This window comes from Macrotis lagotis, chromosome X (assembly GCF_037893015.1).
Source record: "Macrotis lagotis isolate mMagLag1 chromosome X, bilby.v1.9.chrom.fasta, whole genome shotgun sequence".
In the NCBI taxonomy this organism is placed as follows: Eukaryota; Metazoa; Chordata; class Mammalia; order Peramelemorphia; family Peramelidae; genus Macrotis; species Macrotis lagotis.
The window spans coordinates 448,891,839-449,146,475 of NC_133666.1; the positions used below are offsets into that span (position 1 = coordinate 448,891,839).

At 36.5% G+C, this 254,637-nt stretch overlaps 1 protein-coding gene across 2 annotated transcripts; it reads left to right on the forward strand.

Moving 5' to 3' along the window:
- The first annotated feature begins 116,447 nt into the window (after positions 1-116,447).
- Positions 116,448-243,088, forward strand: KCTD1 (potassium channel tetramerization domain containing 1). Of its 2 annotated transcripts, none has more exons than XM_074201709.1 (5): positions 116,448-116,611; positions 180,379-180,557; positions 223,441-223,585; positions 235,907-236,212; positions 242,801-243,088. In XM_074201709.1, exons 2-5 carry the CDS (start codon positions 180,394-180,396, stop codon positions 242,957-242,959), a joined length of 774 nt encoding a protein of 257 aa, XP_074057810.1. In that variant the 5' UTR covers positions 116,448-116,611; positions 180,379-180,393; the 3' UTR covers positions 242,960-243,088. The 2 variants fall into 2 exon arrangements, with proteins under 2 accessions (XP_074057810.1, XP_074057809.1); XM_074201708.1 differs by lacking the exon at positions 116,448-116,611 and adding an exon at positions 116,862-118,861.
- Positions 243,089-254,637: the final 11,549 nt, after the last annotated feature.

The following is a 254,637-nucleotide window of genomic DNA, read 5'->3' on the forward strand; positions in this document are numbered from 1 at the left end:
ATCTTTGAAGTATCTCAATTTCAGTACTGCCTACTCCAGGCTAGTTTGTATTGTCCATGTGATGAGAATTCTCATTGCACTTCTTTAAAAATATTAGTCTTTTTTTTTAAAAAAAAAAAGTCCTGATTAATTAGATATAATTGAATTTACTAGTCCTTTTTACTTCTTTCTCTTATCTTTCTGTAAATATACATTGTTAGTTTGATATAATTTTTCTCTTTACACCTCTTTTATTCTACAATTTTAATCATTCTAACATTATTCCAGTCTAATATGACCTTAAGCACTTGTTTTATGACAATAATAAAACTGTATTTTGGGAAATTATATATGCCATGGTTCAAAAATGATATACAAAAGCTTTAGCTAATTTGGATAATGAGTAATCCTTTAATTGGAAAAAAAAATCCTTCAGATAGGTGTAACACCTCTTATATTCCCCAACTTATATTTCCAACTCCTGGGTTGGTTCCTCAGAGTACACCTACCACTCACAGGTTCTAGTCTATTTTGTGGGTCTACATTCCAAACTCTATGACTCACAAGTCCCTCATTAATAGGTTCCCTATTAACAATCAGACAGCAGACACATTTTAGCTGAAAGCAAACACACTAATGTGGCACAGAAAAAAAAACATAGAAACCAAAAAAAATCACACCCTATCCCACACCACCATCATATACACAAACTTGGGATGCACCTTTCCACTAATTTGAATAACATCCAAAGGAAGAATGGGCACTTACTTAGGCTATAATGGTTGTTGGACACATCTGTAGAAAACACCTGTAACCGGGTTAACCCCCAAGAACTGAAGGATGTTAGTTTCCTTTCTTCATAGAACACTTAAGCTTCATCCATCTGCTAAACAAGCTGCTCAGCTGCCTTAGGTCTCTAGGTGGATAAAGTGACTAAAGTATTAGACTTAATCAAGGAGGACTGAGTTCAAATTCTGTCTTAGACCCTTATGAGCTGTATGGGAAGTCAATTAACTTCTTTCAAGCTTGGTTTTCTGAAAGGTAAAATGAAGATAATGCATCCAGTTTACAGGAGTTGTTGTGAGAATCAAATGAATTAATATAAGCAAAACACTTGTGCAAATCTTAAAGCTGTATAAATATTTAGCTGTTATCATTACCAGGGCTAGGTTTTTTTTTTCCTTCTAAGAGTCCTTCTTCTTCCAACCTAAAATAAGTATCCCCCCCCCCCCCCCATCTGTCTGGAGAGTGTATAACTGCTTCCTGATGAATATGTATCTCTGAGTGATCAAATAACTTGACTTCAAAGCCCGAGGGTCAAATATAGGGAAGAAAAGAGAAAATTCCCTCCTTTTTAACCCTTTAAGAGAGAGAAACAAAGACTGCTGCCTTTTTCCTACCTGACTCTAAAATTCAGTCTTTTTTTTTTTAAGGACTATTCGAGACATGGTCAGTCTTCTCTAGTCTTCTGGCCAATCTCCTTTTTCCAATTCAAAGAAATTTTCTTCATACTTTGTAAAATAATAGTAGGTCATAGATGCCTATTTATATTTAGTTTACCACCTCATTATCTGCTCTTTATTTTCTGTTAATGTATTCTGGGTTTGTTTATTTTTTGGTTTGGACAGGTTGTTCAGAGATGAATTCCCTTAATACACTGAATTCCCATAAAGGTCTGATTAGTATAAGATGTCTTATGTCGGACAGCTTCATTTTATTTATGAGGAAACTGGGGCTAGAGTCCTTAACCCACCAAAACATAATGCTCCTATCTGTATCTAACCCTCCAAATTTCTAGGAAAAACATAATCTACTGTCATTACCCACCATTTCACATTTTACCATTCAGCTCCTTGCAATCTGGCTTCTAATCCTATTACTTACCTTAAATTGCTCTCCTCAAGGTTACCAATAATCTCTAAATGGCCTTTCCTCAGTTTTCATCCTATTTTTCCTCTCATCAACTTTTTGCACCTCTTCCTGGAAATCCTTTTCTGTTGTACTTGTCCTGGCATTCATAGCCTTCTGCAATCTACTTCCAAAGTAACTTTCCAGTGGATAAAGCACCGGCCCTAGAGTCAGGAATACCTGGGTTCAAATCCAAGCTCAGACACTTAGTAATTACCTAGTTGTGTGGCCTTGGGCAAGCCACTTTAACCCCATTTGCCTTGCAAAAACCTAAAAAAAAAAAAAAAAAAAAAAAGTAACTTTCCAGAATTATTTCAAACTAGTCCCCTTTATATATCTTTCATTCCAATTGAAATGAACTATTTACTGTTCATGTTTTGGTCCTGCTCTACCCAAGTCCTGTTACTCACTCACAATATACCTCCTTAACTAGAATGAAGTTCCCATGGACCTAATTTCACCCTTTTGAATGGTGTTGTTTAGCCTTGAGAAGACTTCCAAGTATTTTAAGGTCTATCTTGTGAAAGAGGCATTAATTTGTTCTGCCTTACCTTACCAGAGGGCTAGGAGTAAAAGTGGCCAAGAGACAAGTTTAGATTTGAAATAAAGGGAAACTTTCTAAGAAATAGTTATTCAAAGTATAATGGGCTGCCTCATTGAAGGGTAGTAATGGGTTCCCAACAATGGATAATCACGTTAGTATGTTGTAATGGTGATGCTTTTTGAAATACAAATTGAACTAAATAGCCTCTGAGGGCCCAAAACAACTTGGAAAATATTATGATTCTGTTGTCCTGTTCCTTCTTGTCCGATCATTTCTAAGTGCCATCCTCAAAGGTATTTGCCAAAGCTGGGTCTTAAATTTTTTTTTCTTTTCTCTCTCAGCACTCTATTCAGCTTCAATCCCATATCACCATCTGCCTGCTGAACATCTCCAACTGGATATCTCTTCACTAGGTGAAACTCAATCTAGCTGACTGAACTCATTATCTCACAAAACTCTCCTCTCCTCCAAACTTTCTTGTTTCTTTTGACAACCACTAAGGCTCCCAGCCTAAGTTAAGTCATCCTTAACTTCTCCTTCCTCTATCCCCCCCCCCCAAGGCCTCCCATCATATCCAATCAGCTTCCAAGACTTGTTGATCTTACTTCCACATTTCTCACATAGAACCACTAACCTAAGGAACCTAGTCAGGTCTTTCCTCCCAGCATTTTTCCAATTATTTCCCTCTACAATTCTCCTGCAGAGCTACCAAATTAATATTCCTATAATACAAATCTGATTAAATTATTCTCTATTAAAAAAAATCTTCAGTGGCTCCCTGTTGCCTCTGAGATTAAATGTAAATCCCTTGGCTTGACATTTAAATTCTTTCACAACCTGACTCCTATTTATCTTTTCAGACTTATTTCATATAATTTCCCATTATATCCACCATCCTGGGCTATCAGCTATTTCCCAGACTTGACATCACTTTGTACCCACTGCTTGTGCCCTAACCTTCATCCCTTGAAATCCCTAGTTTACTTAAAGGATCAGATCTTACCTGTTTTTCTGTGTTCATTCAGCTTTTCCCCCCTTGCATTTTCTTATCTGTCTGCATTTTATTACTTCTTCCCAATGAAATGTAAGCTTCCTGAGGATAGGTACTTTTTTTTTCTTTTTGTATATCCAATACCTAGTTCAACACCTTGAACATAGTTTATGCTTAATCAACAAAATATTTATTTATTTACTTGAATTGATTTGAACTAAGATCCCTTTTATTAGTCTGTGCTTAAAAAGAAAATGATTTATATCAGAATTTTTATTCTGTATTTACTAAACAAAAGTTTTTTTTTATTATCAGTATGTAAATGTATATGAACATTTTATGTATACATATCAACTCCCCATTAATTCTCTGAAGAATAATAGCTCATATATACAACCCTGCATAAGATTGCCCTAACCAACATTATTTTGCCATGTCATTGTTAATGCATTATAATAAATTTCATTGTAGAATCACAAAAGATCCTAATAATATCAGGCCAATACTCTATGACATTATTTCAATCACTGGCCCCTCAGTTTGCCAAAGACATTTTTTCCCAAGAACCACTGAATGACAGAAGAGAGGGTACATATTTATATACAACATGAACTGTCAACAAATCTCCGTATTACAGAAATACATCCCCCCAAAATCTGGAGAATTCCTTCAACAAACCATACTCTAACCAGACCTCTATCGCAGACAGAACTGTTGTCCTCTATCACCCAAGATAGCATTGATCTATAAAGAACTTGAGAGCAACCTTTTTAATAGATGTCGCCATCTCAAATGTTCAAGATCTCCAATTTATATGAAATAAAACACTTTGAAAATACAGAGACCTAGTAGAGGAATGCAAAATCATATGAGATCTGAAGCAGGTACATTTCCTTCCTGGTATCTTACCTGCTAAGTTTTAGGAGTTGAGATTTAGGAGCAAATCATCTAAATTCATTGGACCTCAATTTCCTAATCTCTAACACAAGTAGATCAAAACCCACAGTGCTTCCCTGAAAAGATCATAGAATAAGAGCTAGAAGGACTTAGAGATCATCTAAAACAACCTGTTCTTTTTACAGATGAGGAAACTAAGATCCAGGTAGTTAAGTTACTTGTTGAAAGTCACATAGGTAGTTAAGCAATTGAGTTAGGATTTAAACCAAGTACCACCCTTAAAATTTTAATGTATGGCACAGTGGATAGAGTGCCAGGCCTAGAGTCAGGAAGATTTCTCTTTTTGAGTTCAAATCTAGCCTCAGATACTAGATTTGTGATCCTGGATGAGTCACTTAATCCTGTTTGCCTCAGTTTCCTTATCTGTAAAATGAACTGGAGAATGAAATGGCTTGCCAAGAAAACCCCAAATGAGGTCACAAAAACTTAAATCTGTCTGAAACAGGACTGAACAACAAGTCTTCCAAAAATGCTAAATTCTTCCCCTAGAAAAAAAATCAATTCTCAAAATTCTCTGTGTTGTGTAAAATTTAGATTTGTTTTTCATTCATCAAAAACTGACTTCAGAAGTTGCTATTATAGGAGCAGCTAGGTGGCGCAGTGGATAGAGCACTGGCCTTGGAGTTAGGAGTACCTGAGTTCAAATCCAGCCTCAGACACTTAATAATTACCTAGCTGTGTGGCCTTGAGCAAGCCACTTAACCCCATTGCAAAAAACTAAAAAAAAAAAAAAAAAAAAAAAAAAAGTTGATATATATATATCACTAATGAGAAGAAAAATTATAAACTGAAGAAAATATTAAATATATTATAAACATATGGAATAACCTACCTGAAAATCTTTCCTGCATGCCTGTTTGCCATTATCTGGCAAGAGATAGCTTTCTGTGGTATAGTGGATAGCTTATAGGAGTTTACAGTCATAAAATCTGGGTTCAAATCCTGCCTCAGACACATTAGTTATATGACTCCAATCATGATTTCACTTCTCTCAGCTTTTAGTTCAGTCTTCGAGGTTTTATACTCACTTTTCAGGGTTGTTGTGTGCATCACAAGGCATAATGTGCATACAGTATATTTCCAAGCTTGAAGTATAATAGAAATGTTACTAATATCATTTTTGTAGCATTTTCTGGACATTTATGGATTGTGATAAGGGAAAAAAATTTGTCAAAGAAAAAGACTCATTTTCTATTCTTTAAAATTTCAGTATTTCAGTGCACATCAGAGCAGTAAAAGCATTTTCATTTTCAAGTCAACAATTATTTCCTTTGTCAAAAGGTTCCAGGTCCAAGTAGAAGAATTCTTTATCCAGATTGTTTATAGGTTTTTTTTTAATCAGATTGACTGTTTGGGAACTTGCCACATTAGGTCTGTGGTAGATCTGGAAGTATCCCAGGACTTTAATCCTTGGCTTCTAAGTGGCCGCCAGATTTAACCTTTCCTTCCTTTCCTTTGTGGAAATCCATCTCATCCCTCGACAAGAATGCAAAGTGAGGTCGTTAGTCTTAGATTTGCAAAAGCTTTTGCATAGAGAACAGCCCGCGTGATTCCAAACAGATAGTTCTCTGTATTTCTCTCCACAAAGGAAAATATTCAGTTATTTCTAGAGATGACACTGAAGCTTATCCGACCAAGTCTGATATCCATTCTGTCCGGCAGATGGCAGTGGTACCCACTCCCGAGCCAGGGCTTGGAATAGCCTCAGGTATTACTCATAGTCTGAAACAAGTCTCAAGTCACTGCCTCGTCCCACCCGCTGTGGAAGATGCTGGCAGAACTTTCTGATCCTCTATTCCTTAGCCCCAGCCTGGCCCAAGGAAAAAACCCACAGCCCAGAGATCACGCATCCCGCACAGCCTCTCAGGTACCCAGAGTAAGTTGCAATAAGAACAAGCAACTATTTTGACAGATTAGATTAATAATAATAGTTTCCCTAATTGTGCAGAAGATCCCATCCCAGGACCAGAGATTTTCAGGTAAAAGTGAACTTAGACATCATTTAGTGAAACTTCAGAAGAGGATATTAAGACCCAGAGAAATTGTTCAGTTACACAGATAGCAAAGTGGGTGAGTTCTTTACCAAGTCCTTCTTTTTCCATTCTACTACAATACCTCAAAGGAGAGGACTGATGCTATTTAGCTAGATTATTATATTAGTAACAATGATGACTCCTGTTATTTTTTTTGCAGTTAGGTATTAATATGGATTAAGACTTTTTTTTTCTTTTTATCTTTAAAAAAGTTATTGATATTTTTATTTTACTTTCCTTTCAGAATTTATCTCTCCTCTCCCCTCCCCATCCCTTGCAATAAATATTTTTTAAAAAGGGAATAAAGCTGTTTGGTAAACTCGACCAATGTCTCAGCTGTGTCTGACTATATACGTATGTATGTATGCAATATTCCAAGCCTAGACTTCATTGTAGAGTCACAACCTCTTCAAAGAGAGGGAGATACACCTTCTTAACTCTTTTCCAGGACCAACCTTTTCCTCATAATTACATAGCATTTAGTTTCATTTTTTGGTTCTTTCTATTTACATCTTTGTGGTCCTTGTGTGTATAATTTTCTATTTCTTCTTTTTATACTAGGAGTACTTTTATATGTCTTCCTACCCTTCTCTGGCTTCTGCATATTCATTTCTATAGTGTAATGATATTCCAGGATATTCTTGTGCCACAACTTGATTTGGCATTCCTCAATCAATGAGCACCTTCTTTGTTTTCACATCTTTACTACCACAGGAAAGTATTGCCATGAATATTTTAGTATCTGTGTGTTTGTTCTTTGTGCCTTTGACCACCATGGGGTATATGATTAGCAATGAGCTCTAGATGATTTAGGTCCCTTTTGAAAGCATAATTCTAAATTGCTTTCCAGAATCATTGCACTAATCAAAAACTCTCCCAAAATTGTTTATCTTTCAACAGCCCCCTGAATTAGATCCTTTTCAGATGCATTTAAAGTCCCAAGCCATCCAATTCAATAAACAATTATTAAGGACCCAGTGTCTACCACTATTAATAAAAAAAAAAAAAGGATAGTCCTTGACCTCAAGGAGCTTACATTTTAAGGGGTGGAGGAGGGGAGACAACAAACAAAAGAAGGTAGCAAAGGGGAGAGTCAGCAGGGGCTACCTAGCTTGGGAGCATCTTATTCCTTGGAGTGGAAAACCGGCAGAGCAGCAGATGCATAGTGAAGTAAGTTTCTTGTGAAGCCTTTTATTCCTCTCTTATGAAAGAAATTGTACTTATAAAGCACACACACACACACACACACACACACACACACACACACACACTTAATTAAACTATGGATTCTGTGGTCACAATGCAACCTCAAATACTTCCTTTTATCTGAAGGCAAACATTTGAATATCTATTGAGCATTGACTATGAACCTAGAGTTTTTTGAGGAAATCATTTGGGAAAATGCAAAAGTTGTATATCTCTACCTTCTAGAAATTCACACCTATCCCCTACATGAATAGTTCAATGATCCCTAATATCCTCTGTAAAACATGGGCTAGGATCCTCAATCCAACCATAAAAATCATAAATCCTCTATGGCTTAGTATGTCATCTTTGGTTGTCATGATTTTCATAAAGGTGACCAATCTTCTGAAGATGAACCTTCCCAAAGGGGGCTGACTAAACCCTCAGAAAATAGACATAGAGAGTTGTCTCTGGGTCCCATACTTATAAACTTTCCATTTTCATATGACCACCCAGAGCTTATGCTCTAATAGCATAGCCTATGAGAATTCAGGATTATTTGTATATTCTAGTATAATGCTTCACCAGACTAATACGACTGTGCAGACAGATGGGCGTGAGGGTTAGAGAATATAAGATTAAAACATAATGAAGTGCTAAAGTGTAAGGTTCAGATTTACAAGTGCTATAGGAGTATAGAGACAAGAGTGATCAATGTGGACTGAGTATAAAGAGGCTCTACTGTAATTGTATGTCATAGAGGAATCAATTTAAAATTCATTACCATTCTAAATTTCCATCAGGTGCCCTTTTATATTTACAGCCTCACAAATCATTTTCAAAAAGCATTAGGTCAGTCTACAAAGATTTGCATTGCTACCAGTCATGTTTACCAATGATATTCTCCCCACATACTAATCTTTCCCTTTCCTTTTACCTCAAGAGTAGGATGAGCCAGTTGGTATTAACCCTTACTGAGCAAATGATCCTTACCATCACACATTACATCACAGGTAGAATAATTTTGTGCACATTTACTTTACTCATCTATGCCTGTGGTATGTCTAGCTCTAGTTACATAGCATCATAGGACTGAAAGGGACCTCAGAGATCAGCGAATTCCAGGGTTCTTTACCTTTTTTTTGTTGTGACAAGCCCCTTTGACAGCCGGGTGAAGCCTGGAGACCCCTTATCAAGATAAAGTTTTGAGGCAGCTAGGTGGCGCAGTGGATAAAGCACCAACCCTGGAGTTAGGAGTACCTGGGTTCAAATCCGATCTCAGACACTTGATAATTACCTAACTGTGTGGCCCTGCACAAGCCACTTAACCCCATTTGCCTTGCAAAAACCTAAAAAAAAAAAAAAAAAGATAAAGTTTTAAAATGCACAAAATAAAATATATAGGGTTACAAAGTAAGTCAATTTTATTGAAATAACACTTGCAAAAGAATATTTTTTAAAAACAATTTCTCAAATCCCAAATTAACAATCCCGAAATATAGGCCATTATCTTCATTTTACAGATGAGGAAATTGTCATCCACATGATGTGACCTGCTCAAGGTCCCACAGACAGTAAATGGCGAAGACAGGATTTATATTTGAATCCTGTGATTTTTTTAAAACTATATTTAAAATTATGAAGAAAAGGAAATTTATAATTGGTTTTGCATTTGTTTCAACACTAATCTCCCCTTTTTGGGAGCTTTTAATTAGGAATATTAGGTCAATAGAGGGTGGCTAGGTGGCGCAGTGAATAGAGCACTGGCCCTGAAGTCAGGAGTACCTGAGTTCAAATCCAGCCTCAGACACTTCATAATTACCTAGCTGTGTGGCCTTGGGCAAGCCACTTAATCCCATTTACCTTGCAAAAAACCTAAAAAAAAAAAAAAGAATTAAAATTCCTGTGCATCTGTGCATCCAAGGCTCATATAAATCTAAAAGAAAAACCTGATAAATGTTAATGGAATTTCAATTATAAAACTAAATCTACAAGATCTGAAGTATAGATATTTCATTTTACTACAAAAACCAAGGAAACAAACAGAACTTAAGTACTACCTCCATATCTGGTTCATATTTGGTGGGAAAAACTGAAAGCTTTGCAGAAAGCAGCACTATTCCTGGCAAAGAACAAAATTATTAATAATAATAATAATATAGCATGCAATTTGCAAAAGCAAACTTGAAGAAGCAGTTTTATTTAATGTATCATTAATCTATATTCAAGCATTTCTAACTTGGAGGGAGTTACTCAAAGATGCAAAGTTCATTCCTTTGATATGACTATGCTCCAAGACAACTTAAGGTTACATTTCTAGGAATCTTAAAGAAAGAAAAGATCATAATATATTAAAATACAGGATGGAATTAACATTCCAGGACTGTTCCGTACCTTCCTGTTCTACTTTCCTCCCAGGATTGAAAAGAGTTACTTTTTGTGATCAATATTTTAACCTTGAATTTCAATAGAGTTGGTACTATCTTTAGATGGGTCAGTATATTATTCACTTCTGGATATGGGGAGACAATACTTTTATCTGAAGAAGAGTTCAATTTTCCATTCCCTTCCATTTCAAAAGGAGGATTTAGATTTGGTTCTTCCCTTTTTCCTAAAGAAGTAGGGGGGAGTCTAGAAAGGATTTTAGACCTGAAAAATATTATTTCTTAATATTTCTAGAGGAAATAATGAGTTTTTTCTTTTTCACATACATCCACAATTCCCTCCTTTGTCTTTCTGCACAATTTGAAGCTTATTCAATATTTTTTTCAATCCATGGCCCATATGTATTCATTCTAGACTCAATTTTGTAGCAAAAGGACACATTACTGTAATTCAAAGAATTACTTGTTCCAAAGAATGTAATTCTCTGTGTTTTGCTTTTCTGAAGGCAGAAAAATAGTAAGTTAATCAAGACTATCTTGATGCTATAACAGTATACCAAGTGGCATAATAGGGTCAGGAAATTGCCTTGCATTGAGACACAAAAAGCAGTGCTGTAGATGGATAAGACCTCAGTTTTAAAAATACTTGAGTATCCAGCTAGACTTTTAATTTTCTGAACTGTGATCAGATAGCTCTGCACATTAACGGTGCTGGTGGAAATCTTAAAGGCAATTTGAGTTCTAATCTGTTGTTAAGCTGTAGATATCAATAGAGATAGTAAATAAATATTTAAGTCCCTATATGCCAGGCTACCAAGTGCTGGGGATACAAAAAGAGGCAAAAAAAAATAACTCCTGCCTTCAAAGAGTTTACAATATAATGGATTATGATAGGGACCCATAGTTTGATCCCTGATTCAGAATGTATACAATATAGATACATTCTCTTCTACAAGATGTACTTGCTATTAGGGAGTTTTGAGATCCCATATATCAGGATGAACTACTTACGCAAAGTTCCCACATACTAAGTCAGAACCTAGACTACCTTCCGAAGGTCATAGTTGTGAAATACATTCCCAGCCTAAGCCATGGTCATCAATAAGAAGTAATTCTTGATTCCTTTAAGTCTAGTCAACATTGATGAGTGATGACGGCTGCCAAAAGTGGCCCATAGCTAGTCATTCTAGAAATTCTAGACCTCAGAGCACTGCCTCATTGGAGTATCTCAACACTAGCTCTCTGAATAGTTTCCTAATGCAGAAATAATTCTCATATCATCTACAGTTAATTTGATATGTTCCTGTAGTAAGTGACTTTTCCAATTGTACTAACTGGTGTTCTCTTTCTAGGTCTTTATGGATGTTACAGACAGAAACTGCATTGTTGGCTTTATCCCAAAGCATCCATTTAAAACTGGCTTATTTTTCCTAGGCAGAAAGGACACTCAAGTGCTAATCAGACTTAGTCAAGTTGTGTTTTTAGGACAGCACTGACATTATACAGAACAGCATGGTCACTGAGGGTAACAGTTTGAATATAAAACATTGCAAAAATTCCATATCCTGCTCTGCATATTTAAGATACCTTCTTTTTCCCCCTCTTTATATATATAATATTTTATTTTTTCCAATTACATGTTAAAAAATTTTTAACATTTAGTTTTCTTTTTTTTAAGTTTTGAGTTCTAAATTCTATCCCTCCATTTTTCCCTCCCTTCTCTCTCCCCTGTCTGAGATGGTAAGCAGATATAGGTTGTACATGTGCAAATATTAGTCATTTTGTACAATAAGATGAATAAGAGAAAAAGAATGAAAGAAAGAAAGGAAAACTAGCATGCTTCAGTTTGTATTCAAATAATATCAGTTCTTTCTCTGGAGGCATTTAGTCTTTTGGGATTGTCTTAGATCATTATATTGCTGAGAGTCACAATTCTTCATCATACACTATTGCTGTTACCATGAACAACCCTTCTCCTGGTTCTGCTCACTTTTCTGTGCATCAGTTAATGTAAGTCTTTCCAGGTTTTTCTGATATCATCCTGCTTATTATTTCTTATAGCACAATAGTATTCAATCACAACCATATAAACACAGTTTGCTTAACCATTCCCCATTTGATGGGCATTCCTTCAATTTCCAATTCTTAGCCACCATAAAAATAGATGCTATAAATATTTTTGTACAAAGAGGTCCTTTCCCAACCCCACTCCCTGCCCCAACTTTTTTAATGTCTTTGGGATATAGACCTAGCATAATATTGAGGGATCAAAGGATACGCACTATTTGATAGCCCTTTGGACAACAGATACCTTCTTAAAGAATACATTTCTTATCTCTGGGGTAGGAAGTATTGGGTGAAGATAACAGTAATTGCAGCTGATTGTTGCTCATGATATATTTAATATTCCTAATTAAACCTTTCACAATTTTTTCCAGAAAGGCATTCATCAGGAATTAATATACAGTCTTTTTGCTCTGGAGAAGTACATCTTCTCTGGACAGAGGAGAGATTACTAGTACAGTCACCCTGGCTTTTTTCCTCCAGCTCTACAGAAGCAAAGGTTCCTTTGGAACAAAATGCATAAACTCAATGTTGAAGACTGACTTTCTGAAGTTTAGGGTTACTAATAATCTCGTTATAAGTCTTTTGGAGTTTATTCTAACAGGTGTATAAATTTCAAGTCATCTTAAAAACCTATATAACACAATAACATTAACACATTGATCATTATAGCATTTAACCATTTGGGTAGAATTAACTTTATGGGAACAAAGAAAAGACTTATCATGAACCCTAGTCTCTTATCTCAATTTGTTCAATCATTTCAGTCTTGTCTGACTCTTTGTGCCCAGTTTGAGATTTTCTTGGCAAAGATACTGGAGTGCTTTATCATGAGGAACCTGAGGCAAGCAGAGTTAAATGACTTACCCAAGGTCACATAGCTAGGAAGTATCTGAGGTCACATTTAAACTAAGAAAAATGATTCTTCCTGACTCTAGGCCAGCCATTCTATCCACTATCGAATATACCACATAGCTGCATTAAATGGCAGAATACCTTATTCTCACATCTACCCTGTGAAGTATATGCCATTATCATCCACATTTCACAGAGAAGGAAACTAAAGCTGAGAGCAATTAAGTAACCTAATTGCAGTCACTCAGTGACTATGATAGAATTGGAATTCAGATCTCATCAACTTCATGTTCAGTGCTCTACACTACAACTACTAGCTGCCTCTTTGTTTCCCAATGTTTTGCACTTAGTGGATGAGGTCCATATTCTTGGACTATTAAAGGCAAATTTTCAACAACAAAACTTTTTTTTTCACTCCAGCAACAGCATCAATGAATACCAACTCCCCTTTACTCAGGTGCAAATTCCTTAAGCAAAAATGACCGTTGGTCTGAAGCTGGTGAAGAAGATAAAAATCATAATTGTTCTGCCTGAGGAGTTAAAAAAAAAAGCTACACATTTTAACACTGGAGTCGGGTTAGAGTTGCTTTTTCTAAATGACTTAGCTATTCCCAAGTGACCTTGAATTGTATTTCTGAAAAATACCTCTACATAGACTTCATTCATTCTACACAACAAAGATACCAAAGTTTGATCATAGCCTAAACTATCCACTTGATATTTTTTAACCCTCCAGAATCCACTGTTGCAAACTGATTGACATTCATTCAGGGAAGGGTCATCTCAATCTTTTCAGTTTTAGAATATTATCTCATGTCTCTGAGACACACAACTGCTTGGCCCTTATGTCTATATCCATTCACTTGCTAATATAAGTTTTTCCAACTTTGCAGTACTGTTGATCAAAAGCAAAATGGCAAAACAGAGTGTATATTATTTAAATACTTTAAAAGAATCACCTAGGTGACTCAGTGGATAGAGCATTGGCCCTGGAGTCAGGAGTACCTGAGTTCAAATGCGGCCTCAGAAACTTAATAATTACCTAGCTGTGTGACCTTGGTCAAGTCACTTAACCCCATTGCCTTAAAAAAAATAAAAAAATTTTAAAACACTCATTAACTGGAGGAAGACTCTTTGCAGTAAATCTTTCTAATTAGCAATGGTCCTAATTTATAAAATATCACAGCATTTGATTAAAGAGGATCTAGTCCTTCCTTGTGTTTTGTCTTCCCCATTTGAATGTGAGTTCTTTGAGAAAAGGGATGCTCATTAAGCTAGAACTTATTTTCTTCTTGTTTCCCTGGTAATTAGCACAGAGCTAGGCATTGTAAGGGCTTAATAAATGTTTTATTCATTCTTTCATTCCCAATTATATCATTCCCAAATCGGCAGAATTTCTACACAATAAATCTCTAAAATAAAAAACCACACCAATATAAAACAAACTCCAAGAAGCTGTAGCCACATCCAGTAAATTGTCTGGCAGATGGGCTAAACTAGGTTGAAGGTAACTGAGGGATTTTGACCCCTTCAGTGAGGAAGGGCATGTCTACACTAAACATGTGAAGACTTCCCCTAAAGGAATGGACAATTTGAGAACAATTTGTTCTAACAGCCATGAAAAGCAGCTGAAACAGGTGTGTGGAGAACTGAGGACTTGGTTAGACATCGAAGACACAAGGTCATCCAATGCATTCCAGGTCAGGTATTACTGACTTTTGTTTTGTCACTGGACTCAAATAACTCTGGAAGAGAGATTGAGGCTGATGATTTTATGCAACTCTGTCTCACTTAAATCCAGTTCACACAGGAAGTCAAGCTATCACTACAAGATGTCATTGATCCTCTTTGAAAATGGACAAACAGGTTGCATTAGATGCTAGGACAGAATCATTTTCAGTTTTACTCTCACAATTATAAAGGTATGGCAGTAGCTGGTTACCATGTGTTACTATGGAGAGCACAGACCAACCACACTATGAAATAATAATGGACTCCAATTAATTTATCAAACAACATAAATTCAGATCTTAAATTGTTTGTTTTTAACCCTTGTTACATAACTCCAGCAACTTTCCCCAGATCCACAAGGATACCAGAATCTGTGAAATTAAGCTTGGAAATCATTAGCAAAGACTAAGTACAATCCCAAACGAGGAGTTTCATAGCTTTACAGGCATGGAAATTTCACTATTCTCATATCTAAAATCTAAAATAAAAAAACAACATTTATTGACATTTTGCAAAATTCTAGGCCTTTTCCCTCTCCTAAATTATTCCTTGATTGAGAGTCTAATAGTTGGGAAAATGAGGATCTTGGATAATTATAATGATAGGGGTGGTGATTATGATTAAAATAGTAATCTTATATATATAAATATAATTAATAAATATAAATATAAACATAATAAAATATAATAGAAATAGCACCTAATAGGTGTCAGGTAGAGTAGTTTATAAATATGATAATTATTTGATTCTTATAACAACCAAGATGCTATTACTATCTCCATCTTAGAGTTGAGGAAACTGAGGCAAAGAGATTAAAAGATCACACAACTTATAAGTATCTGTCTTCAGATTTGAACTCAGGTCTTCCTGACTCCAGATTCAAGTTCTCTATTCATTGTATCAATCAATTGCTTTATATGGTCCTGTGTAAGTGAAAAATCACTTGGTCTATTTTTGCTTCTGTTGAGAACTTAGAAATTAAGACACTCATCTGGGAGAGGGGGGGGAGAAGGCAGGTATCTAGATAAGTTAATACCATTATTTGCAGAATTGCATTCTTAGAATCTTTTAAATTTGGGGTATGGAAGAAGCCAGGAAGAAGGCAATCAGGGTTAAGGGACTTGCCCACAGTCACACAGCCAGTAAACTGAGAAGACATTTGAATTCAAGTTCTTCTGACTCTAAGGATTGGTACTCTATACACTGTCACCTTGCTGCCTCAATCTTTTTTACTTTTAAGAGAGCTTGTAAAGTTCTCCTTGCCTTTTAATTGAATTTCAGGTCTACATTGTGTCAGTGTAAATAGCATCTGCTTCCTTTTTTAATTCTCACCTTTTAAAAAAAACAATAATTAAGCTAGACTGCATCTTGAAAATCTTAGAGTTGCATTTCTCTTTTTTAAAATGTTCAATTGTTGACTCATTTAGTATTTCATTTCCTTTCTGATACCATTAATTTGTTTTTAAGCCATTTTTCTCAAGTTGCTTTAAGATAAATGTGTGTGCATTTGTGTGTATATATATGTATGTACTATTTTAGTCCATTAAACCTTTTGCAAATTAGCATAATTTTTATACATCTCAAATTCATTGCTAATTTAGTCTTTAGGTTATGAGAGCTAAAATTTCCAGATTTACACTTACTTATTTTGACATGTAAAACATCTCCAATTTACAAAAGCAAAAAAAAAGCAAAAAACTTGCAAATGCATGGTATATTCTATTTCTTTTGGGGTATTTTGCTTCTATTTTACCTAGACAAATAAATTCTGCCAAGGCATTTAAAACTTCTCTATGGGGGTGGCTAGGTGGCGTAGTGGATAAAGCACAGGCCTTGGAGTCAGGAGTACCTGGGTTCAAATCTGGTCTCAGACACCTAGCTGTGTGACCTTGGGCAAGCCACTTAACCCCATTTGCCTTGCAAAACAAAAAACCAAAAAACTTCTCTATGGTCAGGCAGAACAAACTCCAAAAATGAAATTTTGCCTTTTTGCAAATTTGATACATGATTTAAGACAAGCTTTTCTCCCTACAAGCTAAATCTTAGTTTCACACTTCAAAATTGATTTTTTTTTTCCTGCATTGTAGGAAAAACTTTTAAACTGGCTTTAATTCTGTTTATGGAATGAGCGACTTTTTTTCCTGAACAGATATCAACACAAACTCATAGAAAACACAAGAACAAACATTACTATTTCTGGTAACATTCATTCAAAATTTACTTAACTTAGAATTACAAAAAGGATCATTTCGTTTAAAAAAAAAATTAGGGGCCAGGTAGGTGGCACAGTGGATAGAGCACTGGCCCTGGAGTCAGGAGGACCTGAGTTCAAATATGACCTTAGACACTTAACAATTACCTAGTAGTGTGACCTTGAGCAAATCACTGAAACCCTTACAAAAAAATTAGCCAAATCCTTTTGACCAAAAATGTAAATGCTTTATTTTTCTATCAGGTGAGACAGAAATTCTGATTTTTCCCAAGTCAAAGACATTTGTAAAATATTCTTTTCTATAATTTCAAATTCCTCCAAATTTCCCATTAGATGCTCATTATTGACTTTATCTGAATAATGAAAGATCTGTTCTCAAAGTTCACTGACCAGCAGAAACCTGTATCCAGGCATCTCTATCCTTGTTTTCCATGCTGATCTTTTAGTCAGCCATTCTCAGATTGGGGGGGGGGGGGGGCAGTCATCTGTTGACCAATTTTGGTCAAGTACATCAAAATGACCAGAAGAGATTAAATACCTGGGCTGGGGGCAGAGGAGGGATCTTTGTGGTCTCACAGTCATACACTCCTTTTACTATCCACTGATTTTAAGAATCAGATATTCCTTTAGGCTTTTATATTTCTATTGCTATTGTTGGTGGTGGTAATCTATGACATCACAATATCGGAGTCAAGGTACAATGTGTTCTACTGTAGTTGATTAGTCCAAAATGAGTTTGGAAGACTTTATTTCAGGCACAAGAATCTCTAAAGACTGAACAGAGTGACAGACATTAAAACAAACTACAAAACAGTGAAAACGTCAAACATTCTTTTTAGACTGCAGGAAACTGGACAAAGCCTTGGAATTTCTGAACTTCCTAGAACTGTCTAGGAACTAGCCCTTTGAATGAATGAGTGTGGATAATAGGAATTAGGCTCCTGGTCACCCACAAAGAAGGGCCACTAGTCTCAGACAATCTGCTTCCCAATTGAAGATGGCTCACTAGGCTCTTGGTCTCCCTCACTATCAGATCCGAGCGGAATCACCAGTGTTCTAGTACAATCTGAAACTTGACTTAGTCCCAGTGCTGTATGTGATTTAAAGTTTCTCAAAGAAGGGCTTATGCTGTCACAATAAAAGAGGGAATTAGTGTTTATTAAGTGCTTATTCTATGCTGGATACATATTATCTCTGGGAGGTAGACACTTTTAATATTCCAATTTACAGTTAAAGAGACTGAGGCAGGCAGAAGTTAAATAAGTTACCTAAGGTCACTCAGTCAGTACCTTGAGGCTGGGTTGTCAATAGTCTTTCTGACTGCAGCCAAATTGATGATGATGATGATGATGATGATGATGATGATGATGATGATGATGATGATGATGATGATAGCAGGTAATATTTGTAAAGTATTTACTGTGTGCTGGATACTGTCCTAAGAGCTCTATAACTATCATTTTATTTGATCCTCACAGAAATCCTGGGAGGTTAAATATTACTATAATCCCCATTCTACAGATGAGAAAACAGAGGCAAACAGGTTGAATGACTTACTGATTTGACATCTAAATTTGAAATCTGCTATCTAGGACATATGATAAGGTTTGTCATATACCATGGAAATACCAGATATGGGCAGCAACACTCAAGTATAGCAAGAACCAGATTAAAACATAATTAGGAAATGTATAACAAAATTCCAATAGAACATAGAAAATGTTAATAGGTAGTTTTCTAGGTCATTATGTGACCAGTAGAAATCCTTATGTCTGGTTTATGGTTTCCATTTCTACTTGAGTTTGATATCACTGATAAATGACATATAACACAAAATAGGAATGACCACCAACAGGAACAGACAAGCATAAATATTTCTTACTGCCTCTGACAGACTTAAACCTTGAAACAGTCAGAGGCCATGAGACAAATCATAAGAAAGCAATATCTGGACAGCTCTCTCCCCAGAAAAATATCCTATACATATTTAAAAGCTTCTTCCCTTCTATTTAGTTTGTCCATGGACAAAAGTGGTGGTCCTGGGGAAGCTTGCTGGCTTTATTAAGCATTAGTATCCTAGTAAACACAAATGTTAAACTGTCAAAAAAATTAATATGAATCCTATAACCTGTGATTTAGGCATAATTCTGCCAGGAACTATTTTATTTAATTTACCACTAATCTATATCCAAATCATTTTCTAGCTTGAAAAGAGGGGGTTGGGAGAGAGAAGAAAGAGAAATATATATATGTATGTATATATATATATATATGTATGTATATATATATATATTCATTTATTTATAGTGGAGGAAGGGAGAGAAAGAGTCAGGAGGAAGTCAGGAGGGCATGAATTCAAATTCAGCCTCATACACTGTTGTGTGACCCTGGACAAGCCACTTAACCCTGATTGCCCCGTGAAGATTCAAAATAATATTTATAGGAATCTTGAACAATGATAAAGGTCATAATATGCTAAAATACAATTTGGAGATAGCATTCCACAACTACTCATTTCCTCCTTATATTACTCAAGAATTCCTTCCTATCAGTAATATCTAGCCTCAGGTGAATCAGTGTGTCAATCAGTTTGACTGGGGAGGCAATGATTTTTATCTTGATAAGAATTGGTTATATCAGCCTTATTCCATTTTAGAAGGTCTTAGCTTTAGCTTTTCCCACTTCCCTAAAGGGAAAAGTCTGGAAAGGATATTAGTTTAGAGAAATATTTCCAGAGCAACTAAAAAGTATACTTTTAAAAATAGATTTTCACACCAAAGAACAAAAGCTAGAAGCTCCCCCAGACAATTTACAAAGGAAAGAAAAGTGCCTTCACTCCCTCTCAGAAGGTGGTTGATCTTTCTAAGTATCAATTCTTAACAATGCAGATTTATCCAGAAGATAGAATTTGGGGCTCTCCCCCATCATAATTTCACATATTCAGTTCAGGAACCCTTAACTTGCTAAGACTTTGATGAAGACATTGGAGATTCGTAGAATTTAAAAAACCATTTCAACAAATAACATCCAGAGCTTCTCCCGATAGAACTTACTGAGCTTCACTCCCTGTAGTTTCAGGCTCTGGATCTTTCTTAAGCCCTTCTCTCATAAAAACTGACCTGACTTTCACTCTTATCACTTAAAATTTAAACTAGATAATATCTAATCTAAACTAATACATAATAATATTATAATTCACTATTTTAACTGGTGCTCTCTGGAAAACCCTCATCTCTTGATTCAAAGTAGTGACTTTAAAGAATATTGGAGCAATATTGGAGAATATTGAAATATATTGGGAGGAAAAAGAAAACCTTTCATATCACTCAAATTATATCATAAAGGGGGTTAACTATGCCTATCAGGAAGGCTAATTCTTTTTGGTATGAAGCCCTAGAAGAAATATGGTCTAAAGAATGAGTTAAGGCAAATAGAGAGTATATATTGTCCAAACAAGCATTTTCTCAACAAGCATTTATTAAGTGCTTTCCATGTTCCAGGAATTGTGCTAATTACTAAAAAATACAAAATAGGGCAAAAATAGTACCTGGCCTCAGGGAGCTCACCTTCTAATGGGGAAGACAGAATGAAAATAACTAAGGACTCACTTTAAAAAATATGGGGGTGGCTGGGTTGCACAGTTCTTAGAACACTGGCCCTGGAGTCAGGAAGACCTGAGTTCAAATCCAGCCTCAGACACTTAATAATTACCTAGCTGTGTGGCCTTGGGCAAGTCACTTAACTCCATTGCCTTGCACAAAAAAAAACATATATATATTTTAATGAAATTTTATTTTTATATCAGTTCCTTCCTTATCACCTTCCTACTCTCCTCTCAATTGAGAAAATAAGAAGAACAAAATCTCTTATTACAAACCTGTTTAGTCAAGCAAAATAAATTCCCAGATTGTCCATGTTCCCCTTTACTCTCCCCCCCTACCCCCAAAAAGCTTTAAATTGCACCCTGAATCTATCACTTCTCTATCTGGAGATGGGTAGCATCTTCCATCTTAAATCCTCTAGGATTCTCAGTGTTGACCAGAATTCCTAAATCTTTCAAATTTGTTTGTTTAGCATATTGGTGTTGTTATATGTTGTTATATATGTTGTTATATTCATTATTCTCCTGCTTACTTCACTCTGGATCATTTTATGCAATGAAATGTTTCTCAGAAATTCTTCACTAAGGATTCACTTTTTTTGTGGGTCAAATAACAAGTTTTGCTGGTGGTCACTGAATCAATAGTTTATTAAGACTTAGATACATAGATTTAGGTACAACCTTAAAGGCAATCTAGTCCGTAAGTAAAAGCCATCAGAACATCTCCTGTAAACAACTAACCTTGACTCCAAGCAGCTAATGATAAAGCATATCTTCACCATCTGTACAGGAAGGTGTAAACTACAGTTGAGGAATGAGGAATTCTCTGTCATACATGACAAAGGTATCCTTTCTTAACTATACTAAATTGTTACAAGACAATATTCTATATTCCATGGTGAGAATGATGTTTTTAATGACATTTATTTTATTTTTTAAAGTCAATAAAATAGAACTCAAAACCTTCAAAAAGATGAATGTTAAAAACTATCTTTGCATGCAATTAGAAAAAATAAAATAAAATACCATTTAGAAGTCAATATAATATTAAAAATATATTAAATATATATTTGAGGCTTGTGAATCTACTTGAGTTTAATCTGCTTTAAAAGGGCTAAATTGAAAATTGGAGAGAATGGAGAATAATATCTACTTCAACTAAATCAAATGCCAAAGAAAATAATAGGTATTAAATAGGAAAAAATAAGTATAGAGAAAACCAGTAGTTCACAGGAGAAGGTATGCAGAAATAGGAACATAAATGTTATCCATGATCTTAGATGCCTATACACAGATGCACAGAGTGTAAATAATAAGCAGTGTGAATTGGAAATATTACCATTTTTTTGGTCCAGAACTATGGCAGCTAAGTGATATATTAGAGCACCATTGCTGGAGTTCGGAAGACTTTGTCTTCCAGAGTTCAAAAACGAAATGGGGAAGAAAAATGGCAAGCCACTCCAATATTCAAAGAGTCAGACAGGAGACTCTCTCTCTCTCTCTCTCTCTCTCTCTCTCTCTCTCTCTCTCACACACACACACGCACGCACGCACGCACGCACACACACACACACACACACACACACACACACACACCCTGGAAGGTGATACTTTCAAGTATAGCCTAGTGATACTGGCCAAAGTCCTTCTCCAGGCCCTTATTGTGGTGTGGAAGGCCTCTTTGGTTCCTGATGTCTATGCCAGCTTAGCACAAGCTCCAACAGACCCTACCATGCAGGAAACTCTTGCATGCATGAATCATAGAGAGTACCTACTATATACTGGACACTGTGCTAAACATTTAGTTTATTTTTTTAAACTATTATCTCTCTTGATCCTTGCAACAACTCTGGAAGGTAGTCACTATTATTATCCCCATTTTTCAGGGGAGGAAACTAAAGAAAAGAGGGATTAAGTAAGTTGCCCATTGAGTGGTGTCTAAGATCAGATTTGAACTCAGATTTTCCTTACTCTAGGTCCCATGCTTTATCCAGTGCCACCAATAACCTTTAGACTTTAAATATGGCCCCATTAGACTGCATCTGTTTGCCAAGGAGTAACTTAATTATAAAGGCTGATCTCATGATAATGATTTCCTTTTTTTTTAATCATGGCAATTCATAGAACAAAGAAAAACTTTAAATAACCTTTAGTCCTATGGAGTTCATTTCAGCAGTATAGTGGTAGAGTGATGGAAAAGGAGACAGTGAGTAGCAAACATTACACAAGTTTTAGGCCATCAACAATCTTAAATTTGATGGGAAATCCCTTTCTAATGATCAATAAGTGGATATATTGCTAGAGCTAAATCATATCAATCCTGACTTTTTTTATATCAATTTACCTAGAAGAAAGAAGTTGAAACTAAATGGAAGAATATTCTTTGGAGAGGGAAAGAAATAAGCTGGAAGCAGATTTTATTGTACAAGCATGAGACATTTGATCATTACATAGTTTAATACTAATGAAAATATTAGCAAAAGACCACCACAAAAATAATTGCATCTTATGTACCAACATCAGTTGCTGAGAATAGCAACTGATAAGAGAAATTTGAATAATTTCTAAAACCACCAAATTAAATCACTATGCACTCTGATATTTGATGATTTAAATAGAAAAACAAGAAAAGACATGAAGAAATATATGTGAAGAAAGCCTGGGTCATGAGAAAGAAAATAGAGAAACCAGACATGGGTTGTATAAGAGTCTCATGCCTCTATACATTTTCTTCAAGGAAAAAATTGACAGATCTTGAATATGTCAAACACCAAAACACCTCAATGAATGAAACTAGCTATATTTTAACAGATAAGTAGTTGATGGTGATGTGGAATTTATCCCTGCATCAACTATCTTTTTATAGTCAGACCACTGGATCTTTAGAGCTAAGATAAAGCTATGAAAAAAGCAAGAAAAAAGAATAACAATGAGAAAAAAAGATATGGTGTAGAATTTTAGATTTTGAACCTGAATTACTTAATTTATTGACAGCTAAATATGGGAAATGAACAACAGAAATGATATCAATACTGACTAAAATAATTTTATCTAGAAGTGAAATCAATACAAATTAATTACTACAACAAAAGATCCCAGAAAGTACTTGCTTAGCAAACATTCTGCACTTGCCAAATGAACAGCTACCAAAGGCAATATCAGTTTAGAATAAACTCATCTTTAAAATCTTACAAAGAAAGATGATGGACTATTATGAGCAATATGATCTCAAAAAAACAAAGAGAAAGAGTAGAAGATATGACTAGCTAAAATAAAGCTTAGTAAAATTTCCAATTAAGCAAAATCATCTCAAGGGCATTTAAGAATAATAATGAAAGACTTCAAACAGAAGACTTGTCTCCATCAAGAACAGTTGAACTACTACATTTGGACCTTAACATCACACTCTCTAAGGGACTTATTGAAGCTATAGAAAGAGGTACTAAAGAGATTGAAGAGATTGAAAGGGTACTAAAGAGAACAAAGCAGCAGAATTATATCAAGTTTATATAAAGTAACTCTGTCTTGGAGGCAAAATAAAACTGTGAGTGCATTGAAGTACTAATATATAAGATATCTGAAAAGGGGGGGAAATACCAAAAGTGTGGGGAAAATCTTGAACTTTATTAATTTGTGTGGGGAAAAAAAGGAAACCAAGAAAACATCAATAACTATCAACATATGCATCTCACATCTATGCAAAACCTTTATAAGAGCTTTGTAGGATCAGGAGTTTGCAAACTTTTTGCAAACAATGTACAACAATGGACTATAGCTTTATCATCTCATAATCAACTGAAAAATGTAAAAAATATAGGATACCATTGTGCTTATAGTTAATTCCAAAAAGTATTTAACTTAGTAGATGATGTCATAGAGGCTCTTTTACAAAACAAGTTGTTTCACTTCCCTACATCAAGATCATTCTGAATTTCCTGAAATATCTAGCAAAAGAAGTAATCTTGTACATTGATCTTCTAATAATAAAAAAATCAGGAAACAAATAAAATAGGGAGATAGATATTTGCCAAAAGCATCCATCATTATGATAGAGGCAATTTGGTGCAGTATGGTGAAGTTCTCTATAATGATGTTCCTGTTTGTGGATGAAATTGTGTCGATTATATTAATTTCCAAGATATTGTAGTGTCCCCTAGAAATGCTCTGAAATCACTCAAAAGAATTGGCTTGCCCAGTACAAAAAAAAAGGTCAAATGGATGAAGAATGCCTATTACACAAATTTAGACATGCATTTGGATAGATACTCTGTAGATCTGAACCCAAAAGGATAAACAGTGAACCATGTCATGAGCTGTCCATAATTTCCCAAAAGCTCACCCTAAGAGATCCATCCTGTGTGCTGGAGGATTTCCTCATCTTCTTCTGATATATCAAAGATAGCTTTGGAATATGTGGGCTGTCCATCTATCATCTCTTGCTCTTGCCAGTCATCAGACTATCTTCTCTTCCTACCATTCAATTCTCTGATGATATTGTCCTTCACTCTCATTCTTCATCAGAGTTCCTCTTTGTTTCTATGTTGCAATCTTCTCACATCTCCCATACACTTTTCTATTGCCCTCTGTGTGTTACCTATGTTAAGTTCTTTAGAGGCAGCTGGGCTCCATATCATAGTACTATTTAACACACTAGTAAAATGTTAGTCTTGAAAAGATTTGCTTTCATGGGAAGCTTGGGGTCAGTAAAAGTGATTTGCAATTTCCTGAAAGTAATCCAGTCAACTCCCATTTGCTTTTTCTACTCTTGGCTTGCTCACTTATAGAGACAAATTACACTTAGCATAGAGAAGAGAAGGCATAGTAGGACACATGATAGCCTTGTGCAAAAAATTTGAAGATCTGTCATTTGAAAAAGGGAAATGCTTGCCTTATTTGCCCAAAGGAGAGAATAAGGACCAACAGATAAGTTGCAGCTGCAGAGATAAATTTAAAGCAGTTCCAAAATCTAAATGGCAGCCTCCAGAGATCATGACTTCCCTAGTGACTGCAAATCTTTAAGTGAAGCTTGTTTGACTCCTTTCTTTTTTTTTCTTCCCTTTCCTTTTTTTTTTTGGTAGAGGTGATTCTTGTTCAAGAATAGGTTGGATTAACATATTTCCCTATGTATAAGATGCACCTTTTTTCAAAATATTTGGGGTCTAAAAACTGGGAGCATCTTATACAGTGGTTGTGGATTTTTTTACTCACATTTTCCATTTTTTTGAGCTTGCTGTCTTTGAGCTCATTGTTTCCCATTTGTTACCAGCATAATAGGTTACATTTTGCCACATTCTGCCCAGAAATGGCTCAGAAAAGATTTTCATACAGTGCTGAATTCAAGTTCAAAGTGATCCAGTTTGCAAAAGTGAATGTAAATCATGCTGCTAAACCTCAGTTTGGTCCTCCAACTGAAAAAACAATCTGAGACTGGTTATGGGAAGGAGAAACCCAACTGAAAATGCCCAGGGAAAAGAAGGCCATGAGTTAGAGAAGGAATTGAAGAGATGGATTGAAGTGCAAAGGGCCATTGGAATTCTTGTGTCCACAAAGATGGTTCAGCAGGAAGCAAAAATTGTTGATGAAAAAGAAGTTGACTGATTTCAAAGTAGTTGACTGGTGTTTCAGGTTCACAAAACAAAATGGACTAAGCATGCATCCACACACTAGACTTGCCCAAAAGATGCCTGAAAACTATGAACAGAAGGTCCTTGAATTTCATGATGAATAAAACTTGAGTTCAATAATTTTACACAATACATTTTTTTTCAAAGTTTGGACTCCCCAAATTAAGGTGCATCTTATACATGGTAGCATCTTATACATGGGGAAATATGGTACATGAACTCTGTAGTCCCTTCCAATTCTGAAATTCTGGGATTCTATGAATTAGAACCATCCAAAAATAGGTAAGAAGTTCCCCTTAAAATGCAGGCTGGATTATCTCTGATTTGGGAAGTTGTAGCAAGAATCAAATAATAGCTCTGACATTCTGTGATTCCATAATTCTTTTATTACAGAAGTGGTTAAGTGTTTGTGAGCTGTTGTTCAGTTCAAACAGCTCTAAGTTCTTTTCAACAGATGCTAATAAATCAGTTTTACATATATTTACATAATAATGTGTGACAATAATTGTTCTATGTTTCTTCAAAGTCCCCTCACTTTTTCTCAAAAATATGAGGTCAATTCTTAGTTATGCAAGAAGTGATTTAGTTAGAACATAGACTTTTACAGATGGCAGGCACATTAGAGACCATCTAGTTACTCTCACTTTTTTTTTAATCACTGAGAAAACTAGGACTCAGAGGGATAAAGTCAGCAGCTCCAGGTCACCTAGTTTGATAGTGATTGGCAGAGCCATTACAGGATTCAGGTCTTCTAAGTTCTATATTCTTTCTTTTACCATGTTGATGATTTTTAGACAATTAGATAATTTTTCCGTAACTTTTTTCTTGATCTTATTGCTGCCTGTCTTTTGACTTTTTCCTCTGTTTCTTGGTTCTTCTTCCAGAAAGTGGAAAAGTGAAGGGGGGAAGAAATAAATTTTAGATCAATTTATTCTTTTTTTAAAAAATTAGCAGGGCGGCTAGGTGGTGTAGTGGATAAAGCACCAGCCTTGGAGTCAGGAGTACCTGGGTTCAAATCTGGTCTCACTTAATAATTACCTAGCTGTGTGGCCTTGGGCAAGCCACTTAACCCCATTTGCCTTGCAAAAACCTAAAAAATAAAATGAAATAAAAATAAAAATTAGCAAAAAAACCCCAACAAAACAGTTATTTAGAGAGGAATTAGCTCTTGAACACACACCTTGATGGAAGAAATAATGGTAGATAATTCCAAATCATTTATATTGAATTTGTAATTTATTCTTGACCTTTTTTGCAGAAGATTTGTTCTTCCAACATATTATGTTAATATTAAAATAAGTTTACATTCACAAAATACATTAGTTACTACCAGGGAGAGATAACCCTAACTAGGTTCATGGCAAGAGTGATTCCAGCCTGGAATTCAAGATTTTTAGCAAATAATCTTCAGAGTAGATAATCAATTGAGATAGAGTCATTGACTAAAATAAGTTTTGGGTATGTACTTTTATTTCAACTACCTATATTATTTCTATTACCTATCATGGTGAATAAAATTATCCCACCTACAATAAAAGAAACTGAGGCATTGCTCTGAACCAATGAAACTTCATCAAAGTGTCCATGGTCCCTTCTAATGAAGTGGACCCAGATCTTTCTCACAATCTGAGATGCCCTCTCCTTCCAAGACTCCTTTTATAGGCTCCAAAATCTCAAAAAATTCATTGGTTGGCATATGATGCATAGACTAGAATAAACTAAAAGAAGCAAAACAATTTGTCAGCAAGGTTACAAGTTGGACAAGGCAAAAATATCTTTGCTGACTAGGTGGTCATAGACAAGATAAGCATAATCTAATCACAAGATCATTTGCTTGGTCCAGAGATACAAAAATAAAGTTGTGTCATCTCTGCTACAATGGATTTTGTCACCCAAACAAGGAAAAACAAGATTAGAAGAGCTCTAGCTAGCTTCCTTTGATTATACAAGTGATGTTCTATCTGTGGTTCATAGCTCTGTAGCTTAATATACAGAGCTTATAATCACTTCCCCTATGAAATCATATCCAGTTGATAGATACTAATTGGAACAGAGTAGTGGTCCTCCCTCATTAAATCAACTTTCTTGCCATTGCCAAGATAAATTTGAATTATAGTTTATCTCAGTCATTTATCTACCATAGTTATCTATCTGGGGCAAATTTAGTTTTCCATTACATGGCTAGTTAGTATCTACAGGCATTTATTAAGTTACTACGGTGTACAGAGCATTAAAAACATGATTCAAACTTTTAGGAAGATTACCACCTAATAGATACTTAATAGATCATTACTGACTAATTTACTTAACTTCACCTTTGTTAACAACTTGATTCTTGCAACTTATATCTCATCATCTTTTCTATATCAGTTATCAAATGATTTCTAAGGTAGCAAAGAATAGGTCATGGGATGAAAGGTATGAAAGTAAAACAAGAAAAGTGGACAGTTGCCACCTCTTTTTAATAGTTGGATTTTTTACAGTATTTTGTCTGAAGGAAATTCCTATATCAGATTATACCTATGTTCAAATATAAATACAAAAAAATAGTCTAAACTCCAATATAAATAATTTTAGATTGCCCATAATTTTCTGTCTTCTTCTATTTGTGCATATAATCCAGAATTGGCTCTAACTTTATTTTATTTAATTAATTTCTTTATCGATTACTGTGTTCAAGGTACTGTGGGTCTTTACTCAGAGATAAATAACATGATCCCTACTCACTGTAAACTTACAATTCACATTTTTTCAAATTTCCATTCTTATTATTGTAATGTTATTTGTGTAATTGCTACTTATCTATGAAAAAATATTTTTAAGAGAGGCATTTCCTCAAAAATCTAATGATGTAGATGTTAAAGTTTTTTTAATATCTTCTTTAAACTCTTCTATTTTACAAGTTAATTGACTCAATTTGGATTCCAATTCTCCAAATCATAAAATCTCAGAGTTGGGAAGGATTACAAAGTCATCTTCTCTAATCCAAACCAGAAAAGGAATTTCCTATTCAATACTGCTGACACCTAGTTGTCCAATCCAGTAAAGACCTTAGGTGAAGGAGAACAGCTACCTCCCCAGACAAGCTATTCCTCTCTGGATAGTTCTAAATGTTAGGAGTTTTTCCTATGTACATCTACTCTTTTGCTCCTGGTTTATGCCTTTGATAATTGAATCTGTTTGTTCATCTTAATGTTTAGAGTTTTCTTTATGACTTAAAAAAAAACAGGGGGCAGATAGGTGTCACAGTGGATAGAACACTGGCCCTGGAGTCAAAAGTACCTGAGTTCAAATCTGATCTTAGACATTTAATAATTACCAAGCTGTGTGGCCTTGGGCAAGCCACTTAACCCCATTGCCTTGCAAAAACCTAAAAAAAAAAGACAGATCTACTTTATCTAAGTCATGGAAAAAGGTTATTATCAACTTGCTATGTATTTCTCTGCCACCACTGTGGTTTTTTTTTTTCATTAGTTTCCAATTGAAAATGTATTTGTTCTGAGTCGAAATGAAAAGAAAGCTGTTTAAGTGGTTAATTATTAATGCAGAATGTATTAAGATCCTCTGAAATTTTCTTGCCATCCTTTGTTTGGGACAGCTGGGTGGTGCAATCGATAGATGCTAGACCTGGAACTGGGAAGAACTGAGTTCAATAGTGACCTTACAAGCTGTGAGACCCTGGGCAAGTCATTCAATCCTGTTTCCTTCCGTTTCCTCATCTTCAAATTGAGCTGGAGAAGGAAATAGCAAACCACTCTAGAAATCCCCAATAAGGTCATAAACAGTTGAACAGAACTGAAAAATGATTGAACAACAAAAGCAAAATGAAGATTATAATAGACCTACTTCACTGTTGTGAGGATTAAATTAGATGATAATTGTAAAACAGTGCAATGTCTAGCATATATTAGGCACTATAAATGTTAGCTTATTATTAATAAGGTTAACATAGATGAAAACTTTGTATCTAGTATTGATACAATGGGGCAGCTAGGTGGGGCAGTGGATAGAGCATCAGCCCTAGAGTCAGGAGGACCTGAGTTCAAATGTGATCTCAGATGCTTAATAATTGCCTAGCTGTGTGACTTTGGACAAGTCACTTAACCCCATTGCCATAAATAAAATTTTTTTAAAAGATTCTTTACCTATGAGGTAATCTAGTCCAACCCTTTCATTCTACATATGAGTAAACTGAGGTTAAATTACTAAAATGACATAGTTAATAAGTGTCTGAGGATGGATTTGAGCTCAAGTTATCCTGCCTCCAAAAATCTAGCACTCTTTCCAATGAACCACCTAGCTGCCTCAACCAGACATGGACAGCCCCAGAACTAAAACAGCCAACAGAAAAGCCAATGACATACATGCAAACTCTAATTGTGTTTAGGAAACTTGCATGAATTTAATCCTATAGCTTTTTTCAGGAAGCAAGTTCACTTTCCAAGAAGGAACTACATGATTTCAAAGATAGCAAAGAAAGGAAGAAATGGTGGAAAAAGATCGATTTGGTGACCAAACTGGGAACTGTGACATCTGTGGGGCAAAGTGTGGAATGAAGGAGTTCCTTAAAGAAGTGAAGCAATTCCCATTCTAAGTAGAGGTATACTTAGACCTCTTCTCTTGATTGTCCTTCATTCTTGAAGAAGACCATGGCATCAGGGAGGTGATGCCGGGACATGTGTGTGAATTGTATTTATGCTAAGTCATTAATCTCCCTTTTGTTTCTGGAATCATTTGGGTTCAGTGACCAGATGTGGATCAGGATGACTGGAGATAACCCTGGATGTGAGGCAATTAGGGTTGCCTAAGGTCACACAACTAATGAGGACCAAGTGTATGAGGCCAGATTAGTTCCTCTTGGCTCCAGAGCAGTGCTCTGTCTACTATGCCAATAGCTAGAGCCCTGACATCAAAAACCACAACTAAACCTTGCCCTTCACCAGAACCATAAGCTATACTGACTCCACAAGTTCAAGTGCAAGTGGTTTATTCTTTATAGATTCTGAACTGCTATCCTTTTGTTGAGGGCTGAGGACACTTAAGTTTAGTGTAGTGCTCTATAGAGAAGACTGCAACATTCCCTGGGGAAGGTAGGAATCACTGTGGGGATGAGATGCTTGACCTCTAGCAATTCTGAAAACTTTTCCTTCAAACCTAGTACTTTAAATCCAGAGAATATATACATCCCCTGAGAAAAGTGGTGCTCACTACCTCACTAGAGAGGAAAAGAGTTTTTTAGTCTGTTTATGGGCTCTGTTATGAATCCTTTGCTTTTTCTGTATTATTTTAAAGCAACATAAAATAAGACCCATTCTGTATTTATGATATTTTATTCTGAGTGCATTGCATGAGAACAAAGGGCCCTTTTTTTTTCATTGTAGTGACCTAGACATGAAACAAATTTTAGTGTTCCCAGAAGACACTCTGGATAGGAAAGATAATGACCAAGATGAGAATATTATCAGAATCAATGAAAATGATAGATAGGGTGAAAACAGATTGGTCACCAAATATTTGTACACAAGAGCTAAAAGGGAATCCATAGTTTGAAAATGGTCATAGTAGGATAAATGAAACAAGGTTCTGTTTTTCAGAATAGGTAGCAAACCTGTACTCTCATAATGGTACTGACTCAAAACGAAAAAAGGAGTCAAAGAGAGTTTGATGAATTTGCCAACTTTTAAAATCAAACCCAGTCTGTAAAAATTCAGAATTTAAGTTTTAGGTCACAGGTTATATTTATATGACAACTGTCTAACACTACTATACCTTTTCATTTCTTTGTTGAAACAAATAATGATATATTGTTTTGCAAGTTAAGAAAAGCAGGTACCTAAAATACCAAGTGTATTTTAGGCCTCATTTCTTTCTATCACTGCTCAGGATTCCTCCCTACCTTCTACTGAGTAATGGAAAGGCTCTGATCTTTCCTCTACTCTTCCCATGCCAACTTCAGAACTTTGATCATTACATCATGCTTATACAGGAGGAAACTGAAGTTCAAAATTAAACGAACTCTCCCTTTGGCCACAGAGATAAGTGTCCAAAATGGGATTTGAACCTAGGTCTTCCTGACTCCAAGTCCATATCAGGGATGTCAAATTCAGATATAAACAGGGGTAACTAAACCTTTTCTAAGGAAAAAGCCAGATATTGAATTAGTTTTTTTATATTATTATATAGATAGATAATGTTATCTATCTATATATAGCATTATTTAAGTTGTTCATTTTGTGAAATATTTTCCAATTATATTTTAATATGGTTGTGTTATGATTTACAGATTGATTGATTGATACATCTACCACAGACCATATAAAACTACTCAGCACACTGGTATAGCTACATTTAAAAAGTCAACAAAATGCTAGTTATATTTTTTTAAAACCCTGGGGCAAGAATTATAATTTTCTTTTCTTCTTTTTTCTTTTAAATTTTTTTCTTAATTACATACAAAGATAGTTTTCAACTTTTATTTTTTGTAAGATTTTGAGTTCTACATTTTCCTCCCTCCTTCTTTCCCTCCCCTCTCCCATGATAGTAATACATGTACAACTATGTTAAACATTTCCACATTAGTCATGTTGTGAAAGAAGAATCAGAATAAAAGGGAAAAAACCCATGAGAGGGAAGAAACATAAAACAAATTTTTAAAAATGAAAATGAGAGATATATTATTTTTTATAGAAATAATAATTCCAAATTCATGACTCTCTGACCCTATGTACACTAAATGCTAGTGTTTCCTAAATTTTCAGAGTATGAATACTTCTTGTCATCCATTAAGTAGGAAAATTCATGATAGCAAAAAACTACTACATATTCAGTAATACTTTTTTTTTTTTAGTTTTTGCAAGGCAGTGAGGTTAAGTGGCTTGCCCAAGGCCACACAGTTAGGTAATTATTAAGTGTCCTGATTCCAGGGCCAGTGCTCTATCCACTGCGCCACCTAGCTGCCCCATATTCAGTAATACTTTTAAGGAATTTCTATCTTGTTCATCATAACAGCATCCGTGCACCATTTTAAAAAGAGTAATATATACTGAAAGGCCCTATTTATTCAAATCATACCCTGTTACATGTATGACTTTGTAGACCTCATATATAACTTTTGCAGCAAGATTAGGAAGCTTTGGTATGAGGAGTTACAGTTAGCACCTCTCAGTAAATATCTAAAATTGATGGAAAACATGCTTAGAAAGACAATTGATACAATCTAGGGAATGGAGGGGATTTTATATTAACATATTTTTTAAAGGACACCAGTCTGGAAAGGTGATGAGTGGGATGGAGATATAATCAGAATCTATGAAATTGATGGATATGCTAGAACTAAAAAGTGGCTCATAATTTGAAAATGGTCACATTAGAACAAATGAAAATGAAGTTGTACTTTTCAGAGCAGGTGACAAATCTAGAGAAATTGTAACTTCATCTGTACTCCTGGAGTGGTACAGACCAAAAAATGTAAAAAAGGATCAAGAAGAGGTTTTTTTTTCTTTTTGCAAGACAAACGGGGTTAAGTGGCTTGCCCAAGGCCACACAGATAGGTAATTATTAAGTGTCTGAGACCCGATTTGAAGCCAGATACTCCTGACTCCAGGGCCAGTGCTTTATCCACTACGCCACCTAGCTGCCCCTCAAGAAGAGTTTTGATGAATTTATGTATGATGGATCTAAAATTAATTATTCAGGGAAACTGAAATGCTTAAGGGGCACAGAATTTTGAAGGGATGTCAAAGAAAGCATAAAATCATATATAATTATACAGAATATATACAAATATATGTATATATATTTATAAACTATAAATTATAACAGTGGATAGACTCAGAACTCAGAAGACTTGGATTCAAATTCCATCTCTAATGCTTACTACCCATGTGATTTTGAATGTCTTTTCACCTAAAGCAGCCAGATGTTATGAGAAATTGAGATTAGGGTCTGGAGTCAGGAAAACCTGAGTTTAAATCCTGTCTCAGGCATCTGTTAGTTGTGTAATCCTGGGCAAGTCATTTAATTTCTCTATGCTTCTGTTTCATCATTTGTAAAACAGAGATTAAAAATAGCAGCTAGATGACCCAGTAGATAGAACTCATCTTCCTGAGTTCAAATCTACCCTCAGACACTTGTCAGCTATATGACCCTGGACAAGTCACTTAACCTTTTTTGCCTCAGTTTCCTCATCTGTAAAATGAGCTGGAGAGGAAATGACAAACCACTCCAGTGATCTTAGCCAAGAAAATACTATGAAAAAATAACTGAACAGCAACAATAGTACTTATCTTACAGTATCATTATGAGGGTCAAATAAATTTAAAAACCTTAAAGTATTACATAAACCTATTACTGTTAGTAATTATCTCCCATGGATCTTAGTGTTCTTATCTATGAAATGAGGAGTTTGTAATAGATGAGATCCTTCTACTCTAGCACAAGGATCCTATGGTCCCTCAATGTCATTGTCAGACATAAGATGTTAAGATAAACAAGTATGGCATTTGTAAATGCTCTTCTGTTCCAATACCCATTCCTGCAAAAAAGGAACTTAGATCTGTATTCCCCTGGCCATCCTAAAGCAACCTGTCTAATGCTCCCCATGGGATGCACCCTGAATCTCTTCAGCATGGGTTCCTCACAGTCTCAGACCCATCTCCTCCCTGCATAGGCCTTCTTCCAGTTCTTAAAAGTTAGCAGAGAAGAGTGTTGCCACACTAGGTGGGTTGACCCCATAATAGAAGCTTTAACACATTTATCTTCTTGAGCACATGCACATGCACACATACACCTCCTCCTCACCACTAACCTCCGCAACCACCCCCAGCAATCTGGAAGGTCCTTTGCTGATGGGAGAACATTAGATATTCTTGATACTCAGTGTGAGAAACATAATTTTCACACGTAGTCAAAGTTAAAACTGTATAGTTTTCTGTACTTTCCCATGGAAAATCTGGGCCGGTGTTCAAAATGAGAGAGTCAGGCCCCTAATTAGTGATAAACCAAAAGGGAGAAGGTGGGAAGAAGCAAAGAAAAAAGGACAAAGGAATTTTTAAAAACTTGTGGGCTTCCGATCAGTAAAAAATTAAATTAAATAAGTATTCGGAGAAAGTGATTTCAGTAATGCTGGAGATGCTAAGTTCAAAACTTTTGTAGTGAATCCTTGCTGATCCAGGCTGCATATATCAGGATCTTGTGAATGCATTGGATAGCAGCCCTTCACCAGTCTTCCTGAGCAGCTGTCTATCTTTCTTCTAGCAGAGGAAGAAATATATTTCTTCTTTTCCACAGGCTAGAACACAGACAGAGAAGACTATAATTGTTAGTGCCAGTGAAGAGGGCAAACAAGTAGAGCTATAACTTAGAATTCTCCTTTTGTTTGGAACAAACAGGTGGGGGTGGGAGGCAGGCCAGTGCCAGACCAGTACTGGGGACAGAGTTTGCAAAAATAATATAGTTCAGTTTGCATATGGATGCAATCCTACTGGGAAAGAGGATGACATATGGTCCAGAAAATCTGACATTTCCCCCCCATGGGGGATGGGAGAGAAGGCAGGACCCAAAAGATGTACACTTCAGGGAGGGCACCCATGGAATAAGCCATATCAAGGTGTAACAACATCAGTCAGTCTGTCAATAAACAGCTATTAGGAGCTAAACAATGAGATAAAGAAAAAGAAAAAAATCCAACCCACAGTCTCTGATCCCCTTGAGTATATATTCAAATGGTGAAGGAAAGGAACAGCATGTCCTAGAGAGTCCTAGCTAGATTTAAACAAGATATATACAAAACATAGTAAGGAAATTTGAAAAGGAAAGAACTCAGCAGCTGAGGGGAAATCAGAAAAGACCTCCTACAGCATGTGGTAATTAAGTTGAATCTTGAAGAAAACTACAAGGCAGAGGTGAGGAGGCAGAACTTTCCAGACATTGGGAATAGCTATCAAAAGTCCAAAAACAAGATGGAGCATCTTATTTGAGAAACAATGAGAAGGTTAGAGTCTTAGGTTCACAGAGGACATGGAAAGGAGTGGGAAATAAATAGACTTGAGAGGAGAAAGGGGCTGGATTTGAAAGGCTTAAAAAGCCAAATAGAAGATTTTATATTTGATCTTGGAGGTCATGGGGAGCCACTGGAACTCACTGATTTGGACAATAATCTGGTCAGACGGTGCTTTAGAAAAAATTATGATGGCAGCTGATTGTAGGATGGACTAGCACAGGGAGGGACTCAAGGTAGGGAGACCACCCAGAAGACCATTGCAGTAGTTCAGAAGTAAGGTTATGAGGTCCAGAAAGCATGGGGAAACAGCCAATACAAAGTCAAAGAAGGAAGATGGAGTGACATGGTGGAAGAACTGTTAGCAGTTCAATGACTGAATTGGAGAGTAAGTGGAGGGGAAATAATGTACAAGAAGGCTGGAAAGGTAGAAAGGGGACAATTTATAAAGAGCTTTAAATGCCAAACAGAGGAGCTCATATTTGATCCTGAGGCAAGGAGACCAGTTAAAAGGGTATATGGAGTTAGTGAGAATGAAGAATTGATGATGACACAAAGGTTTGAGGACTTGGGTGTCTGAGAGGATGGTGAAGTCCTTTAATGGTAACAGAAGAGTTAAAAGAATGAAGGGCTTGGTGGAAAAGATAATTAAGTTCTGTTCTAGACTTGTTACGGTTTCAGATGTACAAAAGGCTATTGAAGATTTGTGATTGTAGCTCAACAGAAAGAGTCTAGTTACATATATTGATCTGGAAATATCTGTATAGACATTATAATTGAACCCATGGAAGCTAAGGAAATCACAAGACAAGATTTAAACAGAAGGAGAAGAGAAAAAAGTCAAGGGCAGAACTTTGGGGAATATTCACAGTTAAAGGGCATGACATGGATGAAGAACCAGCAAAAGATGAGGAACAATCAAACAGATAGAAAAATATAGGAGAGAGTAGATTCAGGTAAACCAAGAGAAAAGAGGGTGATTAATAGTGTCAAAGACTGAAGAAAAATCAAGGTAAATCAAGTCTAAGGAAATGGCTTTAAATTAACATTCAAAAGATTACAGTTGAATGATAAGATTAAAACCTGATTACAGAAAATTTAGAAGAGAATTAAGAGGGGGGAAAAGTCACCATTTGAAAATGGTTTTCTCATGGAGTTGTTCTGCATTTTTTTTTCTTTTGGTAAAGATAGATTTTAGCATTCATTTAAAAAAAAAATTGAGTTCCAAATTTTCTCTCTTCCTCCCTCACCTGCTCCTTCCCTGAAAAAGTAAGCAATGAGATAGATGTTCAATCATGAGTGTTTGATATGTTCAATTATGCAAAACATATTACCATGTCATGGGAAAGAAAACACAGATGCAAAGGAAAAACAAACAAAAAAATACAAAAAGTAAAAATAGTTTGCTTCAATTTGCATTCAGACTCCATCAGCTCTTTCTCTGGAAGTGGATAGCAGTTTTCATCATGAGTCCTTTCTTATGGAGATAACCATGAAAGGGAAAAGAGAGAGTGTGTGATAATTAATAGGCAAGCATTCAATGAGGAGGTTTTAAGGAAAAGGGAAAAAGATTTATTTGTAAGCTAAGTTAGTAGGTGAGAAGAGATTGAAAACAGATGACAGAAATTAAATAAGGTCTTACTGTTGTTGTTCTTTGTCCTCCATTCTCTTTTTAGGTTGTTTTTTTCTTGCAAGGCAATGGGGTTAAGTGGCTTGCCCAAGGCCGCACAGCTAAGTAATTAAGTGTCTGAGGCCGGATTTGAACTCAGGTACTCCTGACTCCAGGGCCGGTGCTCTGTCCACTGTGCCACTTAGCAGTCCTCTTGTCCTCCATTCTTAAAGAAAATCATGACATGCAAGAGAATTGGATTTAAGGGAGAGGTGGGGGTAGAAGGGGACTGTGCAAAGTCACCAGTATCACTTTCTCCTAGTGGATCATCTGGGTCCAGTAACCAGATAGGGATCAGGATGACTAGAGAATGGCCCTGTATGCAGAGAGAAACACTGGTGTTTTTGAACTAAGGTCTTTAAAAATATCAGGTTGACTAAGTCAATGCCCATTCAGTGATTAAGTCTAGGTAAGAAAGAAATGGGGCAAAGAGGCAAAGAATGGGGGCAGTTAGATGGTGCAGTGGATAGAGCACAGGACCTGGAGTCAGGAGTACCTGAGTTCAAATCCGGCCTCAGACATTTAATAATTATTGAGCTGTGTGGCCTTGGGCAAGCCATTTTAACACCATTGCCTTGCAAAAACCTAAAAAACAAACAAACAAACCAAAAAAAAAACCAAAGAGGCAAAGAATGGCCAATTTAAAAAAAAAAATCAAACTGTGGAGGGCAAAATAGAAACAACTGCTAGTTATATTCACTCTGAATCAATCAGCACTGAAAGAATGAGCAAGTGAGGCTTGGTCTGGGACCTATTGCTGGCCAATCAATCACTCTGGTTTACTGTGGGGCAATCTGTTGAAAAAAATAAGGTAGGATAGGATTAAGAGTATTTGTGGAAGGGTTGGCTTTGGTGAGAAGAGTCATCTCTTCATCAGATACTGGAATAAAAGGGATTAAATGGAAGATCATGTCAAAGGAAATTGAGATGAAGAGAGTTAAGAAGAAAAAAGGAAACACAGCAATTGGTCTTGATTTGATTTTATTAGTAAAGAATGAGATGAGGCAGGTAAAAGTATGGGGGAGTGTGTATGCATGCATACATAGCTTAAGGAGAGAAGAGAAGAGATTTATCTTGCTTCAGTGAGAGTCCAGTTGAAGTTAGAAAACATAAATTTATCATGGACCTAAACAGCACTATCAAATGATTTCCTGAGGGGCATTCAGCAGTGTATGAATTTGAGACAAGGTATATCAGGTTATAGTAAGTGGAGTGGGATGATTGATTGGTTAACTCTTTCTTATAGAAAAATAAGTTTAGAAGTAGAAAGACATATGAAGAGATTGAATGATAAAAGATTATTATGAGATAAAGAAATTTGAAGTTCTTGAATGTGTAAGCGTTGTGGTAGCAATGATAAAATGAAGGATAACACCATTCCAGTGTACAGAAGAAGGGAAACAGAGGAGCAGATCATTGAAGTTGAATAGATTGAGAAAATGGAAGATTAGGATATTGGAGAAAATTTCCTGACAATTACAACTATCTAAGCGATATAGATTTACAGCTTTCTAAACATAGAAATTGTAGCAGGCAATAATGAGTTTCCTATTATTGGAAACCTTCAAGCAGAAATTGGATCATCAACCAAACCAACAAGATTTTTTTTTTAAGTGCCTTCTTTGGACCAGGCACTATGCTGAACTCTAATGATACAAAGTCAAAAATAGAACAGTCCCTGTCCTTAAGGAATCCACATTCTTTATTAGATGACAATAGAACCTATATGTGTATGTGTAAATATGTATAAGCATGTACTTATATGTGTAGGAAGGAGGGGAATGTGAAAAAACAAACAAACCTAGAAAGTTAGGTTGAAACTAAGTTATAGGGGGCAGCAAGGTGGTGCAATGGATAGAGCACCTGCCTGGAGGCAGGAGTACCTGAATTCAAATCCAGCCTCAGACACTTAATAATAGTTGTGTGGCCTTGGGCAAGCCACTTAACCCCATTTGCCTTTCAAAAAAAAAAAAAAGAAACTAAGTTATAAAGACCTCTTAATTTCAATGGGGGGGGGGGGGCAGCTAGTTGATGCAGCACTTAGAACAGTAGCCCTTAAGCCATGAGAACCTGAAGTCAAATTCAGTCTTAGATACTTGACATTTACTATCTATGTGACCTTGGACAAGTCACTTAATCCACTTGCCCCCCAAAAACAAACAAACAAACAAACAAACAAATCAAATGGGAGTTCATAATTGAGCCAAATGTAGAAGGGAGGGGCAGCTAGGTGGCATAGTGGATAAAGCACCACCAGCCTTGGAGTCAGGAGTACCTGGGTTCAAATCCAGTCTCAGACACTTAATAATTACCTAGCTGTATGACCTTGGGCAAGCCACTTAACCCCATTTTGCCTTGCAAAAAAAAAAAAACCAAATGTAGAAGGGAAACTTTAAAGTTTCTTGATCAGAAGAATGACATAGTCAGAACTATCCTTTAGGAATATCATTTCACAACCTGTGAAAGTTACCATCTGCCTAAGACATTTACATTTATCCCTTCCACATCATGACTTTCCTCATTGCAATTTTGATATATCATGGGTTGGCATAAGAAATTAAATGGCAATTGGGGGGGGGAGTTTTACAGAAGTCATATAACATATGAAGGCCAGCGGATATCACAGAACCTATGATGAAATACCTAACCCAAATTTTACAATAAGGTACACTAGACACCCCATAAAAGAAAAAGAAAAAGAAAAGAAAAGAAAAAAATTCAGACTTCTTTGGAATGAAGGGAGGGCCAAAAAATTTTAACATATTTTCCAGTTCATAAGGACACCATACCCCTAACCCTACTATGTAAAAGCGATAACTCTGACTGTTTCTGTCTCATCTTTGAGTGGCAGATGATATGTCTCTTTCAACTCAGATTCTATGCCATGAGAGAGATGTTTTATGGTAGTTGAATTCCTTCATCCCTTAATCAACTAAGTTATGATTGTATCAATCAGTTCTTCACTAATTTGATGGCTAAGGTTATGGATTTATGCATTGTAATACATGCTTAATAGTCATGGTAAGGGGTGGCTAGGTGGCGAAGTGGATAAAACACCGGCCCTGGAGTCAGGAGTACCTGGGTTCAAATCCGTCTCAGACACTTACTAATTACCTAGCTGTGTGGCCTTGGGCAAGCCGCTTAAACCCATTTGCCTTGCAAAAAAAATTTTTAAAAAAGGGTTTGAACTCAGTTCTTCTTGACAACTCTAGTTACTGTGCCACCTAGCTTTATTAGGTCAAGGAAACTTTACTTATTTGTTCATTATATCCTTTTATCAAATGAATCTTCTCTCTGACTATAGGAAAATCCACATTTTATACAGTTTTGAAAAGTCATAGAATGAAAATAGGCTCTAGAAGTCATCTAGTCCAAGTCCTTCATTTTACAGATAAGGAAACAGAGATTGAGAAAAGAAAAACAACTTGCTCAAGGTCTCACAGATAAGTTCATATTCAGATCCTTTAACTTCAAATCCAGTAATCTTTCTATTTTTATTAGTCATCAAAAGTTCTAAGAACTATGATCCACAGTTGAAAAAACCCAAATTATAATTCAATCCCAGTTTTAAGCTGAATTGTGATGATTAGAGCATACACTCGAGTTATGGTTGAGAGGGCAGTTTAATTAGAAGCCCCTATCTTCAGGCACTTATAACTCCACCTCCCTCTTGTCCCTCCTCTCCAAAATTCTTTGGGATGAAATTTCTAATGCTTTCCTTCAGCCTAAAGGTAAATTTCATTTTAGAAAGTTGGGTGAGATTCCATTTAGACTATTTTTAAAACTCTAGAAAAAGGACAGAAAGAGGAATTTCACCACTTAAGAAATTACTTTTTTTTGCTAAATGCAAACTCCTTTCTTTGAAAACTTTCAACTTGCCCTTCTTATATGCCTTTGGCATAATTGAAGCTGATTATATATTACAGATATGTTGGTACATTTCTTTTCCTTGTATGCATGGAGAAGAGCTGTATGGACAATTATGGAAAAAGGTAGTAAAAATGAATTGACTCCAGAATAGCTATAATTGTTAGCCTCGGATGCATTAGTATTAGATTCAAACCTTGATTAGTCAGAAAATCATAGAATATTAGAGCTGGAAGGAACCTTATGAATAATCTAATTTAACACCTTCATTTTAAAAATGAGAAACTTTAATATCAAAAAGATGAAGTGACAATCAAAGTCTTACAGTTAGTTAGAAGCACAGCCAGGACCATATATCAGATTTCCTGATCCCTGATCAAGTCCTCCGTACCCATCTAATACATTCACTTCTTCAGTAAACATCTGCAAATGCCTACTATGTGTAGGTCTCAGAATGAAAAGATGAAAAATTACTTTTTAAAATATGACTTTGAGTGAATGTCATTTTGATTGTTAACTATAACAATATGGTTCACTAATTAACTATAAAGGACGTATGAAGAAGGACTCTAACACAACCAGAAAATTGATAAATAGAAGCATGAATAGAATAATTTTACATATACATACATCTATTTGTATCTAATGGTAGCCATCCCTAGGGCAAGAGGGAGGAAAGAAATAAAAAGGGGGGGAAGAAATTTTCATGAACTTTATTATATATTTAAAAAGAATAGCAAGTTGTAGATAATAGATTTGTAACTTCATGTGCAATCACCTTTTTAAATATACCATGTTATAGAAATGCTTATTTTACTCCCTAAATTCACAAATACCTAATTTTTAAAAAAAAGGAAAGAAAAATGACAGTTTTTGTCTTCAAATAGTTACAATCTACTAAAGAGGATATAATATACCTAAGTGACATATAAGATGGGAAGTTATTAAGGACAAAAGTGAAATCTAAAGTACTCAAAGACAATTAGAGGAGATAGAGATAAAGAAAGACTTTACAAAGTAAGTGATCTCTGAGCTCAGCCTTGAAGAAAGACAGGGATTTCAAAAGTGATAAAGAAGAGTTTAAAAAATAATGGTGGGAGCAGCTAGGTGGCACAGTGGATAGAGCACCAGTCCTGGAGTCAGGAGTACCTGAGTTCAAATGTGACCTCAGACACTTAATAATTACCTAGCTGTGTGGCCTTGGGCAAGCCACTTAACCTCATTTACCTTGCAAAAAGAAAAAACCTAAAAAAAAAAATAATGGTGGCAGATATGGGGCAGGTGAGGCAGAGGAAAAGGAGGAGGAAGAGTTGGCCTGCAGGAACACAAGAATATGGGAGACAATAGGATAAGAGAGGGAAATAGTTAATAGTCAGGGGCAGGATCTGAACCAAGGTCTCTCTTACTCTGAGGATGCCTCTCTTACTTTTAAGAGGGCATCATTTGATCTTGGTTAAGTTATTTAACCCCTAGCTGCCTCAGTCAACTTCTTAGTCCTTTAACTAAGAAATAGTAAAGATACACATCTTTGTCACCTCCCTATGTTTCTCTACTCAAATGGTAGGGGGGATTTTAAAAGAGATAGAGCTGGGAGAGACTTTTGAGATAATATTATCCAAACCTCTTATTTTATCAGTTAGGAAATTAAGACTTTGATAGTTGATTTGACCAAGATTAAACATGTAGAGAGCATCAGAAACACAATTCCTATGCCACCACAGCATTCTTATGATGGGAATTCCTCATGGTAACACATACATGCTTGACTTAAGGAAGTAAACATTTTAGATTGTTTTGTGGCAAAATATCTAAATAGTTTTCTGGCTCTTTCCATTAAGTTGAATAAAATACAGCTCTTTCCTTCTTGTCATTCTACCAAAGCATATGTAGGTTTTTGGGGGGTCCTCTAAATGCCATATGTTTTATTTTGGTAGAATATTTCAGAAACAAAAATGTGAAAAACTTGCCCCAAAATTTTAATAATAAGATGCTATGTGGGTATGAGATATAAATTAAGACTTGATAAAGCAAGTAGTATAATAGAAAAAACTCTGGCCTTCATGCCTGGGTTCAAATCCTACATTTTTTGCTTATTACTTGGAAGATCTTGGGTAAATGTCTTAACTTCCCTGGTCCACTTTATCTTAAACTATAAATTAAGGAGGTTGCATTGGATGACCTCTTAGGCTTCTTCTATCTGTCTATGATCCAGTGGCCTGCAAAATGAGGGGATTTGGTCTATATAATTTCTAAGATTCCCTCCTAGCTCTAAATCTTGATCTGTCAGGGATATAGTGGTCAAGGAAGGTCTCATAGTGGAGGTGAAAGAGGCTAAGCCTTGAAGGAAAGGCAGGATTTGTATAGTCTGAGAAGAAAATGAAAGAAGTTCCAGGCTCTGGGAATCAAGTGATCAAATTTGCAAAAACAGGAATGAATGTGGCATATTCATGAGATATTGAAGAGAGTGGCATTATTGGAATGGAGGCAGTTATGTTGTGGGAAATAAAGATTAAATAAATAAGATAGAGCCAGATGAACCAGCAAAGAGTTTTAGACTTTCTGCAATGGGAAAAGAAAATTAACTTAGCTTTTTTGATTTTAGTAGTCACTTAATGAAAGTAGGGTTTAAGAAAATTCATCTAGCAGTCACTCTGGGTGAACTGAAGCTGTACCATATGCAATCAGGGAGATTGTGTCAGTATTCTAGGTTTGAAATGATAAAGAAAAGAACTAAGGTGCAAATATTAGAAAAAAGAAGAGGAGGAGTAACTTCAAGTGAAAAAAATCAAATGACTGGATGTGGTTGAAGACTATTAGAGGACAAATCAAAAATTACTGTACAATTTTGAATATGGTGAAAAAAGAATGATTTTGCCATGGCTAGAGAACTTAGGAGGGTGAGATTCTATGGTACCTTCGATGAGGTGCTTCTGTGAAGATTAGTGAGTATTTGGCAGATGAGTGAAAGAGTAAATGGACTGCTTTATGGTGGGGGGGGGGGTAGGTTCCATTTAAATGAGATGATGCTCAGTTTAAGACTAGACTTCCAAATGAAAAATGCCTGTTTGACAGCTTCAGTCAAAAGGAAAGAACTAGACATAAAGACCCTTATAGAGGATTTTAGACCTAGAAAGGACTATGGAGATCTCTAATCCAATCCCTTTTTTTCAGAAATGATGAAACTGGGAAGTGAAATGATTTGTAAAACTATTGAAAAACAAAAATCAGAACAAGGAACCAGGCCTCTCAATTTCCAGTCCAGTATTCTTTGTTCAGTTCCTGACTCCCTCTTAACCAATCCATATTGCTGGTTCATCTGGCTCCATCTTATTTATTTAATCTTTATTTCCCACAACATAACTGCCTCCATTCCAATAATGCCACTCTCCTCAATATCTCATGAATATGCCACATTCATTCCTGTTTTTGTAAATTTGATCACTTGATTCCCAGAGCCTGGAACCTCTTTCATTTTCTTCTCAGACTATTCAAAAGAGAGAAAAGAGAGTTGGCATGAGGAGGAATGAAAAGTTCAACTAAAAACCTACCCAGCAGAAGTCTCTCTCTCTGTCTCTCTCTCTGTGTCTCTCTGTCTCTCTCTCTTTCTGACTGTTTCTGTCTCTACATCTGTTTCTCTCTGTCTCTGTCGTCTCTGTGTCTGTCTGTCTGTCTGTCTGTCTCTCTCTCTCTCTCTTTCCTTAACCAGATGAATTTCAAAAATTCAAGATAGTCAATACTTTGGTTTCCAGGGAAGCTCCAGGCTGCCCCCTTGTGCTTTTACATATTAGTGCATGTACCGTGGGCAGAAAGGGTAAAAACAAAATGCCTCTTCGCCCTGCCCCCACCTGCCCTCCCCTTTTCTCCTTAGTGTTAAGATCATGCACCCAAGTTATGACAACTTAAGAGTTTTCCTTTGTGAATAGGACTTTTTAAAAATCTAGCTCAAAGAAATGAATGGTACCTTTCCATATATGAGGAAGTGATGCAATAAATACACATATACAAAATATACCACATGTACCTATGTGTGTATGTACACGAAAATGCACATATGCATATAAATACATGAATTTAGATGCTACAGTGGATAAATCATAAGACCTGGAATCAGGAAGACCTAAGTTTAAATCCAGCCTCAGAAGCTTACTTAGCTGTGTCAGCCTGGGCAAGACATTTAATTTCTATTTATTTCAATTTCCTTGTCTCTAAAATGGGAGAAAAAGATAACACCTACTTCCAAAGGTTATGAATATCAAAGGAAATAATTATTTGTAAAGTGCTTAGTATAGTGCCAGGCATAGCTGCTATGTAAATGCTTATTCCCTTTTCCATTATAAACCTCCACACCCCACCCCCACTCCCCCACTCCCTCAAACCCCCAGAGTACCCCTTCCAAAGTGGTCATCCAGTCTTTGCTTGAAGACACCCAATGAAAGGACATATATTCTCTGCCTGAGGCAGCTGATTCCTCTTTTGAAGGAAGCTAATTTTTAGAAGTTACCTCTTAATCAAACCCTTAATTTATCTTTTTGCTATTTTCACTCACTGCTTCCAGTTATCCCAAATGGAACCAAAGCACATTTAATTGGAAAAAATGAAAACAATTAAGCACTCCCAAGTTCTTCATCCCATTCTCATGTGGCATGAGTTAGAAGAAAGACCTTCACCATTCTACCTGTTTTCTCTGGACACACTCAAGCTAATCAATGCCCTTTCTAAATTGTGGTCCCCAGAACTAAGCACAATATTAGAGATGGTCTGACCAAGGCAGAATATAATACTACCATCATCACCTCCTTATTTTTAGATACAAAATATTTCAAGTTCAAATGAGTAGAGTGTGAAATTATCATTTTGATTTCTCCCCCATCTCCAAGCACATGTTCATTCATCCCTTAATTTACTTAAAAGAGAATCTAGCTGGCTAGTACTGAGGGAGTATCTCCATAATCCATACCCTCCTTTCCCTTCATTACTATCGCATATTTTAAGAATTAAATTTAAAATTTACTGATCTTGGGAGTGGGGGAGGGAAGTAAGATGAGGGAAAATTGTAAAACTCAAATAATATCTTTAATAAAAATTAATTTTAAAAAATGTACTGATCTTTTTGTCTTTATATTACCTTCATTTCCAAATGTATCACTCCCCCATTTTAACCCAGCATAAAAAAAAAAATAAAAGCAAACAAAAAGAAGATAAGAGAGTGGAGAAAACAGTTTAGCAAAACCAATCAATAGTATAGGACAGTATATGCCATATTTGTACCCACAGCTGTCCATCTATGTCAAGAAGAGAAAAAGTATATTTTCTCAATTCTTCTCTAGGTTCAAATTTGGTAATTATAAATGCATAGATGTAGTATTTGATTGAGTTTTCCTTTCTACTTACAATGTTGCAGTCTAGATAGATAGGTAGATAGATAGAAAATGACTACAACATATACTATTATTTACAACTGTATTTATGACTACCACTATATTTATAATATACTATACTATGTATGTATACATATATAGAGATTATTTTTCTAGGTTCTACTGAGTTCACTATAAATCAGTTCATAAAAGTCTTCCTATGCTTCTCTAAATTTTTCATATGCATCAATTCTTATAACACAGTAATATTCCATTGCATCTATATACCCCAATTTGTTTAGCCTTTCCCCAATTGGCAGTCACCTACTTTGTTTCCAAAAACTGCAACTTATATATTTATTATTAATATTTTAGTATTTTGCTATCTTTGGCCTCATGGTATATGAAGATGAGTATTTTAATTGCTTTTTTGGATGTAAGTCCAAATAACTTTCCAGAATGATTAGACTAATTAGTGATTTGACTAACAGTTTGCTGATACTCTCCCACAATCCTTGCAACATTTTTTGTCACCTTTGCCAATTTTCTGAGTGTGAGATGAAATCTCAAGTTGTTTTCATTTTTATTTCTCTTAGTAGTGATTTGGATCATTCTTTCATATGGTTGTTCATAATTTGCCCTCCTCTTTGAGAATTGTTTGTTCATATCTTTGACTACTTATTCATTGGAGAATGGTTCTTAGTCTTAAAAACCATGCCTGTCTTAATGTAGCCTAAGATTTTATTAGCTTTAGAATGTAGATGGCATTCTGTAAACTTCTTGAGCTTGCAGTCCACTAAGAACCCAAGGTCTTCTTCAAAGAACTATTGTAATGGACTTGCTCATTCCAACAGGGCAAAAATTAGGCACAATTTTGGGGTATCTGTGACAGAGAATGCCATCTGTATCCTGAGAAAGAATTGTGGAGTTTGAACAAAGAACAAAGACTATTACCTTTAATTTAAAAAAATGTTATCTTATGTAATTTTGCTATATCTCATGCTTTATGTTTCTTCCTTAAGGATATGATTTCTCTCTCATCACATTCAACTTAGATCAATGCATACCATGGCAACAATGTAAAGGGGGGAGGGAAGCAAGATTAGAGGAAAAATAAAATTCAAAATAAATAAAATCTTTCAAAAAAAAGTACTATTGCTCCCTGTGTACTATTATACACAAAGTACTATTGTGTAACCATGCTTTCTCCATCTTATACTTATGGATCTGATTTCTTGAACCCTAGTATAACATTTTACATTTAGCCCTATTATATTTCTTCTTATTCAATTCAGTTTTCTGCATTTCTCTTATAGCTTACTAGCTAACCATTCTAGCTTTGAATCATCTGTCAATTTACTAATGATCCCATCTATTTCTTTAATCAAATAATTCATAAAATTATTAAATAGCACAGGATCAACCAGAGATCCCTATGGGACTCCACTGAAGACTTTTTTTTAAGGTTTTTGCAAGGCAAATGGGGTTAAGTGACTTGCCCAAAGCCACACAGCTAGGTAATTATTGTCTGAGGTCTGATTTGAACTCAGGTCCTCCTGGCTCCAGGGTCGGTGCTCTATCCACTGAGCTACCTAGTCGCCCCCTGAAGACTTCTTTTTAAGTTGACATTAAACAATTAGTGACTGACTACTTTTCAAGTTTGACCATTCAACTAATGTAGAAGCTATTTGATTACAGTAGAGATAAATAGTATTATAATTTTTCAAACTTTTCTATAAGAATAACATGAGATAATTTGTTATAATCTAGTTAAATTTGCAACAGTCCCTAACCTATTAGTTTGCTAACCATGTCAAAATAGATTTGAAATTATTGTGGCATGACCTATTCTTGCTAAAGTTATTCTGACTCCTTGTTATCTTTTCTGGATGTTCACCAGCCATCTCTTTAATAATACATTCTAGAATTTTGCCAGGAGGAATGTATGTTTAATTATCTGTTCTCTGGGGTCACTGTTCTTCATTACATGTAACATGGGTTCAGCTGTCCTTCAGTCTCTGTTTCATTTGCATGATTGTGGTCATTGTGTATTTTGTTTTGCTGTTTCTATTTACTTCATTCTGCATCAGTTCATGTAATAATTCCTTATTGCCCAATAATATTCCATTTAGAGGAAATGTAGTGCAATGGAAAGAATGCTTAACTTGGAATCATAAGATCTGAGTTCACATCCCAGTCCTGTCATAAGCTACCTGTATGACTTTGGGTATGTTGTCATTTAATTTCTTTCAGACTTAGTTTTCTCATTTATGAAATGACAGAGTTGGATTAGATAACATCTGAGCTCTCTTCCAAACTTAGATCTTTAATTCTATGATCATATATGCTACAATTTATTCAGTCACTCCCCAATCAATGTGGCACTCGCTTAGACACCAGTTCTTTTGCTACCACAAAAAAAAGAAGACATGGTCAATTTATCCCATAATAGCTCCTATTAGCAGAAACTTTCTTAACTTCCTAATGAGGACTCCTTTTAGGGTTATATCCTTTACTCCCTCCTAAGTTACAGGTGTTTTCACATTCATGTTTTTTAATTGGCAAATGCATACTAAAGCTCATACTTCAGGTACTAAACAAGACACATTTTTTCTGTCATTCAGTCATTTCAGGAATGTCCAACTCTTCATTATCTCATTTGGGGTTTTCTTGGCAAAGATAGTGGAGTGGGGGTGGCTAGGTGGTGTAGTGGATAGAGCACTGGCCTTGGAGTCAGGAGTATCTGAGTTCAAATCCGGCCTCAGACACTTAATAATTACCTAGCTGTATGTCCTTGGGCAAGCCACTTAACCCCATTGCCTTGCAAAAAAAAAAAAAAGATAGTGGAGTGGTTTGACATTTCCTTCTCCAGCTAATTTTACAGATGAGGAAACTGAGGTCAAAAGGATTAAATAACTTGTCCAGGGTCACATAGCTAATCAATGGCAGAGCACTGATTTGAACTCGGCTTCCAGACTCTCGACTTGGCACTCTTACCAATGAATCACCTAATTGCCTAACAACAAGAATAATTCTTAATAGATTCACCTTAGTTGCTAAACTAAGTAGTTTATTAACTTAGTAACTAAACTAAAAAATGATTATTTATAGCTCTACTTATAGTGATTAATTATAAATTATTGATGATTTTTTCTAGTTTTAAATATTGGATTCCATCCTAAAAAGAAAACTGAAAGCAAACATCTATTTAAGTTTTGTTTCACAACACAAAGTTATTCTACATATCATTTTCCTAAATGTGAAATAATTTCACAAGGTAGCAATAGAAAGATGTCACTTTAACTATAAGTATTTGAAGTGTTTGATTTTAAAAGCAATAATTGGATCTGTAATCTACCATAGTTTTCTTCAAAACAGTTAATCAAATAGGCTTACAAGAATTTTTCAAGCAAAAACTTTGTTCCCCTTATGACCATTCCCCAATTGCACTATTTTGATTCAAAGTCAAAAGAACTAAAAGAGGTTTCCTAGCACATTAGGTTGTTCCCCTTTTGAAGACTGAGGACATAGACAAGGTTTCACAGAATAAAGGAGCATGAACAGACTGTGACCAGATTTATTGAAAGACATTACCCCATGAATAACATTGTAGAGCTGTCAAAAAACTTCAAAATAATTATGAAGTAAAGGAAAGGTCTCTTGTTTGGTTCATTCTGGCTCTCTGGACATGGTTCAAAAGGCAAATTGCTACCTAGAACATTGATAGATCTCTTCCTAGAGCTCAATTGGAGAAGAGCATGCTGAAAAAATTCAGATATTGCAAATTTTCTTCAGCATTGATTGACAGTTGACATTCCTCAGAGCTAGTCTGTACATTACTGTAATGCATGTTCTTTGACCCCATTCACAATAATACTTGAGACCAAATGTATTTTTGAACAATATTTCCAGATTTACTAAGCCTAGAGAGAAGATCTCAAAGATTATCTTGGAAGCTACAACTCATGCCAAATACATTGGCCCCATCACTAGAAAGGCTTAAGTAAATATGTTTTTTTTTCTCCATGATCAGGCTAGACAGCCTGCAAACAGCAAGGCAAGGAAATTACCATACTCCTGGATCTTTGGCCATAAGAATATCAAGTCTCTATTGCTCTCTCCTCTCATCCCCACCCTTCTCCTCTAGGTTAATTGGACAACTAGATGGGGCAATAGATAGAGGACTGGAGTGAAGATAGACCTGGATTTAAATTTGACCCCAGACAATTACCAGCTGTGTGACCCTAGGGAAGTGACTCAACCTGTTTACCTCAGCTACCTCATCTGTAAAATGGAGATAATAGTAGCTCCAGTTCCCCAGGGTAGTAAGGATCAAACATAATACCTGCACAGTGTAAATACCATGTAAAATGTTTGTTATTATTATCAAATTCCAAAGAATAGATTTTATTGTCTAAAATCTTGTTTGATCTAGATTCCTATTTCTTTTAAACTTCCCTCATATTTTACTGCTCTGCTTTTTCCTCTTCCTTTTTTCTTGTTTATTATAAGGGATATATCAATGGAAAGGGAAGCCAAAAAACTAATCAAATAAAATAAATAAAAAAAATACAAGATATTTTTTAAAAGGAAACAGAAAAAGAAATTGCTTCCTTAGTTGGCAATGATGAGAGTTATCCTTATCAATCCCAAAACATTCATTGTAGGGGAAAAGGAATAAGTATTTATATAGTACCAGCTATGAGCCAGACTTCATGCTAAGCACTTTTTATCTCATTTGATCCTGACATTAACCTTATAAGGCAGGTACTGTTCTTATCCCCATTTTACAGTTGAGGAAACTTAGGCAAACAAAGGATCAGTAACTTTCTCAGGGTAATACAGCTGGCAGGTGTCTGAGTCAAACTCAGATCTTCCTGACTCCAGCAGCATTCTATCTACTGTACCACCTAGCTGTTTTATGAAATAGGAACTAGAAGAAAGTTTTCTAGATAATCTAGAAGAAAGAAATCTAGATATGTAGTCAGAGGGCTTGGATTTCAGTATCTACTCTGTGCTGACCACTCATCCATATGATCATCATTTCCATCAAGCCATCAATAGACAAGCATTTATTGTCTCCATTGTATCAGACATTGTTCTATCCCCTAGCTATATATGCAAAAGCAAAAATGAAACAGTGTCTAACCTCAAAGATCCTATTTCCTGTTGAAGGAAACAATATATACACATAAAAATACATAATTTGTATATATTTTTTCATCCCCCTTACCCTGTTCTTACAGTTTCTAATCATCCCTGTACTTGAACTAAGGTAACCACAAGGACACTTCTGCAATACTGCCTTCCTGCAGTTCAGCTGTTCTATGTACACCTACTATTCATTCTCCTTCTGTTACCCATGGCCATCTCCTTTTCTCCTTTCTCCCCTAATATCCTTGTCTGAAAAAGGCAGTGCACTGTCCCAGATTGCAGTTCTTCTACCCTGAATTAAATGCTTCATTTTATTTACTGATCACCTAATTGGTTGTTGGAGTTTTTCCCAAGTCTGACAATTTGAACATATTCACATACACACACACACACACACACACACACACACACACACACACACACGAAAAACAGAAGGTGATTTGAGGAGGAGGGAGGCACTAGCAGCTAGGGGCATCAGGAGAGCCCTCATTGAATTTAACTTAGAAGGAAAAAGGAAAGTCTAAAAATAGTAGAACCTGAAGAAAGCTCATTCCAGGCTCAGGAGACAGTCTGGGCAAATTCACAGAGAGGAAAGATGTAATGTTGGATTAAGAAATAGAAAGAAGGCTAGTTTTGCTGAATCAATGAATATATGATGGAGAATAATATGTAATATATAAATTATCATTCCAGTCTAAATCCTTTGAGTGACATTTCAGTCTATTGTGATCCAACAAAATCCTCATCTGTCTTTGATTTGTTAATTTGTTTTTTCAGATAGATCAGAGTGAAAAATATTTCCCTCACAATTTCCATACTCAAGGTGAGCAGAATGGCCAGGCTTCTGGTATACCAGATACTAATTGTAAAGTAATAGTAATAATTGTAAGGTGCTTAGTACATTATCTGGCACTTAATAGGTTCTAAATAAATGCAAATTGTTATTTACTAGTTATATACAAACACAGTTTTATTTAGAATGCTGGTTCTTTCCTAAATAGTTTTCACATAAATTAATATGACAACCCAGCTAGAAAAATAAAAACAAAAACTATCATTCATAATGTTTTGTGGTTATAACAAGTATTTTCACATTCTCATTTAAATCCCATAATAATTCTGTGAAAGAGCTAGTGAGGGGGTGGCTGGGTGGGGCAGTGGATAAAGCACAGGCCCTGGAGTCAGGAGTACCTGGGTTCAAATCTGGTCTCGGACACTTAATAATTACCTAGCAGTGTGGCCTTGGGCAAGCCACTTAACCCCATTTGCCTTACAAAAACCAAAAAAAAAAAAGAGCTAGTGAAAGAATTTGTACCTTCCAGGGTGGCTAGGTGGCCCAGTGGATAGAGCGCTGGCCCTGGAGTCAGGAGTACCTGAGTTCAAATTTGACCTCAGACACTTACTAATTACCTAGCTGTGTGGCCTTGGGCAAGTCACTTAACCCCACTGCCTGGCAAAAAAAAAAAAAAAAAAGAATTTGTATTTCCATTTTAACAGATGAAAAACCTGAGTCTCAGAGTTGACTTATTTCTAATTCACCCTGCTAGTAAATGTGGGAGTCAGGACTTGAACTCGGGTCTTCCTAGTTCCAAGTCTGGAGCTTATTTCACTATATATTCTTGCTAGGGTACCAGGATCCTTTCCTGCATTGAAAACTGCAATATATTTTACAACAGAGTTATGTGAGTTGTGATGCATCCATTTATAGTATCCCAAGTATGCACAAATTTTATTTATTTATTTATCTCTCCTATCTGGTTCCACCTTTGATTATAAACACCTGATGGGCTTGGATTGTGTCTGTTCATTCTTACTTATCTTTATCTTCCATCTCCCATCTCTTTCCAAATGTTCCTTACACACAACTGAAATTCAGTAAATGTTGTCTGGTAATGATGTCACTGAATGTCAGTGAAGGGAGAGAAGAAAGAAGTTTTTAAAAAAAAACATTTAGTATAATATCTATCACAAATCAAAGATGACTTTTTAAAGAGAAGACATAGCTTTTTTTTTTAACTTTTTCTTTAGTCAAACTGAACCTGTTTTTCGGTGTATAAAGTACCTCTACTTATTCTTGCCTTCTTTTTATCTAGTAGGGATATCATCCAGATAAATGAAATAATCTACATAAGACATCTAGAATTTGTTTTCAAACATCATAAATACAGACCGTATATGCAAGAGAAAAGAGACAACAAATTTGAACTAAACAAAGAAATGTAGGACAGACTCACATTCAGACTTAAAATTATAGCAGTATGGGTAAATACTCTGATGAAATTTAAATTTTTTCCCCTCCAATCCAGGCAGAAGTAGATTAAGAATAATTTGAGGGGCAGCTAGGTGGCACAGTGGATAGAGCGCCGGCCCTGGAGTCAGGAGGACCTGAGTTCAAATCTGACCTCAGACACTTAATAATTACCTAGCCGTGTGGCCTTGGGCAAGCCACTTAACCCCATTGCCTTGTAAAAACTTAAAAAAAAAGAAAAAGAATAATTTGAATGACCAAAGAGTAGTGATTATTTTAAAACATGAAACCCTAGACTTATCATTAAAGTAAGTTCCATTTACCTAAGACACTTAATGTCTCTCAGCCTCTCAGTTTCTTCTTCTGTAAAATGGGAATAGTAAAAGCACCAACCTCCCAGGATTGTTGTGGGGATCAAATGAGAAAATATTTTTAAGAGTAAACCATTAAAGCTCTATGGAAATGTTAAGTAACTTGTAAAGTTAATATAACTGTAGTTTTCATAGAGGGGTTTCTGGTTAAGTTCCTTTCCAAAGTTCCCTTCTCAGGTTCTCTGATTCAGTAATATTAATTAAGCATATATTTATTAAGTATGTATATTGTACATAGTAATCATAACAGGCCCTGAGAAAATTCAAAGACCAGTCATGATTCCTATCCTCATTGTAACCTTTCCCCCCCACCCCCCACCCCATTGGTAATGTATTCTTCGACCAGAAAAAAATTGATGATATTCACTTAGAACTTTAAAGTTTGCGCAGCACTTTATATATAGTTCTGCAATAAATACATCAGAGAATTGCAAAGTAAGGATTTTTGTGAGGTCCAAGGGTCACATCTCTTCTTTATTGGTAACCAACTAAACCACTAAGAGGTTAAATCACTTCTCCAAATATGTTCTTTGAGACACTAGAAGCACTAGCATATTTTCTGTATTAAAAAAAAAAACTAAATTCAAGACATCTTGAAAGTACACCACATTACCATTTTAGAAGCAGTCACTTCAGATGCACATCAGTTCTTTGTTTAATGTTTTATTGCTATTGTTTTGGAGTCTTTGAAATTTAAATGCAATATCCAAACAGGAAGGCAATTGATTTTATCCTTATAAAGTCATGTTAATCCTGATGGTAGATGCTATGGAAAATATTCCAGTGTATTAAAAATCCAGAAGGATTAGAGCCCAGGCCCTGTTCTCCATTTTAGAGCTCAAAGGCAAGTTTCCAATCCCATTCTAATGTAAGTAATTAAAACCATCTTAAAGAGAAAGGGGGGGATAAAAAGTCCAACCGGGTTAATGTTTCAAATGGCAAATTCTAACCAGAATTTAAAAGGACAAGGAAATTTACACATTGACCTTTTGTCCCACATTACCTCTAGACCTGGTGGTACATCACCTGGTAATATAGCCCCATTAACCTCCTGAGGGCTGAACTCTGTGCATAATCAGAGGCCAAACCGCCTGAACATCATTCATTTAATTTGCACAGCATGGAGATATACCATCCTCGAGATGCAGGAGCTGATTTTATTTTTAAATCACTGCACATTGGAGAATTAGGCCATGATGCAGCGGTGCCAGAAACTTCAGATGTTTAATTTTGTTTTAATACTGTCTTACATTTTTAATGCTTGGAGACTTTTATGAGAGAGCATCATCCCCAATGCAGTGGCTGTTACAGTGGGGTATTTAACTCTATTGTAGAGGCCCTGGTAGTACAATTAGCTGTCATTTTAAAAAATTAATCTTAAACAATCCAGAGAGGGCTAGTGAATTGAGCAAAGGAGTGGCAGCCAAGAGCTCCCCAGTGAGAATCCTAGCTCTGATATCCTCTCCTGGGGCTCAGGGCAAGCCTCTAATCCCTTTCCTTCCCCTTCACTATCTATAAAAGAAACTCCCTAACTCACTCTCCCCTATCTGGCTACTGTTAGGAATAACTAACAGGGGTTTACAACCTATCTTGACAAAAGAAGAAATTAAGGTTATTGCTGCTATTGTCCTCCTATTGTTGATTTTCCTAAGGACACAGATTTCTGATGAAATCAAATCTTGTTCACATATAGTAGATGTCTTGGGAATTTCCTCCTTTTAAAAACAAACACAATGTTTTGGTTTCAATACAAAATAATGAATCGGGTAAGGGACATTCATTCATTGTATGTTCAAAATGGTTGGTCATTCCTATAAATAATGGGAAAAAGAAGTACATGAGGAGGGGATGCCAAAGCACACAAGTCCTATAATTCTGCCAGACTTCTCACCAAAGAGCTTCCTATGGTTTAGGTTTCTATTGAACTACTATTAAGAATTTTTGTGGCCTGGGTAAGAACCACAAACCATACCTAGGACAAGTTTATGAAGTGTGCCCTCACTTGAGAGAGGTCTGGGAATCATCCCTGGGGTAGGGAAGTAGAGACCTCAGCAAGGGATCAGGCTAGACTTATGCAGGATAGAACAGGGATGCAACTTACTCCAGCTCTCATTCCTATTTTAACCAATTATTCTTGCTAATTAGGCACTAAACTGCTGAAGGATCACAAATGTTTTCATTTGCCCCTAAATTTACTATATAATAGGGGCAAAACCCTTATTTTCCTCTTACTTATAGCTGTGAATATGAATGAATGAATGAAAAATGAAAAATTACTTACTATGCACAAAGCACTGTATTGAGTACATTGACATGAATAAAAAATATTTCTCTTATGGAGTTTCTCTTCTAATGAGAGAGACAATATGTGTGTGTATGTGTGTGTGTGTGTGTGTGTGTGTGTGTGTGTGTGTGTGTGTATCATACAAACATGGGAGATTTTAGCTGCAAAGTCAAATGGAAAGATCCCATAGTCCTAGAGATGCAACAGCAAGGAGGAGATGATATATCTTCTATAATATTATTTTTCAGTGCTAAGCCTTCATTTTTGATTTGACAATGCCAAGGACTTTGGTGTCCAGAACTTTTTCATTCTAGGTCTTCAGTAGCTGTGGTTACAGTTAATCAGTATTTGTAGGCAATGGTCAAGATGATGTTGCCAATTTGACTCACTCATACTGCCTCCTCCCTCGGGATAATTTGGAAAGGGAAGATTTGAGGCAAGGATAAACAATAAAGATGCTGCTGCAGATAATCCAGGTAAGAGACAATGAGTTCCTCAACTAGAGAGAGATGTTGTGGAGGTAGAATGGACAAAATTTGAAAACAACTTTGATACATAGGAAAAGGAAGAATGAAGAGTCAAAGAGAATGCTGAAGTGAATCTGACATTTGAGGGATAAGGGATAGTGCACAAGGAGATGGAGGGTTGTATATGAGGAACAGAAAAAAGACCATTTTGGCTGACTCACAAAGGAAGGAAAGTGACATACAAAAAAAGACTGGAAATTTAGTTTGGGGTCAGGTTGTGGAGTGCTTTAAGGCTAAACAGAAGCATTCACATTTTATCCTGCTTGCAATTTAGGAGGCACTGGATTTTACTTGAAAGGCAAATGAAATGGTCAGATATGCACTTAAGGAAAATCACTTTGGCAGAGATATATAGGATGGATTGGAATACGGAGTGTCTTGAGTTCAGGAGACTAATTAGAAAGCCACTGTAATAGCCTAGGCGAGGTGAACAAAAAGAGGCACCAGTGTGTCAGTATGATGGTCAATGATCAGAGTTTTGAGGAAGGAAACTATGAATTATATAAGAATTCCAAATGAGGAGGAATTGGAATATAAGAAATGGATATGTTAATTGTATGATAATTAACATGCTTATAATAAGATTTAAATAAGCAGCACAAGTTTTATTATCCATATTTTCCAGAGAGGTTAATTGACTTATGGATGATTGTACATTTAATAATTAAGAGAGCTTACAATCTAACAGAAGAAGCCAAATGCAAACAAATATATATATATACAAACAAAATGATGTATGGGATAAATAGGAGATATCATTTAAAGGGAGCCATGGAAGTCAGCTAGAGGAAGGGAAAATGTTCCAGGCATGGGGAACAACCAGAGAACATTCCTGGAGCTTAGAGTTGGGGTATTGGATTTGTGGAATAACCAGGAGACCTGGATCACCAGATTGAAAAGTATGTTTCAAGAGTAAGGTGTAGGGGCAGTTAAGTGGTGCAATGGATATAGCACCAGCCCTGGAATCAGGAGGATCTGAGTTCAAATCTGTCCTCAGGCACTTAATAATTGCCCAGCTGTGTGACCTTGGGCAAATCACTTAACCCCTTTGCCTTAAATAAATTTTAAAAAAAGATTAAAAAATATTGAGTAAGGTGTAAGAAGATTGAATGCCAAACAGAGGTTCTATAAGATTAATGTACTAAGAAATGTTCCACAGTTCAGTTGCCAGAACATTAACTGGAATAATTAAACCAGCAAATGTTTCAGCCTGGTTTGGTTAGTCTGTAGGACATGTGTGTGTGTGGTGGGGGGGGGGGGTGCAAAGAAGAGAATGAGAAAACAAACATTTATTAAATTTATTAAGTAACTACTGCTAAGGTATTTATGCATATATATACATAAACATGCACATATACATACACATGTATATTTATATACATGTATGTATATATGCATGTACCCTTAACAACTTCTCAAAAAATCTCATTTTACAGGAAATAATACTGGACAGATGGAGATTAAATGATTCGACCAGGCTCATTCAATTGTGTATAAGTATGGATAGGAACTCAGGTTACTCTGACCTCAGGCCCACTGCTTGACCTTTCCCTGCATTATCTCTATTCCCAAATTAAAAGAATAAAAATGTGATAAATATGGAAAGGAAGTCTGGGAGGACTTTGAATGCTAAATTGAACTTTGCTTTTGTTCCTGGAGGAGTGACAGGACCAGACCTGTGTTTTAGGAATATCACATTGACAGCAATATGGAAATAGAATTAGAGAAGAAACAAGCTTGAGGAAAGGGAGACCAAAGAGGAGCACCAGTCCAAGGGAGAGGTGAGGAAAGCCTGAAAGACAGTGGTGGTCACATGTGAATTGGAGAGCAGGGGACCAAATTATGACTGTTCAATTAAGGAAAATGAGAAAATATCCATTAACTAGAACATGTGAGAGAAAAGACTGGGTAAGATAATGTGGAATTAAGGAAAAACAAGATTAAGAAATGTAGGATCAAAAACTTATTAATAATTAAGAAGGATACTGGGGCTGATCTGATCCAGCTCCCTTGTTTTGTAGATGAGGAAACAAAGACTTGGAGAAGCAGAGATTTGTTCAAAGTTACATAGTTTGTGTCAAGAAGAGATTAGAGCAGATAGGTGGAGCAATGGATAGAATGGTGTTAGGGGGTCTTGAGTTCCAATCAGATACTTACTAACTGTGTGATCTTGGGCAAGTCACTTAACCCCAGTTGCCTCAAAAAAAAAGGAAGAAAGGAAAGAAGGAAGGAAGGAAGGAAGGAAGGAAGGAAGGAAGGAAGGAAGGAAGGAAGGAAGGAAGGAAGGAAGGAAGGAAGGAAGGAAAGGAGGTGGGAGGGAGGAAAGAAAAAAAGAGAGAGATTAGAATTTCTATCTCCCAAAGCTCAGTCAGGTGCATAATTCTGTTGCTGCCTTTTAACTCCAATTACTCTTTTATGAAGTTCTAAAAATAACACACACAAGACCAAATAGGAGATGATTGATCAAAAGTAAGCCTGTTCATGCAGAAGGACTAGAAAAGAACTCAGAACATTTATTTTAAAAGTTTAAGTTAACTTTTTGGTGTATTTGTATGCTGCCACACATATAAAAATACTAACAAAAAAACCTGAGAATAAAGGAGATTATATATGCAGAGCTATCTTCACCTCTCTACAGGAAAGAGGCTGTGTTAAGTATAAACTATTCTATCACCATTATCAACTGGTATTTGTTAAGTATGGAGTTTGGCTTGAAATGGTACTGATGACAAAACTGAACACAGTTCCCAGCTTCTGAGAGCTGACAGCATTGAAGCACAGACATATGTAGGGGGATATGTGGATACACATATAGCTAGAATGATGGAAAACATAACCATAGGAAGGCAAGGGAAAAAAAAGACTGTAAATGAGGACTTCTGAAATAGCAACAGAAAACAGACTTTTGCGAGTAATATTCTACCTCCTTGCCAATAAACCTATCCCTGGCTGAAAAAGCTTAATCATGCTTCCTTGTTTATAAATTTAAATATAAATATGTGTGTGTATATATTTGGCTATACATTTGGATCATGCATATGTGTATATAAAGATGCATGTGTATTTATACATAGATAGTGCATTGTGTAGTATGTTATGTGGTATAAATGTGTACAAATCATTAATATATGTGTAATTTTATATATCATAGATATGTGAATACACATAGTAGCATAGATATATGTATGCATGTGTAAATTTTATAAAACATATCATAGCTAGATCATCAGTATGTATACAAGTATGCATGTTATATACATATCATAGATATGCGTTTTATATACATATATATATATCATAGATGTATGGATATATATTGTATTTGTTGTTGTTGTTCAGGTATTTAGTTATGTCCAACTCTTCATCATCCCATGTACTATAGCAAACCAGGTCCTTCTCTCCTCCACTATTTCCAAAGTCTGTCCAAGCTCATATTTATTACTTCCATCACATTATGTATCCATATCATCCTCTGCTAGCCTCTTCTCCTTTTGTCTTCAATCTTTTCCAACATAATTATGTGATACTTTGATATTCAAGCATCAGCTTAATATTTGTTCATCAAAGAATTTGTTTCTTTAAGTATTGACTGGTTTGATCTCCTTGTGCAAGGGACTTTCAAAAGTCTTCTCAAGCACTACAATTCAAAAGAGTCAATTATACATTGTATAATTATCAGTTTTCCTAATAGTCCAACTCTCACAGCCATATATTACTATTAGAAAATCCATAGATTTGACTCTACAGACCTTTGTCTGCTTTAACTTTCCTTCCAAGGAACAAACATCTTTTCATCCCATGGCTACAATGATCTTTGAACTCAAGAATATAAAATCTGATCCAGCTTCCATTTTTCCCCCCTCTGTTTCCTGGAAGTGATTGAACCAATTGCCATGATCTTAATTTTTTTAATGTTAAGCTTCAAGCCAGCTTTTACATTTTCCCTTTTCACTCTCATCAAGAGCCTTCTTTATTCTTCTTTACTTTCTGCCATAAGAGTGGTTTCATCTGTATATCTGAGATTATTGATATTTCTCCCAGCAATCTTAATTCCACATTTCAATTCATCCACCCTGGCATTTAGCATGATGTACACTTCACATTAGTTGAATAAATGTGGTGATATTATACAGTCTTGTTTAACTCCTTTTTCAAACTTAAACCAATCAGATATTCCATGTTCAGTTCTGTTGCTTCTTGACCCATTTACAGATTCCTGATGAGTCAATTAAGATGATGTGGTACTCCTAGATCTCTTTGAGGACTTGCCACATTTTGTTGTGATACACAACATAGTATACTCAGTGAAGCAGAAGTAGATGTTTTTCTGGAGCTCCTTTGCTTTCTTCATAATCCAGTGAATGTTGACAATTTGATTTCTATTTTTCTGCCTCTTCAAAGACCAGTCTGCTCTTCTGATAATTGTCTGTTCATATGTTGCTGAAGCATAGCTTATAGAATCTTAAACATAATCAAACCGATCACTGCAGCCATGGAAATAAAAAATGAGTGTTAATTATTCAGCATTTTGAACACATTTTGGAATTGCTCTTGTTTAAGGTTAGGACATAAACTTGTGTTTTCCAATCCAATGGCCACTGTTAAGCTTTCAAAATTTGCTGGTATACTGAGTGTAGCACTTTAATAGAATCACTTTTTAAGATTTTGAATAGCTCAGCTAGAATTCTATCACTTCCACTAGCCTTATTGTCAACAACACTTAAGGCCCTCTTGACTTCATTTTCCAGGATATGTGACTAAGATCAGTAACCACACCATGATGGTTATCAGTGTTAAAATCTTCCTTTTATAGTCCTTCTGTATATTCTCGCCACATCTTCTTAACCTAAGTCCCTAACGTTTTTGTCTTTTAACATGTACATTTTTGCAAGAAACATTCCCTTGATATCTTAATTTCCTTGGAGAGATTTCTTGTATTTCCCAATCTATTATTTTCTTCTATTTCTTTGTATTAATTATTTAAGAAAATCTTATCCTTCCTTCCTTGTTGGATTCTTTATTCATTTATAACTTTCCCTTTCTCCTTACTGTTTCACTTTTCTTCTTTCCTCAGCTATTTATAAAGTCTCATGAACCAGTCATTTACTTTTTTGCTCTTCTTTTGGTAGGGGGGAATGTTTTTTGCTACTGCCTCTTGTACACTATTGTGACCCTCTGTCTATAATTCTTTAGCTACTCTACCAGATCTAATTCCTTCAATCTATTCTTCACTTCCACTTCATGTTCATAAGGGATGTTTTGTAGGTCTGCTGATATTCCCTGCTTTCTTCATTTTAAGTCTAAATTTTGCAATAAGAAGCTCATGATCTGAGCCACAGTTAGCTCCAAGTCTTATTTAACTGTATAGAGCTTGTCTACTTTGGCTCCAATTATATAATCAATCTGAATTCAGTATTGATTATCTGATGATGTCCATGTATAAAGTTAACTTTTGGGTTTTTGAAAAATGTTTGCTATGACCAATGAGTTATCTTGTTAAAACTCTTAATTCCACTAGAAGAGGAAATGGCAAACTACTCCAATATTTTTTCCAAGAGAACAACATGGACAATATTAAAATGATAAAAAATTTGACACCAGAAGATGAGCACTTCAGATAAGAAGGTATCCACTATGCTACCAGGTAAGAACGGAGAACAACTATGAATAACTCCAAAAAAGAATTCAGCAACTAGGCAAAAGCTAAAGACACAAGTTGATCAGTTCTATAAAGACCTACATCTTCTAGATAAAACAACAACAACAAAAAATATATATATATATATCATAGTTATCATAGGGATTGTAATGCTAAAATAGGAAATGAAAAAATAATAAATAAATAATAATGAAAATAATAAATAGTAATAAATAAAGCTTGACACCAATGTGGTTGCACAGGGAGCTCATAAGCAAGGGGGGATTTTTCAGACCAAAGAGGAGACTACAGTCTTGGCATTCAGAACCAATAAAGTTTCCAACTGAGTGATAGGGGATGAATTCGGCAGCATTCTGCTCTTGCCCAGACCCTAACTCTAGCCAGGAACTTGCAGGGCTCACACCAGGGGAACAACAGACTTTTCCCTGAATCAGATTTTTTGGGAAAGCATTGAAAGCTTATAGGTTCCTGATCTCTACCAAAGATCTCAGAATATGATGCTCAACACTATAAGAAAGTAACAGCAAGATAGCCCAGACCTGCCTTCCTTGAAGTGACTAAATCTGGCCCCCGTATCAAGTCTAAAGTCAGGAAGCCAGCTGGAAGAATAAGCAAATAAAGAAGAACCCCCACCATGATGAATTATTGTATAGTGGTCTGAAATTCCTGTCATGATCACTTAATTCTGGAAGTGAGTCCCTGTTTTGCTCCTAGAGTCAGAGCTGAACCACTGTCATCACCAACTTACTCTTTTCTCCATATACAATCCAGGACCTCTTTACTGGGGAAGGTCAATTCCCTGGGCAGGTCTCTTTCTCAATCCACCTTAGATCTGTGATCCAGAACTGAATAGAGGGGTGACAAAGCTACCAGTTCACACCTGTCCCCACCCCTATGACCAGTTATGATGGTACTTGGTATGGGACCTAGTACACAGACTTTTGATGGCACAGGTTGTTGTTTGTTGTTTTTTGTGCTTGGTTCTCAGAGGGAGATGATGCCATGACATGCAAGTGAGTTGAATTTAAGTGGGGGGGGGTGTTGTGCAAAGTCATCAGCCTCACTTTCTCCTCCAGGACTATCTGGGTTCAGTAGCCAGACATGTATCAGGACTACTGGAAATGGCCCTGGTTGCTGAAGGAGACTTTGGATTTTTAAAACTACAGGCACTAGAATAGTCTACACACAGCATACTTCTGGACTAACTCTATTTCCAAGACCAAAAGACTGCCTATTTGTTCCCTTAAATTTCTCCATCAGTATCCTATCTTGTGTATTTTCTAGACCCGTTTGGAAGTGTTGATGGAAGGGAACTCACTGCACTGCTTCCCCTCTACCATCTTGGCCCTGCCCTTCCTCCCTCCCAAACTTTCATTGTCAGAATTCATCTGTAATATTATGTTCCATTTGGGGCACCATAATTTAAGAAGGAAATTGATTAGTTGGAGAATGTCTGGAGGAGGGCAACTGGGTTAGGTTTGAAGAATATAGAGAATAAAATTTGCTGTAAAGTTAATGTTTTATTTATCAGTATATATGTTATATTTCACCAACAGATTATAAGTACCTTGAGGGCACAGTAGTTTGGTTTTTGTCTTTATACCCTAAATACCTAGTCAATGTGCAAGCAACTTAACAGTTTCTCAACAGGCATTTATTAAGTACTTGTTCTTCTTCCACAATAATAAAAACTTATTGAACTAAATCGAACATTCCTTGATAGATGTAACAACAGATATAACTTTGTTCGATGACCCTCTAGTTAATATCTTATTAATATTTAAAAAGCTTCACAGTTGAGGCGGCTAGGTGGTGCAGTGGATAGAACACCAGCTCTGGAGTCAGGAGTACCTGGGTTCAAATCCAGCCTCAGATACTTAATAATTACCTAGCTATATGGCCTTGGGTAAGCCACTTAACCTCATTTGCCTTGCAAACAAAACAAAAAACAAAATTCACAATTAGCTGTATATTCCACAAAGGCATTCACCTCTGTCATAGAAAGCATCCTTCACAGAATTCAGATGGAACCAGAATTTCCTGGAGATAATGAGAACTTCTACATAAGAAGTGCCATGGGCATGTTTTTTTAAAAAACAATAACTAGTCCCAAGATAATTCCAAGAATAGACCACTACTCCTGTCATCCCTGCTACAGCAAAGGCTGAGGCTAGGAGATCACTCAAAGCTGGGGCATTTTAAGATGCAGATGATCAGGTATCCTCACCAATATGTTGGACCCCCTGGAAGTGGTGGGGGCATCAAAACAAACCCTATCAGGCTCTGGTACCAATAAGTATTAGAATACATTACTTGAGTGACTGCTGCTTCCAGCCTGAGAGAGACAGGAAACCTGTCTTGGAAAAAATAAATTGGAGGGGTTGGGGAGTAGAAAGCCTATTTTAATATCCTCCTCTTGACTAGTAGGGACTATGTCCAACTTCACCAAAACAAGTAGAGTAATCTCTCATTCCAAATTTGACTTCAGCATCTGCATTGTAGAGACACTGGGCTCCTTTTAGCATGGAAACAGCATAAATTTACATACTTTTGTTTTTGCTTTTATTCAGCAGTCCCTGCAAAGATATACACACCACAGTCAAATAATCTCAGTAAGGATGAAATGTGGCTGCCTTTGTCCCCTCTCCCCAGTTCATTGTTCTTTGAGTTTCCCAGAAGGTGTGCCTCCTATGCCAGTCTCCTCTCAGGTCAATGGAAAATACAAAGGATCCATAGACAGGGTAGTGCCAAGGCTGATTTGGTTTCTCTTCTTTTGTCTTCTTTTTCTAGAGGAGATTGAACTGGTATCTTTTCTTCTCCAAGCCTGATTTACTTATTAAAAAAAAAAAGTTTTATTGATGTCTTTTTCTTTTCCTTTTTTTTAAAGCACTATCATTTCCCACTAACTCTCTCTACCTATATTCTACCCCACCAATGCATAGCATCCTCGCTTGTAATAAGCAAGTGTACTTAATTATAACAAATTAAGATATTAGCTACATATGCCTCATTCTGCTACCATCTCTCTCCTGAGAAACAGTACACATGCTTCCCATCAGTCTTTCGAAGTCATGATTAGTCAATTCGTTGGTCAGAGTTGTTAAGAATTTCAGTGTTAGTTTCTTTTACCTGGCTGGGCTCATCATGCAAATTGTTCTTTGGGTTTTGTTTATTTGACTCTGCATCAGTTCATAGAAGTCTTTCCAAGGATTGGGGTGGAATTTTTATATCCTTCTTAATCATCACTTAAAAAAATGTTTTACTCATTTTATTTTTAATTTATGGAATAAAACTAGCATTTCCATAATATAGAAAAATAAAAAGATGATTGCATATGAAACTACAAATCTATTATGTGTAATTTGCTATTCCTTCTAAATATATTTTAAAATTATCTTGTAAATTTCTTTTTCCCCTTCTCTTCCCCCCCCATCTTAGAAATGACTCCCATTAGATTTAAATGTGTGTGTATGTGTATATAAAATCATTTTTTAGTTCTTTCTCTGGATGCAGATAGTGTCTTCCTTACTATATTCTTTGTAATTAGTCAAGGCTAGGGGATTCTAAGATTCAATGGGCTAAGATGATCAGATATCTTCACCAATGTGAAGTGGTGGGGGCTACCAGGCTGCCTAAGGAGGTGCATCAAAATGAACCCTGTCAGGCTTCACTACCAGTAAGGATTAGAATAAGGTTTTTGAGTGGCTGCTGCTTCCAACCTGGGAGATACAAGAGACCCAGTCTTGGAAAAAAGAAATTGGAGGGGTTGGAGAGTGGAGAGTTATTGATTATTGACTAAGTAGGGACTATGTCCAACTTCACCAAAACAAGTAGAGTAATCTCATTCTAAATTGGATTCCAGCATCTGCATTGTAGAGACATTGGACTCCTCTTAGCATAGAAATAGCTAATAGCCAAAATTGTTGTTTTCCTTCATAATCAAAGAAGAACATGACATCAAATAAATGATGATATGACATGTATATTATGTGGATTATAGTGAGGGGAACGTTGTGCAAAGACATACTTCTCACTGCCTTTTCCAGGGCAGTCATCAATCACACCATGGCCTGACCTGATAGGAAACAGGACATCTGACCCAAGTCTGGGTGCTGTGGGAGTCCTTGGCCTTATGGATTTGGTTTCCCTCTCATAACAGCAAGGCACCATGGTGCTCCAGCAATGTAGGCAAAGCACAAGCTTGTGACTTTTCTGATGACAAATTGGTGACTATAATCTATCCAATCCAACTTTTGTTTTTGACTAATGAAAACATTCTTGATAAATACTTTCACTCTGGTCTGTCTAGTTTTGGTCCAAGAATTTCACCTTTAACAACAAAATACAAACACCCCCAGCCATACCTCTTAATCATGGCCCTAGTTCCTAAAACCAAAAAAATAGAACTGGGGTAAAATTACTTATTTTCTCAAGGTTGTTGTTAAAACAGTATTGCTGTTACTGTATGCAACATTCTCTAAGTTCTGTTCATTTCACTCTTCATTATTTTGTACAAGACTTTTCATGCTTTTCTTTAAGATCATTAAGCCCATCATTTCATATAGCAAGTAGTATTCCATCACAATCATATTCCACAGCTTGTTCAGTTATTCCCTAATTGGCAGACATCGCCATAATTTCTAGTTCTTCGTTACAATAAATATTTCTTAATAATTCAATAAGATTGTTATATCTATATGTCATAATTTGTTGAGATATTACCCAATCAGTGGACACACAATTTGACTATAACTTTTTAATACTATAAAAAATACTATAAATATTCCTTTTGCCTTTCGGTTTTGGTTCTGTGCCAACCCCCAATTTCTGTAGTGTCCCCGGGGATCAGACCTACCCCCCCAGGCTTGTTTGCACCCTGAAATGGCCCTTGCTTCACAGTGAGCCCTTCTTCACTGGTTTTCTAGTCCTCCCTGAGGGTATTTTTTGGGTTGACTGTTCCCCAGGGGCTTGTAAAACTCTACAGGTTTGGTCCCCAAAGTCTGTGATTTTCCAAATCCAGCTAGCAATAACCAAACTGAATAGCAGCCCAGATGAAGGTGGGAACGCATGGTGTGGCTTTGGATCTTTTGCCTTGAACTCTCTCTTGTTGCTGTGATGATTTGGGGGCAGGGTTGGTCATCATCATCCTGGCAGGATGGATTGAGCTCAAATGAGTTGTTTTTGCCTTTCTAGGACCAAAGGGCTGAGTATAAAGGAGCCTATCAATAAAACTAAGACATGAATTTTATTGAAAAAAGAAATGCCTAGTTGAGAAGCTTAGTATTGTCATGAGCAGTGCACTGAACTTGGAGCCAGGAAACCTGGGTTCAAATCCTGCCTCGGATACTTATTAGCTCTATGACTCTAGGCATATCACAACCTCTCTGGGCTGCAATTTCTTTGTCTATAAAAATAAGGTAGTAAAATTCAATGACCTCCAAGGTTCTTTCTAACTCTAAATCTACAATTCTAAAGTCCTATGAAATTGAAAAATACTCAAAATCTTATAACTCTCACTCCCTTGGGCAGTTTATTCATTTCTGATGTTTCATCTATGACCTGTGTAAAGATAATGCCTAAATTTTTGTGTATTCTCTAATTCTATTTCTTCTTCTCACCACTGGGCAGCTCCTACTGTCTTCAGGGCACTCCACTTGTTTTCCTAATGCAAGGGTCAGAAACAACAGGTCTGCAGTCCTATAAAGCCCAAGAATTCATTTGAGCTGGAGTTGCCAAGACAATCACAGACAGGACTCAAAATTCAAAAAATCTAGGTGCTTTTTGGGGGAAATTAATTAAATGTTTGACCAGATATAGGAGGTTAATTTTTAAAGTGATAATTTTATATGGTTCACAAATGATGTTATAAATATCCAGATGGTTCTTGTCAGAAAAAAATTTCAGGGGCGGCTAGGTGGTGCAGTAGTAGAGCACCAGCCCTGGAGTCAGGAGGACCTGAATTCAAATTTGACTTCAGACACTTAATAATTACCTAGCTGTGTGGCCTTGGGCAAACCACTTAACCCCATTGCCTTGCAAAAATCTAAAAAAAAAAAAAATTTCCCTACCCTTATAAATGCCTAAAAATTGAATGTGAAATCTGAGTTTATCATTAATCCTTTACTCTTGCCAAATTAGTAACACCTGTAATCTTCAAAGATCAAAATTCTGAGATCATTTTTGGTTCTCCCCCATCCTTCAATACATTCCCTTGTCCTGCCAATCCTTTATCTTCTTCCTCTCCTTTTACATGGCTATAATTTTTGTTAGGTCCTGAAACATGGCTGCTTCATGTTAAGCTTTCTTTCAACTGGTCTTCAGCTTTTCTTAATTGTGGATTAGAGCATGTTTTATTGAAAAGAGCAGTAGTCTCATTCAGACTATGCAAATTATGGAGGTGGGAGATGTAGTCTCTTGAGGAATGGACAGCAAAAAGACCAGTTTGTACAGATCATCCATACAATAAGTAGGAGAGAGAAAAGATCCAAGTAGGGTATCATGTGAATGATTTCTGAGATGCTTTCAGGCTCTAAAATCTCTGAATTACAAATATTCTAAATAAAGAACATTTTCCTTAAGTGTTATTAAGATCTGAATATGCTAGAATGTTTTCTGTTGCCTTTTTTATTGACCTTAAATAACTGAAAGATCCTACAGTTTGAGTAAGAGGTATGGTGGAGGAAGAAGCAATTATTACAATTGTGTAGGCCCTTGGAAGCAATACAGATGTGCCTGTGTTGTTGTACATTACTATATGGATGGTCCAACCAAACTGACCTTTTTCTGCTCCTCACACATGAGATTATATCTCTTACCTCCTGGACTTTGCACAGACTGCCTGTCCCCCAGACCTGGAGGGCACTCTCTCCTCATCTCTTCCTCTTAGAATCCCTACTTTTTCCTTGAGCCTCATCTGCTACCTAAGGCATTTCCTGATTCCTCCAGCAGCTAGTGCCTCCTCTCTCCTCAATTACCTCGTATTTATTTTGTGTCTGTTTTGCAAATGTTTGTATGTGTACTTGTCTTCCTCAATAGAATGTTCCCTTGAGGGCAAGGACTGACTCTCTCTCTCTCTCTCTGTATTCCCAGCTTGGTGCTTGCCTCACAATCGGCCTTTATTGATTGATAATCCCAATAATTATAATAATGATATTTCTTTTACTTTAAGGACTGCAAAGAACTCAAAGGATCCCTACAATAATCCCGTGAGGTTTATTTCACTAACTTCACTATGAAACATTATTTCACTTATTTTACAACTGAGATTCAGAAAGATTGAGTGCTTAGGATCATATCATTAGCAACTCTCAAAGGTAGGATTCAAGCCCTAGACTTGTGGTTTAGTGGTTAAGGCAAGGAGTAAAGGATTCACCCAATGTCTGAAGTGGTATTTGAATTTAGATCCTCCTGTCCACTTAACCATCTAGCTGCCCCCTACTCTCTTCTGACTCCAAGTCTAACGCTCTTCCCATTAAATCATACTGTTCTCAAGTCCTTCTACTAATGGACTCCTTTCATTCTATGATTTCACCTCTCATTATATCCTTGCCCATACACTCCAGTTGAGTCTAGAAAACCAAACCTATTTCTTCTGTCCCTTGAACTCTCACACATGCCAGACCCTTTGCCTCATATGACCCTTTCTGTATACCCCCTTTACCCTCTTGGGTGAAAAGCTCTGGATCTGGAGTCACAGAGACTTGAATTCAAAATCAGCCTCAGATACTAGCTATATAACCCTGGCCAAGTTTCTTAACCTCTACTTCAGTTTCCTCAGCTTTAAAATGGAAACAAGAAAAGCACCAACTCCCAGGGCTTTTGTTAGAATCAAATGAGATAATAAATGAAAAGCATTCAGCTCAGGGCTTGACCTATTGTTGTTGTAGTTCAGTCCCATCTGACTCTTCTTGATCCTATGTGGCATTTTCTTGGCAGATACTGGAGTAGATTTTGCCATTCCCTACTCCAGCTCATTTTACAGATGAGGAAAATGAGACAGAGTCATGTGACTTGCCCAGGTTCACACAGCTAGTGTTTAAGTCCAGATTTGAACTCAAGATGGCAAATCTTTCTGACTTGAAGACCCAAGTAAACCTAGCTATCCACATGACCCATAATAGGTGCTGAATAAATGATTGTTCCCTTCCTTGCCTTCTAAACATTTTATTCCCCCTTACACAATTATGCTCCTTTGGCTCCAGTAATTCTATTACTTCAGCTGCTCCTTACAGCTTTCTCATTAGTCGTATTATTTGTGCCATCCTCTTCATAAAAATAACTCAGGTGTACCATTACAAAATACTTCCACATGCATTAGCTCATTGTAAGGGCATTTGAATTATCCGACGCCATTAGATTTTAGGTGGAAGATCCATTAGACTGTTAGATTAGAGATCAGAGTCAATATCATGTGGCAGAAAGATCATTGCCATGGAGTCAGCCAATCTGGGTTTAAATCCTGCTTTAGCCATTACTGTCAGGAAATTAAGATGCTGCAGAGTTGGGGGACAGGGAGAGAAATATACAAATGAAGCCATTTTTATGGAAAGAAAGCAATTGATTATAATTTGCTGGAAGAATTTAAGCCAATAGTGGGCTATGCTGCTACATGATGAAACTGGTGGCTAAGAGAATTGTTGGGGGAGGGGGTTGGCAATCAGGTCTTTGTTCCAGAGTCAGGTCAGGGTTTGACCTAAGAGTAGAAAAGTCCAGGGCAGGAAATGTGAGGGACCTGAGTTTCTCTAAGGAAAGCAGTTCCAAGGAACCTGGTTGTGGGACAAAGGAAAAGCTGTTATCTGGTGGAGCCCATGGAGATTAAAGGCACATTGATGGTATAGTAGATTGCCACACTTGGAGTAAGGAAGGCCAGAATTCAAATACTCCCTCAGACACCAAACTCCCTCAGCCTCCTTTTCCTCACTGCCAAATGAAGGTAATAGTATTTCTCTCCCAGAATTGTGACTTTCAAAGGAGATAATAGATGCCAAGCCCTTGAAAACCTAAAGACACTGAATACATGTTATCTATTTAGTTAAGCCTATACCTTTCACCACTGGTAGTAGTAGTCCCTCTGGTGCAGTGTGGAGACAAGAGCATAGGCTACTGGCATCCCCAGGTACCCCCATGCTCAACATATTTGCTCTCTTCCCTCACCTCAACTTTTCAGGGTATTAGGTAGAAGGATCATAATTAGCATATGGTGGGCTATATAGTATGAGCCCAGAATGGGGTAATTCAGGGACTCTCAGGTCTCCCCAGTTTGGGAGATAGGAATAGGACACCCTTAGCTTCAAACTGCTTCAGTTCCCTTTCTAAAAGCATAGATTTGTTGTAGGGGTTAGGAGGAAGTTCCCTCCAGGTTCACCTTTACATTCTTGGATACCAAGTATGAAGAAACAATTGACTATATAGCACATGGTTACTCCATTGCAACAAGAATGCTTTGATTTCATTAATGTACATATATATATATAGTATATAATGTATATATTTAATTTCATTAATGTATCTTTAATCCATCAGTTCCTACTTATCAAGCATGATTCTCTTTTATCCTTCCCTACAACACTAAGGCTCAACGCTGAAGGCCATGAATTGCCAATGAACCATATGGGCTGTGGGTCACTTTGTAAGAGACTCATCTCTTTGCTTCCAGTCCTGCTTTTCTCTGGTGAAAGATAAAAGAAGAGATTTTAAATATCAGTTATTTAAGGAATTTAAGTGAAAGAGAAAGCTATCTAATGTCCTAGAGGGCTTGCTTCCACCTTTCCCTCCTGCTGCTTCAACTATATTCAGATGGCTCCAAAATATTTATTTTGTTATCTGATTCTATCTCTTCTTCTATTTGGGCATCTACTGTCTTTGGGGCACCTTCCCTTAGATGTCCTGACACCCTCCTCCTCCTCCCAAAAAGTCATCTCTTAAAATATTATTTTTAAAGAAAAGGAAAAGAATGAGAATAAACTCAGCAAAATCAATCAATATGTCAAAAAAAAAAAATCTAACATTGTAAGCAATGTTCTACGTCCCCATCCCCCAAAGAATGGGAGGTGGGAAAACTTGTCCTCTCATGTCTTTGGAGCTAAATTTGTCCTCTATATTTACACAATATTCAATTTTGTTTGTTTTGTAGTTTGTTTTATTTGCAGTGCTCTAGCAATTATATATTCTATATATTGTTTTCCTGGCTTTGCTTTCTTCATCAGTTCATGTAAGTCTTCCCATGCTTTTCTGTTGTAATCACACTCATCATTTCAACAAAGTAATATTCCATTACATTAATTTATCTGTTAAAGCCCCCCCTCCTTTTTTTTAGGTTTTTGCACAGCAATGGGGTTAAGCGGCTTGCCCAAGGCCACACAGCTACATAATTATTAAGTGTCTGAGGTCAAATTTGAACTCAGATCCCCCTGACTCCAGGGCCAGTGCTCCATCCACTGCACCACCTAGATGCCCCAATTTATCTGTATTCATTGTATTTATTGTTTCTTTTCCCCCCTAAGTCCAGTGCCTTATTCTTGTTATAATAGCTAACATTAAAATAGATTTACAAGGCACTTAACATATATCTCATTTTATTCTCACAGCAACCTTGGTTGGTTGCTGCTATTATAGATTAGACAAGCAAATTAAGTGACTTTCCCAGAATTTCAGAGCTAATAAAATAAGGGAAGATTTCAGTTTTTCTAATTTCAAGACCAGCACTCTATCCACTAAGCCACTTTGAGGCTTCATCTACTTGAAGGGTTGGCATGTCTTACTTTATATGAACCAACATGACAGAACTGGGATCAAGAAGTCAATAGTGTTTTATTAAACCCCTAATTTATACCAAAAATGCTCATTGGTTCTCATACCCTGTAATATTACATTAATTCATATATGAAATTTATTTAGCCATTTTCTAACTGATAGGCATAAAATTTCTAGTTCTTTACTAAGATAAGTAGTACTATTTCTTTGTGGTTTATATGTAGCCTTTATTCTTTGTTAAATATCTCTTTGGAGTACATGACAAGTAGGAGAATGACTCTCAGAAACAAAGCAAATGGATATTTTATCCATTTTATTTGTAGTATCTAAAAATGCAATGAGTTTGCCTGTCTTTCCACAAAGTCTCCAAAACTGACCTACTTTTTGTTATTTTACCAATTAGCTCAATGTGAGATGAAAACTCAGGGTTGTTTTGATTTGTATTTCTCTTATTATTAGTAATGATACATTCTTTCACAGGGTTGTTAATAGTTTGCAATTCTTTTAAGAACTGTTTGTTCACAAGCCTTGACCACTAGTCTATTGAGAAGTGACTTTTGATCTTTTATATTTCTGTTAGCTATTAACACAATGCCTATCCTGTAGTAGATGCTTAATAATTGATTTTGATCCACTGATTTGATTAAATATATCTTAAATACTACACCCTTTTCAGAGATATTTAATACAAAGACTTTTTTCCGAGTCATCTACTTCCCTTCTTATTCTAGATACATCTATTTTGTTCGTGCAAAATCTTTTCAGTTTCTTATAATCAACAATATCTATGTTATCTTTGTAATTGGGATGAGGTTTTGGCAAAAAGGTCAGATTAAACCAGCCCACAAGGAAGGGTAGGAATCCTCTAAGATAAAGCAATAGGGTGTCAGAAAGCAAAGAGAGATCCTATTTGTGGGAGATAATACTGAAGAGATAGGAGAAATTATAGAGTAATCTCAGTATTATCCTAAATCAATTTTAGAACTGAAAAAGATCTTGGGGTTCAATTAGTCCAACTGCTTCATTTTACCCAGGATCAAGGTCACAGAGCTCTTTTCTTTCTACCAATACTGTCTCTTATAAGAGAGAAGATAGCAAAGGAATTTCCCAAGCCTCAAACGAGAACTGTAGGAAAGACATCTCAAGATCTTCAGACATGTAGAGACATTCTGGAAGCCCTGAATTAAAGAGAAAACTGAAACTGGAAAGACATCTATTAGACCAGTAGTGTGGACATTATGATCTCCCAGTGGCACTCAATGAAAGATCATGTGGTCAGAGCAAACCACTTGTGGGTTTCTCTTTGTTCCCCTTTCTGGATTGTTTGAATAATAAAACTGCTTCTGATATAATGTGGTCAGCATGTTTGCATCAGCAAAATTGGACTGTCCCCTAGAGAGATTTCTCCAGCATTCTGGGTAAGGGCTCTGAACCAAAAGCAGATAAATATCCCTAAATGGTGACCCTTGGCCCTCTGTGCCTTTGGCAGGAGTCTATGACACTATTATTTATTAACCCAAAGACTAAGAGAATCTTAGTCATTCAATCAAATATTTTTTGAGTTGAAACTATGTACAAGTCCCAGAATTTTAAAGCTGTAGGAGTCAGTCTGTAGAGATCAATTAGTTCATCACCTTTGCTTGGCCTAAATCACAGAATTAAGGAAGCAGGACGAGGATTCTGGGGTTCAGAGTGATGAATTAACTTACCCAAAGTTACACAGCTAATGAATGACTGCACTAAGATTACAGTTAAGGTCTCTTGGCTTTTAGTGTGCTTTACACTACCCCATGAAATGCTACTTTTTCCTAACCAAATGTATGATTTGGTTAAGAATTTAACCTAGTTAGAATACTTTATGTTGAGGTATGTATTCCTATTTAGCTATTATGAATATGATTGTTGGGAAAAGTCCTCCTTTAATATCTTATGCCTCATATATTACTAAAATAACCTAGATAATCTTCTTGGCCTATATTTTGAACTAATCATAGAATGTTAGGACAGAAAAGAATTTTATGAATAAATCAGTCCAATAAATAAATCCAATAAATCCATCTGGATGAAGAAATTGAGGTCAGGGATAGGAGGGAAATGACTTGCCTAAGGTATGCCAATATGTGATGGAGATCAGATGTAGGGCTCAAATCCATGTTGTGTAATTTGTAATCTATCATAGAAAAGGTTCTAAACATTTTTGTATGTCATCATCCCCTTTAACAATCTGAACCCCTTCTCTAAATAATGTTGGGGTTTTATGGTTTTTGTAAGGCAATGGGGTTAAGTGACTTGTCCAAGTTCACACAGCTAAGTAATTATTAAGGGTCTGAGGTCACATTTGAACTCAGGTCCTCCTGATTTCAGGACCAGTGCTCTATCTACTACACCTACCTGCCTCTTTTTAAATGCATAAAATAAAATACATAGGATCACCAGGGAAATTGATTATATTGATATTGAAATACTATTTGTCAAAATATTTAAAAAAGCACAGATTAAGAACCCTGGTTATATCATGCAATACATATAGGAAATAAAAAATAACATCTATTAAAAGCATCTACTACTAGTAATATGCTAAATACTATAGTAAACCCCAAATTAATAGCCAATCCATGCCAGAAGTCATACAGTGAAACAACCACACACACACACACACACACACACGCAGAGTTTTTCCCTCCTTTTCCAAAGAAGGTCATACAAGCTAATGCCACATGTACAAGATCAGATAGGAACAAGTTCGGAAAAAACCCCAAGGTACCCTTTGTAACCCTGAATCATGCCAAGAATAGAAGACTTCCATCCACTAAGAAAAGACCCCTCTGGGTTACATTTCAGACCAGAATACCAGCGTACCTCTTTTGGCCCAAAATTCTCCTTGAACTGCAAGAACCTCTTCAGATATTCCAGACCAGAAATAACCCACAGCCAAACCATCTGGATTCTCCCTCCTGGAGCAGAGGTACAGGTGAAGGTACAGGCTGGCTTCTGGGAAAGAAAGCATTTATACTTATAGTCTTGGGCATTTTTCCAGATATTAGTTTGTGGCCTCAACAAAGAAACCAAACCCAAATTCAGAGAAAGGATTGTGTTCATTTAGAGATAAAATGGGTAATAGCCTATTCAGGCAGTGGTCAATTAAGTTTAGGTATCTCCATATTATAGCTAACATTTATATAGACCTACTATGTGTTAGGTGCTTTATAGTTATCATCTTGTTTGATACTCACAACAACTAAGAAATAGGTCCTATTATTATCTTCCCCATTTTACATATGAGGTAACTGAGACAAATGGAGATTAAGTGACTTGCCCAGGGTCACATAGCTAGTAAGTGTCTGAGGTCACATTTGAACTCAGGTTTTCCTGACTCCAGGCTCTGTGCTTTATCCAATCTGCCACTAGCAATTAATTCATATCTTTAATAGAGAAAATTATATAATTTCAAGTTGCATAGATGAAAAAATTGATGACTCAAAAGGTCAAACAGGTAGTAATGTGTATTTGAATCTGCATCTGATTTCAAATCCACTGTTCTTTCCACTAGAGTATACTTTTTGTCTGTCTATAACACTTCAGGGGTTCCCTACTGCTACCTGAGACTTCCACAGCTCCCCTGTCCCTGCACTTAGTTGAGAAACTTGCCCTTTATTTTACTGGGGGGGGGAGTGAGAATGAAGACCTATTCCTCATTCCTATAACTCAGTGGCTTTCTCCTTCTTTACCCCTGTTTCATATGAAGAAGTGATCATTCTCTTTGCCAAGATTAGCCCCTCTACATGTACAAGCTCTCCCATTCCATTTCATCTTCTGAGGCAGGGGGCAGCTAGGTGGTGCAGTGGATAGAGCACCGGCCCTGGAGTCAGGAGTACCTGAGTTCAAATCCGGCCTCAGATACTTAATAATTACCTAGCTGTGTGGCCTTGGGCAAGCCACTTAACCCCATTTGCCTTGCAAAATCCTAAAAAAAAAGAAATCCATCTTCTGAGGCAGGCAGCCCCATCTGTCATACCTATTCTCTCCCTAACCTTCAATCCTTCCATGTCTAATGACTACTTCCCAGTAGCCTACAAACATGCCCACATCTCCACCCATCTCAAAAAATCCCTACTTGATCCATCCAACCCTCATAGCTTTTGTGCTCTAGCTCTCCTCCTAAATTTCTTAACAAGACCATCTACAAAAGACATCTCCACTTTCTTTTCTTTCACTCTCTTCTTGACTTGTTGCAATCTGGCTTCCCACTTTATAATTCAAATGAAACTTCTCTCTCCAAAGTGATCAGTGTTCTCTTAAAAACCAAATTTAATGGTTTTTCCCCACTAGCCCTTTTCTTTCTTGACCCCAGTCTTTGATCATGCTCTTCTCTTTGATGCTCTCGTCTCTAAATGCTATGGTGACACTGCTCTCTCCTAGTTCTACCATCAGTTTGATCCTTCTTTCCAAGTCTCCTTTGATAGATCTGCATTTTTATCATACTTGCAAATCCTATGGGTCCCCCAAGGTTTTTTCCTAGGCCCTCTTCTCTTGTCCTCCCATGTGCTATTTTTCTTGTTGGTCTCATCAGGTCCTTTGGATTTAATTATCATCTCTTTATAGATGATTCTCAATTCTATTTGTCCAGCCCTTATCTCTCTCTTCCAACACCCAGTCTCTCCCATCTCCAACTGCCTTTAGGACATCTTAAACTGGATATCTCATAGACTCTCAATTTCTATTTATCCCAAACTGAACATACTATCTTTCCTTTTAAAGTCTTATCCTCTTCCTGATTTCTATTATCTTTTGATACTTCCCCTTCTGGCCTCTGCTGTGACCACCATTCTGGCTAAGGCCCCCATCACCTCATGCTAGGACTATTACAATAGTCTAGTTCATCTCTCTGCCTCAAGTCTCTCCCCACTACATTCCAACCTTTACTCAGAAGTCTGACCTGTCACTTCAACCACAACCAACCCAAACTCCTTCCTTATCCCCTTCCTACCCAGTCAGTAAACTCCAGTGACTCCCTCTTATCCCCAAGACCAAATATAAAATTCTGTCTGGTGTTTAAAGTGACCCCTTCCTACCTTTCTACATTCTCTTTGATACAATGACACTGACTTCCAAGATGTTCCACCAACAAGACACAACATCTCCTGGCTCTTAGCATTTTTTTTGGTTCTCCCCATGCCAGGAATTCCCTTCCTTCTCTTTTCTGCCTCCTAGTTCCCTTTCTTCCTTTAAGTGTCAGCTTAAATCCTACCTTCTGTAGCAAACCTTTCCCTGTTCTTAAAGTTAATGTCTTCTCTTTAAGCCTATCCACAATTTATCCTATCTATATCTTGTTTTGGCATAGGGGTTTTCATGTTGTTTCCTCCAATTCATTATGAGCAGATTGAGAGTTTGTTCAGTTGTGTCCAATTTTGGTGACCTCATTTAGGACTTTCATGGTAAAGATGCTGGAGAAGTTTGCCATTTTCTTCTCCAGCTCATTTTACAGATGAGGAAACTGAGGCAAACAGTGTTAAGTTAATTGCTCAGAGAACCAAGAGAACATTGTATGCATTAACAACACATTGTTGATCAACCTTGATGGATGTAACTCCTCTCAGCAGTTCAGAGAGCTAGGACAACCTTAGGAGATTGGCTATGGACAATGCTATCCCCATCCAGAAGAAAAACAAAGCAAAGCAAAACAAAAAACTCTTCAGAATCTGAATGAACACTATATTCCATTTTTAAAATTTTTCTCTAATTTATTTCTTTCCTATCTCATGATTTTCTTTCTTTTTCCTTAATCCTAATTCCTCATACTGAAAATAACCTCTTGGTAAATATGTTTAACACAATTGTGTATGTACAATATTGACCTGAAGGGAAGGGGTAGGAAGGGAGGGTAGAAGAAAATTATGTTACTTAAAAAATATGCATATGCATGTAGATGAATGTTGAAAAACTTCCATGTAATTGGAAAAATAAAATAAAATATCAATTGAAACAATAGAGCTACGGCAGGAAAAAAATAAGTTAATTTCTCAGGATCACATGAGGTTGGTTTGAGTCTTCTTGACTCTAGGTCTGGCACTCTAGCCACTGCCACATAGCTGCACCCCTGAGAACAGGGACTGGTTTTTGTCTTTCTTTGTATTAGCACACTGATGGTATTTAATAAATGCTTATTGACTGATTGACTAACTGACTACCAGGTAAAATTCAAAATATTTTCCTTGATCCTCAAGACCCTCCACCACCATTTGCCAACATTCTACCTCCCCTTTCTATTCCAGTCCATGTACTAAATGGACTCTCAAACTCCCAAATTCTATCCTATTGTTTCTTATGATTTCCTATAAAGTCTTAAGTTTTAATAATGACAGAAGAATAAATAGCACAAATTTACAAAAAAATCATTTGAATGTTTAATTACTAAAATTTATTTTACACTTACTTTGGATGGTGAATTTTCATGTATATACATATATATATATATATATATATATATATATATATATATATATATATGTATTTAGTGTTTGCAAGGCAATGGGGTCAAGTGGCTTTCCCAAGGCCACACAACTAGGTAATTTTTAAGTTTATGAGGCTGGATTTGAACTCAGGTATGCCTAAATCCAGGACTGGTGCTCTATCCACTGTGCCACCTAGCCGCCCCCATTAATATATTTTTAATATAAATTTTTAAAAAGAGACATCCTATCATTATACATTGTTGTATGATAGTTTCTGATGTCACTTTCTTTATTTCATGGCTCAGTAAAAGAGGTTCTCTCAGTCACTTAAGTCACCTTATCTATTTCCATAGACTTTATTTTTGTTGCATCACATCAAAATATATGCATCAAAACTTTGTTGCAGAGTGTTTAGAGAGGTGAGCTTGGAATAAGGAAGACCTGAGTTCAAATGCAGTCTCATATACTTTCTAGCTCTGCTACCCTGGGCAAGACTGCTAGCCTTTGTTTGCATCAGTTTCTTCAATTGTCACAAAAACATCAGTCTTGCAGGGTTGTAAGGATCAAATGAGATAATATTTGTACAGCACTTACACAGTTTCCTGACATGTAGTAGATACTATATAAACGCCCATTTCCTTCTGTTCCTTATCTTTTTTTTTTTGCAAGGCAAACAGGATTAAGTGGCTTGCCCAAGGCCACACAGCTAGGTAATTATTAAGTGTCTGAGACCGGATTTGAACCCAGGTACTCCTGACTCCAGGGCTGGTGCTTTATCCACTGAGCCACCTAGCCACCCTGTTCCTCAGCTTAAAGCTAGGATTAGAAATGTAATCCTTTCAGTCACTGAGCTGAAGAAAACTTTTTACAAAGGTTGACAATCAACTAGAGAAATGTATAGCACAAGACAGTGGTTATGTTGAATTTTAATAAAAATATATTTCTTACTAAATATATTAATTTTTAACATTAATATATTTCTTACAATGTGCTATATAAGAAATATTTTGAAGTTGAACTACCCAGAGTTCTCACTAAAATAGCAAATCAAATATATTGTCTATTGTTTCAATATAAACTTTTTATAAAAAGGTAGGACAGCCCTGTTTTATATAGTAATATAATATATTTATATATATTCACATATAAATATATAATTAAATTAATATATAAGAAACACATATTTCTTAAAAATGCACATGTATATCTTATTATGCACATATGAAATATGGATTTAAAATTTTTTAAGGTTATTCTTTCACTAAAAGTGCTTTTGTAAATTTGTAGCATTAATACTTCTAAAGTTATTAAAGTTTAAGGCTGTTTTAAGACTTCGGGAACAAACTGTACTTGTAATACCTTCCCACTCTCCTTTGGATGTTTTTCTCATGCTTTAAGCCAAGGTCTAGTTCAAATATGACTTCTAGACATCCTTCTTTGGTCCCCTCAAATGGTAATGGACATATCCCTCTCTGAATCTTATATAATTCTTTGCACCTTTCTTCTTACTCACTTATGTCTGTTGCTTTTTGTAGTTAAGGTTATTTGTGCTGATGCTAATTCCATTTCTAAAACTAAGTTTTATGAGGGCATGAACCCATAATATCTTTTCTTTCTCTTTTTCTTTCTTTTTTTTTATTTTTGGTGAGACAATTGGAGTTAAGTGACTTGCCCAGAGTCACATTGCTAGTAAGTGTCAACTGTCTGAGACTGGTTTTGAGCTCAGGTCCTCCTGACTCCCACCTAGTACCTAGCACACACAGAGAGTTCTTAATAAATGTTAATGGAGTTTAAATGAATTGAATTAAGCGTTCTTACAACTGTCATTCATTAAGTGGAAGGATTTTTACCAAAAATCTCAAAATAATACCCAGGAAAACTTTGCACAATTAAAATGGTGTCATGGAATTATATAATGAAAAGAACTTATAGTAGTTTTTTTTAATAATTAAAGGCCCAGATTAATAAACAGGGAGAAGGAAGACTTCTATTTTAGCCCAGTATATCTATAACCAATTGCTTTTAATCTTCCTTATAGATGTAGACTCCAGAGTATTCTAATTGTTTTCCAGATACTTCAGGTGGTTTTGTTCTCAGATATAAATATTCTATGGCGTTAGTATCACAGAAGACAAAAGTTCTATTGCCAAGTTCAACTGTGACAATAAAAAAAAATACATCCTCAGGCTGTCAACAAAGCAGTAAGCACTACAAAAAGGAAAGGCATGCTATTAGCTGGCTGGTTGTCCCACATTCTTGTAAAATATATGACTTTGCCCCATTCTTATCCAAGAACATATCTAATTTCAGTGACTAATGACTCTGATTCATTCTTGCACAGCATAAAAGAGTCCCCTACTCATCTGAAAGAACTACTGGGTCTTCCTAAACACCTTACCTAGTGGGTAGTGGAAAAAAAAAAATACAGTCCATTTTGCCATGAATATGAAAAATGCCCCATAGAGAGGACTTCTGCTCAGAAGTCAATAGTGATGTTCATAGTGATTGTTTCACAGAGTTATAAGAAAGTGTGTGGGGGGGACAGAGGGGAAGGGGGAGGAGGGAAGAATTGAGTTGAGAACAAATGTTGGGGAAGTTCACACTGATCCTACACCAACACAGAAAAGGGATCTGTCATAGGCCAGTCCCCTTCTGTAGTTTGATGATGCTGATGATGTTTGTCCTTTGTTCTCAAAGAAGACCATGACATCAGGGAGGTGATACCATGACAAGCACAAGAATGGATTTTAGTGACAGAATTCTGTACTAAATCACCAGATTTACTCTCTCCTCCAGAGTTATCTGGGTTGAGTGGCCAGATATGTATCAGGACAACTGAAGAAATTAAATGTTCATGTACTTGGCCCAGATATTCCACTTATAGGCTTATACCCTGAAAAGTTCAATTACAAAAAGTAAGATCGATATAAGCCAAAGTATGTATAGCAGCAATTTTTGTAATAGGAAAGAACTCTCACTGATAGGAAAATGACTACGCAAATTGTGGTAGATGAAAGTAATAGAGCATTACTTTGCAGTAAGAAATAATGAACATGATAAATAGAAAGACGTATAGAAAGATTTACATGAACTGTTGCAAAATGAAGTAAGAGTAACCAGGAAAACAATATACACAATGAGTACAACCATATAAATGGAAAGAATAGCAGTAGCCAAAAATTATAATAGCTTGAAAATGAATTTTACACTATATAGTATTGCTTTATTTATATAACTATGATTTTAGAATGATGCAGAACTTAAAATAAGAAGACCAAGGATCAAATTCTGTCCCTGCAGTGATACTGGACAAGTAATTTAATCTTTCTGAATTTCCATTTCCTTCCTCCTAAAAATGGAGATATCAGTACTTGTAATTCCAACCTCAGATTATTGTTGTGAAGAAATACTTTGCAAGCTTCAAGGTACCACATAAATGTGAGTTATAAAACAGAGACAGGTGGGAACCAGCTTGTCTTACAGCTTTCAGAGAGCCAATTATTAAATTTTCAATGGGGGCATTTATACCTCAGGAATGGGCAGATGCTATAAATTGACTTATTGTTTTGTGATTGTTTACAGTTAACAATATTATGGAGAAAATGTGTTAAAGGTCCATATTAGAATACTTAAAAGTAGGGCAGCTAGGTGGTGAAATGAATAGAGCACTGGCCTGGAGTCAGGAGGACCTGAATTCAAATCCAACCTCTGACAATAATCACCTAGCTGTGTGATCGATCTTGGGCAAATCACTTAACCCCATTGAAAGTGTGCTGTGGATGTTTTTGTTTTTGTTTTGTTATGTTTTTTGGGGGGAGGTATACCAGTCCTTAAACATTTACCAGCACACTCTTGTTCATATTATTATACAAATAGTGGGAAATAACTTCTGATATTTGTAGACAACTTGTTAAAAATTACTTTTGCTTCTTCAGAGAAGAGCTATAAACTATATTTCCTTCAAGTTATAGCCAGGTCTTTGGATGACTTTTCTAATTGTTGCAAGGAATGCTCTTGATTCAGGAGAAGGAATTCTTTTGCTGTTTCCTGCTTCTTGTGTCTCAGTCTTTTCTCTAGTGCATGCCTTTCTCTATTCACTAGAGAAAAAGAAAGGGGGTAGGGTGAGGGGAGAGGCAGAGACCTCCTATTGAAGCTCTGTCAAATACAGATGATAAATCTGACTGTGTTGAAGGGTTTTCTTTATTATGCTTATTTCCTGTGCAATGGATGTGTGGTAATTATATTTGCTTTCTATTATTCATAATAAGCACCTCTTAAGTAATTGGCACCATGCTCATTCTCCCCAGGACTAAAAATTATGCTAGATAACCACCACAGCAGTGCTGACAGGGTAATTTTGTGTACTGGTAAGGGAAATGACCTCACTGAAAATCATTTCCCAATAGTATTTAACATTGGCACCCCAAGAAGAAAAACTAGAATGAGCCAGGTATGAAACAGAAAGCTTTCATGCATTTCAAACATTCTTTTATCCCTCCACTTTGAAAGGGGAAAAAACCAAAATAAAACAAAAAGTTATTATTCACATTCACATACTCCCCACACAGCAGCAGGTGATGGAGACCCAGAAAATAGTTGCTATGCTCAGGCAGCCAACCTTATCTTTTGCTTTCCTTTTTTCCCTCCAATTTGTTTGAGTTTTGCAGTGAATGCTCACAGCAGGTTTTAAATCATCACAGCTCCACTAAGTTTAGTTGGAGGAGGCAGGGGTGGGAGCTAAGGTTGGGGCTAAATGATGACTGTTTTTTTTTTTTGGAGTATCCTACTGTGAAAGAGGCCTCTCCACCTCTTCAAGTACAAAGAAAGTCCATTTCTTCTATTTAAAAGTATAACTCTTTGTGATTGGGGGGGGGGGGGCGGGGCAGCAGTACAATGTAGTGATGCTACAATGGTCAACTGAAATAACATTTTTTTATTTATTAATTTGTTTTTCCAACAAATTCTCACCAATCATTGAGATATTTTAAAGTACTTAGCACACTGTCATATAGTAAATGCTTCTTCCCCTTCCCATTTAATTTTTTTAATACTGCAAACTGAAAAATGTAGTTTTTTAAAAAACATCACCAAATGGCAATGCCTTTGTGGATATGACAACTCTATACTAAAGATGAGATAGAAACTGAGGACCAGTATTCCCTTTGCATTATAATTCCTCCTCAAGTTCCTGTTAGAACTCAGATTTTCCAGAAACCATACATTTACTTAAATATAGCACAAATCAAGACCCTCTCTAACTTGTTAAAGCTCAGAAAAGCCCCCCAAAAAATTGCTATCAGTTTCTCAAGCTTCATCCATGGGAATCCAAAATACAACTATAGAAAAAGCACCATTCTTTGCCAAAAAAGCTTCTTCCAAGGAGGCTTATCATCAAGCCAGGTCAGGAAGAGGAGGTGAAAAAAGATGATGGTGAGAGATGATAACGAAGGGGAACCTAAGACCAGTCCACTGCTTTCCACATTGTTGAACCTCTGTAAATATGTCAGGCTGATTGCTCTTTTAATCATCAGAAATGAAAAACATGAAATTAACTGAAAAGGATTAATCATATTCAAAGTAGACATACATCTAGAAAGAATTTATATTACAACAATCTTTGATGTTTAGACGTGTGTAAAATGTAGTATGAACAAATAAGTAGGTGGAAAAGTAGAAGGACAGAGATGGAAAGATGTAAAAACAATTGAGCTATGCAATAATAAGTAATAACAAGTTCTTGTACTTTTGTAACTGCACCAGAGCTTTCCTTCAATACCAGGCCTTCAATAATAGAAACAGCTGAGAAAGAAAGGTAGCATTCTAAACATTTCTAAATTTTCTGAGCTCTGGTGCTCCAGAAAAATTAGGAGCAGCTAAATGAAGAGACAACCCACCAAAGCTCAAGGATAAAAGATGTTTGAATCATGATGGCTGTGAACAAAGATCCCAAAGCTCTCTTACAAATAAACAACACTGTCCTTTTATAGATAGTGTGCCCAAAGCTAAGAAACTGTCTGCCCACAGTTATACAGAGCATAGATTGCACCCGACAAGTAGAATACAGAATTTCTGTATTAGATAAATACATCATTCTGATGTGTACACTATCCTCATACTCCTCCCTCCCCTGATAACAAGCAGATTTGATAGACAATATCTCCCCAAAGGTATTCCTGACAAAATAATGGTATCTTAACAAACCTTGTTTTCCATTGCATTGTGTTAGCATACCATAGTCTTCAAAATGCCAGTTAGAAAGACTGCATGTGGTTACAAAGGAACGCAAGCTTTGGCACAAGAAACAACACTTTCAAGTCTGCACATGTATCTGAGGTGCCACAACTCCATAATACTTTGCTGGCAGATTTGTTCTGCCCTGCAGTACTTTCGGTTGTGTTTATGATATTAAAAGCCATAACTACAAATGTGGGCCACTAGCTCAGATGTTTTGAAATGCCCTCCACTGCTGTTGGATTGGGGTATTCAGATAAGAGTTTCTCAATGCAAAGAGAGCCTTGGCATTTCTGACAAGATAAAGATTGATATTATACAATGGCAGAGGAAATTGTAGGTTTATGTCTCCAGGTGGGCTAATTTCCAAATTACTCCAGAGAAAATTGCTCAGGATAATTTCACAGATTTCCTCTAAGGTTCATAGTGGTAAGATTGTTGCACCTGCAAATTTTAATTACAAGTTTATTTTTTTTTCCAAAGCAGAGATATCACTATAATTGGTAGTTGCTTGTCTTAGCAATACACGTTACTTAGCAGAGCCCAGTAGTAACAATTTTAGTCTAAGAATGTGCAAAATGAAGATGGGAGATCATCTGACATAATCATTCTACACATTTCTGGTGACTTGGCATTATCTTTGTATAAAGTCTTCAAGTCAAGGCCATATAACCAATTGTCAATTATGTTGTAGAGGGAATTATTCAGGAAACAGGTTAGACTGGATGGACTTTGAGGTCCCTTCCAAACTCTAAAATTTTTGATTCTGTGATCTAAAATGTAATCACTTGCAGAAAAAATGTTTAGTCAATCACCAATCAATAAATATTTATTAAGTTGGGGATAGAAAAAGGAAAAAAGACAGTTCCTGCCCTCAAGGAGCTCACAATCCAAGACAGATGACAAGTAAACAAATATATACAAACATGCTAAATATAGGATAAATGGGAAATAAGAGAGGGAAGGCACTTGAATTAAAATATCATCTTCACTGTCTCATTTACCAATATAATCTCTGATTCAATAATGTATCTTGAAGTACATATGTTATATTTCAGGATAAATAAATCCTCACTTGTTTAGGAGGAAAACAGGTAAACTGTATAATTAAATATTCTGTTTAACTGAATTTTTAACATAGGCAGATTATTAATTTTCAATTGTTAAAGTAAAATGGACTTCAAATAAAACTATACTGAACATAATTTAATCTGTCCTGGAGCATTCAGAAAGTTCTTTGGGATCTTGTATGTTTTAAAAGTCATCCTTATAAATGTTAATTGTTAATGTGATATTAAATTGAATTAGTGTAGATGCAAATGATAAATGAGACTGAACGGAATGAAGATTGACCCTAGTTTTGGTGGTTCTCTTTAAAAATGAGTTCCTGCTAGTCATTCACTTCTTTCTTGTGTCTTTCTCAGAAAAGAAGTTTAAAAGCAGTTACTTAAAAGCAGCTAAGTAACACAGTGGATAGAATGCTGGAGTTAGAATGTCAAAAAGCTGAGTTTGAATCTTGCTTCAGTCCCTGGACAAGTGATTAAAATGACTCTCCACCTCAGTTTCCTCATCAGTGAACTGAGGATATAATAATAATCACCATCTCATAGGGTTGCTTTCTTTTAAAATTTAACTTTCAGCCAAATGAAAATTACCTATACTCTGCTGAGACTTTATTACAATGCTCTATTGCAAGTGTTTGGCCAATAAATATTTCTTGAAGACTTACTGTGTGTGCAGTAGAATTAAGGAATCCAAAGAATTCTGGAAATTGAATAACAAAAGGAGATGTAAGCAGGCAGTCATACTTAGTGATAATAGCTCTTTACATAGCCCTTCAGGGTTTGCCAAGAGCTATCTTATTTGATCATCTCAACAACTATAAGAATTAGGCTATTATTACCCCCATTTTACAAATGCAGAACCTGAAAAAGATTGTGTCAAATGACTTGCCCAAGGTCACACCAAAAGTACTTCTGAGTAGGGATTTGAATTCGGGTCTTCCTGAGCCCAAGGGCAGAACATTGTGCCAAGTTGCTATATCAGATGAGTGAAGAATGTAGATAGGAGACCTGTGAGCTCACAAGATGAAGAGAATACCATAGTTGTAATAGTACTGGAAGACTTCACCTAAGAGAGCTATTGTGTCCTTAGGTCAGTCTCTTAAATCCTTGGACTACATGGCCTCTGGGCTCACTTCCAGCTCTAAATCTACAATTCTATGAATGAGCCTTCAAGGAAAGGTGGAATCTGGGAAGCAAATTCATTTGGATGCATCTACATTTGATTGAGTCTGTATTTAAGAAAACTCACTTTTAGCAAAGGAAAGTATTTTGAACTGTCTTGTCTCAAATATTAGGAAAGCTTGTTTATCTGCTTTTACAGGATTGTTTCATCTGTTATATTGACTTGTACTAATTTTTGTGGAAATATTGCAAGCCTTAGAGTCAGGAGAGGCCTAGGTGTAGAACCAGCATCTGGCACTTGCTGGTTGTGTGACCACTGACAATCACCTAACTTCTCCCAGTCTTGATGTCCTTAACTGAAAAATTAAGATTTTTACTATCCTCAGTATTTACTTCATATGGGTAAGTAGAGGATCACACTTACCTACAAAAAAAAGTGTAGGATCCATTGTGAGGATGCGGTCATGTGTATAATGTGCTTTACAGCCCTTGTATATAATACATAAATGTGAGCTATAATTACAATAATATCATAAAATACCCTGATATATAATGTTATAATATAATAAAATATTGTTGTAATTATTATATTAAATATATTGCTATATAATAAATATTATTATTGTTATTATTGTTTTTCTTTTCGACATTGAAACAAAAAACAAAAAAAAATCATTACCTTGAAGTTTCTAAATCATTGGATTCAATTAATTCAGTTTAATCAAGAAAGCATTTATTAGAGCCTACTTTGTGTAAGTCACTGTATTAGATCTCAATTGTAACTCCAAGAGGCAATGGATTTATATAATTTTAGCAATCTTTCCCTAGGAGAGATAGTGTAATGGGTTTCAGCCTAGAAACCAGTACAAACCTGGGAGACTTGAACTCATCTCTGACACACACTAGTTGTGTGACTAAAGGCAAGTTATTTTTTATAACTGTTATGTATATATTGTGTACCAATAAAATCACAGATCCAGTCTCTTCCCCCAGATCCTAGCACATTATTCTGAATATTTTTGTTGTTGTTTAGTTCTTTGATTGTCACTGACTCTTTGGGATCCCATTTGGGAATCTTGGCAAAGACAGTGGAGTGGTTTCCCATTTTCTTTTCCAACTCATTTTACAGAAGAGAAAACTGAAATATAGAGTTAAGTGACTTACACAGCTAGTAAATGTCTGAGACCAGATTTAAACTTCTAGGACCATCACACTATCCGCTATACTACCTGGTGCTCCGTTCTATATAAAGTAGACATTTAATAAATGTTTAGCTCAATTTTATTATAATCCTTATTTATACTGATTTTTATCTTAACATAGCCATAGATTAAACATTTGATTAAAATGATTTGAAAACACCCTAAACAGGTCTAAAAACTTATGTTCAGTGTCCCCATTCCAAGTGACTAATCAATATAAACACGTTTCATTGACAATTCCTGTTCTCAGAAAACCACTAAATACCTAACCCAATCCTTCAATCCCAAACATTGGGATCTCACTTTAGCCAAAAGACTTCTATTGACCAGTTTTAATGCCAATACCAAATAGGTTGATTCATTAAATTAAAATCCTTTCTTTTGTGTGCTTAGCATACACATGCACATACATCTGATCACTCTGACCTAACAAAATAGTATGTCAACCCAATTAAAATAATCTAATGCACATTTCTATTTGAACTATGCCAATGACCTAACTGAAGTCTCTAAATCCTGACATACTGGGAAAATAATACTGCCATTCCTTTATTATTATTATTATTATTAATTATTATTACAAACTTAATAATCATCAACTAAAACAGTCAAATAAACATAAAAACAAAATACAATATCTTGCTTAATCCCTTAAACAAGGCATACGGTAATGCTGCTGTTTTATGTTCCCTTTCCAAGCCTGGATGAAATTCTATCAACTTTGTTGCCATTTCCCTTTTTTCATCCCTTCCTGTCTTTTTTATTCCTTCCTGACTTCTTTATTCTCCTCACTACCTCTCTTCTTTCCTTTCCTTTCCTCTTCCTTCCTTCCTTTATCTCTCCCCTCCTTCATTCCTCCTTCCCCTTCTTTTCTTTTTTCTTCCTTCATCCTTCCTTCTCTCTCCTTACTTCCCTTCCTTTCTTTCTCCTCCCCTCTCTTCTCCTTTATCTTCCTCCCTTCCTTCCCTCCCTCCCTCTCTTCCTTCTTTCCTTCTTCCCTCCTTCATTTCTTCTTTCCTGTTTACATATAAAAGTAAAAGTGAATGGATATGTGTAAATATATAACAGCATATATATTTCAGAAGAAAAATCACTATCAAAGAAATTAAATTTATTGCATTTTAGGTGGACTAATATGATGTCCCTTGGATGACAATTTGAAAAAGCAATGCCATCAGTTCTTTATAATGGCAATATTATATTACAATCTGTAGCATTTAATAAAAATTCACATTTATCTATATAGTACTTTTGAATGTTTTCATTTTTAAAAATGGCAGATGAAATGAGTTTTTTGTTCCCATTTTACAGAAGAAAAAACTAGAACTAATAAAAATTTAGTGTTTTGCCCAGAATTACAAAGATAATACATGTCTGTGTTCAGATTCAAAATAAGATTTTTAGAGCCAAATTCAAGGTTAATTTTTTTTCCTACCCCCCCCAACTCCAGAATTTTAAATAGGCTCTTTTGTGGCTGCCTTATTGAAGATCACAATTGTGAAATGGAATATATATCCTAAGATTACTTTCATAGAAATGGAGTCAGGTAAGGCAGAGAGAGAACCAATCCCAGAATATGGAAAGCTAAGATAGTCCTCTGACTGGTACCAGTTACATGACCCTGGGCATGGCAGTTAAATGTGTTGTGTCCACAGGCAATCCTCTAAGACAAAAAATTACAAAAGAATTGGTCCTCTTCTTTGGTGGGGTGGGATGGTTTAGATTGGTGACCCTACCTTAGGCATTATGTGTTGTAGGCACAGTTAAAGGTTGTACTAGGTATTCCCTGACAGTTTACCCAACTCTGATAAGCTATTATTTTATGAAACAGGACTGTTCAAATGACATGAGGAGAGAGGAAAAGGGCATGTTTTGTTAACCATTTTAAAATCTCAATGTTAAATGAAGTGAAATCTTAATTAATTGCAATGCAGCATATATGCAAAGAGTTATAGAAGTGTTATACAAATGTTAGCTATTATTATTATTATATAATTGTCAAGTCCATTGTTGCCATTATAATGAGACTCAAAGTCAAGTGAAACAGATTGATTTGCAGATATTCCAGTCATTTAAAACTCAACAAAGAGGAGGGGGGCAGCAGGTAGAGCAATGGATTTGGAGTCCTTGGTTCCACTGTCTACTATTTGTTTAACCTTGGGCAAGTTACTTAACTTTCTGAGCTTCAATTTTTTAATCTATAAAATGAAAGAATTGGTCAGATAATCAATAAGGTCCCTTTGAGCTGTAAGTCTTTGATATTTTGACCTTTCCACCAAATACAGATTGTCAACTTTCAACATCTTAGTAAATGGTTTTAGTAATAGTGGCCAAAAAAATTCAGGAGTTTTTCATGAGCTTCTTTACACTTAGCTAGGCTTCAATCAACATCATGTAGTTTATTACTGAGTATATACTTAGAGCCTTTCAGATTGGTGAAAATTGCCAGCACTTATATTGCTCTGACAGGCTTCCAAAATTGAATGCCTTCTGTACCATGATGGCACATTGGAGAAGGAATTTAGAAAAAGACAGTGGAGAAGGCAAGGGCAATTTTGATATTTTACCTATTTTTATTACCCTACATACAATTATCATCAGCATCATCACTAAAACACATTTATCAAGTTTTTCATTGCACATTGTTGCAAGCTAATGTATAGGGTTATTGTAAGAAACACATTTTTAAATCTTAAAATACCATAATTAATGTAAGCTATTATTATAAATCCAGGGACCATGTCTTATCTTTGTAGGTCTCTCTGCACCCAAGGTATTGTATACAAATAGATGCTTAATAAATGTTTACTGGGGGCGGCTAGGTGGCATAGTGGATAAAGCCTTGGAGTCAGGAGTACCTGGGTTCAAATCTGGTCTCAGATACTTAATAATTACCTAGCTGTGTGGCCTTGGGCAAGCCACTTAACCCCGTTTGCCTTGCAAAAACCTAAAAAAAAATTAAAAAAATAAATAAATGTTGACTGGGTAAATAACAACATCAAAATAAAAAGATATAGTTCTGATCCTCTATCTAACTACACTATTTTCAACCTGTATTTTAGTGATAAGGCTTATTATCTTATTTTTAGCAAGTCATTGCCAAAATGACTGAGGTCTCTTTGTATCAATCAGTTTATGAAATTAATTTTTGTATAAAAAATTCTACATGGAACTGAAATCTAATCCTCAGTTATCTCCTTTTCCACAATTCCAGGAAACTCTCTGAAAGGCAATCAGATAAAAGGAAAAGATGTGGTATCAATAGATCTGTGTTCAAATGACACCTCTGCTACCTTTTGACCTTGAGAAAACCTTCCAGTTTCCTCATGTAAAGCAAGTAGCTTCTAAGACCCCTTCTGTGTTTTCTGAGAGATCAACAGTGGTTCCCATTGCTCAAAGTCAAGCCAGACCATGTCTTCCTCTCTGTTCCCTGGAGAGCTCTCCATGGGCCCACACTTCCAAGGATAATGGCAGAAAGTATTTACAAACCTAGCTCAGGGATGAAGATTTTATTCAAGGAGATAACCTCTCTACTTTAGTTTTCTTATACCACAAATGACACCCATCACTACCACCTCCTCCTTTCCAAATCCCCTCCCCAAGAAAGATTTTGAGGATTATGACTTAAGGTACCACTAGAAATGCCAAGCATGTGGGGCATGACTTTTTAATGAAGTAGTAGAACCTTGTCTTCAATGTCATCCTTTGCCAACAGTCCTACATTTCAGCATATGCATTGTCTGAATGAGTGTGGTTATGTCTACATGAGCTGCAGGAAGAAAACTCCTTCCATTTAAAAGATAGCTTCATAAATAATTAGTCCAAGTTGAAAATCATTCAGCATACCCATCCTCCCTCCTCTTTTATTTCAATTGTGACCCATTTGGGCTTTTCTTGGCAAAGATATTAGAGAGATTTGTCATTTCCTTCTACAGCTCATTTAACGGAGAAGAAAAACTGAGGCAAACAGGGTTAAGTAACTTTCCAAGTTTCATAAGGCTAGTAAGTGTCTGAGGCCCAATTTGAATTCGGGAAGATGCTTCTTCCTGATTACAAGTCTAGTGTTATATCTGTCTCTCCTCTTAGACCTGAACAATTTTCAGACTATAGTCTCTTCTCAAAGTAACAGTTGTTTGTTGGCTCAATGTACTATATTTCACTCCGAGTACAGAGATTTCATCAGTTTAATCTCAGAAAAGACAAAAGTAGTATATTCAAACTGGTCTGGGTACCTCTGCAAAGCAGGTATGGACCTGATTAGATGAAAAGGTGGAATCAGAGAAAGTACAGGGTAGGAGCCAAGCTGGATATTTGTCCCTTTGACTTCTGGAGTTCTCTCTTCTCACATGTTGAAAAGTTAGGGTGCCTGCTTGATCTAGTACCCTCTTTAATACAAGATTTATGAGGAGAAAGGGATAACATGTTTAAGGGAATTTTTATGAGGTATCAAGGTAAAGAAGAAACTAGTGCTTACAGGCTTCATTCTGCTTAGGCATTACCTTTCAAAAGGGAAATCGTCCAAGCTAAATGAGCTGGAGCCATTAGATAAGGCAGGTAGTTAATGAGGGTCAGAAATGCCCTTCTTGTAATCACTACCAAGAATTCTTGCCAAAAGCAAAGCAGAATGTTTGCTGTCCTAAATAAAAAGCAAATCTCTCTCCCTCCAACTCCCCCCTCCCCCCAGCATTGAGTGGCTGCAACAAAATTCACTGATGGCAAAAACAAAAACAAAAAAGCAATGCATTCAAATAATTATAACAATAATGGATATACTTGGCACTTATTATGCCATTCGTGAGATCATTGTAAAGAGTTTAATAACGACTGCAGTGGTAGATCATTCTAAAGACAAAATCTTATTCACTCATCAATTTTAGAGCAAAAATAAGACACAAAGCTCCATTAACACCCCAAAAACAGTTTGTGGACTAAATGAAATTCTTCTCTACAAAAAGATAATTACCATGTATTTATCTTTAATCATACTATGTAGACTTCCTTGGTATATATTTATGTATGAACAAATCTCTCTTTGGAAAGCACTCATATCAACCAACCTTTGTTAAGTGCTTATAGGCTAGACACTGTACTAAGCACTGGGGACCTGAAGAAAAGCAGAGTCCTTATCCTCTAGGGGCTTACAGTCTAAAGCAAGTGACAACAAGCAAACAATTTTCTATAAACAAGATATATACAGGATAAATTGGAGATAATCTCAGAAGAAAGCCACTCTCATTAATGTGGATTAGGAAAGGGCCCCTGCAAAAGGTAAATTTAAAGGAAACCTGGGAAGCTGAGAGTATTCGGAGGTATTCAGTGAAAGTGCAGGTTCTAGAGATGGAGTCGAGTGTGCAGAAAGGAGGAGTAAAGTTTAAGAAGCCTGAAAAGGTAAGAAGGGGTCAGATTAGGAGAAATTTTTAAAGCCAGAGATCAAATATAAAAATAAATCTTTATAGACTGGGGGGTAGGAGGGATTGATTGATATTGGTCAGACCTATGCTTTAGTAAGGTCATTTCGATAACTGAGTGGTGGAAAGAGGCATTTCAATAGTCCAGATTTGTGGTGATCGCAACCAGCAAAAGGGGAGGGGGGTGTCGATATCACGGAAGAGAGGATTCAGAGAGAAGAAATGTTGTGAAGATAGAAATAATAGGACTTGGCAACAAATTGAATGGGAAGGATGATTGAGAGGGAATAAGAAACAGGATGATATCTAAGGTTGGGAGCCTGGGTGACTAGGAGGATGGTGGTGCTCTCTGCTTTAATAGGGATATTTGGAAGAGAGGAGGGTTTGATCTTGGAAGGAAGAGATATCCATTTTTGACTTTGAATTCCCGAACACAGTAGGTACTTTATAAATGCTATGGGTTTATCAAATAATATTTTTACAGAGAGTTTTCAATCAACAACCCCATGAAGAAGGTAATAAAATAACTGATAATTATGTAGCATTGTAAGGTTTACAATACACATTATATTAGTTTATCTCACTTGATCCTTATAACAACTAACTGAAAGGTAGATAGGAAAAATATTGTTAATTTTATTTAAAGAGAAGAAAACTGAGATGCAGAGAAGTAAATTATCTTAATTGGTTTTGGGGGTGGATAGGACAAATGTTATCGTATTCTGGCAGTTGGAAAGGGGTGTTTCCTTGGTCTCCCCCTCCCCTACCCCATGGAAAGAAGCCAGAGGATGGCAGAGTTTTAGTGGATAATGAGGTAGGAGAAAATGAAAGGGAAGAATTGAGGGTTTATTGACTGTTACTTTTAAAACCTAGTTGTCAGTTTGGATGTCGATTTGGAAAAGTGTTTTAATCTGTTTGAATTTTTATCTGTTTCATCTAATAGAGCTCATATATATTATATATATATATATGTATATATATATAAAGTAACATAGATTAACCTTGCTCACTCCTCACTCTTTCCAGCTGATCTTCACTCATTGAGTTCTGAGGTTTAGAAAGGGACATTTCTCTGATAATGTATATATCCCATATATGTATGCCATATGAAGATCTGGGAAGTTCAGTCTAAAACTAGATTTGTTGAGGGTTTTTTCACCCCTAAACATTCCCTCACTACTAAATCCAGTCATTCTCCCTGTCTTAAAGGACTTTTATACATGTAAATGATGAATGAATGAATGAAAAAGCATGCCTTAATTTCCCAAACATGACAAGCACTGTTAAGCAATTAGTATATAAATACAAAAACAGATAAAGTTCCTGCCCTCAAGGAACTAAACCTTCTTGAAGGAAGAGACTACTTTCTACTGGAGGGAATGCTGGGTTGGGAGGAGTATTAGTTTGGAAAGTTCTAGGGATGGTGGATTGAAATAGAGACTTCTAGATTAACAAGTATCCAGTTCTTCCCCAGAGTCTAGAAAGGAGGTTGGGTCCAGGATGCACAAGACTGAAAGTTAAACAGACCAATTTATATTATTTTAATTGAATGAATAGGCAACTACTAAGTTTTATGAAATTGAAGGGATGGAAAATATGGTCAGATCTATACTTCAGGAAAATTACTGTGGTAACAGTGTGTATGATGAACTGGAGTGGGAAGAGACTTGAGGAAGGGAGACCAATCAGGACATTGTTACAATAATCTATGTAGGAGGTGACAAAAATCTGACCTAAAACGGTAACACTATATATGTGTATGAGTGTGAGTGTGTGTGTGTGTGTGTGTGTGTGTGTGTGTGTGTGTGTGAAGAAAAGGGAACATTTTCAAGATATGTTGTAAAAATAGAAAGAGTAAAATTTATATTTATGATAACATTACAGTTATGAACCCTGCCCACTAAAAGAATGGTAATGCCTTTCACAGAAATTGTGAAATTTGGAAGAAAAGAGTGTTTGAGAGAGAAAATGGTGAGTTCAGATTTGAACCTATTGAGTTTGAAATGTCTCTGAAACACCCTATTTCTAATGTCCAAAAGGCAATTGTTAATGAGTAACTTAAGAAAAATCTCATGGGAGAGATTGGATGTATATGTCTGCATTGTGTGTGGATGTCTTTCTGTTTGTGTGTGTTCAGGGAAAGCCTGAACACATATGAGATATTACATGAATATAAACCCAGCAAAGGATATAGAAAAAGAAAACTTATAAAAAACAGAATTTAGTAAGACTTCTTTTTTGTCCATTTTTCCAAATAATTTTATGTAGTACTAGAATTTAACTTATATTTAAATGTTTGGTAGAATTTACTTGTGAATCTATCTAATCCTGGGAATTTTTCTTAGAAAGTTCATTTATGGCCTGTTAATTTTTTTTTCTAAATTAGGATTATTTAAGTATTCAATTTCCTCTCTGTTAATCTGGGAAATTTATATTTTTGTAAATATTCAGTCATTTCACTTGGGTTATTAGATTTATTGGCAGATAATTGGGCAGAATTGCTTTAATGTACTTTTCATTGGTTCACCCTTTTAATTTTTGATATTGGTAATTTTTTTCTTTTTAATCAAATTTTCTAAGAGTTTATCTGTTTTATTGGTTTTTCCTATAAAACCAACTCCTAGTTTTGTATAACAAGATAAAGTTAAAATGGGCATTTTTTTTAATATAAAAGAAGACATCTAAGCAAATTAAGGAGTATAGAATAGCTTACCTATCAAATATATAAATAAGTGAAGACTTTATGACAAAACAAGATATACAGAACATTATGGGACATAAAATGGATAATTTTGATTACATTAAATTAAAAAAGGTTTGCAAAACCAAGGCAACCAAGATTAGAGGGAAAGCAGGAAATTGGAAAGGGACAGCTTTACAAGTTTCTCTGATAAAGGCCTCATTTTTCAAATACTAAGAAAACTAAGTCAAATTTATAAGAATATGAGTCATCCTCAAGTGAAAATTGTTCAAAGAATATGAATAGCAGTTTTCAGAAGAAATCAAAGCTATCTCTAGTCATATGAAAAAATGCTGTCACTATTGATTAAAGAAATGCTAGCTAATTAGAACAAATGGTGAGGTACTATTTCATACCTATCAAAATAAATAATAGAAAAGAAAAGAAAAATGACAAATGTGGGAAGAGGCATGGAAAAATTAGGGCACTAATACATTATTGATGGAGTTATGAGCTGATCCAACCTTTCTGGAGAACAATTTGGAACTATGCTCAAAGGGTTATAAAACTGAGTATACCCTTTGACCCAGTAATAAACCACTACTAAGGGTAGCTAGGTGGTATAGTGAATAGAGCAACTGGCCCTGGAATCAGGTGGACCTGAGTTCAAATGTAGGCTCAGATACTTACTAATTACCTAGCTGTGTGACCTTGGACAAGTCACCTAAACCCATTGCTTTACACAAAAAAGGGGGAAAAATATAAAAAAATAAAAAATAAACCACTACCAGTTCTATATCCCAAAAAGGTTTAAAAAAAGAAAAGGGACTATTTATGCAAAAAATGTTTATGGCAAATTTTAGGAGGTAGCAAAAGTTGGAAATTAAGAGGATGTCCATCAATTGGGGAAAGGCTGAACAAGTTATGGTATATGATGAAATACTTTAGTGTTATAAGAAATATAAGCAGGATGCTTTCAGAAAGACCTAAAAAATGTATTTGAAATGATGCCAAGTGAAGTGTACTGAATCAAGAAAACATTGTACACAGTAACGGAAAAATTGTACAATGATCATGACTTAACTATTCTCAATAATATAATGATCTAAAACAATTCTGAAGGTCTTATGAAAAATGCTTTCCACCTCCAGAGAAAGAATTGATGGAGTGTGAATGCAGATCTAAATAAATTTTTAAAATTTATTTTTCTTTTTTGTTGTTTTTGTTTGGTCTGTGTTGTCATTTGCAACATGGCTAAGATGGAAAAATGCTTTACATGACTGCACATGTATAATTTATATCAAATTGCTTGCCTTCTCAAGGAGGAAGTAGGGAAAAGAAAAAAACATGAAAGGGGTATCCATAAGGAGAGAGTGGTCAAGAATGACAAATGCAGCAGATAGGTTAAAAGGCTATCAGACTTGGCAATTAAGAAATCATTAAGACTTTTCCCAAAATAACGTTTAATGAACCCTCTAAACAGATCCTAAAGTGACAGAACCCAACCAAAAAAAAAAAAAAAAAACCCAGTAAAACAACTTTTACAGTGAGATATATTGGAGGAACTTTAGGAAAAAGTCTGTCACACGATTTAAAAAGGAGTATAGCCCAGTGTAGGCTGGTGAGGCCAGCCAGCAAGAGGTCACAGCCCATTTTAGCCACAGTCTAGTCAAGGTCTCAGAGAAGCTCTGCCAACAGTAAGAGTCTGAATTCCGGTTTACAGAGCAAGGTTTTGAATCCTAGGAAACTGGTGCACCATTGGGCCAACCTAGCACAGGGAGCAAACTGGGGACCCCAGGAAAGCCAGAGTGGAAAGCCAGGGACCAAAACCCTGGCTGCCAGCAAAAACAAAAAACAAAAAAAACTTGGGACTAAACACCCTATACCACAGAAATAGAGCTCAACTGACTAGAAAAATAAACAAAAAGAATCACTAACCATTGACAGCTACTATTCTGATAGGGATGATAAAAAAAAGGCATCGCAGAAGAGGAAAGCAGTGACAAAATGCCTATATATGAAGCCTCTAAGGGGTTGATGAATTGGTCCTCTTGAAAAGTTCAAAAAGGATTTTTTAAAAACCAAAGAAGAAAGGAAAAAAGAAAAATGGATAAAAGAAATAAGAAATATATAAGAGAATTATGAAAAATTAACTGAAGAAAACAATTTTAAAAGAAAAATTGATCAACTGGAAAATAAAATTAACCAATTGGAAAAGACAAAAAGCTAACTGAAGAAAATAAAACCTTTAAAACTAAGATTAGACAAATGGAAATGAATGACTGTGAGACATAAAACTAAACTAAAAGGCTAAAAAAAAAGAAGAAGAAAATGTACCTCTTGGGGAAAATGATAGGAAAATAAATCCAGGAGAGAGAACTTACAAATTATTGCTCTACCTGAAAGTCCCAATCAGAAAAAGTACCTGGACAATATCATGCAGTAAATTATCATGAAAAAACTATACTGATATCCTTGAACAAGAACATAAAATAGTCCTTGAAAGAATCCATCCATCACCCCTAGAAAGAGATCCCAAAATAAAAACTACATGGAGGCGGCCAGTGCAGTGGATAGAGTACCGTCCCTGGAGTCAGGAGTATCTGAGTTCAAATCCAGCCTCAGGCACTTAATAATTACCTAGCTGTGTGGCCTTGGGCAAGCCTGTTAAAAAAAAAAAAACTCAAAAAATAAAAAGAAAAACTACAAGAATATTGTAGTCAAACTTCTACATTATCAGCTAAAGGAGAAAATGCTGAAAGCAGACAAAAAGAAGCAATTTAAATACCAGGGATTCTCGTTTATGATTATTCAGGACTTAACAGTTTCAAAATTAAAGAATCAGAGGATCTGGGCAAAGAAGCTTGAACTGCAACCAAGAATCAACTGCCCTGCAAAATTCCTTCAAGGGGAAAGATTTTCAATGGAACAGAGGACTTTCAAACTTTCCTGATTAAAAAAATCAAAATTAAACAGATAATTTGATCCTCAAATACAGGACCCAAGAGATTCCTAAAAAAAAGGAGAATGGAAGGGGGGGGCCTTAGTTAAATCTTAGGACAATTGAAAGGAACATATTTAAACAAAAGGTGTAGATAAGATGAAATAACTTAACTCTTGAGTGATTTGGCTTTACATGATATTTTAGTTCATGAGGCTTGTTTTCCATAAAGGGTACTTGAAAAGAAAGGTGTGTTATAAAAATTGATTATATTTTGATTATGTTTATGATGTTTGAGAATTGTATTTCTAATGGGACAGTGTACTTGGACAGAGACCATGGGTTTGAAGTGACTATGAGGTAAGGTTGCTTATAAATCAATCAATCAATCAAATCTTGAGAATTGTACTTCTATCAGGACAGATAAAAGGAATCTATCTTGATAGCGATTTGGGTACAGGACAGGTTTAAAAAAATCAAGACATGAAAATAAGGATTATGCTAAGAATAAATAACATCACATTATTATGTACAAAGACCTATTAAAGTAGAGGGAAAGAAAGGAGGGTATGTGCACCGAGTAAATCTTTCAATATATTTGGCACAAAGAAGGAATAACATACAATGGGTTAAAAAATTTATCACGTCTTACAGAAAAATAGGGGGTGAGGAGAGGAAAGAAAGGGGTAGAAGAGACTGATAAAAGGAAGAGTGAAAGTAAAAATAAAGGTACCATTAAAGTAAAGGTTAAAAAGAAAAGTAAAAGGGGAAAGGGAGAAGGAAAGGGGAAAGGGTTGATAGAAGGGTTGATCAAAAGGCAGCAGTCAGAAGCAAAACATTGGTGAGGAAGGATAAGGGAAGGAGAAAGAGAAAAGTACAAAAAGGAAAAGATAGTATGGAGTGAAATAGAGTTAGTGATCATACCTGTAAAGGTAAATAGGATTTTTCCTTTCTTTCTCATGGTTTTTATTTTCCCTTAGTTCTAATTCCTCTTTTACAACACGACTAATATGGAAATATGTTAGTTATGAATGCACATGTACATCTTTTGTCAGATTGTTCACCACTATGGGGAGGGGGAAGGAAGGGAGGGTGGTAGAAAAATGTGGAACTCATAAATTTGCAAATGGATGAATGTTGAAAATCTACTATTGCAAGTAACTGGAAAAATTAAATTAAATTACAATTTACAAAAAAAGAAATCATGAGGAATGGGACTTAGAAAAAACTGGAAAGACTTGCATAAACTGATGCTGAGTGAAGTGAGCAAAATCAGAGCACTGTACACACCAACCTCTTGGGGTTGTGTGAGGAACAACTATGATAAACTTGCTCTCTGCAGTGCAGTAATCAAATACAATTCTAAAGGACATATGATGGAAAATACTAGGCAATTCAGAAAAGGAACCATGGAATCTGAATGTAGACCAAAGCTTACTATTTTCAATTTTTAAAATTTATTTTATGTATTATGGCTTTTTACCTTCTCATATTTTTTTCTTCCCTTTGATTCTTCTTTCACAACATGATTCATATGGATATATGTTTAACCTAGTTATACATATATAACCTATATTAAATTGCTTTCTATCAGGGGGAGAGGAGAGGAAAGGGAGGAAGGGGAGGAAAACGCGAAACTCAAAACCTTACAAAAAACTGATTGTTGAAAGCTATGTTTGTATATAATTGGAAAAAATAAACAAATAAAATATTTGAAAAAAAGAGATCATTAATAACTTTGAAAAAGCAGCTTCACTTAAATGATAAGGTTGGAAATCACATTGTAAAGGGTTCCTCAGTGAGTAAGAAGAAAGGAAATGGAGGCAGGAATTGTATACAGTTCTTTTCAAGGAGCTTGGTTGGGAAAGAGAATACATATAGAATTGAGGGTGTGGCAGGATCTAGTGAAGGTTTTTAAGGATGGCAAAAACTTGAACATATTTGAAATCATTAGGGAAGAAACCAGAACATAAAGATAGGTTGAAGATTCAAGGGATAGAGGAGTTAATTGAGAATGAACTCAATTAGAAAAGATGAAAGGGGATAATTCACTTTTTTTTTGGCAAGGAAAAAAGACCTTTCTTTGTCAGAAACTTAAGGATATGAGAAGAGAGTAGGGTTTTATACTCCTCTTGCCTACATTCCCCCCCCCCCAATTTCTTTTTCTTGTCTTCTCTTCTTTAACTAGCATTTCAATCATCATATTAAATAGCAATAGTGCTAACGGACACCTTTGCTATACTATTGATCTTTTGGAAAGGCTTCCAACCTTTATGCATTAAATGTAATGTTTGCTTTAGATTTTAGAAAGATACAAATTACTATGTTAAGGAAAGTCCACTTAAATCTATGCTTTTTAGTGTTTTCAGTAGAAATAGGAGTTGGATTTTGTCAGTCTTTTCAACATATATTACTATAATCATATACTTTTATTTATTTTTGTTACTGAAACCATTGGTTCTGAAACCATTCCTGGTATGTATCCAACCCCGTCATAGTATATAACCTTTTTGATATATTGTTGTGACTTCCTTGTTAATATTCTATTTGAAATTTGTGTGTTGGTATTCATTGGGGATATTGACTTATTGTTTCTTTCCTTGCTTTGTTTCTTCCTGATTTAGGCATAAAGACCATATTTGCGTCATAAAAAAAGTGTTCGAAAAAGTGTTTTTTCTTTTTTCTTTTTTTTATTAAAGATTTTATTTGAGTTTTACAATTTCCACCCCCCCATCTTACTTCCCTCCCCACCCCACCCCACCCCACCCACAGAAAGCAATTTGTTGGTCTTTACTTTGTTTCCATGTTGTACATTGATCCAAATTGAGTGTGATGAGAGAGAAATCATATTCTTAAGGAAGAAACAGAAAGTATAAGAGATAACAAGATCAGACAATAAGATATATGGTTTTTTCCCCCTAAATTAAAGGGAACAGTCCTTGAACTTTGTTCAAACTCCACAATTCTTTATCTGGATACAGCTGGTATTCTCCATTGCAGACAGCCCCAAATTGTCCCTGATTGTTGCACTGATGGAATGAGCAAGTCCTTCAAGGTTGAACATCACTCCCATGTTGCTGTTAGGGTGTACAGTGTTTTTTTGGTTCTGCTCATCTCACTCGGCATCAGTTCATGCAAATCCCTCCAGGCTTCCCTGAGTTCCCGTCCCTCCTGGTTTCTAATAGAACAATAGTGTTCCATGACATACATATACCACAGTTTGCTAAGCCATTCCCCAGTTGAAGGACATTAACTGGATTTCCAATTCTTTGCCACCACAAACAGGGCTGCTGTGAATATTTTTGTACAAGTGATGTTTTTACCCTTTTCCATCAACTCTTCAGGGTATAGACCCAGTAGTGGTATTGCTGGATTAAAGGGGATGCATATTTTTATTGCCCTTTGGGTGTAGTTCCAAATTTCTCTCCAGAAAGGTTGAATGAGTTCACAGCTCCCAACAGTGTAATAGTGTCCCAGATTTCCCACAACCCTTCCAACAATGATCATTATCCTTTCTGGTCATATTGGCCAGTCTGAGAGGTGTGAGGTGGTACCTCAGAGAAGCTTTAATTTGCATTTCTCTAATAATTAATGATTTAGAGCAATTTTTCATATGGCTATGGATTGCTTTGATCTCCTCATCTGTAAATCACCTTTGCATATCCTTTGACCATTGGGGAATGGCTTTTTGTTTTAAAAATATGTCTCAGTTCTCTGTATATTTTAGAAATGAGTCCTTTGTCAGAATCATTAGTTGTAAAGATTGTTTCCCAGTTTGCTACATTTTTTGATCTTGGTCACAGTGGTTTTATCTGTGCAAAAGCTTTTCAATTTAATGTAATCAAAATCAACTAGTTTGTTTTTGGTATTGTTCTCCATCTCTTCCTTAGTCATAAACTGCTCCCCTTTCTGACAGGTAAACTAGTCCTTGATCTTCTAATTTGCTTATAGTATTGTTTTTTTATGTCTAAATCCTGTATCCATTTGGATCTTATCTTGGTAAAGGGTATGAGATGTTGATCTAATCTAATTTTCTTCCATACTAACTTCCAATTTTCCCAGCAGTTTTTATCAAAGAGAGAGTTTTTATCCTAATAGCTGGACTCTTTGGGTTTATCAAACAGCAGATTACTATAATCATCTCTTGCTATTGCACCTAGTCTATTCCACTGGTCCACCACTCTATTTCTTAGCTAATACCAAACAGTTTTGATGACTGATGCTTTATAATATAATTTTAGATTAGGTAGGGCTAAGCCCCCTTCTTTTTCACTTTTTTTATTAAATCCCTTGAAATTCTTGACTGAAAAAGTGTTTTTTTCAATGTTTAATAGAATTCCCTAGTAAGTTATCTAGTATTGGAGATTTTTTCCTTATGAATTCATTTATACTTTATCGATTTCCTTTTTCTGATATTGGGTCATTTAAATAATCTATTTCTTTTGCTGTAAATCTAAGTAAAAAAGTACTCATTTCATCTAATAATTTTGCTGATACATAATTAGACAAATATGTTTTAATAATTTCTTGTATTTCCTCTCCTTTTGTTATAAATTTTCCATTTTTAAACTTCTGATATAAATTTTCCTTTTTTTATATTTCTGATGGGAAGTTTGGTTTTCCTCTCTTCTAAAAATCATATTAGCCAATTAAAAGCTTCTAGTTGTATTTACCATTCAACTTTTCTTTCAGTTTTTAAGTCTCAGATTTTTTTTTTAAGGTTTTTGCAAGGCAAAGGGGTTAAGTGGCTTGCCCAAGGCCACACAGCTAGGTAATCATTTAGTGTCTGAGACCAGATTTGAACCCAGGTACTCCTGACTCCAGGGCCGGTGCTTTATCCACTAGGCCACCTAGCCACCCCAAGTCTCAGATTTGATTTTCAGAATTTCTGTTTTGGTGTATAGATAGGAACTTTTCATTTGTCTATTTTTTTTAAGTTACATAACCAAATTACTCATTTGTCCTTTGATGAAAGTATTTATAAAGATAGAAAATTTCCCCTAAGGACTGTTTTAGCTGCATCCCATACATTTTGATATGTTATCTTATTGTAATTTAAAATGAAATTTTCTATTGGTTCTATGATCTATTTTAAAATGACATTTTATTTTATTTTTTCAATTATAGGCAAAGATAGTTTTCAACATTCATATTTACATATGCTTCATGTTCCACATTTTCTTAACTCTCTTACTTCCCTCCCCACTCCCTATGACAGCAAGTAATCTGATATAGGTTATACATGTACAATAAGATTTATTTTTGACTTTATTAGTCTCCAGTTAATTCTTCATTCTTTCTTCAAAGGTCATTATTGAATGCAATTTTTATTGCATTAGGGATGGATGTATTTCTGCTCCTCTGAATTTATTTGTGAGGTTTTCATGTCCTAATATATAGTCAATTTTTGTAAAGGTACCATTCTGCCTTTATTCTGATTTATCATCTTTAATTTTTTAAAAATTCTATTAAAGTCCTTAACTTCTTTCTCATTTATCTTTTTGTTAAATTTGTCTGTTTTTAAAAATAGCTATTTCTTGCTGCAATTTGATTAACTTAAAATTAAGATGCTATGCTATTCAGAGAGTATGTATTAAGTTTTGATGTATATTTGTCTGGTTTTATCTTCTATTGTGTTTTGGGCCCACAGCATCTAGATACTGGACTGGTTATGGGTTATCTAGTTCCTGAGTCAGTCACAGGATGCCTGGATGATGGTTTGGCCCTGTATTCTGCTGTGGTTAAGGTCCTTGGTTGCCCATGGTAAATGCTGTTTCAGGCTGAATTCAAACTTGGACCTTCCTGCTCCCAGGCTCAGGTCCCTCTTGCACTTTTCCAGCAACCTTTGCCTTCCATCTATACTACTTTACCCCAGTGTTTCTGTAGGATTCTGTCAGTCTGTGCAATGTCCTGGACTGTGGTTTTCTTTATCATCATTCCTTCCAACAGGAGCACTAAATCTAGAGGAATGCCAGGTCAAAGGACCTGAAATGAAATTCTGATCCTTTCTTTGTGATAATGGGAAAGGCAATTTTTGTCTCTATGTCCCAGATTCCTTATTTCTAAAGTAAGATGGAGGTAGGGGAAGATGGAAATATAGAAAAGTGATGAACTAAAAGAGCTCTTAAATCCCTTTCAGTTCTAAAGTCTATGATCTAAAACTATTCATTTATCCAATGAATAGTATGAACAGTTGTTAATTAATAATAACTATTATTATTCATTGTTATTAATGATATTCAGTTGATAGTATTAAAGTACAAAACACTGTTCTTGGGCTAGGAGAGAAAAGGATAACAGAAGTCTCTCAAATAAGATGCCTAGTTCTAGGAACTAGGAAGAAAAGATGTATACCAATGAAAATTGGTGAATGAAAAAGTTAAAAAGGGTTTGTTCTTATAGACTATAAGTCACTATTGTTATGGCCAAATAAACAAATAGCTGCTTTAGCACCCCTTAGGGGATCTCTATGTACTCTTACCTCTAATGCCCTCTTCCTTCACTGACCCACATCATCATCATTCTTTGGAAGAAAGACAACTGATTCTTTCTCTGAACTTTTTTGCCAATCAGGAGATGGTGGCAGGTCTTTCTATGCTCAGTTCTGTTTTCACTTGGAGGGTTTTTTATTTGTTTGTTGGTGAGGGGCAGGATGAGAAGCTGCAGAGCATCAAGGGGGGCAGGATCAGAGAGAAAAAGCATAGAAATGTACAATAAAGTTAACATAGTGGTTTTTTTTCCCCATAGGTATTTAATATCTGTATTTAATTCTAAATGAGTCTTTTGGGCATAGAAAATAGAATGCCTTAAATGCTAATCTAAGGAATTAGGACTTGATTCTATAGGCAGTGGAGAGACACTGAAAATATAGGGGCAGTCGGGACATGATCAATTATGCTTTACAAAGATTAATTTAGCACCAGAGTGGAAGGAGATAAGCCTAAAAGAAGCAATAGCTAGAAGACTTAGCAATAGTCTAAATGGGAGAAAATGTGTCAATACAGTGGGGAAAAAAGAGTACTTCAATTTACTGTGCCTTAGTTTTTTCAAAAAAAGTAAAAAAGAGAATTCTAGATCCTACTATTCTTTTCTCTTTTGTGCTTTAATTACCATGAACATTTGCCTAACCACTCAAATTTTTACTTCTAACTCTCTTATTCCACCTTGCCACCAAAATCTAGCCATGGCTGCCAGTTTCTTCCCTAAGTTTATTTTCACATAACTTCATCCACACAATCTACAATCCAACCAGATTGACTTACAATTATTTTGGGTACTCACCATTCTGTATTCTGCCTCTGTGCCTTGAGCTACTCCTACCTACTCCCACCTTAAATTCCCCATCCCTTTCCTAGAATGCCCTTTCTCATTCCTTCCTCTTAAAATCACTTATTTCATTTCTCAATTCACCTTCCCATTCCACATTTCCAATCAGTTACCAAGTCTCATCGATTCTACCTCCACAACATCTCAAATATGTTCCCTTCTTTCTAGTTATACAACCATTACCCTAGTTCAGGCCTTCAATACCTATTACCTGATAGCCTCCTTATTGTTCTCCTTACCTCAAATCTCTTTCCTCTCCAATTCAACCTCCACACAACTGCCAAAATGACTTCCTAAAGTATTAAAGGTCGGACCAAATGTCCTACTTAATAAATACTAGTCTCTTATCTTTGGGGTCAAATGTAAATTCTTCTGCTTTGTATTTGAAGCCCTTTATAACCTGGTTATAACCTACCTTTCTGTTTATATGATGTATTTCCACACCTCACCTCCCCCCTTCAGAGCATTGACTCAGTAGAGCAGTGAAAATGGAAGCTTGCAAGGAGTTGATGAGCTAATGGGTGGTAAAGAAGAGGTAATATGTATATAAATTACTCTTTAAAGAAGTTTGGTGGTGACAGGAAGGGGAAATATAGGACAGTAACCGTAGGGATGAAAGGAGGGTCAAGAGAAGGTGTTTTTTTTTTGGTAGATGGTGTAATTGTTCAGGAAAACCATTGTGCCCCTATGAGTTAAAATAGCTTTCTTGACAAAAAAGTAAGTCAATTAGTTCAAAATGTGGGTTAGTGCTTCTGGGTATTTGAAGGGAGATTTTTTTCTTTTTTAGTTCATTTAGAAACATAGCCACAGGGCAATCACATAACTACTTCTCAGCAAATCTCCAAAATTGCAACTGTATGATTTCATATTTAATATAGATATATAGAACTTCAAAATCTGGTCCATAAACTTTCTCCAAAGTCATAAGAATATCAAACTTTTCTTCACTTTTAACTTTTTGACTTCTGGCTCACCAGTTCAAATTCAGCTGACTTATTAAGTACCTGCTCGGTGAAAGGGACTTGCTTGTGATGTTCTGACTCATATTCTGACCTATATTCTATATTTTTAGTCATTATCATTACCACCACCACCACCTTTATCATCACAAGTATTTACTATGTAACCCAAAAGATATATTGTCCTTTTTAAAATATTACATAGAAAAGTGGTTCTGCCTTAATTGGGCCCAGTCAGGATAAAACAAATGACCCATTGTATTTTTGACAATATGCTCTGGTTATAGTGCAATCTAGAACCAGGATATGTGATTCTGGGTTACACTAGTAGTATATACAGAAAGTGTACTTATTTAAACAAACCAGATGTCACCTCAAAACTAAATGTGTTTGGTGTTAGAATCATGAACTTTAAAACTGAAAAGGACATCTAAGATCATCAAAGCCAATCCCTCTGAATCTATGGAAGAAGAAACTGAGACCCAGAGAAATAAATTTACTTAACCAAAATTCATACAGGAATTAACAGAAACAGGATTCAATCCAGCTCTTTCTACTATATCATATGGCTCTATTAGTTTAAGTTGTTATACACATATCCAGAAATTTTATCATCTAGATATCCATCCAGATATCAATGAAAATTTTCCAGTTATCCCTTCTAGAAATATTCAAATATCTATTGTAGGAGAAGATAAAAGAAGCATGGATAATGGATGTCTACAAGTAAAGAATTTTACTTTTAAAAAAGATTCAACTGCCCTATTCAACCTTATGACCAAAGCTGCTGATAAAACAACAAATTTTACTGATTTATATTTTATCACTTTATTTTTCCATTGCTCACAGTTTGGCAAAAGTAATAATGATTTGTTAAAAGCCTTATTTTTCAGTAAAATTAACCATAAACATAAGCTGCCACAAAGTTCATTTTTTTAACCTTGTATAATAATTTGTCTCTGTAATTTAGACTTAAATCACTACTTCAAGGGTTTGTGGTTTTATTAGTATGAGCCTTCCCTCTCCTGATATAGATTGCAACTCTGTGCCTTCATAAATAGCACATGGTTGAAAATATTATGATCATGCACCAATTTAATGATGGACCTCTCTAAATTAGCTAAACTGGTTCAGGTGACAGGCAATCTGTTGCTACAGCCCTACTAGAAATCTGCCAGAGTGTCACTCTGATATAGTCTATGTGGTCACTTCTGTTCCATAATTAAGCTCTGGTAGCAGGTAGATTTACTATAATAATAAATTTCACCCATCATAAAATGGGCTCAGGTTCTCAATAAGCTTAAATAATCTAAGACACTCAATCTCTAAAGATAATACTACTATTTATTTGTTCATCTATTTAATTATATACTTGCTTGCTTGTTTCAAGCATTTATTATCTCTCTCCTACTGCCCTGTACTCTTTGGGGGGGCGGGGGGAGAAAAAGAAAATCTTCATAACAAGTATGTTTACTTCAACAAAACAAAATCCCACATTAACCTTGGCAAAAAATGTATTACTCTCTGGCATCCCATCACTGCTTTGGAAGGTGACATGTTTGATCTTCATTCATCTAGACATTTATTACTGCATTGATACATTTCAAAAGTCTTTCAAAATTGTTTTTCTGTATAATGTTGCTGATATTTTATAAGTTCTTCTACTTCTGATAGTTTATAAATACTTCTACTTTTGTTCATTTTTTGCTTCACTTAATTTTATTAGTCCATAAATACTATCTATTTTGTCATTACTTCCTCTGCAGGAGGGCAACCAATGAAATTTACTACTAAAATGACTTCATCAACACCAGAGATTTTTGGATGACTTTTTAAAAAGAAATTTTGAATATCTGAAATTATTTTAGAGAACCTGGATATTCCAGTGACAAATGTACTCACATGACTTTCTCCCTTCACTTACACATGATATGGTATAGTAGTAATGTCAATATGGTAGTAATGAAGGGAGAAATGATAGTCAATTAAACTCCATATACCTTTTGTATATACAAAACAGAAGAGCTAAAATTAAGATCTAGAGCTTGATACTTTATACTTTAGTTTTAACTTTACAACTTCTGACTTTTCTTAGAGAGACATAGTTGCCCCTTCCCCTAGTTTTATTAGAAGAAACTAATGGGCAACACAGCTTCATTTCCTGAAGGAAACCTACGTTCTTTTGCCCTGCGAGCTAAAAAATATCGTAGACCTCCAGTCAAAAACTTGGGCAAGATAAAAACTGGGCGATTATCAGGTGTCACTTAATTGAATTCTCCTTTGCTTCCTAGAGTCATTTGCTACTTTAGATTCAGTCTGCCCAGTGTTTTGAAATTGTAATGCAGCCAAAGTGCAGGAAACTGACAGCCTTCTGATGGACTTATGCAGATAGCTAACCGCTTTACCATTTCAATAGAGAACACCCCTCCAAAGGTAGGACTGGTCCCTGAGTCTTCTAAGAAGCAGTCTTCATTTTTACTCCGTTCAAAGGCCTGACCTGTTCATCTACTTTTTAGCCGTCTTTTTAAGCAATGGGAGTAAGTGTGGGTTTTGAGTACTGGGCAGGCAGAAAATAATAGAGACTGATGTTGGTTCATGCCCCCTAGCTTCTCAGATTCTGCCCTCCCCACCCCAGGCTCCCTGAGCCTCCACTGATTATCCCTTCTCTGGCTTTCAGAAACTCTCAAAAGAAATTCTCTTATGGTTATTGTAGTGAACTGCTCCCTTTGATTAAATATTTTTCTTTCCAATCGCTGGCTGTAGTTATCCTTTCACTTGATGTTTTTAATGTGTTAAATTCTAATCTGCGTTCATAACATTGCACTAGATGATCTCCAGTTGAAATCAAATAGATTTTAGACTGAGCAAACTTCAAAACAAAAGGAGCTCAATTTTATTCTATACTTAATCCTATTAACACATTTCAAAAGCACTTTCTTTGGCATTCAGTAACTGAGGCTAGTGGATATAACTTTTCTTTTGTTTCTTTTAAGTTAGGAACTAAATCCTTTTTCTACACTCTGCCATCTGGAGCACACACACAAAATCTCTCAAACCCACCAATGTTGGTCCTCCTCAACCTTCTTTCTCTTCATAATCAGTAGATCTCCCTTTCTCTAGATCTGGTTATTTAAGGGTCAGTTTTCACTGTCTGCTAAGAAAGTGGTCTAAAGCTGTCTTAATGAAACTTCCCAGTATAGTCTTCAGTATACTTTCTGGGGAGATGAAGGGATCTTTTCTCCTCCAGTAAAATCTGACAAAACAATATTTGCATTATTACCTTGGAGTCTATTTTAAAAACAAATTTTCAATTCTGAAATACAGGAACAATTCATATTATGAGATAGATTACCCAAAGTCCCTTACTTAATCCATATGAAATAACATTTGTGAAATGGATATTAGATTAGATAAGAAAGAAAAATGGTTAGTCAAAAGATCATGTTATAGTTGAAAATTACATTGGGAAATGTAATGCTCCTATTCTATTGGATCTGTGATTTTTATCAGACACATATCTCAACCCCTTTACACCCTAGTAAATGCTCCAAGAGTTTTTGCTAGGTGACCAGTCTTCTTCCTGGTCATGTCAGTCAGTCATCTGTCCAGCCATACCCAGTCTGTCCTTGGGTTAGATTTCAAGTCTTTCCAGCTTGGTTTGATCTGCTTTGAGCTCTTTTGGGATAGCCCCTCCTCAAAAAGCAAAAAAACAAAAACCCAAAACCCAGATCAGCTCCACACCACAATGAAGGCAGAGGGAATGGAACTTTAGTGTAGAATAGCTGACCCTTAAACAGCGGTGGCAAAAGACATAAATGAAGTAAAGCTGTACTTCTTGAAATTGAGAACACTTTGTTAATGGAGTCGTAAGCAGTTTTGTAGGACAGTTTTGCAACGAAGCCTCCACATAATTCTGGAACCTAAAGCTAGGAACCTTTTTTTAAACTCTTATAGAAGCAGTGAATTGTGCATTAAAAATAAAGCTTAACGTCGATCTCGAGTTGTCTGTTTCCACGGCTTCCGGTTATCTGCAGCTGATAGGCAGATTTGAGCTGTAGCCTCCAAGTAAGAGTAAGGCAGAGAAACTTCATTCAGCATCTTGTTCATTGTTCCCGAGCAAACTGCAATTGTGGAAAGAGAGTGTCTGCTTGTGAATAGGTTAAGAGTTAGCGCTGCCCCTTTAGATCAAAGATAGCCTTTCTCCAGTTCTAAAAAAGGAGTGCTGACAAAATGATTAGTTTAAAGGAGTTCAAGTTTGTTCCACTCTGTTTTAAAAAAAAACGCAACTAACTCCTTGATTCTTTGTGTGTGTGTGTGTGTGTGTGTGTGTGTGTGTGTTGTGTGTATATATACCTGAAAGTGCAATTCTGGTTACATCGTACAGCTGACTGATGTTGGTGTAGGCTTATCAAAGTCTATTAAAGATGATCGTACCCTGAGGTCGCTCTAAAATGCCTTGTTTCTATGAAAGTTAGGCGGTCAGTGAAATGAACTCTACCTCACCAGGAATGGAGCAAAAGTTCCAAAGGTGCTTGCGTCATGTGCAGTTTAATTGAGGGTCCTGATCATTGTGTTTGGACGACGCTAACTGAAACCTATTTTTTTCTTACTAAATTAATTTAGTAGTGGATTTAATGTATTTGTGTGTGCGCGTGTGCCTGTGTAGACCTGCCCTAAGGGTGGTTTTGTACTGGGAGCATAAAAATATTTTCGTTTCTGGAAATAGGTTGACGTCAACTGGAAACTGTTTTTTGGTTACTTTGTTTCCCGGAGCATCCAAGCCGGCGCACTGCCTCGGGCAAACTACATAGCCTTCAGAGTAGCACGGGAATAAGGAGGAGAGCTCTGAGTGGGCAGCCTACTCCCTGGGCAAGACCCAAGTGTTTGTTCTCTTCGCTTACTTGCCCATTGCCTTGCACAAGTGCAGGGACACACCTCAAGACTCTTGGGCAGAGTTCTATAAACGGCTTCTGTGAGAACTTTCGGCTTGTGTAGAGCATAGTCGTAATCAAAACTCATTATAACTGATAGATGAGACTCAGTTTTCCATACTGTTGTCCAAGTTCCCAGCCCAGGAAGGGCAGGACCTTCTGAACCACACGGAAAGGAGCTGGTACAACCAGGCACTTGGGAGCATCCCTAGTCAGTAAAGCAGGCTATCCTAGGCTCCAGAAGGGTCCTTTCCACAGTGACTTCTGTAAATGATTGGTTTGGTTTCCCTTGTCTGTCTGTATGTCTGTGTGTGTGTGCGTGTGTGTGTGTGTGTGTGTGTGTGTGTCGCGCACAATTTAGTCTAAAGACTGCCTTGGGCTCTGGGAACCTAACACGCCTTTCTACATATTTCAAAGGGGCGGGGGGGCGGGGAGTGACAGCCGCGGTGTTAAACAGGGCTAGCCGCCTTTCTTCCTTCACTTAGTCCTAGAGTGAAGCTTCCTATGGGAGCTAACTACCAGCATTGCCTTCTCACCCTAAGGGCTCACTCAGACTCAGCCTTCCGGGATCGCTCTCTCCAAATGCTCAGTGGGAGGATTGTTCTTCTTCCCATTAACCCCGAAGACAATCGGGGCGGGGGAAAGGGGCAGGGAAGCGAGAAAAGGGACTTGCTTTAACTTGCTAACCACCTGGAACGATTTTCCCTCTGCTCTGCCCCAGTCCACCCAGAAAAACTGCAGCAAAACGCAGCACGTCAAGGTACTTTAGGTAGAGCAGAAAAAAGTAAACTTTCCTGTACAGCAAACGTCAAAACGTCCCTATATGTGTGTGTTTATGTATCTGTGTTTCCACACAGCTTTGTAACCTTTCAACGATAGATAAACTTATATAAAGTGTTTCATTGGGGACGGAGATGAATGGGAGTTGAGAAGTGGCGAACTGGCCGTGAAGTTGAAATGGGTTTGACATGGACTCAAATTTTAGGTAGTGTACAATAAACTTGAATGGTTGGGGGGGGGGGGGGAGAGACCTGGGTCAAACAATCCTGCAGTTATGACCCGTTCTTGGACTCCAGTGTTTTAAAATAAAACAATTTTCAACAACTTTCTTTTCCTGTTTAAAAAAAGTAAGTAAATCCTTGATTCTTTGTGTTTATACCTAAAAGTGCAATTCGGCGTAGGCTTATCAATCAATTAAAGATGATCCTCTCGATGGCAATGAACCCTGGTGGGATAAAGGGACATTTCCGGTGATGGTACACGTGTTCATGATCACCTACTTTTAGAGAGTGACCGCCTAGAGCTGGGGCGAGGACGGGGGCCAGAGTCCCTCGGGCTGGCTGCCGCTGGACCCCACCCTCTTCCCCTGGAGCCTGGGTGGACCGGGGGGGGGGGGGGGGGGGGGGGGGTCTGGTTTTGGGTGGAAGTGGCGCTACAGCCCAACTCGGAGCCTTTTTTCACCACCGTCCGTCCCTTAGGGCTGAAAGTCCTAAGTGTCTCTTCCCGACTTTCCCCAAGTTTCGGCTCCAGGGCGGGCCGCTCCCCGCTCCGAGATGGCCCCCAGACTCGCTCGCGCCCGCCTTATCCGTCCTCTCCTAACTAGACTGGGCGCGCCTCGAGGGCAGGAGCCGTAGATTTGCGGCTTTAGAGAGGAATCTCTGGAGCTGCGGGGCCCGCGCCGTCGGAGGCGGAGGCGGCCGGGCCGGACCGCGGGGCGCTGCGCAGCGCGCGCCGGGCCGGGGGTCTCTGACACCTCCCCGCCCCCCGCCGCGCGGCCCCCTCCCCCGCACGCCCCTCCCCCTCGCTCTGGCGCCTGCCCCGGCCGGGCCGGCGCGGACTCGCCCGGAGCCGCGGGCAGCGCCGCGGGCCTCCGCTGACAACTTCCCAGAGTGGGGGGGGGGTCCGCGGCCCGGCTGGGCGTGTTCGCCTCCGGGGCCAGGGCCGCGGCCGCCCCCGGCGGGAGGTGGGGAGCCGCCGCCAGCCCCGGCCCGGCCCCAGCCCCGGCCCGGCCCCGGCCCCGTTCCGGCCCCGGCCCCAGCCCCGGCCCGGCCCCAGCCGGCTGCGCCCTGGCCGCGGGCGGGGAGGGGTGCGGGGCTCTGTGCGCGCCCTCCTCCGCCCTGCTCATTCGCTACCTGCCGCGCTGGGCTGCGGGCGGCCCGGGAAGCTCCGCGCCGCCCCGAGAGCCGCCGCCAGCCGCGCCGCCGCCGCCCCCACCCCGAGCTGCGGGGGGCGATGAGGGGCCGGGGGCCGGGGCGCCGCTCCTCGGGCATTACCTAGAGAAGCCAGGCCGCCCCCGTCGCGGGCCGCCCTCCCGGGCCCCGGCTGCCGCCCCCAGCCACAGGGTAAGTTGGGCGTGTTTCCCTCCCCGCCGCCCCCCCCCCTCATTTTTCCCCCCTTAAAACTTTTCCCTGGGCCGAGTGTGCGCGTGTGTGCGCGCGTGTGCGGGGGGCGGCGCGCGTGCGAGGCGCCGGCTGCTCTGGGCTCCGTCCGTCCGTCCGTCCGTCCGACGTGCCCCGCCGCCCCGGCCCCCCCCCCCCCGCCCGCCCTCCGTCCCGCCCGTGCCCGTCCCGCCGCGGCGCGGCCCGGGCCGGCGATTGGAGCGCGGCCCCTTTAAGAGCCCGGCTTCGCCTCCCGGTAGCTGAAGGTCATTAAACACAAAAGCTTTCAGCGCTGCGGTCCAATATAGCGCATGCGCCCTGCCCGAGGACTGGCAGAGAGACGGCAATATGGCGAGAATGCCTGGCAGCGGGGACTGTAACACCGGCCCCGGCAGCGCCGCCGCCGCCGCCGCCGCCGCCTCCGCCGCCGAGAACAATGGGGAGCGGGGCGAGGGCGAGCGCGGCGGCGGCGGCGGGGGCAGCGGCCGGCCCGGGCGGCCGCACTACTGCAGCGCGGGCGAGGAGGAGGACGAGGACGACGACGAGATCCAGGAGGTGCAGATAACGGGGGACGAGGAGGACGGCGGCGGGGGGCTGGAGGAGGAGGAGGAGGAGGAGGAGGAGGAGGAGGAGGAGGAGATGGGGCTGGACTGGGACGAGCCCCTGGAGCCCGAGGACTCGGCCGGGGAGGAGCTGGAGCCCGAGCCGGTCCATATGATCCGTATGGACCAGAGCCCGGAGCTGGACCCGGAGTCGGAGCCGCCGCTGCTGCCGCCGCCGCCGACGCCGCCGCCGCCGCCGCCGCCGGCCCGCGGCGCGCCGCCCGACGAGCCGGAGCTGGACCCGGAGCTGCTGCAGCGGCCCGAGCGGGCCCGGCTGAGCGAGAACACCCGGCTGGCCACCCGCTACGCCGTGCGCATCTTCCGGGAGTACCTGAGCGAGAAGTCGCAGAGCCCGGACTTCGAGACCATGGACAAGGGGGCGCTGTGCCGCGTGCTGCGCTCCTTCTACGCCGAGGCCCGCTCCAAGAGCGGCCAGCTCTACAGCAAGTCGTCCCTCATCAGCATCCGCAGCTCCCTGAACCGCTACCTCAACGAGCCCCCCTACTGCCGCACCCTGGACCTCACCAAGGACCCGGAGCTGCGCAGCGCCAACCTGACGCTGGCCGCCGTGATCCGCAAGCTGGAGGAGCAGGGCGCCGGGCCGGTGGTGCAGAAGCAAGCCATCACGCGCGCCGACCTGCGCAAGCTGTACACCTCCAGCGTCTTCAGCACCGACACCCCCTTCGGGCTGCTCAACAAGGTCTGGTTCGAGACCTGCATGTACTTCTGCACGCGCGGCCGGGAGAACCAGCGCGAGCTGGAGGAGGACTCCTTCGGGCTGGCCATGGACGAGGACGGCCGCAAGTTCGTCTACTTCAAGTCCCTGGGGCCCTACCACAAGTCCCGCTCCTCGTCCTGGAGCAAGAAGCGGGCGGAGAGCAGCGACGAGGAGAACCTGCCGCGCATGTACGAGACCGGCACCGAGTTCTGCCCCTACGCCAGCTTCGTCAAGTACCTGGCCAAGCGCAACCCGCTCTGCAAGGCGTTCTTCCAGCGGCCCCGGGACCACTGCAGCCAGGGCGACGTGACCTGGTACGAGAACAAAGCCATCGGCAAGAACCTGCTGGGCACCAGGATGCAGATGCTCTCCAAGGCGGCCAAGCTCTCCAAGACCTACACCAACCACTGCATCGGCGCCGTCTCCATCGCCACCCTCAACAGCATCGCCGGCATCGGCACCAAGCTGGGACCCCCCGCCCCGCAGGGCTGCTACGCCGGGGCTCTGAACGGGGGGGCTCGCCACCACCACCACCACCACCACCCCCCACACCCCCACCACCACCCCGCCCGCCCCCAGCCGCCCCCTCCGGGGAACGCTTACATCCTTCCCAAAGAGAGCCAGGCGGCGGCCGACGTGAAAGCGGAGGCTGCGCCCAAGCGGGCCCTCTACGAAGCCGTGTTCGGGCCGGCCGAGGGCTGCGGGCCCTCTTCCCCCAAAAGACTGTGCATCCGCCCCTCCGAACCGCTAGACGCGGCGGCGGCGGCGGCGGCCGCGGCGGTGGTGGTGGTCTCGGTGAAGCACGACCCCCTGCCTCTTCTTCCCGAAGTCAATGGGCACCGCGGCGCCGCTTCTCCCACAGCACTTTCACCTGCTATTGTTTCCCCCACCCAGGTAACCAAAACCAAACTCTGTGCATGAAATGTGTCTCTGGCGCCACTTCTTCGGGACTAACTTTCTGTGCTACCGCAGGGCTCTGCTTTTGGGCCATTTAAAAAAAAATAGAGAGTAAAGTGCGTTGGATCGTTTCACTGTGCTGTTAGAAGTTTGACTTCCTTAGAGTTTGAAGGCAAGATGACTTTTTTTTTTGCAAGATTACTTTGGTTTGAGAGCAGGCGAATCGGTGTGTCAAGAACAATAGGATTAGTTGAACTATGCAACCTTCTCGAAAGAGTTATGTAAAGCCATTCAAGTTAAAGAAGTTTTGTGCGTCTGTAGTTTATGAGCATGATGCATAAACAAACCGCTTTTTTCCCCCAAAAAATACTTCTAGTAACTCGGATAACCATAAAAATACTCCATTACCTATCCTTCATCACTTTTATATTCTTTTTAAAAAAGTTTTAGTTTTTTTTTGCAAGGCAATGAGGTTAAGTGGCTTGCCCAAGGCCACACGGCTAGGTAATTATTAAGTGTCTGAGGTTAAATTTGAACTCAGGTCCTCCTGACTCCAGGGCCGGTGCTTTCATCACTTTTGAAGTTAGTGGGGGGGGGGGTTATTCAATCTTTATAAATCATTTAAAACTCCAACCACAGTTCCCCCCAGGCTTTTATTTCTTGTTTTGGTAAGAGAGCATTCAGCTTCAGGAATAGTTACTTTGTTAGCTAGGGCTGTGGGGCCAAAATGTACTGTGCCAAATAATACTGAGACCTAAGTAGCATCAAATAGAATATGAAGTTTGGTTTGTAGTTAGGATACATTAAATCCAACGTGAAGTTTAAGTTATCGTTTAAGTAAAGAGTTGAGCTCTACAGTAACAAAGTAATTAACAAATAGGTGCGCCTACGATGTGTAGAGTTTTGTGCCAGGCACTTAGCAAGAATGTAAAGAGAATTTGGAGAAACAATACATAAACACCCACGTGTGTACAAGCTTACCTTGTGCATAGGTGATCACCAAACAAAACCGCGGAAGCTGTACTTAACTGGCAATTGAGAGACCTGGGGGCCGGCCCTGAACCTGTCATTAATTTGCTGTGTCAATTCAGACAAATCAGCTAACATACCCGGGCCTTCATTTATTCTTCTGGAAAAAGGATGGAGTTGGACTAAATGACCTCCAAGGCCTCTGCCAAAACTTGGGTTCTTCAACTCAATGATAAGTAACTAGTAACCAGAGTAGACAGTGAAGTGTTACAGGAATGCAAGGGAGAAAGAGATCATTGATGGGCAGAGAAGGAAGACTCCCTGTCTTTGGGGAGAAAATAAACCTTGAATACTTTAAAATTATATTGACTTTCTAGACTCTCCTGTTCATGAGATTGGAATAAGTGGCCTTTAAAATGTGTGTGCCTTTAAAATATTATATAATGGAATTTAAAATTTCTGCCCTCCTGCTTTTCCCTCCCTTCCCCACTATTAGGGGAACATGTCAGAATTTTTCCTCACCTATCCAGAAAAAAATAGGAATCTCAGCTGTAAGTCAGGCCATTAATGAACAGATGTAAGGTACCTCTGTGCTCTTTCCAAAGTGGAAATTCCAGTTCTGGACAAACTGACCCTTTTAAACAGTTTACCAGCTAATCAGCAAGCCTCAAGGCCAAATGAGAAAGGGGGCTGTGAATGATAATATAAACATGGAGGTTCTCTAAAATACACATGACCTGTGGGCTGTGTATATCTTTGTGTTTCTACTGTCGAAGGTTCATTGGTGATATTATTAGGAATGGGAAAATCTTTTCAAGTACTTTAGTTTGTCCTCTTTTTATAAAAAAAAAGATGTAATAAGTCTTTGGTCTCTTGGTAAAACAGCAATTTATTTAAATATAGCGATTTAGGTTGTTAACTCAACAGATAAAAGTATGAAGTTTAAGCATATTTATCAAAAGTTCTATTTACTTGGGACAGCAGCAGTCCAACAAGACAGCTTTTTGTGGTACTTTCTCAATCTTACTTGGGGACATGTCAGACTAGGAAGCAGCATTTTGTTTCACTAGGCATTCAATTTGTACTTTCTCCCTCTGAGTTTCCTTTCCACTTATTTAATCTGTGTTGATTCCTGGATCTATGAATTTGTGCACCAATTTACACTTTCACTTAAAGTGCTTAAAGTTTCAGTGTTAAGATTAAGGCTCTCTTCCTGAATGTGGATTTCCACAAACTCTTCTGGTGAATACAGAGAAAATCCAATGTTGTTTGTTGGTTTGTTTTTTTAAATTACAACGCCCATTTAAACACGAAACCAAAGTTTTCATTCTTGTTAGAATCACATTCTTCCACATCCTTTTTTTCTTTCTCTTTTTAAGCAAAATTAAAAACTTGAAAGGAAGCCTTTAAAACAGTTAACTCCTATGGAATTGTGTGTATCAAGCCTAAGCATGATAGATAGGGAGTGGATTTTTTAGTTTAAATGGAAAGCTGATATTAAACTTTTTTCCCTCCTGTATTTATTAAAACAGCTATAACGATTGAGGTCTTGGGCATTTCCTGGGGATTAATGGCCGGCTGGGGTTAATGGCCCGAGGCAATGCCTTAGGCCATCAACTCTTCCAGCTAGTCATTAATCCCCAGGAAATGCCCTGTACTTCGAACCTCAATCGTTATTACTTAATTATAAACAAAGGCTTTCTAGCCTTATTACTGACTAGACCTCATCAAGTGATGTGACACCAAATTCCACTGTTGACCAGAATTAAAGATTTCTTGATAATTTAAGAGGTCACAGATTGATACTTTTATTATTCTCCAACACTGCAAGTTACTTTTTTTGGTGAAGTTATTTTAAATAAATATCTAAATTATGCTGTGAAACACAAATGTCCATTTTGTCCCTCTTTGGGGATGTTGTACCTACAGAAAGCTTGATGAGTTGAAAAACTGAAAATATTCTGTTGAGGATTAATGGGAACATGCTATTTCAATTTCTACTCATTTTAAGTATGAATTTAAAGGACTTAGATCTTATCAATTTTTAAATAACTAGTTCAGTCAGAGATTTAACATTTTTATCTGTAATGAATTATTTTTGGTGTCTTTTGTTCCCCCCCCAAAAAAAAAGAGATGGTTTCACTGTTTATTTTGTCACAGTATTTGTGATCTAGGATCATCCAGGCATTACTCCAGCTTTATAGCCCAAGGAAGGAAATCCTGTACAGTGCATTTGAAAAGATTTAGCAACATACTCCCATCACAGCCTTTCTATCAGCTCCTATTTGCACTGAAATATAGTACTTTCCATTCCATTGACAAGAGTACTTCTGTATAGGCTGAAGATAGGAGTATGTAATTTTACAAGCTCATCTTTCACGACAGTGTGAGATGGGATAATAGTAAAAGTCTGTTTGAGCTGTCCCAATTAAATAACCATTCCAGTTTTATATGCTGTTTATCTAGTACTAAACAAAGGTCTACAGATAAGCCTATGAAAATGGACTTGGAAATATCCATATGTTCAATGCAGTAAATTCTTCAGTTTAACTTGCTTTAACTCCGATTGCTTTATTTCCAAATGCTGTTAGCATGAAACCTAACCAAAACTAAGAAATTGAGACATTGAAGTAGGGTCAATTGTTTGTATTTCACCATCATGACCGTGTGCCTAGGCAGGAGCTCCACAGATCTCTGACTGAAAGCAGGCCAGCGCCCTGATTTGGAGCACATGATTTTTCATTGCCTTCAGTCTTTGAAGAGAAGCCATATGCTGACAGAATTAGGGAACTAGTTCTGGCTTTGGGTTTTGTGGTAGGAAGTACAAGGATCATTTAATCTACTACAGAAACAAAATACGAAGTTGCTGATCAGTTTAAATAATTAATAAAATCCTGTGAAAACGGGTTTTTTTTTTTATTAAAAAGTTCTTTTTCTTCATAGATGTGTCATCAACACTGCAAGATATATAAAAAGAGTGATGTGTGTTTAACTTGGTAATATTTGACTGATATTTGAAGCCTTTAAAAGTTAATGAATTTGTTTAAAACAGATATACAAAATAATTTTACTAGTAGTTTGAGATATTTGTAGAAGTTTTATCTCCAATGAAATTTTTTCTTCTATGAAAGGTGGAACCAGGGAGAACATAATGAGGCTTAGATAGATTATATATCTTTTATACCGAGAATCTTTGTAATTAATCAGTTTGTCAGTAAGCATTACTAAGGAGGTGATTCTCTATCTCTTTTGGCTCAACTTTGGATTTTAGTCTAAGTTAGACTAGAAGAAAGAAATAGAGAGGTCATATGGTAGAGTGGAGAAAGTGCTCCTGGATATGCCTTTAGAGCACCCTGGTTCAAAACCTCTCTCTCTCTCTCTCTCTCTCTCTCTCTCTCTCATTGAGTTACTTTCCATTCCTCAAAGAGGATATTGGATTAAATATACTCTAAGGTACCTTCCAGCATTTAAGTCCTGTGTGACCTGAATACCTCAACATGATTGGTCCAGTCACTGTACTGCATTTTGTACTAATCATCCTCTAAAAGAAATGTATATTTTAATTTATTAGCAATTTTGTAATTAATGAATGATTGAATAGGAGAGGGTTTTTTTTGCATCTATCTAAAGCTATATAACTCCAAATGAGAACTCTCATAAAACTCCAAATGAGAAATCTTATGATCTCTGCTATCTTATGTACTATTTAGATAGTAAGCAAGAATTGCCATCCTATTTCATCTCTGTTAATGTTCTATATAACATAGTAACTTTAAATTATGGTATGGTTTAAAAAGTAGTAAAACAAATTTCCAGAAAAGAGAAGCCCATTCTTAACTGTAGTTCAGGAGACTAGGCTGAATTTTTATCTGTGGTCCCTTAGCATTAAAAAACTTTTTTTAGCTACAAAATGAAAAACTATTGAAGCATGTTTTAGTTTAAACTTTAAGATCTTAAGTATTCTATTTCAAAAGAAAAATCTATGTTGACTTTTATATTTGGATAATAGAACTAAAATGAAAAGTTGAAATATTCAAACTATTATTCACCCTATATTATTCAGTAGGACTTTTATTTCTCTATATTTTATATTCCCAGATTCATCACAGATCTGCATTATACTAGTTAACCAATAAGGAGAGTTCTTCAGAACTTGGAGAGTTTCAGGGGCAAACAATCTCCTTCCCTCCCCACCACCTCCCCCAAAAGTGCTACTAGTGATTTATTTTTTAATTATAAAAGTACTTCAGTACTTTATATGTGAACCTCAGAACTGAAACACAGAAATATTTTAATTTAGAGCATATTTTGTTTATTTTTACCTCTGAGATCATGTAAAATCATTGCCCACTTGTCTTCTTTGAAAGAAAGAACAGAAAGGATCTCTAATTAGTGACAATGATCTTTATGACATGAGTTTCCGGATATTATTCATGTTCTAGAAATGAGTAAATATGTAATCCTTTGAAATACTTCACTAGAGTCAGTCCTGTGGGCTGTAATCACATTGAATATGGGGTTATATTATCAAATGCCTGTAGCTATAAACTTGATAACAGAGCAAGCTACACCCACTATTATGTTAGGAGGCAGATCCTAATTAGACCCATTTTAGGTTCAGTTATTGTCAAAGGCCTTCTGTTCATCACTTTCTTTCCAGTAAGACTTTTTTTCTTCCTAACATATACTATTTTTTTTTTGGCAAGGCAAAGGTTGGGTGACTTGCCCAAGGTCACACAGCTAGGCATTCATTAAGCCTGTGAGGTTGGATTTGAACTCAGGTCCTCCTGACTCCAGGACCAGTGCTCTGTCCAGTGCACCACCTAAATGCCAACAGCACCTAGTATTAAAAGCAGATATATCCTTTTCTTTCCACCCAAATGCACCCATTTTTATTGGACAGCGAACCTTCATGTCAGTTAAGGGTTTTTTTTTTGTTTTTTTTTAATAAAAGATTTTATTTATTTTGAGTTTTACAATTTTTCAGCCAATCTTACTTCCCTCCCCCACCCCACCCCCCCACAGAAAGCAATTTGTCACTCTTTATATTGTTTCCATGTTGTACATTGATCCAAATTGAGTTTTGGGGTTTTTTTAGGTTTTTGCAAGGCAAATGGGGTTAAGTGGCTTGTCCAAGACCACACACAGTGGTGGAGGTCGGATTTGAACTCAGGTACTCCTGACTCCAAGGGCTGGTGTTCTATTCACAGTGCCACCTAGCCGCCCCATGTCAGTTAGTTTTTATTTATATCATGTAAATTTAAGGCAAGTCCTTAGCGAAAGAAATTTCATAAATAGAAGCTATATTGTAACATTTGGTGACAAGAGTATTTGAACTTCAGTTGAAAATTTTACTACAGATTATTTCAGATGCTGCCATGCTTTTAGGTGAAAAGGGGGGTCCTTTTTCCTGAAATTTCTCCATTTTCAACCCAAATATGAAGTTTCTTTTACAGGAGACCTTTTTCTTTAGGATTTAGCTGTATGATTTTCGAAATCAGGTTCTTCTTTCATCAGTGCTATTTTCCCCAAATCAATCCACAAGCAATTAAGCATCTATTTTAGTGACTTTTTTTGTTTTTGTTCTGAAATCCATTTGGAGTTTGGAGTCATTCTGGAAGAATGGGAGTGGGGTGGAGAAGTGGAAGTATTTTAGTTCTTGGTAGTAGATGAGTGTCTGAAAGCAAGAATTGCCTCAGCCAGTTCAAATATTCCCCTTCATGATTTATCAAGAGGAGATTCACAGAGACTACCATCTGCTATTTTAAAATGTAAATGATTATTGGGAAAGTCAGGATTCTTACATCAGTGTGAATTTTTTATATTTGTGAACTAATATGATTGTCTAGCAAAAGTAATTAAAACTTTTTTTTTAGTTGATTGTTTCTTTTTTACCTCTTTGTAACCTGTGCCTGGCTTATAGCAGCTATAAATATTTGTTGATTGATATTTAGTTTCAGTTGGGTCTTTGACGAAAGGTACAGTTTTTTAAATAAAAACAATGTTCGACTTAGGTTAAAGAACTTTAAATAGTAGAGATTACCAGTTATCTAGGAAACAGGAGAGAAGGAAGGTAAAGGGGCCACAAAGTTTCCATTATCCAATTCTTCTCTCTTCCCTTATCAGCCATTGTGATATAATGCAAATTTTCCTTATTTCTTGGACTCCTAGAATGCATCCTTTAATTATGTGATCTTCCTATGTATTTGACAAAGTTTATTTGCATTCAGTTTTGTTAATTAGGCTCAATAAAAGGAAACTTTAGGGAATGTGTTCATGAGTTTGTGGCTTAAGATGACTTAGTTCTATAATTTGAAATTGTAGATCACTTTAATGGCAGTTTGAAAAGTAATTTAGGACATGTTTGGGGAAAAAATAGTATGAAATTTTGTGATTATTTTTTGCTAAATGCTAAGGAATAAAATAATAAAATAACTCCTTATATTTTTATGAGATTTCATATACATTTTCTTGTCTAATCTTCACTGCTCTGTGAAGTAGGTGGAACAAATTGCTAATACTTTTTTTCATCCAATCACATTGTCCTTGAACTTGTATTAGAGGAATCAGTATGAAGAATACATGTCTTCTGACCTATCTAACCCTTTTTGCAAATGTACATTCATTATAGTCTGTACTTGTTAAATGACATTTTTAATAATTGATTGATATTTCTATTTAAATGATCTCTTAGGTTATTTAAATATTTTCTAAGGAGATGACTGATGGAGGAAGAGTTCAAACTTCAGAATTTACAACTTCATATTTTCTATCTACAATTAAGGGGTACATGTTATCTCTCACAAAGAATATAGGATTACATGATTTATTGCTTTTAAAGGTTCTAGAGCACTTTTGAATGGAAGTGAATATAAAATGATGCATCTAGGATATCATCATTTTTATTCATATTTGCTGAATATCTTTGCTCTAAGAGGCAAATGAAAAATGTAGAGCTCATATCATAGGTATTTCTTTGCTAAGACTAAAGGCATGATGTTTTTTGCCCCTTTTTGAATTCAATGCTCATCACATAGTAGGCATTTAATAAATACTTCTTTTTTTGACACTAATGTAGATATCTGTTAAGATGATTTTAAAAAACTATCTTAGAAAAGTGATAAAAAAAAATGTACACTACCAAAAGAATAAATGATGGGGTTTATTTTTAGTATTTTATTTTTCCCAGTTACATGTAAAAACAATTTTTAACAATCATTTTTAAAACTTTGTGTTCCAAATTCTATACCTTCTTTCCTCCCTTTGCCCCCAATTGAGAAGGCAAGCAATTCTATATAGACTATATTTGTGTAGTCAAGCAAAACATTTTTATGATAGTCATATTGTGAAAGAAAATATAGACCCCCCCTCCAAAATCCTCAAGAAATAAAAATTTAAAAATGTTTCAATCTATATTGAGACATCATCAGTTTTTTTCCTAAGGATGGATAGCATTTTTCATCATAAGATCCTTCAATCATTGTATTGCTGAGAACAGCTATAAGTCATTCACAACTGATCATCTTACAGTGTTGGCACAGTATATTTTACTTTGCATCAGCTCCAGGTTTTTCCTGAGAGCATCTTATTTACTGTTTCTTATAGCATTGTTCATATTTTGGTCTGTGTAATTGTTTAAGGAACTAGTTACTGTTCATGGTCATTTCTGGGTCTGGAGTGCATTCTACTTTAATTCACAGATATTTGTATATCACAGGTTTAGATTTTTTGGATTCTTTAGATGTTGTTAGATTTTTTTTATATATAGAAATGTGCTAATGTCTAATCCTCCAACTGACAACTTCTCTTCTTAAAAGTATCCTGACTAAACTTCATACACAAAGACTCTTCTGCTTCTATCTGATCTGCTTCCTCCTGTCTATTGTGGTATTGTGGGTAGGGCCTGTTTTAGATTCTCTTTAAATGAAGTCTGACACTTTTGTGGTGGATGTTAAATCTGATGCATATTGCTAATTCTTTTTCTAGTGATTTCTTCCACGTCCTCCTCTCTCTCTCTTGCTCCCTGTGTCCTTCTGTTCACTTGTACCTGTGCTAAATAGAATTCTTTGAGTCAAACCTCAAAATCTGCTTTCACTGCTTTTGGCTACTTGTAAAATTCAGGGTAGAATATTGATAATGAGTCCTAGAGAGAGTAATAGTCACTGACCAATGCAAATTCTAGAGATAAGTTTTTTCTAGAGAAAGTTTTGATTGCAAATTAGAACTATCACTTTCCTTTCTTGGTTTTGCTTGATTTTTTTTCTCTTTATATCACAGAGACTTAGAAATTATTTCCTGACATGATAACCTTTGCCAACTGCCAGCAGCAATAGCTGCTGTCTTTTGTAAAGTTAGCTTGTCTTTATTATTATAGTTTACTGTTATTAAATTGAATTTGCAAGTCAAATCAACTAGCATTTATTAAGTGGCTACTGTGTGTACTAGCACTATGCTAAACAGAGGGGATAAAAAGAAAGGCAGAAAACAACCATGTTCTCAAGGAGCATTAGAGAGAGAGATGACTAGGTATAAAAAAAAGAAAGAAAAAGGATAAATTGGGGGTGAGAAGGCACTAAGATTAAGGAAAATTCAAAAAGACTTCTTATAGAAGGTGACTTTGTGTCTGAGACTGAAAAGAAGCCAGAGAGCTAGGAAGTGAAGATAAGAAGGGACAACCAGTGAAAACACTCCAAGGAGACCACAGTGAAGAAGGGGAAGGGAGTCAGGTAACAAAGGATTATAAAGACTAGATTTTATAATTGATCCTCAGAGTAATAGGGAGGCACTGGAGTTTGCTGAGTAGGGATAGTGATAAGTGTCAGAACTGTTTTCGGAAGGTCACTTGACAGCCGAATAGTGGAGGATGAATTGGTGTGGGAGAAGACTTGAGACCAACCAGAAAGCAATTGTAATATAATAATCCAGGCTTGAGTAGGGGTTTGTAGTGAAGTCAGAGGAGGAAAGAGAAACTATATGAAAAATTTTATGAAGGTGGAAACATTACAATTTAACAATTGATTGGAGGGTGGGGGAAAGAAGTTAGGAAGAAGTTTTGGGGAAAAGATACTGAGTTCAATTTTTAACATGTTGAGTTTAAGATATCTAAGGAACATCCAGTTTCAGATGTCTAACAGCCAATTAAAGTTACAAGTGCAGAGGTTTTGAGAGAGGTTAGTAATGGACAAAAATGTCTGAAAATAAGTCAACTGTCTTGACATGATCATTGAATTCTTGGGAACTGATGAGATCACCGAGTAAATAATATAGAGGGAGAAGAGAACAGGGCCCAGGACTCAGTCTTAGGGGATTTCCATCATTAACTGCTATGATATGGATGAAAATCCAGAAAGAAGCAGAATAGGAAGGCTTAGAGAGGTAGATGGGGAACCATTAAGAAAGCATTGCCATGAAAACTTAAAGAGAAGAATAGATTGGCTGTAAAAGCTGCAGAGTAGTTAAAAGAAAAAGATAAAGATTGAGAAAAAACCATTAGATTTGACACAGCTAAGGGATCATTGGTAACTTTAGAGAGAGTAGTTTTAAATTGAATAATGATGTTAGAAGTCATATTAAAAAGAGTTAAGAAGAGATTGAAAGGAAAAGTGAGGGTATCTATTAATAGACAGCCTTTTCAAGAAATTTAACAACATAACAGAAAAAAAGATATGGGATGTTAGCTTGGGACTATAAATGGATCAAATGACTTTGGGAGAGGAGGAATTGAAGGTTAGTGAGAGAGTAGGGATATTAGAGGGAACATTTTGCTGGAGAAGATGGGATAGAGAGAAAAGGGAGATCTCTACTTCAATTTTTTTTCTGTGAAATATGAGAGTTCTCAGCTGAGAGGCTGTGGGCAGGGAACCTTTTGAGGTTCTAGGTAGCACAAAATTTTTTAGAAAAGTTGCTGTGGTGAATGGGATAATCAGTTAATTAAGGAGATGTAAAGAGATTGCTTCACCCAGTGAAATTATATAACAAACTTATAGTGGACCAGTCAGCATGGTTTCATGATTTTCTCCAACTTCATTTAGCAGCACTTGAATAGATTTGAAGGGAGTAATCCAAGGCTAGGGTGTGGATGGACAGGATTTTCTCCAGAATAAAGGAGGATAGAGGACAGTATACAATGAATAGATTTGCCTAAGAGTCATGTTGAGGAAGACAATGAAGGGATGATGACCTGGAAAAGAACTAAGAGATGGAGGGTTTGGAGGTCATGGAATAGACAAAGAACAGAGTTTGGAATTGTAAAACAGAGCAAGTGGTACAATGATAACAGATTATGGTAGATAAAGGAGTTTAGAGTTCAAGAACACTTGTGGTGTTCAAGGGTTGCTCATCTATTTTTGTACATAGCAATGATGGGGTGGAGGAGTAGGTGTTGGGAAATGAGTAAGATGAGGCATTGGGAGGTTAGGGCATTTGAAGAAATACTAACATGTACATTGAAAGTTCTCTCCTATGAGGGCCAACAGGAATAGGTGATGTGCTTGCACTTAAGATCCCATAAGGAACAGTTTCCATAAAACCACTGACTTGAATCATACCTACAGGTCCCTTGTTCCATGCCTTAATGCTGGGACTCGTATTTTATAAGTTTGTCTTAGAAGTAAATTTAAGCATATACACACCCATTGCAATCTACATAAACACACACACACATATGTGTATATATATATATATATATATATACACATGTGCACATGAATGTTATGTAAGTTGATTGGAAGCTAACATAGGATTTTAAAAGTAGATTTATTCTATACCAGTAGTATCAAACTCAAATAGAAACTGATCCTTGCCAGCTACTTATTGACTTAGAAAATGACTTGCCAAGGTCATATAGGTAGCAGGTGGCCAGGTCAGTATTCAAAGACAGGTTCTCTGATTTCAGAGAACCACAACTTAGTAGTCTTAGCATTTTGTATAAAACCCCAAATCAAAGGAATTAGGCAGAACATCACTACTTTATTAATGGCATATAAAGAAATGTTCTTATATATTTACCAAATATATCTTGGGTCATATAGCTGATTTATATGCTAAAATCATGATTTATTACCTACTATTTAGCTTGTATTGCTTTTTTCTTTTTTTATTAAAGATATTACTTGAGTTTTACAATTTTCTCCCAATCTTGCTTACCTCCCCCACCCCCACCCCACAGATAGCACTCCCATCAGTCTTTACTTTGTTTCCATGTGGTACCTTGCTCCAAATTGGGTGTGATGAGAGAGAAATCATATCCTTAAAGAGAACAGGATTCTCAGAGGTAACCAGATCAGACAATAAGATATCTGGTTTTTTTCCCCCAAATTAAAGGGAATAGTCCTTGTACTTTGATCAAACTCCACAGCTTATCTGGATACAGATGCCACTCTCCTTTGCAGACAGCCCAAACTTGTTCCCAATTGTTGCACTGATGGAATGAGCAAGTCCTTCAAGGTTGAACATCACTCCCATGTTGCTGTAAGGTGTACAGTGTTTTTCTGGTTCTGCTCATCTCACTCAGCATCAGTTCATGCAAATCCCTCCAGGTTTCCCTGAAATCCTGTCCCTCCTGGTTTCTAATAGAACAATAGTGTTCCATGACATACATATACCACAGTTTGCTAAGCCATTCCCCAATTGAAGGACATTTACTGGATTTCCAATTCTTTGCCACCACAAACAGGGCTGCTATAAATATTTTTGTACAAGTAATGTTTTTACCCTTTTTCCTCATCTCTTCAGGGTATAGACCCAGTAGTGCTTTATCCACTACGCCACCTAGCTGCCCTAAAAAATGTCTTAAATACATATTGGTACCCTGTCTTCCTTTAAAGAAACTTTTAAAATGTGTATTTTAGGGAGACTCATAAAAATAAGTTATTAATGGAGAGTGAGAGGACTAAATCTGTTAATGTACCTATCTTCTCTTTTTTTTTTTTTTTTTACTAATATTCTTTCCATAGAAGCAGCAGAGCTGCCAACTTCTCTCAATTCCAGAACATGATGCAACTTGCTATCATTTTTACTAAGGGAAGTGAAGTTCCAGAAGTTTTTGCTGTTTTAATTACAATTAACATTAAAAGAATGACTGTGGTATAATATGAGCCCATGCCTAATTAGCTACAATATATTAAAAAAATTTACAAAACAACAGAAACATTTATTTAGCTACTGTCTATGATGGCACTTTAGTTTGTATCTTGGTTTTTAGTTATGAATGGTGCTTCTAAATGAGAGTAAAGACAATTGTCAAAGAAGGAAGTATTTTTTCAATCAGTTTCTTAGACTTTGGAAGTGAGAGAATTCATGAGCAAGGTTATTATTAATAGGGAAATCTCAACAGAAAGAAAGGCCAAGAGTAGGAAGGTAGCAGGGGACAAAGAGAAAGCATTATTTTCTCTGGACTGTATTCAAGTGGAAAATGTTGAAAATAATGCATTATGTCTAGGGTTGGTTTTAAATGATTTAAATGATTTTAAGGATATCTTTTATTTTTTTAAAATAGTATTTTACACACCCCCCCATTTTATGTATAGGCAATTTTTAACATTCATTTATACAAGATTTTGAGTTTCAAAATTTTTCTCCCTCCCTCCTCTTTCTTCTTCCTAAAATGGTAAGCAATGTTTTTCTTTTGGTTTTTTTTTTTGTTTTGTTTTTGCAAGGCAATGGGGTTAAGTGACTTGCCCAAGGTTAAATAGCTAGGTAATTATTAAGCTCCTGAGACCGGATTTGAACTCAGGTCTATCCTGACTCCAGAGCAGGTGCTCTATCCATTGTACCACCCAGCAGGCTCCTATAAAAAGTAAGCATTTTGATATAGATTATATTTATTCAATCATTAAGCATATCTTTTAAGTAATTATTTTGAAAACATGAACAAAAGTATTAACTTTATTTCAGGTTTTTACTTCCAATAGTAAGGGCTTTATCAATGTACTAGAAATTAACATTTCTAAGATCTTGAGATTTTAGAGCCAGAAGGAATTTTAATGATTATTTGAGCCAAGAAAAACTGAACAAAAAGACAGGACATGTAGTGGAGGAACACTTCTGAGTGCAGGAGAAACTAATTTAAAATAGAATTGAGAATATTAAAAAAAATAAATAAAATAAAACATAGATAATATGTAAAGAATTTGAAAAGTTCTAGAAAATTTAATGTTGCACATGCTGGTGTTTTACATCTTGTAAAGTTTCCTTTGAAACAAAAATGCAAAAAACTGAAAATGTCTTTGTACCACCCTTCCTCCCTGCTTTGTTTCCCCTACCTCACCCCACCTCCAAGTTAGCAGAGTGCCTATCATTAAGTCTTAAATATAGTTGAATTTAAACAAAGGACTTTGGTATGTCTTTAAAATACCAGTATTTTGGATAGATATCTCATATAATGGAAAATTTTTATACTTCATTATAAACTGTTTTATTCTAACCTGTGGTGGAACAGTCAAAACTCTCAAATTCAGGCTACTTTAGATTCAGCAGCATCATATAAAATTTAATCTTATGTTCTGAGCAGTAGCTGAAGAAATATAAAACCAATACAATAACTAAAATTTTATTTTTTTATTGAAGGTCTTACCCATTGCATGATAACTTTAGACTTAACTTATAGAATGATTATGATAAAAATGCTTTATAAATCTTATATCACTATGCAAATGTGAGTTGTTACTGTTGTCATAGACCCAGCATAATTTCCTCTCAGGATTTGAGTATGTGGCACAGATTTTGAAAGATTGAGTTTGAAACTTATTGCTATCACTTGACTTTAGTTAGAGACCAATTCTGTGCTTCAGTTTTATCATAGAGTGAGTAAGTTGGCCTGTGATGATGGCTATAGTGTCTTACATCTTTAAGTCTATGATTTATTGTCACAAGTACTAGGCAATTTATTTTGGGGGGTTTTTTAATTAAAGATTTTATTTATTTTGAGTTTTACAATTTTTCCACTTCTTCCCCCCCCCCCAGAAGGCAATCTGTCAGTCCCTACATTAATTCCATGGTATATATACATTGATCCAAATTGAGTGTGATGAGAGAGAAATCATATCCTTAAGTAAGAAACATAAAGTATAAGAGATAGCAGGATCAGACAATAAGATATCAGGTGTTTTTTTTTTCTAAATTTAAGGTAATAATCCTTGGTCTTTGTTCAAACTCCAGTTGTTTCTCTGGATACAGATAGCATTCTCCATTGCAGAGAGCCCCAAATTGTCCCTGATTGTTGCATTGATGGAATGAGCGAGTCTATCAAGGTTGATCATTGCCCCCAAGTATTAGGCAATTTAAAGAACAAAGCAGAGTATAACTATGAAGGTTTAGTTCTAGAATCACCTATATGAATCTAGAAACTAAATGAACCTCAGAATGTGATCAACTTTGGAAATGACAGGAAATTAAAGAGAAATAAGTCAAGTCTTTTTCATATACATATTTATCTAGATCATTCTAATTATAAGATGTAATTTGTGTTATTGTAAGGTAGTCTTTACATTAATTTTGGCCTTTTTTTTTAGCAATGAAATCTATCAGTTTCAACAGAGAAAATCAATCAATCTATCAATCACTAAGCATTTAATAAGGTGGTTTTTTTTTTTGCAAGGCAAATGGGGTTAAGTGGCTTGCCCAAGGCCACACAGCTAGGTAATTATTAAGTGTCTGAGACAGGATTTGACCCCAGGTACTCCTAACTCCAAGGCCAGTGCATTATCCACTACGCCACCTAGCTACCCCATTTAATAAGTTTTTACCAAATGTCAGTCATTGTGCTAAATGGTGGGGATATCAAGAGTAAAACAATCCCTGCCCTCAAGGAGATGACATTCTTTTTTTTAAATTTGTTTTAATTAAAGATATTATTTGAGTTTTACAATTTTCCCCCTATCTTGCTTCCCTCCCCCCACCCCCACCCCACAGATAGCACTCTATCAGTCTTTACTTTGTTTCCATGTTGTACCTTGATCCAAATTGGGTGTGATGAGAGAGAAATCATCCTTAAAGAGAACAGAATTCTCAGAGGTAACAAGATCAGACAATAAGATATTTGTTTTTTTTTTCTAAATTAAAGGGAATAGTCCTTGTACTTTGTTCAAACTCCACAGCTCCTTATCTGGATACAGATGGTACTCTCCTTTGCAGACGGCCCAAACTTGTTCCCAATTGTTGCACTGATGGAATGAGCAAGTCCTTCAAGGTTGAACATCACTCCCATGTTGCTGTTAGGGTGTACAGTGTTTTTTTGGTTCTGCTCATCTCACTCAGCATCAGTTCATGCAAATCCCTCCAGGTTTCCCTGAAATCCTGTCCCTCCTGGTTTCTAATAGAACAATAGTGTTCCATGACATACATATACCACAGTTTGCTAAGCCATTCTCCAATTGAAGGACATTTACTGGATTTCCAGTTCTTTGCCACCACAAACAGGGCTGCTATAAATATTTTTGTACAAGTGATGTTTTTACCCTTTTTCCTCATCTCCTCAGGGTATAGACCCAGTAGTGGTATTGCTGGGTCAGAGGGTATGCACATTTTTGTTGCCCTTTGGGCACAGTTCCAAATAGCTCTCCAGAAGAGTTGGATGAGTTCACAGCTCCACCAACAGTGTAATAGTGTCCCAGATTTCCCACATCCCTTCCAACAGTGATCATTATCCTTCCTGGTCATACTGGCCAATCTGAGAGGTGTGAGGTGGTACCTCAGAGAAGCTTTAATTTGCATTTCTCTAATAATTAATGATTTAGAGCAATTTTTCATATGGCTATGGATTGCTTTGAAGGAGGTGACATTCTAAGGGGTAGCTTACTGAGTGGACATAACCCAGTACTAGCCATAATTCTGACTAGCCAGAGCACATCAATGGGATTATATGGGAGGCCTCATATAGTTTCCTAACCAGTTCTCTGTCTTGCAGGATAGAACTTTGTTCCCTATGACTGTCAGTCCACATGTTTCTCACACTGCAAGCACTTAATTAAAAAAATCCACACAATTCTGATGCAAAGTTATAACTAGTAAAAAAAAAATGAATACAATATGACTGTAAAGCATTTTATAAATAGAAAATGCTTAATAATGGTGTGAAGTTTTATAGAGTGAGAGTTTTTACTTTGGCATGGGATGACAGGGCTCCCCTGTAGAAGGCTTTAGTTTGGTTCTGTTGCTATTGGCACTAAGTGCCTGCCCACCCAGAATGGTAGAATGAAACACATTCAAATCGTGTTGATTTATCCTTACCGAACATGCTGTTTAAATTGCAAGGAAGTTTTTGAGAAAGGGTAGCTAGAGACCTGCAGGTCCTTTAGTGGAGATGGAAGACAGAATGTTAAGGGAACAAAAATATGATCTGAAAATGAAAAAAAACTGAAAGTAGAAAAGGAAGGGTTTAATAAATTAAATGGGATTGAGATTTCTTCATACATCTGACAAGGTACTTAATTTTGAGAGAACAGCAAATAATATTAAGCACCTACTGTTTGCAGAGTTGTGCTGGGAACTGGGAGAGATTCAAAGTGGATTCCTGTCTTCAAGGAGCTCAAAGTCTAGTAGAGAGTAAACACATTGGTACCTAACCACAATACACAGTATTGATTGCATTAAACCACCTTACAAACATGCTAAGTGAGATCTGAGGAAGAAGGTTGTTTGTTAGCACCTGAGCAATAAGGGAGCATGAGGTAGTATCTGAGTTTAGTTTTAAAAGAATGAGTAGAAACTCAACAGGATAAAGAAAAATCATTTCTGGCATATGGATTTGACTAAGAAAATACCTGGAGATGGGAAACCCAGTCTATATCGAGAGGCAGAGTTATCCAGTTTTGCTGGAAGTTAGATTACAGTAAAGGAAGCAATAAGAAGCAGGTAAAATGGATCAGGTTGTAGAGTTTTGAATGACAAAGAAGTTTGAACTTTATTAGGCAATAGGGAAGTATTAAACATTTTTGGTCAAAGAAATAACTATCAGATTTATATGTTAGAAAGCTTATTCTGGCAGCATTATTAGTGATGAATGGGGTGGGGAGAATTGTAATAGTCCAATGGGTAGTTATAAGGGCTTGTACTGGGAGTAGTGGAGAGAATACCAGAATATCCACTCAAATGGAGTGAGTGGTCAGTTAGATCAAAAGCTCCAGAGAGGTCAGGTGGTGAGAACTGAGAAAAAAAATTGAATTTGATGATTGAAGATCCCTAGTTAACTTTGAAAACCTGGTTACCAGAATTTTGAGGATAAAGAGGGTTAGTAAGTAGATAGTGAATCAGGTATAAACGCCTCTTTTTTTTAAGAAGTGAAGCAGTGAAGGCAAGCAGAAAGAAATAAGGTGGCTATGGATCAGGGGAAAACTTTAAGGATTGGAAAGACCTTAACATGTTTTGTAGGCAGATGGTAGGGAGTCAGTGGTGAAAATGAGATGAAAGCTATTGGAGCAAAAACATGAAGGAGGCAGAAAGAACTGGGGTCAAAAACAAAAGTAAAGGAATTAGACTTAGTGAGGAGCAAGGATTTCTCATTGTGAGTGATAATACTGACAAGTTACGAGCAGTGGAGGAGGAGGAAAGCTGAGAGAGATCCCATCATACAGCCTCCAGGTGAGTAGGGATATAGTTGTGGAGAAAAGGAGAAAAAAAAGTATATGACAATCACTAAGGTGAATGAGATAAAGAGTCAATAGGGGCTGAGTAGAAGAATTGCCAAGCAGCAGCAAGAGCCTAGCTAAAATTCTACTGTGGACAAATATAGCTGGACAAAATTCATTATGGATACTACTTCTACTATTCTTTGAAGTTCAGTAGGCATTTAATAGATGCTGATTGAATTGAACTGAAAGCTGCTTGAACAATGGTATACAAAAAACAAAAGAAGCAGTTTGAAGTACAGAAAGAATGGTCTTGATGAATTGTGGGTTTCCTAACTTAAAACTACTGTATTATGTTATTAGCTGATATGCAAAAATATAATTTACTCAAGTCCTAGATTTCATTTCTTTGTGTTATGAAGATGACATAAGTTTCTGAGCCCCACCCTAGCCTAAACAACTCTAATGTTAGAATCCTATGAAGTTTGGTTCTACTGACCCTGAGGATATTATAAACATAGCAATTTTTAAAAAACTTCATTTGAAATGAATAAAAGGAAGTACAAGAGTGGAAATTTTTATAGCTCAGCAAAATGAACTGTTTCCTTCAAAAAAGCTTTAACTTGATCTTCAAAACTGAAGCCTGATTTTTCTCCCAATAAGAAATAATGATTTATAATCATTCCCTTTGAACTTTTTACTTGAATTTTAAAAAATAATGTATCAATGAAATCTGGTCTGGACTCCTGCTATATTAAGATATCTTCAAAATCTAGATTTCATAATTGTAATTGAGGCTGATTTAAACTTTCATCAAACTGTCCCCCTCCAAAAAAAATCTACCTTGGTCCTAAGGAGCTCAAAGTCAATTGCAAATAGCTTTTACAGTAGTTTGAGAAAAAAGTCAGGTCTTCCTCACTATATATATTTCATTAGAAAAGATCTAATCTAGGTGTAGTAGAAACTATGAAAAAATAAGTCTTGAGACAAAATACCATATAACAGTTCTCACTAAATCTGATGGTCAAGTGGAGTTCTTTAACTGTTAAAGAGGATCTCGGGAAAGGTAAGTTACTTTTCTTGGTCCCCTTTGTTGCTTGTACTAAAGTAGTTTTCTTAATTAACATTTTTGCAAGTGTAACATATATTCTGGGCTACCATCCCAACTCCCAGTCATTGGCAAGTCTGGTTCCCAGAGCAATAGTTGGCTATGTCACTTTAGGACATATCATTTGATATAACTTAGCCAGATGATCACTTTTTTTTTTCAGTTTTTGCTAGGCAATGAGGTTAAGTGGCTTGCCCAAGACCACACAGCTAGGTAATTATTAAGTGTCTGAGGCCTGAATTGAACTCAGGTACTCCTGACTCCAGGGCCGGTGCTCTATCCACTGCGCCACCTAGCTGCCCCTAAGATGATCACTTTTTAGAAACAAATATTTAGCCTCGTGGTATTATTGGTATAAAGCATCTTCCCCCCACCCCGAAAAAGTCTCTAATATATAGTACCCACAGATTCTAGGTCAAAGAGAGGCTAAGTCTTATGTAACTCACAGAGATGTTCTAGGGTATATTGCAGCCTTTCTACTGGAATCTTGGTAGAGCTTTGAATCTCCTTTTTCTTATTATATCCTACCTGTTCTGAGTTTCTGACGCAGACTTTGCAAATGCCATTCTTGCTAAGATGCTGATATTGAGTCAAAGGTCTTCGTCAAAATGCCTTAGAAATGAACCAAGTTCTTCTCCAGCCATAATGGGGCTTGACCTAAGGCCTGGGTTCTTCCTCTCCCTTTCTCATCTCAAGCAGTTCCTTCTCTGAGTCTCCACTCTCTTCTCTTCACAACATGTAGTGAACTCACTCACTTTGTTTCTCACCAAGTTTCCTCAAGTAATTCTCATTCACCAAGTTTCCTCAAGTAATTCAAACATAGTTTCAGTGCAATGCCACTCCAGTTCATTTAGTGGTTCTGAAAAAACATCTAAATTGATCAGGATTTTTCCCACTTAGTTGAAAGCCTTGTTCACACCTATGATGGATTGTTGACTGAAAGATGGGGGAATAATATCTCGTCATTAACTTTAAGTGAGGTAGGGTCATAGATTGATTCACCCAGTTGACACCCTCCACCCACCCCCACCCCCCACACACACACACAAAAGTGGAATGAGCTGGCAGATAAGAACTCTGCTGCTGCCTCCAACTGGGGATTAGTCACTGTTGGATTAGTTATTTTAGCACCAGCTTCTCTGCATAAAAGCAACAGTCACAGAACAGGAGCCAGTCAGAATGAAGATAACTTAATTGGACAAATCATTATTTTGAGCATGAACTTGAGTGAACCAGTAGAATGGACCTGCTTGCCCATTCTTGGAGGGTTCTGTACTCCTCTGTGTGTGTGTCTGTGTGTGTTTTATGTGAGTGGTACAGAAAGATCTCCAACTCTGTCAGTTTGTTGTCATTCAAAGTCCAAGCTATTAATATTGGCAGATCCTACACATATTATCATTACCAAAGGCTAGATTCATTGTGTTCTCATCTATGTAAAAATATCTTTAATATATTGGATATTTCTTATTTAGTGATGATTCAATAATCATGCTGCTCTAATACTTGAATGTTTCTAAGATAGAATTTTTCCTTTATATTTTCCTTCCATCTTCAAAATAGCCAAATAAGATTGAAGTTAATATGTTTTAATTTTTATTTTAAGGCAGTGGGGTTAAATGACTTGCCCAAGGTCACACAGCTAGGCAATTATTAAATGTCTGAGGTCAGATTTGAATTCAGGCCCTTCTAACTCCAGGGCCAGTGCTCTATCCACTGCATCACCTACCTGCCCCAATATTTTAATTTTTGATATTGAGCTATCTTTCACTGATATTGTCCAGTGCCCTGAGAGGCAGGTGATCTGACTTGCCCACAATCACAGATTATACAGGTCAGTTTATGGGAATGGGGAAACCATAGCCATCTTGATCCTTGATACGCTCTTTAGTCACTATATTGCCTGTCAGGGATAGGGACTAGAACAGTAATGTCATCTATATAAGGGATTCCAAGATGAAAAAATTGCCTTTATCAGTATAGGTCAGCATCTTCTTTGCTACTTTTATTCTCAGAGTTGCCTGGAGCACTGAGGTTAAGGGAGATCAATGATAACATGTGTGTGTCAGAAGGGGGATTTGGACCTCAGTCTTCCTACTAGGTGACCCAGTAGATAGGACACAGGACTTGGAGTCAGGAAGACAGAGTTAAAATCTTAGCTCAAAAACAGACTATGTGACCCTGAACAAGTCCCTTAACCTTTTTGTGCCTCCTCTCCTAATTTGTAAAATGTGAATATGATAATAGCACCTACTTCCATCAGTTTGTTGTGAGGATTGAATGTGTTAAGTGAAGAAAGTACACTAAAAATGCTAGCTCTTCCTAACTTGGAGGTCAGCTTTCTATCCATATTGTTTCTATTTATGGGTATGACAATGGAAGCCCTGAGGGATATAACCATGAGATTTAGTCAGAAGAGACTTTAGAGACCTTCCATTTTCATTTTACAAATGACAAAACTGAGACCAGAGATGCTTAGAGGTTTGCCCAAAGTTGCCCAGGTAAGGGTTTGAACTCAAGTGTTTTAACTTCACATCTTTTGCTTTTGCTTGCGTAATCAATGGCAGAATCAGGACTAGAACTCTTGATGATCTTTCCACTGACTATCATTGTCTACTCCTACAGCTTTGCCAGATTCTTTGTAGTCTCTATGATGTGATTGCATCATAGTTAGCTGATTCTCATCTTTCCAAAGGACAATTAAAGTCCAGGTAATTGTTTTTAGTCACTGAAGCTAAATGAGATGCTAAGGGATTATATTTGTTTTTTTCCTAGGTAAGAGTATATACTTCTAATCTCTCCTTGCAAATTGTGGATGGTAGTTTTTTCAATCCTTTAGAGTAGGGGTGAGGAAACTTTTTTTTTTTTTTACCAAGGGACATTTGGATATTTACAACATCAATTATGGACTATATTTAGTCAAACAATTAATTCATCCCTAGAAAGCTCCTGGATTTATTGAATTTTGAGTCCCACCTATGTGGTTGCCTTGGAAGCACCAGACCAATATGGTCCATAGGCTAGAGGTTCCCCACCCCGGCTTTAGATTTTGGGGTTTTTTTTGTTTGTTTTTTTTTGCAAGGCAAATGGAGTTAAGTGGCTTGCCCAAGGCCACATAGCTAGTTAATTATTAAGTGTCTGAGACTGGATTTGAACCCAGATGCTACTGACTCCAAGGCCAGTGCTTTATCCACTACACCACCTAGCCACCCCCATCTGCTTTAGAGTTTTAAAAAAAAATTTATACACTAGTAATAGTAAATTCAGAATAAATATGTAAATTATGATAGGCAATTATTTTACATGTTTTGATATAAATTTAACATATATGAGCTAATAATATCTAGTAAAATAACTTTCTAGCTATCTAGGCATAACTAAATTTTACATTTCTCAAGCAATCATAGAATGCCACTCTATTTAAAAAAAAATAGAATGACTTTCAATAGTGTCACTTGAAGGAAACCTGGACCAATTTAGGGAGCCTATCTAGGGTCTCTTGGGCTGGGAAAAGCCTTTATGATCATATTTGAGTCAACTAGTACACAGAAGGTGACTGGATAAAGAGAAATTGGCCTGAAATCTCTTTTCCCTGTGGTTTCGCCTTGTGTTGGAGAACAGAGTGGACCCTCTGAGTGAATTTGCACGTTGCAGGTGTCCAATGGAGGACTGTTGCTGGGGAGTAATGGAGTGTACTATATAGTAATGATCTTCAAGAGAGTAAAAGCCTCAAGGGGGAGTAGATAGTTTTGCTTTTGCAGTCATGTCAACACTTGCTACTCTTCTTCACAGGATTCAGCAATTTTGTGAATCCATCTGCACACTTCCCACTCCCTGTCCTCCTTTCCTATATCTCTCACTTTCATCTTTATTAGTGTCACGTTAACAAGCAATCCAAGTTAGTAAAAGGTTTGTTGTACAAACTGCATATCCAAGGGAAAAGTCACTGATCAAGTATTAAGGTTGTCATTTGACTCGAGAACACCAAAAAGATCAATCAAGAAGTGATCCACAGAGAGAGAGAGAGATGTAAACCAGAAACTTCTCCCCAGTTGAAGAGTTTGAGGAAATATCCAGGGAGCAGTCCTGCCATGTGGTGGGATGCCTGTCCCTGAGAGGACTGTCAGTCTGAAAGGTCTGTCCCAAAGGAAATCACATGGACTAACCTAATCAAGTGGAAAGCAAGATGTTGTTCTTATAGATTTAAAAAGATAACAATATTTCAAAAGAGTTCAACATCATCTAGATAATCTCAGTGTCTTCATCTGTTAAATGAAGATAAAAAGACTTGCATTATTACAAGGCTGTAGTGAACAAAGTGCATTGTAAAGCTTAAAGCTAGTTTAAGGCAGGCACATCTTATTTAGACAATAAAAATATACTGAGAAGACAGGCATAGGAAGCTAGGTAGTGAAATGGACAAAGTAAACAGGCCTGGAGTTCAAACTCAACCAACTATGTGACCCTAAACAAGTCACTTCTATCTGCCTCAGTTTCTTTATCTGTAAAATGGAGTTAGCAGTAGTACCTCATTCCCAGGGTTGTTGTGATAATCAAAAGAGGTAATAATTGTAAAGTGCTTAGCACAGTGCCCTGCACATAATATGCAAATGCTGGCTATTATTATTAGGTACAAATCAAATTGTGTTTTAAGTGTAGTTTGGAGAAGCACTATTGGGAGTTTGCTACTTAAAATAATTCTGATGTGTTTCCTTTCAAGAAAAATGTAGAGGGCGGCTAAGTGTCGTAGTGGATAAAGCACTGGCCTTGGAGTCAGGAGTACCTGGGTTCAAATCCGGTCTCAGACACTTAATAATTACCTAGCCGTGTGGCCTTGGGCAAGCCACTTAACCCCATTTGCCTTGCAAAAACCTAAAAAAAAAATGTAGAATTCTATTGTAAAGAGAATTACCACCTGATTTACCTTTTGTACAACATCATTAATTTTAGCCACTGTATCACTTTATTTAAAAGTAATACATAGCTACGAAGTATTTTCTATGGTTCCTGGTAACCTTTTATTTTTCTTAAAGGTTTATACATTGTCATATCTTTAACTCAGTACAATGATAAATGAAATACAATCAATATTTTCTAGTTGGTTTAAAATAATATATATTTGCTCTCTACAAATAGCATTTAATGCATATTTGATGGTTATTTTTGAGAAACAAAATTTAATTATTTCTAGTGACTTTAAAAGATTTTATATTCAGAGATGTGAAATGATTTTTTTATTTCAACTACTTTTTAAAATCTTGGATAGGGCAGTTAGATGGCACAGTGGATAGAGCACCAGCCCTGGAGTCAAGAGTACCTAGGTTCAAATCTAGCCTCATATACTTATTACCTAGCTGTGTGGCCTTGGGCAAGTCACTTAACCCCATTGCCTTGCAAAAGAAAAACCCTAAAAAAAAAAATAAAGTCTTGGATAGCAGACATTTAAGACTTCTATTCTTGTTTGGAAAAGAAAATAGAATTATTAACTATGAAATTAATTTAAAAGTTCATCCAAGGCCACATAGGAGAAAAAATCAGATTAATAAGACTTTGATGCGTTATTTACTTTATGTATTCCAAACTTAATTTTGTTCTGTCTTGTTTACTTCTTGCTGGAACAAAAGAAATCTAGTGCACTCAACTAAATATACGAGGCAGATGTGTCCTGGACCAATGAGCTCACGACTAGAGCATTCAGAGAGTGAAACTAATAGGATGAGGAGTATGAGGTAGGGGAAGAGGTTTGGGCAGTGGAATGGGGAATTTGAAACACTGGTTATAGGCTCTGGCATGTTAAACAAGGCAAATCTTTTTAGTTCTCAGTAAGAATATCTCCCTTAATATCTTCTTTCATTGTCTACTTTGCATCAATGTTTACCTTTCACCTGCCCTCAACTGTCCATGTCCCCTGGTTTCTCTAGGTGGGGGGGGGGGGGGGAGAAATAATTAAAATTAGGAGTTCTCTTTTAGATGTGAAGATAAAGATTTGATTTGTATTATACTTTATGCTATGTTGTGTGTATTGTGGTGAGGGGAGAGGGAACCATCAGGTTCTTTTATATCTTTAGAACTTGAACCAGGAATCCTATGAAAATCAAGATCACTATTTTTAAAACTTATCTGTATTTAGTGTTTGAGTTTCTTTCTTTCCCAGTTCAGAGATTATATTTTCATTGTAATTTAAAGATCACTGTCTAAATTTATGAAGTACTGTGAATAAAAAAGATAGAAGTCTGTCTGCTTTTCTTCATATTTTCTTCAACTGGACAGTTTCCCTTGATGTATATTCTTTTGTTGTTATTATTCTTGTTGTTGTTGTTGTTGTTTTTGCCCTGTGCTCTCCACTGCCGGCCTCAAATTTGTGCCCAAGGATTCTATGTATTCTGGGGAAAGTACATTGTAGGCTTGGGAAGGAAATGTTTTGTTAACTATGATACATATTTTTCTCTGGATTTTAGTCTTCTAAAAGACCCCAGGGGAAGAGGAAGAATGTTTCCAATTAAGAGGCCATTGGTTCCACTCATGGAACCCTATTTAAATTCAAAAGATTTATTAGTGTTATGTCCTGTATTGTTTACCTACAGGTATTTTAACTTCCAAACACACACCAGGAAGTACCTGATGGGAGTTAAATACTTCCTAAAACAGATTCTAAGCCAAAATTATAAAGTAGACCAGGCTGGCCTTTAGTGCCCAGTAGTGGCATTATATTGCCCCCGCCTCAACCTAGTATTCACATTCTCTATCCTCCTTGTCCAACAGTCCTTATTCCCATCTAAGTCATCTAATCTAATTGTATCATATTCCCATTAGCCATTGTACTAGCTTCTTAGCTAGGCCCCCCAAACTGATCTCTGCTCTGCTTCACCTTCTTCCCTGTTCATTGAAACTTAACTGTATCTTATTCCTCTAGTGTTCTGTGGCAGGTAGTTTATGTTATTAACTTTTATTCACTCATAGGCTTCTGATTTTCAAATTCTCCTTGGTCATATTATCATCTCCAGTTAAGTTAATTTTCATGTCTATTCAGATAATTCTTATCCATGTACTCAATATATGGGAGGAGAGGCACATCACCCCCTCTCCCTTCTTTTCCAATGACAGATGCATTTCATTAATTCCTTTATGTTTGTTTTTGGTATCAGTGGAATGACTCTTAATGATGGAAATTTCAGAATGGTGGGGTAAGTCATCTGAGTGTAGTTGGCTGGGGCCTACCCTTTAAGTTATATCTCATAGGTAGTTATCTACTTAATGCTTAGGACTGAATTGGGTTTGTAATAAGAGCAAGGAGTTATTCTATCAGCATTATAAACCTTGAATCTCAAAAGCAGTAATTTGATTCAGTGATTTATTAAGCAACTTCTGTGTTATAGTCATTAGGGATACAAAGATGAAAATAAAATAGCCCCTTTTCTAAGGAGCTTACATTTTCCTGAAGTTAAGTTCAACATGTACTCATAAGTAAATGTGCAGAATTATACTGCAATGTGGAAAGGAGGCAAGCCCCAGTTGACTTAACCCAGGGGTTAAGTATCCAGTAGTGAATGGAATCTGATAATAAAAGGCATCAATAAAGAGAAAAATAAAAACTTGAAACTGTTTTCTTAAAGTGAGCATCATAAGAGGCAACTCCTGTACTGTACTTTGAAAGAAAATAGGGGTATTAAGTCAAAGAAAATACATCCCAGGCTTGAGACACTACCTCTGCAAAGTTAGAAGATGAAAAGTTACATATGGGACATAGTAGCGAGCCAGCTTGTTTCATACACTGAAGAGAGTAACATGAAATACTACTGAATAGGCAGAAACTATTGTCTAGAAGACATCAAATGCCATGCTAATCTGTAGGTGTGTGTGTATTTTCTCCTGAAGATTGTAAGGTACCAATGGTGATTTTGGGATATAGATGTTACATGGAGAGTTCTGTGTTTTAGAAATATCAGTTTAGGGGCAGCTAGGTGGCGCAATGGATAAAGCACCGGCCCTGGAGTCAGGAGTACCTGGGTTCAAATCCGGTCTCAGACACTTAATAATTACCTAGCTGTGTGGCCTTGGGCAAGCCACTTAACCTCATTGCCTAGCAAAAACCTAAAAAAAAAAAATATCAGTTTAGGAACTGTATGGAGGATGGATCAGGGAAGGCAGAGATGGAAAGCAAGGTGGTCATTTATACTGAAGTAGTCCAAATGAGAAGTGATTAGATCTTGACGATGTTAAAACTGTATAGATATGTCTGCAGATGTGAAGTATGGAGGTGGAACAGAAGAGACTTAGCAACTAATGGTAGAAGAAGAGTAATGGGAGAGAGAAACAGTTAAGATGGCTCCAAGATTGTGAACCTGAAAGACTGGAAGGAAACTGGTACCCTCAGTAGAAATAGAAAGGCTGGCTAACAGATTAGTTAAGGGGAAAATACAGTGGGTGCTCTGTTTTAAATACATGGAGTTAAGAGGTCTACCGAGTTTACATAGATATATCCAGCAGGCAATTGATAAAGCAAGACTGGAATTCAGGAGAGAGATCAACACTGGATATATAGATACAAGATTTATCTGTGTGGACATGATCATTAAGCCAGTGGGCACTTGTGACATGACCAAAGAAAAATTGTGTGAAAAAGAGAGAGGTCAGGACTAAGCCTTGGGGCTCCTAACTAGGAGGGGGTAGAAAAATACACCATCATCCCTACTGCTTGCAGAACTTTCAAATGCAATCAGAAGCTAAGCAAGACTTCTGATGAGGAATTAGAATGTTATAGTTTCAAGGCACACAGTAGTCATGTGATTCTTCTTTTTAGAACTGAGGACAAATGTGGCCCCTGCCTTTGAATGTGTTTGTTGGCTCCTGCTTTGTATCCCATCTCATTCCTCAGAGGATCTTGATTCAGTTTAACCTCTCCTTAGGAATTGAGAAGTGGCAGAGAGGGAAAGCAAGTGCTGGGCGGACTTTAAAGAGGTTTCTGAAATGCCAGTCACTCTTCTTTCCCATTTTCTTCTATATACAAACTGAACAGTTTTTACTTTTACTCAGTAAGGGACAGAATTGAGACTCAGAATTAAAAGCAGATTCCCTTTTATATGGAAAGAAAAAGCCAGATTAACAGTGAGTACATTTCTTGAACTCTGCCTAGTTCACCTAGCTAGTTTGATCAGATCAGGAAGGGGAAAAAAAAGGAAGTTCTTAAATTATCAACTGTTAGAATCACATCAAGTGATTTTTAAAGTTCCACAAAGGGTTGGTAGAGAAAGGGTCAAGTTCAGAGGTGCAGTCTGCTTTGAACTCCACTGACTCTAAACAGAGCATTCTGTTTGCACCAAATAGCAGACTTAGAACAAGTTTCATACTGGGTTCTTACAGGAGGAAAAAAAAAAGCTTCTTTTTACACATCTTTGGAAAGCATCAAGGTGAAGAAAGAAAGAGCAATTTCTTTTTGAGAGCAAGCTTTTTTTTCCCCTTGAATTTCATGGAGACATAGAAAGTTTATTTTTCAAAGCTAACTGCCCTTAAGGTTTTGGGGTAGCCTCAACAGTACCTTTTTTTCCCCACAACACAAATAATTAGCCTGAAGTTGTCTCTTCTTATCAACAGTTTGCATATTTATTTGCACCATGTAATTCAAAGTTTTTTCCTCCCCTCCACAAGTAGTTCCTTTTATATAGAACAAGAAGTTTTCTTAATAAGTCTACTTCTTCAGACAAAAATTGTTCTTGCCTATTTGTATCCCCAGCACTTAGCACAATGTCTGACATGTTGTCAGTGTTTGTTGACCAATTGAACCCATAATCCCAAATTTATTTGAAGATGGGGCTTTGTGTCAAATACTATCTTATTGATGGGGTGAAGTACCTTGATATCTTTCATGCTGAAGAGAGTAGATTCCTCCTATAGGCTTCCCATTCTAACACTTGGATGTTGTATTTTTCAAAGCAAGGAAAAGTGTGAATCTGACTACTGAGAGATGTTTAGAAAAATTTTAATAAGTGAAACAAAAATCAAACAAAAAGTAATACTTTTCTTGGAAGAGTTCTATAGCATTGTTATTGTTCAATCATTTTAGTCATATTCCACTCTTTGTGACCTCATTTTTGAGGTTTTCTTTGGCAAAGATCCTGGAGTAGTTTCCATTTCCAGCTCAATTTATAGATGAGGAAATTGGGTCAAAAAGGGTTAAGTGATTTGCCCAGGATCAAACAGCTAGTAAGTATTTAAAACTAGATTTGAACTCAGATCTTCCTGATTTCAGATCTGGAGCTTTATCGATTGTGTCGCCTAATTGCCATTTATAATATTATCAATCAATTAATAATCTATTTACAACAATTTGAGCACTTTTGTGTATTATGGACACAAAAAACCTATAGAATATGAGTGATAAAATCATCTAACTTGAAGAAACCTTAGAAATTACCTAATCTGAGGGTTTTTACTCCCTTTTTGTGCCATGAACCCCACATCTTCGTTTACAGCAGCACGGATTCATTGTGTGGGAGTGTAGGTTTTAATTCAAGCATCTCTAGTTCCATTAAAATCTGGCCATTCATCTACTTTTGAACCCATTTAATCCTATTATCATCTACTCCAAATCTCATCTTCTTTGCAAGAATAGTACACATTTTCCCTATCCATCAGTTTGATCCTTTCTAAAATAAGAAAAAGGTCTAGTGTGAGATGATCCATTCTTTTTCCTTTTTGCAAGGCAATGGGGGGTTAAGTGGCTTGCCCAAGACCGCACAGCTAGGTAATTATCAAGCATTTGAGGTCGAATTTGATCTCAGGGTACTCCTGACTCCAGGGCCAGTGCTCTATCCACTGTACCACCTAGCTGCCCCTAATATGACCATTCTTGATAAAGCCTTGATGTCTTATTGTAGTCACCCCATCCCTTTCTAAATATTCACCAGTTATGAATGTAATACCCTATTTTAGAATTTCTCCATGTCCTTTTACCTCCTTTGCCTTTGCTCAAATCTCTGTCTCTTCTATAAGCACCTCTTAAAATTCTTTTAGACTTCAAGACCCAATTTATTTTATTTTTTTAAAGATTTTATTTAAGTGTTTTGAGGCTGGATTTGAATATATGACTCCATGTGCACTATCCATTGCACCACCTAGCTGCCCCTGCCTCAGTTCTTCATCTGTAAAATGAGCTTTAGAGCAAATGGCAAAATTACTCCAGTTATCTTTGCTAAGAAAACCCCAAATAGTGAGTCATGAAGAGTTAGACCTGACTGAAAAACAACTAAACTTCAAAGATCATAATTTCCTAATATCTTCTCTATTCTCTCTTTCCCTTCTAAGATCTAAATCAGATCTTTTAGACTGGAATTGTATCACAGAGAAGGAGATTGTTGAAGTGAAAATAGAACCTGGAGTTTGGAATAAAAAAATTTCAGTTCTTGTCATAGCACTGCCATGTGTTCCTAGCAGTTGGCTCATCCATAAAATAGGAGCAATAATGCATAACCATCTATTTCCCAGGATATTTGGGAAGAAAACACTCTGTAAATTAAGTATTATATAAATATGAACTAATTTTTTAATCACATTTTGAGAAGAGAGAAAATGAACCAGAGTCAAAGACCAGCTGAGAGAATGGTTAGTACAATAGTGATCACAATTTTGTGCCTCCAGAGTCACATTTACAATGACTTTTTATTTTCTCAAGTAAATATTTTATTTGTTTCCCAATCATATATAATAGTAGTTTCTAGCAATTATTTTTTGCAAGGTTTTGAATTTTGCAATTTTTCCCTCCTCCCTCCCTCATCTCCCCCCTCACCCCCAACAGAAGACAGTCTGATAGTTTTAACATTTGTTTCATCATATGCAATATCAAAATTGAATGTGTTAGAGAAAAAAACATGCTCTTAAGGAAGAAAGAAAATATTAGAGATAGCAAAATAATGTAATACATAAGATGACTGTTTTTAAGAATTGAAGATAATAATCTTTGGTCTTCATTTAAACTCCACAGTTCTTTCTCTGAATGATATTCTCCAAAACAAATCCCCTAAAATTGTCCCTGATTATTGCAGTGATGGAGTGAGCAAGTCCATGAAGGTTGATCATCACCCCTATGTTGTTGTTCATGTGTACAGTGTTCTTCTGGTTCTGCTCATCTCATTCAGTATCAGTTCAGAAAAGCCTTTCCAGGCTTTTCTGAAATTCAGTCCCTCCTGATTTCTAATAGAACAATAGCATTCCATCACATACATCTAACAGCAATTTGTTCAACCGTTCTCCAATTGTTGGATATCCTCTTGATTTCCAATTCTTTGCCACTACAAGAGCTGCTATAAATATTTTTGTACATGTGGGGTTTTTACTCTTTTTCATGATCTCTTCAGAATATAGACCCAGTAATGGTATTGCTGGATCAAAGAATATGCACACTTTTATTGCTCTTTGGGCATAATTCCAAACTGCTCTACAGAATGGCTGGATCAGTTCACAGCTCCACCAACAATGTATTAGTGTCTTGGATTTCCCACAACCCTTCCAACATTGATCATTATCCTTTCTGGTCACATTGGCCAATCTGAGAGGTGTGAGGTGGTATCTCAGAGATGCTTTAATTTGCATTTCTCTAATCAATAATAATTTAGACTAATTTTCATATGACTATGGATTTCCTCATATGAAAATTTCCTTTGCATATCCTTTTGACCATATGTGCAATGACTATTAAAAAAAAAATCCTACCTGTTAAATGTGAGCCTGATATAGTATTTTGTCACATTCCAATACAGAAATTTAGGGTCTTAAAAGAGGTTGTATTTGCAGTTTGAGAGCTGTGAACTAAATGTCACTAGTTAGCACTGCCAGAAACTGTCCCCGAGCTGCCTGTTAGTGGCCCCTCAGATACAGTCTGGTGATACCTGCCTGCTCAGAGCACAGAGGACCTAACTGTAGAACTCAGAGAGTGGGTTGTACTCTTAACAGAAGAGCTTCTGGGAATTCTTTACTGCTTAGAAAGTAGGGTTTTAGATGGGAAATAATTAAACCAGGAAAGACAATGTCTGTGTCTAGGGAACTGTGCTCTGCTCTGATACCCTCAAGAGAAATAGGATGTGGGCTGGTCTTGATTAGGCAGTTTTTGAATTGGATGCAGTTTTCTTAAGGATGTGAAATCTTTGGATAATCAGCAATTTTTAGGATGTTCTTAGGTAGGATGCATCCAGACTTCACACTTCACAATGAACAATTCAGTTGAATTCAGTAAATGTGTATTAAGTGCCTTACTATATTTTACAAGATTCTGGGCTAAATGCAGGGGATTTGTGGACAAAATTTTTTTTTTAATGATCTCTGCCCTCACAGAGCTTACATTCTTCTGAGAGGATTTAATATGAGCACATATTAATACAAGATAGTTTGAGAAGGGAGAAAGTACTAAGAATGGAGAGGGAAGAGCCATGTCTTGAAGGAAGATAGTGAGAAGTGGAGAAGTGAGAAAGGAGTCCATTCCAGACATAGAGAAGTGAATTTGCAAAGGCATGTATAAAGGGGAATGAGAGTGATGAGGATGTCAGGGGCATGGTATTTCAGTTTGGTCAGAAACCAGAGTTCATCAAAAGTCATATGAAATTTCATTTTAAAAAATCTAGATAGTGACATGTTTCTTGAAAAACAAGGGTGGATTAAATATTTTTGTAGCAGGAAGAATCCATGAGAGGGAGAATGTGGGATGGAATAAAATAATGAATCCTGAAAACGAAGAAGTTGGAGATTCAGATTATCATCTGTAATCAAATCCAACTAATTCTAGACATGAGGTATTTATTTGAAAACAAAACAATATAACTATTTTCCTAGTCCCAAATTTTAGGTTTGGTTTTTTTTTTTTTGATTAATGCTTTATCAAAAGACAATTATGGCAGAGTAGAAGTTTCCTCCTATTCCTTAAAAGGTAGTTGTTTTACAACATGGCACAGGGTTTAGGTCTCTTGATATTGAAAGATGTTTAAAAAAATGTCTTGATTGATTTTGCTTTTCTTTTGAGACTCTGGTAGTTCAGTTCCTTTAACCACCTGAGAGAAAGGCAAGTCAATATAGTACCTCTTGAGTGAATATGGTTTTAGAGAACTAAGCACTGCCCTTTAAGCTTTGTCAGTCATAATTTTTCTGGCCACTAGGCAAAATCAGACATTCCAATAAGCATGTATCCTGTATTTTAGGGGCAGTTAGGTGACTTGGGCAGCACTGACCCTGGAGTCAGGAAGACCTGAGTTCAAAATCAGTCTCAAACATTACTAACTGTGGACTTGGGCAAGTCAGTTAACCCTGATTGCCTCACATCCTAGGCCTTCTCCTTACTGTCTCGATCCATGTCTGGTCATTGGCTTTGAAGGAGAAAGTGAAAGACTTAGCACAACACCTTCTAATTCAAATCCCATTCACTTGTTTGTCCTGGCATCATCTCCCCGATATCATGATCTTCTTCAAGAACAAAGGATGAACATCATCATCAGTTGTGACCATCTGCCCTATCATTAGCTATCAGAAAGGCCCTCTGCTTGAAAGAAGAAAAGTCATAGTAATGTAGAAATAGATCTGGGAGGGACCTCAAAGTCATCTAGGTCAATTCCTCCTCTACACACATACCTCTACCTTTAGGTGACTTACCCAAATTTGCATACCTAAGGGCAGCTAAGTGGAAAAAGTGCTGGCCTGGAGTCAGAAAGACTTCTCTTTGGCAATTCAAATCTGGTTTCAGACACTTACTAGCTGTGTGACCCCAAGCAAGTCACTTAACACTATTTGCTTCAGTTTCCTCATTTGTAAAATGAGTTGAAGAAGGAAATGGTAAACTACTCCAGTATCTTTCCCAAGAAAGTTGGACACTACTGAAGGAATGGCAGACCGGCAACATGCAAGTAGTAAGCATCAGAAGTAGAATTTGAACTTGGGTCTTCTGACTACAAAACCAAAACTCTTTCCTCTGTACCATGTTGCTGCTTCTACTCAAAAGTAATAGTGATAGAGGACTGAGGTCTGGAGTCTGGGAATTTTGTTTGAATCCCAGTGCTGTTACTTGCCTTGTAACTTAGAACAGGTCTCTTGGCCTCTGTTTCCTTCTCTGTAAAATGAAGGCATTAGATTAATTGATCTGAAAGGTCCCTTCCAGTTCTAAATCTTATAAAGGTATTACAGCTGCCCTTCTGAACTCCAATTTTTTAGAGGAAGATGCCTCTGCAGGTAGGTTAACAAATGCACACCTGTGCAACATTCATTAACTTTATGTCTAAACGAAGGATTCCAGTATATTTACCCAATTACCTCCAAATTTACATTTCCACATTCCAATATACAAAGCATCCAAGAACAGGGATCTTCTCATTGCCCAGGGATCTTCAGAATTGTTTATTTGATCTTTGGAGATGCAAGAGACCTAAAAACCAAAAAAAAAAGTTCCTCAACAAAATCTTTTCCTTCCAGCCAAAGTAACTTTATTGTTTTTATGATTAAAGTTCTTATTTTCATTTTTCATTTGTTTCTGTGGGGCAATAGTGTTAAAGTGACTGGCCTACAAACACATAGCAAGTGTCTGAGATCTGATTTGAACTCGGGTCCTACTAACTCCAGGGCAGTTATTCTTGATAAGATATTCCCTTTTTAATAGTCTTTTAACAAAATTCATCTGTAGAGATAGAATTTTAATTGATATTTTAGCTCAGAAGTCTTCTTGCTTTTCCTGAAATCATTTCAAACTTTCACTTAGCCAGACCTGGGTTAAAGTTCTAGCTAGCTCCAAGAAAAATTTAATTAAACAGTTCTTTTAAAGTCTTTGAATAAGAAGGGGTGGACTGCCACCTCCCCTTCCTAAAGCAAGACAAACTTTCAGCTCAGCATTTCTCAGACTAACTCAGCCTCTGAACACTTGTAATTCAACAACAGCAATAACAACAACAAATGATAAATAACAACTCAGATTTGTATAACCCTTCATAACACAAAGTATTTTTACATATATCAGCTAACTTTTCCTATGAGACAGCAACAAATATTAATATTACAGATGAAGAAACTGAAGTTGAGAGAAATTAAGTGATTTACCTAGGGTCACACAGTTAGCCTAGTGCCATCACTAGGCCTTCACACTTCTTCCAGTGTTTGTTTCATTATACTACCCTGCTTTTCACTATACTTTGGGATTAAGATGGAGTTAAAATGTAATCTTTTTTCATCTACTCCACTATCATTTCTTAATCCATCTTCCTTAAAACTATTGACATTTTTGCAATGGTTGTGGGGATTCCATATGAAAGTATTTTCTCTTCTAAAAAATATGAAGTCACATACCAATATTTATTATATATGACAATTTTGGGGGTGTAAAATAGGCTTAAATTCCTCTGTTTTCCCAACTTGCTATATCTGAGAGTTACCTACAGACTTCATTTACAAGCATCTTTGGCTTCCATTATTATAAATCCAATCCCAGAACTGTTTTGGGGCTTAGTTGGGAAATTCTGGGATGGGAGTTGTTCTTATTTAAGAAGTAGGGTTGTCTGTAGGTTGAAGGGAGAAGTCCACCTCTACTCTGCCACTTCTCTGCTTAATTAAAAGCTTTTTATAAAAAAGCCAACATAACTTTATCTCAGAATGGTTGTTGGTGCATATGGTGAGATTTAAAGAAAGCAGAAAAGATTTCTCCTCACAAGATCACTGGTCTCTAAAATGCCACCTCTAAAAATGAATTCCTTTGCTCCAAACCATGTTAAAGTACAATTGCTCATTTTAACATTTTAAACTTAAATTTTAATTTATTTTTTATTTTTGAATTTTACAATTTTTTTCCCCTAATCTCGCTCCCCTCCTCCCCCGAGAAGGCAGTCTGATAGTCTTTACATTGTTTCCATGCTACACATTGATCAAAATTGTAAACTTAAATTTTAGCATGAATGAATTAATTAATTTAGCATGAATGAATTAATCAAATCAAAGCAGCTTTTGGGAAGGGAGAGCATGTGAACATTAGCTCCTGAAGGGGACAGGACAAGTATGCCATCATGATCTAGAAAGGAGAGGCTTGGGTAGTAGATTTTGTCTTTTCTTATTTCCCTGTTTTTTCTAGTTCAGGGCCTGGATTAGCCCTTAACAGTCAAGATTAATAATGCAAAAATATGGAAAAAAGTCATGCACATTCAAATGTGATTCAAGTTTAGTGATTTCCACATTGAAAGTCCAAACCCAAAGTGAATTGCACAATATTAGAACATGCGACTGTTCAGTCATTTCGGCTACAAGGAAGTCTAAGCCTGAGAGGAGCCATCTCAATTTCTTGTTGTCTTTTGATTTCAGGAATCACAGAATCTCAGAGGTAGTGGTGTGCTAGTAAATATTTAACAGTGACTCTCTGGGGGAAAAATGTAACCCTGGACACACTTTTAAGTTTAATTTGCATTATTACAATTTTTCCCATTAACCTCTTACATCAAGGCAATCAACAAAATATACCAACCCATGATTTGTTGCATTTGCTGATTTTCAAGCAAATGCTTATACTGAAATTTTAACCATTAATTCTCCTAGGATGAGCTGTCTCCAGCACTTCCCAGCTTAGAGGGCCTTCTAATTATACTCCCCATTCTTCCACCTATTTTTACAGAAGAGAAAATTGGGGAATAGGATTTAGAGACAGCAACATTGGCCTAATGGCAAGACACACTTCCTCAAGATCAGAGCTAACCTGTATTGCAGTGAGATTTCTTGGTATCCTCACGAGTTGAATTTTTTTTTTTTTGGTAATATAGAGGAGAATCTTGAGCAGGATACCTCCTCAGGATTCTGTTATATTAGATATATTAAGCAATATATCTAAGGTCACACTGCTAGTTTATTGCATAATTGAGAGTAAATTCCAAGGTCCCTGACTCCTAGTCCAGTGTTCTTTCTACTATACTGGCAGATAAGAAATAAAAATAGAGAAGATAGTAAATTTTCTACACTAGTATTCTTTCAGTAGCTATTGGTACTATATAGTTACAAATCTTGGAACATTGTATTCTGAAGAATGAATGAAAATAATTGGGATAAAAAAGCATTTATCAGGTGCTTACTCTGAACCAAGTTCAGTTTTAAATGCAGAGGATATAATTTTTTAAAAAACTATATTCCTTGTCCTCAAGGAGCTTGCATTATAATGCAGATAAGCATTAGAAAGGAGAATAAGTGCCAGAAGTGTCCCTTATAAGGGTTTAATGGATCGAATGAGATCCTAAGACCCAGTGGTCCCATAGAGCACTATGGGCAAAATTTTTGGTCACTGAGACATAAATTAGATATAAGGTTATCAGTGGTGAATTTTAGGCAAGAATTAAGTGTAAAAATGTCATTGAAGAGGTATATTACTGGGAAAATAGGCAAATTAGTCACCTAGCAAGAACAAAGGCTAACAGAAAAAACTATTTCCTTCACTGGTATTCACATAATTAGGAAGTAAAGCAAAGTATATTGAGTTGGCCCTCCACACAGAATTTTTGGTGAGACAGGTACAGTAGATACATTGGGTAAGAACATGAGTAGGTTTCAATCTCGTCCTTTGGAGAAAGTACCTACAATTAATTAAATGACTAATCTGTAGAAATAGTGAAGCATACAGAAATTTTAGCTTTTCTTAAACTACAAACTATTCTATCAGTTTGGAATGAGTTAATTGTTTCTATTTAAAACAGGTGGTCTTCAGAACCCATCTAAAAAAAAATAAGTTTCTTCATCCCACATCTTTTGATTCTTTCTTGTGTGAGCTTGGGCAGGTTCCTTTCTGGTGCTCCCTGAACACAGTTTCTTTAACTCTAAAATGAGGGGTTTGGTCTAAATGATTTTTGAGAGCCCTTTCAGCTCTGAATCTGGGATGGCCAATGGATTATGGAATTTTAGACAGAGGTATTTCATTTTAATATTATCCCTTATACTTAACACATTTTTAAAAATACATGGCAATACTTTCCAGGGAAGTCTACATTGATAATGAGGTTGATGCACACATTGCCAGAGCTAGCCCTGTGTTTGGGAAGCTACAAAGAAAAGAATGGAAAAGAAAAGGAATTAGACTCCCAAATTGAAGAGTTACTGTGCTGACCTCTTTGCTTTATGCCTGTGAAACCAGTGCCATGTCAGGAAACTGAATTGCTTCCATTTGAATTGTCTTAGGAAGATTCCAAAGATTATCTGGCAAGGAAAAAATGCCAGACACTGAAGTTCTTTCTAGAACTAAATTGCCACGCATTCAAACTCTACTACAAAGAACACAACTCAGATGGATTGGCCACGTTGATTGCAGTTAAACGTGGTCTTGCCAAAAAACTTATGTGGAGAACTCACATAGGGCAAATGTTTCACGTGGTGATCAGAAAAAATTTGATTTACAAAGACATTCTTAAGAACTTGGAATTGATTGTGTGACATGAGTGACACTGGCACAGGACTACAGTTCTCATCAGAGAAAGTGTTGTGGCTCTATGAGCGAAGCAGAGTTGTAGTAGCTCAAAAACAACAATTTGCACAAATTTAGAGAATCCACCTTAAATATTTACCTGATCCATTTGTGCCTGACCTGTGGTAGAGTTCAAGTTTGTTTTGGTCTGATCAACCACAGTCAGATACACTGTAACTTGACCCAAATATAGTGAGGTCGTATCAGTCCTCTTTGAGAGTGAAGGACAACAGCCAACCAATCAACCAACCAATTTAACAAAATATTAGTCTTCAATAATATAGGAAGAACAATTTATCATTTCTTTTTGATCTCACGAGATTACATACGGGCTTATCAGTAAATCATTTATTAAACACTTATATACCCTCAAGTTCCTATTTTAATGGGGGAGAAACCTTGCAAACAACTACGTATATTCAAGCCACATTTAGGGTACATGGAAGTAAAAAACATCTTGCCGAAGATGAGTTTTCAGCTATCTTGAAGGAAGTCAGAGAAAGCAAGTCAGGAGGCAAGATGAGGAAGGGCAGTGAGGGATAGGCAATGAAATAGACTGAGACCAGGAAGATAGATATCTTCTCAGAGGAACAGCCAGCAGGCCAGTGTAGCTGAATCATACAATGAGTAGCCAAGTGTCAGAAAACTGGGAAGACAGGAGGGGGAACAGGTTGTGAAGAGCTTTTGAAGCCTGAGAATGTGACCATGTTTGATCTGAAAGGTAATAAGGCCATTGGAGTTTTTTTGGTTAGGGAGGAGATATGGTCAAACCTAGGCAACTTTAGCAGCTAAGTAGAGGATGAACTGAAAAGGTTTGAGGCAGAGAGAGAGTCGGCCTCAGAGCCACAAAAGTCCTGCTTTTGGTCAGGTTATCACAGGATTAACCTTTTCATTGCTCTGTATTAGAAGTTAAGTGGTGCCAACTTGCTTTGGTAGAGATCAGTAATGAGGAGAGAAGAGAAATGGAATCATGAAGGGAGTCAGCATCATTTGGGGGGAAAGTCTCCTGTCTAAGGATCAAAATACCAAGATTCCTTTGCTCATTCTGGCACTAATTAGTGACCTTAAGTAAATCACTTTATTTCTGGATTTTGTCTCCTCTGTAAAATGAAAGGACTGAACTAAGTTATGTTCTACTTCTAAAATTCTTTTCTCTATATAATATAAAAAGGATACTTTGAAAATGATTTTAAGTATTAGTCATTTTTGAAGTTACTATTGAAGTTATTACCTTAAACATGATCTTACATTAGTTAATTTTAATTCAGTTAAGTATGCTGACAGTTTTGAAATCAAAGACAATTTCATGCTAATCAGTACTATTGAAGATAGGTAGATTTTACTAAAACAGGCTAATTAAGATCAGAATTTTGATGATTTTTTACAGGTTTTTGTTTTAAAAACAGAACAATGATAATTTTTAATATTACCAATTAAATAGTTTCCCTTCATTAAAAAAAATTCTGGTAATGAAATTGCATTTATTTCCTTCATCGCCCTTCTTTTTCCTTTACTTGCTACTATAATTATTGCCACAATTGTGACTGTACTGGAAAAACACTGTATATTTTATTTTTATTTTGGGAATTGGACAAAAGTGATTCAATAAAGCAATTAGTTAGGCAGATAAAATAATTCTAGTAATAGTGTTAAGTTTGTGAATGTTGTCATATGGTTAATAATTTTAGGATATGTAGTATTAATCTTGTATATAGTTTCCTAAAGTTTTCTAATTCTGTTAATCGCATTGTGACAAATACAGTATAAATTATTTGAGTGCTGTTGGTGTTATCTCTATCGGTTCATCTGAATATCCATTCATTTAAAATTGCCACCAAGAGGGATATATAATAATAGTGGAGAATTGGATTGATTCATGAAATTTGATTTTCTTTAATGAAAAACATTCTGTGAAAGGTTTGGATGGCTTATAAACTGATGTAATTGTTAAAACTCCTTACATCTATTATAAACTAAATTATTGCAGTTTCCCTGCTTATTTTGTATTATAGCTAAAGGACAGATGTCTGGCCAAATGAGACAAGTTTATGATTGTTTTGAGCCCACTTCTATTGCCAGGTTGGCAGTTTAAGCCAGGTGTTATGATTTATAGGTTGCCAGGTTCTTGATGAGCCTGAATGCATGTTGTGAGTCGAAATGGCTAGGTGATTGCTTCAAGTGGATTTGGGAAGCTCTGAATTCAGATTTTTCTGCTCTAGTTTTGAGAGCTAGAACAAGTCATTTAACCTCCATCTACTTCACATCTCTACTTTACTCATCTGTAAAAATGGGGATAATAAATAGTATCTATGTACCTCCAGAGGTTGGTGTGAGATTAAAATGAACAGTTACAAGTCCTTTGTAAACCTTCAAGCATGACATAAATGGTGGCTACTATTATCATTGAGGGAGTTATGTAGGAATGAAATACAGCTGCAAAAAATGTAAATCAATTTTTATTTATGAAAAAAGCCTTCATCTAGTCCAGAGGTGGGGAACCTCTGGCCCATGGGCCATATTAGTTGGGTATTGCCAAGGCAACCACAGGCAGGGAGGGGTGGGGGGGGCCTAAAATTCAATAAATCTAGGGGCATTTTAGGGATGAATTAGTTAAATATTTGACCAAATATAGCTTGCAAATGGCCCTTGACAGAAAAAGGTTTCCCACCTCCCCATCCAGGCCAAAACTTTTCCTTAAACAGTTAGCATTAAGAACCAAGGTAAAATCAGAAACAAAGCTCTTGCTTGCCACATGGTCTTCCCTGTGGTAGACATGAGCCACTGTTTTCACTTATCTATATTCTATCTTAGTAAAGCAAGTAAAAATGGGTCGGGTGTGGGGGTCAGGGAGAGCCTTTTGCTTAGCCCTCCTTGTGGTATGTACACTTTAATACCATAAGGCAGATTGTGATGTGACAGTGCAAAATTCATTGGAAGACAACTTAGAGAGTTGGAGAAATAAGGAAAGTTATGCAAGAGACATTTAATTATAGCTTGGTATTTTGCAAGTCCTTTCTAAAAGTTATAATTGTTTCCCCCCCCAAAAAAAAAAAGAAAAAGAAAAAAGAAAAGCCTTATTTAAAAACCCCAAACCAGCCAGTTTCCTCTGTATCTCTTTTCTCATTTTAAAATAATTCTTTGCCAAATAAACTTTGTGAAGAGTGGCACAGGATGGGTGTGGGTGGTTAGTGAGATTTCAGAATGTACCTTGAAAATGTTTAAACATTATTTCAAAATATTTTAGTACTTGTATTCCAAAATAAATGTTCACATAGGTCTCCTCCACCTTCTTAACCTGCATGTTTATTTACCTTCCCCTTGTAGTTACATGTCTGTTTTACAGTATTCCTCAGTTTTCAAATAATTCCAGCTGCAGATTAGTTTATTGTTTCTCCTTTCCTCACTTACATTCCCTACTTAAAGCACTCCTCCCTACTTAAAGCTCTGTTTTGTGTTAGTAGAATAAAGAAAAGTCTGTGAAGGAGAGAAAAAATTCAGGGCCAGAAAGCCTCAGTTACCTCAATTATTTTCTTGTCTTGTTTTATTTTAAGATGCTGGCTTAATAATATATCTTTTGTGTAAAAAACTCTTGATTTATCTACCCAAGTGATGTGTTCTCTTCTTTTCTTTTACCTAATATCACCTTGAGCAATCTGAATCCTTTTTGATTTACTGGAGAATTACTGGGGGAAAAAAATGTGCAGAAGGTTCCACCCCAGCACCATTTAATTAGCAGTCTCCCACCTTCCCAGTTCGTCTTCCTTGTACCTCCATATTAGAACAAGTTATTTGCATTCTACACCGAAGAAAAGAACTAGTTAGTGGTTCATCATCATCAGTTACTTAAAAATATTTTCCATTTTCCCAACCATAACAAGTTACTGGTTTCCTAAAGGAGCAATTCTCAACCCTTGGCCCATTTCACTACTCCTTGTGGTCCATAGGCTGGTCTTGTAATATTAACAAGTTTTAGAACTCTTCTATGTTGATATTTATACTTTTGTTTCTGATGTCAATTGAATGAATAATTTATTGATTGTATATATAATAAAAAACATATATCACCTTATTGGTGCCTAATCAAAAGTAATTTATCCTAATAATGTGATAAGATGTTTATGGAGTATTTTTGCTCTACTGTGAGAAAGTTGTCCCTGGATTTGACTGCTGGAAATCTCAGAAAAATAAACTTTTATCCCCTTCATCTCAGAGTCAGATGATAGCCAGGGAACCATCATTTGGGTATCCTGCTGGAAAGAGTATAGCAATTGTAGGAAGTAGAGAAGTCACTAGGCTCACCTTCTAAACATCTCCAGTTTCCAGAACTCTCTGGAAGACCCAAGGGGAGAGACATCACCTACCATGCACAGGGGATAAAAGTGAAAAAGGCTTCAGGATTCCAGAACCTTTGTGAAACAGACAAAGGAATTTCTGGTAAAGCCCATGGCCCCCTCTCAGAATAATGTTTTTAAATACATAAAGTAAAATATATTAGATTACAAAGGAAACCTATTATGGGGAATGCAATTAGCCAAATTATTTATTTTTTAAATAATAATTCACAGATCCTAGGTTAAGAATCTCTAGACAAGATGATCTCTGAACTCATTTTCAGCTCTAAATCTATGATCTACTGCTCCTCATATTTCTTCTTGGTCTCTTTTATCCCTCCTATTTCTATAATCCTTTCCATTTTTCTTTTTTTGGAGAAAGTAGCATTTAGGACCAACCTCATACATTGTGTCTCGTGGTTAAAATCATGATCTAAGAAAGTTAAGCTGGGCTGGGTAAGAATGCTAAAAAAATCTCAGGGCACATCTTTAAATCCTTGAGGGGAAATAATCCAGTACTACATAGTCTAATCCCATAGGCAGATGGTGGAAGGCCCAGGTTATTCAAAGTCAGATCCAAGCCCTAGTGCATCCATAGACCACCAGATAAGCTTAAAGACAGAAAACCCCAAACTAAGATTTACCTGCCCCTAAGAGAATTTCAAATTCAAATCACTGGATATTCTAGAAAGCTCTGGCTCTACCCTGACTTTTTAAAAATTGTGTATGTCTCAGTTTTCTCTCCTGCAAAAGGAGTATAGTGACTACTCCTTCCCCCACAGAATTCTTACAAAGACTAATGAGGTAATATATGTTGCAAAATTCTTTTAAGACCCTAAGAGATAAGAAACCGTGTAAATTCCAGGTATAATTATTGTTATATATTTTCCCAAGTGCATTCACATTTGGAAAGCAGTTTTTCCAGTATGTTGATCTTATAATAATTGCCTCAGTGTTTTGTTTTATTTTCCCTCTTGCTAATGTACAATATTTATTTAAGATATTTATCCAGGAACAATGATGTTGTCTCTTTTAGAGTATAAAAATTCTAAGCAACAGAGCCTCTACATTAAAATGCTGAGGAGGGTATATTTTTCAGGACCTTCTTTATTGCTCATTTGCCTTCTTTCTAAACTTTTTAAAATGATTATCTGCTCATCTAGTCTGCTCTTGCATAAGAACACTTTCACCAGCTAGTGTACTCCATAATCTTAGTTCCAGAGTCACAAATCTACTTTGTTGACATTGGGACTAACAATTCTGCTGCAGGTCACTGTTGACCATTGCAGAGTTCACTGACCACATTTTGCTTCTGGCTGTCAAGGCTTTGGTCTCTTCTACAGATAACTGTCAGACTGACACTGAGGAGTTAGGTACCCACACAACAACATGACCCAAAAAATCAAGGGGAAGAGAAAAGATGATGTATCAGCATCTTCTAAAGCTAAAGATAGTAAATAGCCCCAGATTTCACATTTACAAATAGACCTTTAATGTGCCAATCAATAAAACATATAATAAATTGATTCTGGTTTATGAATACAAAGAATAGTTGTTTTTTTTAATTTTGATTGCTCAATATGCTTATTTGAAAAAGATAACTGATTTTTCTTTGTAACAGATGCTCATTTTATAAAATCATCCATTTTATAGTGCTAAAAGGAATGGTTTTACTTCTTGAGAAAGTCAGATAAGCCATTTTCAGACTCTTAGGGAAGCAATATTATTTTTCTGGATAGGTAGTTGTCTCTTAGTTACATTATTAAACAAAACATTTCTTTATGTCACCAGGCACCTTATACTTTACTATTTTTTGTATGCTTTTCTATTTTAAACTGGTCAGAAGCATGTACTTATTGTTCAGGAACTTTGAATGTTTTTGTTGTTGTTTTCCCTTAACCTTCAGTCTTTTTTTGAACCATGCAGATTTTTTTTCACCAGTTCACTTCATCAAAATCATGTTCTATTTCAATCCTGAACACCCGCTGAATTACTTAAGAAAAATGTTTGAGTTGTTGTTATTGTTGAAGTTAGAGAGTTTCAGACCTGATACATAAAGGGTCCCCTACTTCTGCCATTTTATATAGATCAGGAGAACAAAGGTCAAAAATGATTGTACTAGGTCATAAGGGAAAAGCATTGGCTAGAATTCAGGTCTCCTCACTATCCATGGATTTTGACTTTATCATTGTATATAGAAATTTTTTTTTGAAAATTTTATCAGTGAAAATTTATCATTTTAAATCATAGTAATGATTCTTAAAACCCTTAATTCCAGCTAAAAGGAGGGCTTGAGCTGGTGGATCTTAGGAGCTACAGAGTTGTGAGTTCTAGTGGGCTGAACCTGAGAGGTGAACTAGCCTGGGTTAGGAAATGAATTGAGTCAAAACTCCTGGGCTGCCCAGAGAAGGATCAGACCTATTAAGAGCCACTGTTCTTTCACCCTGAATGTATAGTCAGGTTTTTTTTTTATAAAAGAAAAAAGAAAATACAAGATTTAAGAAAGTTAGATGCAGTGTAGCTAGGATCATTCTCTGAATGAAGTTTAATTACAAATATGTGATGTATACAAGATAAAATTCCAAACCCCTTCCTTTCACTCCTTTAAGAAAATGCAAACAAAATTCTGAACTTCTAAAACATAAGCTAGAGGATAATTTTTTTTTTAGGTTTTTTGCAAGGCAATGGGATTAAAGTGGCTTGCCCAAGGCCACACAGCTAGGTAATTATTGTCTGAGGTCAGATTTGAACTCAGATACTCCTGACTCCAGGGCCAGTGTTCTATCCACTGCTCCTCGCCGAGCCACCCCAGAGGACAATTTTTTTGTAGTGCAAAGGAAATCTTTGGCTTATAAAATGTTTCACTGGAGATATATATGTAAATACACACATACATACATATATATCCCAGAACATTTAAAAGTGTTTTTTAACTTAAAAAATCTGATATTCTAGAACTTCAAACTCAACAAAATAAAAAAAAAATAAACACATGTCCATTTCAAACCCACTACTTCTAATTTTTCTGTTTCTGTTAATGATTTTATGGTTTCCCCATTCACCATGAGCAAAGAACCTTCCTTTTCACTATTCATTCCATCAGCTAAGGTCCTTATCTTTTGTCTACATAAGTTTGATTTTTCTTCTCAGTCATTTTTGTGTTGTTTGGCTGTTGGGTAAAAGCTCTAAACCCATTAGAATAATTTTTCTGAAGAAAAAATTTCAGTTTTCAGCTAAATTTCAATCGGAGATTAGTGAAAATAATTATGCAAATTTTGCTCCTTCCAGATTCATGGACCCCATGAAATCTTTCCTTAGACTCCTTTTGATTTTAGAAGCTCTGATGCAGACTAATTACAGTAGCATGCTAACCATTTTTCTTGCCACCTTGTGCTTTTCCCCTTCAATCCATCCTATATTGTACTACCATATTAACACTCTGGCAGCTGTGATTATGTGACTACTGTGCTCAAAAACATTTAATGACTTGCCAGTGCCTACTTCATAAAAGATAAACTATTGATCTTCTTGGCACTTAGATCCTCTATCACATACCATTCCCTTCCAAGCTCACTACACTACAGTTACATTGAATTGCTTTCATTTCTCAAAATATTCTCTATGCTTTCCTGCTTCTATACCTTTTCTTCTGTATTGATACTATCTCTACCTGTTGAAATTCTAAATAGATTTCAAAACATAAGTCAAGTGCCATCTCTATCATAAAGCCATTTTTCTAAAGTCAAATATAATTCCTCTATCCTTTGGTCACTCATATATTTAAAATAGACCTCTTATACATTTAACACCTATTTTCTTATTAAATTGTGAGCCTCTATTTATTGCATATTTTATATTATATATTTATTTCTTAACGTGTCTTATTTTTAGAATAGGCAATGTACATTATTCAAATTTGTATTCCCAATTAACATAGTGATTTTGCATATAGTAGATGCTAACTGAATTAATGTAGCTCAATCTTATATACCTTCTGTTATCAGTTGTACTGATAAATTTTATATATGTGTGTGACTTGTCTGCCCAACTAGGTTGTAACTATAAGGCCAAAAGCCTTCTTTGTATCTTTACACTAACATAGTACTATTCATATAATAAGTGTTGAATAAACAAATAATTGAATGTAAACTTTGCAGGATCATATATCTATCATGTAGATTTACCTGCTTGTAAACATATATGTTTGTGCATGACAAGCATGGTTGTTAAAAGGTCTTAATTTTAATAGATTATTTCTACCTCAAAGTTCTTAATTTTATTCTTAAAAATCATTGTATAAAAGTATATTAAAATATCAGTTATACCCGTTCAAGAAGAAGTTCAGGAATTTTCACCTATTTCAGAAGAGGTTCCAGAGTTTTAATTTACTCTGACTTGAAGTTTAAAAAGCTGGTTATTATCTGGGTGAGTCACTGAGTTAGTCACCTCACTTTTATGAGCCTCAATTTCCTCAACTGTAAAACGGAAATAATATTATCCTGCCTCCCCCAGGGTAGTTGTAGGGAAAAAACTTAAAAGTACTCTATAAATGTGGATTATTATTATTCCCTAAAAAGTGTTTCATCCTTGAAATTATACAGCATGTCCCAAAGCTCTTAGCAGAGTTTTAAGCATCAGCAAGCTTCAAGTTTTAAATTGCATTAAGAATTTTGGGATACCCCATATTATACAATTTCAAAATCAGGAAACTACTAAAGCAGATTTATTTTCTAATTCAAACACTGTCAATGGTGTGCTTATTAGCTCTTATGTGAACACTGTCAGGGATTAGAATCCCTTGTAGACCAGTTAATTGTGAACTGTTTGTGACTATACACTGCACTGGGTGCAAAGTGCATGAACGGAATAATCAATGCAAAACCACTTTCACCCCTGAAAAATTAAAATGTGCATCCTGGTGATGATGGGTAAGTGGAATCATCTCTGTGTATGACAAATAGCATATAAAATACAAGTCTTTCCTTCCTTATACCTCAAATATGTTCTTTTTGTATTATGGCTCTTTGGGCACATACTTTCATATCTTTCTTTTTTTTAGGTTTTTTTTTTTGCAAGGCAGTGGGGTAAAGTGGCTTGCCAAGGCCACACAGCTAAGTAATTATTAAGTGTCTGAGACTGGATTTGAACCCAGGTACTCCTGACTCCAGGGCTGGTGCTTTATCCACTGCACCACCTAGCCGCCCCTTTCATATGTTTTTTAGAGTGAAAGCAGACATTCATCTTTATCTCCTCCAGCATCTAGCCTAGTGTTTTCAAGAGGAGAAATTTTATCAATGTTTGCGTGTTTGCTGAATGTTCCAAATACACTCCTGGGTAGCTGTCATTTGCCCTTTGTAATATATATGTATTTGGGATTTTGCAAGGCAAATGGGGTTAAGTGGCTTGCCCAAGGCCACACAGCTAGGCAATTACTAAGTGTCTGAGACCAGATTTGAACCCAGGTACTCCTGACTCCAGGGCTGGTGCTCTATCCACTGCACCACCTAGCCTCCCCTGTCATTTGTCCTTTGAACTAATTCCTAATAAATCTAGTAAAATAAGGATTCATTGCAGAGCAAATCAGAGTTGTCTTTTTTTTCTGGTAAGCACTGAGTAATCAAAGCATCTGAAAAGCCCCTTTTCATGATAATATTTAGCATGTTTGAAAGTGGTTCTTTTAAGCTGGAAATTAGAGTAATGTGCTCTGAGATCCAAGATCAGAAAGCCTCTTGAGAAGAATATGACATTGCTAAGTGTCAGCATTCAAAGCCCAAAAAGATAATGTATATAGGAGTGAGCATTATTATATAAAGCTTTCCTAAGTCCCCACAGATGATTGACTTCAGGAAGCCTAGTGATTGGTATTTTGATCTCTCTTCCTGTTCTATTAGAAAGTTGGCATGGGGGGCATGCAGGGGAATAAGTACAAAGGGACTGGAAAAATCATAACATTGTTACCGGGACAGCAAATATATAACTATACTTTTGTGTCGTAGCAAATTTCAAATTCAAACCTCCTAGCCTTTCATTTCTGGGTTAACATTAATTTGCTCTTTTACTCTGGGTAAGGCATTTAATCTTCTATTCTACTACTTTGCTCTCTTCATTAAAAAATGACAGCATTTTGTATAAAGGAGAAACTGTCTATGAATTATTACCACCTCTCTCTAACCAACATTTTTCATTCTATTTTCCTTTTTTGAAGGAATATGCTTTGGTTAAGTCTGAGTAGGAGCTATTTAATGTGGAATTTATTCTCTAATGTTGCCTTTTCAGATTAAGAAATGTATAAAATATCAAAATTTAAAATATTAGAAATCATTCCATGTGATTTTAAAGGTCTCCAAAAATGTATCTGAGAGATACTAATAGAGAAAACATTTACAAAAATTTGTTTTGCTCCATCAGAAAAGAAGATGTAACAGAATTTTGCCTGAATTTTATAAGTTTATTTGTTTCTGGAGAATGAACAAATAGGTCATCATTCTTCATATAATTACCTGACATTCTTTTCTTCATGGTATTCTGGAGTTGGGGGGGGATTCTTCAAATAACTGTATCAATTTATATTTATCTAAAACACGTCATGGATAGTCCATATCTGGTGAGAGATTTAACATGATGCCAAATTTACAAGTGAAACATGTCTTTCATTGAGGGTAGGCAAAGTGGGTCATGAATTAGTTCATTGCTTTACCTACGTAGCTCTACGAAGAATTAGTGATGCTTTCTGTTTTATGCCCCTGTGTTTCAACCTATAGATTTATTTGAGAAAGCTAAATGGTTTCTAATCTAGATTTATTCTGCTAATCAAGAGTTTCTAAAGCAAATTGAGATTTATTGTTTATGCCTGCTTCTTCAAGCCTGGTTACCTTGTACTTTCTAATTAATATTTATTATAATTACAACAACAATAATTGTTATTAATAATTACTTTCTAATAGGTTTTTTTTCTGTTTTTCTTTTAACAATCATTTCTAGTTTTTCACATTTCTAAGCATTTCTTTCTTTCCTTAGCCCAGGCTGTTATTCTGGGCTTATCCCAATCCAACCCATTCTTACAGGCTCAACTCAAGTTCCATTTCCTGAATAAAACTCACCTTGATCTCCTCAATAATTTTTTTCTATTTGTTGACTGTACCACACATTAGTATCTTGTTATAAATTGCCCTATTCTCTAGTTATTTTGTGGCAAGATTTATTTCTTGCTATGGCAGCATAAATATTCTCTCGTTCCAGGGATCATTTCACTCTTTGGAATGGAGTGCTCTATAGGATTTATAGAAGCATAGCTTTAGAGATGAAAAAGACAAGGGAGGTCATGTAGTCCAGGTAACTCACAGAGGTACTGAACTTGTTAGGCATATAATATAATATTATTAATCAATTAATTGATTAAACATGATTTTTCAAATGTGAGATCATATTTCTCTAATGTTAAGCTACAGTGGTTTGATAACTGAAACTTACTTCTCTAAGTGCCAAATCTGTATTTAATCTTAACCACTTTAAATAGACCTCATTCTAAAATTTGTTACAATACATATTGCTGTAAAGGTAAGTTCAAAACTACCCTGCCTGCCCCTTTTTAGCTCTCATGCCCTTACAAATTGAATATAATTTATATCTCATTCATTCAATCAAAAGATCTTAGGACAGGGGTTCTTAGCTTGGGATCTACTGACTTGTTATACTCTTATTTATATATTATGTGACTACATTTTAAAGGTATAATTATATAATATAGTGTATGTATAATACAATATAGTATCTTTATATACTGTATAACTATGTTTATATACAATATATATTTTAATATAATTGCTCTCCTTTGAAATTATAACTATTTTATACATTTAAAAATTTGATTGTGAGAAGTGATCCAGGGGGCAGCTAGGTGGTACAGTAAATAGAGCACCTGCCCTGGAGTCAGGAGGACCTGAGTTCAAATGCAGCCTCAGACACTTAATAATTACCTCGCTGTGTGGCCTTGGGCAAGTCACTTAACCCATTGCCTTGCCCCCCCCAAAAAAAAATTGATCCATAGATTTCATCAAACTACTGTGTCCATGATATAGAAAAGGTTCAGGATCCCAACCTAAAGAATAAACTGACACCTGATGAAAAGTCTCTTTTAATACCCTGTGATACTAGCTTAGACTCCTAGAAACTATCTATAAATTATTAAGTGAGTTGATAAAGGAAAGGCTTGTTTTAAAAATTAGAGAATTTAGCTTTTCTAGTATATCTCTGAAAAGTAATCAACTGGAATGAGGTGGTAGGAGTCGGAGAGACCTTGGCTTAGCTTAAGCCTTGCCCACCAATCAAAGAGCCTAACCATCCTTTGATCACCCTCTTAGCTTCAAAAGGTCCAGAGGATATTGGTTAAACAACATGCCCATGGTTACACAGCTAGTCAGTGTTTGAGGCCGGATTTAAATTTAGACCTTGTGGATATAGTCTGCATCACTGGTAGCCAAGGACAAACTGGACACCCAGAACTCACAGGAGACTAGCAAAGATACCACACAATCTCATGTTTCCAGTACAGCAACTCCCACCTTCTTCTCAGTGTTCTACTGTTGTCCCCATATCAGCAGGCAGTAGTGTCTGCATCAGGAGTCAAGGTTAGATGAATGTACATTCACAGAACTTAAGAGGAATTTCCTGCACATCTCATAAATGAGAGCTGCAAGTTATCTCTCTACCATATATGTTCTCTAAGCTGAAGCCTACTTTCATTCTATATATATTCAAAAAATGTGTCACTGACCTTTGTAGGCATGTTTAATCCCAATTTTTCTTGTTATGTTCTGTTATCAAATACCCCTTTTCTAAAAGACTAGCTGAAACATGCCAGAGGGGGATTCTGGAGCACCCTAAGAAAGATGTAGCTAGCTAGAATCTGGGTCCCACTCAATGGAGGTGGGAATTGAGATAAGGATGGTCAGATTTTATATGGATGACATTTTAGTAAGGCAGCTTCTATTTTTCTAAGAGAAGAAGAATATAATTTAATGTTGGTATATAAATAAATATAATTTAACATTAACAATTGAATATTAGCAGCTATTGATAGAGCACCAGAGCTGGAATCAGAAAAACGAGTTCAAATCCAACCTTAATACTTCCTACTGTGTGACCCTGAGCAAGTCATTTAACCCTGTTTGCCTTAGTTCCTCATTTATAAAATGACCTGGAGAAGGAAATGGCAAACCATTCTATTATCTTTGGAAAAAAACCCTAAATAGGGTCATGAAGAGTCAGACATGACTGAAACAACTGAACAAATTGAATATAATTTAGCATTTTCTTGATATAGCTTATAATTGGGAGATAGTACATGGAAAACTGAAATCAGAAAATCTAGATTCAAATCTTAGCTCTAGCACTTTATATCTGTGTTAAGAAATCATTTAATCTCTCTGAATCTCAGTTTGTAATCTTTTCTGTAAAATATCAATAACGCTTGCACTACTTATCAACACAGAGTGGTGGTTCTCTCTCTCTCTCTCTCTCTCTCTAAAACAATTTTATTTTTTGTTATGTTTTAAGTTCTGAACTTTCTCCCTTCCTCACACCCCAAATCAAGAAAGGTCACCCTTTGGCATACACACATATATAATGATGTATATATATGTAAAATTATATTATGTGTATTTCTATTTAATCAGTTTTTTCGTTCGTCCTTTGTAGTTGATTGTAGTATTCATAATACTCAGAATAGCTTTGTTGTTCACATTGGTCTTCAAACAACATTGCTGTTACTCTATACAATGTTCTCTTGGTTCTGCTAACACGGAGTGGTTGTAATGAAAACACTTTGTAAACCTGTAAAGTGCTATTTCTATAAATGTTATTACAAATATTATTAATGGGTGGTACTATCCTAGTGCTCTAGTCTCCACTGAGATGTGTGGGGCTCTGCCTCTACAGTAAATGAGCCCAAGACTGCTATGGTTTCTAAGTTCTTTTGATCTTTTTTTGTTAGCCTCCTCCCTTGTTGTCATGGCACCAAACAGGCAGACACCTTTGTGTCTGAAGTATAGTCATGGAGTAAAAGAACAAGTAGACTTGATATACTTGGCCCCAGAAGACAAAACAGAACCAATGGAAGGAGGTTGTTACTGGTATGAATATTGCAACTAAGAAATTTTTTTGAACACTTAGAACTGCCCAAAAATGGAATTGGCCTCAGGCCTAGGGAGAGAAAAGTTTCCTAAAACAGAAAGTCTTCAAGTGGAGGCAGGAGGATCAGTAGTTAGGACTATTTTATTTTATTTTGGTCTCTCAGTTTTTAATTTTAGTTTTTCCAATTACATGTAAAGATAGTTTCCAACATGGATTTTTTGTAAGACCTTGAATTCCACATTTTTCTGGCTTCCTCTCTCTTCCCTTCCCCCTCCCCATGACAGTGAGTAATCTGGTATATATTGTATATGTACAGTTTTGTTTAACACATTTCCATATTAGTCATGTTGTGAAACAAGAATCAGAACAAAAGGGGAAAAACATGAGAGAAAAAATATAAAACTAGTTTTAAAAAGTGAAAATAGTATGCTTTGGTCTGCATTCAGACTCCATAGTTTTTTTACTTTGGATGTGGATAACATTTTTCATCATATGTCTTTTAAAATTGGCTTTGCTCACTATATTGCTGAGAAAAATTAAGTATCGTAATTGATCATCATGCAATGTTGTTGTTAATGTGGACAATGTTCTCTTGGTTCTGCTCACTTTGCCCAGCATAAATTCATGAAAGTCTTTCCAAGTTATTCTGAAATTAGGGCTGTTTTAGAGAGAATTCATGATTTAGGAAGGGATTGAATTTGATGGCCTCTGCACTACCTTTTGATTTTTAAGATTTCTATGATTGTAGATGTTATATCTTACTGTATTTATGGGAAATAAACCCAACTAATAGGGCCTTTTCCCCTTCTCCTTAATTGCTTCTGATATGCTGAAGATAGGAAACTTTGTGACTTAGAATTGTGTATAACCCATTGAGTATCAGTCACTTTCTTGGTGTGGGAATCACCTGCAGCTAACACATCAAGATCTTAGGAATTTAGTGGAAAAGTTGTACCTGAGCCCAAAGTTCAGACAAATTAAATTGTTTGACCATGGTCACACAGTGAATTAAGTGTCAGATGGAATTCAAACCCAGATTTTCCTGACTCCAAGCCCAACACTCTCCATTCTTCTCAGCATATGTCTCAGTGATTGAGTGGACTTTTAAATGACAACTCCTAGAAATGAGATTTAAGGACTTCTGAAATTTGCTTTGACTTCTCTGAAACCTTTCTTGCTTCCTTCTGGTTCTTTTCTATGTTTAAATAAATGGTATTGCTGGTTAACTTATCTCCAAATAAGTGATAGGTTACTGTACTTATACTAAAGGGACTTGGGAAGTTTTTGTTGCTTTCCTTGTATGAAATGTTAGGGAATGATTTTATTTTTCCCCCAGGCATATTCTGCTTAGCTAAAATCATCAGAGAACACTTTTACTTTGTACTTTTATAAGACCTCTTTTAAAATTTGTTGACATTGCAGTTTGTTGTCTTGCTACCACACTAAAGATTTGTGGTAGGTAAAAAAAAAAAGTGCAATATTTCTAAGAATGCCTAAGTGAAAGGTCAGCCAAGACACTTTTACTGCCCCATGGACAGAACATTCCCAAGGGAAATAATACAGTTTTAACCTCCTTGCATGAGCATCCTGGCCTCAGAGAAGGATTTGCATATGTGGATTTGACCATCAGTTAACTAGGAAATTCATTTCACCAAAAGAGCCCTGTTCTTAATCATTCCAAATTACTGAGGTATTGATGATACACTCACAGTATATTTTTACGGATGCCTACCCTAGCTAAATTTTGTGAAAATTGTTTCAATATGTTAATAAAATTTCTCTGTTGAAATGAAAGTCTCAGGACAACTAAAGAGTCAGCTTATTTTCACAGTGAAGTAGTTAGTAGTCCACCATAATAGTGAAACTTGACATGGCATATATCCCCAGCAAATAAAGTCATTACCATTTTCAGCTGAAACTTCATCTCATTTAGTCCTAGGCATTGCTCCCCAGGCTCCCATTTCCATAGTATACAGCAAGGTTAGACTTAGGAACTAGAGTTTTCATCAGATTCATTTGAAAGGTGCCTAAAGCCAAATCCCTTCCAGGATCCTGCCATCAGAAAATCATTAGTATTGGGCAGTTGAGATGAATGTGCAAAACTACAAAGTTTTTTCAATCCCAAATTGTCTGATATATAGAAGTTAAAAAAAAAATAAATTGATCATCCTGACAATCTGTGAATAAAGGAGCAATCAGAAATGAAAATCTCAGGGAAGCTGTTCCCTCCGGAGAGTTGTGGGTTTTTGGTTTTTTGGTTTTTGTTGGGTTTTTTTTTTTGATGGAGATTGTTTTGTTTTTAGCTGGGTTTCTTAGAGCATCCAGGAAATGCAGGCCAAAATTGGGTTCTTCATCCCCTCCTTCCCTCCTTCCCTTACCTCCCCCCCCTTTTTTTTTTTTTACAAAATGTGACATTACAAAGAAAAACAAATGATAATTCATAAAGCAAACACCATTGCTTTTATCAGAGCCATTTTATGACTTTGAGTTCATTTTCATTTTCATCTCAATCCATAATCTCAGCAAAGGTGTAGAGAATGTTTTGTAATAGCCGTACATATTTGAGTTGCATATCAAAGCAGCATTGAGAGGTGGAGTAATGGCATTTAGGGAGCAAAGGACTTGGCATTAAGAACAAATCAAAGTCAAACTTTTATTAAGCACTTATAACTAATTCCAAGTGCTAGTCAACAAGAATATAAAGATAAAATGAGAAACATCTGAAGTTTACCTCTTACTGGGGAAACATATCATTTGTTCAGCTATGTAGATGCAAATTAATTTGAGGAGAGAGAAAATACTGATAGGGAGTCCAGGAAAGATCTCTGGAGAGAAGTGAAGCCTTTAAAGATTCTAACAGATGAAGATAAGGATAGAGTATATGGGATAACCTTCATGAGTCCAAGAGGTAGAATGCTAACTTTGAGAAATGGCAAATCGGCCAGTTTGACTAAAACATAAAGTATGTGAAGGAGAAGGGAAATAATATGAAATTAACCTTGGAAGGTAGATTGGCACCAGATGGGGGAAATCTTTTTATTTATTTATTTTTATTTTTTAGGTTTTTGCAAGGCAAATGGGGTTAAGTGGCTTGCCCAAGGCCACACAGCTAGGTAATTACTAAGTGTCTGAGACTGAATTTGAACCCAGGTACTACTGACTCCAAGGCCAGTGCTTTATCCACTGCACCACCTAGTCACCCCTACGTTAGGGATTTTAACCCTGGAGGTGAAGAGGGGTTATCTGTAAACTTGATAAATGTATTTTAATAGAATTGATTTCCTTTATAATTTAAATGTATATTGTTTTATTCATTTAAGAACATTCTGAGAAGTGGTTCATAGGTTTCATCAGACTGCCAAAAGGGTCTTTGACATACAAAGAAATTGATAACCCCTGGTTTATATATTAAGATGAGTTCTATTTGAGACAAGTTGAATTTGGGATGCCTATGGAACATAGTTCCAAATCCAACCTCAGATACTTAATAGTTTTGTGACTCTAGGCAAGTCACTAAACCCTGTTTGCTGCATTTCCTTATCTGTAAAAGAGTTGAAAAAGGCAATGGCAGGGCAGCTAGGTGGTGCAGTGGATAGAGCACCGGCCCTGGAGTCAGGAGTACCTGAATTCAAATCCTGCCTCAGACACTTAATAATTACCTAGCTGTGTGGCCTTGGGCAAGGCACTTAACCCCATTTGCCTTGCAAGAACCTTAAAAAAAAAAAATGAAAGAAAAAAGAAAAAGGCAATGGCAAACCAGTTCAGTATCTCTACCAAGAAAACCCCAAGTAAGATTAGGAAGAGTTAGACACACCGAAAAAACTCAGCAACAAAACTATAAATGGAACATTCAGATAGAGAGGTGTGTAGCGGTAAGTTAATACTGGAGCTCAGGAAAAAGAGAAGGATAAGAGATACGGATATGGGAGTTATTTCCATGGACGTAAATGAATCACTTAGTATTGATGAAATAACCAAAAAAGACTGAGGAAAGAGGGGGAGAGAGAGACAGAGAGAGAGAAACAGAGAGACAGAGAGACAAGGGAAGAGAAGGAACCTAGGACAGATTCTGTAGTGGGAAACAAAGGAGGTCAAGGAATGGTCAAACAGGAACAGAACCGAGAGAGCAGTCTCTTCCAAGCCAAAGAAGAAAAGAATGTCTTAGAAAACAAAAGGGTTGGGTGTAAGAAGGCATACATTTAACCATCAAGAGATTGTTGGTTACAGTGACCAACCACAATTCCAGAGGACTCATGATGAACATGTTGCCCAGTTCTTGAAAGAACTCTTTTGAAGGACTCAGAATATGGGTTGACATAATTTTGGGGGAGGTAGTTATTATTTTGCTTGGCAATATATTTTTGGGGTGGGGGGACCCAACATGTTTGCAACAGGATTTTATTTTGCTTTTACTTTCTCTGTTAAATAAGGATGAAAATGGGAAGCAGAGGGGAAAGAATGCAGATCTTCATGAAAATAAAATAAAATTGATTTTTTTTTTAAAAAGAGAGAGATTATTGGTAACCTTAGAGAGAGCAGTTTCAACTGAGTAGTGAGGTTTGAAGCCAAATTAAAAGGGATAGAAAATATGAGAAGTGGGGAAGCAGAGATAAGATTAGACAACTTTTTCTAATAATTTGACTATGAAACAGCAGACAGAATTAACATAGCCTGGATAGGTGAAGCAAAAGTTTGTTTTTTTCCTTTTCAGTGTTTTTAAAGGTTTGGGATTAAGGGAAGAGACATAGCTTTGAATTCCAACATCAACTTTTACTAGATGTGTGATCATAAGCAATTTCAACATCTCTGAGTCTTGATAAAGTGCTACATAAATATAATTTTTTAGATCTTAATTCTAATATATTTAACTCAATTCTTTCAGAAGTCACAAGTAGCTTGATTTGAATATTGAGGAATAAATGAATGATTCAAGCAAAGTTTGATAGGAGACTACTGAATGTTCACCCCACACACATTAGAATTTTTTTTAACATAAATTATTGTTCATCTAACCAGGGATTTTCAAAATACTTCAAAATAATGATGATGGTGATAACTAACATTTATATAATGCTCTAAGATTTGTAAAAACGCTTTACAAATATTATCTCATTCCATCCTCACAACCACTTGGGAAGTTTAAATGTTATTATCAGCCTTCCTGCAACATTCCCAAGGGACCCGATAGTAATACCTTTTCCTAGGTATTCCTAGGAGTGAGGAAAAAACTATCAGAAATGTTCTGACCCACTACCAATCTGGCAGAAGTGTGCTTTGAGTTATTTTTTTCTAGTAGTGTTGATGGATCCACATTCTTACTGGCCAGTATAGTCTATATCTTTGGATGATTTTCCTGTTTCAAATGATTTTTGTTCATTCATGCAGCATGGGATGGTAATGGGGATGAGTAGAATGGGAAGACTAGACAAAGGGGAAAAAAAAGTGGGGTAATTAAACCTGTGATTGCCATCAACAGACAGCTGTATGGGCTCCACAAGTCTCTACTGCCAAGGTTGACTTGTAGGGGAAGCAGCCATATACTCTAATTACCTCATTCCCCCATCATGCCTGAAATGTGACCACTGGAGAGTCCACTAGCAAAATACAAGAATCTCTAAGAAGAGTACAATTTTAGGCCTTTTGAGCTGTTATCATTTTAGCCTGGGAGGGACCCAAGTCCTAAAGCATTAGGTCAGAGGATAAAGAGACAAAAGAGAGAGATTAGGGACATAGCAGATGGGAGAAGCCTGGTTTTGCCCCATCAGGATCTGTAGCCAATATGGAACTTACAGGTTAACCTTAGGAATTAGTGCTTTTGGGGGAAGCACTGGTCTAATTTTAGACTTTGAAGCTTCTGTATATGTATGATTTACAGTCTAAATGACATATACCCCAAGAAATCTGGAACCCCTCAGGTGATCTGTTAAGCTTTAAATTCTTCTCCTTCTATCTATACAGTCATTGCAGTGTTATAGCTCCAGTGAATGAGGTCACAGTCTAACTACAATATTAACCCTGCAAATCTGTTCATTTTCTCCTGAGCACCCTCCGGCAGGATATAGAATGTGTCCAATTGAAAAACTATTACAGACTCCATGGTGCTGTGATGTGTTCAGTCGTAACGTGTGTGTGTGTGTGTGTGTGTGTGTGTGTGTGTGTGTGTGTGTTTCTCAACCACAAAATCATTCTCTAAGAGGAAGTAAGGTAGCATATGTTTTATGTTTCCATTTTAAGAAGAAAAAAATTTAAAACATTTTCCAAATGCTATTTTTCTCTTTGTGTTTCTTTTCTTTAGTTGTTTATTTTTACATTTTCTACCAATTTTGTATCTTTGTTTCATATTTCCTCTTAGCCCACCACCTCATTAATTCCTCTTCTTTTACTACTCGTTGGCTCTCTTCAATATAGCATATAGAACACAGATGGTAAACCGTGTGTACAAAAAGCCTAATCACTACTCCAATCATAGGAGAGGCTGAGCATTCTAAGAAGCATGTGTATTCTGCATCATGCCTGGACATGTGGTTAATGCTAAGTATTCCAGCAGTTGTGCCCCAGGTAGTTCCTACAGCAGTTCCAGATCATAAAACATATGATGTTTTGCAAATTTATATTTTATCACACTGCGTTTATGAACAAAAGCAAGATGACTCCCCCCCCAAGATCCCTATCAAAAGTATTTCTTAGTCTTTCATTATACCTTATCACTGTATTTGACCCACATTGTCTGCCTATTCCAAAGAATAGGTTCTTTTAATAGTCTCTTTTATAAGTCTGTGACTGTATTTGTAACTTTTATCTTAAAGAGAGTATACATTAAATACTTTCAACTTATTACTGGAATAGAGACTTGAAGTGCTGGACCCCTTCAACAAATAACTATATGCCAAATACCTAACTTTAGTTTTCTTTGTAATTCGTGCTGTATTTAAAAGCAATGAAAAATATTCAAGAGGCATTTGAGATATTTGTTTCATATACTTGGGAAGGAAGCAACATTTTATGGTCTCAGCAATATTCTTTCTTAATCCCAGCAATCCAGAAATGTTCTGGCTACCAAAACACACTGCCCTGGATCCTGTCTTACAGAAATTAAAGATGTTTATCTTTATGACATTTCATCTATTCCCATGTGACTAAACATTTGATGCATCAGTGTATACTTCTGTTCTTTTGAAGTTTGATTTTCTTAAGAAGTTACATATTTACCCTAGTTACTCACATATGCCCCACAAGGACACATGTGTCATTTGAGATGTAGTCTGTTTTGTTTTTCACAGCAAACATTTTTTCATAATGTCACATGCCAGCACTATTGAAGGTAAAAGACACAAAGAATAAGGTTAGGCAAATAGGCAAAAGAGGCAAAAAAAAAAGTGATATACATTTTGCTAATTTTGCATTTCCTAAGTTGTTGGTTAAAATCACAATCCCTTGGCTTTATTTTCAGACTTTCTTTAAGTGCTCAGAAAGCTTAAGTAGTTCCTTGGACTCCTGACTTGACAAAAAGAAATTCCAGAAAAGAGTCTATATTTATCCATTTTAAATGCATATCAAAGAGAAATCATGGACATTTTTATTTAAGCACTTTTTGTTTTAGGCTTTGATTATCCCCTAATTTAAAGTGATTAGTGATTCTTCATGTGAAGTCACCCATTGTTAAATGTAAGCTAAATTCATTAATATAATGGGTCTGTTTCATGAAATTATTTGAAGTAAATATCAGTTGAGAACAAATCTCTATTGAATATGAAAAATCTTCCTTTTGTCAGTTAAAGCATTTATTTTTCTGTCATTCATTACAGTACAAATGAGAATTGGTGAAATTTTAAAGACTCACCAGCTTTCAGATTTTAACATATAAAGAATGTCAGCTTTAATCATTGACTCGTTCACTATGTTATGTATATTTTCTTTTTTTGCCATTAAATAAAAAGAAAGAAAAATGTCTAAACTTGCTTGTCTCTCCGTAGGACAGTCGGCCCAATATGTCAAGACCTCTGATCACTAGATCCCCTGCATCTCCATTGAACAATCAAGGCATTCCTACTCCAGCACAGCTCACAAAATCCAATGCACCTGTCCACATTGATGTGGGGGGTCACATGTATACCAGCAGCTTGGCCACACTCACCAAATACCCTGAATCAAGGTAATTTGAAAACTGGAAAGTCAGTTAACAAAGTGTATGCATATGGTAATCTAATTGTGTTTCTCATGGTCAGATATAGTGGACCTCCTTCATAATATGGTATTGGGGAAGAGTGTTAATAGCTGCGAAATAGACTCTCTGTGTATTAGCAGATTTTTTTTTTTACTGCATCCAATTTGGTTCCAAGGGCCATGAATTGATCCATAGTCTGTCCAAATCTATATTCTGATGATCTATGTTTTGATGGAGTTCTATTGTATTTAGCTTTTATAAAGAACTTCATATTTAATGTATTTCCAAAGGAATATTATTTCTCTTATTTTCCTTCCTTCAGTCCTCTCTAAGACACAATCCCTTATAAATCTTTATACTTCTAGAGTCAGGTAGTTAGTTCATTAATATAGTAAGGAACCAGATTGCAAAGTGGAAAGGGTGATACAGTATTTTTCCAGCGAGGGAGGATTTTTCAGGACACCCTGCAGACATCCTGGAACACAAGGCAATCTTGCAAAATGGTTACAGATCTTGAACAGCTCAAGCAAAAGAAGTATTTGCAGGAGAAGGGTTGGGTTAAATCTGGCACTGTAAATGCTTGTGGGATTCCCCCCACCCCCACCCCCCAGCTCTAATGGAATCACAAAGAAGGGATTCACTTTTGCTCTGGGCCATCCACTCATGGTCTTACTGACCACTCTGGCTCTCTGCTCTGCTTCTTCAGAACAACAGCTCTTTGCTAGTCCTGTTGGTTGAAGAGTAGGAATGAGCTGACATGGGGCTTCCTATTTCTTTCCTCTTTCTGTTCCTACTCAGCGAGAATAACAAGAAGTTGTCTGGTTTCAAAAGATTTCTTAAGACAGTAGGGGAATGATTCTTTTTTTTTTAAAAAGGGGCCATCTAGTCTCACAGCCATCATGGAAACTTGACTGAGTCCCTGACATAATCTTTGGTATGTCTGTTTATAAATGTGTAATTATCATAGCAGTCATTTAATAGTTTTATTGACTGAGTACTTTTTCCCTGGAGCACAAAACTATATGCTGTGATCTCTTACCATTGTCATGATTATATTTTTGTACATGTAAATACTTGTGTCCAGGAAAGAAAATTTATTACATACTTCAACTAATGAAAAGATCAGTTCTTCTGTTACAGATAAATACTGAATACCAGTGAGAGAATAAAAGACCCCATTATTAAATGTGTCCAAAAAACATGCATTTTCTAAGCTCTAGCAAGAAAAACTGGTATAGTCTATAGTAGTAGCCCTTTCCTTGGGTTTGTTTTTTTTTTAAATTATTGATATATGTTACATTAATGATCACATGTTTATATATAACATGAAAACAGTTTCCTTCTGATCCTTATTGTTTTTTAATTGGTTACAATTTTTTCAACTGATTAACCTCCTATAAGCTAATTTGCTCTTGGAGAAGATCACTCCTACCCCTTAGTTTTCTTTGGCACTGGTGAAAAATTGGAGTTTTTATTGTTGGTTTTGTTTTGTTTGTTTTGCCACTTCCAGAATTATTAAATATTTTTAAATAGCATTGTTATTCCTCTGGTGTCTTTTCTGAAGGTCTGTAGCTTCACCAAACCAGTCACTGGTTTATGAATGCTCTCAAGAGTTCTTAATCTCTTACTTAACTACTCTGCCAAGTTTTACTACCATCTACAAGAAGGTGACACACTTGATCCAGAGTGGCCACTGTGACTCAAAGACATTTTGATCTGCTAAACAACTTTATCAGTTCGATTGGAAAAGATTAGGAGGATGTGTAGACATCTTTTCCCAATCTTTCTCCAGTTTTTTTCTACCTTGACACAGTAGGACCCATCATATCAGCATCTGAGTTATCCTTCTTTCATTCCTCCTTGCCTTGCCATCTAGTTCATTGCTAATCTCTGCTATTTTTTCTCTTTCAGGTTGTCTACTAGTACCAAATAGCTTCCTTATCTTCCTTGTTTTTAAAAACAATTTTAAATAATTATTATTAGTAATAATGAACATCGATACAGTCAACCAAGTTTATATTGCAACTAATGTGTTTAAATAAATGAAATTCATCCGATAAATTATATAACTTAGCTTTCACTCCCAGAATACTTTGTGCATTCATTCCTATTCATTTTTCCTTATATATGCTCCTAGTTAGTGTGTACTCTGCTGCCCTGATTCTTTTGTTTCTTTTATATCATTTCATAAAGGCCTTTATACATTTTCCTTATATTGCTCATATTTTCTCATCTTAATTGTAGCATAGTATCCTATTACATTGATGTACCACAATTTATTTAATCATTCCCTGAGTGTTGTTCACTTAGGTTGATTTTTTTTTAGAAGGCAAATAATGCTATTGTAAACATCTTTGAAGAGATTGCTAATTTAAACAAACACAGGGTATATTCCAACCTTGAAGTTAGTATTTTTGTAACTTTTTCCTGCATATCACCAAAATATTTTCAAAAAGATTCTACAAGTTTACAATTTTGCCAGCAATGCATAACTTTTTTCTCTATAACAGCACAAAGCAATAGTTTCAGGGTTTTTAATGATTTTTGTCATTTGGCAGGTAGCTCATACTTATTAGTTTGTAGCTTTTATTATTAATGAAGCTGTACATTTTTTCATTTCTTTTTTATAATAGTATTTTTATAATTACATATATCATTTTAAACATTCATTTTTGTAAGATTTGAATTCCAGAATTTTCTTCATTCCTTCCTTCCCCCAAAATAGCAAATAATCTGATATAGGCATACATTCACAATCATGATAAACATACTTCTATATTAGTCATGTTGTGAAAGAAGAATCAGTATATAAGGGGAAAAACAATGAGAAAGAAAAAAAATTTAAAAATGCTTCAGTCTGTATTCAGACTCCATAGTTCTTTCTCTGGATATAGATGGCATTTTTCCATCGCAGGTCTTTTGGAATTCTCTTGCTGAGAAGAGCTAAGTCTATCATAGTTTATCATCACACAGTGTTACTGTTACTGTGGACAGTACTCTCCTGGTTCTGCTCATGTCACTCAGCATCAGTCCATGTAAGTCCAGGTTTTTCTGAAATCTGCCTGCTTATTCCTTTTAGTACAATAATTCCATTGTTCAGCCATTCCCTATTTGATGGGCATTCTCTCAATTTCCAGTTCTTAGCCACCATAAAAGAAGCTGTTTTAAATATTTTTGTACATGTGGGTCCTTTCCCTTTTTCTTTATGGCTTTCTTAAATGAGTGGGGAAGGAAGAACATACTTGGAAAATGATTTGATGTCAAAACAAAAATATCAGTGAACATAAGAAAAAAATTTAACTCAGTAATCCTTGGAGAGGTCTTTTAATCTCCCACTTTAGAATCACAGGGTCTTAGCATATATAGTCTGTGGAATACAAAACCCCATAAGATCATCCCTCCAAGCATCTTTTTTTCTCTAGTGTAAGTCCATGTCCACTGAAAAATGGGATTCACTAATTTATTTTTTTTATTAAGGATTTTATTTTGAGTTTTACAATTTTTCCCCCAATCTTACTTCCCTCCCCACCCCCACAGAAAGCAATTTGTCAGTCTTTACATTGTTTCCATGGTGTACATTGATACAAATTGAATGTGATGAGAGAGAAATCACATCCTTAAGGAAGAAGCATAAAGTATAAGAGATAACAAGATCAGACAATAAGATATCTGGTTTTTTCCCCTAAATTAAAGGGAATAGGCCTTGAACTTTGTTCAGACTCCACAGTTCTTTCTCTGGATATAGATAGTATTCTCCATTGCAGATAGCCCCAAATTGTCTTTGGTTGTTGCACTGATGGAACGAGCAAGTCCATCAAGGTTGAACATCACTCCCATGTTGCCGTTAGGGTGTACAGTATTTTTCTGGTTCTGCTCATCTCACTCAGCATCAGTTCATGCAAATCCCTGAATTCCCGTCCTTCCTGGTTTCTAACAGAACAATATGTTCCATGGCATACGTATACCACAGTCTGTTAAGCCATTCCCCAATTGAAGGACATTTACTTAATTTCCAATTCTTTGCCACTACAAACAGGGCTGCTATGAATATTTTTATACAAGTGATGTTTTTACGCTTTTTCATAATCTCTTCACCCTTTTTCATAATCTCTTTAGGGTATAGACCCAGTAGTGGTATTGCTGGATCAAAGGGTATGAACATTTTTGTTGCCCTTTGGGCATAGTTCCAAATTTCTCTCCAGAAGGGTTGGATGAGTTCACAGCTCCACCAACAGTGTATTAGTATCCCAGATTTCCCACAACCCTTCCAACAATGATCATTATTCTTTCTGGTCATATTGGCCAGTCTGAGAGGTGTGAGGTGGTACCTCAGAGAAGCTTTACTTTTCATTTCTCTAAAAATTAATGATTTAGAGCAATTTTTCATATGACTATGGATTGCTTTGATCTCATCTGTAAATTGCCTTTGCATATGCTTTGACCATTTGTCCACTGGGAAATGGCTTTTTTTTTAATATGACTCAGTTCTCTGTATATTTTAGAAATGAGTCCTTTGTCAGTAACATTAATTGTAAAGAGTGTTTCCCAGTTTACTACATTTCTTTTGATCTTGGTTACAGTGGTTTTATCTGTGCAAAAGCTTTTTAATTTAATATAATCGAAATCATCTAGTTTGTTTTTTAGTGATGTTCTCCAACTCTTCCTTAGTCATAAACTGCTTCCCTTTCCATAGATCTGACAGGTATACTACTCCTTGATCTTCTAGTTTGCTTATAACACTGTTTTTTATGTCTAAATCCTATATCCATTTGGATCATGGTATAGGGTGTGAGATGTTGGTCTAATCTAAGTTTCTTCCATACTAACTTCCAATTTCCCCAGAAGTTTTCATCAAAGAGAGAGTTTTTATCCCAATAGCTGGACTCCTTAGGTTTATCAAACCACAGATTACAATAATCATTTCCTGCTGTTGCACCTAGTCTAGTCTATTCCACTGGTCCACCACTCTATTTTTTTTAAGATTTTTTTTTTAGAGTTTTAAAGGCAATGGGGTTAAGTGGCTTGCCCAAGGCCACATGGCTAGGTAATTATTAAGTGTCTGAGGTTGGATTTGAACCCAGGTACTCATGACTCCAAGGCCTGTGCTCTATCCACTGTGCCACCTAGCCGCCCCTCCACCACTCTATTTCTTAGCCAATACCAGATAGTTTTAATGACTGATACATGATAATATAATTTTAGATTGGGTAGGACTAAACCCCCTTCTTTTGCACTTTTTTTCATTGACTCCCTGGAAAAAAGGAAATAACACTGTCTCTTCATGTTGATTGACCAGACACATCTACTGTAGATCAGGTTCCTTATTTTTCTTTATTCCTACAGTGATAATCTTATTCTAGGCAAGATGTTTTATGTCTTGCCTCTGCTTCTGGATTTCTTGCCTCCACATTCCATCAATCAATCAATCAATCAATATATATTTAAGTTTTGGGGATGCAAAAAAGGAAAATACAATCCCTATCTTCAAGGAGCTTATGGGGGAGACAATATGTACATACACACACACACACACACACACACACACACACACAAACACATACACACATACACACACATGATAAATAGGAAATAATTAGCCAAGGGAAGGCACTAGAATTAAAAGGAGTTGGGAAAAGCTTCCTGTAGAATGTAGGATTTAAATTAGAACTGAAAGAAAACCAGGAAAGTCAGTAATCAGATTAGAGGAGAGTGTGCATTCCAGATATGGGGGACAGCCAGAAAAGATGCCCTGAGTAGAGAGAGCAAGCATCTTGTTTGTGGAATAGCCAGCAGGCCAGTGTCACTGGATAGAAGAGTACATGTTTGTTTATTATAATTGACACAATTATCTTTTCTACCCATCATTCTTTATTCTAATTCTTTTCATGAATGATTTACAGTTCTAGCTTCTCCTCCAGACTGTACCATAAAGGGTTGCTGGGTTCTAAGAATCAATACCATCTAAAACAAATCATTTTTAAGTATGCTTGTAGCACTGTTTCCAGTTCTTTACAAAATGCTTTTGAGCCAAAACTGGTATACATCCATAAAGTTGCTATAAACAACTGAATGTTGAATTGCCTACTCTAGATTTTTTCTTTTTCTTTTTCTTTAGTTTTTAGTTTTTGTAAGGCAATGGGGTTAAGTGACTTGCCCAAGGCCACACAGCTAGGTAATTTTTAAGTGTTTAAGACCAGATTTGAACTCAGGTTCTCCTGACTCCAGGGCCGGTGCTCTATCCACTGCACCACCTAGCCACCCCTACTCTAGATTTTTTTAAAGATTTGAATATTCCTTTCAGAGATCATTTATTGAAATTAAGCATAAAGTTTTTGAGAATTAAAGATACTGTTTGTAGTTAACTCTCTGGTCTTGTTCTCCTCTCCCTACTTAAGGAAAATGATTAGTTTAGCATGAATATACAAAGGCATCATCACCTGTGAAAAACTTAGCTTGTTTTTTCAACAAGAACTTTACAGTTGAATGACTGAAACTACAGTCCCTTTGGATAAATTACTTTTTGTGCCCTTTAGCTTTTAAAAACCCTTCACAACCTCACCTGATCCTACCATTTCATCATAGATTATTCTCCTTTCTATACTCTACTAACCTTCATGCCATTCCTTTCACACAATACTCTATCATCCCTTTCTGGCCTTTGTACTGGCTGACCCCTTTACCTAGAATATATTCCTACCTCACCTTTAACTCTTAGATTCCTTTCTTTCCTTCAAAACTCTGTTCAGTGTTTCTTGATTTTTCCCAACTCTTAAAACCCTTCCCCCTCACCTGTCCAAAACAAAAAATCTCACAAGACCCTCTTGTATGCATTTTATATATTGTTTCTTTGGTAAACTGTAAACTTCTCAAGGTCAGGGTTTGTTTCTTTGTCTTTGTATCTCCAATGCCTTACCTAGTACCTAGCAAATTAAAGGTGCTAATTAAAATGAACTGAAGCAATAATAAAGGTAACTATAGACTCCAAATATGACTGTCTTTCCTAACCATTTTAATTAGAAAGTAAAATAATTATTTGATTGTGTTTTCTATGAAAATCAGTTAACCAAATTCACGCCTTCATTTTATAGATGAAGAAAAAGATCCAAGTTCACACAGCTGAACAATAACAGTTCCAGAATTAAAAGTGTTCTAGATGATGGAGGATTCATGTTCTAATTCCAGCTTTGCCTCTCATTCTCTGTGACCTCAAACAAGTCATTTCACTTTTCTTGGAACCAGTTTTTTCCTCTCTAAATTGAGGACCTAGGTGACCTCTGAGATCTCTTCCAGCTCTAAATCTATGATCTTGTGAATTAAGGTCTCCCAAATCCAATGTCCTTTTCATTATACTAGGCAACCTCTTTTATTCTGAGCTTCAGACTCAGAACATCTTCCATAGCCCATGGATCCTTTTCTCTGTTCATCCTCTAAACATCTGCCTTTCTTTCATTTCAGAGCCCTAGCAGAAGAACTTTTTCTTGTTTTTTGTCCTCTAAGTACAAAGGGAAGGTGAGCTTGATGTGGTTAAAAGAATATAATCTTTTAGCAAACACAAGATCCCAGAAGAATAAAATGTTCCTGCAAACTTTAAAAAAAAATTATTTTGGCTCTTTTTGCAAATTTAAAAAATCTTCAAAGAATTTTCACTGTCTTGTATATTCTTAAATTTCCAAGACATCATCCATCTAACTCTGCCACTGTCCTTCTCAGAAAAGTATAATGCCATCCTGTTGCCTCTAGGATAAATTAAGAGCCCCTGGGCCTTAATAGCCCTTCACAATCTGACTCCCTGCTCCTTTTTTTTTGTTTGTTTGTTTGTTTTTTTGGAAAGATTTTTATTTATTTTGAGCTTTACAATTTTCCCCCATTCTTGCTTCCCTCCCCCCCACCCCACCCCCAATTAAGGCAGTCTGTTAGTCTTTACATTGTTCTATGGTATACATTGATCTCAGTTGAATGTGATGACAAAGAAATCATATCCTTAAGGAAGAAAAATAAAGTGTGAGATGGTAAAATTACATAAGACAATGGGGGTTTTTCCCCTAATTTGAAGGTAATAGTCTTTGGGCTTTGTTCAAAGTCCATAATTCTTTCTCTGGATACAGATGGTATTGTCCAATTGCAGATAGCCCAAAATTGTCTCTGGTTGTTGCACTGATGGAATGAGCAAGTCCATCAAGGTTGATCATCACCCCCATGTTGCTATTAGGGTGTACAGTGTTTTTCTGGTTCTGCTCATCTCACTCAGCATCAGTTCATGCAAATCCTTCCAGGCTTCCCTGAATTCCCATCCCTCCTGGGTTCTAATGGAACAGTTGTGTTCTATGACATACATATACCACAGTTTGTTAAGCCATTCCCCAATTGAAGGACATTCACTTAATTTCCAATTCTTTGCCATCACAAACAGGGCTGCTATAATATTTTTGTACAAGTGATGTTTTTACCCTTTTTCTTCATCTCTTCAGGGTATAGACCCAGTAGTGGTATTGCTGGATCAAAGGGTATGTACATATTTGTTGCCCTTTGGGCTTAATTCCAAATTGCTTTCCAGAAAGGTTCGATGAGTTCACAGCTCCACTAACAATGTATTAGTGTCCCAGATTTCCCACATCCCTTCTAACAATGATCATTGTCCTTTCTGGTCATATTGGCCAGTCTGAGAGGTGTGAGGTGGCATCTCAGAGATGTTTTAATTTGAATTTATCTAATAATTAGTGATTTAGAGTAATTTTTATATGATTATGGATTGCTTTGATTTCCTAATCTGTAAATTGACTTTGCATATCCTTTGACCATTTGTCAAATGGGGAATGGCTTGTCCCTACTCCTTTTCCTTAATACATATCACTCGCCTTCACATACTGTAGCCTAATTCAGCTACCAACTCTTTCTAAATTTAGCTATCTATCTCTCATCCCTGGACCTTTGTTTTTGAAATGTCCTCCCTCCTCACCTCCACCTTGTCAGCATTGCCAGCTTCCCTGACATTCAGCTCAAGTGGTTCCTTTCACATGAAGCCCACCCCTATTCCCAGGTACTGTGTGTTCACCTCCTGATGTTTACCTTCAGATTATTCACTTGTTACTATGGTAGAACCTCCCAGTTTTCCAAGGGAAGAAACTTTTACATTTGTCTTTCTCTTCACTGTATCTTGCATATGGTAAATGTTTGATAAATAATTGTAGAATTTAATTATTTTTAAAAAATTATTTTTTCTGTCCAAATCTGTAATTTCATTGCTGTAAGAACTTCACAGTGAGGAAAGGAAAACCCTTCTCCCAATTCAGATCAGCACTTGTTCTTCCATTTGTCTTAGACTATGACATTGCTTAGGGCACTGGGAAATTTAAAAGTCTTGTCAGAAGTGGGGATTTTATTCCTGTTTTCTTGCCTCCAAGGCCAACTCTCTCTGTTTCCTGGGCTGTACTGCCTCTCATACATGTGTGGGTTTTTGCAAACTGGCTTCAGACGAGACAAAATGTTTCACCAGATAAATATAAGTCTCAGCCTTTTTTTTAGTCACTACTTCAAGCTCTAACTTCATGGTCATTTCATCAAAAAAAAAATATCCATTTTTAACATGTACTAACCAAGGTCACGGTAGTTCTGTGTTGCTAGCTTTGTGGGATCTCACCCCACCCCCCACCCCCCACCCCCAGCCAATTGCAATAGCTAGCTGAGTTTTATCTTTTATTTGGAATCCTGGGTTGATATCTCAAGTTGTTATTAACCTTCAGTCTCAGTTGATATAATTAAAAAGTATACAAATGAACTGAAGAAATAATGGGTAGTTACATAATAATCTTACTTAAATTTTTTAAATATTAGAACGTGAAATAGTTGTTTCTTGCTGTGTCATATTAAGAATTGATCTTGGGGCAGCTAGGTGGCGCAGTTGGTAAAGCACCGGCCCTGGAGTCAGGAGTACCTGTGTTCAAATCTGGTCTCAGACACTTAATAATTGCCTAGCTGTGTGGCTCTGGGCAAGCCACTTAACCCCATTTGCCTTGCAAAAACCAAAAAAAAAAAAAATTAAAAAATTTTAAAAAATCAAGAATTGACCTTACTGGAGGAGTCAAAAAGTCTCAGGTTTTTATTTACTTATAAATTTTTAAAAAATAAAATTGTAGTATAACTGATTTGATGACCTGTGACATTGGAAAAAATGTCCATATGGAAAAAATGTTAAACACATATATACACAGAGCTACAAATATATAAATTGACAGAAAAATACAAATCTCAAGATTATATGACATCCTTTGTCAACTATTTTCATTATAAATGGTAATATGTAATCTGATCCCTCTTTTGTTGACTATTTGGCACTTTCCATTGTTACTCTAAAATATATCCTGGGCAATATATTACATGATCATGAAGAAGATAATTTCTCTTTTCAAAAAAAAAAAGAGAATTTAAATTTGTGTTCAAATTAAGACTCTCCTGTATGACCTTTCCTCCAATGTCAATGAGAGCAATGTTAATTCCAGTTGTGTTTATGGTTTCTATGCTGTATTCTTAAAAACAACAAACAAACTAGGCAATGGACTGATCCTGCTAATTAACTGAAATGGTCAGATGATAACTGTTCAGTTATTAACAATCAAGGCTGAATGACCTAGGAGTAAAAGACTGGATCTCAAGTTACCAATCCCTTGAGCCATCCAACCTCACTGCTTCATAAAACTTTTGTATAGGACATGAGTAAACTCCCACATAAGTAGATTATGCTAAATGGGGCTCTTCTAAATAGCAGTGAAGTTACTAAGCATACAGGCATATGTGTGTAATTGCAAAACTAAATTGATTCAGCTTCCAGCATTGAAGTCAACACCCATGGCCACCCAACGGGTATGCGCTTGGAGCTTTCGGATACAGATGCCAAGATATGGAATAGATGCTTTTGCCAGCAACTGACTGCTTTCTGGCTAAGTTACAGACGGATGTGTTGGGCATTGTAGGGTGTGTGTGTGTGTATAATTGTGTTTAAGGGAAAGACTTGTAGTATATATAGTCTGACAATGATTAAATTTATAATGTTTGGATTCTTTGTGACTATTTTGTGCCAGATTAGGGAATTTTCTTAACCTTGTGTGGGCTCAATAATTCTCTACTTTGGCTTTTTTAGAGATAGAGACTAGGAACTTCCAGGGGAAGGAAAACATCCCTGCCAGTGCAGATTGGCATCTTCTCTCTGCAATTTAAGAGAATTTCCTAGAATATTTTGAGATCACAGGACTTGCCCCAGGTCAAAAATCAAGTGTGCAGGAGTGATGGGTCTTAAACCTAGGTCTTATCCATTTTTGAAGCTGGCCCACTGATCCACCATACTACACTGTCTTTCTCTTTGCATTATGATTTTATTATTTAAACAATATAAAAGTGGCTAAAATGTTGTGCCCTGAAACTTACATATTCCCAGATCTTAATAAACACAGTTAAGAGAAGGTTCCACATAGAGGCAGCTAGTTGGCCCAGTGGATAGAGCACCGGCCCTGGAGTTAGGAGTACCTGAGTTCAAATCCAGCCTCAAACACTTAATATTTGCCTAGCTGTGTGACCTTGGACAAGTCACTTAACCCCACTGCCTTCCAAAAAACAAAAAAGAGAAGTTCACAGAGCCGAATTTTCCCAGCATTACCTATGCACTGTTCCTTCTACCTTGCTTTTGTAATCTTCACATCAGACTAGATAAGGGTACATTTTCTTTTGGTCAGTGCTTCACTTTTTTGGGGGGGGGCTTTTTCTTTTATATTATTATTACAATAATCTTGTGAGAATGAACATAAACCCTCCTCCCCCCAAAAAAGATAGAGAAACTTTAAAAATAGTGAGAGAGAAAGAAAAAATGTACTTCAGTCTGTTCAGATTCCAACAGCTCTGTCTCTGGGATGAGTTGCCTTCTTTATCATAAGTCCACCAGAGAAGTTGCTTCACAGTTGCTATTACTAGCTATATTTCCCTCTACTCTATTCCTCTCTACTTTCATTTATTCTGTTCTCTCTCTCTCCTTTCACCCTGTCCTTGCCCAGAAGTGTGTTGTATCTGAGTACCTTCTCCCACAATCTTCCTGCTCTTCTATCACCTTTCCCTCACCACATTCCCCCTTATCCTAAGCATTTCCTCTCATTTTTCCCCTAGGGTAAGATAGACTTCTATATTCTATTGAATGTATATGTTATTTCCTCTCTGAGTCTTTTCTGATGAGAATGAAGGTTCACTCATTCCCCCTCTCCTTCCTCTGTTCCACTCCATTGCAAAAGCTTTATCCTTTTTTTTAAGATTTATTTATTTTGAATTTTACAATTTTCCCCCTAATCTTGCTTCTCTCCCCCCACCTCCCACAGATGACAGTCTGTTAGTCTTTACATTGTTTCCATGGTATACATTGATCTAAGTCGAATGTGATAAGAGAGAAATCATATCTTTAAGGAAGGAAAAATAAAGAATGATAGAAAAATTACCTAAGAAGATAACGGGTTTTTTTTTAAATTAAAGGTAATAGTCTTTGGTCTTTCTTCAAACTCCACAATTCTTTCTCTGGATACAGATAGTATTCTCCATCGCAGATACCCCAAAATTGTCCTTGATTATTGTGCTGATGGAATGAGCAAGTCCATCAAGGTTGATTATCACCCACTTGTTGCTGTTAGGGTGTACAATGTTCTGGTTCTGCTCATCTCATTCAGCATCAGTTCATGCAAATCCTTCCAGGCTTCCCTGAATTCCCATCCCCCCTGGTTTCTAATAGAACTATAGTGTTCCATAATGTACATATACTACAATTTGTTCAGCCATTCCCCAGTTGATGGACATTCACTTAATTTTCAATTCTTTTCCACCACAAATAGGACTGCTATGAATATTTTTTGTACAAGTGATGTTTTTACCCCTTTTTCATGATCTCTTCAGGGTATTGCTGGATCCAAGGGTATGCACATTTTTATCGCCTTTTGCAAAAGCTTTATCTTGACTCTTATCTTATCTTGAAATATCTTAGCCCCTTCTTCCTCTCCTTTCCCTTCCTCCCAGTACTTTCCTTTATCACCCATTGAATCCATTTTATTACTATATTATACCATTATATTCAGTTCCTTCCTGTGCCTTGTCTTCAAATAGGCTCCTTCTAATTGCTCTTATGAATGAGAAAGTTCCTATGAGTTATCAGTATCTTCTTAACCATGCAGGAATGCTAACAGTTCAACATCATTAAGTTCCTCTTAGTTAGTCCTTGTTCACCCCCTCTATGCTTCACCTGAGTCCTGTCCTTGGAGATCAAATTCAGCTCTAGTTGTTTTAATAGGAATGTTTGAAAGTCCCTATTTCATTGAAAGTCCATCTTTTCCCCTGAAAGAGGATGTTCAGTTTTATTGGGCAGTTGATTCTTGGTTGTGAACAAGATCTTTTGCCTTCCAGAATATCATATTCTAAGCCTTATGAGCCCTTAATGTAGACCCTGCCAAATCCTGTGTAATCCTGACTATAGAACCATAGTAGTTGAATTATTTGTTTCTGGCAGCTTTTGGTATTTTCTCTTTGACTTGGGAGTTTTGGAATTTGGCTATAATATTTCTGGGAGTTTTTCTTTTGAGATCTCTTTCAGGAAGTGATCAGCAAATTCCCTCAATTTCTATTTTACCCTCTGCTTCTAGAATCTCAGGGCAATTTTTCTTGAAAAAAAAAAATGAAGTCTAGGCTCTTCCTGGTTGTGATTTTCAGGTAGCCCAATAATTTTAAAATTATCTCTTCTGGATCTGTTTCCTAAGTCAGTTGTTTTTCCAGTGAGATATTTCACATTTTCTTCTAATTTTTGGTTCTTTTGGTATGGTGTTATTTCTTCCTAATTTCTCACAAAATCATCAGCTTCCTTTAGTTCCATTCTACATTTGAAGGAGTTGTTTTCTTCAGAGAATTTTTTTTTATCTCTTTTTCTAGCTGGCCAATTCTGTTTTTTAACTCATTCTTCTCATTTGCCTTTTGTGTTGCTTTTTCCCCACTTGGCCCAAATTGGTTTTTAACATTTTATTTTCTTCAGTATTTTTTTGGATTTCTTTCACCAAGCTGCTGACTTGGTTCTCAGGATTTATCTGCATCACTCTCATGTCTCCTCCCAACTTTTTCCTCCTACCTCCCTCAATTGCTTTTCAAAGTCTTTTTTGAGCTCATCCACAGTCTGAGCCCATTTTCTGTTTCTCTTGGAGGTTTTTGGATACAGAAGTTTTGACTTTGATAGCTTCTGAATATGTTTTGATCCTCCATGGGACCAAAGTAATTTTCTATGGTCAGATTCTTATTTTTCTATTGTTTACTCATTTCCTCAGCCTGTGACTGATTTACTGCACTTCCATGGCTTTGGGGATACCCCACTGGGACCTTAATTCCTCCAAGGTCTTATGAGACTGCTCTCTTGTCTGTGCTCTGGTATGTGGACAACCACAGGCCTTCCCCTCTGCTCTGGAGCTGTGAGGAGGGTCCCTGGTCAGCTATGGTAGTATGGGGACCCAGACTGCAACCTGGATCTGAGTGTAATCAAACAGCAGAGTGTCCTGCCCCAGGGACAGAAGAGGGACCTCTGCAGTCTCCCCTGACCCCCTTACCATCTATGGGCTGGGAGCTCTAGAAGTGCTGGGTGGCTTCCCAGATTCCTGCTGCAAGTTCTTACTGCAGGGCTGTTCTGAGACTGGCACTCCACTCCGTTGCTCACTCTGGTGTGGCAGAGTTCTCACACCACCTCTTCAGGCTGTCCCTGGTGATCCCTGGGCCAAGAGGTCTGGAAACCACCCCCTCTGCCATGGATCCAGGCACCCCCAGGCACCCAGGTGCAAACAGGACTGTTCCTGGAAGGCTGGAGCTTGTTTGCTTCAGCCTAGCTGTGCTGCCCTGTGGCTGCTCTGTGGCTCATTCCAACTCCCAGTCCCAGTGAAACAGACTTTTCCTGTGGATCTTCTACATTGTCTTGTCCTGGGAAATTGTATCAATCAATCAATCTCTCTGTGGGTTCTGCCCCTCTAAATTTTGGCTAGAGTAATAATTTGACAGCTTTTGAAGTTTTGAGGGGAACAAGTGTACTGGAATTCCTGCCTTCAAGTTACCATCTTGGCTCCCCCCAGCTCTTCTCTCTTAAACTCTTATCTTTTTCGGATTAAGTATTGTTCCTATCTAGGGAAAGATTTATGGGCTCATTTTCTTTGTTGCTACTTCAGGTTAGCAGAAATTCTTTTTGGAAGTGTTCCTATCATTGAGGAAAGGAGAAAACAAAGCCCTGCCTCCAAGGAGCTTACAGTCATAAAAATGGCAGTGGTCTGAAGTTATGCCACTATATTTTGTTAAAGACAATTCAGTTTCAGGAAGATTTAAATGAGGAATAATGTTCTCAGCAAATAAAAAAAAGTTGAAAGATTCTCTAAGTGAGGTTATGAGGTGACATTTTTTCCTTCTCTTCTTTTCATCTTAGAGCCATGCTGTTCCACTCTTTTCAAAAGCACTTGTCACAGGCAGAGAGTAAATGAAATTGACTTCAAAAGACTTTATGATGAAAGAGACTTTTCTTGTTTAGTGTTTAGACCTGAAAGGCAGGCCCTTCGGTAACTTGTGCTATACTCCTTAATTCAGCAAGCTTCTTTTGCCACTAGGAAACAAAATCAGACAAAAAAAAAAATATATGTTCTTCATTCTCTATTCTAAGTAATCTAGCTTGTAAAGGCTTGCTCTTGAGCATAATTTGGAGGAAATAGATCCATATGGCACCTGCCCCTTTTCTAGCTACCCTAAAGGTCTCATATGGGAACCAAGTCCTATTTTGGATACCCTTTGGACTTGCCTTCTCCTTCCCCCTTGCAAAGTATGAGAGTTACATTATGGAGGAGGTATTTTTTTAGAGAGACATTTTAGTTCATTTTGTAACTTATCTATGTCCATCAATATCCATTTCTTTTTTTTTTTTTTAGGTTTTTACAAGGCAAATGGGGTTAAGTGGCTTGCCCAAGGCCACACAGCTAGGTAATTATTAAGTGTCTGAGACCGGATTTGAACCCAGGTACTCCTGACTCCAGGGCCGGTGCTTTGTCCACTGTGCCACCTAGCCACCCCAATGCCCATTTCTTTATTTTGAGTTTTACAGTTATGTTCTTTTGCTTGAGTGACTCAAAATAAGACCTGAACGATTACCAATTATCTATTTATACTTCTTTTCTGTTTTCCAGCACATATGTTTGTACTTCATGCCCATTATTTACATAGCTTAATATGTAACATAAATTAAGCATAGCAACTTTACTGTTAAAACTTTTACTTTTGCCTTTTGTTAATGTAGATATTTGGGATTAACTAAGAGAGTTGAGTGGGAGAAATAAAAGGATATTGAAATAAATGAAATAAAATTGAAATGAAAAGAGGCCTTATCCTACTCCCAGTTCTATAGTTGTCTAAAAAAAAACTTTATTTAACAGAAGTCGTACATAAAACAAGAAAAAGCTAAGGCAGTCTTGCAGCAAGATTTCATTCTACCTAAAAATCTGTCTGAAAATATTTTTTATCATTTGAATGTCAGTACACATTGCCATATATTAGTCACTTAGTAAATGCTTATAGTGGTTGCATTATTTGAGTGAATTCATTCAATGAATGAATAAAATATTCTATCAATGATACAACCAATAACAATGAGAATATGTATCCTGAAAAAATAATTGTGGTTGTTATGTGTTGTATTTTAATTGTTATTAAATTGTCAGCAATTTGGGCTTAATTTTAAAGGTGTTTTATTTATTTGTTTATTTTATGGCTTAAAAGATTTAAAAATATAGAGAAATCAAATCTTTGAAAGAACACATAGAAATGCTCAAAGTAAAAGCTAATCAACTCACACTAAGAAAGGAAATAAGTGACCATCACATTTCTTCCTCAATTTCTCTGTAGATATGTTCTTTACAAATTAAAAACTCCCCCATACTTGGGTTGTAGAGATCAGAGTAGTATTCTACAGTTAGTCTGTAGTTTAAAGGGAAGATCTGTCAAGAAAGAGGAAAATTATCTGCAGCATTATAGGCTTATGTTTACCTAGCGGGTGTTTGCAAGAAGCCTTCACTGGCAGTGTTGGCCTTGTGGCCTTACTTCATGGGTTGCTGCTTATTTGTGGAGGTGAAGGGGGTCAGTAAAGAGTAGGATGGGCAGGAAAATTTATTCAGTAGGTCTTGACTCTGTTTCACTTTAAAACACTGTGCCTCTAGTGAAGAACTGAGGGGATACCTCTAAGCAAACTTTGTCCAATACTTCATTATTCAGAGGCTACTTACCTGATATTTGGTTTTGCCTGCTGCTATTGCTGTTTCTGCTGCCTTTATGAAGTGACTGCTTCTCTTCTACCTTCTAGAGCCCTGTGTAGATATCTGGTCCACGGGGTTCCCCAGGACCACAGAGGACCCCAGGGAAGCCATGCCCTTATAAGTAAAAATAATTAAATTTGCTGCAATACTTTCTAAAAGGCAACTCCATAAAAGTAACTCTAATGATAATACTCTACAATGATAAATGATAAAAGGATAAGAAAGATAAGAATTCATCTATGGTCCTCAGATTTGTAGAGTCCCTGAAATCTTGAGCATCTTGGTCTGGTCATTCACAGACTTGTAACAGCTTAAAGTCAAAGATTCTGAATCTCCAGGAGTCATAAGATATCACTCTAGGACCTCTGGACAGCAAAGACATGTGGATCTGCACCTCCTCCTTCAAAACAGAAGCCAGAAACTTGGTTACGCTAAACAGAACATTGTAAAAGAAGATTAAACTTACCCAGATTCACCCTAAGAACAGACCCAGTAACCATCTAACTTAAAGGTTTCCTTCAGATTGTTTATCTGTTCTCTAGTACTTCCATTAGAACATGTGAGTACAAAGAGGAGAATAGGAGAAATTTAAATTATTTTGTATTTCTATTTCTACACTATTATGTGGGGAATGTTGACTACAGCACCTGCTGTAGTAGGGCATTGCTGGATAAACATAGATAATAAGAACTCACTCCTGTATTCAGAAAATTTAGAATTTATCATGGACCAAAGTGAGACTTTGGGTTATTAAGTCTCCATTAGAGCATGCTTGGTTCTAGTCATACTTATGATGACAGATTAGCCAGTCTGAACAATAGCCATCATGCAGTGCAAAAGTAATTTGGGAAGTGCCATTTTCAAATCTTTTCTAATTTGTGGTGTAAAGGTGAAACAAGTGCTCAATTTGGAATCCCAGGAAATGTTTTCAAGTATTGCCTTACTACTTCCTGGCTGCATATCTTTAGGTAAATCTTATAACTGCTTTGGACCCAACAAAATTAGACCAGATGATCATTAAAGTCCATTATATATCTCACAGCTTAGTGGAAATATTTAACATTTTCTCTTTTTACTCAATATTTTTTTTATAGTCTATTGATTACTTTCTTAAATGATTGCTAGCTATGTTACAGTAAATATGAGTAAAAGTCTAGCTCTGTAATGAGGATAACTAATGTAGAATATATTCTGTTGAACAATATATTTGAAAACAGTTCTGTAATCCTTAAAAGTAATAATAATAATCCATAGCAATATAGCTCTTTTAGGGAAAACTTGTGGTGTTTTAAGATGTCTCATTTCATAGTTACATTATTATATCTTTTGCTTTTCCCATATTATAGTAAGACTAATTTGGATCAACAAACATTTACTAACTACCTACCATGTGCAATATTGGATGAACAAAGATAAATAAAAACTGGACCCTGTATTTGGTTATGTGACCCATTTGGTTATTGAGGACAGATGTGCACCACCAGTATCATGGTGCTGTAATCATATAGATCAGTGTTTTAGTGAATGTTCATTTATCCTAAAAAAAAAAATTTATATCTTGGGTGAGTATCACCTTGGTTACATAACAGTTTTTTTCCTTAGATTTTTGCTAGGCAATGGGGTTAAGTGGCTTGCCCTAGGCCACACAGCTAGGTAATTATTAAGTGTCTGAGACCGGATTTGAACCCAGCTACTCCTGACTCCAGGGCCGGTGCTTATCTACTGCGCCACCTAGACGCCCCTTGGTTACATAACAGAAAATATTCTGTACCCATAGTACAAATTGTATATTCTTCTGATCACTCCAGGACAAATACACTATGCAAGAAACAAAATTTTTGTCTTAATATGATATATTTAATTATCAACCACAACAGTTATCCCTGACCTATTACATAGCCTGATCTGTACTGTAAAAAGTATTCATTTTAGTACTGAAAAGACTCCTCTCACAATTTCATTTAATAAACTTTCTAAACCAGCGATTCTCAAGAAGTGGTCCAAAACTATTTTCATAATAATAAGATATTATTTGCCTATTAAAGTACTTTCTTAGGGTGGCTACGTGGCGCAGTGGATAGAGCACCAGCCCTGGAGTCAGGAGGACCTGAGTTCAAATGTGACCTCAGACACTTAATAATTACCTAGCTGTGTGGCCTTGGGCAAGACACTTAACCACATTTGCCTTGAAAAAAAAAACCTAAAAGAAAAAGTACTTTCTTTTACTACTCCATACTGTATAAGATCATACTTTCTTCAAATGCATCAAACAAAATAATATATTGCAACAGAGTGGGTGCAAAAGCAGATATAAGAACCCAACTATCTTCTATTAAGTAAAATATTTAAAAAATTTGCAAAAATGTGTAAAACAATGCCACTCTTCTTACTAAATTTTTTCTTGAAACAGTTATTCATTATAAAATATAAAATGGATCATTTTGATAGCATTAAATTAAAAAGGTTTTATACTCATAAATAAAACTATGCAATCAAGATTAGAAGAAATATAGAAAGCTGGGAAATAATTTCAATAGCTAATATTTCTGATAAAGAACTCATTTCTAAAATATATAGAGAACTGAGTCAAATTTATAAGAATACACATACTTACCCACTTGGTTAATGGTCAAATGTTATGAACAAGCAGTTATCCAATGAAGAAATTAAAGCTATCTATAGTCCTATGAAAAAAAAACTTTTAATCATATTTAGTAGAGAAATGAATGCAAATTAAAACAACTCTTTAAAACACTTTTCAGATTAGCTAAAATGATACATGTTGGAGGTGATGTGGGAAAACTGGGATACTAATGCACTAATGGAGGAGTTGTGAACTGATCCAACCAATTTGGAGAGCAATTTGGAGCTAAACTCAAAGGGAAATAAAAATGTATGCACTTTGAGGAATACCACTATAAAGTCTGAATTGCAAAAAGGGAAAAACAATGCATATGTGAAAAAATAGTTATAGCAGCCCTTTCATGGTGGCAAAGAATTGAAAAACTAGGGGATGCCTCATTGGGGAATGACTGAACAAATTATGTATGTGAATGTGATGGAGAACTATTGTTCTGTAAGAAATCATGAAGTGGGGGGACAGCTAGGTGGTGTAGTGGATAGAGCGCTTGCCTTAGAGTCTGGAGGACCGGAGTTCAAATCTGGCTTCAGACACTTAATAATTACCTAGCTGTGTGACCTTGAACAAGTCACTTTACCCCATTGCCTTGCCACAAAAAAAAGGAGAAAGAAATCATGATCAACAGACTTCAGAAAAGCCTGGAAAGACTTGCATGAACTGATGCTAAGTGAGTGAGCAGGACCAGGAGAACACTGTACACCTGAGCAGCAACACTGTGAGATAATCAACTATGATGGATTTAGCTCCTCTCAGAAGTTAAGTGATTACAGACAGTTCTAAAATACTTGTGATTAAAAATGCCATCCATTCTTTTTCTAATAGTTTTTCTTCCCTTTAGTTCTGATTCTTTTCACAACATGACTAATACAGAAACATGTTAAACATGATTGTACATATGTAGCCTATATCAAATTACTGTCATGGGGGGAGGTAGAAAAATGTGAAACTCAAAAGCATACAAAAAGATAAGTGTCGAAAAAAGAAACAGTTACTTTACATGGAAATGTTATTCTATATAATAGGTTTATTATTGTTATTTTAAAATATTTTAAATTGTTCAGTTTTAATTTCCAGTATCATAAATATCAAGAGATTTCATATCATAAAAGGGTCTTAAGTAATTTTAATAAGAGCTCCTGAGACCAAAAAGTCTGTTTTCACAAGCTCCCAACTTTATCTTCAACTCCCACAAAGCCCATAGGTCACTTAACTTCATGCTTCACCAAGGCCATTGGACAAAAACTCCTCAAAATATCTAGGCATTATTACTCATCTTCCCCTCTTCACTTTCCTCTATTCCAGGGGAAATGCTTTTCTATTCTTTGCTAAGTATAATTTCTCTACTACTTTACTTGACTCTAGTACCTCCTTTCTCAAGAACTTGTTCTATCAATCATTCTCTTTGTGTCTTGACTCTTAACGTCTCATTTGACTCTGTTTCTCCTTTTCATCTTATAAATTCTAGTATTCCTAATCTTCATATAAAAACTCTTGGGAGTTTTTTATCCTTTATTTTTAAGTTCTTTTTGGTTTTTTAATCTTCTTTGACCATCTTTCACTATATTGTTCCCTCTTTATAGCTAACTTTATGGAAAAAATCATAGACAACTTAGCCGACTAAATCTACTTTCTTACTATCCATTCATCTCAACCTTTCATATTCTAACCTCCAATCCCATCTCTCTATTGAAATGTCTATCTGAAGCTCTTTTCTCAAGCCTTATCTTCTTTGACTTCTTGCAGCATTTGACACCATTAAAGAACCTTTTTTTTTTTTGCAAGGCAATGGGGTTAAGTGCCTTGCCCAGGGCCACACAGCTAGGTAATTATTAAGTGTCTGAGGCCAGATTTAAACTCAGGGACTCCTGACTCAAGGGCCTATGCTCTATCTACTGCACCACCTAGCTGCCCCTGAACCTCTCTTTCTAAAAAGATCTCTGGTTTCTGATATACCACTTACCTAGATCTCCTTGGCTACTTCCTTATCTTTTAAAAATTCCCTGAGGGGGATGTTCTTCAAGGTCCTCAGTCATTTTATTCCTCTTTTCTCTATGCTTTTCCCCTTGGTAATCTCAATCTCCTTCACTTCCTTGGTTTCAGATATCTCCAAACAGAAAACTTTGAGATCCAAATATGTAGCCCCAGAGCATTCTTTTGAGTTCCAGGTCCACATGCTCAACTGCCTTCAACATATGCTGGATATTCCACTAGCAGCTCCAGTTCAAATGAGTTTATAATATCTTTCAACCAAACCCCATTCCTACTTTGGGTTTTGTCATTTCTGTTAGTAATACCACTTCTCTTTTTCGGTAGTTATCTTGAATATTTTCCCTGTTTGTTCCAAACAAATTGAACTCTGCGCCAACCCCTGTTAGTACACCATGCTTTTTCAACTTCATGTCTTTGCTTACACTGATCACCATACCTTATCAATTTGGTTCCTACTTATGCTTTAAAATTCAGCTCAAATTTTATCACCTCTAATAAGCTTCCTCCTTCTGAGTCTGAGAAACTTAACTATCAATTTGTTTGCATGTCTTTTATGGACTCTTGTCATGTATTATTTTGCATTGTAGTTATTTGCATTTGTATCACTATTACCTGTACAGCCCCATGAGGGAAAGACCTACCTCTTATCTAATCCCAGTATCTAAGCCACCATTGTGGTAGTAACCTTCTGTTGAATTGAATTTGGTTTGAGTCAGATTTGATATTGATGTCTCGCAAAGAATTGAATTTTTGCCTAGTACAGATAAAAAAATTAATTTTCAAATAGAATTAAACAACATACACATAAATCTTTAGGCATGAAAATGTGTGTTGTTTTTAAGGGATTCATAGGACTATAATAGTAACTATAATGATGAAGTAGATATTAGTTCATAAATATATAAATATTTCTAGTTGAAGCACAACTGAGGTGTGGTCCTAGAATATTAAAACATGCCATGTCTACCCTTCAATTTAATGTATCGTTCATTATCATTTAAATAATGTACTAAAATGTCCTTTCATCAGAAATTCAGAATTTATAGTTTCTTTCAATATACAAATTATGTGTTCTTCTAAAAGATTTATGCCTGAAGATAAGGAAATGCAAATTTCTCACCTCTTCCCCAAGCATCCTATATACTGAAGGTACCTGCTTAATTATAACAGCACTAGTATATAAAGTGAGGAGAGGCCAGAGGAAGAGAGCAAATCAGGGCAAATCACTTAAACTTCTGGCCTCAATTCTCCCATCAGTAGAATGAGAACAATGATTATAGAAAGTACTTAGCACATTTTGAGTGGCTATGAAAATGTGAATGATTATCATATTACACTAGACTGTATCCATCTCGACTTTAAAATTTCCTCCTCCCTCACCTAGAAACTCTGATACCCTTACAAAATGATTTCTAGCAATTCCTTTTGTAGAAGAAGTAGTTAAATTGTATTTTTCTGTTTCCCCAATCCCATTGGCTGTTAACTGAGTTGTCAAAATCTAATCAAGATGTGATGTTGGTTGAACAGAGACCCTGTCATTGGATCATAATTTCCTGTTACTGCGTAAAGGCCACGTGTCAGCTTGCTTAGTAACGACCTTGCTGCTTATCTTCTTTTGTGGTAATGATTATTTTTACTCTTGTGCAACTCTTCTTATTATGTTTCCCCTATGCAAAAGATAAATTATAGCTGTGCAAAACAGTTAACCACCAGTTTTTAAACAGTAGCAAATATTTCTGGGCTTGGAGGGCTTCCGCTTCCCTGAAAGGTGAATTGAAGCTCCAGCCTGGACTTGTCATCATGATCCAAGCTGAATGAGTTCCAGAACTCCTACCCAGTCTCATTATTCTCTCCTAGTCCTCTTCTACCCATTTGAACATTGATCTCTTTTTAACAGTTTAGAAAGCCCCGAGGCCTTGCACAAGCTTACATAAAAAATGGAATTTCTTCTATTCTGAAAGCACTGGGAACAGCCAATACAAAGGAGAAAAATGATCTTTTAGGTGTGTCCTACTGAATCTTTTATCTTGGGGGCCCTGGGTGAGTTGCTTCATCAAAATATCATGGTGATGTAGAGCAGGTGACATTTTAGTGAAAACTGCTACAGCACATCAAAACAACCAGCAAAGAACAAAAGTTGTAGTTCATATCAGCAAAATTCAGGGAACCACATTAAAGGTAGAGTAGGAGAAGGGAGTTGGGGGAAATAATCATTTAGATTAGGTATTCCTGGCACAGGGTCACACAAACAGTAAGTCTATGAGGTTGGATTTGAACTCAGATCTCCCTTTGTGCCACCTAGCTGCTGGTAAGGTAAAACAAATCCTAACCAATGCACATATTCCGTTCTTCACAATCACTAGGTGATGATGAGTACAGCTATCAGTTTAGAAACTGCTTACTTTTCAGAATTAATAGGTAATTTGTTTCATCTCAATAGTATCATCATTCTTTTTTTTCTTTTTTTAAATTTTTATTTATTTATTTAAGGCAATGGAGTTAAATGACTTGCCTAGGGTCACACCACTAGGTAGTTATTATTGTGTCTGAGGTCAGATTTGAACTCAAGTCCTCCTGACTCCAGGGTCAATAGCTATCCACTGTGCCACCTAGCTTCCCCCATTCTCATCATTCTTAATAGCTGACAAATAACATTCCTCTCAAAAACCGGGAGAAGAACATATGTTACTATCCAAATTTCACAGAAAGGGAAACTGAACCCAGAGACAAAGTGATATACCTGAAGTTATACTGGTAGGAAGGGTGGAGATGAGGACGGAGCCCAGTGTGCCTGGCCCAACACCCTTTCCTCTATCTATTCTTTGTCTAGATCATTTCTTTGTCACTGAAAATAAGCTTCTTGGTTACAGCCCAGTATCCATCTCCTGAGTTTCCCAGCAGAAAGTTAGTTTTCTGATTTGGCAGCAACACATACAAACTGTATCAAATGAGTTATCTTCATGAGGGAATCTGAAACAGTAGCAATAAGTGCTGGTTCTGAGGTTCTTTTTAAATGGATAAAGAAATGAAGAGGTTTTTTTTTTTAATTAGTTGGAGAAAGTAGGACAAATTAGTTAGACAGTATAACTCAAGTAGATTTGGGTAGTGGATTGTTGTTTGGTATTTATTAAGTACACACACACACACACACACACACACACACACACACACATCCTTATGGACCGATTTGGCTTCCCTGGATAAATCCTTAAACTTCATTCATAAGTCATAAGGCACAGTGGGGTGTGTACTTTTGCTTAAGACACATCCACAGTGGCTGTATTGTTGAATTCAAAGCAGCCAAAGGCAGAATGCTGTCAGAGTACTTCATTCATGATTTCCCAATGACACATACCTTGGAGGGTTGTCCTTGAAGCATAAGACTTGATTTCAACTTCATATTTTTCATTTATCATTTTCACGTCACCTAGTGACTAACTAATCTTGCTATGTATACATTAAATCTAAGTTCTCATGCTGCCATTTTTGATACATTGATGCAGTGGGAATTCTTTTAAGCTAACTAATCATTAAGGTGGGGTAGTGAGAGAACTGAATGGTTTTATGTATTTTAGAAGTTTTTTTTCTTTATGTGCTTTCAAAATGCTTATAAATATAACTCTAGTCCAACTTTAGCTTACTTCTCTTCTATTGAGGTGTATAACTCATAATCCTGAGGCAAGAACTCCTCCCTTCTGCTTTGTCATCCTAGAGTCTTGTTTCAATCTATGTTTGTAGAAGTTTATGAATCACTTGGAGGTTCCTTCTTCCCAGAGCTTTTGTTCACTTTTAACAATGGGAGAATAAGAAAGCAGAAGCATTAGTATTTGTCCTAGCCTTTTTAAACTCTGAATTCTTGAATGGTCTCTAGGATCCGTGCCTTGGCCAAAGCGGAAAAGGGTGAAGGGGGGAGGAGCTAACTAACCATTAGTCAAATCTGGTTCTTTTCTATTTGGAGGAATTTCCATGTCTGCTTTCAGGCTTTCAAAATCGTTTCATTTTTACCTTGTCCTGGGTAAAATGTTTTAATTGACGTATTTTTAAAAAAAACTTAGAAAGGAGAAGTTGTCACTCCTGCCTTTTAACTTATTAGAGTGAGTTTTTAAAAGACCCATTGAAAGCCACTGCTTTGCTGGCACTATTACAAAGGGAAGAATTGTTGGTTTGCAAAGAGAAACAACTGGGTTGGCTGAGCAATAACACTTTATCCTAACTAAGAATCTTTATCTTTTATTTTCTGCTAAAAGGTTAAATTGCTGACCAGGAGGCTTCCCACAGTGTCATATCTTTACTATGATTGCTTTCTAATTAAAATAGCTTCTGTAAAAAATTTCATCAGTCTTAACTGATTTAGAAATAAAGGAGACTAATTTGTAAAGATTTTTCAATGTTAAAATATTCTACTTTTCTTCTATTTCTGACTATTAATAAATAATTCGGATAGGGTTTTTTTAATGATAGTTTAGAAAGTTCTTCCCCTAATATTCCCATAGAGTTAGATCAGTAACTAATTCTGTTGTTGCCTCTGTCCAACTGACTGCTTTGTGGAGTTAAATTTCTGTCTCTGCTTGAATGTACACCTTGAGTTGCTTTTGATAATTGCTTTTTTGTAGCATTATATATATATATATATATATATATATATATATATATATATACATATATATGTATATATATATATATACACATACATGCATGTTTAATTTTTTTGTCTCTTCTGTCCTTAAGATATTCATATAGAAATAATTTTAGTATTTTGATCTGATTCTCTTTTTTCCTTTTGATGTAAAAGCTCTTAAAACAAAGACTGAAAATTTATTCTACTTTACTTGGCTTCATATTTATTATTCTCTTAAATTCATATTAGTTATGGTTTAGATTAGAACAATAAAGAAACAGGAAAACCAGAAGCTACTACTATAGAGGAGGCACTAATTTGATTAATATTGTTTTCCTCGTGAACAGCTATGATGTTCTAACAAGAGCACCTGTTGGTCAGTATTTGCCTTAGAAGACATCAAAATTATTTTTAATAACTAATTTCTGCAGTGTTAGATGACTCTCACACATTTTTATTAATATTCAGATGATATTTAAGGGAATGGCAATTTTTTTTCCCAAAAAAGTAATTCACATCAACATGTCTAGAGAGCAAGCTTTGAAGTCAGTAATTTGTTGTGGTTCAGTCATGAACCCATTTGGGGTTTTCTTTGTAAAGATACTGGAGTGGTTTCCCATTTTCTTTCCTAATTCATTTTAAAGATGAGGAAACAAATAGAATTTAAGTGATTTGCCCATGGTCTCACAGCCAAGAAGATTGAGGGCAGAGTTGAACTCAGGTCTTCATGACTCCCAGCCCAGCACTCTATGCATTATGTGCCACCTAGCTGCCCCCAAAGCCACTAAATAGCTGATGCCCATGGCTCTAGGCAACTCTTCCCAGACTAGAATTTGCTGAGAAGATGCCAATCTGAGTTCATAGAGAGAATTTCCTCAACCAAGAGTTTTATAAACCTGGGAAATCACAGATCCAGCCCTGCCCCTATCCACTGCCTAATTTTGTTTCAAAGCGTTCCTTCTCGGGGCAGCTAGGTGGCGCAGTGGATAAAGCACCAGCCTTGGAGTCAGGAGTACCTGGGTTCAAATCCGGTCTCAGACACTTAATAATTACCTAGCTGTGTGGCCTTGGGCAAGCCACTTAACCCCGTTTGCCTTGCAAAAACCTAAAAAACAAAACAAAACAAAGTGCTCCTTCTCAACATAGTCTAAGGAAAGTTACAGAGGGGAAACAACAATTTCAAACTTGTTTATTTGTTTATTAGTTGTTTTTGGTTCTCATTTTGGTTGGTGGTTTAAAATCTCCACAAAGGTGTATATTAAAGCATTTAAAGAGGAGCTAGGAGTCAGAAAGACTAGAGTTCAAATCTAGCTTCAGATACTTAGTAGCTGTATAACCCTGGGCAAGTCACTTAACATTGTTTGCTCTTAACATTGTTTGCTTCAGTCTTCTGTAAAATGAACCAGAGAAGAAAAGGATAAACTGTTTCAGTACTTTTGCCAAGAAAACCCCAACTGAGGTATCTAAAAGTCAGACATGAAAAAAACAGCATAGCATTGAAAATGTTTGTTTTTAACATTCATTTTTTAAAATTTTGAATTTCAAATTCTTTCTGTGCTTCTCTTCTCTCCCCCCACCCACTGAGAAATAGAATGAGAAAACATTTAAAATATAGAATTAGATCATTTTACCTTTTATGAAATTATTTCTCAACTGTTTTTAATACTCAAGTAGAAATGAAAAATCTGATAGTGCTGCTATCAAGGTATGATCATCTATGATGCTATCTTTTGAGGTCACATACTTACCTAGAATACACATCTTTATTTTTCCCATGTGCTAGAATACAGTTGTGTAAAAGGAAATTACATCATGGAGATGTAGGAGTTTTTAAAAACAGAGGTGTTGATTGAAACAGACTGTCCAGGAGCTAAGGAAGAGTAAGATCACTTCAGCATTTTCTGTAAGCTTTTATTAGCCAAGCAACTTTTATTTACACAGAGATTTTTGCATGTTAGTCTAGGACTTAAATCATAGTAACTTTGTCTGCCTTTTTTAACATTAAAATTTATTTGTGAAATCAATTCTGTAAGCCCTTTTAAGATTTTTTGTTGTTGTTGAGAAGTAGATTGATAGAAAGTCACTCTGATTTTTTTCTTTCTTTTTAAAAAACTTTATTTGTTATAAGTATGGTTCTCTAGGATTGGGGAGGAGGGAAATAGAGGAGTAATGTAAAAACAAAAGATATCAATGGAGATCTTTAATTTTTTTAAGTCAGTCTGGACACTTATATGAGATTTTTTTCCTACTCACCCCTTAATCCAGGTAGTAATGGAAGCTTGAATAATCAAAAAAAAAATTACTATGAAATTTTTTTCTACTCAACCCTTCATCCAGGTTGTAATGGAAGCATGAATGAATCAATGAATATAAAAGCACTTCCTATGTGCAAAGCACTTCAGATTAAAAAAGAAAGAAAGAAAAAAGAAAGCAAGGGTAATCCCTTTCCTCAAGAAACTTACTTGCTTATAGAGGACAATATGCACAAAGTGGGGCGGGTGGCCGGGGTCAGTGGCCAGGGTGGGACACTTTGGTCCAGAAAGTTTAGAGTGATGGTGAGTGGGACCATAGAAGAATAGATTGGCAATCTATACAGAGTTGATTTGGTTACAGATCCTGCTTCCTGAACTGGAAGGAAAGAGGAAGGATGCAGGAGCAGTTGCCAAGGCTGAAGAAGAGATGCCGCAAGAAGGAATGAAACAAAGCATAGCAGCAGGGGTTTTCCTGAAAGAATGGCCTCAAAGAGGCAGCTACCAGTTGAAATGAAAAGTCAGACGTTCTATGGCCAAGAAATAATAGAATGAATCTGAAAATGGAATGAACCATTCAACAGAGGCTGGATTGGGACTTGGGAAGGCACCATAAAGAGACCACTAGTCTATATTTTTGAGAAATCATTGAAATTTCTTGAAAATTGGAAAATTTCATGTAAAATTCATTGTAAAATTTCATGTCTCCTATTAAAAATTGGATGATACTGCTATAAATTGGTATTTGGGAAAATATTAAAATAAGTAATAAGTTTATAAGTGTGTAAAATGCTAATTAGTGTCTAACATTGCCTGTCAAACATGCTAGATCAATTTATTTTTTGGGTCATAAATGTTGGGTCATAGAGTCAAAGAGGGAAGTAATATATGTACTAATTTTGATTTCATCCTATATAATATTCCTATCCAGAAACAAGAAAATTGTGAAAATTCATTATTAATAGGATGAAAACAGACTCAAGGGCAGTTTTTGGCTTATTTGAAGGCAGTTTGGGGTGACAGAGCTGGTGGTATCCACAAACCAGTCCTAAGGCTCATTGTTGATCTGGCTAAAGAGATCAAGGAATGAGATCAAGTAGGGAAATCATATTAGTTTGCTAACATTTAGAAATTCAAGAATAAAATTCAAAATGTACTTCAAAAATAGGTTATTAACTCAATGTGAAATTATAGGGAAAGATGGCACTCAAGAACAAGGAGATAAACCTCCTAGTATCTTTCCTCTCCCCCCCCTCAGTCAAATAGCATAATGAAATCTATGCTTTTTTTTTTTGTTTTGGGGGTATTTTTGCAAGGCAATGGGGTTAAGTGATTTGCCCAAGATCACATAGCTAGGTAATTATTAAGTGTCAGAGGTCAGATTTGAACTCAGGTCTTCCTGACTCCAGGGTTAGTGCTCTAGATGCCCCACTGTGAATTCTCTTTTTTAAAGAAAAAAAGAAACAAAAAGAAGAAAAAGGAAAACTCAGGGAAACTGTTAGTGAACATTTTTTTCTTTTTATGTACATTTTTTATTAGCCTTTGTTTTTTACAGCACCATAATTTCCTTCACTATTACCCCCAAAAGCCATTTCATATTAAAAATAATCTCTCAAGACCAAATAAAAGAGAAAAGAGAAAAACTCAGCATAACTGATCAACAAATTGAAAAACTTGAAAATATATGCAATATACCATACTTGTAGCAACTCCCATTTTGCAGAGGAGTAAGATGGGAGAATTATCTCACATCTCTTCTTTGGAGCCATGCTTGTTCTTTGTAATTTTTTAAAGTTTTGACTTTTTTGTGGGGTTTTTTTATATGTTTATAATCATTGTGTTTATTGTTTTCTTGACTCTGCTTAATTCACTCTGTAGCCATTCATTTTCCATGTTTTTATTTACTATTTTATTCTATTATTTCATGCTTCTTTTTCCATTCTTCTTTTCTATGTTCCTCTTTATTAATTATATTTATCTTTTCTTATGGAACATTAATATTCCCTTCATTTATTTGCCATGGTTTATTGAGTCATTCCATGGTTGATGTAGATCTTTGTGATTAAAAAAAAGTACAGCTGTAAATATTTTGGTGTGTATATGGGGACTTTTCCTTAGTCTCCTTGGAGTATAAGCCTAGTAGTGTAATCTCTATAGTAAAAGATATGGATAATTTAGTCATCTTATTTCCATAATTTGAAATTATTTCCCAAAATGTTTATGCTGATTCACAGCTCTACCAACTATGTTCTAGTGTACCTATCTTCCCACAAGCATTAACTTTTGACCATTTGCTAATTAAGTATGAGGTAAGACCTCAGGTGGTTTGCCTTTTTAAAATTTTTAATGAATTTTTTTAGTGATTTAGTGATTATTCCCCATGATTGTTAATAGATTGCAATTTTTCTTTTACATTTTTAAGGACAATGGGATTAAGTGACTTGCCCAAGGTCACACCACTAGGCAATTATTATTATGTGTTTTAGGCTGAATTTGAACTCAGGTTCTCTTGACTCCAGAGCCAGTGCTCTATCCACTGTGCAACCTAGCTGCCCAATTCTTTCTTCTTTTGAGAACTGTTTGTTTCTATTCTTTGACCACTTACCTATTAGGGAATGGTGTTTGGTATTTTATATATCTGGTAATTGTTTATATGTCTTGGATACTAAACCCTTATAGGAGAAATTCAGTATAAAGAATTTTTTCCCATTTGACTATTTGATTTCTTACCTAAGATCATGAGTACATTATTTTGTTTTAAAAAGGCATTTCAGTTTCACATAATCAAAATTATCTATTTTTATGTTATAATTCCTTCTATCACTTGTGAAGCTAAGAATACACCCCTCCCACTGATAACTGTGAAAGGGATTTGATCTGTTTCTCACCTCATTTTTAATAGTATGATCTTTCATATTAAAGCAGTGTATTCACTCAGACTATATTGTGGAATATAGTGTGAAATATTGTTTTAAACTTCATTTCCAGTTTGCTTACAGTTTTCATAGTAGAAGTTATCAAGTAGGAAATCTTTACTAAATAATTTGTTTTCTGGTTTATCAAACGCTGGATTGAGTTTCATTGTTTCTGGTTCTCCCTTGGCTAGTCTGTACAAATATCAGGTGGTTTTGATGAATGCTGCTTTATAAAATAATTTTTAGTCTAGCAGTTTCATTCCTCTTTGTACCTCTTTTTTCATCATTTTTCCTTGATATTCTATATCCTTTACTTTTCTAAGTGAATTTTGTCATTTTATTGAGTTCTATAAAGTATTGTTTTCAAAATTTAATTGGTGTAGCATTGATTCTGTAAGTTAATTTTAGTAATGTCATTTTTATTATATAAGCACAACTCATCCATAAGCACTGATATTTCTCCATTTATTAAAATTATTATTTATTTTTAAGACACTCTTTGTAATTTAATCTTCATAAGAATTTTATGCGCTTTATTGTGTGCTCGTGGCACAGTGATATAATGGAAGATTTGAGTTCAAATCCAGCCCCAGATACTTACTAGTTATGTGACTCCAGGAAAGTCACTTAGTTTCCTCAACTTTAAAATAGGGATGATTGCAGCACCAGCATTCAAGGATTGTTGTGAAGATAAAAAGGAATGTATAAATGCTAATTTTTACTGATTCCCAAATATCTTATGTATTTTGTAGTTGGAATGAAATTTCCTTTCCTGTTTTGCCTCTTGGATTTTGTTATATAGAAATGCTATTGATTGGACGGGGGTGGGGGGAGAAGAGAGATTAATTTGTAGCTTGGGAACTTACTAAAGCTATTTTCTTTTTAAGTTTTTTTTGCAAGGCAATGGGGTTAAGTGACTTGTCCAAGGTCATACAGATAGCCAATTATTATGTGTCTGAGACCAGATTTGAACTCAGGTCCTCCTGACTCCAGGGCTGGTGCTCTATCCACTGTGCCACCTAGCTGCCCCTAAAGCTATTTTCTTCCTTAGTGTCTGCTCATTCCTAGGATTTTTAAAGTAAACTATTATAGCTTCAGAATAGCAATAGTTTTATCTCCTCTTTACCTGTCTTTATACTTTTAATTTCATTTTCTTGCATTATTGCTGTTGCTAGCATTTTCAAAATCATATCAAATAATAGAGGGGAGAGTAAACATCCTTGTTTTACTCCTTAATTTACTGAGAAATCTTCTAGTGTTTATATTCCAAAAGATGTTTGCTTTTGGTTTTAGATAGATACTCTTTATAAAATTTAAAAAAAGATCTGTCTATACTTTTTAGGATTTTTAGTATAAATGAGTTTTGTCAAAGACCTTTTCTGAATCTATTGAGGTAATTAAGTAGTCTTGGATGTATCATTTTTAATTGTGTAAAGCTACAGGGAGGGACACAAGCATTTATTTAGCCCCTACTTATGTGCCCAACATTATGCTAAGCACTTTACAAATAGTATCTCATTTGTTCCTCACAACAATCCTGAGATAGTTTCTGAGTCAGATGAAATGACTTGCCCAGGTCACACAGCTGTGACTAGTCTTTTTTTTTTTGCAAGGAAATGGGGTTAAGTGACTTGCCCAAGGCCACACAGCTAGGTAATTATTAAGTGTCTGAGGTCAGATTTGAACTCAGGTACTCCTAACTCCAGGGCCAGTGCTCTATCCACTGCACCACCTAGCCGCCCCTTGTGACTAGTCTTAAATTCATGTCTTCCTGTCTCCAAGCCCAGCACTTTTTCTACTAAACCACCTAACTGCTTTAGAGAAGTCCCCATGGTCTAATTTAAATTTTTTAAGTGGATGGCAATATTAGTTTATAGTTCTCTTGTGTTTTATCCTTTTTGGTTTAGGTCCTAGGACATTGTTAGTCTCATAAAAAGAATCTAATAAGGTGCTTTTTTTTTCTCAGTTTTTGAGAACAATTTTTGTACTGTGGTTGTTAGTTAATTTTTCATTCAAAGTTTGATAGAATTCTTTTGTAGATCTATTAGGACCAGGAGCATTCTCTCAGCTCCCTTTGATAGGCCCTTCATAGCTTGTTCTACTTCATTTCCTAGTATTGGCTTATTTAAGAACACTGATTTTTCTGGTAGTTTGAGTATTTTATGTGGTCAACACATTTTTAAAAGAGAAGGAGAAACAGGAAGAGGTTCAGGGAAATAAGTTCAATAGAAACAAAGAAAGGAAAAATAACTTCTAAGGTCTGGGAGAAAAAATAGCTAAAGGTTGACAAGATTTAAGCATATGAAAAGTCTTTATGAGAAGGATGCCATTTGGTAGGTTTTTCCATGTCTCTATGGTACCAAACAAGAGAACATGAGTTATGATTCAACAGAAGAGACTTCACTTGGAAACTGTGAAGTGGGCTGTCAAGAGTGGCTGTGCAGTATTTGTCTGAGGAAAGAATTAAGGGGAGACTAAACAGTCACTTGCCCTGAATGTCTTATTTGAGACATTCATCTGACTAAAGCTAGGGGGCAATAGCAGATATTCTCATGCTCTCAAGGTTTCAAGTATTTCTATGGCAGATGTTTTAGATAGAGAAGTAAAGGCTATAAGCAAAATAAAGTATTATTTCCTTCTCAGATGTTTTATTTGCTTGCATTAGAATACTCTTATATTTTAATATTACCATAGATAAAAATATCCTTATAATAAAGATGATTAGAAAGAAGCTATTTTCATGTTCTATTCAGATTGCCTGTAGCAGCAGTGTTTGGTTGATCTATTTATAAATTTTTTATAAAGAATAACTCTTTGCAATAAATGTTCTTTCTGGTGTCTATAGACATAGACCAATCATTCTGTGCTAAGGAAAAAACTGTTTGCATTGTAGATCAGAAGGGGAGTGGCCTCTTGAACTGTACCTGAATGTTTTTACGATTTTTCCCCTTTCTGTATAGTAGTAATTACCTTTAATTCACATCATGTCAAACATCCCATCCATTCCTACCATAAGTACACACTTACTGCCCTCCTATATCAAAGAAGCAGCTTACCTGGAATCCATCATCTCCATAGATTCTTTAATTTTCCTCCATTAGATTCAGTTTTTTTTTTTTACTTTTATTTATTTGTTAGTTCCTTCCTTCGTTCACTCATTTGCATAGCACTGTGACAATTGGGGGCAGCTAGGTAGCTAGAGTTGGTGTCTTCCAAACTTCCTGAGTTTGAATCCTGCCTTAGGTACTTACTTAGTTTCCAGACCCAGGGCAAATCACTGCCTCCCTTAGCTTTCTTATCCAGTGTTATAGTGATAATAAGCATTATCACTATTTGTTTTGCCAATCTTAAAGTACTATACACACACACACACACACACACACACATATATATATATATATATATACATATGCTATTTATTGATATTATTCAGTTGTGTTATTCATGTAAACTTCTTGTGTTTTAAAGTTGTTTTGGCTAAGGACTTAAAATATTTCTGGAGGATCAGTGTAGCTGAGCAATTTAAAGCCCCCAAACCTCAATCTGGAGTCAACACCTAGACATACTTTAGACATTGAGGCTGAAATTTCAAGTTCCTTGATTTATTGCTATTATCATTTTTCTTTTTCATTCATTTTAATGACTTTTTCTTTCTCCTTTTCTGCAATTATTTGTGCTTTACCAAGGAACTAATTCAGGGGCAGCTAGGTGGCATAGTGGCTAGAGCACTGGCCCTGGAGTCAGGAGTACCTGAGTTCAAATCTGGTCTCAGACACTTAATAATTGCCTAGCTGTGTGACCTTGGGCAAGTCATTTAATCCCATTGCCTTAAATAAAAAAAAACAACAACAAATTAGGCATCTGCCAAGACACATTCAGAACATATGTGAATACAGCCAAGGTACTGATTCCCAATATTGCAGTATATAAATTGCCCAGTATATAAAAAAATTTGATCAGCTTCCACTTAGAAGATATATCCCCTAGAGCTTTTAATAATCAGCCTTCACAACAGCTCTGTACAAAAGTTAATATTATTAATGAGTACATATTTATCATTAATTTATGCAAATAAAATAGATGAAGATGTTCAAATTTGGAATTTAAAGAAGTATTGCTAGCATTTATATAATTACAAACCGCATTGAGTAAATCCAGTTCTGTTTATGAAAATCTGGACTTAAAACAAATCAGTTAAGAGTGATTCCTCATTTTTAAAGGTATTTCCAAAAATTTCCTTTTATTATTAATAATAAGTAATAGTGTTTTCAGGTTTAAAAGAAACTTTTCTTATAACAACACATAAGGTAGATAATGCAAATATTGTTATTCTCATTTTTCAGATGAATAAAGGAGCTTAGAGAGATTAAGTGACTTACTCATGGTCATCTTTTTCATAAATCTAGTTCTTTTGATTTCAGACTCAGGGTTCTAGAATATTTACCATGCAACAAGCCTCCTAAAATATTAAATTACAAATACTCATTATATAATTGTGATGAAAAACATTAATTTGGTAAAAGAAGATGATTCTATATAACAGTGGAAAATTCACTCCATATCTGTTTTTTTAATACTACAGGATAATGAAAAAAAACATTGATAAGGAAAAGCCAGAATTTGCTTAATTGACAAAATAAAGTCTATTCAATATATTTATATATCTTCCTTTAAATGGTAAATTATGTTGAATCTGTATAACTTTAGAATCAAACATTAAATAACTTTTCTTTTTTTTTAGATTTTATTTATTTTGAATTTTACAATTTTCCCCCTAATCTTACTTCCCTCCCCCATCCCCCACAGTAGGCAATTTGTCAGTCTTTACATTGTTTCCATGGTACACATTCATCCAAATTGAATGTGATGAGAAAGAAATCATATCTTTAAGGAAGAAACATGAAGTATAAGAGACAGCAAGATTAGACAATAAGATATCAGAGTTTTTTCCTAAATTTAAGGTAATAGTCCTTGGTCTTTATTCAAACTCCAAGGTTCTTCATCTACATATAGATGGTATTCTCCATCGCAGACAGCCCCAAATTGTCCCTGATTGTTGCACTGATGGAATGAGTGAGTCCTTCAAGTTTGATCATCGCCCCTGTGTTGCAGTTAGGGTGTATAGTATTTTTCTGGTTCTGCTCATTTCACTCAGCATCAGTTCATACAAATCCTCCAGGCTTCCCTGAATTCCCATCCCTCCTGGGTTCTAATAGAACATTCTATGACATACATATACCACGGTTTGCTAAGCCATTCCCCAATTGAAGGACATTTACTTGATTTCCAATTCTTTGCCACCACTATGAATATTTTTGTACAAATGATGTTTTGATCCTTTTTCATCATCTCTTCAGGGTATAGACCCAGTGGTATTGCTGGGTCAAAGGGTATAAAGAACTTACTTTCAAAACCAGGTACTATAGCTAGAACTCAACTGCAATGTATATAAATCCAAGCAAAAGTCTCTTATCATGGTTCCCTAGGACAGTGTCCAGCATGTTGATGTGGCTAAGAAGCAACATGTAAAGCAGATAAATTTTAACTTCTTTAGGTTTCCCTTCTTTCTTTCTGATAGAAAGTTAAGGGAAAAACCTTTAGAAAGAAAAATAGAATGTAAGTTTCATGAAGGCCGATACTCTTTCATTTTGGTGTCTTTATTTCTAACACTAATTCAGTGTCTGACACTCCATAGTAATGCCCAGAGCTTAAAAAGTGATTGTTTAATAAAAGGCAATATTAATATTAATCATTTACTTTTGGTTGTAATTTATAGTCACAAAGGACTTTTTACACTCTTAATCTTTCCTGCACCTTATAATAAACCTAGGGAGTCAAGTATTATTGTACCCATTTTACAAATGAAAAGACTGAAGTTCATAAAGTTAAAGAATTTGTTTAAGGTCATGCAACTAGTGATAGCAAAAGTGGAGCAAGAGCCCAGCTCTTCTAACTCCAAATCTATTAGAATGTATATTAAAATTGTATTAAAAGTCTATATTAAAGTACATTTCCTCTTTTTCAAAGAAAAAAAGAAGAAAAGCAATCAAAGACAAACAAATAGGATTTCACAGATTTATAGTTTTATTTCTAGATAACATAGTGTGACAGTGCCTTGATACAAATAAATGTTTGTTCAATTGAATTTGCTTTTAAACCTGGGGAAAGCATCCTTGTTCTACAGACACCAAAGTGTCTGGACCTGGAGTCAGGAAAACCTAAATTCAAATCTAACCTCAGATACTTACTAATCTCTTAACCTCTGTCTGCCTCAATTTCCTCAGCTATAAAATGGATATTAATAAAAAAATCTATTTCACAGGGTGAAGTGATGACACTCAAATGAGATAATATTTGTAAAAAAACACAGCACAATTCCTTGCACAAAGAAAGTAAATTTCATGAAGGCAGGAACTGTTTCATTGTTCAGCCAGATAGTAGGCACTATACAAATTCTTATCCCCTTCTTCCCCCCCCCCTCTGTCCAAAAGAGAAATTCTTGAAAAAAATGAACCTCAGCAAATTAGCTAAATAAGGTTCTTCCCATTGCTTGAGTCTAGATTCCAAGGTTCTAAAATCTGTCTGCTATTCCATAGATTACTATCTGCAAAAGAACAGGGAAGGAGATAATTGATTATAAAGACATATATCACAGTAAACCTTTCAGACATTAGAATGTCTGAATACCTTCAGACATTAGAAAGATAGACCCTACTTTTTGCAAACTCAAAAATACTTAAGAAGGCTCTCAAAATAATTACTTGGTTCAAGAAGTACAAAAACATCTATTATACTGTATCATCTTCCCTTTGAATGGTCTTTGGTCATATTCAGTTAGTGAACAATCATGTACCCTAACATCCCTAAACTCTATTACATTTCTGCCCTTCAAGAGCCCAAGATGAAAAATCTCTATCTGATTTCTTATACTTCTCACATGTTACAATAGAGTAAGCAAAACCTTTGCAACTTTATACATTTAACTAACCTGAAATTCCTACAGCCTATTTTTTTTACTCAAATTGTGCTACCCATCCAAAAGATTGAAATATTAGTAAAGTTTCACTTGTATAGCTTTTGGCATTTTAACTTGTTTCTTCATTTCCTCAGTTTAGAACCCTCCTTTACAGCTAAAAGTCACAGGACTATAGATTGAACTTGGGACCTACAGTCCGGAGACCTAGTTCCATATCTAGCTTCAAATGTACATTTCAGGGCAAGTCATTTCACAGAATGTCAGTCTCCTCATCTGAAAAACTGGGATAAAATATCTACATCACAAATTAGAAAATATATATAAAGTGCTTCCCAACCTTCCCTACTAGTAATAATTTTTCCCAGTTGGTTGTATCAAGATGCTCCTTCTCCTGTCCTGCCAAGGAGCCTGGAGACTTCCTTCATCTTCTGGCCATTACACTTTCTAGTAATCCCATGTCCTGAATGCCCTTGCTTCTTAGAGCTTTTCAGTCCCAAGCAAAAGTTTTTCCTCTGCTTTCCCTCTGCCAAAATTGCCACTGATTTACCTCCACTAGGAATATCTGTCAGTTGGGAAACATATCTATTTAATTGATCAAATAGAGCCCTAGGGCAGGACCCATGTCATCTTCCCCATCTTTAAAGGCAGAGTACTTTGCTGGTATGCAACAAATAATAAAACCTCTTTTGTTGTGGTTTCTGTTCAGACAGGTAATAGCAAATCCCTGTGATCAACTTATCTTTTATTATAGTTAATGATTCTGTCTCACTTGCAATTCCAGTTATCACCATCTGCTACTTTCAAATCTTTCTTTAGCAAAACAGTTGTTCTCATTCAATCTATAATCTCAGCCAACCTTTTCACAACATGCAGTATCCATCTATATTTACCTCCTACTGTTTGCTTTTTTTTCTCACTTTGGGATGATTCTGATGTGAAGTTGCCTCAAACTTCATCTATTTCTAATTTGCTAGAAGAGGGTTATTTTCCCCCTTGATTTCTTAAATGAAGTTCGAATGATGTTCTATGAAATAATATAGCCACAATGTATAAAAAGTTCGAGGCAGACAAGTTAACCTTGCTGCAAGATTCTTCTTTCCATTCTTCCATCTTTAAAGTTGTTTTTTAGTAGCAGCCTTCCCAGAGCTGCTTCTTATACATACTCCACTGTGTCATTCATCTAGTATATTGTCTTGTATCCTTCAGTCCTTTGGAGCTCTCCTAAGAGTATGGAATGATGATTTTTCCTTAAGAATAGATATTTGCAGGGCGGCTAGGTGGCACAGTGGATAAAGCACTGGCTCTGAGTCAGGAGTACCTGGGTTCAAATCCGGTCTCAGACACTTAATAATTACCTAGCCTTGGGCAAGCCACTTAACCCCATTTGCCTTGCAAAAAAAAAATAGATATTTGCCTATCTTTAGCCCTTCTTAAAGAGAACCCAATAATTGATTCCAGCATATAGAAGGTAACACAATAGTCAATTAAGGTCAATCAGCAAACTTTTCTCAGGCACTAACTGTATTCCAGGGACTGTTCTGGACACTGGAAGACAAAGAAAAAAAATGAAATGATTCCTGTTCTCAAGGAATTTATATATTTTTGATGGGAAATAACACATACACATATAAGTAGATACTAAAAATTTTATTTTTTAAAAATATGGTAATTTGGAGAAGGTAGCACTAGAATATGGGGAACCTTATATAAGAGGTGGAACTGGAGCTGAGCTCTGAGGGAGGCAGATATCAGGTGTAGAGGACTCCAGGAAAGGAAATCCTTTGTCAATATAGACCAGCTCTGCAGCTCATAATCTTAGAGAGTTGCTCAGAAAATAAAGTCCTTTGTAGACACTTCTTAGAAAGCAAATGCAAATTTATTTTTCCAAAGTTGAATTACTTCATAATGAACAAGACTGACCAGAGAAAAGGTAAGAAAATGCCTATCCTTCTTTGCATAACTGGGGGACCCTGAGTGTATCTATTGTACCTACATTGTATGTTTTGTCAGACTTTGTCTATGTGTTGATTAATTTTATGCAACTTTTTTTTTTTTTGCATTTTCTTCTTACAAAGGCTAGCTGTCTGAGTGAAGGAGGAAAGGAAATATTTGGAAATTAAGGTCATATTAAAAATAAAAAAGTTGCATGAAAATTTTGAGTGAATTACCATACTATCATTCAGGCAGACCCTCCTACACAGTACAGATTTGCTCATCTTATTCAGTTGGGTACATATTGAAGCTGTAGATTTGTTTTTATAGAGTTAATGAGTAGAGTTGGGCTTAGAAGCAGGAAGACTTGAGTCCCACTATAGCCTAGACTCTTAATTAGCTTGGTGACATTCAGCAAGTCACTGTAACTATTTGCCTCAGTTTCTTTTACTGTGAAATGGGGATAATCATAGCACCTACCTCCCAGAGTTGTTATAAGGATCAAAAGAAAAACTATTTGTTACACATTGAACCTGGCACATAGTAGGTTCAATAGAAATGCTTATTTCCTTCCCTATCCCAATAAATAGGGAGAAAAAGAAGTGAAAAGCAAAATAAACTGTAGTGGCTGCCATCTTGGAATGGATCAGTTTCCTTATATTCCATTATAATAATCATGCCCATAGAATTTGGCATCTCCTGGGGAATTTTTAATGACTCATTAAATGTTTTTCTGCCATTACCTCTTCTAGTCAGAAAAAAGGATGGATTCAAGTTAGTGTCTAAAAAGCTGGGCGAGGTCCCTTTGTGTCAGAGATGTTTTTATTTTTCTTCCTTCTTAAAAAATGTTGAGTATAAATGATAGCCTCCAGACACTGCTGTGTCCCTAGAAAAAAAATTTCTTGAAGACAAGTAATTCTTCCTAATTTAAAAAAAAACTCTTTAATTGCAAGAGGTGAAAAAGTGAGTGAAAGGATAGGCTGAGTCTCTATCAATCCGGGGAAAGGTAGATCCAATCCACCTTTCCCCAGTTATTTCACATGGTTCCTCCTTTACTTTTTATTTTTTGAGGGGAAGGATTTTAGTTAACTGGGATTAAGTGACTCACTCAAGGATTCCTCTTCCTGCATTAATTTTTTTGGGGGGTGGGGGTATGAGACTTTTGAGGTAAAGTGGCTTGCCCAAAGTCACACAGCTATGGATTTGCACTCAGGTCCTCCTGACTCCAGGGCAAGATCTGTCTTTCTGCCTCTATCTACTTTGCCACCTGGCTGGCTATATGATGTTCACAAATCTCACTCTGCCCCCCTCCTATTCATTTTCAAAAGTTCTTAGGAATACGCTCCCACCTGTCCATCTCTCAAAATTCTTCTCTTCCTTCAAGGTCCAACTTAGTTTCTCTTGTCTTTCATGGAACTTTTTCTGATCCCTCTAAGATAAACATTAATCTTCCTTAAGAATTCCTTCAACCCCTTTTCTGGATCTCTTATTGTTCCCTTTAACATTCTGCTTTGTCTTCTACTTATTTGGATGTGTTTGTCATTTTTCATCTTTGCATTCTCATGAGTCTAGCAAATACAATAGGCATTTATTAATGTATATTGGATGAAATTGAATTGTTCATATAAAAATAAAACAAGTAATTCAGATGGTTCCTCAGTCCTTGGAATCATGGTCCACTGCTTTTAAGACCCACAGGAATACCTACATTTCTCCAATGCTGAAGCAGCATCTTGCCATAAGAGCCACCAGAATGTTCTCTTTAGAAGGGGAAGCTCACTAACAATATATTTGCTTCAGAGAACTTTGGCTTTTTTTTTCATATGTAGCTTTCCCAATAAAAGACCTACATCTCAAGAGTCAAGTCAAGCTCTATGATCATCTGAACTTTTTTTTTTTGGTCTGGATTCCTGATTTCATCAGCATAGATTCATAGATTTCATTCCTCCCTGATAAGGAAACACCCTCTACCAATCAGCCCCTCCTCCACCAGACTCAGACTGTTGCTTGGGGCCCTGAGACTTCAAGGGACTTGCCTAGGGGTCATGTATTTCTGAGATAAGTCCAGCCTTACTTTGAGGCCAGCTCTTTAAACACTCCCTGACAGGACCTCTCCTCCTTTTTGAGAAAGATAGAAATCTGTGGCTTTCAGTCTCAGTGGCTGAATGGGATATTGATTGTCATTCTGACCTCTTTGTTCATTCACTCTTTTCCATCACAGAATTGGAAGACTTTTTGATGGCACGGAGCCAATTGTTTTGGACAGTCTCAAACAGCATTATTTCATTGACAGAGATGGACAGATGTTCAGATATATACTAAATTTTCTACGAACATCAAAACTTCTCATTCCGGATGATTTTAAGGTGAGATTTCTGTGTTAAAATACAGCTAACTAGAGACATGTGATGTGTTTTGAAGTGGTAACAGGAAAGTTTTGAAATTTCATATTTTTGGTATATTTTGGAATCAGATTAATACTATTAGTCAACATTTGGGTGGTGATTTAATGGCACCGTATAAGGCACTTTACATACAATCATTTGGTCTTCACAGAAGGAAAGTAGGTACCCTTATTATCCCCATTTTGACAGCTGAGGCTCAGGAAAAGTAGCATCTCTCCACAGGATACCACAACTGATGAGTGTCTTATTATTAACTGTCTTCCTGCCTCTAAGTCCATCATTAGAAGACGCTGTGTCACTTCCCAAAAATACATTTAAATCACTTAGAGAGAAGGTGGACCTTGCCTCATTTTTCAACTTTGTATCTCAAGAGTAGAGCACCTCACAAAGGCTATGAATTTAATAAATGTTGATTGAATTAAATCAAATCATTAAGTTTGGGGATGACTAAGTTATAGAGTCATCAGTCCTATGACTTGGACAACTGAATTAGAATTCAAAAATACTCCCACAAGTTGTCAGAAATGAAACCAAGAAATGTTAAATATAGACCACCACATTTAAGACAGGGAAAAAAAGCATATTAGAACCCAGAAAATTTTCTATTTTGCATATTCAGTATCAAGCAGGCCAGATAAAGACCACATCTCAGCAGGTTTAGTTCATGAAATACCAAAATTGTCTACTGCAAGCTACCTTCCATGGAGATCAGTCCTTCAGCATGAGTAGTGCTAGGATTAGGCCCCAGATAATAATGTAATACCCTATTGTAGAGCAGGCACTGGGCAAGGCCCTGGGGAAGAGATACTGCAATGAGACAGTCCTTACTCTCCTGAGGTCAGGAAACAACCTGTTCACAGAGATAATACATAAAAAATCAATACAAAGTGATTTCAGCAACTGGGGGGAAGCAGGAAAGGTCTAGCTGAGTCTTGATGATAGCCAGGAGAGCATATTGCAAGCATAGGGGGACCACTAGGACAAAAGCACCAAGGTGGGACCTGGTAACAACAGATGGGCTGGAGAAATGTGTGAGGGGGAACACTGTGTAATCAGTCTGAAAAGATAGGTTGGAACCATATTGTGAAATTTTAAATGTCAAAGGGAAGAATTTTCATTTTATCCTAGAAGCAAACCATTGAAGACTTGAACAGGAGGGTGAGATGGTCAGACCTGAACTTTAGCTCTGTTGGTCTGGCAGCTCTTAGGGATGAGAGGGAACAACTAGAAAGAAACTGCAGTAGTCTAAGTAGTAGCTAAAAGGGCCCTTATACAGAGAAATTGTATTGTGAATGGCAAGAAGGGGAAAAGATGAAAGAATATTGAGAAGGTAAAATCAACAAGATTTGGAAACTGTGTATGGAGTAGCAGCAGGTGAGTGAGAGTCAGGAATTGAGAATTATTCCTAGGTTGTGACCATGGATGATTAGAAAAATGATGGTGCTTGCAATTTTTTTTTAAAAGAAAATTCAAAGAAGTTTGAGGATTTAGGAAGGGAAAAATTTTGAATTCTGTTCTGGACATGTTGAGTTTGAGGTGCCTACTGGAATCCAAACTGGAGATTTACTTGAAGGTAAAATTGAAGGTGCAGAACCGGAGCCCAGGAGAGAAATAGTAAAGGATTTGAGAGTTGTCTACATAAAGATGAGCTGGGGAGGTGATCAAGAAAGAGAATACAGAGCATAAAAGTAGGAAGGCCCAGGTCAGGGAACTGGTATACGTTTCTCCATATGGAGGAATGATGATCTTACAAAAGAGACTTAGGAAAATCTATCACACAGGTAGTATGACAGCCACAAGGGGAGAAGAGAATATGGAAAAGGAAAACTTATATCTTTCCGAAGGATTAAAAAAAAAAAAAGATGAGTACTGTGAAAAGCCCATTAATGAAAAATAATTAATGACCCTGGGAAAAGCAGTTTGAATTGAGAGATGGAAGAAGTCAGATTTCAAAGGGTAGAGAAATGAGTGAAAGGTGAAAAATTAAAGGCAATGAGATTTTTCTAGGTATTTGTGAAAAGAAGTAGGGATAGGGAGTGATAGTTTGAGGCATTCTTTCAAAGAAAAAGATTAGAGAAATCTGGGTATTTTTCTGGGCATTTCTGTAAGAGGCAATGGATATTGAGAATTAGAAAGAGGACAATTAGAGAATTAGAAAAAGGACAAGATTATGGAAGACAGGAAGAGGGAACAAATAGAGACATGTTTTGGTTATAAGGCCATCTTACATTCTGATATTGGTGAAAAGGAGGAAAGAATGAAGGATGTCCACAAATGAGATGGTAAATGATTAGATAAATATAAATTTACCACCAGACTTGTTAATAATTATTTAGAACTCCAAAACTTAAGAGGGATATGGAAAATTTAGGATCTAGAGGCTCATAAGATGATTTTAGGTTATAAAGTAGGACCAATAAGGAATTATTAATAAGTAGAAATTATATACCTTCAACAGAAGGCTAAAAGTTACCTTTAGCTCTGTTAAGTTTTTAGTGGAAAATGGTTGTGCTCTCTCATTTTCACTAAAAACTGAATAAGAAGTAGTGAATTTAAATTGCAAAGGAGAATTTAGATTAGCTACTGTCTAAGGGTTATTTGCTGGTTGTAGTTAAACCTTGAAACAAAATTCCTGAGGAATTTTCCTGGAGATTTTTAGAACCCAAACAGATAACCTTCTGTCTAGAACTAAGGCCTCTTTATCCAGATAGAAGGGCCCTATTCTAAAGCCCTTCTAGACCATTATTCACCAATTTTTTTGGATGGAACAAACCTCTTAAATTGGCTGAGAATTTATATAAAACCTATTTTTTTAAGTAACATAAAACTTGATCCTTAAAATAATTTTCTTGTCAGCTAATTATAGTGAATCTTTTGACTGCTGGGTAGATAGATAGAGTGAATAGAGTCTGGAAACCTGAATTCAAATCCTATCTCACTTATCAGCTGGATGATGCTGGACAAGTCATTTAAACCCTCTCAATCTTAGTTTCCTCAGTTGTAAAATGAGAATAATAATAGCAGTTGCCTCATAGGATCAAATGAGATAATATTAGAATAATTAAATAACATTAAAAATATATATTGAAAATCTTAAAACACTATATAAATGCTAGTGATGATAAGAATGAGGATGAGGATGAAGTTGGATATTTCTAGAAGGATCATTTGAGGATAAGAGAAATTCTGGGTCATAAAATAGTAGCTGCTGAGAACTGAATAGTAATTCAAGATATTCAAGATAGTTTTGAATCTAGAAGAAAAAAAAAACTAAATCCTCTTTTTGCCCTTCCCTAAACATTACAAGAAGTATTTTCTCCTTGTCACTCATTGTCTCCTGACACTAGCAAAGGACAAGGCATTTTGGGTGTGAAAGGATTATATTATGTTGGGGTGTGGCAAAAAGGGAGGGTTTTTTTTAATTACTTACCTTTTTATTTCCTTGTATGTAATACTATAATAATCTAGTAAGTGTATTAAATCTGAAAAAGTACAATGTCTGTTAAGTCTGCAAATTATCCATTGCTCCTTAATATTTCATTTCTATGAAAGTTATACCTGAGCCAGATTCTGAATTAGAGTCTGAATAACATTATCTTTAAATATGCCATTTAAGTAACCACCATTTGTGGTCTTTTTCAACCATTAAATGTCTTTAGAGACCACTCATTCCCAAACTTTTCTGCAAAGATATCTTGAATGTGAATAATTTTCACAATTTTTCCTCTTTTTTTTTTTTTTTTTTTTTTTTTTTTTTTAGCATTTTCTAGTTAATCCTTTTGTTCATTTCTCTAAGGTCTTGGTCCTCCTTCTAAGTCTTGGTTGTTGTTGGATTTTTTAAAAGTTTTTTTTTTTTTGCAAGGCAGTAGGGTTAAGTCGCTTGCCCAAGGCCACACAGGTCAAATTTGAACTCAGGTACTTCTGACTCCAGGGCTGGTGCTCTATCCACTGCGCCACCTAGCCACCCTGGTTGGGTTTTTTTTTTAACCCACCTGAACTATTTTAGAGCCAAGAATCTCATTTTGGAAAATAATACTCTAGACCACAGGGTTTTTTTTTTGCAAGGCAAATGGGGTTAAGTGTCTGACACCAGATTTGAACCCAGGTACTCCTGACTCCAGGGCTGGTGCTTTGTACAGGTTGTTTGTTTTTTTTTTAGGTTTTTTGCAAGGCAAATGGGGTTAAATAAATGGCTTGCCCAAGGCCACACGGCTAGGTAATTATTAAGTGTCTGAGACGGGATTTGAACCCAGGTACTCTTGACTCCAAGGCCAGTGCTTTATCCACTACACCTCCTAGCCACCCCTTTTATACAGGTCCTTAACTGGAATCTTCATGAACTTTTTTTTTCAATATAGTTGTTTTCTTTTGCAATCCAGTGAATTTTTTTTAATGCATTTACACAGAGCTATCCTCAGAAAGTACCCATAATATTTACCAGGAAAAAATGTTAAGTATCCCTGTTTTTAAATTGAATATATTAAATATCCAGTTGTAAGGTGAACTAAGACTCAATGATTACATGTATATTCAGAATAACATCACAGACAGACTAAAATCAAATCAACAAGCATTTGTTAAGAAAATAACATATTCCAGACTCTGTGCAAAGTGCTTGGACTTGTGCAGAAAGGCAATCCAAGCCTTCCACAAACTTACATTCTTCTAATGAAGACCACACATAAAGGAAGCTGAAAGGGAAGGCAGGGGCAAGGAGGCGGTACCTACTCTTAAGAGAATACAGACTTGGCTAGCCTAGGCATTTTCCTTAAAATGAGGATTCTGCAATTTATACAGTAACAATGACATTGTAAAGAAAACAAACTTTGAAAGATGAAATGAGAGTCAACTACAGAAGATCCTGCTGAAGCATGCTACCCACCTTCAGATAGAGGTGATGGAGCTGGAGTGCAGATTGAGCTTTTGTAGAGGGGAGGGGAAGGTATGTTCAATGTGGGAATTTGTTTTACTGGACTATACATATTTGTTATAGGTTTTGTTTTTACTTTTTCTATAAAGGGGAAGAGGAGGGAAAAAATTGAAAGCCACAAATAAAATAAAATTGAATTTTAAAAATGTTACTCAAGATTCTGGGAATTGAAACTACCCAATTAGTAGAAGGGACACAGAAACAGAGTGCACTTCAAGTGTGATAAGTTCAGAGAAATAGTAAATTTTTTAGAGTGAAGATAAGAAAAGGGTCTCTGATTAGCCACAAACCATCTATTAGATATCTCTTCTTGTTATGTCAGGCTTTCTAATAAATTGCTCTCTTAACTTCATGGACAGTCTCATTTCTCAGAAGGTAGGAAAAACAAGAAGGGGAATGCTAAAACAAGACAATTTTAATCAGAAGGAAGTTAGAATTGGTCAGTGACATGATAGAAGTTGGAGCCTTGGGAAGAAGTGGATGTGCCTGGGGCAGCTAGGTGGCATAGTGGATAAAGTACCAGCCTTGGAGTCAGGAGTACCTGGGTTCAAATCTGGTCTCAGACACTTAATAATTACCTAGCCGTGTGGCCTTGGGCAAGCTACTTAACCCCATTTGCCTTGCAAAAAAACCTAAAAAAAAAAGGGGATGTGCCCTCTTAAAAGTCCATAATCAGACATGTATGCAAGATTCTGTGGAAGTATATTTCCAAAAGTTCAAAGGAACAATAAGCATGATCTCACTACCAAAAAAAAATATGATTCAATAAAGGAAAGTTCTAAAAATGAAATTCTAATAATATAATCACAGATGATCCTCAGAAGGAAGAAGTAGGGCAGTCATCTAAAGAAACCAATGTGGCTATGAAGGAAAAACCTCTAATAGATTCTAATTTTAAGAAAATATTGTTCATAAGATGGCATGAGTTACAGTAACCAAGGATGAACATGAAAGAGGAGCACTAACTATAATAATGATGGGAGTGAGGCATTATAAGTGTCTAGGAGTTGAAGCTACCTAAGTGGTACAGACATGAAAAGGAGGGTTTTATTTTTATACCCTTCCAAGAAACTAAATAAAGAGAGAGAAACCCATTGCTTCGAGGGGTTAGGATAATATCAATACATGATGGGAATAAAAACAATTATTCAAATCTTGTTTTGATTTTGTATTTTTGAATGTAGAGTTCACATATCTCTTGACTCTTTCCCTGTATCATGGTGATCTCTAAGAACAAATCATGAAAAATGGACTCATGTTCATTAAAAAGTTTTATCAATTTAATAACTGTCAACAAAAAATCAAACAAATGTACATATCAAAAGACAATAATGCATAAGACATTTAGCTTATAAAAAAGCAGAGCAAAGATGGTGGAGTGGAGGCAGGAATTCCCATAAGTTCTCCCATAGACCACTCCAAATACCTTTAAATAATGACTGTAACCAAATTCTAGAATGGCAGAACTCACAGAAAGACTGAGTGAAACCATTTCCCAGACCAAGACAACTTGGAAGATCCATGAGAAAGGTCTGTTGTGCTGGGGTTAGAAAGGGCCACAGCACAGCACAGGTCACCCTAGAGTGAACTGCCTCCAGCCATCTAGGAAGAGTCTGTGGAGCACCTAGGTCCTTGGGAGTGCCTGGGTCCATGGAAGCTGTGGTGGTTTCCAGATCTCTTGGCCCAGAGATTGTCAAGGACAAATGGGAAGCTCGGTGGGAAAATTCTGCAGCACAAAATTCTGCTGGGGGGGGGCAGTCTATCACAGGCCTCAATGCAGACTGGGCCCCTGGGGGCCAGGAGTAGACCTGGGGAGCCACCCAGCCCAGCATCTGCTTTCAGAGTGCTCAGCCTATGGATAGTGAGGGGGTCAGAGGAGACTGCAAAGGTTTCTCTGCTATCTATCCCTGAGGCAGGAATCTGTGACTTTGTCCATGCACAGATCCAGGTGGTAGTCTGAACCCCAATCTCAGGAAAAAGAACTTTACTGCTATAGCAGAACAGAGACCTGCCTCTCATAAGCATTTGAAGGAATTGAAACTCTGGGGTTGTCTGTAAAGACAAGTGCAAAAACCCTCAAAAGCTTGAGACAAAGTGTCCTCTACCCACCTTAACAAAGAGCCAAAATCAAGTCATAGACTGGGAAAATAAGCACACACCTGAAGAAGGAAAAAAAAAACCCTACCATAGACAATTACTTTGGCCTATGGAGGATCAAAATACACAAAATTTTTGAATCCAAAGCCTCCAAGAAAAATATGAATTGGTCTCAGGGTATGGAAGAGCTTAAAAAAGATTTTGAAAATCAAATCAAAGAGGTAGAGGAAAAATTGGGGAGAGAAATGACAGCAATGTGAGAAAATCAAAACCAAGTCAGCAACTTGATGAAGAAAATATAAAAAATACTAAAGAAAATAATATCTTAAAAACAAGTTTAGGTCAAATGGAAAAAGTAGTCCATAAGGCCAATGAGGAGAAGAATGCCTTAAAAAGAAGAATTGGCCAGATGAAAAAGGAGCTCTCTGAGGAAAATAATTCCTTTAAATGTAGAATGGAGCTAAGGGAAGTTTATGATGCCTTTGTGGGAAATCAAGAAACAATAAAACAAAATCAAAAGAATGAAAAACTAGAAAAAATGTAAATATCTCATTGGAAAAAACTACTGACCTGGAAAACAGATCAAGGAAAAATAATTTAAAAATTACTGGGCTGCCTTGAAAGTCATGACCATAAAAAGAGTCTGGACTTCATTTTTCAAGAAATAATCCAGCAAAATTGACCTGATATCCTAGAAGCAGAGGGTAACACAGAATTTGAGGGAGGGAATCCACTGATCACCTCCTAAAAGAGATGCTAGGTCATTAATATATCATCATTTATTCATTCATTCTCTAATTATTGAATGTATTGGGTGTTCACAATCTTTTACAAATAAAACAACTATAAATAATTCTGTTTAGTTAGGTTATCATTTAGATTTCTTATGAAATTATTAAACTGATCCATAGGGAAATTCAATTTTGTGGTTCAGTTATATTTCACTGTTTTCTCTTGGTGGTGATAATGGAGTGGTCTGTCACTTTCCTCTCCAGTGTGTTCCCATTTTACAAATAGGGAGCTAAGGTAAATGGGAGTTAAATGACTTACACAGGGTCACACAATTAGTACATATCTGAGGCTGCATTTATATGACTTCAGGTCCAGTGCTCTATCCATTGCACTACCTAGCCTCCCTGAGGAAAATGCAATATACATTTATTTGAATTTTATCGAGGCATTCTACAAAAACTCCCATTATATGTTTGTTCATTCAGTGAAGAAATATGGGCAATATGATAATACAGATATAATCATAGCAGATTGAACAACTATATTTTAGAAGGTTGATAGTAGATTTCCTGGAGGAAAGTGTAGTGGCATGTCAAAGGGTCCTATAATTCAACACTTTTATCAATGGCCTGGATGAAGACTGAGAGGGCATCATTTCATCAAATATGCAGATGACACAGAGCCAAGAGGGATAGCTAGTATATCAGATGACAGCATCAAAATAATGTTGACAGGCTTGAAATATAGGGGTGAAACTAACTATAGGAAATTAAAATAAGATAAATGTAATATCTTGCACTTGAGTTTGAAAAAACAACTCTGCAAGTACAAAATGGGAGCGACCTGGCTTAATATCAATGTGAAAAAGTCTCAAGGGCATACATTGACTACAATTTCAATATGAGTCACCAGTGTGATGTGGCTGCCAAAAAAGCTAATACAATCTTTAGGTTCAATTAATAAAAGTATGATGTCAAGATGAAGGGAGATAATACTTTTATACTATTCTGCACTGATCAGACTTCATGCTCCTCATATGGAACACTGCTTTCACTTCTTAGTGACACACTTTAAGAGGGACATTGGAAGTCACTGTTTAATTTTGGGAGGAGAAGACATCTCCACCAAAAAAATTCCAAAAAGGGTTACAAAGAGTAAGATACCACTAAACAAGATAGAATTATAGAAGGCAGAAAGACTAATGGATGAAAGTTAAAGGGAAGCAGATTTTGTCCTAAAATGAGGAACTCTATCTAAAAATGAAATGATCTTCCTTGTGTCCCTGTCTCTAATTCTCCTAGCATTTTGCATCATTATGTATTTATCATATCCCATTTTGTTTTCTAATTGTGAGTTCATGTATGGTACATATATGGAGGGCTAGAGGTGATACATACATCTTAGCTTATCCATTAACTTGAAAGTAGGAATCATGTTTTATTTGTTTTTTTTTTAGCTATCCAGCACAATATATTAACATACATCCTTCACATACTAAATGTGTATATTCTTTAAGTACATTATGGTATGGGTTATTAAATATTTGTTAAATTTAGTTTTAAAGTAATAAGCTGGATGGCTAGGTGGTACAGTGGATAGAGCACCAGCCCTGGAGTCAGGAGGACCTGAGTTCAAATCCAGCCTCAGACACTTAATAAATTACCTAGTTGTGTGGCCTTAGGCAAGCCACTTAACCCCATTTGCCTCACAAAAACCTAAAAAAAAAAAATGAAAAATAAAAAATAAAAAAAGTAATAAGCTTCCCATTGCTAAAAATGTTCAAGTTAAGACTGAATGAATGAATACCTATTGGGGATGTTAGAGATAGGATTCCTGTGTGTGATGGGACTGAATGGCCATCCCTCTTTCCCAAGGTTCTTTTCCTTTCTCTGAGTCTATGTACTAGAAAAATGTGATCTTTTCAAAGAGTTGGTATTTGAGCCTACTGTTTCATTCCATGAAATTAGCAGAAATATGTATCTTCATTTTGTTATGTCATTACATGTTTAAATCCTTTTGATATCTGTGATCTTTTCTAAAGGAGAAGTTTATCTAGGTTAATACTTGACTGTTGACATAAAAGAGAGGATGTTATCATAAAACAAGGAAGCCCAGGTTCCAGGAAGTTCATAAAGACCCACTTTGAGAGATTCCCTTTCTCTTGGATCTGAGTTGGAATCCTACTTGTTGACTGACCCTGGTTCAGTGTAGAAGGCCGCCTCCACCTCTGTCCCCCATGTCAGTTTTCAAGTATCATAAACCCAGACAATAATAGCCCTTGTAGGAAGCTATCTATTTCTGTCTGGGTGCTATTTAAAAAAATTTTTATAGTATCTCTTCTACTTCCCAACAGAGAAGTTCTAGTGAAGCAAAACCAGCACCCACCTAGGTCACATCCATTAACACGCACCTTATGGCATCATCAGTCTGTAGTAGGCAAGTTAGGTCATTGTATTGATCTGAGTTCCAATGACTTTCAATGTTTCTTTTTCATTTTTGTGGTCCCTGTGCAAGGTGTTCTCTTGGTTCTGTTTGCTCTGCAAAAGTTCATACAAGGGTTAGCTAGGTGGGGCAGTGGATAGAGCACCGGCCTTGTAGTCAGGAGGACCTGAGTTCAAATTTGACCTCAGATACAATAATTACCTGTTTGACCTTGGGCAAGTCACTTAACTCCATTGCCTTGCAACAAACAACAACAAAAATAAAAAGAATTCATACAAATCTTATGAATGGCAAGTAAGCCCAAGAGCATGGGAGAGACAGCACTTCCAGTATGTGATGTCACTCCCATTAGAAGTTATTCCTGGGGAATGGGAACTATCTTACTTTTCTATCTGTATTCTCAGCATTTAGCACAGTGCTTTGAAAAGAATAAGTACTTAATAAATCCTTATGCATTCATTCATTCAATTCTAAACTCTCCTTAGGGTGCAATATTCCATTGCATTCATATACCATGTATATTCATTATCCAAATAATAGGCATGCATTTTACTTCTATGGTTTTGCTAGCACAGAAAATACTGCTCTAAATAATTTTTGTGGTGCTATATTCCAAGAGAAACATTGGCAAACTGAATTGGACCAGAAAAAAAGCTGCCAGGCTGGTGAAGGGTCTGTAAGCCATGTCATTTGGGGAAAGGTTACAGTAATTAAAGGTGGTTAGTTGGCTATCGACCCTTGGCTTTTACCTAGTAAAATTTTCTCATTTCATGCAACTCTTATTTTATGACTTATGATCACATAAAATCATGTGAGTAAAATGCTGAGAAAGTGCTCATTGGTGCTTTACCTTGAAAGCCTTGGGGCAATTTTGCTTCTGGTAGCCTCAAAAGTGAAAGGGCAAATTGAAAATAAAATAAAAACAGTTCACTCATCTCCAGCCTTTCCTCCTTATACCCCAGCATTGCATGCCAAATAACAAAAGCCTTTTTGATGATCAGCACTTGGGACAAAAAGATTTCAATTGTCCTCACCTAGTAACACCAGCCCATTGCCTGGACTGTTCAGCCACTGTGAAAGTTGGAACTTTCACCATGAACATGCCTAGGCAAGCTGTCCCTCATCTCCCACCCCTTGATGATTGTAGCTATAGCTACCATCAAACACAATATTGACCATTTCTACTCTTCCTCCTTATTCCTTTTTTGTCTTCACAAGCCTTCTCTCCTAGGGTGTTTATTATTAATTAATGCTTGTTTGCTGGAAGAACTTTTAAAATCAACATCAACTTTTTTTTTATTTAAGAGACAGAATTATGCAAAAAAAACCCTAAATGGCTTCCTTTTCACAAACACTTGAGAATTCCCACCCCCACCCATACATGTTTGCTTGCCTTGTGCCCAGATGGTAAAAGAGACCTGATGCTGTTCTGACCTGTCAGCTCAGTGATCTCATTATTTTGCCACACCACCACTGAGTTGGCAGGAGGCAAAGGCTTTCTATGGAGCTCATTAAGAATGGCAAAGGAGATCTCTTCCTACAGGTGTGCCTCCCCTTACACAATAGTTTTTTTTCCCCCAAACTCTGAACATAAATTTTATTCTTGTCAATCTAATGAAATTTAAAATGCACTGAGGAGTTGTTACTTAAATTCAAAATCTCCCTAATTATATCAGTTTTGTACATTCTAATTTAGGGTACACTGAGTTGTCTTAAAACAGAACACACAATCTATATCTGTAAAATCTTTCTTTTCTAAATTCTTCACATGCTAAAACAGGTTTTCCTACCTTGTGTTTGTCATTATGCAGACGGTAAACTATCCCAAAGGCGTTGACCCTTTCATTATGCGGCACAGATTTTGAGCAGGCTCAACTCTGGATTGCATGAAATTATTTTAATCTTTACAAACTTGAAATGAGAGAAAAAGAAGTAAATGGTTTCATTAAAAGGTCTATTCAACAAAATGCACAACATCAAAGGTCAAATATGATTTTTTTTAATACACTGTTTGTCATACTATCTATTACAGGTTAGCAAAATGAAATATCTCTTCCCCAAACCCTTCTCTTCTTTCCCAGGACTATACTTTGTTATATGAAGAGGCCAAGTACTTTCAGCTTCAACCCATGCTAATGGAGATGGAACGATGGAAACAGGATCGGGAAAATGGTCGCTTTTCTAGACCTTGTGAGTGCTTAGTGGTACGAGTTGCCCCAGACCTCGGAGAGAGGATTACACTCAGTGGTGATAAATCTTTGATAGAAGAGGTGTTCCCAGAAATTGGAGATGTGATGTGTAATTCAGTCAACGCAGGTTGGAATCACGACTCAACGCATGTCATCAGATTTCCACTGAATGGATACTGTCACCTCAACTCAGTTCAGGTATGCAGGCTACACCATTTGTCTATAGGTTCATTTAAAACTTATCAGATTAAAAGATACTTAAGGACAGGAGCTGGTGTTGGTTTGTTTCAAATTTATATCCCCAGTGTAGACACTATTGTTCTTTGGTACATAATATTTGCTCAATAAATGTTTTATGAAGTTGGATATACCCTTATCTCTATAAGGTAAGTAGGTATCTTATCAATATTTTTACAGAAAGAAACTAGGTCACAAAAAAAGGAGATTAAATGATGTATTCAAGCTTACATAATCAGAACTCAACACTTTTGTATTCTGAGTTGGAGACCAATACTGTATCAGTTTAGTGATGCCAACATGCTTGGATTCATGAATAAAATCACTTGTAAAAAAAAAGCTCTTGTTCAGTATTAATTTTGTGAAATATTAATCAAGATAGCTTCCCTCAAAGCCCCTTAAACCCCCTGACACCTGACTCTGCCCATAGCAAAGTAACCCATATATGTGGCAAAAGCTAAAAAATATGAAGCAAATCCTTTCCAGGGAAGAAAATGGCCCTCCAGAAAACATCCCATGGATGTCTTTGCACAGGGCGGACACCAGTAAAGAGGAGATCCCTGCCTCCTCCCTGAACTTCTAAAGCTTCTAAAGTCTTCCCTCCCTGCTCCACTCCTTCCCCCAAGGGGAAATGAAGCCATCCTGGTGTGCCCAGGACCCTGGAGGTCCATACTGTCCTCCTGAACCTTTGGCCCCTCTCCCAGCCCAGTGAGTCAATGGCTTAAATCCAGTTGTATGACAGGTTTACCAGATTATTCCAGTTATATTGGGAAAGGGGAGATCTCCTCCAGATTCTATCTGTGGGGCACAGTTGTAAACCTGCTTGCTTCACCTCCCATAAAGTGACAATGGGAAAGGGGGAACCATCCTGGCAAGTCAAAGCTTGTATCATATTAGATGTGATTGAAAAATTGCCTTGAAAAATATAAAAAATAAAAAAATAAAGCAAAGCAAACAGGGCTAAGTGGCTTGCCCAAGGCCATACAGCTAGGTAATTATTAAGTGTCTGAGATCAGATTTGAACTCAGGTGCTCCTAACTCCAGGGCCAGTGCTCTATCCACTGTGCCACCTAGCTGCCCCTTATAGTCACCATCTTTTTGAAGCTTGATTCCACAGCTTCCAAATCCCCATCTATAAAAGGGAGATAATAAACATCTGAACTGTGGGAGAAGAGAATTTTACAAATCTTAAGTCACCATATAAATTTCATGATTTTACCATATAGACACAAAGATTTCAAAAGCTCAAAATTTGAATTTTTTTATTAAACAATAATAAAATAAAAATTTGGAGGTTTATTTCTTCAGTTCAATTACTAAGTAACTTTGAGCATGCATAAATTTTGGATTTATTATTAGAATCAGAGCACTGAGGAGTCCTCATTTGTCCAGCTTTGCAGTTTTTTTTATGTACATACTCTCAGATCTTAGAGAATAAACTGTTTCTCAGGATGGTGGGTAATGCTCTCAGAGAAATAGTAAATGAAGAAATGAAGTTGAGCATACTTTTTATTGAATCACCAGTTTTTAAATGTCATGAAAGCTGGCATAGAGTGATTCAGAATGGGGAATCACACAGGCTGGAGAAGTCTTGGACAGGTTCTCTTATGATTCTTGTTCTAGCTTGTGGATACCAATGTATTTCTCAGGCTGTCCTTATGGTACCCCTACTCATGCTTCATGACTGGTCCATCTCCACATCTAGTCACAGCTATGTTTGCTGTCTTGTCTTACATGCAAATCATTGTTGATAACATAACACACTGCAGCCTTTGCTGTCTCTACTCTTCAAGGTTCTCAATTTCGAGGCAATCCATATTTTGAAATTACATAAATAACACCTATTCAGATATAAAATCTTGATCAATAGTAAAAAAAATAAAATAAAGGGGAATGAACTGAGAAATTTGACAAACTATTGTCATTGCCTAAATTATTGCTGGCTTATTCTATTTCCACATACATAGATACAGTTTGTGTTTAGAAGTCTTTGCTGCTTTCAAACTAGTCTACCTATACCAGAGTGCAATTGCTAATTTGAATTATTAGTCTGCTCCATTTCTTCCTGTCACTTCAATTCTTTTAGCATGTCACAGGAAATCATTTTTTTCTGCAATGGATTACCCAAACATAAAGGTCAGCATCCATATTCAGATTACCAAGTATTTAGTTTACTGAATATGACAAATAAAAGTTATGCAGAAGTAAATACTTCAGTTTATGTAGATGAGAATTGGGTCACTTTAAAAAAAATAAAGCATTAGCACATTTTTACCAGTAGGAAAAATGAAAAAAGATTTCACAAGTGAAAAAATAAAGAATATTATTAGAAACTATTCTGCCGGGGCGGCTAGGTGGTGCAGTGGATTGAGCACTGGCCCTGGAGTCAGGAGTATCTGGGTTCAAATCTGGTCTCAGACACTTAATAATTACCTAGCCATGTGGCCTTGGGCAAGCCACTTAACCCCATTTGCCTTGCAAAAACCTAAAAAAAAAACTATTCTGCCTAAGTGTATACCAATAAAACAACTTAAATGAAATAAACCAATATTTACAAAAAATATAATGCCCAAAATAACAGCACAAGACCAAATTGATTCACAAGTGAATTATACCATTCAAAAAATTTAATTCCAAAATTATAAACCATTTAGAAAAATAGTAAAAGAAGGGATCCTACAAAATTCTTTCTGTGACACAAATATGATCTTGTTACATAAACCAGAGAATCAAAACCAAAAGAGAAAACTTCAGACTAGTATTCCTAATAAACATTGATGCAAAAAGTTTAAATAAAATATTAACAAAGAGCCTAAAACAACACATAACTATAAACATGTTAGACTTTACAGAAGTACAAGATTCTTCTAATATTAGGAACTCTAAGCTTGATTAACCATTTTAATAATAAAATCAACAAACATTATGATTATATATGAAGAGAAATCTTGTTTAAAATAAACAGACTGTATAAAACAATTAGGAATCTTGCTACCAAGATTTCATATATATATATATATATATATATATATATATACACATATATATATATATATGTATATATATATATATATGTATAGTAGAAATACAAGTGCAAACCACTGTTTACAGAAATAAAGACAGACCTAAATAATTGGAAAATATCAGTTGCTTATGGGAAGGAAGAAATAAAAATGAAAATAATTCTAAATTATTCAATCAAACTACCAAAGAATTACCTTTTTTTTTTTTAGGTTTTTGCAAAGCAATGGGGTTAAGTGACTTGCCCAAGGCCACATGGCTAGGTAATTATTAAGTGTCTGAGGCCGGATTTGAACTCAGGTACTCCTGACTCCAGGGCCAGTGCTCTATCCACTGCACCACCTAGCCCCCCCCTCAAAGAATTACTTTAAAGAACTGGGAGGGGGGAATAACAAAAATTCAAATAGAGGCCCAGAACTCTGAAAAACAATAAGGAGGAGGAGGAGGAGGATTGGTGATGATGATGGTGATGATGATGATGATGATGATGAAGAAGAAAAAGAAGTGAAGGGGACCTAGCTATGCCAAATCTCAAAATATACTACAAAGATAAGATTTTCCCAAATATACACAGGTTAAAAAATAGATGCATCATTTGGAACACATTACACATTTTTTTTACCAGTATCAAAAAATGAAAAAAGGAGTGGCTTGCCCAAGGCCACACAGCTAGGTAATTATTAAGTGTCTGAGGCCGTATTTGAACTCAGGTACTCCTGACTCCAGGGCCAGTGTTCTTTCTATTGAGCCACCTAGCCGCCCCTAGTATCCTAACATTTTAAAAGCATAAACATTTTAAAAACATTCCAGCTTCTGGGATAAGAACTTTCTATTTGACCAAAGTGCAGCTATCTAGGGCCATAGTACACAAAGCACCAGGCCTGAAATCAAGGAGACTCTTCTTCCTGAGTCCAAATCTGGCCTCAAACACTTGCTATTTTGTGTGACCCTGGGCAGGTCACTTAACCCCATTTGCCTTAGTTGTCTCATCTATAAAATAAGCTGGAAAACAAAATGGCAAACCCTTCTAGTATCTTGTTAAGAAAATCCCAAATAGTGTCACCAAGAGTCAGACATGACTGAAACAACTGAACAACAAAAAAATTTGACAAAAACTGCTGGGGAAAATGGGCAGCAGTATGAAAGGAATTAAATTTAGACTGGTAACTCATATCTGATTCCAAGATAATTGGATGCATGACCTAGATATAAAAAAAAGTCTTATTAGAAGAAAAGTTTGTGATAAACAAGGAGTAGAGAGGATCACACAAGATAAAATGTGTAACTTTGACTATATAAAATTCAAAAGTTTTTGCAGAAGCAAATAAAGTTAAAATTTAAATAAATGATAAGGGGGTGGCTAGGTGGTGCAGTGGATAGAGTACCAGCCCTGGAGTCAGGAGTACCTGAGTTCAAATGTGACCTCAGACACTTAATAATTACCTAACTGTGTGGCCTTGGGCAAGCCACTTAACTCCATTGCCTTGCAAAAACTAAAATAAATAAATAAATAAAAGAAACAAAAAATAAACAATTAACTATCATTATTGCAAATATTAATGAAATGAATTTATCCATAAAATAAAAAAAGATGCCAGGCTGGATTAGGAATCAGAAATCAGGTAGGTATTGTTTACCAAAAAATCTATAATAAAACAAAAATACAAAGAAGTTTTAAAAAAAGAAACAATTAATTGAGAAAAAAATCTTTGCAGCAAGTTTGGCTAACAAATTTCTAAGCTATCTAAGAACCTGATTCAAATTTATAATAGAAAAGAGTCATTTCCCAATTGAGAAATGATCTAAGTATATGAACAGGCAGTTGAGGGAAAAAATACTACAAATTATTAGTTCATTGCAAATGGAAGCAATTCTGAGATTTCATTTCACATCCATCAGATTGATAATCCAGAAAAAGGAAATGATATATGTTAAAGGGGCTGTGTGAGAACAAGCACATTGATACATTGTTAGTAGACCTGTGATTGGGTACACCAATTCTGGAAAGAAATTTAGAATTATACACACAAAGTTATTCAACAGCATATGTACATTGTCCTAGGCCTCTACCTAAAAGAAATAAGAAAAGCTCTCAAATGTATGAAAATAATTATAGCAGCTTTCTTGGTTGCAAAAAAAACTAGAAACTAAAGGCATATCCATCATCTGATGAATATCTGAATAAATTATGGTATATTAAATGTGATGATTACTATTATAATATAAAAATGGGGAAATAATTGATTTCAAAGAGACATGGAAAGACTTTTATAGATTGATGCACAGTGAAATAAGCAGAATCAGAAGACATAACAATATTATGAAAATGGACATTTTTTAATATTTTTATGAATTAATGAAATAAATGGAACAAGGAGAATAATTAATACAATAATATTGTATAGAGGATCAACTTTTAAAACTATAAGAATTATGATCAATTATTCTTGATCCATGATTCCAGAAAAAGATGATGAAACATACTTCCTAATAGAAAGATGATAGATTTAGATTACAGAGTGAAAATATATATATATATATATATATATATACATATATATATACATAAAATTGTGTCCAGCTATCGAAGGAATTTTTCTTGCTTAACTGTGCATATTTTTACAAGGTATTTGTTTCTTCTCCCCTCCCCCCGTGGGGTGTGTAGGTAAAAGGAAGAGAAAATAGATTTGTATTGATTAAAAAAAAAACTTTAAAATAGAAAGGGTAGGACATACTACAGATGTGGAATGTTGCATGTACCTTCAGAAAAGGTCACTGCAATGTTAGATTTGCTTAACAAGTTTTACTTTGTTATAAGAAACCTCTCATGGAGTAGGGCTAATCTAGAAATGTTTGTCATTTAAAACAAAATGTCAATAAACATCTCTTAAAGAGAGGGGTGAGGTTTGAAATGAATGAATGAATAAGAATCATGCCTTACCATACACAATGGAAAATAAGGAGATTCAAAAATGAGATAGTCCTTGCACCCAAAAAGCTTATTTTCTAATGGGGAAAAATGATACTTGTGGTATTGGATGTCTTGTGGAGTCACAGGGATTGTGATTGGAGCTAGAGGGTGGTCCTCACTGTCACACCCTGACCAATGTCAGCCCTTATTTGAAGATGTCCTAAGAGCAAGAGGGGACATGGCTGATGACAAGATGCTTGAGTAGGCCCTGGGATATATCTGGAGAGGATGTGGAGCATGGTCTGGGGTGGCAGGATGTGGTGCATTAGTAAATGAAGCTTTACTTGACTGCTTTTGTCTCTCCTGAAAAATCATAATAAGTTGACATCCACCTTTTCTTTCTTTGCATCTCCAACACTTAGCAAAATAATAAATGCTTCTGGACGTGGGAAAAGACTACCTGGAGCTTTTATGAGAACTATTCAACCTGAAGATTAACAAAACAGGCCTCCTTCTAACCCTGTCATATATTGCCCAGGCCTCCCTGGTATTCCTCTCATTCTTGTGGGTTGGTTCATTTCCTTCCCCATCTGAAAGTTTACCTTTGTCTCTTCCAGGTACTTGAGAGGTTGCAGCAAAGAGGCTTTGAAATTGTGGGCTCCTGTGGAGGAGGGGTAGACTCTTCCCAATTCAGTGAATACGTACTGAGGCGAGAACTCAGACGGACATCTCGCGCACCCTCCGTCATTCGAATAAAGCAAGAGCCTCTGGACTGAATGGACATGTTTCTTATGCAAAAAAAAAAAAAAGAAAAAAAAGAAAAGGAAAAAGGGACATTCATGTGCAGTTGGGACACCAAACCAAGTCCTGGAATGAAAATCGAATAAAGACACATTTATATCAAATAGAGATCATACCTGTATTAATATGGGAACAATTGGAATAGTAATAATAACCTCAAGGTGTAAAAAAATATATAAATATATATATGTCAAAAGGTAGGAAATGCAAAAAATAATAATAATAATAATAATGATGATGATGATGATGTGGTAGCTGAAGTTGGTGCTGTGATGGCCATTAAGTGTCCTAGGCCTTCCTAAGGCCTGCTTATCAATAAACAAGCCATGACCGGTGAGGACACAATCTCCTTACGTTTTCCATTGCCAAACAGCCATCCATTTTCTCTCTTTCTCTCTCTTTCTCCCCCCTCACTTTTTCTTTTCCTTTTTTATACTTTGAATTGAATTCCTTTGCAGATGGAGGTTTGGATGCCTCTCTTGAGCAGGGGACAGTTCAGGACTTCAGAACCTCATTCATAAGCACATTGCATCTGAAAGTTGTTACACTAAAAGTTTAAAACATAGCTTGTACAAAGTCTCACCTTTTCATCTGCCTCGCCAATGTGAACATCACGTTGTTTTTAAACTGACAAGTTTTGCAAAGGGGCCAGAATTATTACTTGTTAGAGTTTGCTCTGGTTTGAATCTGCGGCTTTCCTACAATTTTTCAAATTTTATAATGTATTAAAATACAATAAACACTGTTTAAAATAATCTCGGGTCTCCATCGAACCCTCAAGAGTGGATGAAAGGCTGGGTTCAAATAATGCATTTCTTTTTAACTGACTGTATTGTGTATCAAAAGATGGCCCTGAGAAATAGTGGCCATTTTGCAAACATTAAATATCTGTTCCCACTGGTGGGAGTGACAAGACAGAGGCAGATCTTTTTGAACAATGTTCTCCTAATGCTACCTTACTGGTAAGCCACAGAAACATTTCTTACACCCTTTCCCCTTGACCAGAACCACTCAACGAGTAGAACAAACCAGTCTACTTTTTGGAAGGAAATTCTCATTGTAAATAAAGTCATTTTTTGGCTTTGGCTATAGAAGTGAAGGGGTTGTAAAACATAACTCATGGGGACCTCAGGGACCTTCTAGTCTTAACCTCTTATTTTGCAGATGAGGATACTGAGAGCCAGAGACTTGCCCAAGACCACATAAGCTATAAAATAAAGAGGTGAAATTTGAACCTAGATCTCCCCTCTCCATAATATAATGCTTATAGACTTGTTTCTGTTATTTTTAGTCATTTTGGAGTTAAATCCTTCATTTCCTTTCCCTTACTTTATCTGTTAAATACTGGTAAGATTGGAAGGTAACCTATAATGTCTTTCTACTTCAAAGAAGTCCCTGTGGAAACAGGCTATTTCTTCATCCTGAATCTTTTCTTTTTTTTTTCAAATTTCTAAGTTGACACTTGGGAACACCAGGAAGGAAAACATTTCTGATAACAGAAACTAAAAGTAACACTTTGTAGTTACCAGTGCACAGAGGCAACCTGACTAGAAAATTCTTTGCTTTAATCAGAGTAAATCGGACTTCCATATAGTTGCTAATGCTCTCTTCTCTGATGTTAATACAAATACATGAGTCTGTGTTTTTTTTGTCTTCACAGTCAATTGCATTTCTGTCAAGAAAGTAAAATTGCTGGAAGTTTTGTCCATCTTCCTTATGCAATCATGAAATCAATCAAATGAGGGCTGGGCTTAAAAGGATTTGAACAACCATCCTCTGTGTGCCAACAGTACTCTCCAAATGAAGGCAAAATACTTTTGTCACCTAAGAATAAATTACCTTCTTCCCTCCCAAAGAAGTCTATTCCAACTACAATGCACTATCATGTTTTTAAGACTGTGTACTGAAGGAATTGCTGCAATTCCCAAAATATAATTGAGCTAAAACTGTTTTCTTTCTACTTTTTCAATGAAAACTACTGTAATTAAGACCAGTGGGATTTCAAATTATCTTAGTACTTTAAAAAATAAAAACAAAAGACTTCTTTTCTATGCTACCCAGCTATCTGCCCATTTTCCTTCTCTTGTTGCTAAACTTCTTTATAAGTTATCTATATTTGATGCTGCCACTTCCTCACCACCCACTTTCTCTTCACCCCCTTATAGTCTGATTTTGTCACACAAAATCTGCTAAAACTGTTGTCAAAAAGTCACCAATAGCCTCCTAATCACAAAAATGGAATAGCTATTTCTTGATCACTCCTTGTCATCTACAATTCATAACATTTAACCACTCTACCCTTGTCTTCAGAAATACAAATACTCTCCTGCTTTTCCTTCCCAGACATCTTTCTCTATCTTCTTTGCTAACCCCTTATTCCTCTTCCTGCTCATATAGAGTACTTTTCTCCCCCCCCCCCCAAATTCTGCCCTTGTCTTTTTTTCCATATACTCTCTCCCTTGGCAATCTCATTCATTCCCAAGACTTCAATCATCATCTCTGTAGAAAACCCCCACATATGTAATCTCACCTCTCTTCTGAGTTCCTGACCTGCCTCTAATTGCTTACAGGTTATCTCCACCTAGATCTCCCACAAGAATCTCAAATTCAAATGTCCCAAACATAACTTATTACTTCTCTTCCTAAAACAACTCTCCTTCACTGTTTCTGACAATGGCAAGATGTGAAGCAAGATGAATAAAGGTATAAGTAAAGTTCAAAAGATACTGTCCAATTTGACTGGAGTCCCTAATACATGAAGGAAAATGATAAGAGTTTGCCCAGTCTCCCATGTTTAAAACCTTGTGTTAGCTTTGACCCTTTCCTCCTTATTACTTCTCATGTCCAGACCCAATTAGTTTTACCAAGTTCTGTTGATTCTACCTGTGCAACATCTCTCATTCTGACTGTTCTCCCTGTTTCCCTCCCATCTCTTGGGATACAGGTTGTCCTTATTCCCAGCTGACTGAAATGTTTAAATGAGCCTCCCCTAGATAGATCTTTGAACCTCTTGATTTCTCCCCTGTCCAACTGAACTTCCATTCTACTGACATACTAATTTTTTTTTCTTATGTTTGTTTGGTCATGTCATCCACTGTTCAAAAAATCTTTATTGGTTCCCCACTACCAACAGTTCAAACTCCTTCAACTCCTAATGAAGGTCCTGCACAACTTTGTGCCACTCTCTGGTCTTGACTCATTTATTTCCATGCACCATAGATTCCAGTCAAAATAGACTTGTTCTATCTTTTGAATGGTACTTGTTCCTTCATTCACCTTCCTTCTCTGCCTAAAATGACCCTTAATATTTTTTGTTTATTACATGTCTCAATTCTTTAAAGACCAATTGAACTGCCACCTTGAAGGATTTGCTTATCATTATCATCTCTATCCTCTTCCCTTGGACTTCACAACAATACCTTATTTTTCAGCTTTCATATACTTATCATGCACATATGCATTAGTTAATCTGGTTTTGTGTTCTAATCCTCCTCCTAGACTGAAAGCCCAATAGAGGCAGGAAATGTGTCTCATCTAAACTTTGTACCTTCTTCTCACGCCTACTGCCCTGCCTAATAAGAAATACTTGATGTTGATTGAATGAATAATTGATAGGAAAATTGAAAATTGTGCATAAAGCAAGTTTCAACTCAGGTCAGAAGATATTGAGATTGCTCCTTTCTAGGATATTCTTAGGAGAAAAAGAATAGATAAAAAGTAAATTGGTTTTAAAATCCTCTTCCTATGATGAATAACTAGTTTGTTTACTGAACCTGACTTTACAGAGCCTGAAAAATAGCTTATCTCTCTGAAATGAGTTTTAATGGAATACTTCCTCAGCAAAGGCATTTATCTATATATGATATAGAAAATATAGTGAAAGATAAATTTTCATGTTTGTTGTAGGTAGAAATTAGGTAAGAAACAATTGTAACTTAAATTTGTAATCAACCCTTATTTGTTCAGTCATCAAGTATTTATGAGGCATTTCCTATGTACTAAGCATCTGTATGAGTTACTGTGAGGAACAAAAAATGTCTGCTGTATACAAGAAGACAAATCTCTACCTCCAGTATCTTCATTGTCTTCTTAAGGGAGATAAAATGAGGGGTGGCTAGGTGAGCGCAGTGGATAGAGCACCAGCCTTGGAGTCAGGAGTACCTGGGTTCAAATTTGACCTCAGACACTTAATAATTACCTAGCCGTGTGGCCTTGGCCAAGCCACTTGACCCCATTGCCTTGAAAAATCTAAAAAAAAGGGGGGGAGATGAAATGTGTGCACAAATAATTGAAGTCCAGTGTATGATGGTCCAAATTAAGTATTCTAATAGTGCAACACAGAAGAGCAATTATCTCAGGTAATATAATTAGGAATCATAGAGGACACATCATTGGAGCTGAATCTCAAAGTCTAGCTCAAATTAACAGGATTTCCAATGACCAAGATGGGGATTGAGGTGATTCTAGACAGGAAATTATTTGAGTGAAGATAAGAAATTAGGAAGATGCAGCATGTTCTCAGAGAATGCAATTCCAAATTATTCAGTCAGCTCAAATAGAATTTCCATCATCCAAAATGTGAATCAAAGTGATTCTAGACAGAGGAAATTAATATAAATGAAGATATGAAAATAGGAAGATGTAATATGTGCCCAGAGAATAGTCCCAATTTATTCAAGTTTTAATCTTATTATTGATTAGTTAAGGCTTGCATTTCTAACTAACAATTAGAAATGAATGCCTGTTTCATTTCAACTAAAAGTACTAGACCCCAGATAAAATTCTGTACTTTGGGGAAGAGGGAATTAAATATTCAAGCAATAACAAGTAATATTAGAATTAAAGCTTTAATGCAGTTTTCTGATTAAAAGGGTAAGTTCTATTTATGAATAGTATAACATTGTTAATAGGTTGTTCTTAATAACAATGCTTAATATAGCCATATAATATCCACCAAAAGACAAGTCTAATGACAATGTTTCTTCTGCAGCTAGATTTGCTGCTTATTTTTCAACTTTTTTGTTATGTCTTCATTGATTCTTCAGTTAAGCATCCTATCTTTCCCACCTTTTTGGAAGCCTAATCAAATAGTAGTAACCAGAGAGCTGGAGATGGGGGGAAGGCCGCAGTAGTAATATGGAATTGAGAGGGCATCTATCCTTTACCAGTAAGATAGAGAACCTGCCTGTTTTATATACTGCTCTGTTCTGTTGGTGTCCCTAACAAAAGCCAAGTAGATATAGAGAAGATGATGTGACATGCCTCATACCATTATACTGTCCATACTGATGTCAGCATGTTTAGTCTTTATATGCATCAGTCTCTCATTTCCCTTTGCTCATTAGTACTGGTCTATTTGTTTATATGAAGCTCAAGCTCAGATTCCCTTAGGCCTCTCTTGGTCCTGGCTTTTGTTGGATCTCAGGAGTCCCATAAAAATCAGGAGAACAGACAAAGAGTCATCATAATACAGTGGGGGAGTACTAGATCTGGCTCTGCTCACATATTGATAAATGATTGAAGTCAAATCATTTGACCTCTCAAGGCATCAGTTTCCTCATATTTAAAATAAGGATGGGTTGAAGTAGATGTCTTGTAACTCCAAATCCAATTTTATTCATTATCCTTATCCATAGACTACATGGTTTAATTGGTATGAAACATTTCCCCTACCATGTGATTTCCTTTAAAATTTCCCTGGTATACTTTCTTTGACATAGGGAACAGAGACTGGCCAGACTTATTTCACATGATGTCACACAGTGAGATCTGTCTCTCTCACACACTCTCATTTGGTAAGTAGACCTGGAGTATGAATCACCCTGTTCTTCACCCTCCCCCCAACACCACTCTAGTCTTTCAAATTGTATTTTTGGGCTAAGATACAGGCATTTAATCATGCTGTTGATAGAGAGGTCAGAGAAGCAATTGCAATTGGCTCACTAGTACCTGACCAAGGTCAAGTCCAGTCAAACCCAGGTGATTAAAAAGCTTCGATTACTGGGGAGAGAAGCAAGACTAATAGGGATAGTTTGACTTACACAGCTTTAGCCAGAGGTACAAATGAGCACCCAAAAATATGTGACTTAAACAACACTATAATCTTGCTTCTTCATCAGTACTCATGGAACACAAAAGCAGAACAGGTGGAGGAGCCCTAAAATCATTTTTTTTAAGTTTTTGCAAGGCAAGTGGGTAAGTGATTTGCCCCAGGTCATACATCTAGGCAATTATTAAGTGTCTGAGGTCAATTTTAAACTCTGGTCTTCCTGACTCCAGGGTAGTGCTCTATCCACTGTGCCACCTAGCTGCCCCCCTAAACTCATTTTGAGCATTAGTTGTGAAAGATGAGTTATCTTCTCAATTATTCAGTCTCATGGGAAGGGTTCTCTCCTCCCTCCCCCCAGAGGATGTTGAAATACTATTAAGCAAGTTGCATTTTTGCAAAAATAATCCTGTTATGTTATCTTTACACAGGAGATGTGCCCCTGGAAAAGTTGCTTACTCAGTTTCCTTAGCTGTAAGATTAGGGTTGTCCTTGTGAGCTTCAGGGACCCCTTTCAACTCTTAATTTATGATCCTAGGACTATTTGACAATTGAATGTTAACTCATTGGTTGCCATAATTTCATAGATCTGTTTACACAAGGGGGGAAAATGGCCTCAGTAGGATCTAGACCTATGCTTTCATTGATTCAGGGACTTTCCAGATGAAGAAGCTCCCTATAACAACTTAGCTCAACACCTTCTCTGTAGTTTAGAATTTTAGAGAGTTATCTAGATTACTGATAGATCAAATGACTTGCCTAGAATTATACAATTGGTGTATTTTAAAGACAGATCTTTCTAGATTAAATCCAACCTCACTATACCACAGATGCTTCTAATGACTTCAATAAATAATTTTAAAAATCATATTTAGGAATCCTAAAATTCACTCTTGGTTTGTTCAGGGGTTAAGTGACTCACCCCAGTTCACACAGTTAGTGTCAGGTCCTCCTGACTCCAGGGTCAAAGTGATTCTAGACTCTTTCACCACTTAGTTGCCTCTTAAAATTCACTTTAAAAAGAATTCTCCCTTTGATAATGAATAGTCTCTGAGCATTCAATTCTCCCCCAACTACTCCTGCAAGAAAATTTAACCAAGAGATCAATCCATTTGATCTTGGCACTCTCATTAAAAATTCACATAGTGACTATTAAAATAGCTTCTATTTATTAGGACTGTTTACCCACCCCTCCCTCCAGCATGAGACCTAGTCAACAGTCATACAGATGGTCAGCAGAAATTCAGTAGAACTCTGGGCCCACAGGACCTTGAGGAAGTGATCCCAAGAGTCACCAATATGTTTAGTGCCTGGGCTCAAGTGAGATGACAGTGCCCCCAAGTCTTGAAATAAGGAATAATAGGAAGAAGTTAGTTCTATTAACTGACCAACAATTGGAGTAAAATCACTGGTATTTGGTACTTTTGTTCCTTTTTGAAGTTTGTTTTGATTTTAGACCAAAAGGAAGAAAAGAGCACACTATTAGAACCAACTCCATTTGCATCTGTTTTGAAACATTGAATGGTGAGTTCATATTTGAACAGAGGGATTTAGTGTCCAGAAACTAGAGTGACAATTAAAAGCAGCCAAAGTTAGCTAAGTTGTTAGGAGAGAATGATCACATCTAGGTCCAATCACCATCATCACTTATTAAATGCACTTCTATGAACTACTTAATACTAATAATCAAAAGTCAAGGTTGACCTGGATATAGATCCATATTCATTCTGCTTTACAGCTTATCCCCATCTCTTTTCAGTGATCCCTTGGCTTTTTTTTTTTTAACAATTATTTGAACCGAACAAGATCGGTATGCCTCCATTAAGTTAAGTAAAATGCATTCATCCATGTTAAGTGGCAGCTTAGCCAAGATCTTTCAGGACTGATTACCAGCACCACTTCATCAAGGGGCATTCAATCCACCAACTAAAACTAGTTCTCTAGACTCCACTTCTTCCTCCGCCTCTCCAACGATGGCCTAATTTCTCATCTCAAAGTAGAAAAGAGCATCTGTGCTCAAAAGAAATAAAATCATATCAGTATCACATTCATTGTAAAGATGGACATTTTATGAAAACTGAGCTCAGTCTGCAATAAAAGTTTGCTGGGTTCCTATTTCACTAACGTCAAAACTAAAGTTTCCAAAGGCAAGATTCCCAACCCCTGCAGTAAACACTTGGACAGCTTCATTTGCTGAAATGCCTGTTTTTGTGGTTGCTTTCTGAATGAAAGGTTCTGTAATGAATTGTCCTTTGAATTTGGATTTAATCACCAAAAAAAAAAAACACAATATTATTGATCTAACAAATAGCCTAGGTTTGGGTATCAAATCAAACATGATTTTTTCAATTTGCAATCTTTTCTGGTTTTAAAAAAAAATTTGTGGTGGGTATGAGGGGTGTTGTTTTGTACTTCAGAAAAGCCTTCAATCTTCAGCCTGTTATAACATGCTCAACTTTTCTGTGTTGTGGGGAAACTGGATTTTAAAATCTGGCCAGCTTCAGTCTGTACTGATTGGGTTAACAATGAGGGAATGATTGAGGGTTGGAGGGGGCAGTTGAAGGGGCATGCAGTAAGAAGAATTTTTAAAGACTGATCTGTTCCTCTTTCTCTTCAGCCTGAATAGAGTTGATAAATGAGTTCATCTATGGACACAAAATAGCCTTTGTTTTATCATGTAGGTCCCTGGCTTGCTGCTCCAGTGGAGGGAGGGAATGAATGGTGTAACAAGGTTTGCCTCAACATGCCTAGTCACTGTTTTTAAAGAAAAGGTCTAATTTATAGGTCCACAGCACATTAAGCCAACTTCCCAACATTTGCCTCTCTTTGGGTGTTGATGGCTTTTAACAACCTATGTGAAATGTATGTGCTCTGTGTGTGTGTGTATCTGTTCAGATTTGCCATTCTCCTCCCACCACTTAGTGAGACTCAAATTAATGAAGCTTGACACTGCAATTAAATCAAAAGTCAGGAAATTTGCTGTGAGTCTCAGCACATGGGACATACTATTCTAAAGATCTGAAGCAGTTATTTTGCCTATCATCTGTTGATTCAACAGCAGAGCACAATAATGGGGCTCTGCACTGAAAACTAAGAGAAACAGAGAAGATGCTCTTTCCTTCTGCCAGACCTTGAATCAGAAACTTGTCATAGCTGGTGCTGTCATTTACTGCTTGACTGCAACTTGAACAGCTCACATGTTTTAATTTTCCTGAAGAGTTACCTATAATAGACTCAATCCTATAGAAATCTGAAGTACTTTCTGGTTTAACTAAAGAATCCTCCCCCACCAAAAAATTCTAAACATGGGGTCCTTAGACTTGGAAAGAAGCTTAAAGGAAATTTAACTCAATTGCCCTTTTAATGTGAGGATCCTCTAAACATTACAAACATGCATCCTTTACTTGTATATTTCAGTGATAATTAGGAGGCATCCCATTTCACTTTTAGAATCATAGAATCTCTGAGTTGGAAAGAATATATAACCCTAATACATCATTTAACCCAACCCTCTAATTTTTAGATTATAAATTTATTTTATTTTCAATTCATGGAACAAGCATTTTCATAACATAGTACAATATAGAGATCCAGAATAGTTAGATTATTTTCACAAGGTCATATATAGTAAATGACAGGGATATCATTCAAATCCAGTTCCTCTGAGAACAAATCCAGGGCTCTTTCTACCATAACAAATTGCCTTCCAATTTTAGAAAGCATAGAGAGCCTCCTTGTGGAATTCCACCCAATGGTACAAGTTTTCTGGTGCCACATTGGGTTTCTACTTCCTCTGCCCCCATGACTACCCTTCAATTATATCATTTCTCTTCTAAATCTCTTCTTTAAGTAATACACACCCCTAATTCCTTAACCACTCCTCACACAGCATAATCAAACCAGCCAACCACTAGCCATGATTGGCAATTCAAATAGGAAAGAAAGATAACACTGGAAGAAAACTGGAAAGACTCTATGGAGACTCAGAATTTCTGGGCAAGAATTCAAAGGACTGCAGGGCACTATTGATGCTTTCATTGTAGCTTCCATTTGAAGTTTAGAACTTTGGAAGAAAAGGGTAAATGTTAAAAATGAGTGTCAAAGGAGAAGATTTTGCTTTTTGGACCAAAACTTAGAATTAAGCAATGATGAACCTGTGGTTAAGAAAAGAATAGATATTATAAGAACTTGCAGATCTTATCAACAAAACTTAAGAACTTTAAAGGGGAGATGGAAGAAGATACAGGTGAAAAATATCTAGATAAACGTTGCCAATCTGGACTGCATGGACAATATCAAGTGAAATAGAGAAAGAACAATGAGTGGAAATGTCTAGAAATTCATAAGGCTTTTGATGTCTACATCCTAATATGCAGAAAAAGGCATAATGAAATAAATATCATATATGACTATAGGAAGAGATATAAGTCCTCCAAGGTCTCCTTGAGATTTGGGGGGGATGGCACTCAAGGTTGAAATATAGCAACTGATGGGTAAAGCTTTAAAGAGGGGGGTAGAAAACCACTGAATGTTTAAACCTGAATTTCTTCTCTGTAATATGCAGAGGATAATAACAATCAGTAACATCCACTTCTCAGAATGCCGTGAGACAATATAGCTAATGAGACAATAACAGGTAAAAAGAAGTAAATGAGACAATATAGGTAAAGTGTTTTGCAAACTTTAAATGGCCACATAAATGTCAGTTAAAAAGAAACCTTCACCTGTCTCAAAATTTGCCATTGAGAAGAATGAACTATAGCAGAGAAGTGAAGATAAAAGGGAAGAAGCAGGAGATTGTGGGCCATGAGGCCAGGGAAAGGAAATAGATGAGTCCCTAACCTAGATTATAAAGCTCCAGGAGCTAAGAACCACTAAAGCGGCTGCTACAATTCATATTCCATGTGTGATGAATGCTTGATCTCTTCTGTTAACGAATTCTTTCCTCTCCAAAGAGCAATGATGTAACCAGAAAGTTGCCTCTCTGCACCTATTCCTGGACAATGAGGAAAATCTGATTAGAAAAATAAAAGAAATAGGAAACTTGGGGAAAGGGAGCAGATGATCTTAAAGTGTAACATAGATTGGATTGGGAATTCTGGGGAAAGTGGGATGCAGAAATTCTGCAAAAAAATCAGAGAAAGAACACATTTCATTCCATGGTTTAAGACTCTTAAAAGGGATGGATAGGAGACATTCAAACAATAGGAGGCATCTAAAAGTTGCCTCCTTATAAGCTCAGATTTTTAAAAGATGGGGAGGGGGGTAACAAACAAGGAAACGAGGGGCAGCTAATTGACACAATTGCTAGAGCATTGACCCTGAAGTCAGGAGGACACACAGTTCAAATTTGGCCTCAGACACTTACTAATTGCAAGACCCTGGGCAAGTCGCTTAACCCCAATTGTCCTACCTCACTTTATTAAAAAAAAAAACCAAGACAAGGATAGGTTTGCTGCTGGGGGGGAGGGGGAGGGAGGGTTTAAGGAGAAGAGGCATAAATGGTATCATGTTAATAAATGACAAAAGTAAGGAATTGGATTGGGGTTGCTAGGTGACACACTCATTTTCATAAGTTCAAATCTGAATTCAGACACTTAGTGGCTG

Bases quoted from the DNA above. Each gene is read 5' to 3' on its own strand.
- KCTD1 (XM_074201708.1), top strand. From the start codon at position 116,996: ATGGCGAGAATGCCTGGCAGCGGGGACTGTAACACCGGCCCCGGCAGC. The intron at 118,862-180,378 runs GTAACCAAAACC...GTCTCTCCGTAG, and splicing joins CTATTGTTTCCCCCACCCAG to GACAGTCGGCCCAATATGTC. The intron at 236,213-242,800 runs GTATGCAGGCTA...TGTCTCTTCCAG, and splicing joins GTCACCTCAACTCAGTTCAG to GTACTTGAGAGGTTGCAGCA.